At 37.4% G+C, this 229,726-nt stretch overlaps 24 protein-coding genes, 1 long non-coding RNA gene and 2 pseudogenes across 41 annotated transcripts; 10 read left to right on the top strand and 17 right to left on the bottom strand.

Moving 5' to 3' along the window:
* The first annotated feature begins 13,134 nt into the window (after positions 1–13,134).
* Positions 13,135–16,086, top strand: LOC149025958 (putative inositol transporter 2). The gene is made up of 6 exons (XM_089146175.1): positions 13,135–13,442; positions 13,690–13,760; positions 13,883–14,218; positions 14,348–14,455; positions 14,662–15,258; positions 15,373–16,086. The coding sequence occupies exons 1-6, from the start codon at positions 13,310–13,312 to the stop codon at positions 15,847–15,849; spliced, it is 1,722 nt and encodes a 573-aa protein (XP_089002301.1). The 5' UTR covers positions 13,135–13,309; the 3' UTR covers positions 15,850–16,086.
* A 132-nt stretch (positions 16,087–16,218) lies between these two features.
* Positions 16,219–23,294, bottom strand: LOC149025959 (Ribosomal protein L14p/L23e family protein). Of its 3 annotated transcripts, none has more exons than XM_089146177.1 (4): positions 23,151–23,294; positions 22,909–22,965; positions 18,564–18,664; positions 16,219–16,894 (listed from the first exon to the last, which is right to left on the bottom strand). In XM_089146177.1, the coding sequence occupies exons 2-4, from the start codon at positions 22,919–22,921 to the stop codon at positions 16,523–16,525; spliced, it is 486 nt and encodes a 161-aa protein (XP_089002303.1). In that variant the 5' UTR covers positions 22,922–22,965; positions 23,151–23,294; the 3' UTR covers positions 16,219–16,522. The 3 variants fall into 3 exon arrangements, with proteins under 3 accessions (XP_089002303.1, XP_089002304.1, XP_089002302.1); XM_089146178.1 differs by having other exon boundaries at positions 16,219–16,897; positions 18,564–18,630; positions 23,151–23,288; XM_089146176.1 differs by having other exon boundaries at positions 16,219–16,897; positions 23,151–23,287.
* A 13,321-nt stretch (positions 23,295–36,615) lies between these two features.
* On the top strand, positions 36,616–49,882 carry LOC149025960 (transcription factor TCP2-like). Of its 3 annotated transcripts, none has more exons than XM_089146179.1 (5): positions 36,616–36,860; positions 36,948–37,197; positions 37,314–37,591; positions 38,077–39,855; positions 48,418–49,882. In XM_089146179.1, the coding sequence occupies exon 4, from the start codon at positions 38,439–38,441 to the stop codon at positions 39,807–39,809; it is 1,371 nt and encodes a 456-aa protein (XP_089002305.1). In that variant the 5' UTR covers positions 36,616–36,860; positions 36,948–37,197; positions 37,314–37,591; positions 38,077–38,438; the 3' UTR covers positions 39,810–39,855; positions 48,418–49,882. The 3 variants fall into 3 exon arrangements, with proteins under 3 accessions (XP_089002305.1, XP_089002307.1, XP_089002306.1); XM_089146181.1 differs by having other exon boundaries at positions 37,359–37,591; XM_089146180.1 differs by having other exon boundaries at positions 36,954–37,197.
* A 984-nt stretch (positions 49,883–50,866) lies between these two features.
* On the bottom strand, positions 50,867–59,735 carry I-2 (phosphoprotein phosphatase inhibitor). Its single transcript, XM_089146182.1, has 5 exons — positions 59,624–59,735; positions 53,133–53,197; positions 51,839–51,951; positions 51,575–51,748; positions 50,867–51,148 (listed from the first exon to the last, which is right to left on the bottom strand). The coding sequence occupies exons 2-5, from the start codon at positions 53,135–53,137 to the stop codon at positions 50,889–50,891; spliced, it is 552 nt and encodes a 183-aa protein (XP_089002308.1). The 5' UTR covers positions 53,138–53,197; positions 59,624–59,735; the 3' UTR covers positions 50,867–50,888.
* A 1,380-nt stretch (positions 59,736–61,115) lies between these two features.
* LOC149025962 (KH domain-containing protein At4g18375-like) lies at positions 61,116–70,105 on the bottom strand. 2 transcript variants are annotated; one of them, XR_016171800.1, is made up of 9 exons: positions 69,928–70,105; positions 68,607–69,255; positions 67,054–67,551; positions 66,408–66,647; positions 66,058–66,318; positions 64,523–64,578; positions 64,337–64,430; positions 62,382–63,903; positions 61,118–62,216 (listed from the first exon to the last, which is right to left on the bottom strand). XR_016171800.1 is itself a non-coding variant. In XM_089146184.1 (8 exons), the coding sequence occupies exons 2-8, from the start codon at positions 69,198–69,200 to the stop codon at positions 63,772–63,774; spliced, it is 1,875 nt and encodes a 624-aa protein (XP_089002310.1). In that variant the 5' UTR covers positions 69,201–69,255; positions 69,928–70,105; the 3' UTR covers positions 61,116–63,771. The 2 variants fall into 2 exon arrangements, 1 of the variants encoding a protein (XP_089002310.1); XM_089146184.1 differs by having other exon boundaries at positions 61,116–63,903.
* Positions 70,106–71,008: 903 nt separating this feature from the next.
* LOC149025963 (Leucine-rich receptor-like protein kinase family protein) lies at positions 71,009–78,982 on the bottom strand. Of its 2 annotated transcripts, none has more exons than XM_089146186.1 (5): positions 78,839–78,982; positions 78,353–78,695; positions 74,369–78,242; positions 73,875–74,258; positions 71,009–71,619 (listed from the first exon to the last, which is right to left on the bottom strand). In XM_089146186.1, exons 3-5 carry the CDS (start codon positions 77,298–77,300, stop codon positions 71,603–71,605), a joined length of 3,333 nt encoding a protein of 1,110 aa, XP_089002312.1. In that variant the 5' UTR covers positions 77,301–78,242; positions 78,353–78,695; positions 78,839–78,982; the 3' UTR covers positions 71,009–71,602. The 2 variants fall into 2 exon arrangements, with proteins under 2 accessions (XP_089002312.1, XP_089002311.1); XM_089146185.1 differs by having other exon boundaries at positions 78,353–78,730.
* Positions 78,983–82,235: 3,253 nt separating this feature from the next.
* Positions 82,236–83,000, top strand: LOC149025964 (F-box/kelch-repeat protein At3g06240-like). Its single transcript, XM_089143608.1, has one exon. It carries the CDS (start codon positions 82,236–82,238, stop codon positions 82,998–83,000), a length of 765 nt encoding a protein of 254 aa, XP_088999734.1.
* Positions 83,001–88,127: 5,127 nt separating this feature from the next.
* Positions 88,128–89,340, top strand: LOC149025965 (putative glutathione S-transferase). Of its 2 annotated transcripts, XM_089146188.1 has the most exons (3): positions 88,128–88,570; positions 88,681–89,067; positions 89,121–89,340. In XM_089146188.1, exons 1-2 carry the CDS (start codon positions 88,256–88,258, stop codon positions 89,023–89,025), a joined length of 660 nt encoding a protein of 219 aa, XP_089002314.1. In that variant the 5' UTR covers positions 88,128–88,255; the 3' UTR covers positions 89,026–89,067; positions 89,121–89,340. The 2 variants fall into 2 exon arrangements, with proteins under 2 accessions (XP_089002314.1, XP_089002313.1); XM_089146187.1 differs by having other exon boundaries at positions 88,129–88,570; positions 88,681–89,340.
* Positions 89,341–89,421: 81 nt separating this feature from the next.
* LOC149025966 (glutathione S-transferase U24-like) lies at positions 89,422–91,114 on the bottom strand (annotated as a pseudogene).
* A 170-nt stretch (positions 91,115–91,284) lies between these two features.
* On the bottom strand, positions 91,285–92,673 carry LOC149025967 (putative glutathione S-transferase). Its single transcript, XM_089143226.1, has 2 exons — positions 92,266–92,673; positions 91,285–92,101 (listed from the first exon to the last, which is right to left on the bottom strand). The coding sequence occupies exons 1-2, from the start codon at positions 92,578–92,580 to the stop codon at positions 91,757–91,759; spliced, it is 660 nt and encodes a 219-aa protein (XP_088999352.1). The 5' UTR covers positions 92,581–92,673; the 3' UTR covers positions 91,285–91,756.
* A 1,369-nt stretch (positions 92,674–94,042) lies between these two features.
* LOC149025968 (putative glutathione S-transferase parA) lies at positions 94,043–95,324 on the bottom strand. Its single transcript, XM_089143228.1, has 2 exons — positions 95,010–95,324; positions 94,043–94,538 (listed from the first exon to the last, which is right to left on the bottom strand). The coding sequence occupies exons 1-2, from the start codon at positions 95,322–95,324 to the stop codon at positions 94,194–94,196; spliced, it is 660 nt and encodes a 219-aa protein (XP_088999354.1). The 3' UTR covers positions 94,043–94,193.
* Positions 95,325–96,312: 988 nt separating this feature from the next.
* On the bottom strand, positions 96,313–97,632 carry LOC149025969 (putative glutathione S-transferase parA). The gene is made up of 2 exons (XM_089143229.1): positions 97,269–97,632; positions 96,313–96,784 (listed from the first exon to the last, which is right to left on the bottom strand). The coding sequence occupies exons 1-2, from the start codon at positions 97,581–97,583 to the stop codon at positions 96,440–96,442; spliced, it is 660 nt and encodes a 219-aa protein (XP_088999355.1). The 5' UTR covers positions 97,584–97,632; the 3' UTR covers positions 96,313–96,439.
* Positions 97,633–98,377: 745 nt separating this feature from the next.
* Positions 98,378–99,759, bottom strand: LOC149025970 (putative glutathione S-transferase). Its single transcript, XM_089143230.1, has 2 exons — positions 99,405–99,759; positions 98,378–99,305 (listed from the first exon to the last, which is right to left on the bottom strand). Exons 1-2 carry the CDS (start codon positions 99,717–99,719, stop codon positions 98,961–98,963), a joined length of 660 nt encoding a protein of 219 aa, XP_088999356.1. The 5' UTR covers positions 99,720–99,759; the 3' UTR covers positions 98,378–98,960.
* Positions 99,760–100,090: 331 nt separating this feature from the next.
* On the bottom strand, positions 100,091–101,373 carry LOC149025971 (putative glutathione S-transferase). The gene is made up of 2 exons (XM_089143231.1): positions 100,935–101,373; positions 100,091–100,614 (listed from the first exon to the last, which is right to left on the bottom strand). Exons 1-2 carry the CDS (start codon positions 101,247–101,249, stop codon positions 100,270–100,272), a joined length of 660 nt encoding a protein of 219 aa, XP_088999357.1. The 5' UTR covers positions 101,250–101,373; the 3' UTR covers positions 100,091–100,269.
* Positions 101,374–104,294: 2,921 nt separating this feature from the next.
* LOC149025972 (glutamate receptor 2.2-like) lies at positions 104,295–110,331 on the top strand. Its single transcript, XM_089143232.1, has 5 exons — positions 104,295–104,597; positions 106,873–108,230; positions 108,338–108,650; positions 109,140–109,546; positions 109,679–110,331. The coding sequence occupies exons 1-5, from the start codon at positions 104,324–104,326 to the stop codon at positions 110,222–110,224; spliced, it is 2,898 nt and encodes a 965-aa protein (XP_088999358.1). The 5' UTR covers positions 104,295–104,323; the 3' UTR covers positions 110,225–110,331.
* Positions 110,332–111,329: 998 nt separating this feature from the next.
* Positions 111,330–112,511, bottom strand: LOC149025973 (F-box protein At5g49610-like). The gene has a single exon (XM_089143609.1). The coding sequence runs from the start codon at positions 112,509–112,511 to the stop codon at positions 111,330–111,332; it is 1,182 nt and encodes a 393-aa protein (XP_088999735.1).
* Positions 112,512–117,911: 5,400 nt separating this feature from the next.
* LOC149025974 (uncharacterized) lies at positions 117,912–118,966 on the bottom strand. The gene has a single exon (XM_089143233.1). It carries the CDS (start codon positions 118,879–118,881, stop codon positions 118,081–118,083), a length of 801 nt encoding a protein of 266 aa, XP_088999359.1. The 5' UTR covers positions 118,882–118,966; the 3' UTR covers positions 117,912–118,080.
* A 7,684-nt stretch (positions 118,967–126,650) lies between these two features.
* LOC149025975 (ubiquitin carboxyl-terminal hydrolase 25-like) lies at positions 126,651–138,236 on the bottom strand. Of its 3 annotated transcripts, none has more exons than XR_016171802.1 (10): positions 137,731–138,236; positions 137,153–137,627; positions 136,978–137,053; positions 136,793–136,885; positions 134,122–134,208; positions 133,218–133,987; positions 132,288–132,419; positions 127,132–127,264; positions 126,947–127,045; positions 126,651–126,842 (listed from the first exon to the last, which is right to left on the bottom strand). XR_016171802.1 is itself a non-coding variant. In XM_089146189.1 (9 exons), the coding sequence occupies exons 1-8, from the start codon at positions 137,900–137,902 to the stop codon at positions 127,159–127,161; spliced, it is 1,911 nt and encodes a 636-aa protein (XP_089002315.1). In that variant the 5' UTR covers positions 137,903–138,236; the 3' UTR covers positions 126,651–127,045; positions 127,132–127,158. The 3 variants fall into 3 exon arrangements, 1 of the variants encoding a protein (XP_089002315.1); XR_016171801.1 differs by having other exon boundaries at positions 126,651–126,870; XM_089146189.1 differs by having other exon boundaries at positions 126,651–127,045.
* Positions 138,237–142,636: 4,400 nt separating this feature from the next.
* On the bottom strand, positions 142,637–144,970 carry LOC149025976 (agamous-like MADS-box protein TM6; annotated as a pseudogene). Its single transcript, XR_016171804.1, has 5 exons — positions 144,864–144,970; positions 144,714–144,779; positions 144,551–144,612; positions 144,344–144,447; positions 142,637–143,376 (listed from the first exon to the last, which is right to left on the bottom strand). The product of XR_016171804.1 is annotated as an agamous-like MADS-box protein TM6 (transcript).
* A 5,488-nt stretch (positions 144,971–150,458) lies between these two features.
* On the bottom strand, positions 150,459–160,169 carry LOC149025977 (putative sugar phosphate/phosphate translocator At3g14410). 3 transcript variants are annotated; one of them, XR_016171803.1, is made up of 8 exons: positions 159,911–160,169; positions 155,131–155,238; positions 154,936–154,970; positions 152,841–152,953; positions 152,306–152,567; positions 151,251–151,519; positions 150,706–150,899; positions 150,459–150,623 (listed from the first exon to the last, which is right to left on the bottom strand). XR_016171803.1 is itself a non-coding variant. In XM_089146191.1 (8 exons), the coding sequence occupies exons 1-7, from the start codon at positions 160,085–160,087 to the stop codon at positions 150,766–150,768; spliced, it is 1,098 nt and encodes a 365-aa protein (XP_089002317.1). In that variant the 5' UTR covers positions 160,088–160,169; the 3' UTR covers positions 150,459–150,623; positions 150,734–150,765. The 3 variants fall into 3 exon arrangements, 2 of the variants coding, with proteins under 2 accessions (XP_089002317.1, XP_089002316.1); XM_089146191.1 differs by having other exon boundaries at positions 150,734–150,899; XM_089146190.1 differs by having other exon boundaries at positions 150,459–150,899.
* A 6,371-nt stretch (positions 160,170–166,540) lies between these two features.
* LOC149025978 (glycolate oxidase) lies at positions 166,541–171,238 on the top strand. 3 transcript variants are annotated; one of them, XM_089146193.1, is made up of 12 exons: positions 166,541–166,658; positions 167,476–167,666; positions 168,013–168,137; positions 168,816–168,862; positions 169,229–169,306; positions 169,438–169,562; positions 169,838–169,904; positions 170,003–170,065; positions 170,181–170,250; positions 170,364–170,464; positions 170,599–170,703; positions 170,797–171,238. In XM_089146193.1, the coding sequence occupies exons 2-12, from the start codon at positions 167,530–167,532 to the stop codon at positions 170,986–170,988; spliced, it is 1,110 nt and encodes a 369-aa protein (XP_089002319.1). In that variant the 5' UTR covers positions 166,541–166,658; positions 167,476–167,529; the 3' UTR covers positions 170,989–171,238. The 3 variants fall into 3 exon arrangements, with proteins under 3 accessions (XP_089002319.1, XP_089002318.1, XP_089002320.1); XM_089146192.1 differs by having other exon boundaries at positions 166,545–166,658; positions 167,496–167,666; XM_089146194.1 differs by lacking the exon at positions 166,541–166,658 and having other exon boundaries at positions 167,555–167,671; positions 168,014–168,137.
* Positions 171,239–172,632: 1,394 nt separating this feature from the next.
* EIF3G1 (eukaryotic translation initiation factor 3G1) lies at positions 172,633–175,998 on the top strand. The gene is made up of 2 exons (XM_089146195.1): positions 172,633–173,145; positions 175,188–175,998. Exons 1-2 carry the CDS (start codon positions 172,776–172,778, stop codon positions 175,721–175,723), a joined length of 906 nt encoding a protein of 301 aa, XP_089002321.1. The 5' UTR covers positions 172,633–172,775; the 3' UTR covers positions 175,724–175,998.
* Positions 175,999–176,956: 958 nt separating this feature from the next.
* Positions 176,957–179,652, top strand: CRR22 (Pentatricopeptide repeat (PPR) superfamily protein). Its single transcript, XM_089146196.1, has one exon. It carries the CDS (start codon positions 177,172–177,174, stop codon positions 179,650–179,652), a length of 2,481 nt encoding a protein of 826 aa, XP_089002322.1. The 5' UTR covers positions 176,957–177,171.
* A 38-nt stretch (positions 179,653–179,690) lies between these two features.
* Positions 179,691–182,789, top strand: LOC149025981 (protein STRICTOSIDINE SYNTHASE-LIKE 6-like). 2 transcript variants are annotated; one of them, XM_089146198.1, is made up of 5 exons: positions 179,691–179,744; positions 181,058–181,464; positions 181,562–181,872; positions 181,957–182,089; positions 182,370–182,789. In XM_089146198.1, the coding sequence occupies exons 2-5, from the start codon at positions 181,060–181,062 to the stop codon at positions 182,631–182,633; spliced, it is 1,113 nt and encodes a 370-aa protein (XP_089002324.1). In that variant the 5' UTR covers positions 179,691–179,744; positions 181,058–181,059; the 3' UTR covers positions 182,634–182,789. The 2 variants fall into 2 exon arrangements, with proteins under 2 accessions (XP_089002324.1, XP_089002323.1); XM_089146197.1 differs by lacking the exon at positions 179,691–179,744 and having other exon boundaries at positions 180,599–181,464.
* A 2,603-nt stretch (positions 182,790–185,392) lies between these two features.
* Positions 185,393–186,559, bottom strand: LOC149025982 (protein TIFY 5A-like). Its single transcript, XM_089143234.1, has 3 exons — positions 186,347–186,559; positions 186,123–186,222; positions 185,393–186,026 (listed from the first exon to the last, which is right to left on the bottom strand). Exons 1-3 carry the CDS (start codon positions 186,466–186,468, stop codon positions 185,787–185,789), a joined length of 462 nt encoding a protein of 153 aa, XP_088999360.1. The 5' UTR covers positions 186,469–186,559; the 3' UTR covers positions 185,393–185,786.
* A 3,718-nt stretch (positions 186,560–190,277) lies between these two features.
* Positions 190,278–203,503, top strand: LOC149025983 (uncharacterized). Of its 2 annotated transcripts, XR_016171806.1 has the most exons (4): positions 190,278–190,591; positions 190,690–193,430; positions 203,013–203,077; positions 203,168–203,503. It is a non-coding gene; the product is annotated as an uncharacterized LOC149025983 (long non-coding RNA). The 2 variants fall into 2 exon arrangements; XR_016171805.1 differs by having other exon boundaries at positions 203,013–203,503.
* A 6,744-nt stretch (positions 203,504–210,247) lies between these two features.
* On the bottom strand, positions 210,248–212,702 carry LOC149025984 (9-cis-epoxycarotenoid dioxygenase NCED2, chloroplastic-like). The gene has a single exon (XM_089146199.1). It carries the CDS (start codon positions 212,551–212,553, stop codon positions 210,667–210,669), a length of 1,887 nt encoding a protein of 628 aa, XP_089002325.1. The 5' UTR covers positions 212,554–212,702; the 3' UTR covers positions 210,248–210,666.
* Positions 212,703–229,726: the final 17,024 nt, after the last annotated feature.

Consider the following 229,726-nt stretch of genomic DNA (forward strand, 5'->3'; position numbering starts at 1 on the left):
CTGATGATCAAGGAAATTTGGCTGTAGTCCACACAAGATGAATTCTGTTAAACAAAGAGGTGAACAGATGATAGATGGGCCTCGCACAAGCTTCCAATGGATTCCTAACATAATTATCCCAGTAAGAACACAATGCAGTTTTGAAGGCTAATTTCCCCCAGAAGCTGGCGAGACAATTCTGGTTGCGATTTGTGAGTATTGCTGCAGATTGAAGATATGCTGATGCTGCTTGTTTCACCAGTTGGTTTCTTATCGCAATGTCGTATCCATTGATGTCGAAGTTGGGAGCAAATTTTGTTGGGGAATTCGGTAAGATGTCCTTCAAGCTTGTGTACTTGATATCAATAAGTTTATCAGATGATCCTGTGCTGTGGCTCTTCATTCTAATCCCATTCATTGTATTCATGTTTTGCATCTCTGTCTCTTTTACCATCTCTACTTTCCATGAAGGAAAGATGGGAATGGGGGAGACAAAATAAATTAAGAGAGTAATTTTGGTTGCAGGGTTCTTGGTTTCTAAAAGTTGCAGGAGGGGAGAATGCAGAAGACCACAGTAGGCATGGAAATTAAAGGTTTATATTCAGTTTAATTTAAGGCATTCTAAAACTACTTCTTGGGGCATGTACGATGGAGATTGATTTGCCACTTGTCTATCCCTCTATTTTGAGACATGGCATCCTCATGCCTGCCACTTGTCATAAACAAAAGGCTCTAAATAGAACTAGGAAAAGACTTAAATTAGAAATGTACATCCTTTTTTCCTGGTCAAGTCCTACATGTATGTTGGGCCGGAGAAAATTTAGATATTTATCCCATGGATGACTCTGGATCCTCTACCAGTTTACCTACGAGGATGAGGAAAATTCCAATTTACATTGTCAAATGCTTAACCCATGTCAAATCTAAAAACATAATTCTTTATTTAGAAAAACGAGAAAATTTGATGAGAGGTTATCAAAAGATCTCTCTATTTTTTTTTTGCTCACATGCACTTTGACTACATCTTCAAGAAAAGCTTTATATAAGTAATATAGACAAGAGTTTATTCTTGACCCTGGAAGGGGTCCAGGATGTTGGTCTTTAGCCAACAATGCAACTAAGGCAACATATTGAAATTAAGGACTCCTAGGTTGGGAAATAAGAATATTAGTTAGTCCACCAAGGGAGGAGAGTTGGCTTAATGGCTTCTCAGGCCCAAACCCACAAACTTGAGCTTCTTCTGCTTGAAAAATATCATGGTCTTAATTTAGGAGAGAACTAAAGTATGTAATGGGCCTAGCTGGCCACGAACTAAATGGAACCAAACATTGTGGTCCATTTAAAACTGAACCAATCCGGAAGATTGGTTGGTTTTGGTTTATTGGGACATCCATCTTTTGGTCTTACTCTTACAAGCACTTGGTTCAGCGTTTTCTCTACAATTCTCACCTCCTGTAATTTCCTACAATTTCTATCTAGGATTGTAACACATGAAAGTTAACTATCCAAGAATTAGAACCCAATTGGAAACTGAATCTTTCAAATTAAACCTCAAAAAATAGGATAGACAAAATTTGGGAGAAATTTTACCTAAACATTCTCTGAAAGCCAAAGCATCAGTTACTGGAACTATTCCTCCCATGGCTCTTACAGGGAACTAAGAGAAACTTCTAGAAGAGACTATTTATAAAATCCTTAACGGGCCAAATATTTTGGAGGCATAAAGGGAAAAACTTACAGAGAGGGAGGGAGGGGGGGGGGGGGGGAGACGGAAAGAGCAGATATTGTTACAAGAATAAGGAAGAGAGAATGTATGAGAGTAGAGTCTTGAAGGAGTCATATTAATAAGCAGAGAGTGTTAGAATCCTACGTGCATTTCATCACCCTTGCTTTCAGTTTTGTTGATGCATGAACAAATAATTAAGAGATAATTTATATAAATTTGAAATGATGCACTTGAATTCTGAGAAGCATTTTTTAGCTTTTGGACCCGTGGAGCAGCCTGTAGAAAAACAGTCCCACGAGTAGAAATGAAGGTGTTAAGTTGAAACGGTCGTGGATTGGGGAATCAATGAACAATTTGAGTGCTTAGGTGAGTTAGGTCCTTGGTTAGGACTGATGACCCCGACAGTTTTTTTAATGGAGTCGATGTGTGGCGAATAAGGGAAGGTTAAGAAGATTCAGAAGACACTAAAATGGGACAACAGTGCTTCTGTAGATGCCCAAGGGATTCAGGGGGACTCGTTCTTTTCTGGCAAAATTTTGTCAGTTACAGTGCTTCTGACTGATAAGAACATGTTGGACTAAGGAGTTACTTTGCATAATGGGAAGAGCTGGGGAGCTTGCCAAGGAGAAGCGACAGGAGGTCTAGGATAGATTAATCAGGTAGGAATCATGAATACTCATGTAAGTTGATTCGAAAAGTCAAGGGGGAATAAGGAGGAAAGAAGGGGTATGTTGGCTTTCAGGGAAATGATGGATGGTTGTAAACTCATGGATCTTGGAGCTAAGGGTTCGGTGAAGTAACCGTAGAAGGGAAGAAGCAATCATCAAGCTAGGTACGATTGGATAGGGCAATGGCAAATGCTATATGGAGAAGTACTAGCTATGAAAATGCAGTTGTTTCTGTAAGGGCCGGCGGCTCTTGTTGCATCGGACTACAATCCCATTGTTTTGAACTCTTGACGGTGGGGCTTCAAAGGGTCGTAAGCCTTTCAAAGTTGAAGTACGTAGCATGGCTTCGGCATCCACAATCCAAGGAGGTAGTGAAGAGTGCATGGAAAGTTAACACCAGGTTCGGCATATTCAAAATAAGATAGCTAGCTAGGCTGAAACAAGAATATATTGCTTGGTTTGCTGGCTCTCTACCTTTTGAACAAGTGCTACTACAGAGAGAAACAGAGAGAAAGAAAGGCGCGCGCAGCTGGCCCTTGGGGAAGAATTGGAGAGAGAAGAAGTTTTGTGGCGTCAAAAATCCAGCATTGATTGGCTGCTTCCAGAAAGGAATCAAAATTCAGCATTTTTCCACTCCACGACAATACAAAGGAGACCAACACAACAATAGAATTTTGAAGCTGAAACTAGCTAATGAAGAGTGGTCACAATCTTCTTCTGAGGATCGAGGTGTTATACTCCTCTAATTGAAGAGATGATTCACCATGCGAGATGGATGGTTAGAAGGTGACAAACCAAAACGGCAAAACCAATCCACAGTTTGTATCATAGCTAGAATCACTTTGGTTGGTTTAACAAATTAACCAAATGACAATATATATATATAGGTGACCACTACTATATATCATGCATATATATATCATTTTCTTGACAATGGGATCATGTGCCTTAACTTAGGCCCTACAACTGATATGATGTGATTACCTCATTCACAAGATTGCCTTACTCTTGAAAAGTTGCTCAATTCAAGCAGCCATTTTTGAGTCCAAAAAAGCAAGTGATCAGTTTTTCCAAGGCAAACACATTGATCATAACCATACATACACGATTATTAAATCAATAGGGACTGTTACCGACTTGGTGTTTTCTGCTCCCTTGAGTAAACCCCACCCACTATATATATATATCGATCACTCTTCAATATTCTATAATTGTTTCAGATACTAACTGGAGACCACACACACCCCACCCCCTATCTCTTTTGTCCATAGACTCCATACTCTACAACCCAGTTTCCATATTTCAATATCTTATTATATATATATTCGAGATATATAAATTCTCTCTTTTGTTAATTATTGTCATGTTCTAATTAATATAAATTATCTCTTAATTATTTGTTCATGCATCGACGAAATTGAGAATAAAGGTGAGGAGATTCACGGAGGACTCCACGTACACTCTCTGCTTATTAATTAATATGACTCCTCCTCCAAAACTCTAGTCCATACACTCTCTCTTCCTTATTCTTGTAACAATATATATCTGCTCTTTCTCTCTGTATCTCCCCCCTCTCCCTCTGTCAGTTTCTCTCTTACATGCCTCCAAAATATTAATTAGGCCCATTAAGGATTTCATAATCAATCTCTTCTAGAAGTTTGTCTTAGTTCTCTGTACGTATGACCATGCATGGAAGGAGAGGATTAATAGTTCCTGCAGTAACTGATGCTTCGGCTTTCAGAGAACGTTTATCTTTAGCATGGAAAGTACCCTTATATATGTTCTCCGGCTAGCTTTCTCTGCAGGAATTGGTGGTCTGGTATTTGGTTATGTCACTGGTATCACTTTCTCTCCCTCTTCCTTTACATTCACAGTTTAGTCATTTAAAAAGTCTTTGTCCAACAATCCTTCCAGTTAATTAAATTATTTGGACTTCAAAAGGTAAATCATAGAACTACCATTGAAACCCATAATCTTTTTCAGCTACACCTGGCAGGTCGGCTGGGAATGTCCACTTGAGTTATGAGAGTTTGCCTACATATATATTATTTTAATTCTATAGCTATGATGAAAACACCCATTTTTAACCTAATTTAATTTAAACCCATTTCGTGAAAAAGCTACTTCACCATTAAGCGTCTGCTCTGATTAAATTATATAGTTAATTAATTGGACTACTTTGCAGTCTCTTTGGAAGACTACTAGTATTAATGGCCGGTGAAGTTGCCTTCTATTCAACAATCCGTGATGAGAAGGAGGTAGCTAGCCACCGTAAAGAAATATAACGTTAGAATGAATAAAAGATGTGGTTGTCCAGGCACTAGAAAAGTCCACTCTTTCAACTAAAAATATTTTTTACCCTCAATCAAAATTCTAGCCACCATTCCATCTCAAATTTATTCGACTAAAGTTGTTTTCAAGAATTTCACAACTCTTAGGAGTCCTACAGCTGATCAAACACTAGCTACTACATCCAAGAAGAACCCTACAATTGGTGCTCACAAAGACTTTAGTCAACCTAAAGAATTTGATACAGATTGGTACAAAACCCTAGTCCAATATATATTTTATGTAATCTAAAACACCTATTTTCATGTAAATCTAAACACTATAACTCAGAGTTTTATAATCACAATTACAAGAGTTCTAGAACACTGATGAACAAGGACTCTATTACCATATAAAGCCAAGTACACAACTCTTTGTATTAAGTGAATACAATCTGTAAATTCAAGTTCTCTCTCTCACATGCACCCTCTCTCTCTCTTCAACCATCATTCTCTAGCTGACATATAAGAACAAACACGATCTTGTCTGTTTTGAAGAATGAAAGTTCTCAAATTTTTAATTGAACTTGAAAGAATAAGGTCCTAGGAGAGTGATCATCTAGCTCTTAAATATTTTTACTAACAAATAATGCTAAATAGGGTACTTATATAAGTGGTGATATATATATATATATTCAATCGGCTTAAGCAACAACAACTAAGGTTTTCATTGTTTGTTTCAGAAGTTGGAAACTCAATGCATGAAAAATGACAATTGTGGAAAATTATGTGGAAACACTTTCGAGCACCATGTGTAACATTTGTTTCGTGGTCTACTTGCTAAAACATGACCAAACATCAAACCACACATCACCTTACTTTGGTCTTTGGGTGGACGTCACCACCATATTTTTGTGCAAATTGTGGGAGCCACGCCTTCATTCTAAAACACCTAATCCCTCCTCCCCCTTCTTCTGCCAAGGTTCCATGCTTATTTTTGTTACCAATCAATCACATATTTACTACCCCAAAAGCTAGTTTCTTAAGGAATTTGTTTTGAATACTTAATCTCATTCTTCCTTATTAGGTTTTCCCATTAAATCCACGTTGAAATCAAACAAATGGCGCAAGGTATACGTAGTTGAAAAAGATTATGAATTTGGTGGTTCCGTGATTAACCTTCTCAAGTCCAGATGATTGCTTTGTTGTTTGCAAGAGAGAACCCAGATGGTTGAGCTGAATAGGTCCTAACGAACAAAATGGTAGCAAATACATTTGCATTTGTGCTTCATCCTTCATTAATTAATTGTAGTCTTCATGCTTGTAGAGTATGTTTTCTCCCTAGTTCTTTAAATATTATTGAGAGGTGAATCTCAGTGACGCCACATTTATTAAATGTAATTAATGTTTCAGGGTGAGAATGTTTGGTTTCTTGTATTATATTGTACATATTTTTTTTATTTTTTAATATAAATGACCTTTTAATGAACCTCACCAATCAAAACATTAGAGGCTTAGTAGTAGTTTAGAAAGTTCAATTTCGTTTTCTTTATGGGTAACATGAGGTACAACAGACTTGCCAAGACAAAATTAATAGCTATATATATAATTTATCTTCTTATTTAAGGTCTAACTTCTAAGCAATTTCATTTTATTAAAAGTCATACACAATAATGCAGATGGGAATTGAAAATTTGTTTCTTCTCATCTAAAAGAAAAGGTAACATTTGAGGGACATAAAAAATAATTGAAAAAAAACATAAGTAATTAAAACTATGCTTAATTTTTGTCATTTTGTTTTAGAACCATTAATTGGTTAGAAGAAATGATAAATATAATGTTAGTTGTTTTGTTCTATTTATTATAATATAAAATAATGAATAGAGGAAGAAAGAAGATGAAATTTAGGTTTTTGGTATTAAAGCAATATTGTAAAGTCACAAAAAAAAAATTTATAGGCAATACAGAATTATGAAATTATTTAACCATGACTTAACGGAATTTGCTAATATGTGTACAGTTTTACAAATTTAAGAAACATTTTGGAGTGTCATTACAAATTTGACGTAGTTTTTGGGTTTTCATACTTTTTTGCCAATTATCTTTGAGATGTCCCTGAAATTTTCGCTCCCCCTCGAATGATGCATTTGTGACACCTGATTATGACTTAATGGAAAAGAAAGCTTTCAAAAACAATTGATGTAGATTGAAAACTAACACAAAATGAAACATTTAAAATTAAAATTTATGGCTAAAACTACGTCTAGATTTTCAATGAAAAGAAAATGACATTTTAGAAGAAAATGATATTTTAGAAGAAAATGTGAAAAGCTTTCTCCTTCACTATCATAACAAGTCCAAAAGTCTTACTTCATTAATTTTCAATTTTTTTCTACTAGCTAATTAATTTCTTATTGAACAGTGAAATAAAAATTTTAAAATATAAGGTTGTTTAAATTTAAAGTCTTCTTGGCAACGAAAAGATAAATTAAAAAAAAAAAATCTCAATCTAACAATCGCGATTCTAAACACTTGGTTTGGGGCTTCACCTCACATGGCTTATTACTCCGTTTTCGTGGTGGTTTTTTTTTGTTTTTTTGGGTAAAATGACTTTTAATTTGGAGGTCTTTTGTTACCATAAAGAAACAAAAATAGAAATACAAAGATTTTATATGATTCCTTACCAAAAAAAAATTATATGTTCATGATTCATTTTTTTCCGTTCAAAGATAAAATGTAGAAGCTGATCTCTTTTCAAAGAAAGAGGCCAAACAGGACCAGTTGGGATAGCCAAGTTTGAGTCTGGTAGACGATATTCTCAAATTTAATATCCGATTAATTTCATTTGTTTGTGTAAATAGGTCTCCAAATTAACAAGCAGATTACCTAGCTAATCCACCATCTTTTATTATAAATAACTCTTTCTCAGTTCTCTAGCACTAGATCTGCTCTTGATCATCATGGGTCATGATTACGTATACTCAAAGTCCACCCAACTGAAAGAAAACCAGCAAGTTTGAACTTTGGAGGTGCATGCTTTGATTACTTCCGAGGCTAGAACCAAGTATGATCTAAAAGTTGCTCCACCAATATATATTTCTAGATTAATTTCTCATTCTGAAGATCTGCTTTCCACCATGAATTTCCATCTTCTATTGTATTCAAATTGGCCAGTGGAAGAGAGCATACAGGTGAGAAAAATAATGAGTGCATTTCATGATGAACCAAGCTAAAGATTTTCAAGTTCAATCAAATGATTAAAATTTGTCTGATAATGCCTTGTTTTATGTATAAACCAATTCATCTAGCTAGCCAGTCGACACAGGTTCCTCCAATGGTGGTGTTGATCTTGATCGATCGTCTATACAAGATATAACAAATGGGGTGATTGTGATTGTCACTAACACTAAAGCTAGTGCATGCAGCAGACAGCAGCAATATCTATATCTACTTCTATACTCTAATCAAACATGTATCAGCCAAATACTAATGTCTCCTTTGAAAATATCCAGGAGATCAGGTTCTCTTGCTCTAATTTAATGAATACAACGGCAGGCCTCATTATTCACTCGGAAGAATGAACATCCTGAATCATTGGTTTGCAGAAACTTTTGAAAAAGCAAGAAAGGAATAAATGAAACCACCAAGTCCTCAAGGCTCCAAGCCCTAGATAAACAAACCTAAATAAAAGCAAGGCTTGGAATCCAAACAGGTGTACTGCAACTTTAGCTATGGAGAGAATGCATGAACTTTTAGTCTCCTTTATCTTTCAAAAGAACATGATTTCAACTACTCGAAGGTGACCCTAAAACCTAAAATAGCTCCAAAGTTGTCCTGACAAACTGAGAGTCTATGGTTGAAATTTGCAACGTATGATACTTGAACAAGTATGTTTTGGTTACTGTATACATCAACCCATAGGCCCACTTCTTGGATTTCTCAAGAATCAAAGGAAACAAAAGAAAAGAAAATGATGGTTAAAGCACCGTCCTTGCCGTTTCCAGATGAATCTGGAGAAAATACCTAATTGTCACTCAGAAAAAGTTTCATCATTTATCTAATCTGAAGATTCCTCTAATCTTACACTTCTTTTAGTGATTTTAATGAAAAATATTCTTTCTTTCTTTTATCCAGTTTTCACTCGATTGAGGAACTCAATTTGAAAGAATGTTCATATTATATATACAAATTTTGTTGTGAGGAAAGGAATTAGGAAATTTTTTTAGTCTGGATTTCTATAAAAAAATTCTTGAGTAATGTAGTCAATCATTTTCAGCTTCATTCGTATATATAGCATATCAAATAATGTATGAATCATGTTAAATGTTGGTAACATATAAATCAAATTCCCAATTATATATATCTTTATTGATGATACTGATACTGATTCAGATTAGGATGACCTTGATGGTGCTTGGGAAATTCACAAACAAACTTCTACCAAAAGAAGACAACTACCATTGTGGAAAAAAAATAATTTTAGTGTTTATATAGCTATATCCGACTCAAGTGGATTAATCAATATTCAAACTTTCAAAAAACAAGTGAGAGATCTTTTAATAAAGGTGATAGGGTGATTCTGAGGTTCAGCCAGTTTTAGAGCTACCAGTTTGAATGGTTGAGAGTGAAAGAACTCTCCTCTCTCTCTCTCTCTCTCTCCCCCTCCCCCTCCCACCTCCTTATTTGGAAAGATTTGGGAGTGTTTGGAAACCAATTGACTTTTTACCACATTTTGCTAGTTCTAACTAGTTTCACATCTTTGGGAGGGCAATTGAAATTCACGTGTTTTGACGGGTGCCAAGGGTGAGGGGTCTAACATTTATGGTGGTGGTCCGTAAATGGACATGATATTTGTTTGGTTATTGTATTAGGCTCACAACAAGTTTCACATCTGATTTCGATTGAAAGCCTTTATCATGAATAAAGTTTGTCCTAGCATTTTTGTGACATGCAATTTTTATCTACTCGAGGTCCACAGCCTTATTTTCTAGATCTCCAAATAAACCTCTTCGGAATCTTTGGTAGTGGAAGGTGGTAGGGTAAGCAAATTTTTGTTTGATCTCGTATGGGTTTCTTTCGGGTGGTAATCAAAAAGTGACACGATAAATTCAATGACAATGATTACAAGAGTAGGAAGATCATAGCTGTTGGATCTACTTCTTGCCACGTGTTGCTTTCATAACGAGCAATAAGTAAGATACTTGTGCATTAACAAACAAAAGTTATAAAGTAGACACTATTTTGGATAGAAATGATCAATCTCCTTTGATTAAACCAAGAGTTGTATCAATTCAATCAGAGTTTATTAATATAAAAAATAAGAAAAAATTAAAATAAAAATAATGATTAAAAACTTTAACATGATTCACGACACCTATATAATATTTTATATTTACAAAAAAAAGTTGAAGACGATTTTATATATATAAAAAGGAAGAAAATATATTTAGCTAGTAAGAATCTCTAAACACCAAAAGTGGCAGAAGGAACTTATTCTGAAACACTGATGGGAAAACCTCCAAATCTTATTTTTCTCTCACTAACTTTCTAATAACAAGTAAGTAGTCCTCTCAATCAAGTAAATCCATTATCTCAAGTCTTCTGCAACCATCACACATGTCACATTATCAATCCCCTTCCAAATTAATTACCAGCAAAATATTGTAGAGGTGGGACAAACTTTGAAATGGATAGACAGACACAATAGATTAATTTAATAAACATCAAATAGTTTTTGATGATTAATTACAAACTCTAGAGGTCAGACTTACAAGGGAAATATTAATATAAAGATGCTTTGTTCATCCCTTACAACATCATTGACCAAATTCTCTTAGTTTTGAGAAATTTCTTCATTCAGGGCAACTCAATAACATTTAGGACAGCTAAACTAGTCAATGATTTGATTGAGAAGGTTGGTGTTTAATTGATCCAAATAAAAGAGAAGAAGACCCATTAATTAGGACATTTAAGTTAAAAATTACTGATTATACCATAAACTAACCCAGATGAAAATGGTCCCATGGAGATACTGGACTTGATAGAGACCAAACGACAATATGGGTGACCACTATTACATCATTTTCTTGACAATCGGATCATGTACCTTAGACCCTACTGATGTGATTACCTCATTCACAAAACTGACTTACTTGAAATTGCTTCTTTCAGCAAGCAGCCATTTTTGAGTCCAAGAAAGCAGGTGATCAGTTTTTTCAAGGCAAACACATCCATAGTCATACAAGATTATTAAATTTCTAGGATCGCGGTGTGTTCTTCTTCTCCAGGTAAACACTAACGATTTAGATATCACTTTTCTGTAATTGTTTTAGATATCAACTAAAGACCACACACACACACCTAGTCTCTTTTGTCCATACTCTACAATCCAGATTCCATAATTCAATATCGGAGATATAAATATATTTTGTTGAGACTAATTAATGTTAATTATTGTCTCTAATATCAAAATAATTAATGTTTGAATTAATATAAGTTATCTCTTAACTATTTGTTCACGCATCATCAACCATACCTAGGAGACCACGAGAACAATGTTACATGTGGTTTAACCTGCTAGATCAGTCTCTTGAAACCTTGTTCTTCCATGTTCAATTAAAATTTTCAGAACTTTGATTCTTCAAAACAGACAAGATAGTGAAGGGAAAATAAAAGCTACGTTTTGTTCTTATCTAATTGGTTTATTCATGATAAGAAATATTTCAATTCCAAAGACTGGAGTTTTCTAGTGTCCGGACAACCTTCTAACATTATCTTTCTTCACGGGTGGCTGCATCTCTCCCATCACGGATCATTTATAGAAAAACTACTTCACCATTAATAATTTAATCAGAGCAGGTGTTTAATTTGGCTTCTTACCCTTCAGACAGACAATCCTTTTAAGGAATCTGCAGGTTTAATCATATTAGTTCCTTTGGTCTGTGACTTCAACTCCAAACAATTTTCAACAAATCAGTCTCTGGTTATAATTCTTCAAATTTTTTTTTCCAAGTAAACATAAGATTCATGAAGTTGCAATTAATAGAACACCAGATCACATGTCATGCACCCTACTTTGGTCCTGGATGGCACGGGAGGGCAAGTTATGGGAGCCACCCTCATTCTAAAACACCTCTCCCCTTCTCACCACTTCTGCCAAATTACTTTCCGTGACTGTGTTACTAACCACATATTTGCTACCTCAAAAGCTAACCTTTTTAAAGTTCACTTTGAGTACTTACCCATATTCTGATTCTTCCCTGTTAGGTTTCCCGTTCCATCGATGTTGAAATCAAATGAATGATATCTCACATCCTACCTACCAGCTGCAGCTGAAAAAGATTATGGGTTTTAATGGTAGTTCCATGTTCAACCTCTTGAAGTCCAGTTGAGTTTTTTTTAGTAGTAACAGAGAACCCAGATGGTTTAGCTGAATAGAACTTAATGATCAGACGTTTTTGGCTCTACGGATTAACTTCTCGACATTTCTGGCAATGGTATCAAATACATTTTTGCTCTTCAATAATTTTAATGCTCATTAGTCAAAAGAGAGACTGGGTTAGGTGGTAGTTTAAAATGTTCAATTTCATTTAATTTATGGGTGCCAGGTTAAATAAGTAAAATTCTTTTTCTGGGTTTAGTTCAGCAAACTTACCAGAAGAAAAATTAATAGCTATGAAATTAGTCTTCTTCATTAATAACTAGTGTTTGGAGGTTTAACCTCCAATCAATTTCATTTATTAGAAGTCATACAAAATAAATTCATATGGGGTTTTAGAGAAACTCAATGTGCTTAGAAAAAGAAAAGCCTTGTCATCAAATAATTGCCCAGTTCAAAACGGCATCTTTGGCACTTGATTCTGAAGGGAGAAAAAGCATCCAAAACAATTTATCTAGACTAAAATTAATGGAAAGAGATACGTGTCAAATAAAAAATAAAGTTATTTGGCTAAACTAATATGATTAGATTCTAGATTTTCAATGAAAGTTAACTAAAAGGTCTCTCCTTCCCTACTAGATCAAGTCCAAAAGTATAAATTTATCTGATCCATTTCTTTGTAGATGTGTAACATGTGTTCCAACATCACATCAAATGGTGAAAATTCATTTATAAATCACATCAAAAAGTTTATTGATATAACTTATAAATAGATTTCCACCATTTGATGTGATTTTGAGATCTAATATTGGTCAGCTCAAAAGTCCTATTTCATTATTTCTCAATTTTGTATTTCTACTATTTAGTTTATACAGAAAAAGGTTTTATTATTTTATTATTTTATTATTTTATTATTTTATTATTTTTTTTATTTTTTGGGTTTTGGGTTTTGGGTTGGGTAACTTGGGTTTGGTTTAAGTAAAGGATTGAGGAATCTTTAATTCAATAAATACAATTAAGAAACACAAATGCGTTGACTATTGACTTGTTAGGATACAAGGTAGGATTCTACACTCTGCTTATTAATATAGACTCCTCTTCCAAGACTCGAGTCCATCCATACACTCTATTCATCATTCTTCTAACATTATCTGCTCTTTCTCTCTGTGTCTCTCCCTCTCCCTCTCCCTCTGTCAGTTTCTCTTTTCATGCCTCCAGAATATTTGGCCCTTTAAGGAGTTCATAATCAATCTCTTCTGAAAGTTTGTCTTGGTTCTGTGCATGAGCAGCCATGGAAGGAGTAGTTCCAGTAACTGATTCTTCGGCTTTCAGAGAATGCTTCTCCTTGGCATGGAAGAACCCTTACGTTCTCCGGCTAGCTTTCTCTGCAGGAATCGGTGGTTTACTATTTGGTTATGATACTGGTATCACTTAACCTCTCTTCCTTTCCATTCATACTAGTTTCTGTTTTCTGTTTTATCTGCGCCTCTCTGCTGATCATTTTTTGCCTCAAAGCTTCAAACGAACCCATGATTTGTTTTTCTGGAATATGGTAGATGTTGTAAGAAAAATAATAATTTTGGGTTTTTCATAGTTTTTCATAGCTTTCTTAATCCCCTGTTTTCTTCTTGGTTACTGATTAATTTTGTATGTTGATTTTGGGGACGTCAGGAGTTATTTCTGGTGCTCTTCTCTACATTAGAGATGATTTCAAGGCAGTTGATACGCAGACTGTTCTGCAGGTGAGAAATTTGGCTTTTCTTTCTTAATTATATTTTTAGCCTTGAAAAAATATTGTAAATTTCTTGATCTTTATTTGAAGAAAAACATCTGTTGACCATGGATGCTGACGCCATTTACATAGGAAAGCATTGTCAGTATGGCACTGGCCGGAGCGATCGTAGGTGCTGCAGTTGGTGGCTGGATGAACGATCGATTTGGCCGGAAAGTCTCACTGATGGTTGCAGACTTCCTCTTCTTTGTTGGAGCTGTTATCATGGCTGCTGCACCCAACCCAGCTACGCTTATCGTTGGTCGTGTTTTTGTTGGGCTGGGTGTTGGTATGTCATCCATGACAGCTCCACTATACATCTCAGAAGCTTCTCCTCACAGAGTCCGAGGTGCCCTGGTCAGCACCAATGCTTTCCTTATAACTGGAGGCCAGTTTCTGTCTTACCTGATCAATTTAGCATTCACCAAGGTAATAAAATGACAAATTTCTTGCTTTCTGTAAATGCCAATGGATTACAGAGCACAAAATTAAGCTTCAGTCTGACCCAGTATTAACAGACGAGCAAATTTCACTCACCCATCAGGTTTGGTATTTCAGGCTCCTGGGACATGGAGGTGGATGCTTGGAGTTGCTGGATTACCAGCTTTAATTCAGTTTATACTAATGTGGGCTCTCCCAGAGTCACCACGCTGGCTTTACAGAAAGGTAACTATTCTAAGTTTTCTTTTGTGTTCTCTTAAAGAGACTTTATCACCACTAATTTCCTCTGGGTTTCCCTAAATTAGACCTTTTCTGAACATTTTAAGTACTTTTTATCCTCTGGGTTCCTCTTACACCTGAATTAGATAAGCTGAAGGTTGAACTCCACCACAATAGATTAACACGGTTCTTGTGTTCTATGAATTACATAGGGAAGGGAAGAAGAAGCCATTGGCATCCTAAGAAAAATATTCCCTGCAGAAGATGTTGAGACAGAAATACAAGATCTGAAAGAATCGATTGACTCAGAGATCAAGGAAGAAGGATCCTCAGAGAAGATTAATTTCAGCAAGATACTGAAAACCAGAACAGTCAGAAGAGCACTGATAGCAGGTGTTGGATTACAGATTTTCCAACAATTTGTGGGCATCAACACAGTAATGTATTATAGCCCTTCAATTGTTCAGTTGGCTGGTTTTGCATCCAACCAAACAGCTCTCCTGCTATCCCTTATCACAGCAGGTCTCAATGCCTTTGGCTCCATTGTGAGCATATACTTTGTAGACAGGACGGGCAGGAAAAAACTTCTTCTTATCAGTCTAACTGGTGTCATTGTCTCTCTGGCACTCCTATGCGCTACGTTTCACGAGACCACAAAACAATCTCCACAGGTTAGCAGGCAGGCCACAGCACACTACGCTGGCCTTACCTGCCCAGATTTCCAGTCCACAACAGCTAACTGGGACTGCACCAAGTGCTTGAAGGCATCTTCTCCAACTTGTGGCTTCTGTGCATCCCCAACAAACAAGGTAAGCTTGGGCATCAGCTTCTAAACAAGAAATTGTGCAATTATTCAACAAGTTTGCCTTGTTCCTTCTTAGCTTCTTACTTAATTCTGTTTTTTCTGTTAATTGTTTTTGCAGTTAAATCCTGGGGCATGTTTAATCTCAAATACAACCGTGAAGGATGCGTGTGGAGGGGATAGTGGGCAATGGTACACTAGGGGTTGTCCAAGCAAAAACGGTTGGGTTGCTTTAATTGGATTGTCCCTTTACATCATATTCTTTTCCCCAGGGATGGGATCTGTTCCATGGATTGTAAACTCTGAGGTCTATCCTCTGAGATTCAGAGGTGTTTGTGGGGGTATAGCTGCGACTGCTAACTGGGTCTCAAACCTGATTGTGGCTCAGACCTTCCTCTCCTTGACACAGGCAATTGGGACTGATTGGACTTTCTTGATTTTTGGGGTAATCTCTGTATTTGCTGTGGTGTTTGTCTTGGTTTGTGTACCAGAGACCAAGGGGCTACCAATTGAGGAAGTTGAGAAGATGCTTGACCGAAGAGCCCTACACTTTAAGTTCTGGACAAAGGAATCATATGATGATACGCAGAAGCACTAAACGGAATTAAGAGGGCTTTAGTAAGATATTTTGTATTTATAATTAGAGATCATCTACACATACACTTTCTTTTTCTTTTCTTTTCTTATCTTATCTTTTTTTTCCCCTTTCAGTTAAAACATATTGGCTCTCCCATGGATCGTAGTATTACTGAATAACATTTGTATGGTTGGAAAAATAGATTTCTACAAATTTGAATCAGAATTTTCCATTGAGTATCTGAGATTTAAAAGTGAATCATGAGTAGAATGTTCAGGATCTCTGGATTTTGTTCCCTTCAATAATCATACACTGGGTTACTAAGCCAAGAACCCAATCAACTGTCTTATCGGGAAAAGAGAAACCCAAACTGAAAAATAAAGGGGTAACTAAACGACCTGTCAATGGGACAAGCTTATTGGAAACAGTTTGATAGATCATTTAAGGTAGTCTTCCCATCCGATCTGAAGAGAATTATCAGAAAAGGAAAATAAATACAGGGCAAGTAAAGACCTGTCTGAACAGAGGGAGGAAGAACTCCAACAAATATTGATCCTGTACTTGCCACAACAAAGGCAACTAAATAAGCCCAATCAATTGTTCTTTCACAAAGTACCATCAAGCCGCTCATAACTACTAATTCACATCGTTCCCTACCAAAAAAATAGAAAGCGGCAAAAAGGAAAATGATACCTCAAGCAATATGCTCTGCTAGAGTGAGAATCTTAACATGCTTTTTCTTCCTCAACTCATGTGGAACGGGTCCAAATACTCGAGTTCCAATTGGCTCTCCTTGCTTGTTGACAAGGACTACAGCGTTGTCATCAAACTTGATCTCACTCCCATCACAACGGCCCCTTTGCATAGCAGCACGGACAACAACACCATAGACAACATCCCCTTTCTTCACTTTGCCCCGAGGCTGTGCTTCCTTCACTGATGCTATTATGGTGTCTCCCAATCTTGCCCCTTTCTTACCCTTCAGAGCTTGTATGCACATCACCCGTTTTGCCCCCGAGTTATCCACAACTTTCAGATTGGTCCTCATTTGTATGAACGTTCTATGCTGCTGCAAAATGCAAGAAGACTTCAAGCCACTAACAATTGGACATACCTAGGAAATGAGAATCTTACATATACAAAATCCTTATTAAAACCTAAATTAAAACATATGAAAAACTCTAACAAGAATTCAAAGATGGATGATTGTTTAACTACTCCAGAGTTTTCTCAACTAAATGGGTCTGCCAATGAACACAGTTACTTTATCATAATGAATTTAGGCTGCTGAAGAGTTCCCTCCTACAATTAATATATATAATAAATAAATAAAACAACTTCATATTTAAAATATTATGAATTTATTTTATTTCAATCTATCAGGTACAAACTATTGCTAGTAACTTCACTCTCCTAACTGATTTCACACTACTTATATGTTAACTCATACAGAACAAAGTCGGTACATGTAATACCTGTATAACTTATTAACTTGATTTTAAAAAAACCAAGTCAAGCCACATGGTGTATCATCCTGATGACAAGCATCAAAACTTAATCAACGTGATGGATTATCTGACCAGAAATACTGCATCTTATATTCAAACCTCATCTTGCCAAGGTCCGGTCTTCCAGGTTTTAATTTTCAGATAGGTGCAGTAGAGTTCTTTAATATGAATCACCTCAGATAGGCGCAGTAAAGTTCTTTAATAAGAATCAGCAAACTAGTCATACTGTAACCTCGTGAGCAGGTCACTAAATCATCTTTTTGTTTCTCTTTGCGTAAAATTTGCATTATTTTCAATTACTCAAACTGTAATCAAGAACTTTGTACCAATGTTCCGAAAAATAACCAGGGCTTTTACAGTCAAATTATCCAAGCACCCAGCAGACACTAGAGAATATGAGAAAAGAAGGCTCAAACTCAAAAATTAACAGATATCATTCCAAATTTTGATGGGGGAGTACAGCAAGTTCGTAATGAAGAAAGATACACCAGTAAAAGTATACTTATTTTTCTCATCAGTCATTGCATGGAGTCTTCTCATCCCTAAAAACCCAATAACTGATAGCTGTAAATGCCCTGCTCTGTAGAGAACCTTTTCCAGGAATCAACAAGTTATTCCAAGAAAGATCACACTAGCGCAAGGGTAGAAAAAAATATGGAGCTACAATTACATGCTGAGTAATCAGCCAATGGTTGGCTTTATGAATATCAAAGGGTGCATGAGTTAGCTGTCGATGAAGAAAAGCCTAATCCATAAAAAAATTCACAGCATTCAGTGCCTGGGAAACATTCTAACCACACTATCGGTGCCAACTACTAATCCAAACATATTATCACTTTCAGTCAGTCATCTTTACAAACAGAAGATGGTGAAAACTCCACAGACAAATTTATTAAACATGGAGAATAGTGTCACATGTATTGCTGAGTGCAAAGGAAATTAATCTTCTTCCATTAACCTGCACATAGGTGTAGAGCCTCATAATTTTATGGCTTCTCAAAAAATGAAGCAGATTTTTGTTTCCTGATCTAATAGCTAAATTTTATTAGAAATATAACCATAAAGCCCCATTTCCACAGAGCACCAGGCAAATTTTAGCACTCCATGTGGCAAATGGAAATAAAAAATATTAATGACTATCTAAAATTAAATATGATGTGTCACTCCTTACATATGCAACTTGCAAATGCCAAAGAAAGTAAGCAGGATAAGAAGTAATGAACTTACCTGAGACAAGAATTCGTTGCATGTCATCCTCATTATCTCGTATGAAGTCCCAAGCAAATTCTGAGATCTGTTTCCAAGGCCACCCAACACCGAACGACTCACTATGTTTTTGTTCATTTAAAGTCAGTGAGATGTCATACCCCAATTAGAGTAGGAAAAGTTGGATTTCAGTTTTAGAATATGAGATTTCCCTTCTCATAATCATACTTCAATTTCAAAGTACTCTAAATTAGAAGGCTTATGGAAATTTCAGCATATACTTGAAAATACACAATGTGCAAATCCGTAGAAAATAGATATCGAGACAAATAGTTAAAAACAGAGAGTTTTTTCTGTTTAGCTTAGCAAAGATTCAACAACAGAAAGACATCTGGAGTTACTTTAAAGATGTGGGGAGTATTGGCACAGGCCCGAGATTGGCTAAAAGTTACAACCCCTTAGGTGCATGGAATATAGATTGCTGCAAGAAATATCTACAATCCAAAGCATAGCTGTCCTGGTGCCCAAGCAATTAAAAGCCTTGGAGAGGGTCAAAAGCCAAGATGACACCAATAAGGTAATCATGGTGCCCAGGCAATTCAAAGCCTTGGAGAGGGTCAAAAGCCAAGATGACAACAATAAGGTAAGTAAGGCATACAAGGTTCTACTGAGGTGACCAAGTTGCCCAGGTTGACCAAGGCACCTGGATCCATAAGGGTTGATACAAAGCCCAATCATTATGATATAAACAACAGCCACCTTCATCTACCTTTCTTCAAGGGTCACTATTTGAGTAACTTCCCAAGAAGGAAAAATATGCTTCACAAAGACTAAGACATTAATTGATTTTGACAAACTTTTAAAGCAAAAGGAAAATCATAAATCTAAGTGATTTTAAGAAATTAAAGGTGAAAAAGTGAGTTCAATATTTTTAAAATTTGGGCAATGAATGGATGAAAAATATCCTTCATATATATTGGATGACAGTCCTCAGGCATTATCAATAAGGTGCCTACTTCTATTGCTTCAATGTTTGTGGGAGATGGTAGTTCCTCCCATTCCTCCCTATAATTCTAATGGCAAGACAGTCAACTTTGTAATTGCATGATTGGCTGGTTGGTGCAACTTATGTCCTTTAGTTCCTCTTCTGGTAAACTCCCTCTATCTTGATTGGCTGCAGGTTTGTTCACTATTCTTCCGTGGAGCTTTCTCATTGTATTCTTTTTCCCATATCCCCCCCCCCCACCAAAAGAAAACCTTTTTTTTTCTTTTCTTTTAAAGGTGGCAGAAGGTTCTTTTTGATTTGTTGAATATAATTCTTGCTTTGTTGAATATAATTCTTTGATCACCCAAATAGGATAAGTTGTGCCTCCACCATAGTTGTCACCGTGCCAAGGCAATCGAATTCAAGGCAGTTGAAGCACTTAGGTGGTACCCCCCCCCCCTCCCAAAGGCGCTGTCAAGGCAAGTATGGCGATTTAAATGTGAGTCTCAACTCTCCCTTCTTTTTAATATAAATACACCACACCTAGGGGGTTAACCTTTAAATCTTTTTGGAATTTTACCTTTAACTATTTTTATTTAATTCAATAAGATGACTTCTTATCTATGAATAGTATCTTAAGTCAACGAAATATTAAAAATAAAATCAATTTCTTATATACTATTTGTCATAAGTGGCCAGGTTTTGCTTTGATACCTACTAAACTAGTGTAAAGCACCCTAAAATAAGGTGTAACTTGTTAAGGATACATCTGTAATAGTTTCTAGAATATTCTGTATTGTCCTAGCTGTACATTTCAGTTGTATCTACACATGTATTCAGCACCTAAATATAGTGTACCTATACTCCATTATTAAATCATAAGAGATTTCACAACTCTACACAACTGCCGAAGTCCCTATAAACCAGCCTGGATGCCTAAGCGGCTCCTTGTTGCCTTGACAATCATGACCTCCACTGCTTCAAGACTAGTACTATTGCATCATAAGTGGAATGCCTCCTTTTTGCATCATTCAGCTTTTCACTAGAGAAGGCAATAGAGTGACCGCTTGGCATCAGATTGTTACCAACACCAAAATGAGAACCATCCATGTCAAATTTTAAATATGCACTCAAAATCTGATTGTAATACCAGCACCCTGGTTATCGTTTTGATGAGTGTGGAAGCTTTTATAGTGGCTGGAGTCCATAGGAACTTGCTCTTGCTTTGCTTGATGAACTCAGCATTATGTAATGACTCGTTAACAGAAGGATGCTAAGCCATGAAAACTTTAGACTCCAGAAGAGTTTTAGGCATAAGCCAATCAACAATGTTTAGACCTTAATCCAGATCCACTTTTACGACCTTGACAACACAGTACAACCAAGGAAGATAGGACGACACAGTACAACCAAGGAAGATAGCCTTAGGTAACATAAATGAACACTTCTTCGGGATGATGTAGAGCTTCCACCTCAAGGACTCAAATCAAAGCCTCAAGTGATCTAAATGTTCTACTTTTTTCATAAAAATAAATTAAATGAAAACCTTTGCAATAAAAAGGATGAAGTACCTATGGCATACCTCCCACAAAGATGTTAGCAATATTGGTAGGACCACAGGGCATGATCTTCATCTCGATAGTCCATCCTTTATTTTAAAAGTCATCTTCTGTTTGTCTCCAAGAGAGACACAAAACTAGTGGTAACTACTATCAGGATCAATTCGATTCAAAGAAGAAGATGGGAACAGGTGTACAAGGAAAAATGAACTACCAAATCTTCAACAAGAAGACTGCTGTCATTGTTCAACCACAAACGATGCTGGATTGATAAACACAGAAGCAAGCAGCACAATGAAATTCGTACACACTGGAGGGGCTGTCTCCATCAGATTGCAGTGGGAGGATGTGCACAGATAAAGAATAGATTTCCTGAGGTCTTTCTTGATGATAAGGGTGATCTTTAAGAAGGAAGGGACGTTATGTGTTTGTTTTATTTCAATTAATTCAATGTATGCAGTGTCGAACAGATAATGTGGCTTAGAGTTGAATGAGTCCAATTAAGGCTAAGTAACCAAAGTTGGTTGGAGACTGATGGGTGTCCTAGACTATATAAATGTTATTTGTGTTTGCGAGTTCACATGTGTGCAGATTCTAGGTATACTGGAAGCAAAAGATGGATAACTCAATGAAACGAATTCACCCTTAGTATGGGAGAACCAGGGGAAAAAGGGAAAAGACAAATCAGATCAGCAGACATATTTTCTTTTTTTTAAGAGAAAGAAATCACTTGATTACAATAAGGAATTTACGTCAAGAATCTAGGAGTATAGGCAACCAACTAGAGGATGATTCAGGTAAATCAGGTCACTAGCACATAATTTTGGAAATGTTCAGATTCTAAGGAGAATTTGCACCCCTCGCCCATGCCTCAGCTCACTCCAGTGCTGCCAATACAATCTATCAAACACCTCTACTTTTCACAAGGGTTTTGCTTTTGTTCTACCTCCTTAGGTACTACGGTGTCATGGCTAACCAGTACTTTGTGCTAACAGCCTCCTACCCCCAACTAATTTCCACACTTTGTACATCCCAGCCCCCGCATTTACTCAGACCCTTTGCTCATGCAATAGACATTTTATGGGGAAAAAAAATCTTTTTTTTAGGATTCTTCTCAATATGTCACCTTCTAGGTATCCCCCCCCCCCCCCCCCCAAAACAAAAAATATATATATCTATTTCTGTCTTTCGAGAGTGAGCAGTACTTGGCCCTCTGGATCTTCTTTGATGGGATCAACCTGGTTGGAGAAATGGTGATGGCAAGTATAATTCTGACATTACCATATCCTCAGCTTCTTTCTAACAAAAAAGTCCATACTAAGTAATAGCAGGGGAAGGAATCAAGAGCTTTCCTAACTAGCTTGTGGTAACTGGTAACATCCAAGGTGAGTTGGACTCTACCATTCAGGTTATCGTTCAGGATACCAAGTACAAAATACATTGCACCGCAGCAAATAATAATATCCATAAGCTATGAAAAACAGATGAACATGAAAATATAAACATGCACATCCAATCACAATTTCACATAAAATTTCAAAAATCCTCAGGTGGGCAAAGAAAGAAATGGCTGTGAAAGATCCTACAATAAAGTAAAGGAAAAGAAAGATAGTAAAGTGCATCAGCTATACCGAGTTCTAAGTATTCAAGATATCAGATTTAGAAGACGATAATAAGTTGATTCTAATAATAAGGCAATCTACCCCAGGAATCTAAATCTCTGTCTCTGGTTAGTAACAGGTAATCAACCTACCCCTCCCGTGTACCCCATCATATAATAATTCTTTTCGAGAATAAATATGTACGCTGGATAAAACATTACCACTTGCGATCATCTTCTATCTAATTGATAATCCAAAAAAGGATTTTATAAAACCACCTGTCAATGAAATCAATGACGACCATTAGCCAAATTTAATTCAAAGAAATTCTACACACACAATAAAAAATAAAAAAAAAAGAAGCAAAATCAGAATCGTAGAAGAAATAAGAATTCTTCAAGTAGATGTAGATTCATATGAACATTTTAAACAATCAAAACGACTAATCACACAAAACCCATACTTTTACGCGTCAGTCTCGATTGAGGTCGTCTCCTCCGACGATGTTGAAGATCAGTCTGTGTGCAAAACCAAAAACCAAAAACCAAAAACCCAGAACCCTCCCGGTGCCGTTGCGACAATAGAGAGGGAAAACGGGCTGGTATACCAAATTACCAAAATATCCTCATTCACATATTTTTGTGGGGAAATTTTCAGCCCCACCACTCCCAGTTGCCCCTAAAATTGATGTCAACCCATTTAGTTTATCAAGACCCGTAAAAACAAGAATAAAGCTGAACGAAAAAACCCTCGCTTGACTTGTTGTTTCGTCTCCCCTGGAAAATATCTTCTACCGTGCAAATAGCTCTCTGTTGTGCAGCAATGTACATGATATCAAACAATATGCCGAAAAAACAATAAAATTACAAGCTTATTTTGGACTTTTTTTAATTTAAAATTATGCGTTATATTTCAGGCTATTATTTGGCATCTATGCGCACTGCTGTGCACATCTCTTTCCCTCTTACTACTTTCTCCTCCAATCATAAATTGTCAAAGTTTGAGAAATATACATCATGAATAATGTTTTTAGACTTGGGATTCAGAGGTAATATTAAAAATAGATGAGTAAAAACTAACTAAGAGTAACTCGTATCAGCAATGGGGAGTTTGTTTAATAAATTGAATAACTCAGCGGGTGATATTAATATTAGAAGCTAATTCAAGGAGTGAGAGGTAATTTCTTTTATTATGCATGCGGCTAACCCACCAATGAACTCAAATTATCTCTACTCAGGCAGGTTGATACAAACGATTAAGAGCATATAAGGACAGACTACCAGGTGGAGAGGATCTCAACTTCCAACCAGAACAAGCTTGAAGACATTTTCAGATAGGACAGTCGCAGTTTGAGAGTTTTGAGAGTTATACTTTTCTGTCTCACTCCTAAACACCGCATAGTTAGTTGTCAAGGTGGGCTAAGAAGCTTAAACTGGATTAGGGTTGGGCGTAGGTTTTTGGGCTGAATATGGGCCTAGCCCATACATGAAACCAACCTTAGTTAGAGGCTTAGAGCTGGCTGGGGCGAGTTGTTTTCAACCTAACCCAGCACAATTAAGACCAATGGCAGAAAAGTTTGACTTCGGATCATTTTCTCCGACAGCCATTTACCACAAATTACAGGGGGCCCACAGGATTAAGGTGATGATTTTTTTAAAATATTTTATTATTTGTTACTTGTGGGTCCCACATAGTTTGTGGTTGTAAAGGAGTCTAGGGAGCACAGAGTGATCCTGTCAGGGGAGATGATCCACACTAGAAAAGTTCACTGCAATTATAAAAGTACGAATTTATGAAAGATGCCAATATTTAAACTATTGTAGGTCCCTTTATACAAAAATTATGTTTAAGTCCCAAATCGACTAACTGTTAATCTCATTTTAATTTTAAATTTTAAATGACCGAAATACCCCTAATAGTTAATAAAAATAATTTTATGAAAATACTCCCATACTGTTTTTTTCAAAACCATATACGTGGGTTAAATGGTTTCCCCATCATCTTCTTCATTCACCCTGCTGTAAATCACCCACCCACTGCTGTTATCCCCTCCTCTCAAAGAGTAAAAAAAAACTACTCTAAACCACCTTAGTTTTTTTGTGCCTGTGAACGAGTAAGATTTCACAAAAAGTAAGATTTCACAAAGTCTCTCAGTTGTGCCATGTACCTCTCAATCATCTCTTCCAACAATGCAGATGGGTTTGCAAATAATGGAATTCTACTACCTATCAGCCTATTTCAAACGGCTACATTTTCAAAAAAGACACGATTATGGGTGCTTCAATCAAGACACGATTACTCTATTAGTGAAGAATCTGCATCTTCAAAAAGACTTAAGGATAAAAATATAATAATAATAATCATTCTACCCAGGATTTCAGAATTTTATTATTTTTTATTTTTTATTTTTGATAAATCATGATTTATTGATAATGGAACAAGCACAAAACATTATTTTCACAAGTTTCAAGGAATTAAAGGATTAGACAAACTGAATTTCAAAAGTTAACCAGAAATGAACGGACAACGCTTGACAAATTCACACATGCCTTCAAGTTCTTGAAGGGAATAAGACTTCATAAAACCATGTAATCTCTTCAGCTTCATTGCAATTATTATAGTAATTCATAACTAGGAGTGGAACTGTCATCAATCTCCATCATTTTTACATTTACACATGCTATATAATGGTTGGTTTTCTTTTTTTTTTTTTTTTTTTTTTAAACATGGTTGGTTTTCTCAAATGCCTTCAATTTTTCTTTAGCATTTTCGTTTCAAAATTTTTTCTCTCCTGGTATAGCATTATGTACAGATTCAATCCGAAAAGCAGATAAATTTCAAGAGGTTATTGATTGATAGTCAAGTAGCCCAACGCATAAAATGAGAACTTATGGCTAGAGAATTTTTAATAATAAATGTCATGCCGATGGTGTTCTAACAGTTTCTTTTATTCACTTGTCACAGAAAATTCGTGTGTTTAGATATTTCTTCCATGGTATGATAGTGGATAACATTGCCAATAAAGAAATGAAAGAACTTTTATTAATAAAGTGTTATATCAGATTTTCCTAGACCACCGAATCAGAATAAACCGTTCTACTTGGTCCATCTGGCCTCGACTCAGTTCAAAGAATTTGGAAGAATGAGTTGGCATACAACTACCGACAAGTGACTTATCCTTGAAGCCATCCTCATAATACTGCCACGTGAAAACGAGGACATGACTGCATGGACTTTCAGAAGATGTCGTCATGAATGTTAATTCCTAGCCAAAGTAGCGTGAAGATAGAAGACAACCTATGTCTTGCCACGAACACATCTCATATATCTTAAGTATTGAACGCTCACCATAAGGGTATTAATTCATCTTAATCCCCTTGGGATTGCTTCCTGATGATCTGTCTAGAGTTTAAGTGTGGACACGTCAAATCAAAGGATTAAGTGAGTCCAGATCTCTGATAATACTTGGGGTCAGGTGTATCACGCCATTGGCTTCTCCAAGAAGATTTAGACTTTGACTTCTCCAACAAGGTGGGCGTCACAATCCATCAAGACCTTCTATTATACATATACCAATCTAGCGATCAAGGTTAGTCTTCTCCAAAGGAATAACATGAAATTTGCCTATAAGGGCCAAAGATAAAAATAATAATAAGGATAAATAAATAAATAAGGATAAGTCGAGACGACTCTTGCATAACTCTCGTGCAACTACCCAAGAAATCCAAAGTTTTTTGAGCTTTAACTCCTCACCAAGAATAATTGTGTTATCCAGAATCTGACTTAGATCGTCTGAAGTGGCTCCTAGTCCACAGAAGTGGCCTACTTTACAATTTTTACTGTTTACAGATAGTTGAATCCTAATTGACTCAAATTATCTTTGAAGCTACCCACGAGATGACAAATTCAAGAGCAACATCAAGATAAGACTTGCATTGATATCGGTCAATCATGATATAAATTACTAAAACTTGATTTGAAAAGACAACCCAAACAACAATCTGATTGGCTAGTGAAAAGGGAGACCAAAAACCTTAGGTTTTCTAAGAAGAGAGAAATAAAAGTGGGATAACCAAAAAATTGTATCCAGGGTGCAAGTTTGTCCTCCAATGGCCCAAATAAACATGAATTTAAATAGGATTTAAACTTAAAATTCTTGTAGAATGAATTCTTAAAAATATTGATATTTTCTCGAGCTATTTATACTTTTATTTATTTTGTCACCTTACATTGGCGAAGGATTTCAGTGGTGGTCTTAGCCCACAGAGTTGGAGCCACCCAAAAAGGGAGGCAATGAGATAACGTTACACATCATTTATACGTACGGACTCATAAGATAATGGGTTTGATTGGAGAAAAACCAAATCCTTTACATAAAGTCAGCTTTGGATTAATAAATTGCTTTGGCCATTCATCAAATAATCCCATTTTGTGTTTTTGTGGGTGCGATCCACTTCCCAACTTGACATATGGGTGGTGGGGTATAAAATGCCTATGTTTATTAATTTGTTTTTATTGTTTATTTAAGATAATTTTACGAAAGCTAAGCTTCTAGTGTTCTCTCTCATTTCCATCCCTATGCTTTAATAAAATCTTCCATTTTCATTTGACCTTATAGAACTGTCCATAACAAATCTTCTTTTCTTATGCATACATCAAGGCAACCGTGGTTAATTTGAACTTTATCCGTTTGTTTAAATCAAAACAGTAATCCAAATCAAGGCGGAAAACTATGCCTCTCCAATATCTAGATGGTGATCCAACAAGCTCTTTTAATCATAACCAACTTGGGTAAAATTGAATAGGAAAAGTTTCTTGAATTTTGAGAGGAGGGTTTTTGATGATCTTATTTGTATAGTAAGTTACGTTTGTGGATTTCCATTTTTCTCCGTTGCTTCTGTTCTCTCGATTTTTTGAAGACCAGGAATGGTGTTGAATTTTACACGATTGGAATTGCAGGTATTGAAGTTTTCTTTGGTTCTGTTTGTTTTGGTCGCTCAAAATCACATCCAAACAAGTTAAAAACGTAGATCGTGAGCTCGGAAAGGCATTTACCTCGATCGTTGCACTGATAGCCGACCCTGTAGTTGCAAAAGAGTGCATTTTTTACACCGCAATCGTTGCACGGTTATCTTTCATTACCTTGAAGTTTCGAGAGTTTCAAGAAGCTCTGAACGGGAATCAAAATTAGAGAAGCATCAGGTTCGTGTTTAATGACTTATTAGACTCGACTTCTCTTATGGCTAAGTTGAAACTATGAATTGCTTAAAAGGCTTCAAATCTACTGATTAGTCTCGTTTTATGGGTAAATTAGCACACGACAGTAAGGCTCAGATCGGAATTTTCATACCTGAAAGAGAGTGACGCGTGTGCAATTAGGGCTCAGCCGTTTCTCTTTCTGCTTGAATTTAAAGCAGAAGAGCTAGCTCAGATCGATCGTCAGTTGGAAATGGCAACCTCATGAGTTTAAGGTGGCCAGCAATCAATACTTTCTGCCAAAAGAAATTTCGAGACCTCTTCTTTCTTATTTTGGTGGCTTAAACCGAGTCTTTCTTTAACGTTGGGATTAGACTTCTTTCATCTAAGAACTTGGAACTCTATGTCTCTTTATCTAAGAACAATATTGAACCGTCCATCTTGCCTCGACTTAGTTCAAAGAACTTGGAAGAAATGAGTTGGTGTACCACTACCGACAAGTGATTTTCTTGAGGCCATCCTCATCATGCTGCCACGTGGAAATGAAGACAAGATGGCATGGACATTCAAAAGATATCGTCACGAATGTTACTTCTTTGTCTAAATAGTGTGAAGATGGAAGACAACCTGTGTCTGGCCGTGAGCACATCTGAGCATTAAATGCACTGCTCTTATATCTTATGTACTTAACACTTGTCATAGGGGTACTGATTCATATTAACCCCCTTGGGGCTGTTTCTTGATGGTTTGTATGGAGTTTAAGTGTGGACACGTCAAGCCAAAGGATTACGTGAGTCCAAATTTCTGATAATATATGGGGCTAAGTGTGTCAAAGCCCTTGGTTTCTCCAAGAAGATTTAGGCATTTGCTTCTCCAACAAGCTGGGCGTTACAATCCATCAAGACCCTCTATTCCACACATACCAATTTAGTGATCAAGGTTATTCTTCTCTAGAGGGATAACATGAAATCTGCTTATAAGGGCCATAAAAAAAATAAAAATAAAAAACAAAAAGAAAGTAAACCAAGTTCCGTCTTGCATTTAACTCTCTTGTAACTACCCAAAGAATCTAGAATTCTTTGATCTTTAATTCCTCACAAAGAGGAATTGTATTATCTGAAATATAACTAGATCGTCTAAGGTGACTTCTCCATCCACAGAAGTGGCCCACACTCATAATTTTTACTATTTGTAAGTAGTTGGTTCATGATTGACTCAGGTAATCCTTGAACCAACGCAAGACAGATTCAAGAGTAACATAAAGATAGATTTATATTGATATCGCTCAATCATGATATAAGTTACCGAAACCCTAATTTGAAAAGACGACCCAAACAATGATCCGATTGGCTAGTGAAAAGGGTGACCAGAAACCTTTGAAAAGGTTTTCTAAGAAGGGAAAAAGAAAAGGGGGAAAACAAAAAAAAATTGTATCAAAGGGTGCAAGTTTGTCTCCAATGGACCAAATACACTTGATTTAAATAGAATTTAAACTTAAAAATATCAAAACAACTAAGCCAATGCGAACTCATACGAATGGGTTTTTTCTTTTAATTCTTCCTTTTTAAGTAAATAAGAAATGGATGAAAAAAATAAATATGTGAGACCCATATATAATAATGTGGGAGAATCAAAAAGGAAATTAAAAGATTTTGAGAAAAGATTTTACATATGAGTTTCACTTTGTTTTCCTCATGTTTTTTTCATAAACTCTCACATATTTTGAAGAAGCTTAAAAAGAGTGCATTAAATAGAATAATCATCATTCTCCAACATAAAACTATAATTTTGCCTTGGTGGATCAAGTCCATCATTGAGAATATTATACATCGTTTGAGTCAAATCCCTCAATCAAAATTTGCTCATACTTTGTGAAAAGCAAATTATGTTGCAGATCGACTGGCGTCTCAGGCTGCAGTCTCACAATCCTCTTTTTTCTCCACATTAGCTCGTCCTTGTATTGTTTGGCCTTTGTTTTTTTTAACTACATACAATGTACTTTCTATAGAGTTTTTTTTTTTTTGGTAGAATTCTATAGAGGTTTACTCTTTGCAATAAGCCTAGTTTGGCAAGAATTGGCTACAAGCCTACATAGATCAATAATTGGTGATGTCTTTCTTCAAGCCTAGTTTGGTAATTTTAGGTAGACATATTGACGTAGTACAACATATTAAGATGAAAAGACCAGCAATTTTGACAATGGCGATCGAGACATCTATTTTCAGAACCTCAATTGAATTGAATGAAGGTAGGATAGTCAAGCCAAACAATTCGGTTTGTCAGATTGAGATTTCAATCTTGACCGAAATTTTAGATTTGACAAACTGAAATCTCACTTGACCGTCATCGTACATTGACTTAAACAAATTTCGATGAAAAAATGGGTCCGGCTCTCTTTCTTCTTTCAATGAAAGATCCGATGATGATAATTATCGATATATGATGGACAGATGGTTTATCTCTAGAAGAAGAAAAAAAAAAAAAAAAAGGAAACAAACCGGATGTTTCCCATGATGACTAGAAGACACGTTTGAAGTGGTTATCAACTTTTCTTCTTCATGGCATTTCTGGTGCACTGACCGGGCCCAGCAAGTCTAACTTATAACCTCAGGTAGTAGGGAAATTTGACTTGGGTTCGTTCCTCCATAGATGAGGTGGATGTGTGTTTTTTTTTCCCAACCCAAAAGCACAAAGCAGAACTAGGGTTTCATGTAATAATGTCTAAAGGAAGGGTCCAATCAATTGCATCGGGTCGGATCAAGAACTCAAGCTACCAAACAAGAAAGTTTATTCTGAACATACATATTGTATATTATAGCATGTTTGGCACAGAGATAATGTGAAAAGCACCGGAGACTGGAGAGGACATCTCACGGTACAGTTTAACAATTAACACCACCAACTCAGCTGACACACGGCTCTTAAGTCTTAAGTTTTCACCGTCCACACAACCATGTCGCCATTATAATTTCCAGCTCAAATGGGGTCTGAGGGACGTATCTACCATCAGGCATCAGTAGAGCCTGTGCGCGATATGAGGTTTCTGGAATTTAATTAGGCAGCACCAGCCACCAGCCACCAGCAACGCGCCCAGCCTAGCAGGCCTGCCTTCCCATTTTCATTGGAAGGTTATGGAACACATTTTCTTTCAAGGTCAGAGAACACATGATACACATTGCACACCAATTAATAATGAAGAAAGTAACCCCCAACGATGCCCTGCCACCAAACTTACACGACGTCCAAACTGAGTGTTTCTATGGTTGTGAGTTCAGGGAAGTGATCACTCAGTTAGTCTTTGGCTCCTTGGGAACTTACTTTTATATATCTCAATGAAATCGTGCTTGTTCCAAAGTCATTCTCTTCACAAACCGTTCACACTCACAAGTGACAAATTAGCAATCAGACCTTTCAAAATAACAGGGAGTAGTAGGCCATGGTGATCTCTTTCGAGTTTGGCCAAGAAGGCATGCCAACTCGTTAACGTGGTCCATCTATTTCGGTCGGGTTCACTGGGTCTACATCAGTTTTGTTGTTATATATCAAATCTAACTATTGAGTCAACCATGCTTGATTGGGAAATTGGTTAAAGTTCTTAAGCTAAATTTGAGAAAATCCGACCTGGATATGTGCTAATCAGCAAGAGATAATTTCTAGAATTCGTTTCCATGCATGCAATGGTTTGATGTGAACAATTAGGCTTTCGGGTCCAGCCGGTGGTCTACCAGCCCGATATTGGACCGGGTCCGGTACGGATTTAATTAAAGCCCATCCGATCTCAATGTTTGTTCACGATTTGAAATGTCTAAATGCCTTACAAGACAGCGACACGTGGTGTGTCTGTTCATCGGGGAGCCCGGAGCTGCATTGATTCATTACACGCCTAAATCCTTCTGTTTATCTCACACCTCGACACGTGCTGGCCTGCTTATGTCTATAATTACGTTAATAAGTAATATTAATAATAATATTTATTAATAACAGGTGGCAATAGATCTTGATCTGATCTACCCTTAATAGATATTGCATCGAACAGTGCTTATCACTTATTTTAACTCTCACTAGTAGTTTCCCTTTTTGCTCTTTTCTCAATGCAATTCCTTCACGTTCACATCTACCACCCTCCTTCACTCACTTATCCTCTCTAATCCTTTTGTTTCTAACTTTTTATATCTTTTAATCCACTTTAACTTTCTCATTTCTGCCGGCAAAGTGTGGAGCATTGAACCAGGAACACGCCTTCAGTTACGTCGCTGTTAATTATGTAACTTTTAATCTACTCTACCCAGAAATTAATAGAAAATGAATTCTTATTTTCTCGAGCTAGCTATTTATATTTCTATTTATTTTGTCAGCTTACATTTGCAAAGGATTTCTGTGGTGGTCTTACAGCCCACCGAGTGGAAACCAACACGCAAGAACGGAAAGACAAGGGCAAACAAAGACCAACACCAAGAAGCCGAGCCCCCGAGGAAGCCCCAGCAGAGAAGAGCACGCACCCAGAACAAAGAAACACAACCAAAAAAGAAGAAAGGGGAGATACCCGACAATATCAAAAACGAGACGAAAGAGCAACGGACACACCCACCAAGACAACCCCCGCAGCGCACGAAGAGCCTCACGCCACCCCCAAGAGGGGAAAGGAGGGGAGAGACCGCCGAACCCGACCCAACCCGCGGGGGCGACGATGCTCATACCCGGGGAGGCCAAGATAGGTTTGAGTACCCGGTGCGTCGCCCCCACCACCGTGTTATGAGCCTGATTTTTAAGCTTGTGACTTCGGCGGAAGGTTTGTTCCTCAAAATTAGCCTATGGAGCCACCCAAAAAAAGGAGGCATTATTTTATAAGAAAAAGTGTGGGACGCAATGAGATAACGTTACACATCATTTATATGTACGGATTTCATAAGATATTGGATTTGATTGGAGAAGAATAATTATGAAACCAAATTCCTTCACATAAGTCAGCTTTGGATTAATAAATTGCATTGCCCATTTGTTAAATTAATCACATTTAGTGTCTTTGTGGGTGCCATCGACTTCCCAACTTGACAAATGGGTGGTGGGGTATGTAAATATGCAATGACTATGTTTATTAATCTATTTTCATTCTTTATTTAAGATTACTTAACGAAAGCTAAGCTTCTTCTAGCTAGTGCTCTCTCTCCTTTCTGTCCCTATGCTTTAATAAAATTAATCCTCCATTTTCATTTGATCTTACAAAACTATCCTTAACAAATCTTCTTTTCCGTTTTGGGAAGGATTGTATGGATAAATCAGAGCAACAATGGTTAATTTAATTTGGACTTTATCCGTTTTGTTTAAGTCAAAACAGTAATGCAACTCAAAGAAGACTATGCCCTCTTCAATATCTAGATGGTGACCCAACAAGCTTCTCTAATCCTAACCACCAACTTTAGTCAAATTGATTAAGGAAAAGTTTCTTCACTTTTTTCTTTGCAGGGTTTTAATTTGAAAGACACTTCAATCCAATTTAAGGCTATAAACAACCTTACTTAGATATAAATTCTTAAATAGGGTGTGACACGGGACAAATCAGATCGAACCCGGTTGTTCCAGATTTGGGTATGGGATCCTGATTGAACCGCGATCGGGACAGGTCTTGACCGAGTCTAAGTCATATGTGGAAGAGCCATTTGACGATTAGAGATATGAACGTTATCCTGAAGATTGTGGGATACGTGATCAAATCATGGAAGACAACTTCCATCGAGAGGGAGCGGAGATTGTGCTAAAATGGGTAGCTATCCACTACCCTGAATATTAAGGGTAAAACCCTACAATTAGACAGCCGCCAATGAAGATCACGAACGCATCCAACGATCGTGAATCAAATGTAAAATCTATATAAACAAGTAGTCTACTCACGCATGAGATATCTAAATCGTTTCCCTTATTGTCGTATTTAGTTTCTGCTCTGCAACTTGCTAGAGCTTTGTAATCAGTTCCTTAACTGACTTAGCCTTAGAGGTGGCCTCCCGACCTGACGGTTGGTCCATGACTAATAATGTTTTGCATGATCATCATCACAGATCTCAAGGCTAAACAGATTTTCGACGCATCAGGGTGTTTTGGAGAAGAGTTTACATGAACCATTAAAGCCACACACTGCACACAAAAAATCCCTACAATTCAATGTGTATTGATTTTTAAAATAAAATTTTTAGTTTTTTTCCATTGTGACGTTGTATGTAAATTCATAAAGAATATATTTACTAAGTTATTATCGTCCTTATTGTAATGCATCCTCCGAAGAAAACATTTTTGCTAAATTTTTCATCATCTAAAAATGCGTTAAGATGCAAAATGATTATAATCCACAGTTTATCAAAAAATTAGAAAAAATCCATTTCATGTATCATATATGTCTTTAAGAAAACTTTTGGCATTTACTAGAAGAATCCTTGATAAATATCTACGTGCATGTAAAATAATAAATTTTTTTTTCATGTAAAATAATAGCTGTAATCTATATTTAGCCGACCATATTATTATTTATTGGTCAAATTAATTATTATACTAATACTTTTCTTCATACAACATAATATCCCTTATGCCTTTCATCTGTTTCAAGCAATGTATCATGAGTGATGAGTAACTTATAAAATACTAAAAATTATGTTAAAACTAAGTAATTTAATTTTTACCCAAAAAAAAACAAATTATCCCAAGTTTTCTTTTCGGAAAAAATCTATGTCCCTTTCTTCTTTAATCTTATGTGTGTTGGAAGGGAGAGAAGGGGTTGGGTAGTTGTCCTCGACCCTATTTAATTGTAATAAGAATGTTTTGATTGAGTTAAATTTACAACCAACCAAGAGGTTGAATAAACAAATTAAAAAGCATTACTAAACCTTCATTCTATTTTGTGAGGAAAAGTTTGAGTCATGACCAAATTGATTAAATGATTAAGAAGACAAGGCCAAAAGGGTATTAAATCTAAATTAATCCTGTTATTTCAAATTTTTATTGGTTTTGACTAAGAATTGTGCTTTTTGTTTTGTTTTGTTTGTTTTTTTTTGTCCCTTAATGTTCTTGGCCCTCCTATTGGATATCAGTCGTTAGCCAACCTAACCTGGGTAGGTCAAAATTGGGCCAAGTTTGAGCCTAATTGCATGAATGCATACATAATTATTGACTAGTTGTCTTCATTCTTATAGATTCCTTCGTCTAATAGAAGCATCTTTCATTTTCAGTGTGAATTTTTAATAATGCATCTATTAATACATTGATGATAACTATATAAATAATAATTCATACTTTGTTGGTGAAAATTTTTTGATACATTGAAATGAAAATAACTCACTCGGAATTGGCTTGAAAAGAAGAGTTTTCCATTCAAAGTGTTTTATAAATCCTCAATAAAAAATAAATAAGTAAGTAAATAAATAACCCTTAGTTAGGGTAAGGTGATCATTTTGCAGAATTGCGTGTCTAGACCAAAGAATTACATTCTTGGAAGGGCCTCTTTTTCCTTCTTAATAGATGAGGCAGACCATTGGATTAACAAGGGAGGTCCTGCCACTTCTACTTTCCTAGTTCCAAGTTTGAGATTCCATCTCTTTACTTCAAAACCATTGATAAATAGAATATAGGTAAGTGTTAAAAGTTAAGAGTTCACATTCATTTTCATTATTTTACTTCTTGGTAAAAAAATTTAATAGAGGAAACTTTCCCAAACCTGGCATTCTCACCCAATGGATTCAATCTATGATCATGTGAATTTCTTGACATACTATTTCTCCTTGCCTTGATGGGAATGATTTCGCCCACAATAATATTTTGAGAAATCTCTTATCCATATTTTATTTTTCATACACGAAAATTTTTATGAGTCATTGAGGTAAGATACACTAGCACTCTTTGCCTTTGCCTCTATCTAGCTTGCATGAAATGATCATTTTGCTCTTCTCAATTTGAGATGTCATTTTATTAACAATTTATTGCTTATACTGTAGATTGATCTTCATGTTAAAAGAACTAAAGGGTGACTGGTCTACCAAGAAAGTTTCTCAATTGGTTCATTAAGCTCTTTTGTCTTTGACATTTTAAGAAGGGAGGCTAGGTAAACATGCCCACATAGTATAATCTAGTAACCTTTTGAAAGCCTTCCTGGTTAGTATTTCCTCTGGGCTTGTCGCTTAACGATTCTTGGTCATTACTAGTTAGCTCTATCCCCTTATTTTAAGATGATCCTGGTTCCTTTTGAATGATGCTTCGTTTTGTGTCCCGTGTGGTGTCATCCACTTAGATAATTTTCTATTTCATATTGTAAATTTTTTTTTTAAAATAAGAGAATTTTATATATAGGAGATGGGAATTTACTAAGAAATATAAATCTTTACATTTGACCATTTTTTTTTTGTTTTTTATTTTTATGACTCCATAATTTTGTTAATCTTCTTCGTTAATTGTAGAAAGGAAACCAAATAAGATGATTTATTTATTTTATTTTTTTTGGTAAAATGATTTATCTTTTTTGGGGTCAACATATATGACTAGCTTCTAGGGTTCCACTTGAAAAACAAAATAAAACTTCTTTATTTTTTGGTAATAAAAGAGAAAAAATTAAGAAAATGATATTAGCGTAGCGGGAGGAAGGGAGGGGACCAGGAAATTTTTTGTAAATTATAACGGAAAGAGGGGTATAATGGTAATAGAATCGTTATTTAAAGAGTAAACGGCGCTGTATACCCTGTCCATTCCCGATAAGCCCGGTGATTGCTGGAATGCTGAAAGCTTAGGCTTAGGGCATAGAATTGCGAGCTCCCTACTCTACTTATTAGTCTACTCTACTATGCCTTCATTTTCTTTATTCTTTTTGGATAAAAATGCTCTGATTTTTTATTTTCTATTTTCCTATTTCCCTTTTCTACTCGGACAAGAACCCTAAAAAGCCAAAGTTCCTCGTTTTCTCTCTCTCTCTATCTCTCTTCATTGCAGAGCGAGAGAGATTCAGGTGAGTTGAATTTGTACTAAATTTATGTGAAAGTTTCCGTCTCTTATATTTAAGGTGAAATCTGAGTTTCATTAATTGGGAGGTTAGTTGCAGGACTTGCAGTGAAGCAAAGGAGTAGGTAGAGAAATGCTTGGAGTTGGAGGGCTCTGAGCAGAGCAAGGATAGTCTGTACATTTTCGAGTCTGTGATTGAAGCTTGAAATTGTGGAGAACAGTTGTAGGAAAGAGCAACAATACAATCTGCACTTCCGATATTGAAATCGGAGACCAGCGTAAGAACTTCGCCAAGGGGTTCTTTTACGGTTCTCATCGTTCCAAGTCGTTCGACTGAATCGGAGGTAAAATTTGATGATTAAGTAATGTTTGTGGATTTCCTTTTTTCTCCGTTGTTTCTGTTCTCTGGATTTTTTGAAGACCAGGAATGGAGTTGAATTTTACACGGTTGGAATTGCAGGTATTGAAGTTTTCTTTGGTTTTGTTTGTTTGCTCGCTCGCTCAGGATCGCATCCAAACAAGTTAAGAACGTAGATCTTGAGCTCGGAAAGGCTGTTACCTCGATCATAGCAGTGACAGACCCTGTAGTTGCAAAAGAGTGCATTTCTTAAATCGCAGTCATTGCCATTTTCCATTAATTTGAAGTTTCAAGAAGCTCAGGACGGGTATCTTCATTGTCTTGAAGTTTAGAGAGTTTCAAGAAGCTCAGAACGGGAATCAAAATTAGAGAAGCATAAGGTTCGTGTTTAATGACTTATTAGACTTCTCTTATGGCTAAGTTGAAACTATGAATTGCTTAAGGCTTTAAAGCTACTGATTAGTCTGGTTTTATGGGTAAATTAGCACACGACAGTAAGGCTCAGATCGGGATTTTCATACCTAAAAGAGGGTGACGCGTGTGCAATTAGGCCTTGGCCGTATCTCTTTCTGCTTGAATTTAAAGCAGAAATAGCTCAAATCGATCGTCAGTTGGAAATGGCAACCTCATGAGTTTAAGGTGGCCCAGGCCGCCCAGCAATACTTTTCTGCCAAAAGAAATTTGGGACGAGGCCTCTTGTTTCTTATTTTGGTGGCTTAAACCTAGTCTTTCTTTAAAGTTGGGATTAGATATCCTTATCTAAGAATACTGAGTCAATCTGATCTAGAACTTTAAAGCCTCTCTTTTAAATCTTTAAATCTCTGGGTTTAGGCTGTACTTCTTAAGTATCTGATACTATTTGCAGGAGTCTGAGCGATTTCTGTCGAGGAGCGAAGGCTGTAGCCCACACAGCTCATCAGTTCAGACACATACTTTTGAAAATTCTGCTAAAAGCTTAGCGGAGCTGCTGACATTACCGTCGCTCGGACAGTCGATTTATCGAAGGCCTTAAAGGACCCTTTTATCACTTAATCATGCTTCAGAAACCTTACCCCAAAAACTAAATGCTAAAGGACATTGCCAGCTGCGTTCAGAAACCCTAATTCAGTTCTAGAGAAAGAGAGAGGGGACTCTACCCTCTTTTTTGGGTTACGGAAGAGGGTGATAGACGAAATAAAGAGCAGCAAACCAAAGATTTTCAGGACTCAAGAAAGGTATGAAAGCGGTATGGAGGTGGATGAAATTCACCCGCAGCCTTGCAAACTTCCGAGGTTCGAAAACGGTAGGAGAGATTTTAACAAGATAGCACGAAGGGCAGGAGAGCAGTACCAAGATAATGATGAAGATGATGGAGAAGTTAGAGGCGGCGGGGAGGTAGGAAGAGTTGGCATCCCTGGTGGCGTTGGAACTGAATGCGCGCATCTAAATTCATGGACTGGCTCTCGAATTTTCAGGGTTTCCCGGGCATCTGGCGGGAAAGATCGCCACAGTAAGGTTGTAACGGCGAAGGGCCTTAGAGACCGAAGGGTTCGTCTCTCCGTCTCAACGGCCATACAGTTCTATGATCTGCAGGATCGTCTGGGCTACGATCAGCCCAGCAAAGCAGTGGAATGGCTAATTAAAGCCGCCGCAGACGCGATTGCTGAGCTTCCTTCGCTGAGCAGTGCCTTTCCGGAGACCCCAAAACCACGCGATGAAAGAAGGCCTATTGCCTCGCAGACAAGGTTTAATCCGGCCGAACTCGAATTTGAAACTGAGCCATCATATCAGCAGCAACAGCAGCGGCAAATGTCCCTGACGAAATCTGGAGGGAGCAGCACATCTGAGACAAGCAAGGGGTCGGGCTTGTCCCTCTCCAGGTCTGAAAGCCGTGTAAAAGCTAGAGAGCGTGCCAGAGAAAGAACGGCGAAAGATAAGGAGGATGCTTTTGCTGTACATCACCACAATCTGAACCCTACTTCTCAGAACGCGTCTTTTACTGAGCTACTTACCAGCGGTGCCGGTGCCGGTACCGGTGCTGCGGCAAGTGACGATGGCAACAGTCCCTCTGAGCCACCCCGAGGTGGTTCAGATTTTGTTAACAAGACCATCCGGCATTTACCTTCAGCCCCAATGGATTACTTTGGTGCAGGGATATTCGGCTCGGTATCGTCAAGAAACGATCAGTCTTCTGGGTTTTCAGCTTCAACTCAATTTGGGAATCCTCCACAGCTGCAGTCTATGACAATGCAATTGCCTTTCTCTGTCAATGGCGATCATCACGAGTTGCAGCAGTATGCTTTCATGCCTGATCACCTTATTCCAGTTGCAACATCGGCAGGAAGCGACTACAACTTGAATTCCAGCATCTCTTCTGGCCTCGGTGGTTTCAACAGGGGGACCCTTCAGTCCAATTCACCGTCTCCGTTCTCTCACTTTCAGAGGTTGTCTTCTCCCGTCGATGGACCAAGCGTACCATTCTTCATCGGGACTGCAGCTTCATCTTCTGCTGCACAAGTGGCGAATCATCAATTCCCATCCGGGTTCGACGGACGTCTGCAACTCTACTATGGTGATGGGTGCAGGCAACCAGACTTGAAGGGAAAAGGAAAGAATTGAAATCCTCGCACAGCAGAGATGACTCACGAACCCGTCTCGGTTGGAGGTAAGAAATAACAAATTATGATTATTTTCCTTCTACATTTCCTTTAAATATACATTTTTGTTTACTGTTCCACTGCCTGTTTTTGTCTCAGCCCCTTTTTTATTTATTTATGTATTTCGAGCCTCCTGTCTCCTGTGAGTGCATGTTTTGCTTTAAGATTTCTCGGAAGATCTGATCTGAATCAGGTTTTCAGCTGTATTGTCTTGTCTGATTCCTGCATTGATGGCTGCAAAATGGGGATCGGATGGTTGTCTGTTCAGTTGTTATTTGCTAGAATGCTAGGTATTTCCTCTCTAGATTTTAAGCAAGCCAGGTGTCGAACGAATTGATTAGGGCGACACGAGGTCTTCGATCGCTTGATGTTCAATCACTATTCGTTCGTTATTGATTATGTCAGCGACCCTAGCTAGCTAACCGTGCTTGAGCTCGCTCTTGCACTTCTCATGCGCATGCGCGGCACTAGGCTATCGTCCGGCGCATTGTCGAACTGGGGTGATGTTTCCTCGTGACACGTCGTTCATTGCTCAGCTAAGAGAAGTCGTTAGGAAATCTCGAATAGAACAAAGGCACTTATTGCTGTGATATGAATGGTGATTGATTTGCCAGTAATCAGATCCACTGATTCTTAGGTCGGATTAAGCATGTTTTTTTGGTAATACGGTTTAAGCTTGTTGATGTTGATGTTGGAATAAGGAGATTCTTCTATGCTCAAATCTTGTTTCCATACACAAATCTTAATAATATCCCAGATTTCTTAGAAGTTGTACACTGTTTTTTTGTTTTTTTTTTGGCTTTAGCTAAATGGAAAAAAGAATGACAATGCAGAGCTGTTCTAGTAGTTGAAACTAACACCACTTAGTGAAGAGGTCGTGGGTTTGATTCTCGCTGAGGCATATTAATATCACATCCCCCGCTTAATAAAGCCCCTTTATACAACCCAAAAAATAAAAAAAAAAAAAAAAAAAAAAAAAAAAAGAGAAGAAAAAAATACAAGAAAAAAATTAGTAAAAAATTACATCTACAAACCATGATCCCTACGTTCTACCATACATTTCCGATACATTTCCTGATTTTTAAAAGAATGAATATCATCTTAAGATATTTTTAGATATGAAAACTTCCCTATCAAAAAAATCAATGATCTAAGTTTAATTGTTTATCTTATTATTTTCTCTCTCCACCAAGAATCTATCAATTCTTACAAATTCTTCAAAAGCATCTCTCTTTGTCTATTTCTATTAAGTTTGATTCATAACTTTTTTAATAGCCCCTGATTTTTTTTGAAAGTTGTACATGCTACATGATTGTATTTCTGTTGAAATTGGAGTAGGACTTGTGTTAGTCTTGGGTAATAAGTTTAACTATTCAAACTAATACAAATAAAAATCATTTCGCTAATTATATCATGTCTCAGATTTGTGTTCTAAGAGTCCATTCCATTTCCCATTGCATTTGGGAAAAAGATATTGCAAGGCAGATTAAATGCAATTAGATCTTTTGCTTGCCAAGGCACAAGTATGTTGGTTCTACCTATTTTTTCTCTCCTAAAATCTTTCCATTTATAGATTTCAAGCAAAGCTTTCCTTCCTTTTTAAACAAAGTTATTACCTAGTTGCACCCTTTGCTGGAGTGGTTGTGAGGACATTGACCACATTCTATTCTCCTGTCCTTTTTTCTGTCCTCTTTGGGATAGAGCCTTTGTTTCCATTTGGCCCTGCTCGAGGCGCTCACATGGGTTTGTTTGTGATTGGTATTGGATCTCGAGGAATTTTGATGATCACTCCATTTGCGATCGTCTTGGCAAGCTAGTCTTCTGTGCCTCTATCCATCACATTTGGTGGGAGCGCAACTTTATAAGATGGACTCCCAAATTGTGACCCTTAAACATGATTTGGAAAGTCATCTTTTTTTATGTTTCTTCTAGATTAATCTCCCTCCCCCCCCCCATCAACTTGTTGCTAATAGCCCCAAAATAGGTTGATTGTTAGTTTCTGGGACCCCCACTACTCCTTCCTCTCCCCCTCTTGAGCTCCTTGCCCCCACCCCCTTTCTTAATTTTCTGCCCCTATTTAATCTTCTCTTGTAGTTTTGCTTGTTGTTTTTAATATATTATTTATTCATAAAAATAAAAAAAGTTATTACATAAACTTTGGGAACCTCCTACCTCATAATTGACATTCTTCAAATTTGTAGATGATAATAGATGTCCTTCCTATCACTTACAAGCATTAACTTTTTGTTTAGATTATAATCAACTTTCACTAATCAAACTTTACTAGTGAGAACTATATGCCAGATGACATAGTGAGTGAATTAACTAGCAGTTGTGTTTGAAATTAAGTGGATATGGCATTGTTTTTTCCGACAGTGCTCCTTAAAAGTTTTTGATATAGTGATTTGAGCTAATAAGAGAAAGGTTTAAAGTATCGGTATCGTGTAGCGTATCGGTAAGGTGATTTTAAGAGACGTATCGTCCTGTATCGAGTATTGTATCGTTTTGACTAATGTATTTTAGTGTAATTTAATGGAGGGACGTATCGATATGTATCGTATCGGTTGGGTCAAATATGGATACGTATCAGCTAGTATCGTATGGTATCGTGGGATACTTTAAACCTTGAATAAGAGTCGATAGATATGTTTTCTTCTAGTTTAAAAAATAGGTTTTCTTTGCAAGTTTGAATACAAATAATTCTTGAGGTGATTTCTAACTTTAAGTATTTTTACTATTAAATGACAAGAAACTGTGAATAGAGATTTGTATTTTACATATTGAACTGCAATAATTAATACTAATCAATGAAAAAAAGGAGAAAGAATTGTCTTTCCCGAAATCCTCAAATCTACTGACATTAATGATTTCCTTGGTTGTTGAAGATTTATTTCCAAGCATCCATCTAAAACACTCCTTGCTGTTGGTCAAGGAATCTTCCTCACCCTAGGAAAACCGTCTCCAAGAGGAATGATTGCTTAGATATTTTGATTAAATTATACTGACTGGAAGAGAGTGTAGGAAAAGTTTAATCATACACTGGTACGATTCTACTGTTGGGATTGACCCATTATGGCTATGTGATTTTGTCAACTTTCGGTGGGTATAGCACTATAGCTGGAGTTGATACATTGGGGCTTAAGGATACTAGATACTTTGCTACTCGCATGTTCTGGTTTTTCCACTTTGTTGAAACTTGCACTTTCTGGCTTTTCTAACATGTATGATTTATGATCCATCATAAGATGTGGATGTGATGTCTTGTCTCATCTATTTTGTGCCTTAGTTTCTAGCTCTGTATGACTAAAAGCTTTCTCTTCCCCTTCCAAACCCCACCCCCGGAAAAGAAAATAAATAATAAAAGTTACGGATATCCCAGAGGTGGCTCTATAAACCTCCTCCACTAGAGTAACCCAGCTTAACTGCTGCAGAAGCCCTTCCATTGACAAGTATTTGAGTTTTTTTTAATTTTATTTGGGTAGGAATTGAGTCAATTCTTCCAAGATGCGTTGAACTGGATCCATGACCTATTTGTCAATCCAACCAAGACAATGGGCCCACCTGGGTAGATTGGGAGGCTGCTTTCAACGATTAAGTTAGTACTTACAGAATAGAAAGAAGGAGATTCTGAGCAGTTGCATATCCTCGAATTGAATGAAATGAATTGAGAAGTCACCATGAGTGAGAGAAGGTAGGGCTTATATAGTTTAACCTGGTCAATAAGGGATCATGGCGGCCTACTTTGTCTCTAGATTGTTCGATCACATAAAGTCCTAGTTGGACTCTAGAGCTGTGTCCTACTCGTATACAACAAATTCACAATCCTTGGCGAGATAGATAAGGTATCAGTGTTCCAGCCCGTAAAACGTTTCCTACTCGAAGACGATCACCTAGGGTTGAAACCCCCTTTTGATATTTTCCCATTGAACCCTACGTGATCAGCCGAATCCAAGGGGTTCTATCAGGGCACTGCACAAACCGAGCACAACAATACTAGACATTGTTAACAATGCCATACATTGTTTAAGTAAATGGATTGTCATTTCATGTAATAAGCATATTATGAAATAACATATTTATAATGACAAGTTTCCTACCATACTCAAGTTTGGATGGGGACAAGTGACATTTATGTGGGTGTTTGGGTAGAAACTATTGAGTTGGGTCTAAATATGAAAATTTTAAATTATAGTTGTATGTAATCAAAATTTTAAATTATAGTTGTATGTAAGGAAAATTTTCTAAAATTTTAAATTATGATGGTTTCAACAGGCTTTGACAGAATTCTCATTCCATGGTTAAGGGTATGAACAGGGCAATATTTTATAGATTAAAAAGAAACATGACTGATTCCAACTAAGTTTGATTCGTCAGAATTACACTTGATTTGTCATAGATGAGTTGAATAAAAATATGAAAAATAAAAATTTCCAACCATGGATCTAAGTGAAACTATTTCTTTTGGTGTCTAGGCTTATGGACGATATCTTTGGTTGTCCCTCTATATTTTCTTGTGCACAAGGTAACCATGGCTCTATCAATAATTATAACTGATAAGAATGTTGATGCCATTGGTCGTCGTAGCATATACATCAAGATGTAGCATAATGCTAACACATAGGGTTCTAATAGCTATGGAAGCTCAAAGTCAATAACTTACACTACAAGTCTTTGGGAAAATGTCATCCAAGACCAGTTGAGAAAGTTGCTTGTGTCTCAGAAAAACAATTTGGCTTTATATCAATAGATTTACAATAGAGGCTATCTACTTTTAAATAGGCTCATGAAAAGATAAGGGCGGAAATCTTGATATGGTCTTCATCTTGGAAAAAGCATACGATTGAGTAGTTAGAGATTTTATTTAGCATGATCTAGTGAAGAAAAGGGTGTTCAAGTAAACATGTAAGTGCAATGAAGATACAAAGATTGTCATAGCTAGAGTTAGATTGGTTGGAGGTTAGGGTATAGAATTCTTAATTAAGATTGGTTTACATTAAAGGATCAGCTTTAAGGCCTTACTATTTGAGTTTATTATAAATGACTTAATTGGAAGCATGCAAGATGGGGTTCTCTCATGTTAAGAGGATTCCTCACTTCTCTTTTCATTCAAGACTGTGCAGGAGAATTTCATCTTGCATGGTTTCTAAGTGATAAAAGAAAGAATAACTTGTCTTCTTTCTTTTTTGATTACCTTCCTCGCGTATGTAGAACAATCCATTTGATTGCTAAAAAGGATTACCAATCCTTTAACTTTTTGAGGAATCCTTCATCAGTGGTTGTGAATGACTGATTTTTCAATCTTTTCGACCCTAGTTCTGTAGGAGCAAGTGTACTTTCATCGATAATATCAATCTCGTGGAGAATACATTAGTAGGCACTGTCGTTAAGAGGGAGGTATGAAGATAAAGCTTCAAAACAGGGTGCCAAAAGATTAGCGGAATGAGATTTAAGTCTATGACGTGTAATTTTGATCATTCTCTAATATGAATACTGGGGATTGAGAGATTCTACAAAGTGACCATTGTTGGATATCTGGGTTAATTATAATTAAGGGGGCACAAAGAAGGCACCATAGTGGATTATATTTCCATAAGTAAGATAAATGAAGGGAGAGCTTCATCTGGAGTGATTAGGGATAGACTTATCCATTTAAAGCTAAGAGGAAAGTTTGACTAGACAATTGTGTGACTTGATACGATGTACAAATTAGAATGATGTGCGTTAAGAAGTGTCATATTGAGAAGCTTTTCATGGTGGCAATGAAAATAGTAAGATGGAAATGGGAAAAAACTAGGAAGCATAAATTAAACTATGAGTACATAAAGCTGCCTTGCAGTTGTCTCAATGAATGATCAAGCTGCCTTGGAGTTGTCTCAATGAATGATCAACTTCAAGAGAGTCATTTGAGGTAGTATTGTCAGTTCAATGGAGGCCTGAGGATGCCATAGTAAGGAAGAATCATGTGATTTAATTTGAAAACCTAAAAGACCTAGGGGCAAGCCCTAAATGACCACAAAACTTAAAGGTTTGATGAAGTTTATGTGTAGTCTTAGGTCTTGTAGCTACTATGATCAGGAATGGAGCTATTGAAGATCATGGATCCATGTGTGAGATCCCATTTTGCTAAGATTATCCCCACCTTTTTGGATCTTCTTTACTCCCAAATTAAATTTATGCATTTCAGCATTTGTTAGCTGCACCTACTTTTTCTTGATTACTTTGGATTATTCTAGGCTTGGAAACGACTTAGTTATTATTATTATTACTAGTAGTAGTACAGTATTATTATTATTATTATTACATTATGTGAGAGTGAGGTGTTAGACTGTTAGGAATGGTGTTGGTATAATCCCACATCATTATTTTGGTCTTCTCCATCTATATAAATGCTTCAAGGCGTTGAGTTTCAACTTCCAAATGGTAGTTCCTGGGGATACTCTTTATCTTTTCGGCCCGGCTAAGAGAATGATTCTCACTGCGATGGTAAGGTTGAATTATGGTGATCAAGTTATCATGGGTTCAAATCAAGAATTAACCTCTCCAGAAACTGCACACAATATGATGATCAGTCAACACCGAGTTGGAAAATGATTATCCATATGCCCTTTTTGGTATGAGCCAGATTAGTGTCTTGTCGTCTTTAAGATGTTATTTGTTGCCTTGGATATGTCTTGGTACCTCACCATCATCTTCACCTATCTTAGGTTATCCCATTTTATTTAATATTCACTACTACATTCGAATGTCATGCAAACCCCTCATAACAAAAATCTTCACACAAGGGTAAGAGTCTCCAAACATCGTGTCTTTGTTACAAGATGCTTTCTATAAGAGCCACCCTCGGGTTCCCGAAAGAACGTTTAAAGTTTCACCATTCACATGTTGGGGACGTCGCTTGTGTTTTTTCAGTTGCATTTATGTGCTGTTAAGAGGCTCAAAGCGTGTTATTTTTGTCACACTGAAGCTTCACGAACGGTAGGTTCATAAAAGTGTTTATAGGGCAGGACTCCAATGCCTACGTAGAGATATGGTTCCTTGTAATTTAGGAGTGGTGGGGATGAGCAGTAATCTTTTCTCGATTTAGAGTAAAGCTGCAGTTATCATACATGGTGGATGTAAGCAATCTTGCTGATCACCTGAAATTTGTGTGAATGGCATATCATTGATTTCTCTTTTGTGATTACCATTCCTTTCTGCAACTTTTTAGGTACTTATACTTTACAAACTTTAATTGTTGCCTTTATGCAAACATCTGATCTAGGTAGTTTTGTGGATTTAGATGATCCATATGATAGCAGTCACTTCCCCATTAAAAACCCACCATTATGTAGCTCTGTTATGTTTGTGTGTGTATGTGTATACACACTTATGTTGTGCTCAGTATTTTCTAAAGCACATTATCTCCGTCTTAGTCGTTCCTCAATTATATGTATATATAGTTCAAACTTTATGTTTGTAATATACGGGTTTTAATGTAAGAACTGGGTGTGGTTTCCAGTTGTTTCCCCTAGATGTTACCAACACAATCACTGACATGACTGCCTATTATTTACCTATATGATCACTGCATGGGTTTAATTACCAAAACGAAAAAAGCTGAATAATTTTAGGTGGCAGTTTATTCAAATCTTATGGGTGTCCAGTGAAGCTCACAACCGTATACCTAACCAAATGACTGTTTATCCAACATGGGTTTAATTGTTAAAACTCTGCTCAAATATATTTGGATGGCACTGCGTTCCAAACTAGGAATACATTTAAACTTGTTTTACCAAAAAATGAAAGAATGCATTTAAACTTTGTATGTAAATTGTTGGGGAGGGCCCCCCCGGGAACCACAAAAAAAAAAAAAAATGGTTACAAATGGACGGTGCCGGCATCCTGAGAGGTGTGATATTGCCATCATGGAAGTAAGATGTCCATAGGGAAAGTGAGACCTGATCAAATTATTATACTGTTTGAAGCTTAAACCATGTTGAATCACGTAATGAAATATGCTTCAGGAATGCTGAAGTTTTTCGTAGTTGCTTGCTAGGAGAGTCAATGGGGGAGTGTTATATTGACCAGTTCGGGGTGCTATCGCATCTTATACCTCTAGATTCGAGTTTTTTTTTTTTTTTTTTTTTTTTTTTTTATTTTATTATTTTTTTTAATGGTTGAAAGTAAAAATACATCAGGCCTTGAATGTTCTTCATATTGATTCTAACCATGGAAGTATGATTTGTAGGCAAAAATATCAGATTCTGGTCTATTATTTGCAGTGTTATCTCAGAGTTGGACTTCGATATGAGTGTGACCTTTGCATGTGTCTTATCAAATTGGCACACGATTGTGCATCTCCAGGCGCTGGAGTATTTGTAATTGTATCACCTGTGTTATGTTTAACTAAGTATCTATAGCTCTTGTCCTTTGATAATTGGCATTTTTTTAAAACTGATAGAAGCTTAACCCAGAAAAGAAAAGGGAGTTAAAACGGAGAGTCATTTTTTTTCTTCCCGTAGGTAGAAGACCAAAGTCATTTCTTACATATTATAAATTTGGACTAATTTGTGAGGTGGAATTTATTGCAGCAACCCTATGAAGTGTACCGTTGGTCATGGTGGTTGGACGGATGGATGGAGGAGGAGGTCTTTTCCTTTTCCTACCTAACCTCAGGCGGAAAAACTATGTGCTGCTGAATTATTAATTGATTCAGCTCGCATACCCGTAAGTACTAATGATTTAGTGCGTATGCAAAATTGTGTTTAGGCGACATGCATTTTACTGCAAATGATTTCAATTCGTTTTCCTTGAAAATTTTCATTTGTTTTGTAATATTTTATCCTGGATTCTTATTTTAATCTTACTTTCATTGAGCTTTCATATTCACCGTGTCCATCACAGCAGGAAACCCTCGTATGTGCCTGTCGATTGTGTTCCATGCATAGGATGCTATTTTTCTAGTCTTATTATTAATTTCCCAACCCCCTCAACCCGTATATTGTCCCATTATTTTCTTGGAATACAAGTCTACTACATTTGATGGGTTATTTTTATCACAAGAAATATGCTCGGGATCTGTTACATCAAGCTCATTTAGCAGATGTAAATCCATATGTGAAGTCATGCATAGTCCTTCTCAGGCAGATTTGTGTTGCTAAAGTGAATTCTTCAGTATGTTAAAGGTACTCTGGATAATGGGTTTCACATTCGTTAGAATAGCTCCCTTCAATTGTACGGCTTCTCGCATGCTGATTAGGTTGGATTTTCCCCTACTTACGCTCCACAACAGGGTTTTGTACATTCTTGGATAGTAATTGTATATATTGGAGCGCATAGAAGCGGTCCCTAGTGTATATTTAGCCATGGCCACCACGTACCACAGCTGAATTGACTTGGCTTAATTTCTTCTTTAGGACATTAGCATTTTCCACCCATAACCAGCCATTTTCTACTGTGATAATACGAGTGCCTTACATATGACTATCAATCATGTGTTTCATGCTCGTACCCAACACGTAGAGCTGGACTACCACATTATACAGCAGAAGGTGGCAATCGGTCACTTGGTAACTCGGTTTGTCCCATCTAGTTATCAGTTAGCTAATATTTTTTCCCAACCTCTCCCTCGTCAGTTTCAGGCTATGTATCGTGACCTAGTTTGAGAGGGATGTCGATGTATGATGACACGTGTGTTGTAAGCATGTCACAAAGCTAAAAATACATTGTATCACATGCAATTGAAAAAATTGATTAAAACCCCAAGAGAGGAGTCAATTAATAAATTACCAACACATCATAAGAAGTCAAATGTTAAGATGGGTTTGGTACTTGAGCTTCTCCCTTATCCCCTACGCATACAAAGTTACAAACTACACCATTGGTTCTGCCAAAAAAAAAAAACACTACATCATTGAGAAGGCACTAAAATTTCGCATACACTTTTTGGTTTGGTCTGGTCTGTCGACTAGAAAATAATGGTGACAAACGGATCCAAGCGGTCCTCTTATTTTCTGAGACCGATACCCAAACCCTTGTTCGTTATGTCAGGCACCAGAACCTCATAATTGCTTTCCAAGCTACTTGAAGCTGGCATGAATTGTAAATGATCCAAAGAGCCATTACAAACAAAAAAAATTCAAATCAAGTTCCACATCAAGTTGCATTGCCATCAGGGAGTTTCTTCCAAGAGGACATGATTATTTGTTACTACCATATATTATGAGTACAAAATCGAAGAGAATAAGATCCTCACATAATATTGTTTCTGAGTTGAGACTTAGTTATAACAAAGGTATAATCAGTTCTACATCCATGCCAATATTGGAAAATGATAATTTTTACATAATTTTTTTTCTGTTGTAATTCAGCACAATGGCACAGATTTCGGCACTGTTGATTTTAAAATTCTAGAGCAACTCAAGATCTTACAGAATTGAATGTGAGGACAAACGGTCCCAAAGAGAACTTTCACTTGATTGATACCCCAAAATATTTAAAATTCTCAACCTTTGGAAAACCATTATTGCATAAAGTTCTATGACGGTAGAACAGGAAAACAATTCATCCCACGATTCATCCAAATCAACTGAGATTGAAGGAACTTATTCGAAAACAACACTAGAAGAAATAATTATCATCCTTAAATCTCAAGCCTTCACCTGTTGAAGCTCAGCAGAAGGCACCAGAGGCAGGCCAGATTCCTGAAGATCCAATTCTTGTGCTCATCCAACTGATCAGTTCAGCTGACAACGTGTGTGAACAAGAGTACAGAGATTCACAAAGTATCACATCATATAGAAAACATCTATTGACAAGTTCATATGAATACAGAATAGTAAAAGGTTGACAAATCTTGAGAAAATTTTGAGGCACGGCCCCATCAGCAGGGACTCAGAAAACATGGGCCAGGGCGCTCTGTGCCAAAAATGTTGGTTTTCTTTTTCCCCTCAGATGAGCAGCTTTCTTTCTGTTTTGTTTTCCTTCTTTTCTTTTTTTTTCTTGTTTTTGGTTGGGGGTACAGGGGCTGGGAACTCTGTGAAGCTCAGGATAAATTTTTAAGTCAGCTTTTATGATAAGCATCTGAAGCCCCATTGACAGGTGACGGAGATTTTTGGGAAAAAGTCGCATCATCTCCATCAATTTTAATTTCACGTGCACCATTGACTCGTGGAGTCTGTTCCACCCGCTTAGCATCATCATCCTCATCTTCATCTTTTAGAAAAGATCCCTCACGGAGCAGTTCTTTCACCTTACGATATTCATCATAATGTGCTCTTCTGTGCTCCCGAAAACTCATAGTGTTTCTATCTGTTTCAGTGTCTGGAGACAGTCCAAATGCAATAAACAAAAGAAGGTGGTTTAAGAGTAGGCAAATAATGAATAACCAATATGATAATAAAATGCATCATGATCAGTATATTTCTCAAAAACCAATTAAGCAGATTTCCCGTGACAAAGTAGACTTCCAGATTTAGTTTGGACCAGGTGAGTCCTTTAACATACATAAAACTATGAAGTATATTGACGGTACACAATCGGAATTAGACCACAATCACATCTACAAGTACGGCTTGATTGATGAATGAGAAAACATGGCCCTAATCATGAGGAAATAAGACATGGTGGATAATACGAAACCTCTATATTGTTGACAAAGGTAAAAAAGGGACAAGCATAGAAATGGAGATGAAAATCCAAAATGAATAGTGAGATAAGTATAAAGTGTTTTAAGGAGAAGTTGAGAACCTTCATCATCATGTTCCATAGCGTCTAACTCATCCTCAGAAGACGTCCAACCCCCAGAGTGCATAGAGTTATTTTTACTTGATGAAGCTACATCATTCAAGGCAGTCCTTATGGCATCAGCATGCTCAGCATTGTCAAGGCACTCATCAAAATGTCGTACAGGAGACAGGGAACCTGCAGAAATAGAAACCAGTTAAACTTGATTACCATCATTGAATACAATCTTCACAAAATACTCAGACAAAATGAGGTCTATCAACTCACCATCATCTTCAATCATGGGATGGTATGGAGTCTTAGGCTCCGTGATTTTCTGCCTTACAGGCTTATTTTTCTCAATTTCTACCAAGTTAGCCTCATTCCATCTTACACGCCCCCTGATTCCAGAAAAGAATGAGCAAGTCCCTATGTCATTCCTTTGAAATTGAAGCAAAAAATGATGAAAAAAAAAAAAAAAAGGGGACACAATTAGCAAGCAAGATTCTGTATCTGGAATATGTTGAGCAAATATTCAATTTTAGGCAACAAATGTTTACATAAATTAAACTGAAGTAGAAACCCATATTCAGTAACATGGGGGTGGAGAAACAATTCACCCCCCATCCCGGCTCCTCATTCTACTTTCCTTCCACTCACAAATCAATGACTGAACCCATCCCCCCCCCCCCCCCCCAAAAAAAAAAAAAATAAATAAATAAATAAAAATAAAAGCACAACCAAACCTTTTCTTTTCTAAAATCAAAGTTTTCTGGTACTGTGGCTGCTTGAGATCCCAAAAGGGAACCACAATATTTGCCCATGTCACCCTATCTGTATGTGATCATTTTGTCACAGTTGCCTGCCACCTTAAAAGAAGAGCCAAATAAGTGTCATACATGAATGGTACCTACCCCTGATGTAACTACTTTCTTTATCAAGATTCTACCTCACCCAAATTATTTTGAACTAATCCATCTGTAATCATTGGCTGTAGGACCATAGGACTTGATGTTGTTCAGCAAAAATCATCCGCATCTGCCAGGTATGCCCCCTGATTCAAGGCTTTCCTAGTGTTTTTTTAAGAAAGTCAGTGAATGCTGCATTTGAAGGATTTGAGCACATGATGGCGCCACATTAAGGATTGATATGAAGGATCTAATGATACTAGTACAATAATTTCCGAAGAGGCAATTCAATATGGAACATGCATTATCATAGGAAATGCCTTCAGAGTTCAGACATAGCAAATATACTCTGATGATATTCAAACAGAAATTATATGAGTTTAAATAGCAGTAACCAAAGTACTTGTTTATAGCCTATCCATGATAATGAATCACAATGGTACAACAGATCCATAGGTACTCCTGATAGAAAGAGATGAAGCTCCACTGAAGATGATAACAGAGAATCATTTATCAGCTTATTTAGCTACCATCAGCAATCCTTGATGCATCTCAAGAACACAAGGTCCACATTAAGTTGAGCTCCAAATTCATCCAAGGAAAAAGAAGAACTCCAAAAGATAAGTGACAGAGATGCAAAAAGATACAAAATCCTGCTAAGATAGATGAACTACCTCATTTCTCTGGGTGACCGATCTCCTTAAATGAACCAAGCACGGCAGTAAATTAGAAGAGCAACCTGAATTCACAGTGAAACAGTTAAGAACAAGTCCTAAATTCTCTATATCTAATAGAAACACAATAATGCTAAAAACTCACCAGGTGAAAGAAGGGAAGAAAGCAAAAGGGGGGGGGGGGGGGGGGGGAGAGACTGTTGAATAGCATATAAAATCACCTTAATGAATTATGGTTCAGGGGCAATTTAAAAAGGACTGGAATATGCCGGGGGGGGGGGGGGGAGGAGGAGAGAGGGGTGTGATGAAGCCTACCAAGAAGTAATAGGCAAAGACAGGAGAGAGGGAGCTAAAACCCTAAAAACAGCATGCCTGTTCCTCAGCAAAAGGTCTATGGGTGAACAATGAATTTTGAAGCTAACATCTTTAGAGATGGCTTGCCATATCTGAGCCAGGGATCAAGATTTGGTGGTCCTATTGAAGAATGTGCTCCAGTCAAATGCATGAGATACTAGACCCAAAGACCAACTTTCCTATGATGTCACGAACTGAGGAACCTTGGAAGGTAGTACATAGCCAATGCCACTCCAGTTGAAGGATTATGGTTTGGTCAAATTTGCTAAGCTTTTGTCCCTAGAAAATGTCAATAAAATCTAAAGAAAATGATAGAAGTTGGACATCCACCCAATCGCACAAAAGTATAATTCACAGTGCATGCCACTAAATAGAATTATACAGCTCACTGCTTTTATGTTTTCGTTCCTAATAAAAATGTCAAGCGGTTTGGAATTGATATTTAATCTCGTTCCAGAGCCAACTTAAAAAAAACACTGCAATCCTATACTCTAACTGGAACTGCTTGATTTTGGTCCTTGTTCCGTTCCAGAATTCAGATATATTAGGTTCTTACATGATACAAGTTCGGGTTCCTCCACTCATAGTCCATATCTTTAATGTAATACTATGGTAGTGTCATAAGTTTATTTACTACTAGATTCATAAATATACAGTCCATTTGATGCAGCATCTGAGCCCTCCCAGTCCAGGAACAAGTCCAAGACCAAGTGGAGGGCCAATGGAGCTACCTAGTGTTGCTGGCCATTTACTTTGTTTTCAGCGTAATTGCTTTATTTCAGTTTATAATTGCTTTCCTAGTCTACTAGATAGGTCCTGGGCAGGATTTACAATTCTGCCCATGTAAGGAGTATAATTGATATGTACTCTCTTTAAAAACATGTGGTCAATTAGGAGTTTAGGTAATTAGGTCAGTTCTTGTACAAGTCAAATTATAAAAACTAGTAGTGGTTGAGTCCAAGTAGTATAGTAGTTGAGTTCAACTAGTAGATGTCTAGAATAAAAGTCCAATTAGGAAACCCAGCCCCTATGTTGTATAAATACACCACTCCACTTGACAGGGAGAGGCAGTCCTGATTATTGATTAATAAATTTGAGCACTTTATATGTGTTTGAGTATTGGTTCTGGCAACTAGTTAGAGGAATAAAGTAGTATAAGTCTGGTTCTCTCAATAAGTTTGAAGAACCAAAACCTAGGAAGGTTCTAAGTGAAGTCCAGCTCAGATCCTTGGCAATGGCTGTAGTTGACAGCCTTCGACCATCATCTACAACAAAATACCAGCTTCAGCCAGGCTCCATTCAAGGTCCTAAACAGATACTAGTGGAACCCCTCCTTAACCTCCATTCCTTACAGCCCTAAATTTCAGTATAAACCCTTGAAACCTAGTTGAAAACTCTCTTTCCAACCTAAACCTAATTTTGCCACAACTCTCTAACTTGCCCCCTGTTTAACGCCATATTTTAACCATCAATTCATCATCATCCTTCTGACGTTCAATCCCAATTCAGCCTAAACAGACCAGCCAGACCCTAGATCTGGCCATCCTTGCTTTTATCACCCTATTTTTCCTCCAAAATCAAGAAACCCAAAATCATTGACACTTGAAGAGATTATTCTAGGGAATCAAATCTAATTTCCTTTCAAGTTTGGTCCAATTCCTCTTAAGTTTTCATCCCATCTCAACCAAAGACCAAACACACAAAACTTAACCACCACTATCCCATTAGGCAAACCAAGTCCAACCCAGGGAATTAGAAGACATTTGTTAAGAACCACTCATTAGAAAAACCTATACACCCTAATTATAAACCTCGATTTGGGCCTGGGAATACAAGACTGGCCCTAGAGATCCTTAAAACAGCAGCCCTAACACTCAAACCTAACTGAACTTTATTCGATTTGGTTCGTTTTGGCTTATGTGACCAGGTTTGGGCTTTTGGTCTCGGTTCTAATTTGACATCCATATTCCCAAACACACAAAATGAGTGTTAAAATTCTGCCAATAGATTTTGGAAAGAATGTTCCCAAAGAAAAAGCTTGAAGAATTGTTGCAGTTGCATATAAATTTAAACATAATCTAGGGATAACATTATAGGAAGAGAAGAGGACCTAGAACCTGCTCGTGAGAAAGCCTTTGGCACCGGGTTCACCTTTTTTTAAAAGGAACTAGAATCAATCTAAAACCCAAAAGAGATCAGGAACAGCATATGGAATGCTTTCTACATAATATTGAACAAGTACAAAAATGCTACTATAACAGGGCATAGTAAGTAGGTATTTGCTAAAGCATCAACCATATTAATTAAATGTACAAACATTAACAAAGCCAACTTTTTAGAAGGATAACAGTGGAAATTGTCCAACACAAACTGATACAAACCAGTTCGGCCAAAAAGATAGTCAATAATGACTCCTTTAACCAAGCACGAGGATCGAACAGTGTTTTTTAACCCGAACTAATAAAACAATAATTGTTTGTGAAAATGTATTTCTTTCTTTCCATTTTTTAATGAAGTCAAATGTCTCTTCAAATCAGTTCCATCCAAGAACTACAACAAATTTGAAAAGAAGACAAAACTGTCAAGATAACAGTAGGTAATTTTTGGATCTGCAGATTGGCTGCTATTTCTTAATGGTTGTTGTTTAAAATAAAATGCCATTGTAGTTGTGCAGAGATGAGTCAAGGAAAAATATAATATTTCCCATCCCACCTCACCTTTGAAGTTGTCTTCCCTGAAGGCTTCCTTCCCAAACTGCAAAGGAACTCCAAGGCCCAAAGTGACATAGGACCTATTTTTTGCTCCGGGAGCGCAGCCCCCACACCCCTACCGGAGCAGCCTCCTAGGACCCCTGCTTGCTCACTAGGGAGCGGGACCCGTGCCCATCAGCAATAAAATGTAAAGATATCCAACATCAATAATCAATAAATCGGTAAATGCCTAGGCGGACGCTTTGACAACCATGGTTTGATGAAATGAACTTATGTTTATGTTCTTTTTTTGAATAATTTTTCATAATTATGATTCATGAATGCTTTTTTTTTGGATTAATGTGACTACTGAATATTTGTTTAGCTTATTATAAAAAGTAGTTGTATTAAAAATTAGTTTAAGAGTAGTTGTATTGAAAAGTAGTTTAAAAGTAATTTTATTGAAAATCTTTAACCCAACCGCTTTGGTCGCCTGACTGCCACCTAGGCGCCTATTTTGTCGCCTAATCACTTAGGCAGAACTCTATCCCTTTAGTCGCCTTGCCACCTTGACAACCATGTTCCCAAAATATAGAAATATGACAATCGCCCAGGTCGTTCATATATTATTGAAAAGCATCCTGCCGAAAGAGGAAGTAGCTATTTTATGACTCCCATCCAGTACAGAGGTTCACAAACAAACTAGACCCAACCCACTGTCGATCAAAGCAAAGAAAGAAATGCAATGGCTTTGCTCTATGTAGCATGTGAATACCACCCAGAAATTCTTTCCCTTTGGGGGGGGGTGATTTTGTAATGTTCAAGTGACTTTTGTAGAAATTCAAAAGCCAAAAGATTATCATTATCAAACTAATTAATAGTGTTGACACTATAAATATTGAGAAGCAACTGTACAGGACAAACTGATGTAGTCCTGAATTGAAAGCAAAGCAACTAGGAGCAAGTTAACCATACTTTAAAGAACATGCAGGTTTGCATGGGCCACTACGAGTTTTATGGTCAAAATTGGGATTTCAAGGATACTTAGAAAATTTTAGTACTGAGATGGTTGGATGCATCTATGAAGATTTTCAACATTTCCCACTTCTTAATTTGGGTTCTAGGAGGAAATGGCTTGGTATGGATTTTGAGATAATGTTGGGGGATGGGTGGGATGTTGCTAGCTGAATATTGGTTAGTTTTTCAAGAAATTTTGGAGACGCAAGAATTTATCAGGTTTTGATGATTTGGAAGATTAGGAGAAGAATTAATATCGGGGATGGAACAAACTTAATTTAGGGTAAGGTTTCCCTGCCGCAGTTCTGTTGGGCAGAGAATCATGAATAAGATGAATCCTGAACTAGAACGAACTAGAGGGGGGGGGAGAATCTTCAAACTAGTCGAAGGAATGCTTTGATTTGGACCTTCTAAGCTCCTTATAATCAAGGACTTGATTGGATACACACACCAATCCTACAAAACAAACCTCACAAGCTTCCCACCCTCAAGAAGTCGATTAGATACACACACTGATATCACCAAAGCTAGATCACTCTCTAGACTTCATCTCTGATGGAGAACAAAGGCGGAAAAAGCTTTATTGTTAATCAATCTTGTTCAATTCTTGCCCCCATTACAGCCTAATATGCAAAGACCAAAAAAAGGGCATCCTCAATAAGAGGAAAGGCCTAACCAAATACTTGACTTATAAGGTAACTGAAACTTACTACGAAAGTGAAAAATAGGACTGGATTCATGGAATCCTAATTCAATCCCACTAAAGCACTTACCAACAATTACTTGCAATACATTGAACCACACGGAACCGTTTCAATTGAACTACATACTTTAGACTAATAGATGTCGGTTATCACAGGGAAAACCCATGGGATAAAAAAGGCCCAATATCTATATGACCCACTCCTAAGAAAGAAGACAAATTTGGCGATGGCTCTGCATCACAAATTTCACTCAATAATGAAATAACCTGAGAAAGTATTAAAAAAACACTTTTTTTTTCCTGAAATTAGAAGAGAACAGAGATATATTCCAGTGCAATGAGGGCATATCTGCGCTCCAAAAATCCAAAATAAGAGTCAAGAAGCTATTTGTTTAGAAACTTTTGAGTGAAAACAACAACCTGGGATCAGTTCGACAGCAGAAGCAGGTCAATAATAAGACAGAAAACAACAATAACAACTAAATCTCATAGTTACAACTGGCTCTGCAAACCAAAGCAAAGAAGAGGGTTAAACTACAAGGCGATATCAATTAAGCAAGCAAGGTGTCCAAGGTGCTGAGGTCAACCCAAGGGTCTTGACACCAACGCACTGCCTAGGAACACCAATTACGTGCGCAAGGCAAGGCATCCAAAGTGCTGAGGTTGACCAAAGGGCCTGATGCCAAGGTGTTGCACAACTACGTTCATGGTCTATTCCTGAATAATTATCAGTCTGCAATATAAAATCCAAAATCAGCCCACAAATACTGATCCAATTTTTTCTTTTTTTCTAAGTGATTGTCCTAATCTTATCCTACCCCTGCAAAGGAAAAGGATAAATAATATTAGGAAATGAAGTACTGGAGGTAAAATAGACTCCATCAGAATATGGCTAGATTTGAACCACAAACCGATGTCCCCTTTTTCTAAAGCTAAGTAACTAACTGCAGTCAACCACCAAACATTTCATATTGGTAGCAAGAATTTCTTGCTTCAGTGGGCAGTAACATTTTCTACCTTAACAGCTCCTCTTCCAAAGAGAGGATAGAAGCATTTGACTGCAAATATAGATGCTAAAGTGCCACCTAGGCATCCAGGTTCTCCTAGGCGCCCAGGGTTGCCTTGGTCTCCTCGCCTTACCCAGTAGTAACCCCATAGGACGCCTTGACGCCTAGCTGCTGAGACAATTAATGCTTGCTCTTCATTATGTTGTAAAACTAATATCAGAAATGCTTTTGATTTTCATTTTATTGGGTTTTAGATGAAACGACTTCCAAATAAGCCAATCAGGAACCCTATAAAAAAAATAGCATAACAGAAGTAATTTATCAAGATATTTTTGATGCCCAGACCCAAAAGAATATCATTATAACAGCGGCGACTAATCAGGTAAGGGAGTCACTAATATAACACCTAATTATTATAATTTTGAGTATGGTCAACACCCGATCAGAAAGAATCAAAGCACAGAGCAATTGATAGACATTCTATTAATGTCCTTTCACAGCAATTCGGTGAATATGGGGAGATTAGAAATCGAAAATAAACAAAACATGGAAGAGCACATAGTAAAATCACATCTGATCTCCCATATTATATAACAGGTTTGAATCGAGTGGAAGCGAAAACTTCTTTTAACAGCCACAATGATGCCCTAAAACAGTTCCAGCAATGAACACGAAGAATAAAATAATCGAGCCGATAAAGAAAGGGCGAGAAAGAGATACCGCAGGTGGTAAGCCGCGAAAAATGAAAGCTTTGGAGGTATCGACGATTCTCCAGAGGTCGAGATGCCCGGCAGAAAAAGAGAAGCAGCGCGAGCGAGAGGAAGGAAAGGTTAACTCGTTCCCGATATTTAAAGGTGATAATTGGGATTTTTATTTGCGGCAGCAGCTGCCTGCTGCTGCCGATGGCTAGGATTAAGCCACGTAAGCAAAATGAGATCAGACGGTTGAAAACGGAAAGCACTCCATCAAAACTTTCGCCAAAAACGCTATTCTTCGCGCACTTCAATTTTTGAAACTCTTTCAAGCCGCTCCCGACGCCGGTATCGGAAAATGAGATTCTGACGAGCGGAGAATCCGAGTCGTCAAGAAGGGTCGAAGAGAAAGATGGGTTTGCCTTGGCGTGTCAATATCTGTCTTCACGAAGCGGCTTCTTCCACTTCTCCATTTGCGTTTCAACAGGAGAAATTTATAAGAAGACATCGAGAGCAAACAAAGAAGAAATGATGAAAACAAAGCAAGCCACGACAGACAGAAGGTATTGAGCTTGCTTCTCTCTCTTGTCTGCTGCGGTAGAGCCAAAAGCTGCAACAGAAATCAAAACCGAGAGAGAGAATAACGAAATTGAAAGCGAACAGAGAATGTTATTCTCTGAAATGTGAATGCGAAGGAGACAGAGTAATTGATGAGTCTTCGAAGACATATCTTCTTTTGCCGGTATAGAGAGAGAGAAGCGTAATTGAGAGCTTAAAGCCACGTTTGAAGTTGAAGAGACGAAATGAGGAAGAAAAGAAAAGCCACGCTTGAAGTTGAAGGGATGTGTTTTGTAAATTTGAAAACCTTTAAACTTTTAAATGTAAAAATCAAGTTTTGCTTTTACAGTTTTATCTCTTTTGTTTACGTAGCTTAATCCTAGCCACCGCAAATAAAAATCCAGATCCTTGACCAAAAAAAAAAAAAAAAAAATCCAGATAATTGCGACAGCAGTATCGCAGTTTGATGGGAGTGGGACCCTAAACACGTGGACTGCCAGCATGGCAGCAGAGAACTAAGGGCCTTGCTAATGCGTATTGTCAAACAAATCAATTTTGTTCGACGGATCAAATCTTGGCCGTCGATATTCAATGGTTGAGATCGAAATCTCGACGACAATTTCAAATCTGATGATCCAAAATTCAACTTAATAGCCCTGCACATTCGACTGAAACAAGATTCATAAACTAAGGAGCATTTTCGCAGGGGAGATTTCTTCACCATGAACTAGGGGAAGCACTTTATAAAGTTTATCGAAGAAGGTTTTTAAAATTTCTAAATCTTATCATAACCTTTGTAACTCATAAATAAGTGTCCTCAATTAAAAAACAAAAGGCAAAAGCGATTTTTAGGGATTGAGTTCTTTATTCCTACCCAGAAAAGAAGGAAAAAGAAAAAAGAGTTCCTCATTCAATTTTTTTTTATTATTATTATTATTTGCTTTCTAAGTAAACGATGATGTCTCTACCTAATGGGGTTGGCGTGCGGACTATTATTATTACTATGTTAAAATGGTAAATTTACAATAACATAATTATAGGCTGGATACCACTGTTATGTGATGCACCTCAAATGGCTTACAATAATTTCCCATCTTGAAAATCAAGAATCTGAGCAAGCGGAACATAACATGCCAACTTTCATTTCAGTCGCACTCGTTCCATGTCATGCAGTACACACATTAAGTAAATGGGCCAAGGCCCATAATACCTAGGGTTAGTCGAATACAATTTTAGGGATCATAATGCATACAGCGAGAAAGGTTCATATCACTGCAAGGTATAGAGGAAGCAAGGACAGGAAAATCATTTGTATGCCGCAAGATTCACTCCAGATTTCTACCCATTTCTCTATTGATTTATCACTGATGCATAAACAGAGTCCCAAGTTTGTTTGCCATTAGTACGCTAACCTTCATTTTTCATATTCTCTATAGAGAGTTCTTGTGAACAAGAGCTTCCTTCCGGAAGAGCATTTTCCTCCCCTAACAGATCCTCTTGAAAACACACATGAGAGATCTCCAATTCAATCACTGGTCTTACGGCAAGAAAACCAATCTCACAGCAACAACTTCACACCACAAACCAACTGCAAACACCCAAGAATAAGTTGATACCAAGAGACGCTCATCAACTCTTCGAATAATTCCCAAACCTCAAAACATTTTAGCCTGAACAGCCAGCGAATTGAAACAAAAGGAACCACAACCATCACCGAAAAGTGATCTATATCGATTTGATGCCATTTGCCCATGCAAATGTCGGCTGTAGAAATTTCTTGGCGTGCCTTACCTGCCACTCAAATAACTTCGTTCGACTACCAAGACAAATTCCTGAAGATCAACTTGTTCATAAATAGGATTGAAATGGAGATGTCCTTATACCAGGGCCATCTTTCTTAAACAATGTGACAAGGTAGTTGTTTGGTGACCCTGATCCTCACCAACCAGCATACAACCCAACTTCCTCCAGCCGTTGGATTCAGAAGAGATTTTTTTTCTTTCTTTTCCTTTGTTTCCTATTTTCCCCCCAAGCGGCTGGTCACCATATCACCTCCAGATAACCTTTCAGGCATCATAAAAGAATCGCATTGCAGTACAATAGCAAGGTTTTAGATAATCAGCATACAACAGGAACACAGCAGACCAGACAGAAAAAGAAACACCATATGAGTTCCCACTTGTTTAATGCCCATCAAATTTAGAATTGAACCAGACTACGTGTAATACCTGCTCTTAACTCTCAAAATGCAACAGTGATCAGCAAGTAATTGAAGCTCCGTCACTGTTTCCTTTACAAATGATCATGTAACAAAAGAAGGGTGTATTGCCCACTCCTCGGAACTCCCTCAACCCCTAAGCGCGGATGTATGCATTATACAATTTTAAGCTACACTCAAATTCCATAACCGCAAAAAAGAATGAATGAATGGAGAAGCTACCTATTAGGGCATGAAAAAGGAATCATAGCATACCAATCTGTTTTTAAATTAGGATTTATTTGTCAATCAATCTGGAAGCAACTGGTTCAGTAAAGAGAAAAAAGTGTATGGTAAGATGAGGTGGAAAACAGAAACAAGTGATCATCAATTCTAGTTCAGATATCAAAGAGAGAGAGGAAAAAAAGGTGCCATGGAAGACAGTGAATGTGATAGCAAATTAGGAGAAGCAGCTGACAAAAATTAGTTATAATAGTACATACAATGAGGAAGAGAATTGCAGAATTCAATCTACAAGTGAAGATGCATAGAAGGCTGCTACCCAACAACAACAAAAACAGCCCAAAAAAACAAAAAAGAAAAAAAAGGAGGAGAAGAACATGCATAGAAGGCAATGTACTAGTATGGGTGGGTAACATTGGTAAGAGTCTATTTAATAATCTGCAGAATAAATGACATTTGAATTCTAGGCCATGAAACTCCACTATCCAAAACCAATTGGGATTTCTTCCCAACCAAGGTCAGAGACAAGTCCATACGCAGAACCAAAGAAGGAAGGAATTCAATATTTCTCAGTTGGTATCAGTATCGGCAATAACATGGATCTCTGGGCTAAAACTGAGCTGTACATTCCTCAGTCATGAGGAGAAAATCAAGAAAAAACCAAGCATAGCAACCAAACCACAGCCAATTGCCCTGTACATCATTGATTAACAATGATCCTATACACAAAAAGCTGAAGGCAAGGATTGAATGATAAGTAAAGCATACAATTTATTATTGAGTCACAGTGAACCAAGTTATGGTCATAAAGAGAATAATACTGGAGTGAACATCGCTATAAAGAGCACAGTAGCACAATGGAACTAAGAAGGGTCTATGCTAGTCAAAGGCATGACAAATTACCAAAACAGGAAAGAAAGATCCTATTTTTAGTTCTAAGATAACAGGACACAGAAAAGATTGAGCAACTTGGACAAAAACCCAGCTCCCGAAAGCCAAATGTGAATCTGCCAATAAATCTTAAGTAGGCTCTTTTATGAAGGGAATAGGAGTTCCAGTTGAAGAAGCCTAGGAACACTGAATTCTTCCAGAGCAACACATAAAGGAAACACGGAGAGGAATCGCCTAGCCGTATCTATATTAGGATTCACCTTCGAATACCACAGTAATCCACAACCTCATGTGGACATTATGAATGCCTGAATTAAGTTTTCAGCAGAACGCTTCTGATCGGGTGAACCAGATATCTGGGCAACTTTGTCACCACGGGATGACTTTGAGTCAACAACCTCTATCAATGCTCCTGAGATCTGGCAAACAAACAGTAAAATATAATGAAGGGGGAGAAAGGAAATACTATTTAACCAAGCAGGCTTCATGGTAATAAACAAAAAAAGGTCTTAAAGATCAAGGCAATCAACTAAATCACTAAATAGTAAATAGATCAGTGCATAACTTATTGAAGCATCAGATAGTTGTAAAATCATATGAAATCATCAAAATGAGAATTATGTCAGTTCCTGATAGCATTCACAATGATAATTATGGAAATTTGAAACTTTTAACACAAACCACAGTGGGCAAAAGGGTCCATTGAAAGCAAACTCTACCCATCATAATGATCAAGTTTCAACCCGAATCAGGAATTATTATAGAACCATGTATTATGGTGAAGAGTTGTTGTGTGTTGTGTTGGAGGCGGGGGGAGGGTACCAATTCAAGATGCATAGAAAAAAGACACACCTTCCGAATGTTAGCAATGTTGGCCCCACCTTTACCGATCACTTTACCCACTGCATTGGCAGGTATCACCATCTCAACAGTTGAAGGTGGCAATCTACAACAAGGATTTGTAAAAGACAAAAGGTCAAACACACACGCAATGAAACCAACTCTGCAAATAGAAGATGTGTGTTTAAAAATACACACCCTCCATATGGCTTTGATGAGTATGAAGAAAAGGAACCATAGCCGTTCTCTCCCACCTTCAAAAAAAAGTTCACATTAGCTTAGATGCATAACACAAATAGTTCAGAACAATACACATAACATTAAATCTGTAAATCTGTATTAGTTATTTGAGAGTATTAGAAGGTACCACAAGCAGTATGCATTTCCCTTGAACATGGCCATGTATAAGTTTATTTGACATGTAAAAGAAACAACTAAAATAAAAGAGTACATAAACTGAATTCTGGCAGGTACTAAAATTAACAACCCATGTTTGGTGATCATTACAATCCAATAATTTTTTCAGCTCCAGTGGAAAACAGGGTAGGTCTTGCCATATGATAGATGGGAATTATCCGATACCCATGCATTGGAAGACCCAAATATAAGAACATAATCCTGGGTTCTAACTCAGCACCTCGACAGGCATAAATTTAGTAAATTCAAATATTTATTTATCAGAAGACAACAATCTAGGTCTTCATATTTAACATCAAATAAGCAAGCAATTTTTCCCTATGAGTCTGTTGATTTGATGCAAATGAAATGGGAGATGTAAAACACAAAAACATGAAACTATGTTCCAACCCTACACCTTCAAACATAGATGTAGTTAATCCACAAGTAGGAAAGTAGAGTCTATCAAAAAACAAGGATCATGTGATGCTATTGACATTCCAGGATTCAAAAGACACAACAGTGCTAGGGACCAAAATCAAAAAGAGTATGTACCAATCAGAGGAGAATAATTATGCCACAAACCAAAAAGATTACCTGAAATAAGGGCACTGGCACACAACTAACATGACACATAAAGTTGATTAACTCCCATTGTTATTACCAAGATCATTCTTTACATGATAGCAAACAAATTTCACAAAACCCCAAAACACAAATTTTGGGTATTCATAATGCTAAGGCAGAGTAAGATCGCCCCCCCCCCCCCCCCCCCCAAAAAAAAAAACAACAACAAAAAAGAAGAAGATATAAACCAAAAGAAAATGTCTAAAGCCACCCAATCACCCCAATCTGTTATTAGCTTAAGCAACAACTTGAGCAGATTATCAGATGCATCTTGGGATGGCTGGTCACCACATGCCCTAGGTGTTTTGATTAACCTAAGCTTACAAAGTTATTAAATTATGTGTAAATTAAGATAATATAGAAATTTTCATGACAGCTGCATTCACATTCACCACATGACACTTTTCATGTTGACAGCACTAGGATACATCTGATAAATCTATATACCCCTCGAAACTCCCATAGTCGCCTCATTTTTAAGCCCAAACTACCACATGGCAATAAATTGTGACCATGCAACTCACCAAAACAAATGTAACAGGCAGGTTCAGAAACCTGAGTTCAAGCAAAGCTAAGCATGAGCAATAGGTCCATAATAAATCCACCTCCCCAATGAAAAAGACTAGAAGTGTGAAATGTGTACATGATCGTGATACTTGTATTATGCCCAAAAAAATGATGAGAAACTGCATGTAAGTGATGCAACATACCGGGAATGATCCAAATCCGTAAAGGCTGTTTGAAGACAGAATACCCAAGCCACTTCCACCATCAGCCCTTTGATCATAGCCCAATGAAGCAACAGTGGGAACACTGGGCAAGGCTGAAGGCATTGAAAGACCACCACCGGAATAAAAGGAATCTACAACAGGAGGGTTCTGACTGCTGTCTTTATCTTTCAACGCATCATCCCGGAGCCTCAAAACGATCTGAATGAGCGCATCTCTCACACTACTAACCTGTCCAACCACCTAAAAGAGCAACAGCAAAACTAAGAACTGAACATCACTAAGCCACTACATTGTTGGTCTTAATACAAAAGAAAAGTATAGATACAGACCTCAACAAGCTCATCATTGTCATTAGCACATTTAGGCTTCTCACTTTTTGATATACGGACATCTGCTTTAGTTCTCTTGCGTATTTCATTTATAATTGAACCACTTTTTCCAATAATACACCCAATAATTTTAGACGGAACAAGGGAACGGATACGAACAGTGTCATCATCATCGTCATTTATCTTTTCTTGTAGCAGTAGAACAGCTTCAACAGCCACTGATTTCACATCATCTGCCGACTGCCACAAATTGATGATAGTTTTCGTCAATATCTAAATACTAAATAGAACATTAGGAAAAAGGGGGGAGGGGATTGCATGAAATTGGAATGAGTTCTTGGGAAGCATTCTGATAATGATCCCATTCATGTCAAGAAAGTTCATATTGGATCCATTAGAAATAATAAAAAGCTACTAGATTAGTACCCCCCCCCCCCCCCGGAAATCAAAAGACTATGACGAACAATAATATAATCATGAACATTCCGTTAAACTTATAAAATAATTAAAAGGGGCATCCCAGTGCATGAGGATCCCACAAAATGCAACTGCTCCGGGAGGGAAAATTGTACACAGCCTAAACCACATGCTTTGCACGAGAGGCTCCCAACAGGAAATAAAAAAGGAAAAGGTAAGAAAGATTTACCTCTTTTGATGTGATAGTGATGAGGCACTCATCACGATCAGCCTTTTTGTCATCAACTTCAATACGAGCACCACTCGCCTGCCTCACACTTTTAATAGAGCTTCCTCCCTTGCCAATAACACGGCCTATCTTGTCAAAAGGACACAACAATCTTACTGTTAACTCCTCAGATCGAGATGGAGCTCCAAAACCAGAAACCATGGGAAGGGAACTGGAATACATTGGCCATGCATTCCCTGGGTCTCCATATCCAGGGAGATCAGGCATATGAGGTGTAGACCCAAGGACCGGGGGAACTGATCTAGGAGTAACCATAGAATCAGCACTTGGAAAAAATCCTGCAGCAGGATAAATAGGGACATCTGAGGGGATAATGATACTAGGAGGTGCTTCGGAGACAGATGCCTCAAGAGAAATATCTTCTCTGGGAGTAAACTTGTATAGGATAGAAGATATGGCATACAGTGCCTTCTTTACTGCTTCAGCCTCACCCGTTATCTGCTCACAAAGTAACAACTCATTAGAAAAGAAGAGGCTGAAATTAAACAGTAACCAATATAAATTACAACGTTCAGTGTCAATTATGTAAAGAACCAAAGTCATTCTCTAGAGCATATTATCAGCCAACTCCAATGTCACTTGAAGCTAAGGAACTTAAGAAGCAAAATAGAGGACAGAGAAATCCAACCACATAAATCCACTTGCACTCTAACAAATGATACCATTTGCAAGGGGAAGCCATACAGGTCTAGGCAAAGTCCACATCTACCATAAGGACACATTAGAACATGTGATGCAATAGACATAAACTCAGGCAATTAGACCAAAAAATAAAACTTCTAGTAGAAATTACTGTGAAATTAAGGCCCTGCCTGTAATACATAATGAACCAAACTCATTCTCTAGAGCACAAACCAGCCAACTCTAACATCTCTTGCCGTTCAAGGAGTTAACAAGCGTTTAACCAAGAGATCAGCAAAGTCTGGCAATATAAATCCGCTTTCCCGTTAAGGTCAAGGGTAAGTTTTAGCACACCAGACTCAAAAAATTAAAAGAATTTAACTAACAACAAAGAAAACCACAAATATCTGATAAGAATTATACCAGTCAACAAAAAACACTTAAAACAAAGAATTATGATACAAGATAATAAGTACAAGGAGCATAAATAATAGATCAATAGTATGATAAGTTAACAACAAAAACTGTACAGTAGATAAAACCCCAAATAATTGGAAAAACTCAGAGCCAATTTAACTAGGTATTTTTGGGTTGGGGAGGGCAGGGACAAGGGAAGCTTATGTCTCTAGTTCATAAAACAGTCATATATAGGTTAAGCTTGATCTGGCAATTACACGTCTCTCTCTATCTATAGGCACATAATGGATTACAAACTATCTATAAGCTTGATCTGGCAATTACAAAGATCTTCATTGAAATAGCTAATGCTTAAAAAATGACTGAGGTTTAGCAGAATAGTTTCCTGCAACAAATTTACACAAAGAATCTTTCAATTTCAACAATCTGCTCAAAATTTTAATAGGGTTGCTTACCAGAACAAAGTTGTCGAAGTCCATAGCACATGAATGAGTGGGATCACTCGTGTCCTTTGGATTAACTTTTATGTTTGCCTTTGTCTTACTTCTTAACTTCTTGATAGTTGCTCCAGACTTACCGATGATATTCGCTGCTTGGCTGGTAGGGACAAGAAGGTGTGCTTCCTCCTTATCTTTTCGTTTCTTGTCAGAATCTCCAACTGCACCCATTGCATTAGCAATGGCTGCATGCACTTTGAAGAGAGCATCCTGGGCAGGACAGAGAGGCTCCATATCATCGTCTTCATCGTCAACCTCCACGTCGTTCTTGTCCTTAACATAGCAGTATATTGTGATAACCCTGTCCTTAGCTCCAGGAAAAGGGTCCACCACCTTAACCTTTGCCCTTGTCTCCTGTCTAATTGAATTTATAACTTTCCCGCTCTTACCAATCACGCTCCCAATAACGCTGTCAGGGCAGAGGACGCGATATACAATCAACTCACCATCCCCTGAATCGTCTTTGTTGGTAGACCGTTTCTTCTGGTTTTTATTTTCTCCATCATTATCCCTATCCCTCTGTGAACGGTATCGTTTTCCAGTCTCACCCATGCTTGGCAATGGGCAATGGATATGTGACCACAAAAGATGCTATCGGGTGCAAAACCTAAAGCAACAAAAAGTGTTTGAAAAAAGAAAAATTCAATGAGAACCCAGATAACACTTTTCACCAATACACCCAAAATAACACAGCTCGAGGGAGGAAACGCTGGCATCACCAGAGCGAGGGGCAAGGGCTGGATGGCCCAAAGGCCGGGGCAAACCAAAGCAACAAAAGTGTTGAAAAAGAAATCTGGCCCAGTCCCCCAACACCCAAATAACACAGCTCGAGGGCAGGAAAACGCAAATGGCATAAAAAGAGAGAGGGAGAGAAGGGGTAAAAGTATGAGAGTACACAAACCCAATTCAGTGTAACAGCATAGATCCCAAGTTCCTAACCAATAACGTGATTTTACCCAACAAAACATTCAGATATGCAACACAAGAAGATAAATTCGACTCAAGAACCACAAAAACATGCGGAATTGGGTAAGGGTAAAATGCCCAAAAAGGGACGGGTTAGGAAGAGAAGGATGAAGAGGAGGCCGCATCAGAAATATAAATAAATGGACACACCAAAAAGCTGGAAACAAATTCGGGGAAACGTGAAAATGTGAAATACTGGCAGGATAAATTCCTGCGTGAGCAAACCCTAACGCCAGATATGAGATTACAGAAACACAAGTAAACGAAGTACTCGAAAAGTTTAGACAAAACAAAACCCTATCAGGAACAGTACCTGAGATGATGGCAACGAGCAAAACCCCAAACCCTACGAAGGAATGCTCCGAGGAGAGTCGCTGAGGCCGCTGCTGAGCTTGTATGTTTTGACTTCAATAAAACACCAGTGAGAGGGACTTTGGAACGGAGGTGTGTATCTAGGGTTCAAATTTTGCCCCGGTTCGTACGATGTGATGTAGAAGGGAACCGACACTATGGGATCGTCGAAGCACAATACCTCCTTAATTAAGCAACCGATCACCGGCCATCACCGCATGGGCTACAAAAATGGGTAATGATCCTGATGGTTGGGCTCGGGCTTGCTTAAATAATGGGCTTTTTCGGCTTTTAAGGTAAAAGGGCTCACTGGACCGGAATGCAAAAGCTTCTCTATTCGCGGGCGGCGACGCGAACCGAGCGCGCGCGCGAAGGCGGTAAACCGAAAATAAACCAAGAATATGTGGTTTTCTCTTTTGGGTGAAAAAAGTGGGTTAACGCGGCCCCAATCGGGAAAACACTCGGTGCCTGCGGCCGGCGGCGCCGTCACGACCCGCCCGCCCAAGCTGCCAACGTTTGCGTTATCAAACACGCCCGAAGTTCATGTCCGGTAAAAGTGGGTCCTTGGCCCATTGGTCGATAATCAGTGGATCCACTTGAGCTACTCTCAAATGAGATCCTTCAAGGTGAGCGATTTCACTTTAACACAACAATAACAAGCCTTGGTCCCAACAACTGGGGGTCGATTATATGAATTCTTACCTTCCAATATGCTCTTTTGAGGTCATATTTGATACAAAGCATAAACTATGCATATCATTTCTCACCACTTCCCTTAAGTTTATATTAAGTTTGCTCCTAGTTCTTTTAATTTCTTCAATCTGAATTAAATCGCTTCTTTATCAATGGACATTTACAAAGCTTCGTTGAACAAGGTTGTGCCACCTCAAACAACTTTCTAATATGATTAGTTCTACTTTGTGCCACTCATCCAACTTAACATATTCATTTATGCTACTTTGAATTTATATATATGATGCTTCTTAATAATCCAACACTCGCACCATACAATATAGTTGGTCATATACTAAATTCTTTTCAAAGCTAATTTTTTAACGCGATCCCTCCAAAGAGATCCAATGGTTTGGCTGCCTTGACGTAGGCAAGACCCCACATTGGAACACGCAGCTGTGCCTTGCCCAATCAATCTAGCCTAAAATCCCGAAGAACTGTTCTAATGGTTCTTTCTTTCTTTCTTCTTCCTTTTTTTTTTTTTTTGGGTGGCGTTAGGATGCCCATAGGCCAGAGCAGTGTTAAATTTCCAATAAATCATTTGCTCTGTAAGATCAATAGTGAGTAAATGGACAGAGTTAAAAAGCTTTTATTGATATTTGAACATAGCTAAAACCATTCAGAAGTTTTACAAATGGTGGATGGAAGCTACATGCTCTTCAATTAACTCTACTTCCTTCTCTGTACCCAAGCAACCGTGGTCTTTCTCTTCCTTCTCCCCCAGGTTAAAGGGCTTCAAGGCTGGGGAGCTACGAGTACTTAAAGGAGAGGGAGATATAATTTACTAATACATTTTCTTCAAAGGAGTGTTTCAAGTGAGACACCACCACCTCGTATATAGAGGACGAGATACATCTGAATTGTCTCTAGTTCGGAAGCCACACTCATCTTGGTTATGGAAGAATCTATGGCTCCCCCTGACCTGCATGGATTTGAAAGAAACAAGGGCATGAGAAACAATATCTCTCTACTGAGCAAACTGCATCAATGAATAGTAGTTGAAGTAGCACACAGGCTCACAAGTAAACATGGCTGGGAGTTCAGTTATACAGGAATCAATAGCTAAGTTGTAAGAATTTCAACATGAAAAGAAAGAATAGCCATTCATCAGAAACGCAAAGAAGTATGAAAGTCCATCTGAAATTTTTCATCAGAGATGTCTCTGATGAAAAACAGCACCTTGAGTTACACAAAAGCCAATCCAGTTGAGTCTAACAGGGAAATGTTCATTGTGAAAGGCTTTTTCAATTGGTAAAATTGTATTTCAATCACAATACTTGCAGTTGAGGATGATGAGAGCAGAAGTTGATCACATATGAAAAAAGATTCAGTGTCAGGGAAGGAGGATGGCCATAATGGTTGCCTCAACCAAGGTTCCAAATTAAATAAAAAACCTAAGAATCAGTTTCTACAGTTTTTTAGTATTTCTAATTTTGTATTAAACATCTGGTTATCAATGGAACAATGGAACGATTTGAAGTCTTGCACCTTCATGGATTATGTAAAACTCATGTCAGTCCATGTCCACAGGCAGGACAATAGTGATTAAAGGATCAAATTAATACATCAAAGCAAATCCACAAGGTTAGCAAGTAGTCTTTCTAGTCAACAATGCAAGCAGGATCATTAATTATCCATGATCCAGTAGTGGGAAACACAAAACACCAAAAAAATTAAGTAACATACCTTGCAAACAATGATCTTACAAAAGCAAAATGATTAAACTGGAAGTTTTGCTTTGTTAAAACTGGAAGGGTTCAGGTAGGAACATGGCTACCTAAATGGCGGACTAGAGCAATCACAAGTTACATGTAAGGCTACTGCTACATTCATTATATATTATACAAAACGGTGTTTGAAAAGAAAAATAACTGCATACGAATATCATAAACAGATTATTTTTTAAATATCTATGCATTTGACAAATTAAACATTCAAATACAGTATTATGTAAAGAAGAATGTTAAGTTGACGCTCTTGTTTGTTCCTTCTTGGCTTCTAATTGGAAAGCTAAAGACAAATTTTGAGGTGAGATGGAACGTTGAAGAAAGAAGGGCAAATCCCTCCAGACCTTCGAACTCTTACAAATGAAGGTGCCCTTAATTTTGGTGATGGTTTGGGTTTTCCTGTCCCCATTTTTATCTTTTTGTCCCTTGACACAGCAAACATCATCAACTAGCAGCCATTTTATAAGACTCTGATCTAACAGCAGTGTCATGGTACTTCTTTTTCTCTTGGATATCTATTTGCTTAGTTCTTTATACAAGTTAAATGCAGCTTAATATTTTTAGATGCAATTTGTGTTACATTCCGTAGAAATGAATCTAACTAGATTGTGCTAGGCCATCAATTGGAAACGCATTATTTAATAAGCTGGAATTTGATGTCAAATGGGTGCTTTATACTGAATTTATCTCAAAGTCATGATTAATGACTGAGTTTATAAGCAAGACTTATATCCATCATGGAACTAAATGAAATCTTCTAACAAAATGGTTTCCTATTCTGTTGATGAATTAAGATGGGTCCATCACTATGAACACCAGATCTACTTTGATGCTATTGTATACAAAAGCAAATACTTTTTTCAGAAGGCAACCAAAAAACAGCTACGGTGCAGTATATATAATTTGAAGTCAAAGACATAAGGTGCACATGCAGAAGTCATTCAGGACTTTTGATCCTTGACAGACCAAGAGGGCTTGCAGAAGCAAGGCAGAAGACAAGGAGACAAAAGGGGGAAGAGAGAGGGGGGGGGGGGGAGGATAACAACACATAGTCCACAGGCTACACGGTATGCAAATACATGAAAGCATTGACTCTCCAGTTCACAACAAATTGTATTCTGCAGGGCATATACAAAATTTAATTTTGACACCAAAATAATGTTAGAACCCATCAAATCCCATTTTCTGAATGAATCTTAATCATATCTTCATAAAACAGAAATAAGATTCATCCAAGTTCATCTATAATCAAATGAGAATAAATGAGATACCGTATCTGCTGGGTAAATCAAGCACACAAAAAAAAACACAATTGATGGGTTCATATCAACCAAAATATTTTTAGAGCCCATCAAATCAAGGATCCTGAATGAGTATTACGTAAATCACATCTTCATAAAACAGAGTAGATGGGCTGCTGATATCAATGGAAGTAGAGAATTATTCTAACCTTTACAAGCCTCCTCTTCAACAAAAGGGGTTTCTGATGTTGGAGAAGACAGATAATTGCATGATGATTCCCTAGCATCAATCAACATTGCAATTACCTCCCTCATGGTAGGCCTATTTAGCGGTGTTGTATTTGTACAGAACAAAGCAATCTTGAGCACTAGAGACATCTCCTCAACTGTACTCCTCAAACTCAGATCTAGCTGTTGGTCAAAAATATTGGATGTTGGGACCATATTTTGTATTGACCTTCTGACCCAAGTTACCAGGTCTCCTCCTTGGTCAAGGGGCTGAACAGGAGACCTTCCAGTAATTAATTCAAGTAGGACAACTCCAAAGCTGTAGATATCACATTTTTCAGTGACTTTCATTGTGTAAGCATATTCTGAAATTAAAAAAAAAAAAATGTCAGATGGTGGATACAAGGGAAATAAAGAAATTAGGAAATGCATAAAGAAGAGAATAAAGGACAAAGGGAGCTGATAAAGTCCTTACCAGGGGCAATGTAGCCATATGAACCTGCAACAGCAGACATGGATTTTGAGTATGGAAAGTCCATTAACTTAGCCAAGCCAAAATCTCCAACATGAGCCTCCAGAGATTCATCCAGTAAAATGTTGTTTGATTTGATATCCCGATGAATAATTTTAGGTTTGCAGTCATAGTGGAGATAGCATAGACCCTCTGCAGCCCCAAGAGCAATTTTATACCGAGTATTCCAGTCTAGCAGGCAGTTATGCCCATTGCCATGAAGGAGCTCTCCTAGGCTACCATTTTCCATATACTCGTATAAGAGAAGGTTTGAATCTTGGTGGTAGCAGAAACCATAGAGCTTCACAATATTGCGGTGACTGATCTTTCCAAGGGTTGATATCTCAGCACTGAAGCTACGGTCAACATTAGACCCTTCTCCACGGGACTTGAGCTTCTTAACAGCGATTAGTTTTCCATCGGACATGACAGCCTTGTAAACTGTTCCACAAGCTCCTCTCCCAATTACTGCAGTCTCAGAGAAATAACCAGTGGCTTCTATAAGGTCTTGATACGTAAAAACTTCTCTGGCAAGACAATAATTGTCAGACATGTCGGGCTTAATTTGATCTTCAAGTGAAACAAAAACTGGTCCCTGGCGTTTCATAACCCAACAAATACCCACTGTAAGAAATAAGGAAACTATTCCTACAGTCACTGAAGTAATGGTCACTATTTTCTCCTTCAATGAACTCCCCTTTATCCAACTCGGGTGTGGAGTGAAAGATGGAACTAAAGACGCATGGCAAGAGTTTGAGATCAATCTGCATAGACCACTATTTCCGCCAAAATTGCTGGGATCCATCCTCTGGAAAACAGGGGTATTGGGCACAGTTCCTTCCAGGTTATTGTTAGAAAGGTTGCAAACCATTAAGCTCAACAACTCACCTATGGAAGGAGGTATTTCACCAGAAAGTTGGTTGTTGTTCAAGTATAGGGACTCCAACATCTGCAAATTTTTCAAATTGTCTGGAATTGTTCCAGAGAGTGCATTGTGGCTGATATTGAGAGCAATCTGCAGTGCAGTAAGTTGACCCAGCTCGGTGGGTATATTGCCAGACAAATAATTTCCTCCCATTTGCAACTCTGTGAGTCGGGAGAGACTGCCTAAAGTATGTGGTATAGCTCCACTCAGTCTGTTATCAGATAGTTTCAACAGTTCCAGATTCACCAGATTTCCAAGCTCTTCTGGAATGCTACCACTGAACTGATTCCTGCTGAGATCAAGCCTCTGGAGCTTGAAGCAGTTGCCAAGCTCATGAGGGACACTCCCTGAAAGTAGGTTAGATGAGACATTGAAGATAACAAGCTGTGCTAATTCTCCAATTTCTGAAGGTATTTGACCAAAGAAATAGTTGTCCGACAAGAGAAGCCGTTCTAGCCTTTTAAGCTTGCCAATTTCGGGGCATACTTGCCCTGAAAATCGGTTCTGATACAATTCTAAGGCTGTGAGGTTTTGCAGTCCAGATATTTCAGCAGGAAGACTTCCGGTAAGCTGGTTGCCACCAAGCATTAGCTGTACAAGAGACTTGCATGTTTTTAGCCCATAAGGAATGTTACCAGACAGGATATTTGACCCAAGGCTCAGAAACATTAACTTCTGCGATTTGCAAAGCTGTGGCGGTATGCCACCAACAAATTTGTTCTCAGAAATGTCAAGAACAGAGAGATTGCTGTTAGCCCCAGTGAGAGCAGGAATGGTACCCTCAAGTTTGTTGTCGAAGAGTTGCAGATTCTCTAAGAAGGTGAGGTTCTGAAACTCCAAAGGAATTTGACCAGTCAAATTATTGATGGACAGATCTAAGCTCTTTAGCTGTCCTAATTGCCCAACCTCCCTCGGAATACTTCCTTGCAGAAGGTTTTCAAAAAGATGAAGCAGGTGTAGATTTGGAATTTGACCCAGCTCTGTAGGAATCAACCCTGTTAACTCATTTTCAGAAAGGTCAATCTCAACTGCATTACTACAATTTCCAATTTCCCTTGGAATTGTTCCATTCAACTGGTTGGTGTAGAGATACAATTTTTTTAGATGGGATAATTTCCCAATCTCTATTGGAATGCTTCCACTGAAAGCATTGTCATTCAAGGCAAGCAACTCCAGGCTACTGCAATTCCCAATCTGAGGAGGAATTTCACCATACAAATGGTTTTGCCAAAGAATCAACGTTGTGAGATTCCTAAGCCTTGGAAGCTCCCCAGGAAGCGAACCTTCAAGTCTATTCTGTGCCAACCCTAGAATCTCCAGGCTATCACATTCATTGATTTCAGCTGGTATTGGACCTGAGAGAAGGTTCCGACCTGCTCTGATAATTCTAAGCCTTTTCAGCATCTTAATAGATGAAGGGATAGTGCCTGTCAAATTATTACTGTAAATGACAAGCTCTTCAAGAGATGTCAAGTTTCCAATCTCAGCTGGGATCTGACCATACAAATAGTTCTCACTCAGATAGAGCTTTCTTAGTTTGGACAATCCAAAGAGCTCAGGGGGTATTTCTCCATGGAATTTGTTTGTGCTTAGGTCGAGAACACCCAGGTTGAGGCAGTAAGCCATTTCCTTGGGTACAGGACCAGAGATGACATTGCTCGACATGTTTAACATAGTTAAGTAATAGAGCTCACAGACCACAGGAGACAGAGTCCCAGACAAATTGAAGTCGTGGAGATTAATGGAAGTTACCTTGTAAATGGTACACCCTATTCCGCTCCAACTGCAAGGAGTTGGATCCAATGGACTCCAGTTTTGAAGATGGTTACCATTGTCAATAAGGCTGTTCTTGAACTCAACAAGGGAATTTCCTTCATCATTTAGCGACCAAACAAAGATGAAGCAGTAAGAAATCACCAGCACCAATTGAAAATGATTGTTCATGGGAAATAAAGCCTTAAAAGTTGCCATCTCAGGATGTTTCCTCGAACAGAGGAAAGGAGAAACAGTAGAGGAACAAACTGTTAAGCAGTAGAGGAGGAAAGTGAGAAAATTCTCAACTTGTTGCCCTTATAACTTGAAAAAGAAGGAACCACTATAAAGATGAAGGCAATTTGGATTTCCCCTGGTATATGATGTTGATGTTAGCCTTTCCATTTTCAATGATAGAATCATTAGCAAGAAAGGATTGAGAGGCATCATGAAAGCCGGCCAAGAGGCTTCCACAGGAAAGTTTTCTTTAATAAACATATCCTGAATCAACAATTCACAGGAATGCAGAGGCTTGCATGAGCAAGAAAAATGATCAAAATCAGTTAGAAAGGTAAAGAAACAAACTCTAAAATAAGAGGGGAATCTGCTACCCAAAGCCCAATTAAGCATATGATGGCACTTCAGCTGAATTAGACGAATGTTTCACTAAAATTCAAGGCGGAGCAAACTGCCCAAAGAAAGAAGAGAGAAGACGATCTCTTGGTTCTAGACGAATTATGTAAAACTAACAACACCCCTGAGATTGGGAAAAGAAAGAGAGAAAGAGGCTCAAAGAGGATTAAACTAAAGTGAGCACAACCAGGAAGCCAAAAGGGACTGAATTACAAAACCAGAGGTAGGGATGGAGCATTTAAGGAAGAGATAAAGAAGTGAGAGATAGAGAAAGAGACCCCTCATTGAAGAGGCAACAAACTCGATAGATGTCTGATGAGTTGGTGGTGGGCTAAGGTGGCTGTCAGAGAAGTCACGATCCAAAACCCAAAACCAAAAAATCAATTGAGAGTCAACGAACGCTTTCCTAGATTAACTTCTCTTCTTCTGCTCCTCTTCTTCTTCTTCCTCTTCCTACGAACAATTCTGATGCTTCTCCATATAGAACTCAAACTCTTGATCATCATAGCCACCGTTTTCTTCATTTAACTGAAGAAAAGAAAAAAAAAAAAAACCCAAATTTAATCTGGTTCTACTGCTGCTATTAGTGCTACAATCTAATACGGCGTAAGAAAGAGAGGTTGGTATATACGACTTACGAGTACGAGTGGGTAACCTCCGCCATTGTTGGTCGCTGGGCCATGAATTAAGGGGTTGAGTGCTTTGTTCTTTTGGGATCTTTCTAGTCTAGAGCGTCATGATTTCCACAAGGAACGTTCAGAATCGAAAGCAAACTTGGAGTGGAGAACTTGGGCCACTTTGATTAATGGGACTGGAGACTCTCCTCTCTCACCTACACAGTAAATTCTCATCCTCTACAGTCCTGCTTAGCTCTTTGGTTCAATGGTTCTTGCTTTTTATTTCTGTCAACTAGTTGTCAAATCAACTTCCGCTACAAATTGTGGGCATTGATCATTCATTCATCCGTATCTAAAGCGTTTTCTGTCTCGGATTATCATCGACATAAATACACTAATCTAAGAGAAGTAGAACAAAAACAAATTGTTCAAGAATCTACAACAATTTGATGCATTTGATAGAAAAATGGAGCTTTGACCAAAAAGAAAGAAAATGGAGAGGGTTACCTTTAAATGGTCGCCGTTGCACCAATTTCCATGTGGAGAAGTCTATATGAACATTGCATCCTCTGATTACAAAAAACAAAAAGAACAGTGCAAGTAGATGTCAATGTGTGTATGAGTTCTTCTCTGCAAGTGAATTTTCATTTTACCAAAAAAAAAAAATTAGCTCTAATTGAGTTTTAATTGTGCTTAATTGAGCAGTCAACCAATAGTCAATTCTCAACGAACACCACTTGCCCTTATCTATTTCTAGCTATTGGATTATAATATTTTTAAACTATATTAACCCTTTAGTTCATCAATCAAACCAAATTATGAATAATTTAAGAGTAAAAATAGAAAATAAACACGTGGAACTCATTAAGAACTAGCTACTAGTGGACTGCTCACTTGGGCAATGCAGAAGATTTAAATCCTCTTAACTGATCACACGAATTGCAAATGTAAAGAAGTCTATATAAACAGTGCAACCCTCTCTTAAGAAAGTAGAAAAATATGTCAATTTAGGCCCGGGTGAGGACTTTTTGGAGCATTAATGATTAAATGATATATATATTCTTTTCAAAAAGTGTTCTCCATATTCTAATGATATTGATGCTGAACAGAAAGGAAATCAAAAGTGATTTCGCCAAAAGGAATTGAAACAGAAGAATTTTATGATTGAGGCTAATAATGTGTCAAATAATTGATGTTCTTGTCTGAAGTGCCTCATTTTAGAAAACTAATTCATTCATGAAAACTATTTTTGTTTTTGTTTTTAGCACTTACTTTGAATTATCACTGGGTTCCAGTAGTAGTTGTAACTATTCGATTTATACTGATGTTCCCACTCTAAAACTTACATGATAAATCATATTCAAACCCTGCAATTTCTGTTTTATTGTCTGCATTACTCTCCCCTAAAACTCTGGTTCTCTCTCTTCCTCTGCAAACACATCAACCAGTAATTCATTCAATGTGAACTCTTCTTTGATGAAAAATGATATCTTTGAAAGAGATAAGGCAAGGTGTTAAGAGTCAGGAAGTGAAGAGCTCATGGGTCCATTAGGGCAGAGTCAGAGACTAGTCTTTCAATCTTTCCTGGCGTGAGTGGGTGGACCCCTCAGTCTCACCTCTTAGTCAACCAAATTACTGTTTAGTATAGTATCTTTTTTCTTATTTCCAAAGATGGCCAAAGTCATCTTTAAGGATGTGATCATGCTCCTACTTATCTTGACTCTTTATAAATGGAATTCTTGATCTATGATGTATCAATTTTCCTAATCCCTTTCAGTTTTCAAGAGGATTTTCCATATCCCTTCGTTCTTACTTTTCATTTTTCAATGGTGTTATGTCACTTACATAGCCAATCACGTAAGGGTGCTTTCCTTGGTAATTATTCTAGTTTTGGTTTGGTAAATGTTAGATTCATCATGTAGCCAATTAAGCCTACAGATGTGGATTAAAGAATCATTATTTGATTTGTTGATCTAGCCCGAGGGGTGGCTCAGTTGACAAAGGACCAACGCTTCCACATAGGAGGACAGAGTTCGAATCCCATCGGGACTAGGGACGAAGCCCTACCTATATTATTTATATAAAAGTTCCATTGTCAAACTTATCAATTAGACCCTCTATTAGGTAAAAATGTTATCAATAAAATCCTTCACTATTAAGAGATAACAATTAAGGGGTTCATGGGTAATGCTTTTTAACTTAGATGTAAGGGTAATATTGGAAATGAATAAATAAAACTAACCGAGACTACTATTATTAATAATAAGAGTCTAATTGATAAATTAGATAACTGAAGGGATGGCATTAACATTAGGGGGTAAACTCAAGGGGTGGCATTGAAAAATTTCCTTTCATATATCAATGAATGAATAGGCCCATCTAAGGCTGGCCCAGTGCTTTTTTGAATTCTGTTTTCGGGCCCAAGGCCTTATAATGATGGGTCAAGAGAATGGGTAAGTATTTGTTAACTTGAGTCAGATGGGCCCAAACCCTTCGGTAACTAATTTTGCACAGGTGGGTTATATGTTTATTAAATGAATACTAAAAATTTTTTGATTGGGAGAGAGAGGAATAATTTGAGAAAGAGAGAGTAAATAATGATAATTGTGGAGAAGATTTCGGAAAATTTCAATGTTTGCTAACTACTCCAATATTTTGTGAGACGTGTGAAAAAAAAAAGAGAGAAGAAATAGGAATAAAAGAGGAGATTCATAAGAGAATAAATAGAAATGAAAATATAAGAGAGAATATAGGGAGAAATTCATGAATCGTGAGTTAGTTTTTAATTAGAATTTAACCATTTATTCTTTAAAACTATGGATTTAATGATAACGGATTTGATTATAGATTAGATGGGGGGATGAACGGATTCTCCAACATGTGACCGCGGATTTTTGGAATCTATATCTTATTTTTTTTATTTTTACCATAATTTTGGACGGAGGGGGCTAAATTTAGTGGTATTTCACATGTCGGTTGATCTCGGGCCCACACGGTGTACCGAGTTGTGCGCCCACACTAACTTTTTTTTTATTTTTAATTTTGGAGGGGGGGATCCACCGTAAAGTGAGAAAAATTAAGAAAATATGTAGGCATTTTTAAATTTTAAAAATCCGGGGTCATGGCCCCCCTCGGTCCCTACGTGGCTCCACCATTGCCGATAGCTGTTGACCATGAATTAAAGTAGGGCCCATAGGTTTAGGATGATAGGATTTAATTGTTTTTTAATGTTTTATTTGCTGCGCTCTTCAGATGGGTATCAGGAGGGCCTACAGGGTTAGGGTGATGGTTTTTTTATTTTATTTTATTTTTACTTGTAGGTCCCACATAAATTGTGGTTGTAACGGACAGGGAGATGATCCACACTCTTGAATTAGAATTGGAATTGAAATAGGTTTATTGCAATATAGTTCGAATTGAATTATGCTTTATGGAACCCAAACCCACAGACGAATGGAACGGCCTGATCCAACGACAACAACAAATTTTAAAGAAAAGTGGGGGCTTTAAACCCGTTTGATTCCCAGGTAATGAAACCGAGTTAGTAAGTTTGCAGATTTTTAAATTAAAACATGTAGTTGGAGACTTGGAGACTACTACTACTTTGTCCGATGTCCAATAGAAGTATGAATCCTATCCGTATTTGAAATACGACTTAAGAAAATCTTCTTCTGTCTAGTTACTCTATAAATAAACTGATTTTGCTTTGTTCACTCTCTGCAATTCCGCTCTTCTTCATCAGACTTTCTGAAATTCTGGTTTTCCTTTCTTTCTCCGTGTATCTCCAGTTATTTTTCAGCTCTGTTTATACTTTCCGCCTTAGTTCTAATTGGTTTTCTTTGATTTTACATACATTGTAAAATTGTTCTTCCCTCCATTGATTATCTGTCACAGTGGAAGCATAATGGATTCAGAAGAGATTCTTTATGAAGTTATGTCAAGGTTGCCAGCCAAATCTCTCATTCGATCTTCGGCTGTTTCTAAGACTTGTTCGAGTTTCCTCTCTCAAGATTTATTCATATGGAAACACAGTGAACGAGCGTTATTCAATGATGATCCTGGATTTTTTATACAAGAGGATATGCGTTGGGGTAAAGTTGAATTACACAAGCTCTCTAAGAATGAAGAAAATATCAAAAACATTGAGGATTGCGGTGTACCTAACACTGTTTGTGAATTCTTATCCAGCACTGCAAAGATATTGGGGTCTTACAATGGACTTCTTATTATGTTGAGAAATAGAGATGAGAATCATAAGGAATTGATTCTATTCAATCCCGTCACTCAAAAAACTTTCACACTTCCAAATCCCACAAGTGATCCTATCCTAGGAGTTTATATAGAGTCTGATATTAGCCCCACGACTCAATTTCCAGATAATTATAAGGTGGTCATGTTAACGTCTGTAGATTGGTCAGGGGTTGGTTTGCATATGTATACCAAAGCTCATGGATGGGAAGAGATTGACAACTTCAATGCAGGTGCTCGAGATCTTCTATATGATAGACCAGTATATTGCAATGGCGCGCTACATTTTATTTCAGACACATGGAATTCTATTTCCAAGGGAAGTCCGTATTATAAACCTTATATTGTAGCTTGTGACATCTATAAGCAGACTTCGCGAGAGACTCAAATTACCGAAAGCGGCATCGAGAAAATTTATTGATCCAACTTGTGAGATGAGGATATTCAAGTGGGGCAAGTCTACTTCATCTTTTTCTCCATCACAATCATCGATTTGTTTGGTAAGATTGAGGAAATCGGCTTTCATGGTATGGGTATTGTGCGACTATGATACAGTATTATGGAAATTAATTTTGAAAACAAGAGTTCGAGCGATGACATCAAAAGAACCAAATCGACCAGTTATATGTGGCTTCAGCATTATAAATGGAGACTACCTTTTATTTGCTACACAACAGAAGATTTATCGTTGTAGGTTAAGTTTAAGTAATGAGGGAGTAAGATCCCCAGTTGCAGCCGAAGAGATATGTAGCCATGATCTCAATATGAGGTATTTATGCATCACTACTTATGCAAATACTCTTCGACCTTGTGGGAGTGAAGAACATCCATTGAATTGAATTAGGTGTTCTTATTGATCTTTTCATTTTTGTACTTAAGGGTTATACGATTGAATGTAATTATGATATACTCAATTGGAAGTTTTAGTTGGTTTCATATGGAAATTATTATTTTCCAGCAAGGTTGTTTGAAAGTCTGTTGCATGAGACCGTTGATCGTTGTCTTTACATTTTTTGGTTAAGGGTCGTTATCGTTTACAGTTCTATATCAGAACCACTAGAACAACCCATCCTTCTTTAGCCTCAACATTATCATATCAAAATTATTATTTGCAACACAGCACCTCTGCAAAACATATTTCTCTCGCTTCTGTAGTTCAAAGCTAGTCTGCTACGCCTGAGAATCAGTGACAATGGGGGAGAAAATTGCCTTAGCTGAGAAGGGCGTCAGGTATGATCAGAGAGAAGAGAATCTTGAAAACAAAAAGCCCTTTTTCTGTTGAAGATGGAACCCAATCCAGAAAAAGATCCCTGTGTTGGTTAATAATGGGAGACCCATCTGTGAATCTCGTAAGGTAGATGACTCTTTTCAGTGAGGTTTTCTTCCTTATAAACATATTCGCTACCCTTCTCACTCAAGGCAATCTTTGCCCTCATCCCAAAAGGGCTGGGACGGGAAATCCATCAGAATCAACTCATCCTCCATTTCTCATAAATCCACACACTAGTTTAACCCAGAAATGAAAAGGAACCGCAACGAAGAACAAAAAACAAGAAACTAAAATATTTTTGCAATAAAATAGAGAGCAATTTTGTTTGGATCTTCGTCTGCTGCTTCTGCTAGTTATTTTACATTTCAAAACCGGAGAAAGAAGCTAAGAGAAAAAATTGCTTTTAATGCCAAGTTCGTAGATGTTTGGGCATGGTTGCTACATCTTTTTGTTAAGAGATTGGGGGAATCTTCAGCAAAATGGTTCTGTAAGAGGTTATGAACACATATTGTTGCTAGTGTGGTCAAAACTAGGAAAATCTGTCTATCATTCCTTCACTATTGATCGACCTTGTCTCTCCTCCTACCAAGAATCCGGCTTTCTTTCCAGGCCTTCCAAACCTGATCTTCTTCGTGGACTATTAAGAGAGACATTTTTAAGGAACTTTAATTTGATCCATCCATTCAGCATTATCTTAATATGGGAATTTAGTAAGGTCTCTGTAATCATTGAACATAAAATTACATGCTACAAAAACAATGAAACGCTAATTTATTCTAATCCAATTCTCTTTCTGCGTTGTAAAGCAAATTCATAGATCATTTGTGGATGAGGAATAGGTTTTGAGTCTTTTGACAGACTCTCCTTCTTCATTTACCTCTTGGCCCAAACATCAACTTTGGGCATTCGGCCTCAATGCTGAACCTTCCATAGGTTTCAAAGGTGTAAAACCAGGCACAGAAGGGGGATGAGGCTCAGATCTACAAAACCAATGGTTTCATCTCTGAAGTAGGGCTTGTTCCCAAGCTCTTCTTCTAACACTTTTAAGCCCTCTATCAACTCTGTTGCTGCTTGTTCCCCCTCTCCATCTCTACTCATTCATCACCTCCGCCCACAAGCGTGTATCTGACTTTCACCAAGTTGTAATCATATAAATGATAGTAACAAAATTAATAAGTCCACAGAGGAAAACAGAGGAAAACAGAGGTAAGTACGTAGATAACGGACCTTCTGGACAATGAAGTCGGCCCAGAACATTGCTTGTGATCGCCGGTAAGGATCAGAAGGTAGTAATCAAGATGATTCTTTCCAAACTCATGAATGTATTCAATTATGACAAGTGATTCGCAGATGGTTTATGAATCAGAATATGGATTTCATTCTGAATTGGGTTCATCTGCAGAAGCAGAGAGCTTTTGTTGAGAAGATCTAGGTTCATGTATTCATATTTTATACCATTTTCAACTAAGGCTATTCTCACCTTCATCCTATTTGGACTAGGCCACAAATCCAGTAGAAGTGAAGAACGATCTCATCATCTTTTTTTTTTTGGGTAGAAAATGGTCTATATATTAATGCGTGACCCATGCAAGGTATCCAGATTAGAAAGATCAAGAAACCTAGGATCTAACATAGGCCAAAGAGTCCGGCACGCTACGGACACAACCTTACCAGAAAGGAAGTCTGCTACAACATTTCACTCCCTTTTAACATGAAAAAAAGAAATATTTGGAATTCTAGAGGAAAGATTCACCATATCCCATACTAAGTTTTGAATGTCCACTAGATGAATTAGTTCCCTGTTGGTCACAAATTCGATTGCCTCCACCGAATTTGATTCCACCAGGACATTAACAAAGCCTTCCTCTAGAGCCAACAAAATACCTTCTCTAATAGCCAGCATCTCGCCCATCAAGGACAGAGTCAAAAAAGGCAGGGATCGCAACCCCTATGATGGGTTTTCCATCTGAATCCCTGTAAACGAGGCCCAGCCCACTTCCGCCCTCACTTAGAGCTGCATCAACATTAATTTTGACGAAGCCCAAAGGAGGAAAAGCCCATCTTACCATCATTCTGGACGATTCTTCTGCTTGAAGACGATCTGCAACCCGAAGAGAAGAGGTGAAGCTTCTGGAATACTCCGCTACCTCCATTGCTGCTTTCTCCACCACCTGCTCAGGAGACCATTGTAATCCCTTAAACACCAAGTCATTTCGGGCTTTCCAAATTCTCCAGCATATGTATGGGATGAGAGATGATGCTTCTCTGAAATCTGATTTCTCCTCAGGTAGGCATCTCTTCCAATTTGAAATCGCATCATGCATCAAAGGATTCCCCGGAAGAGAGAAATAAAAGGGAGATGCAAACCATACTCTTCGGGCGAAATCACAGTCCAGTAGAAGGTGATCGATTGATTCCAAAGCTCCACATCTGCTACAGCTCGGATCAAAACTTTCGATTCTTTTGGAAAGCTCCTCCGCCGCCGGTAAAGCCCTAGCACACACTCTCCATAACATGTTTTTAATTTTTGGAGCCGCATGACATGTCCATATATTTTTCCATACTCTAGAATCAATATTTGTTCTACTGGATTCTTCCGATGTTGAGGCTTGTTGTACTTTTTCTTTCTCCTTGATATTGAGTAAGTGATGGTATGCTAATTTCACAGAAAAGCTTCCATTCCTCGCCGGACCCCATACAATTCTGTCCTCCCTAGGAGTTAAGGAAATCTTCATCTTCAAGATAGCCTCGGCATCCCCTTGATCAAACACCTCCTTGATTAAGTCCTCCTTCCAGGTTCTAGACCTTGCATCAATTAGATCAAAAACCCAGCAAATATCTCTATGATCTCTATTGTAGCTTCTCAGTTTGAAATCTGAACTCGAGATGATCCACTGGTCCTCCCATTCTCTTCTAGAATTTCCATTCCCCACAACCCATACTAAGCTAGATTTAACTATATTCCTTCCTTCTAAAACACTTTTCCATGCCCAAGAGGGGTTTGTGCCTGCAGGGGTAGTTAGAAATTCTGAATTTGGAAAGTATATCTGTTTAAGAAATTTGACCCAGACTGCCTCAGGATTGCTCCACACTCTCCAAGCTAGCTTACATAGAAGAGTCAGATTTTGCAAATATGGATCCCGAAGACCCAAACCTCTTCTGTCCTTAGACTGACATAGTCTCTCCCATGACACCCAGCAAATCTTCTTCTTATTTTTCTTTTCTCCCCATAAGAAATTTATGGCATCCTTCCTAATCTTGTAATGATGAGATTTAGAAAAGATAAAATGGGATGCTGCATAGTTGTTTATGGTGAGCCCCACAGACTTCAACAAAACTTCTTTTCCAGCCATGAATAGAATGTTAGATTTTCAACTTTGCATTTTCTTACTTGTCCTTTCTTGTATTTCTGGGAAGCTGTTTTGCTTTTGCAGCCATAAATAGAATGTTAGATTTTCAACTTTGCATTTTCTTACTTGTCCTTTATTGTATTTCTGGGAAGCTCTCCTTTTTTTTAAGCTTGAAATTCCGAAGCGAGGCCCAAATACTTTTTTGGTGGACCCCTTAAGGAATCTTCCCAATTTTCATCATCAATTTTATAGAAATCTGTAGAAGAAACAAGAAAGAGGGGAGGGGGAATGGGGACAGGTGAGGGTGATTCTGAGAAACATAATCCCAGTTCTTGCCACTCTTTGTCAGTTGTCACTCGGTCGAAGATGTAAGGCCACGGATTTTCTGGAAACCCGTGAAGCTGTCTCTCATTTTTTGTGACCAAAATCTCAACGGTCAGACAACACACGTTGCTCATTAAATGCACGGGCATTCAAATTAAACGCCTCATTTTTGTCTTTACATCTAACTCATCCAGCTAATCTCGGTGCTGAGACATGATACATCATCTTTAATTATCAACTTCACTGTATGGTCATGGGGATTCTTATCTGAGTACAAGTGTCTTCCATTTTATGTGATTCAAACATATCCTCGCCCTCGACTTTTGGGCAAATTCTAGGTTAAACATTTAAACTTCGAACCTAGTCAAAGCAAGGACTAGTTAATTAGTTATCACTTATCACTGAGTTATATTCTTTTCGTGATTGATAATTCCAAATTCTATCGCCAAACAATTTCAGCCACAAAGCCCCATAAAAAAGAATGATTCTTAGAATCTCGTGGATATCTCCATGACGCAAGAGATGATGGGAAGCGTAGAGAAGGCCCTAGAAAGCACAACGAGAGGCCACCACCTACTTGATGGTGTCATCTCATACTGACCGTCTGAAACCGCAACGAGGGGCTATAAAGCAAGCCACAACTTTCGGTAACGAAAACCGACTGAACGGCAAGAATTCTTTCTCTTGCTTCTGCTGTTGAAGCTAGTTTGCTAGGTCTAAGAGTTAGCGGCAATGGCTGACGAGGTGACTCTCTTGGATTTCTGGCCCAGCCCTTTTGGGATGAGGGTGAGAATCGCCTTGGCTGAGAAGGGTGTTAGCTATGAGTACAGAGACGAGAATCTGCAAACAAAGAGCCCACTTTTGCTGAAAATGAACCCAGTTCATAAGAAAATCCCCGTTTTGGTTCATAACGGGAAACCCATCTGTGAATCTCTGATCATTGTTCAATACATTGACGAGTTTTGGAAGGAAAAATCTCCTCTGTTGCCCTCTGATCCATACCAGCGAGCACATGCCAGGTTCTGGGCTGACTACACCGACAAGATGGTATTTATTTGCTCGCTCTAAACTTTTCTTTATATTCTTGTCTCGCCTTTCCTTACTTTTCTAATCGATCTCTCATGTGTTCTTTATTACTTTGTAAAATTGAACTGCAGACGTATCCTTGTATAAGGGGAATATACACTGGAAAGGGGGAGGAACAAGAGAAATCTAAGAAGGACTTCATAGAGGTGTTGAAGGTTATGGAAGGAGAGCTTGGAGAAAAGCCCTATTTTGGGGGCGACACTTTTGGGTTTGTGGATTTGAGCTTTATACCTTTCTACAGCTGGTTTTACGCCATGGAAGAACTGGGGAAATTCAGCATTGAAGCCGAATGCCCAAAACTGATTGCATGGGCCCAGAGGTGTATGGAGAAGGAGAGTGTCTCCAAGACTCTTCCTGACAAACACAAGGTCTGCGACTTCATTCTGCAACTCAGGAAGAATTTTGTTACTGAATAGGGACGGAGAAACACATTTGGAGAGAAGGGCTATCGATTTCAGGTCGTAATGGGGATTTCAGAAACAGATTTGGAGAGAAGGGCTATTAATTTCAGGTCGTAATGGGGATTTCTGAGTATATACTACTACCATATACTAGTTGCTTGTTTCTCGTTTCTTTTCTGGGGTAACAACTGCTCGTTGTCATATTTTTCTTTTTTTGGTTTTCAGTGACAGCTGATATTAGTGTAGTTTTTTATGGAGTTTCTACTGGTGTTCATATAATGTGTCTTTGCTTTGAAATAAAGAGAATATGAATATTTTGTTAAAATGTCATTTTAGTAATGTTCCTGATTTTGGTTTTGATGTTTTCCTGTGTTGGAAGAACTGAAAACTGGAAAAACAAAATCTTCCCTTCCGATATAATGATATAAATTTTTTTCTAACTTTTTACTCAACTCTCACGATTTGATTGGTCACTTACATAATACAAATAGGCCCAGAAGTGAGACCTGGTGAAAGCAGTGAAAGCAGAATTCACTATGCAGTTGTGAAGTCGGGAAGCATCACCAATCTCATGCCTGTATTCATAATCTTCTTTACTCTTAATCCCATTTGTTTCCTACGTTTCATAGCGTATACATACATCATCTGTGGCTCAGGAAGGGACTTCGATACACTTTCCTTTTGCATGGACTTCTTCCCCTTGGTAACCAGTTTTGGGAATTCAGCTTCCATGCTGAATTTGCCAAATTTCTCATAGACATAAAACCAAGCATTAAAGGGGATAAAGCAAAGGTCTACAAAACCAAAGGTGTTGCAATTGATGTAAGGCTTGTCGCCGAGCTCTCCTTCCTTCACTTTCAATCCTACTTTCCTGCTTCTTGGTCTTCCCCTGCACCTAGCCACATCCTTCGCCCATTTGGGTGAATCTGCATTTGCTTTGTTCAGTGTAAACTATTTTGCTGGAATTAACTTAAATACAACAACCCAATGTGAAATAATGCAAGAAATTAATTAAAGCAAAATACGATACAAATTTAAAAGCAATTTAGATTCATTTACAAAGGACTTCACCAACAAAAGATAATGATAAAGATCCATTTTTAATTCCTATGGACAACTTCAGTCTGCGAAGGTAAAAAAAGATAAATCTTGAGAAAGAGAGATGGAGAACACTGACCTTGTTGTTGACGAACTCAGCCCAGAACCTGGCGTGTGCACGCTGGTGAGGATCAGATGGCAACAAAAGAGGCTTGTCCTTGGAAATCTCATCAAGGTATTGAAATATGATTAGAGATTCACATATGGTCCTTGTGGTCACATGTGATCCCCATTTCGATCAAGGCAATTTTCTCTCTCATTCCAAAAGGGCTCGCGGCGAGGTTCAAGAGAACAAACTTGTCTGCAATTGTTTGGGAATCCGCAGAAACCCTAATAAAATAAGAACCACCCAAAAGACTAAGTACGATGGATATCTGAAAAACACCATACCTGAGGATATATAGCAACCGCTCAGAGCAGCTGCTATATATGTTGACTGTTGGTGACATGAAGATTGAAGAGTAACGCTTCATTTCTAAATACTTAGCAGACGTCATTGCTTAGGTTGATCCTGGACCTCATGATTATTAGTATGGGTTTTGTTCTTCTCTATCGTCATTGCTTCTTCTTTGACCCACTTGCTGACTCCCATCATTACAGCTTTAACAGTGACAGTTGAGTTCTCGGATTTACGCCCATGGTGAAATTTGGTAACTTCAGTATAGAACCTGAATATCCAAAACTGTTTGCCTAGGCCAACAGGTGCATGGAGAGGAAGAGTGTGGCCAAGTGGCCCAAGTCCCCACTTGACCCAGATAACTTGCTTTTGAAACTCAAGAAACTGAATGGTATTTTGGGCAGAGGAGATGCATAGGATTTTGGACTTCAAGCCATAGTAATGGCTGCAATATGGAGGGCTTTGGTAGTTTTTAATTCATGGGGTGTATTCGGTTGTGCTTCTTGCTTACTGTAATCTGTAAAAGTTGCTACGGAATAAAGAAGATTTTATGAAATTTGTATGGTAACGTAGTTAAGTTTTTAATTTCTTGAGTTGTATTCGGTTGAGATTTTTAATTCATGGGTGTAATCGGTTGTGCTTCTTGCTTACTGTAATCTGTAATCAAGTGCCGGATAAAGAAGATTAGAATTGTATGGTAACGAGTAAGTTTTATTTCTGGTGTATCGGGTGGTTTTTAATCATGGGGTGTATTCGGTTGTGCTTCTTGCTTACTGTAATCTGTAAGTTGCTACGGAATAAAGAAGATTTTATGAAATTTGTATGGTAATGTAATTAATTTCATCTCTCACAAATTTGATCGCTCACTTGACATAATAGGACTAGGTCCAGTAGAGGGTGAAAAGCCAGGTGAAACACAGAAACAGGGTAACAAGCTCAAAATTCTCAAATGAAGATACTTTTATATAAAAATTTCCAGATTACAGTGAGTAGTTCATGCTGAGGATGCCAAATGGTAAGACCCACTCCTAAATCCACCTCCTTCTGAAACCTTATGAAAGCATTATCCATACTAAAGATAGAATCCTTAATATCATTGGTAGAAAATAAGCTTTAATCTTCCAAAAACAGTAGCTGAACTTGAAAGAGAATAGAGAAGAAATCAGAGAAGAAGGTGAAGAAGAAAGAGATGAAGAAGCAGCAACAATCCCCTGCAATTCAACCATTTCATGCCTATATTCATAATCTTCTTTACTCAAAACCCAATTGTTTCTTACGTTTCACAGAGTATTCAACCATTGTTTGTGGATCAGGAAGGGATTTGAACACACTCTCCTTTTGCATGCACCTTTTCCCCCAGGCAACCAGCTTTGGGAATTCGACTTCCATGCTGAACTTGCCAAATTTCTCATAGACATAAAACCAAACAATAAAAGGGACAAAGCTCAGGTCCACAAAACCGAAACTCTCACCATTAAAGTAAGGCTTGTCTCCGAGCTCTCCTTCCATCACCTTCAATCCTTCTAGCAATTCCTTTTTTCCTGCCTCATGCTCTGCCCCTGTGCCGAGCCACATCCTTCTCCCCGGTGGGTGAATCTGCATTTGCATTCACAGTTTGGACAAATTAAAAGGAAACTCTCTTCTCAAAGCTCTATTTCTTCAAGTATAAGCCAATTTTGCAGGAATTAACCAATACAACCCCAAACTGTAAAGGTAAAACTTAAAACAGAAACTGAGAAAGAGGTTTGTAGAAAAATGACCTTGTTGTTAACGAACTCAGCCCAAAATCTGGCGTGTGCACGCTCGTAAGGATCAGAGGGTAGCAAAGGAGCCTTGTTCTTGAAAATTTCATCAAGGTATTCAAGTATAATTAGAGATTCACAAATGGGTTTCCCGTTATGGATCAAAACAGGGATCTTCTTGTGAATTGGGTTCATCTGCAGAAGCAGAGAACTCTTCTCTATCAGGTTCTCATCTCTGTGTTCACATGTGATTCCCTTCTCGATCAATGCGATTTTCACCCTCATTCCATAAGGGCTTCCGCTAACGTTCAAGAGAACGAACTCGTTTGCCATGGTTTAGAAATCCACAGAGGCCAAAGGAAATAAAAGCCTTACAATACACAGTAGAGCAGAGGATATACAGAAAGAGCTCTGAGCTGCAAGTATATAAATTCCAAGTAGACGTCACCGCTTACGATTTGATACATCGGTCCTAGGACTGCATGATTGGTACATTTTATTAGTTAAAGGTCCATATATTGATAAATGTTAGTAAAAAAAATTGTTAGGAGAACAAGATAAATCAGAGAAAGCAACAAAGAAATAGGGAATTTGTTGAAGGAGGTCAGTTAATTGACCTACGTCACCATGGTTCAAAATTGAACCCAATGCACTACAAATAAGTTCAAATTTTACACCACTTTGCTATACAATGACTTGATAACATGAATTTCTTACCTAAGAGTCTAAGACTCGTAAACCTCACAAAAAAATGCAAGAGAAGCCATGAATCATCACTAAACAAGTGCTGAAACATAGAGGAGAAGAAGAGGAGAAGAAGAGGAGAAAACCTGGAACAACACCGCAAAACCCTAGTTCGAATGAATGAATGATCCAATAAAATTGGGTTATATACCTTGGACATCCCGGATCAATCAAAGTAACTAGCGCCGGATGAAGGTAGACTGAACCAAAGTAACCCAATAAACATGGGCTGATGAACTTGATACAGATAAACAAAAGGATGCATTTACGGATTAACTTTCACATTAGTGTTAGAATTATCAGATTTTTAAACTTAATGTTCAATAAAATATGTATAGAATATGCTTTTTTGGAGGATTTGCCATAGGGACTTGGCAAGGAGACAAGCTGCCACATTAGACTCTTCATAAAAGGTGTTGAATATGACTCTCGTTTCTTATTTTCTCTGCATTTTTATTGAATGAATGGATGTTAGGTTTGGCCTTTTCACTGTCTAGTCTAGCTTCTTCTACTTTTCCTTCTTTTGCACTTCTTAAATTAATCATCAGTTGTTTCCCTCTTCAAAGTTTATCTCATTTTTATTCAGTGATTTTGTTTTAACTTTAACCGGAGAGTTTTAAAAAGATTTGTATGTAGTTGCCTTAGTCTTCTACATATATTATCCCATTGATAAAGAAAGAAAAGGAAAATGATTGTTCATTGGACTTCATTCTGTGGATTGAAAAAGCAACTCACAATAATCCTTTTGATAAAGAAAGAAAAGGAAAATGATTGTTCATTGGACTTCATTCTGTGGATTGAAAAAGCTACTCACAATAGAAAACAAGGGAAGTTAAATTGGTAATAAACTCTGAATAAGATCTTCAGAGCCTTGATGATGTCACATCTTACACAATGAACCTCCACAAATGGTTTCTGAATATAGAGAATATATTCATCCAATAGATGCCCAAGTTCTACGGATATCCACCTCTCTGAAACTTTATGAAAACAGCTCTTATTATGCTTGGGATACAATAATTTTATTTTATTTTTCAGTTGATGCATCAAGTTGACTTGTGGATCAAACTCTTCTCTAACTCTGGGTTTCTTTTTTCTCACTCAAATTGGGAAGACAACAGCAAACCAAGGGAAGCTTTATCAGTTTGGAACTCCTTAAAGCTGTTCTGTGAGACCTCCTCATTTTTGTGTCCATGATCTCCTTAATTTAATCCCATTAGCTTCCTACGTCCCATAGTGAGTTCATAAACCTTGTTTGGATCAGCGAGAGACTTGGACACACTTTCCTTTTCCATGCATCTTTTTCCCCAAGCAACCAGTTTTGGGAATTCAGCTTCCATGCTGAAATTCCCAACTTTCTCATAGGTGTAAAACCAAGCATTAAAGGGTACAAAGCTCAGGTCCACAAAACCAAAGGTCTCACCATTGAAGTAAGGTTTATCTCCAAGCTCTTCTTCCATCAGTTTCAATCCTTCAAGCAGTTCCTTCTTTCTTGCCTCTTGGTCTTCCCCTTTCCCTGCCAACAACCTCTTTCCAGTTGGGTGAACCTGCATTCGCATTCACAGTTTACAGGAATTGTTTTCAGACTAGAATTGAAGATTGAAAAAAAATTGGAGGAAAAGAAAAGGAAAAAACCTAGTAATTCGACTTATTGCGCTTTACTGTTACCCAAAAATCGATGCTAGCTTCAATATCAATCATAGTGAAAAGATACAAATTTAAAAATTTGGGGGAAAAGAAAAGGAAACAACCCAGTAATTCCTATTTCTCTATACTATTACCCAGAGATCGATGCTAGCTTCAATATCAATTTAGTGAAAAGATCAATTTTTTTTTTTTTTTGGGATTTTCTGAAACATGGCCTACAAAGTTAAATTTTAAACAAGGGGGGAAATGGTGCGAGTGTTGTAAAGAAGCATATCCATTTCTTTTAAGGAATTTTCAAAACATAGCCTGCAAAGTAAATATTAGGAACTAAAAGAATTGGAGAAATGGAAAATTAGATGTAAAGAACTAACCTTCTTGTCAACAAAATCACCCCAGAACCTGGCGTGTGCACGCTGGTAGGGATCAGAGGGTAACAGAAGAGATTTGTCCTTGGAGATAGCATCAATGTATTGCACTATGATCACAGATTCACAAATGGGTTTCCCATTATGGATCAAAACAGGAATTTTCTTGTGGATTGGGTTCATCTCCGAAGCCAGAGCACTTTTATCCAACAGGTTCTCGCTCTTCTCTTCATATTCGATTCCCTTTTCAGCCAAGGCCACTTTCACTCTCATCCCAAAAGGGCTAGCGAAAAAGTTCAAGAGAACAAACTCCTTTGCCATGGTTTAGAAATCCACGAAGAACCAAAGAAATCAAATCACCAAAGTACAAGGGGTGATGGTATGCGAGAAAAGCAAGAGCAGAGCACACATATATATTGACTTGGAAACTCTATATATCTTTCCTTTGAGCTCATTTTGATGTTAAGATTTACACGGGAAAGCAATTCTTGATAGGTGGCGCAGCCGGTACAGTAAAGAAGGAAATTCTTAAAGTTTTTACTAGTCAGACCCCAACAGCTGGTACTATGAGGATGCATTTACAGAGTAGCCTCCACAATAGTGTTAGAATTATCAGATTTTTAAACTTAATGTTCAATAAAATATGTATAGAATATGCTTTTTTGGAGGATTTGCCCATAGGGACTTGGCAAGCAGCCAAGCTGCCATAGTAGACTCTTCCTAAAAGGTGTTGAATATAACTCTAGTTTCTTCTTTTCTCTTCATTTTTATAGAATGAATGGATGTTAGGTTTGGCCTTTTCATTGTCTAGTCTAGCTTCTTCTACTTTTCCTTCTTTTGCACTTCCTAAATTAATCATCAGTTGTTTCCCTCTTCAATGTTTATCTCATTTTTATTCAGTGATTTTGTTTTAACTTTAAATGGAGAGTTTTAAAAAGATTTTAAGTAGTTGCCTTACTCTTTTACATATATTATCCTTTTGATAAAGAAAGAAAAGGAAAATGATTGTTCATTGGACTTCATTCTGTGGATTGAAAAGGCTACTCACAATAGAAAACAAGGGAAGTTAAATTGGTAATAAACTATGAATAAGATCATCAGAGCCCTGATGATGTCACATCTTATACAATGAACCTCCACAAATGGTTTCTGAATATAGAGAATATATTCATCCAATAGATGCCCAAGTTCTACTGATATCCACCTCTCTGAAACTTTATGAAAACAGCTCTTATTATGCTTGGGATACAATAATTTTATTTCATTTTTCAGTTGATGCATCAAGTTGACTTGTGGATCAAACTCTTCTCTAACTCTGGGTTTCTTTTTTCTCACTCAAATTGGGAAGACAACAGCAAACCAAGGGAAGCTTTATCAGTTTGGAACTCCTTAAAGCTGTTCTGTGAGACCTCCTCATTTTTGTGTCCATGATCTCCTTAATTTAATCCCATTAGCTTCCTACGTCCCATAGTGAGTTCATAAACCTTGTTTGGATCAGCGAGAGACTTGGACACACTTTCCTTTTCCATGCATCTTTCTCCCCAAGCAACCAGTTTTGGGAATTCAGCTTCCATGCTGAAATTCCCAACTTTCTCATAGGTGTAAAACCAAGCATTAAAGGGTACAAAGCTCAGGTCCACAAAACCAAAGGTCTCACCATTGAAGTAAGGTTTATCTCCAAGCTCTTCTTCCATCAGAGTCAATCCTTCAAGTAGTTCCTTCTTTCCTGCCTCTTGGTCTTCCCCTTTCCCTGCCCACAACCTCCTTCCAGTTGGGTGAATCTGCATTCGCATTCACAGTTTACAGGAATTGTTTTCAGAATAGAATTGAAGATTGAAAAAAAATTGGGGGAAAAGAAAAGAAAGCAACTTCGTAATTCGATTTATTTCTCTATACTATTACCCAGAAATCGATGCTGGCTTCAATATCAATCATAGTGAAAAGATCAAATTTAAAAAGTTGGGGGAAAAGAAAAGGAAACAACCTAGTAATTCGTATTTCTCTATACTATTACCCAGAAATCGATGCTAGCTTCAATATCAATTTAGTGAAAAAGAATCTTCTTTCTTTTTTTTTAATTTTTTTTTTTGGGATTTTCTGAAACATGGCCTACAAAGTTAAATTTTAAACAAGAGAGGAAATGGTGTGAGTGTTGTAGAGAAGCAGATCCATTTCTTTTAAGGAATTTTCAAAACATAGCCTGCAAAGTAAATATTAGGAACTAAAAGAATTGGAGAAATGGAAAATTAGATGTAAAGAACTGACCTTCTTGTCAACAAAATCACCCCAGAACCTGGCGTGTGCACGCTGGTAGGGATCAGAGGGTAACAGAAGAGATTTGTCCTTGGAGATAGCATCAATGTATTGCACTATGATTAGAGATTCACAAATGGGTTTCCCATTATGGATCAAAACAGGAATTTTCTTGTGGATTGGGTTCATCTCCAGAAGCAGAGCACTTTTATCCAACAGGTTCTCGCTCTTCTCTTCATATTCGATTCCCTTCTCAGCCAAGGCCACTTTCACTCTCATCCCAAAAGGGCTAGCGAAGAAGTTCAAGAGAACAAACTCCTCTGCCATGGTTTAGAAATCCACAGAGAACCAAAGAAATCAAAACACCAAAATACAAGGGGTGATGGTATGCGAGAAAAGCAGTAGTAGAGCACTCATATATATTGACTCGGAAACTATAAATATATATATTTTTTCCTCTGAGCTCATTTTGATGTTCAGATCTACTCTGGAAATAAATTATTGATAGGCAGCGTAGTTAGTACAATAAACAAGGAAATTCTTAGAGGTTTTACTAGTCAAATTACAACAACGGCATGGGTTTTCACTCCTTAGTGGCATGGTGGATGCAAATTCACAAGTTCCAGGAGGACCTTATTTGTCATGACTCATGAGGTCTTCCTATCAATATCAATCACTTTTCCATAGACATGGGTGGCACCTAATTGCAGAGGTTGAACCTAGTATGACAATGATTGAAAGTTGACAAGAACTTTTCTTTTAAAATACAGATTTGGTTATGTGAACTAGTATGACAATAATTGAAAGTTGACAAGATATTTTAATAGAGATTTGGTTACCTAAATCATAGTGGTGGGTCAGATTGGCATCTCTCTGATTATTTCATTTTCCTTCCAAGAAATGATTTTGTTACTCCATATTATAAGATCTTTTTTGGTGAAAAAGAAATTCTATTAAACCATACAGCTATGAGAAACATTGAAATCTGTATTCAAAATATCCAGCTAATGACCAATTAGTCGGAAGCTCTACCAACATGGCCAGACTAAATAAGGAATCAACCACACTATTGGCTTGGAACAAATTCAATTATATAAGATACGAGAGATTCCTGTAAACAAAATTTAACAAGCATTAGAGTTAAAATCTTGGATTTAATAGGAGAAAGCCTCTTAATCTGCTGAATCAAATCATGGTTATCTGATTCCACCAATATATTTCCGAAGTTTCATTTAATAGGTTTAAAATTCATTTGGATACCCAAAGCTTCAGCAACTACACCGATTTCCACTAGAAATCACAAGCTTCAGCTTTCCATGACAATCTCTAAGAATAGCACCCGTACCACCTCAATTCTCCTCTTTTACCCAAGCCACACAAATCAATATATAGTATTCAATAGCTGGAGGCTTCCATTTAACATCACTGTGCTCTAAATCAGAACCTGAAAAATCAGCAACAGGAAATTTTTGCAGCTGAAAACTCCTCAAATTCTTTAGAACTATCAGTATGACATTTTCAGGTCTCCAAATTTATTATAGGATTCTACTTTACTGCATCTTAGAGAAACCTCTCCAAATTTTGAAAAAGAAAATTACACCACTAAATATGTATGCTCATGCCACTAAGGGCAGAGGGTTATGCAGCAACACATCTTCCTCACTAAGAAGGTGAATTGTAATTCCAGATATCAATCTTTCTCACTCACTCAATCCCATAAAATTTCCTCAGGAAGACAGCGTATTCATAAATCTTGTGAGGCTCAGGAAGGGATTTGGACACACTCTCCCTTTCCATGCACCTCTTGGCCCAGGAAATAAGCTTTGGACAAGTAGCTTCAATACTGAAGTTAGCACAGCTTTCACATGCGTAGAACCAGCAGTAGAAGGGGATAAAGCTCACATCTACAAACCCAAAGGTCTCCCCATTGAAGTAAGGCTTTTCACCAAGCTCCCCTTCCAACAGGATCAAGCATTCTATGAAATCCTTCTTTGCTCTCTCTTGCTCTTCTCCATTGGTCTTCCATACTGTTGCTCCCACTTCAAAAGCCTGCATTTTTTAAAACCCAGTTGCAAAAGTGAGCTAATCAGTATGACAATTTGATTACAGATTCAGCTAAACTGATCTCAGGTTCAGAAGAGAACTCACCTTCTTGTCCACAAAGTCTGCCCAGAACCTGGCTTGAGCACGCTGGTAAGGGTCAGAAGGCAACAATGGAGAGTTATCTTTCCAGGTTTCATCTATGAATTGAACGATGTTAAGTGACTCACAGACTGGTTTCCCACCATGAATCAAGACAGGGATCTTCTTATGTACAGGGTTCATCTGGAGAAGCAAAGGGCTCTTCTGCCGGAGATTTTCTTCCTTGTACTCATAGTTCACGCCTTTCTCCTCCAAGGCGATTCTGCATCTCATCCCATAATGGCTAGCCCAGAAGCCCAGAAGGGTCACCTCCTCAGCCATTGTTCAACAAATCTTGTTGAGCTTGAAGGTGTGACTTAACAACAAAAGAAAAGATATTTAAAAGGTTCATAGTGTGACTTGTTTTCTTGAAATGCAAGAAAGGAGCTCTGATTTGTTGATTTTTTGATAGATTATTAAGTGAATCCCCTGATCGTGTACGCAACCTGAAACAACTGAATTGGTAGGCTGACTACAAAGTTTGAATATCTAGAAGCAACTTCTCTGAATTTGACTCGTAATTGGGCTGGGCCACTCATGGGCCTGATCCTGAATTACTACGTTGGCATCAAGTATTCAGTTTAAGAAAGGGATATATCAACAAAGTGCAATTAAGAATTTGAAATCATCAAACTTTTAATTGTGGTGTTCAATACCATTTTTCTCTCTGATACCTGCAATTTCATTTTGTTACAGTTTTAGTGTAGCTATCAGGCTTACCCGGAGGCCAAACCTTTATTTTGAAGTCACAAATTGGGAAAAACAGACATGGACAAAACCCAAGAAATTGACATAACAAAACTCAAAAAACTTTTATCAATTTCTTTCTTATCTACTCTAAACCCATATTCTTCCTGAGTTGCTGAACGAAGCTGTAGACCTTTTCTGGGGCAGGAAGGGATTTGGCCACACTCTCCTTCTCCATGCACTTCTTGGCCCAAGCAATCAGTTTTGGGCACTCAGCTTCTATGCTAAAGTTACCACATTTCTCCAAGGTGTAAAACCAGCTGTAGAAAGGCACAAGGCTCACATCCACGAAACCAAAAGTATCACCACCAAAGTAAAGCTTGTCTCCAAGCTCTCCTTCCAAAACCTTCAGAACCCCTATGAATTCCTTCTTAGCTGCTTCTTGCTCTTCACCCTTTGTACTCCATGTTGCCCTGAGAGAGTTGAAAACCTGTCATTTCATAAACACGAAAGGACATGTATATAGTTAGAAAGAAAGAATCTCCAGAAGGGATTACACAGAAAATGTTTAATAAAATAAATATAAAAGAATAAAATTAAGAGTATGGATGCAAACCACAAAGATGAATACAAGCAAAACCTCACCACTCTAGTACCTTATAAAATATTACCCTTTGATTGTCTTTTCATACGGAGTAGGAAAACCCAAAATCCTAATACTCATATAATTATAGTTCTAAATCTGTAGAAGTAATTGACTCTGAAAAATACAAAACATAGCCAAAACCCAACAGAAAAGAGGAGAGATACCATCTTGTCAACGTAATCAGCCCAGAACCTGGCTTGGGCTTCTTGGTGAGGATCAGAAGGTAACAGAGGAGATTTGTCTTTCCAAGTCTCGTCGATGTATTGAACAATAATAAGGGATTCGCAGATGGGTTTCCCATTGTGGATCAATGTAGGGATCGTCTTTTTAATTGGGTTCATCTGCAGCAAGAGAGGGCTCTTGGCCGTTAGGTTCTCGTCCCTGTATTCGTACTCTATACCTTTCTCAGCCAAAGCGATTCTTGCCCTCATTCCGAAAAAGCTGGGCCAGAAATCCAGGAGAATTAATTCATCCGCCATTGTTACGTAGAAGATACTCAGAACAACAGAACCAGATTAAAGAAGCTTTGTTGAGAGCGTTCTTGTCACTGTTGTGTGTTCAAATGTTCCATTGCTGAGTATTTTTATAATTGCAACCTTCGACGGATCATTTCATGCCTCCTGTTTAGAAAGAAAAAAAAAATCTTGTATTTTCTAAGAATTGAATTCCTCATTGATTACATTGTTAAGATGTCTTTGTCAAATCTAAAAAACAATCCTTTTGTCTTGTTGGATGCCTCATACATGCTCTGGAGTACATCAACCTAGCAATCAAGAAGGGTATCAATGCGTTTCAACCCATATGTCATGACTCAAATATGACTGTTAATTCATGTCTCATTCTCAAATTGTGTGTTTCGTCCAATTTTGAATGATTTATCACAAGACATTAGTTCAATCTCATTACTTCAATTTTTTTTGGGAATTGAATACAATGTTATTTCATTGTGCATTGGTTGATGATCACAATCAGACATAACAACTTTGATTGTACTAAAAAGACATGTTTTAATGAAAACAAAGGAATGCTTACCAACCCTATAAATTAGTAAGTTCAAGAACATCTATAGAACAGGCATGGATATGCATATGCACAACAATCAAATAGATGAAAAGGCAATAATAATTCCCATAAATGCAGCATAATGAATTTTAGCACAACTGCTGGATAAACAATAATATGACATATATCTTCTATATGCCTTTCTTCCTTGTCAAAAATGATTGATTCTCTAATCTAAACATATGAAGTCTTCTCTATAACCATTCAAATCTCTGAAGACTCCGAAGTTGTTTTGACGTTGATGATATCGTTAATCCTTGATTTCAAATGCCAACGGCAGCAACATTTTTTTCTTCCTTTTTTCTCTTTTTGTATTGAACAAAAGCAACAAGCCAACATCTAAGGATTAGAATTGAGTGACCCAAACTTGACTAAAATCGGTACAATCTTGGAGCTAGATTGCAACTTGACCTATAATTAATCTCATTTTGAGACTTAATTCACACGAAGTCAGATGTTTCAAAGAAAAGGCAATGACCTTAGACCCTTTCCAAATCACAAATAGAAAACAATCAAATCAAAAATCTAGAACAAACATATAATAAGGAATTGCTACGTGTTATTTAGCTTTAATTTACAAGAAGTCAAATGTTTCAAAGAAATATAAACTTTAGATTTTTTTTCTAAATGAAGAATAAAAATTAATAAAACCTAAAATGACTATGTATAATAAAAAATTAATAAAGCTGGTTCCGATATCTCAATAAATAAATAAATAATAAATAAAATTTAGAACAAAACACACTTTCTTTGCTCTTTCCATCAATTAATAAACAACTAGAAATAATTTGACTTAGAATTTAATTAGATATCAGAAATGAAGATCTTACAAGTTTATATTACATATAATAAGGGAGAGTACCATTTCTACCCAAAAAAGAAAAGAAAAAAAAAAAAAAAAAGAGAGTATATACCTCTTCATCTTTTGCCCTTGCCCTTTATTTGAAGTTAATAAAAATACTATTTTAAGTAAAATAAGTTTATCTTGACAGGTTTTTGATCGTCAAAGTTGTAACTCAAACATTTTAAATTGAAATATTAATTATTATTATTTACTATAAAATATTAATTAGTATTGAAAACATAAGTCTTACACATAATTAAAATCCCCATCATATGGAAGGACTATTCTGTTGACCAAATAGATGGGATGGAATGGTCAAGACGTTTGACCTTTTCTCGAACCTTGCTTGTATCCTACATGTTTAATACGCATGACATTTTTAGCGAAAAACTCGATCAAATCCAAATCTCAATCCAGTGGGCCACTGAACAATCTTGCACATCATTGAAGCAAAATTCTTTTTCTTTCTTGCCAATGATGGGTTAGTCAAGCACTTAAAGACCCGCTCTCCCATGGGAAGGTCCTGGATTTGCACCTACTAGGTGACCTATATTAGTAATTTAATTCCCACCCCATAGTAACAAGCTATATTTCCCAAAAAAAAAAAAACATTTTTCTTGATAAAAAAAAAATGTCATTTTTAATTGTTGATTATTACTGTTGACACAGTCAAAGTACAGTTTTATTTGCTAACAACAAGAGAGTGAAAATTTTACCAAAAAACAAACAAGAGAGTGAAAATAAATGTAAAATGACCTTTTCCAATTCGACACTGAGGGACACTTTCGGCACCAATCGTCTCATCAGTTAAATGAAATCAAACTATGGAGTCTTGACAATGGACATTAAATGTTCGAAGAAATGCCTACACCAAACGTTGGCTCTTGGACTTTGCTTATGGCTGGATACGTCAACACAAAGAAGACTTAGACGACTTTTTGGCTCGTTGAAGAAATCCCTAGACGTTTTCCCAAGTCCAGTGCCTTCACTTTTGCCACCAAGGTTAATGCTTCCTCTGTTTTGATATTTCTTTTGATCTGATGCAATGAAAACCAAAATATAATGATAGTGTTAGAAACATATGCCAACCAAATAGGGAATGGGTGTACTTCAATGTCACATTTGAACAACGAATACTTTGAAGAAATGTGGGCCTAGTCACTAGAAGCTGCTCATTTTATTAGAGGCTTCCCCCCCCCCCCCCCCTTCTTTCTCTCTCTCTCTGTGGATTAAGCTTCTATGCTTGTTGTATTGGATACTGTTTGTGAAGTCATCTGTTTTCCCTATAATTGTGAATGGTGGACCCAAATAAATAAGTAGAAATCACAATGATACATGGTGCCCAGAAAAAAGTCTAAGTAGAATTTTCCTAAGTACACTTGCCATTAGAAAAGTTGGATTAAATCCTGTATGGGAAGATTCCTAGTAATTTCCAAACTTTGAAGATTCCTAGTAATTTCCAAACTACATCCTTAATTTTTATTTGGGAATTCCAAAACTATGGCAAGATGAATTGCAGATACTGGTGGACCAACTCTAAAGTGTATATAATTGAAAGTCCAAGTTGTGGAATTTGAAGAGCGAGCAGTTTCCTGCTTTATTGTGCATGTAAATTGAAGAAGAGTATACATCTTTAGGCAATTATTCATGAAGACTCGAACTCAATTCTTTCTGGTTCTCATCTGTGTCTGTTTAAGCTCTGTTACCCATGAGTTGTCTACTGCTCACGGCTTAGAAAATAGCACCGTGCCATTTCATGTTGGTCTTGTTCTTGACTTGGATTCACTCATTGGCATGGTTAGCCAGAGTTCTCTCTCAATAGGCTTATCTGATTTTTATGCCATTCATAGTGACTACAGCACTAGGTTGGTTCTGCATACAAGGGACTCAAAGGAGGATACTGTCGGTGCAGCATCTGCTGGTATTTGTGTCTTCCCTCTTGCTTGCTTACTTTGATAGCTATGGTCTTAATTGTTATTGTTTTTCTCCTACTTCTTGTAGTAATTGAGCAATTAATACCATAGCATAGGATCTAGGGACATCTTATGGTTTATTTTCATATGTTATCATACATTGGATAAAATGAGAATTCGAAATCCAAAACCAAGAGAGAATTAAGCAAGTTCCAACTTCCTTCCCTCCATCCACTCTCCTCCCCAGTGATCCCTTTCTACTATTTTTCAAAGAAGTAGGAATATTGATCTAGAGTGGTTACCATATCCATATAGAATACTCACGCTAATGACAAAAGGAAAATGTAAATTCGAATGATTGTGTAAACCAGAAAACGAGCTTTCACATAAATTATTTGCATAATTAAGGTGGATCTACTTGAAAAAATCTTTTCATGGAGTATTATTCTGCCCCAAGAGGCTCTGTGATGAATATTTTTCCCTCCCATCTTTTTTTTTCATGTGCGAATTCTTCTTGATCTTTATATATATCTGCTTGTATATATGTGCTATTTTGCCATAGGATGCCTTTGTTGAATCTGTTTTTTAAGTATCTGTTAGATTACTGTAGCTTTGCTCCCTTCTAATACATGCATTCTTACCCATGAAGTAATCTATTAATTGGACCTTCTTACATGTTTGTGCCTCATTAATTATTCCAGCAATTAACAGATATAAATATTTCCCGCCACAAAACATATAATGATGACAAAGGACAGTTGCACTCACTATTGTGTGCGACTCAGAACTGTATACATTTATAGAGTTGTGCAAGACATACAAAAACTATTAGTGTAGAACATAAAACAAGCACATTCAAAAGAAAATATATTTATGTGGTCCACAGATTGGGACCCCCCCCCGGCACCCCGTGGGCGCTTTCTTTGTATTTCTTTTTAATAGATATGCCCCATGAGAGCTTTAACTCGCGACCTCTTAATTACGAGGTGTTGGTCTTTGCTAACTGAGCCATTCCCTTGGGGTTTTTTTTCTTCTAAAAAAGATTTAGATTTCTGTATCTAAGAACAAGAAATCATAACTGATAGGAACTCCATTCAAGCCCCATTCCCAACTTCCAGAGCCTAACCTGCCATCATTACACTTTCATATCCTGATCAAGTCTTTCACTGCCCCTTAGAAACTTGATCCTAACCTGAATCAATTCTGCCCAGTCACTGACCCTAAATCTGACTTCTTCTAGTTTCCAAAACCCAGAAGCCACCTAGTCTAAACTAGTCACAGGAACTGTTCCAAACCTTGATTGAGTATACATGACACCCAGTTGGAGACTCAATCCAAACCTCATGGTCTTCTGACAAACCAAAGCCTTCAATCATTATCCCCCCATTCAATAACCTACCTCTCATCATCCTCAATATGACAAACCTTGCTGCTGGTTCTGCCCAGCAGTCTTGAGTTTGTAATCTGTTAACATAACCTTCAATGGAAGACTTCCATACATCATCTAACCCTAACAGTACCATCAACCCTGAAAGCTCTAGCTCATAAGAAGGGCCTGTGAAAAATATATCTTCTTTGGTGTCATTTTTTTTTTGACGATTCAACCTTGGTAATAATGCTTTTCTTTATTCTAGAAGTAATGAAAACGAATCAACAGGGATTTGTTTTTGGGGCCTTAACTTGCTTATAACTTTTAATTTTGTCACTAGTACAAAAGATAACTTCAGATAGTTCTGGCACCACCACGGGAACACCTCATGATACAATTAGCTTTGTATATGATCATATCATGGTGTGATTGATTCTTCTAATTCATCAGTTTTTTCTATGTATATTTATCCAATTTATCAAATGGAATGAACACTTAGAACATCCTTGTCACAACAGAAATCTTAACACAATAGTTGAATTTGTTGAGGTTTGTAATTTCCAACAAGTTAAGTGAAAAACTGGCTTCTTAATTCTTATTCGTCATTAATTTATAATTAGGCTTAAGTCTTCCTAAGTGCATTGTTTGACTAAGCTTATGGAGCTTTAGCATCCTAAGCTAGGTTCTTCAAGTAAAAGGCAGATCTGATCAGAACTCTAAGTATGAATCTTTACTGCCTCCCTACCTTTAAGCCCCACAAACCCCACCCCCAGGGCACCCCCAGAAAAAAGAAAAAGTGTTTTTTAGCTTCTAAGAAGCCTGCAGATAGGATTATTGCCCGAATATTTCCCAATTAGTTCTAATCGTCCGGTGAGGTGACATCACTTATTTATTTTCTCTGCTCTTGAATACAGTTCTTGATCTACTCAAAAATGTAGAGGTGCAAACTATTATTGGACCTCAACGATCTGCAGAAGCAGAGTTTGTGATAGATCTTGGTGACAGAGCTCAGGTGCCTATAGTATCATTTTCCGTAACTAGTCCATCTCTTGCACATAGAAGTCCTTATTTTGTTCGAACAGCTCAAAGTGACTCTTGTCAAATTAAAGCTATTACTGCAATAATTCAAGCCTTTCAGTGGAGGGAAGTAGTTCCAGTCATTGAAGATACCGAATATGGAAATGGATTTGTACCATACTTGATTGATGCCTTGCAGCAGGTAGATGTCAAAGTTAAGTATCGGATAAGTATTTCAATTACAGCAACAGATGATCAGATTCTGGAAGAGCTGTACAAATTGATGACCATGGAAAACAGGGTTTTTGTGGTGCACATGACAACAAGAAACTCTCTTGTTTCTCGCTTTTTCTTAAAGGCAAAAGAAGCAGGAGTGATGAGTGAAGGGTATGTGTGGATTGTTACTGCTGCAACCATGAATCTCTTGGATTCTTTTGATAGAGATGTCATTGACGCAATGCAAGGTGTCTTGGGAGTAAAGCCTTTTATTCCAAGATCAGAGAGGCTTGATAATTTCATGTCTAGATGGAAGAAGGCATTTCTTCGACAGAATCCTCACTTAGAAGGAGCTGATCAGATGAACATATATGGACTATGGGCATATGATACTGCATGGGCCTTAGCTATGGCAGCAGAGACAGTTGGGGTTCCAAATTCCAACTTCCATGATTCAAATGTTAAAGGAAATTTAATCAGTGTTGACGCGCTTGGCATCTCTGAAACAGGTCCAAAGCTTTTAAAAGCTGTTTTAGAGAGAAGATTCAGTGGACTAGGTGGGGAGTTTCACCTTGCTGATGGAGAATTGCTTTCATCCGCATTTCAGGTGCTTAATGTGATTGGTAAAGGGGAAAGAGTGATTGGGTTTTGGACTCCAGAATTTGGGATTTCACGAGAACTAAATATGAGCACTAGTGAGAGAATGTACTCAGTTTCAAGATCTGCTTTTCGGCCTATTATTTGGCCAGGAGAATCAACAGTTATACCAACAGTTATACCTAAGGGATGGGTGATTCCTGTGAGTGGTAAAAAGTTGAGGATTGGAGTTCCAGTTAATATTGCATATGCCAAGTTTGTAAAGGTAGAGTGGGATAGTCAGAGTAACACAACTACTGCTAAGGGGTTTTGCATTGACGTGTTTAATGCTGTCATGGAAAGAATGCCATATGCTGTCCCATATGAATTCATTCCATTTGCAAAACCTGATGGCTCAAGTGCTGGGAGTCGCAATGATTTGGTGTATCAGGTTTATCTTCAGGTTAGCCTAAATCTCATGATCTTTTTCAGGGGATAAATACTTCATTCTTATTCATCTTCCTTGCTAATATTTTCTTCTTTCTTCACCTTTCATTCGAGAGGAATCAGAACTATGATGCTGTAGTTGGTGATACCACAATCTTAGCCAACCGATCGTTATATGTGGATTTTACCTTGTCATATACTCAAGGAGGAGTGATGATGATTGTACCAATCAAATATGAGGACGAGAAGAACACATCAATCTTTGTGAAGCCACTGGCAATGGATCTGTGGCTGGCTATTGTTGCTTTCTTCATACTTACAGGACTTCTGGTTTGGTTTCTTGAAGACCAGAGAAAAGATGACTTTAGAGGTTCTCCATCTCAAAAAGTTGGCAGGATTTTTCACTTCTCTTTTTCGACACTCGTATTTGGAGACAGTTAAGAAATAATCCATCTTATGCATCTCCATACATCATGATAGAAACTAATATTTATACACTATCCATATGTATAGCCTCCCTTATGCCCAATGTGAGCTACATTGAGTGGAAAGATGGGAGGAAGGCCTCCCTGACCATGCTGGGCTGTAACCTTGAATATAAGGTTGCTTCTTTACCTTGGGAGAATAGCCCATATGTTCCATAAGATGCTTGTTAGTAGAAAGGTCATATTTTTGTCCAATTTGAATGAAAAATTTCCTTTATTAAAGGAATATTTCCATGGTTCTTTTATTAGCCAGTCCTTTACTGATTTTAGACAAACTTTTAAAAGGATTATACAAAATCATGATAGCTAGCTTCAATTTATCATTGGTGTCCAGTAGCATCAGATGCTGAGGTTGTGATTTAGTTTGTCAATTACTTCTTGTACAAATCAAGTGACTTGAATGAAGAAACTTAATATGGTGGCAGTTTTATCTTCTGCAGGAGAGAAGATGTCAAGCAACTTAAGTCGAGCGGTTGTCATTGTGTGGATGGTGGTCATGCTAATCCTGACTTCAAGTTACACAGCAAGCTTATCATCAATTTTGACTGTTGAACGACTTGAACCGTCTGCCACTAGCATTGAAACCCTTCAGAAGAATAGAGACTATGTAGGATACCAACAGGGCTCTTTTATTTTTGAGCTCCTCAAGCAGTTAAAATTTGATGAATCCAGGTTGATGGTTTGCAAGAGTGCTGCTGATTGTGATGAAGCCTTGTCAAAAGGAAGTTCAAATGGAGGAATCTCTGCCTACTTTGAAATTCCATGTGTCATGAAAGTCTTCTTAGCAGCATACTGTAATAAATACACCTTTATTGGTCCCATTCACAAGACGGAAGGATTTGGCTTTGTTAGTCTCTCTCTCTCTATAACCTTGTCTGCGCTTAAATTAAAACTTGCATATATAACATCATACTTCGCAATGATTGGCTTATTGGATTAGTGCTACTAACTTGGTTTCTTTTCTTTCTAATGCATTCAGGTTTTCCCACGAGGTTCTCCTCTAGTTTCTGATGTTTCAAGGGCAATCTTAAATGTGACAGAAGGGGAAACATTTAAGGAGACCGAGCAAAAATGGTTGGGCAACCCAGTCACTTGTACAGGCCCAAGCACGAATGTCGTTTCAAGCAGACTTACATTCAGGAAAGTGCACGGTCTGTTCATCATTGCAGGTTCTATTTTTGGCTTGACGCTCCTAGCTCATGCAACAATCTACCTCTACAATGATGACAAACATGTTTTTATGGTGTTGTCAAGACTCAGTGTCATGTTCAGACGGTTGAGAAAACGGTTCAATTCCTACTTTATTTTCAAGAAGAAACAAGGTAGAAGGGAACAAATAATGGACAGAAGTGTTGAAGTTTCAACTGATAATATATGTAAATGTAGTCTTTCGGGGGTTTCAACCAGAAGCAGTGAAATCTTTGGCTGCCCAAGTATGGAAAGAATGTTTACAATTGAGAATGGTGATGGAAGCTTCGAATCAATCTCCTCAAAGGACATGGTTGAGGTGAGTTTATCAGAATAATGAATGGTTCACTTCTCTTCTTGCTTCATGGAGATTTTAATGTCATCAGTATTTAGAAGCAGCCTCTCCACAAAGTGGAGCTAAATCCTGTAATTTTACATCATTAATGACAGTTTTTTTTTTTTTTTAAAGAAAAATAGAATGATATTATTTTAAAATAACAATAAATTAGTTTTGTATTTGTGATCTTTTGAAAATAAAACAATGGGCTGTCAAAGAAAATGTTTAAATTTGTTACTGCCGTCATCAACGCTAGAGACAGGAAGGATTAAAATCATCTACTGGCATTGCGATGCAGCAGTAGAAGGTGAAATGTAGAGGATGCAAAATGTGGGGGTGAAATTAAAATCCCCCAAGTTACAAGAGTTAAGGCCCTTCAGTCAAATGTGGGTTCAGCCCAGAACCTTGCCTGTGCAAGTTGGTATGGATTACAGGACCACAGGAGAGACTTGTCTCTCCAAACCTCATCGATGTATTGAACAATGATGAGAGATTCAGAGATGGGTTTCCCATTATAAATCAACACAGGGATCTTGTTCTGGATTGGTTTCCATCTTCAGTAGAAAAAGGGCTTTTTGTTTTCGAGATTCTCTTCTCTCTGGTCATACCTGACGCCTTTCTCAGCTAATGCAATTTTCTACCTCATCCCAAAAGGGCTCGTTGGCATATCCAAAAGAATTATTTCACCTCCCCAATGTCACTGAATCTCAGGTGTAGCAGACTAGCTTTGACCTACAGAAGCGAGAGAAATAAGTTTTGCAGAGGTGCTGTGTTTCACAGGGATTAATTCATTGGGTTTATTTAATATTTAAAATTTAAATAGCCTTGCTTGCAAATAATAACTTTGATATGATAATGTTGAGGCTAAAGAAGGATGGGTTGTTCTAGTGATTCTGATAAAGAACTTTAAACGATAACGATCCTTAACCAAAAATGGTAACGACCCAACGGTCTCATGCAACAGACTTTCAAACAACCTGCTTGCTGGAAAATAATAATTTCGATATGAAACCAACTAAAACTTCCTATTGATTATACCATAATTACATTCACTCACATACGCCTTTTAAGTACAAAAATGAAAAGATCAACAAAAACACCTAATTCAATTCAATGGATGTTCTTCACTCCCACAAGGTCGAAGAGTATTTGCATAAGCAGTGATGCGTAAATACCTCATATTGAGGTCATGGCTACATATCTCTTCGGCTGCAACTGGGGATCTTACTCCCTCATTACTTAGACTTAACCTACAACGATAAATCTTCTGTTGTGTAGCAAATATAAGGTACTCTCCATTTATAATGCTGAAGCCACATATAACTGGTCGATTTGGTTCTTTTGATGCCATCGCTTGAATTCTTGTTTTCAAAATTAATTTCCATGATACTGTATCATAGTCGCATAATACCCATACCATGAACGCCGATTTCCTCAATCTTACTAAGCAAATAGATGATTGTGATGGAGATGAAGATGAAGTAGACTTGCCCCACTTGAATATCCTCATCTCACAAGTTGGATCAATAAAATTTCTCGATGCTGCTTTCGGTAATTTGAGTCTCCAAGAAGTCTGCTTATAGATGTCACAAGCTACAATATAAGGTTTATAATACGGACTTCCCTTGGAAATAGAATTCCATGTGTCTGAAATAAAATGTAGTGCGTCGTTGCAATATACTGATCTATCATATAGAAGATCTCGAGCACCTGCATTGAAGTTGTCAACCTCTTCCCATCCATGAGCTTTGGTATACATATGCAAACCAACCCCTGACCAATCTACAGACGTTAACATGACCACCTTATAATTATCTGGAAATTGAGTCGTGGGGCTAATATCAGACTCTATATAAACTCCTAAGATAGGATCACTTGTGGGATTTGGAATGGTGAAAGTTTTTTGAGTGACGGGATTGAATAGAATCAATTCCTTATGATTCTCATCTCTATTTCTCAACATAATAAGAAGTCCATTGTAAGACCCCAATATCTTTGCAGTGCTGGATAAGAATTCACAAACAGTGTTATGTACACCGTAATCCTTGAAGTTTTTGATATTTTCTTCATTCTTAGAGAGCTTGTGTAATTCAACTTTACCCCAAAGCATATCCTCTTGTAGAAAAAATCCAGGATCATCATTGAATAACGCTCGTTCACTGTGTTTCCGTATGAAGAAATCTTCTGAGAGGAAACTTGAACAAGTCTTAGAAACAGCCGAAGATCGAATGAGAGATTTGGCTGGCAACCTTGACATAACTTCGGAAAGAATCTCTTCTGAATCCATTATGCTTCCACTGTGACAGATAATCAATGGAGGGAATAACAATTTTACAATGTATGTAAAATCAGAGAAAAATAATCAGAACTAAGGCGGAAAGTTTAAACAGAACTGAAAATAATTGGAGATATGTGGAGAAAGAAAGAAAAACTAGAATTTCAGAAGCAAGTCTGATGGAGAAGAGCGGAGTTGCAGAGAGCAAACAAAGCAAAATCAGTTTATTTATAGAGTAACTAGAGAGAAGAAAGTTTTCTTAAGTCGTATTTCAAATACGGATAGGATTCATACTTCGATTGGACATCGGACAAAGTAGTAGTAGTCTCCAAGTCTCCAACTACATGTTTTAATTTAAAAATCTGCAAACTTATTAACTCGGGTTTCATTAACTCGGAATCAAACGGGTTTAAAGCCCCCACTCTTCTTTAAAATTTATTGTTGTCGTTGGATCAGGCCGTTCCATTGGTCAGAGGGTTTGGGTTCCATAAAGCATAATTCAATTCGAACTATATTGCAATAAACCTATTTCAATTCCAATTCCAATTCCAATTCGAGTCTGTCCGTCTATTACAATCACAAATTATGTGGGACCTACAAGTAAAAATAAAATAAAATAAAAAAACTATCACTCTAACCCTGTGGGCCCTCCTGATACCCATCTGTGGAGCGCAGTAAATAAAACATTAAAAAAAATTAAATCCTATCATCCTAAACCTATGGGCCCTACTTTAATTCATGGTCAACAGCTATTGACAGCTGCAGCCACGTAGGGACCTAGGGGGTCATGGCCACCCGGATTTTTGAAAATTTAAAAATGCTTACATATTTTCCTAATTTTTTTCACTTTACGTGTGAAATACCACTATTTAGCCCCCTCCAAAAATTTAAAAAAGAAAATTTAAGATATAGATGATGGGTACAAATGTCATTCTTAATCATAATCAAATGGTTATCATTAAACCCCTAGTCTTAAGGAATAAGGGTTAAATTTTAATTAAAAACTAACTCAAGATCCATGAATTTCTCCTCTATATTCTCTCTTATATTTTCATTCCTATTTATTTTTTTATGAATCTCCTCTTTTATTTCTATTTACTTCTTTAGTTTTTTTTCTCACACGATCTCACAAAATATTGGAGGTGTTAGCAGACATTGGAATTTTCCGAAATCTTCTCCACATTTATCATTATTCATTCTCTCTTTCTCAAATTATTCCCCTCTCTCTCTCCCACTCACGAATTTTCTAGTATTCATTTCATAAAGTATAATTTTTATTTTTTTATTTAGTTGTTCTTTCTTTCTCCTAAAATTTGATTCTACTAATAGCAATTTGAATTTTGTAAGAATTCAGCCATTGATTTTATCAGATCTAATCGTAATTATTGATTTTTTTTAATCCTTAAACTTTTTCCTAAAATTTCATTCCTATTAATGAAAATTCAAATCTTGCTTTGAATTTCAACTTAATTTACCTAAATTTTTAATGTAGATTCCACATGTCAAAATATAATAAAATTTTATGAGATTTGACCCATGATGGGTCCCGTATTGGCCCAAGTATATTCGTCCCCCAATGTTTAATCCTGTCTCCCCCAAAACGTTGGTCTAATGGGCTTAAAGATGGGCTGGTTAATGGGCTGGTGAGCGAGTGACCCATTGGATGACATCACGGGAAAAAAAAAGCACGTGGCTTCCGTACGCAAGTGGGTTAGTTAATAAGAAGATTTAATCAAAATGAAAGGGACGGTGGTGCGTAAGCCAAACAGCACCTAACACGACAAGTAGAGGGTCTCCTTGGTCGGTGGCAGCCATGTAAATAAACTTCCACGTGTCATAAGGACAAAAGCAATAGCTATTTTAGAGACAATCTAAAGCTACTACTTGGTTTGTGAATTGTGGTGGGAAATTGCATGGTAGACCCCACCCTGAGGGACTGTGTCTCTAATATCAAGAGCAGTTGAAATGGTCGACGTGTCCTATATGGCTATATCCCTTTCCCTGGATTCTCAGCCATGAAAATTTGTATCCAGAGAAAATGACCTTCCAACATGAAGATTAATCATTTGAATTGATTTTAGGCAAACTAAGGCCTTGAACAGAATATCTTTGGCTCTATTTATTTTTGGAATAAAATTATTCTTAATAGTTTTCAAAATTAAATGGCAACCAGTTTTGTTCTTGAAAACAAAAACTAAGGATACCTTTGATAATTCATCACACAATAATTTTGATATTTTTGTTGGATTGTGGACTTAAGTTTAAGTGAAAGAGTTTAGTGAGGGGTATTCGTGGAATTTGTTGTTGTCTCTATTTTTCGAACAAAAAATCTTAATTTGTTCTTGGATTATCAAACGAATTCTTAATTGAATATTTTCAAAAACAAAACATTTGTATAACTTAATTAGTTATGAAAAAAAAAATGTCACTTAGTCATATGACTTCTAGTTTTGATTTTTTTGGGGCCAAATATGACTTCCAGTTGGTTTGAGAACCATGAGAGCACAAAAAACATCTTAAATGAGATGAGATGATTATTTCATCACCCCAAAGATTTGGGCATAGGGGACATTCATGGAATATTAACACCCCCAACATTCATGGAATATTGTTGCATGATTGTAATCCAAAAGCACTTGCATCTTGTTCCATGGTTACCAAAACTCTAAGGCAAAAAGAATAAATATCAACTACTTAGCTACAAAGGATCTACTTGACATTATGTTCTTATATTACTTTTGGCACTATATTAATCTGAAGAATAAACATATGAAACATTATAAAGGTTTCTAGAATATTTTAGAAAAAAGAATCTTTAGTTTTGGGTTCTAAATCTATTTTAAACTGTATATATAATATAATATGTATACATCAAGTATATTAAAGTCAAAAAAGAATAAATTCATGATGCTTTATTAAGAATCATTTTAAAAGATCGAAGTAGGAGAATCCACATTACTAAAGATCTTTCTAGTACCTGGGTGTTATAAAACCATGTACACATATCTGTTTTATTTTTAATTTATAATACTAAACACTTACTTTGCAGGAAAAAAGAAATAAAACATAAATAATCTTTTTTTTTTGGGTAAGTAAAAAGGGGATGCAGTAGCGGCGACCTAGTGCCCTAGGGCTATGCAATGTTCGGACTTTTTATCGAGTGCAACCTATGCAAGCATTAACTCTGTGCACTATCAGCGAACACTGGCCCCGTCAGCGGAGCCCCACCGGAAGCCTAATATAGTATACAGAAGCTAATAGTACTCATACCCAGGCCAAATAGTACACAACTGTCCAATGCAAGAAATAGAGGAGCATAATGGATTCAAACCTGGGACATGAGTTTTACCAAACCACTTGGGAGTGAGCTTGGGACCACTAGACCACCACCCCCAATGAAAAAGAATTCATGCACAATATGAGATTATGATTGTTCTTCCTACTCCACAACCCTCAAGTAAAAGAAGAATGAAATTACTAGTTATGCCCTTACGTCGGATAATGGTGACGTCTATTTTATAACTTCCAACATAGATTCATGATGAAAGGAATTCTCTTATACCGTTGATTGTTGATTTGATTTTCTTTATTAACTTTCTAGGTGTCAAAGATTACAAAAAACTTTTTATTGGGATAAAAAAGAGCTAGAAAACATGAGAGCAAAAAGAAACTAAAATAACTACAACTTTATAAATTCTTCACCTTTTAAGTTGAAAAATGGAATCCAAGAGAAGTGGTCCTTTGGAGAGCAGCATTTTGTATGATACAAGTGCATGTTTTAAATCCACTTGTTGCATATACAATATATACATACATATCTGAGGACCACAACATTTAAAGAAAGGCTTCTTTTCTTTTTTCGCATGGTAAACTTAAAAAGAAAGACTTCTAAAGTAAGAAAACTAGAAAGATAGGAGAAATGATCTTCACACTTTAACGAGTGTTGTTTTATCCCAATTCTCTTTTCTCTCTGTCACTTAAGATATTAGTGTTTTCGGAGATTCTATTAGTATGGGAAACTTCTGCAAATTTGTCAAGAACTCTGGGTTTTGCTTGGGTGTTGCATAACCAATGCGCAGCACCGCATAATGTATGATCAAGATTTTGATCTCGACCTTTTGTTTTGCATGAAAATAACTTATGCCAAACGAACGGTTAAGATCGAAATCTTGACATTCGTTTTAATCTCGACCGTACACTACACAGTACTGCACAGCACCCAAGCAATTTCTCAAGAACCCCTACCATTCATGCCAAACACCAATTAAATGGGGAATAACAACATTTTTCACCTTTCAATTATTATAGATTTACTGTTGATCATATTGTCTGATGGGTTTGCTCATTTTTTTCATGTGGAAAGGACATTAAACAGAGAGTTTTTCAATATAAAGAACAACCATTTAAAACCATAGAAGTCAAATCTTTTCATACATTATGATTGAACTGATGAGACTCAAATCAATTATTTGGTTCTAATTGTCAACGTGATGACAAATACATGGTCTTCCTAATGTACCTTATTTTAATTAAAATTTCATTATTTTCACCGACCAAAAACAATTCATTGAGAAAATGTGAAGGCCTGATTAGCTTTGGTTAACCCTACATTGTTTTCTTGCTTTGAATTGAAAACTTGAAATGACTATTGCATGACTTGATAGGGTATCCTTCCACTTCTGTTTATATTCTTTGTATTTTTTTCTTAAAGATATTCCTTCATTTGTGTAGAAATTTTTTTTAAGTAATTAATTAATTGATCATTTTTATAATGTCTTTCATGTGCTATTGAAGGTTCGAGAAAATCAAGGAGTTCTCAACTAAAGTTGGTGACCTACCTTCACATCATATAAAAAAGGACATTCGTATTGTACCAATAAAATAAAAAAAAAAACATTTGATAGCCCATCATTAATTAATTTTTATGATTTACTTATTTAATTTTTTTAGTAATAAATAATAAATTCTTGAATTGATTGAATTAAAAAAACAATCCCACATAATTTACAACGAGGATTGAGATAAAAACAAACCAAACTATTATGTCAAGATTAAATACCTAAGAGTTAAAATCTTTGGCATTTTGAAGGACTTGGATATTTATATATGGAAAAACAAAAAGTTAAAAAAGGAAGGCTAACTGATCATATGGATTATTAGCATGTGAAGTTATCTTATTTGGAATTACTCATCAGGATTAGACCCAAAAATAGAAATCAGTATTTTGTTGTACTAATCAAATGTTTGATTTCTCCTTAGTATATTTGGGTTTATTTTCCTTAGAAAAATGTTTGGTTTCTCCTTAATTAGATTTTCACTGAGGTCATGAAATTATGAATATCAAAACTGATAAAAAAATATAAAAACCCATCCAAGAAGAAAGGAAACTAAAGATAATTTGAACAAGGAAACTAAAGATTATTTGAACAAGGGCTAAAGCTATGTACACTCTTCAACAGTTGCAAAACGTTGACAGGCAAGACATGAAGGGGGGACAGAAGGAGAACAGCAACACAACAAAAGGAAATTAAATTTAGCAAATGGGTTTCCCTTATTATCCACTAAACGCTTCTTCATTTGACTAATTCTCCAACCAGGCCAGGCTCCTGGTCTCCTGAAGCCTCATCTGTCTATTAAAATTCCTGATGAAATTCTCAACTCTTGTGTTAAGCTCTTCGTCAGACATGGACAAGAACTCATTCTCTTCGTACCTCGGCTCATGCCCTTCTGTTACTGACCTGTTTAGGCTCTTCTTTTTCTCCTTACCAGAAACAGAAATGGCTTCCTCTGACTTGCTTCGTCGAATTTCCTTTGTTTCACAAGGATCTTCAACATGGGTCTCTTCTTCTATGCTTGCTACTGCTGTTTTTTCTTCCAAATTTTCTGAATTCTCACTCTTGTGAACAGCTTCGGATGGCATCCTTTCTGGTGGTGGTTCAGTCTCATGGAGTTTTACTGATGGGTTCTCTAGATCTCCTTTGATAACATCTTCTTGCTCTCTGTTTTCAATGGGTTCCTCATAAACTACATGCTTTGTTTGGATGGAAGAAGAGAAGGGTCGAGTCTTAACAGGGACAAACGATGAAGCATTCCTTGCTCTACTGTTCTTCAAGTAATCCTCATAGATATCATATTTTTGTGTGGAAGAAGAGAAGAGTCCGGAATCGGCAGCGATGATAAGGATGAGGGCGTTGGAGAGGAAGAACCAGAATTTGGTATTGTGTAAGAGTTCAGAAGGAGAGAGATCAAAATGGACAACTGAGAAACAGATGAAGATGAAGAAGAGAAAGGCTGAGATGGAGACTTTACTTGAGTTGAGAGGTTTCTCTGTAGGATTGGCTTTCATGGGTTTCTTCTCTTGATTTAGCAGTGGATTCTCCATTTTTAACAGAGAAATTGGAGAAGATTGAGTTAAGAGTGGTGATGGTGGTCTGGTGGTGGGGGAGAGCTTTTGAGAGCTTCTGGGTTCGAAATGGAAGTTGGTGAGGGGTTCGATAAGAGGGGCTGGGGGTTTTATAGTGGGTTTATCAGAAAAAGACAGGTTGGCCAAATAATTGAAGGGGTTGGTATGTAAATATTGATAATAATCCATTAGCTATTCTAAAATAACCAGAAGGGTCCTCTCTTGGATTTAGTTGACCAATTAGACAGAGGCACACGCCTTGTAAAGTGATGATCAGGCATCACTTCCTCAATTTAAAACCATTTAGATCTCAGAGGTTTATAAAGACATCTGTCCCAAATGTGAGGGGGGTTAGGTCCCACTATTCCCAGAAATCCCTTGATCTACTCTTCAGTCTTGACTGTTTGATCAAGAAAACCAGATGCATATACTTATGGTTGCATGGTTCATTTGGTTTAAATTCTAAGTTTGGTTTTCAATTGAACCAGGTCATGGCACCTAAGGCTCCAATTTTGTGTTCAGTTTAGTCCCCTCATTATTATGATTTTACCTGGTTCCTTATTTGGTTTGAAAAATAAATGTTTTGATTCAGTTCAATGGTTTTAGTCCTACAAGTCCAAATCAGATCAGACAGAAAAAGACAGCTTCAAAAACCAACATCTGATCCCTTAATTGGTTTGATTTGGTTTAATCACAAATGAAAACTCTACCCTTAACAAAGAAACAAATCTGGTCGAATCGTTTGAGATCATTTGAATCGATCTGGGTTTTGGTTTATCCAGTGAGTTAATTTGCTTTTGTAACAGTCCATATTATCAATGGAGAAGACTTCAAGTGGAAGTCTTGAATTATTCCTGAACTTAAGCAAGTAAATCTTGCATCATAACAGGTTTAAATTCAATGCCTCTCCATGTATTCTTCATCTTTGCCTTAGAATCAACAGTGCCAACACCCACAACCCTTGCTTTATCTGATTCTGATACAGTTTGGGACCCACAACTCCATGATCATAACCCAAGTGAGATCATCAAAATTTTCTGGGTTTCCATGTAATCTGCAACACCTGTAAGACAGGTCAGTAAAAGTGACGTGAGGTGAGATATATGGATCATTACAAAAAGAAGAGAGATGAAACAAGTAGTAAATTTGAGGTATGGAGAAATGATAGATGAAAGAGAAGAAAGATTTCCCTTTCTTTTGGGCTTAAATAAAAGGAAATGATTGATTTCGTGTTTAACTTCATTTTGTCATTGGATGACCTTCCTTCACTTTGAAGGACTTGTGCACTCACAGTTTTTTTCTTAACCACTAGAGATTATTTTATGGAGACTCTTTTTAAGGAATGAACGTGTGTCGGTGAACCTCTATTGTGGCCATTCTTGATTGGTTCAAAATCGTTTTCTTCCGTGATGGGTGGGTTCAAAAAGAGCCATGAAGTCACATTGAGTTAGTAATTTGTGGAGAACAAGAGCTTCCTGCGGCAACGAGTCAGGATTGCTTCTTTAATTTACTATGGTTATTGATAGCTGTTGTTATCTCTCAAGAACACAAAGTCCTGATTGATGGTTTGAGCTCTTTGGCTGCACTCTTTGTATCGTCACCGTCCTCCTTATTTAAACCATTGGCAGAATGGAACAGGGGTTGACAACATTGGCCATATAAAATCCTTCTGATTAAGATTGCCAATCAAGATGTGAAGCCTCAATTTTATTATCTCATCAATCACCAGCTTCAGCAGATGAAAAACGAGTTTGAGCTGACTCAAATGGTTTTAGAAGAGACCCAACTGGAGAATGATTAATTACTAGCACTTTAGCTCGTTTTACTAATAGTACTCAATAGTACAGAGAGTATTTGGTGATGGGTATCTAATCTAGCTCTGGAGATTGCAACCCCAAAACCAAAGACAAAAAAAGGGGAAAATATCAATGTTCAGACAAATGGATTGGACCAATCAAATGAAACCGACCTAAAAGGGTTAATAGGAGTATAGGACTATGGTTGCATAACCAGCTAAGACATCAAACGTTAAGACAACATGCTTACATCAACTGTGATTGATTGGGACTAATTCATGATGACTTCCTTCTTTTTGAGAAAATTTAACATCAGAACAACAGGATTCCACCAACGAATTTCTTCCTCAAAGAGTTAAAAAAATCAATTCTTTTTACAGAACAAAATATTTTGCATTAGCAAAGGTTGATTGCATAAGATTCAAAAGATCCCATATCCATTTTCTAGTCTCCTGAAAATAATTAATGAGAAAGAATTGAGATGATTAAACAATGAGTCTGTTTATTTTGAAGTTTAATTAAGCCTTAGCTGGCCTGGAACTGCCGATTTCAACAAACATAAGAAGCACCTTTGTATTAGATCTTGTATCAGATTTTATTAGATGTATAAAATTAGAAAGATCTCAATGTTTACTAGAAATAAGACTGGTCCCATTGTGATATTACTTCCGACAATATATTTGGAGTCAACCTCAGCAAATAGTGCATGTCCCTAGGTATGTTAAGAGTGGGATTAATTTAATTAACAGTTTTAATAAGACGAATGGGAAACCATTAACCACCACACAAAAAAATAACATGAAAAAGAAGGGAAAAAAGGCTAATGGGTTTTGAGAATTAATTGTTTAAAACCAAGCTAATCTTTTTTTTTTTTATTGGAAAAACCTAGTTAATCTAGCAGGCTAGTTTTCAAAACATATCTAAGATAACGAAATCTGAAATTCATTGCCTCAATCTTTGTGGATTCTAAAGAAAACACAAACACTGGCACCAGTCTATTTTGTGTTCTGTAAATTCAAGTTCGAGTCAGTCATGCCAACATGTAGAAGAATGGCATACATGAGACAGGTCATTAAGAACCAAACACATATTAACTTAATCATTTCTGATATGCAACCTCGTGTATCAGTGTTTATCTGTACATATATCGTATATGCATAATGTATTCTGACCACAAGTTCATGTTCCCATGGATTCGAATTTTGAACTTTGCTTTACAACTGCGCCATAAATGGTACGAACTGTCTTTGCCGACCAAATTAGCCGTCAGATCGAGGTCGACTTTTAAAAATGAATGGTTGAAATTAAGAATTGGACCAAATTCGAATCCAACAGTCGAGAGGACCACACGACTGAAGCAAAATCACTGAATCTCCAAGCTGTTTTGCTACAGCCAAACTCTGATATGACCATCCACAAAATTCAGACCTCCAGCTTTTCTTCTTTTCGCCAAAGTAGGCGTTTGGATCAAGATACGTGTCAGTTACCGTGTTTGGATGAAGAGCTTTGGGTGAAGTGACAACGAATCAGGATAGTGATCTTTTCACTAGCCCCCATGGTCGCTAAATAAAAAATTAAAAAACAGATCATTGTCATCATCCATACAACTTTGGTAAATGTGTCATATCTTTTTTAAGCCTTTTTAATGGTTAGAACTTAGAAGCTCATCCGGAAACCGGAAACCGAAAACTAGTTTTGAGTTTTACATTCTCATTGGGAAAGATGTACACGTTACTATGCCAAGTAATTTGTATAATGCTTATGTTTTCCGTGATCGAAATAAAAGCCAATTAACAATCCGAATCTAACTTTTCTCCGGGCCTGCGTTTTTTTGTCAGAATAAAGATGAACTGAGAAAAGAAGAAGAAAAAAAAAGCTAAAAGTAACCCTTTTCCACCAAATTCCTTCTTTTCATTTTTTTCTCCCTCACCCCCATTACACATAACATGTTTTTTTTTTTTTAACCATTTTTTTTCACTCCCCATTTGTAAACAAACGCAGCCCTTAAGAAATTGAGTTGACGTGGTTATTGGATTAACGATTGATTTCATGATGGGAGACCATAGGTTATCCAGCTACTTCCTTGCTCAACAATGCCCAGCTGTTCCTTCCTAACCTGGGAAGATGAGCCAAACTAATTGTTCTAATTGTCTTGTGGCATCATAAATTTCCTGTTTTATCAGGAACTTAGCATTGAGAATAAAAAATAAAATAAAAATTTGAGCATTAAACGAGGAGCTTTTAAGGTATTGCTCCTTTGGTGACTGTAAAAAATCCTGGTAGTTTCTTGAGTTACGTCAAGTTTAGTTTGCATCTTATTTCCCTGAGAAGGTAAATAAGACGAAGCTAAACTAGAAAGGCCTTTCAAACAAAAGCTCTGGACTGGAATCATCATCGCAAGAACTGCAGTTCTGCGACCGTTCCAAACCCCCCCCCCCCCCTATTTTTTTCTCTCTTTTCTTCTGAAGGAAATAAAAACCCTACATTCAGGAGAGGACCTTCAGTTAATCCACGCTCAATCCCAAGAGAATAAAATTTATTCCTTTAGAGCCGCCGAAATCAAATCCAACCAAACCAAGGATCATATAAGAACAACCACAAACAAGCTTGGCAACACCCAATTCAAATCAGTCAGAAAATGATCATATTTCAGTGTAATCAGTAATTAACCTGAACCACTGGAGCCCTCACTTGCACCAAACCAACATATTAGTTGCCAGGATATACAAGAAACTGGGAAATACTATTAGTTTGGGACTTCAATATAGAAACTTGTAACGGCCAAAATACACTATTACAAAGGAAAAACTCCAGTAAATCATTAATTATCATACTTTAAAAACCCAAAAAGAAAAGCCTAACGTTCAGGTGAGACTCAAGTAATTGAATGTCACGTTCACATAAATGCCTTCGCAATATCAAGAAGAAACCACTCAGCACTTTAGGCAGCCCTCTGGACAACTTCTACACTACTTGGTCAACCCACAGATTTATCTTGTTCAATTCGTATGAGAAGATGGACCAAATGCAACAAAGAATTTATGTTGCAACCATCCCATACAGCCAAGTGAAAACGCTGCAACCTTTATATAATATAGAAGAGTTAAAAATGTTCATTTGTGTGCAGTTGCCGGATGAAGTGACAGAACCCCCTTATTCTTAAGGAAGATATGTAAGAAAATTTCAAACATAATTTAGCTGGAAAATCAAGTGGACCTCAAAATTCCTACAGCATCGGAAAATATCCTTTCCCACTAATACTGCTACACAGATTTATTTCACCATTCCACTTTGTTTGGAACCCATGTTTCAACCAATCCAACTGACTACTCAACTCAACTTAGCATTTTCCCAAGTAAATCAATGGGCTACATGAACCTTCCTTCAATCAGCTCCATTCAAGGTCACCTCGACTTCACCCTAACCTGTGCATGTCTTTTCCTCAACATGTTATTTTAGATCTACACTATATCTTTCGATCCTTTGATCTGAATCATATCAATATTCCTTCAAACATTCATAAGTCCTTCATTGCCCATGTTAAAGCTACTTCTAAACTAGCTTTGTTTTCTCCTTTTCAGGATTACCACCCATCCATCTCAGTATATCCCCATTTCAGCTACTGCCAAGTTCGTTTATGTGGTTTCTTCATTGACTAACATCCGCTTTACACATCATTCTTGATCATATGACCCTCTTAGAAATTCTTTCTTCGAATTTTTAAGGAATATATCAATCACATTGAATACAAGAACAAAATATAGTTAAATCTAAAATGGGAGAATTAAAAGGCAGATAACAGAGAGAGACAATCTTATATACTTTCCTCTACATTTTAACATACAGAAAACATTTCTATGAAACTATGACCAATGAATTAGAAGATCTATAGTAACAGGATGCAGTAGCAAACCAAGTTGACTCATGGGATACACTTTTAATGGAATTCCAAATTGTCTCAGAACATACAATGAAAGACAATGGAAGTTTACATAACATTTAACATGACAAACATGAATAACATTTAACATTATATTCAAGTGGCCATAATGAGGAAAACTGAGACTTAGATGAACTAAAGCAAGAAAGCATCAGTGAGATTGACTAACTCTACTTCCATAGCTAATATAAGGGAAGAAAATGTTGATTATCCAATACAACAAATAAAATAAAAGGTTAAATGATACAGAAACACGTGCTTCAAATATAGATACACAATACAAGAAGATTTAATCAGGATATTGATTAAATGTACAGCACAGATTTCTATAGTACCGCCACTCCTGCGGATTTCAAACCTGTCTTGCTTTCTTCTATTGATCATCAAACCTGGTCTAGGGTGTATTCAGTGGGATTCATAGTCAGGAAGTTACTCTGTAATCTGAAATTGATTGGATTTTGTATGTGGGAGTTCTCTCTTGGCATAGATCAGTTTTGGGCTATTGATAGATTTCCACCAAGGTCGACCAAAATTATTTTAAAAGTAAATGATGAAGCTCACAACAGGAAATATCATGTTCTAGCAATCTCTCCTACCTCCTCTCTACAAGTTCTGGTTTATTAAGCCAGGTTTTGTGACATAGATAATATAAATGACATGTATCCCACACAAATTTCTACTTCCAAGAAACCCTTTCAGGTCCTATTTTACTAATAAATTGCCCCCTTTGTAAAGTTCAATGCAATTAAAAGACGGCCATTACTCCGTACTCTAAGTTATCAAATACTGGGCTGGGTCCAAAGCAAACGTAAACAAGGTTTAAGACCCTAGCATCACGTCAGTATTAGTTTCTTTTATCAGGTGGATTTCTATTACTCTCACCCTTTTCTCAATAGTATGGCTCGTGCTTATTCCTCTTATGTTATCAAAGTTAAAAGCTTTCAAATATCATCTTAATTTAATAATTGGAACCACATTGCTTCTCTGTTCATCAGGCATTTTACCTGTACTCCTAGTCTTAATAAACACTTCGTCAGCCAGGTTATTCTACTTACCCAAGCTGTTCTACATCTCTAATGGAATAATACCATATAGATCTACTGGTTCCCTATTTTCATCCTCTATAAAGCTTCTTTTACTTTACACACCTTAATTTTTGCATGCCTCTAAGATTTATTGTTTCTTTCTGATAATCAAAACCTTGATAGTGGGTGAAACAGTAAAGGCTACTCAATTAACACCAACTGGTCATAGGTTTGAGCCTTGTAAAGAAAGACCCTATAGGTGTAAGACTTCCCAAACCCACAGCACCAGAAGCCTTGTTCAGTGGGTATGCCCTTTTTGTCACGATTTCTAAAGCACTATTACTTATATTATTCTGATTCAACAAGTTGTAGACATAATAGCCGGTCTATACACAAATGCCTCAGTCCACACCCGAACCAGGAGAATTACAGGGTCAGGAGCTTACTATTCTTCATCAAGGTTTGAAAATTCTAGATTTAGACCTTGAACATACCTTCCATGCGAAGATATTAGGAAGAGAAAAACTGCAGTGCTATTCTAATCGCAGACTCCCACAGTTAACCCCCCACAAACACAAAAAACAAGGTCAGGACATTCGAATGGTAAAGGAGATTATAAGTGTAAAACTGCAGTGCTATACTAATCACACAGACTCCCACAGTTAAGCCTCCCACAAACACAAAAAATAAGGTCAGGAAATTTGAATGGTAAAGGAGATTATAAGTATAAAACTCCAATCAAATGAGAAGCAAATTGTTCCACTTGAAATAAAGACTGTCCAGAGGCCAAAAGTAATAAAATATGCGAGTCAGACAGCAACCAAACTCATGTCAATATGCCTACAATTTAACGATAAAATTGGAACCTCCAAACAAAAACCAACTTCTAGGAAAAATGTCATCAACTACAAAGAAGCATGCCATACCTAATTTATGGGTGTGCTCACTCACTCAACATATATTTCCAGGTTGCTATATCCAACCATATTTTCATCGAAAATTGTAGATTCATAAAAGGAAAATGTGTCAACAATATGGTCAAAAAGGATATCATACATAATGAATATAAATCTGTACTCATTCTCTGCCAGATCAAAATCCACAGCCTCAAAGTAGAAGAAAATTTTTGATGAGGATCTAATTCAAATTCGCCACCTGGACCCAAGTTTCACAGCTGACCTATAGATGTAGTAAAATTACCAAAGACCTGATCAAATGATGGTATAAAATTTCCACCCATCTGCAACAATTAGTGTTCAATACGTGCTGTAAGGCATACTTACAGGTACCGTGTCTTTGAAGATGGCTAGATCACTAAAACTTTTAGCATTCATCAGTGATACAAAATATACACCAGCCTCAATAGCAAAAGATTCAAGAGACTGCATCAATAAAAATAAACAAGTAAATTACTCAAACCAAAACTAGTGTACACTATTTGAAAACACAAAGCCAGTAAGTAGCATACCAGTTTCAGTGGTTTTGGCATCTGAAACTACTTTTGCTTGCTAAATGATTTAAGGCATTCAATCAAGTGCTCCTTCAATGGTTCAGGAATTTGTGAGATAAATTTAGCTTTGGAATCTCTGATCAACATCTTCCTGCATCACATGAACGCAATATACTTCGTAACTTGCAGATTAAAAAGTCCATGTGACCAAAAGATGTTATTGATCTTCAAAAAGATAAACAAAATAAGAAGACGTGAAACATGGTTAGTCCTACCAAGTCCCCTTATTTTTCTATGGTTTACACCCCTTGACTGTTGCATTACCATTACTACAGAGAAAATTCACACATGTGGAATCAAGATCTAGAACAGTCTCAGACTGGATTTGTGAGAAATCTCTAGATCAACCAGAATCAGGATCAGCCACGGCTGATCAACTTCCAATTCATGAAACCGTGCCACTTAAGTCGCATTTATTTCATTAGGATTTACAAAACCATGTGCCAGATCAATAACTTCTTTCTTATCTTTGTTTTTTGTTTATGCTTTTTGTTTGACATACATTCATATTTAAAGGTTTGTATGTCAAACAACTTTTAGATTTTGCAATACAAATAATGCAAATAAAGTCTTAGATATATTTTGTGATCCAGCCACAGGTATCATATGAAACTTCTAACTATTGTACAATCATGCTTGTTAATTATATTATATATACTCAAATACACTATGGGGACATGGAATTGTAACCTAATAAGGAAGTCTTTCCTCCATCGAGATTTTTGAGTCATGCCAGACTTAGGTTATTGTTTAATCCTAGTTTGATTCCTATTACAAATAAAAGTCTTCTCTTGGATCTAGTTCTAAGATAAATGAAGGCTTTAGGGGGACTGCTACTATTAAATTATGAACTCTTCCGTCTCTATTCTTCTTCTTGAGGTTCTGGTTTGGATTACCTTTCATCACATGGTAATGAAGTCATCAAAAAGAAGAAAAAAACTATGAACTCCCATATTGGAATTTGGAATGAGATATTGATTGAAAGATTAAATGGCATATCCCTTTTGCGGTGTGTAGTTGTGGTCTTGCAACAATGTAGGTTTGAGTATTTAGCATTCCTATTTTGGAATTACATATCTTCCCCATATCTATGTATGATCCAGATTCCCTTTTCTGTTTAGATTCAGATCTGGTTGAACTGTATCTCTGGAGTAGTTTTGGTGTAGTCATAGACTGCAGAGGATCAACTAGGGGCCAGTTAACCAAGATCTTATATGAACCAGTGAATTCAAGAAGGCCCCAGGTTTAGGGTTGGTGTAAGCATTAGGGTTAATGATGGGTGTTACTTCAAGTTAACATGGAAGAGAATGTATGCTGAAAGTTACAACTTAATCAGGTGTTAAAACTGGAGCTAGAGATTCCTAGTAGGAATAAGACAGAAGGGCAAAGGGTCATTTCAGGAAATCGGCTCATCATAGCTACCAAATTCAAATGCTTTTGTTAGGTGGGGAATGATATGGTTCATAGGGGATGAAGATCCAATGGTTGGACTGTGTTGAGAAGAATCTTCTCAAAAACACCCAGCTTGTCTTCCTTTGGAGAATTAGAAGGGGGCACAAAGAGAGAGAGAGAGAGCAAGTGGAAAATTCAAATTCAACTCAATGTAGTCTCATTCCTTCAATGGCAGCAGCTTCAAGTGAGCAATAACTTTAAACATATGGTGACTTCATACCCAAAGCAGGAGCTTGGACTTGAAACACCAAACATCAAGGACCAGCAGCAACTTGGACTTGAAACACCAAGAAACTAATACTTGGGGCTTCAAACACCAAGCATGAACAGAATAGAAACACCAAGGAGCAAAACAGTCTAGACTTTAAATGTTAGAAAAGAGTCCCTCACAGAGACTGAAGGCAGCAACCAAGCTTGCAATCAGAACTCATGTTCAATAGTAGGCCTTGCTGCAACCTTATATAGAAGGCCCAAAAGTCAACTACTCTAAAAAGGAAGGCCCAAACCAATCCATAACCTATTAGGTATAACTTAAACTAGCTAGGAAACTAAAAAATAACTCAAAGCAAAGTCTTAGTTACACCCTACTAATTTGTTATCTGCTAGTCACATGCTAACTTTAAGTAAATCACATAGAACAGGTTCAATTGACCTCTGCTGAAACAACTTAAAATAGCTAAGCAAATAAGCTATTCATATGCAACCAGGCCCATAGAAGTGACCAATTGTTATGAAAGTAGCCCCATTTGGGTCATGAATCTGAATCAAGTTTTCAACAATCTTGGTTTTCCCGTAAGGCTGCAACTTACTGGTCATCAGTTTAACTTCAAGTTCTGTAGCTAGCCTTCTGTCCATGTTAACTCTTGAAACCTATTAATAGTTGCTTGTTAATACCTCTCTATCATGAAACCTACATTTCATGCTATGTTTTCTGATTTCACTGCACTTGTTCTATTGCAGCCTTCTAGCGTCTACACTGGACTCCTAGAGGCAGTGTAACACTTGAATGCCTATGCTAGGTTTCACCTTGACAACCACCGGTCAAATGGCAATCCGACGAGCCTTGATCAAACACAAGACAAAATCTTCACTGGAAAAGAAAAGAAGCAGCAAAAAATTGTCTCAAGCGTTTTGTCCCCTTACAATCTTCTTATATAAAATACCCAAGAGTTTATACTAAAATGAAAGTCCTAACCCAATTCTCAATCTTTTAGGTAACTTAAACTGTCGACAAAATTGAAATAGAATTTATATTTATCCAGCACCACTAAAATAACAATTACTTGCAAGAATACTTGAATAACATATACTTGAATAACATAGAACCAGTTCAATTAAACTAACTGAAAACAAATTAAAATAACTGAAGTAAAAAAACAAATTGACTTAACCCATATGTAACCTTATTACACACAGGCCATAGTTTAGGCCAATAGAAGTGGCAAGTTACACAGAAGAACCAACCCTAGAATTACTCCAAATAAAAGACGACGTAAACCCAGGTTTAGGGTTTGCTAACCAGGACCCTCTTAATAAGAACCAGCACTGATTAAGGTTTATGGAGGCTTTGGCTAAGGGTTTTAGGGTTTATAAGGCTGTTGGATTTGTTATTTCAGATCTGAAATTGTATAAGATTTTGACATTCAGATTTGAAACTCAAATCCTAGGTTGACGACTATAATTTGGCTAGGGTTAGGGTTGGGAGTGGGGAAGGTATCCTGCAGTTCAGAGTTGGTTATATCTCCGTTCTGTAGTTTAGGGACTGTTAAGAGGAGGTAGGAACTGACGATTTGAGAATTTTCTGGAGTAAAAATTCTTCAACTTCTCAAGGAAGAAGATGAAGTGCAGAAAGTTTCAAAACTCATGAAAGAAGGCTGGTTTGGGCAAACTAAGATTAGGACTGTGTTCCAGGCTTAAGGACAACCAAAAGGGAAGAAAAAAATGTTCAATTGGGGCTGGGAATATGGGTTTCCTATTAGGGTTAGGACTGTAAACGCGGGGAAGAAGAAGAGGATGAGAGATGACTTCTAGGGCTTGGGAAAGGGCTGGAATTTTCAGAAAAGTGAAGGGGAAGGGTGAGAGGGTATTTGTGATGGGTTTAGGGCTGTTCCTAAGGTCTGAAACTAAAGGGGAGGAGTTGGGATGGCTGCGGGCAGCAAGGGAAGAATGCTGTGGTTGGGAATGGGGTCACACTTGTGAATTGAAAGAACTGCAGAATGCTTGAATCACAGTACGCCGGAAGCCTGAATGAGAAGGAGAAGAATTAAAGTTGCAGAAATAGAAGCAATTTCCAGCCACAGGTCACCCTCCCAGGGATCCCCATGACTATACCAGTCTATTCTTCAAAACAATTCATTCAATTAATCCAATCTGCAGAAAACTTACACTAGAAAGGTTATTTATAGCCTGAAACAAAGGACTTGGATTCAAATAAGGAAACTTGGTTTCTAAGCAACCCAAACTTACTAGACTAGCACCTAGAATTAAGACTCCTCAATAGGAAATAACTCTTTCCTAATTTACAACTCAAAGACTCTTAATAGAAGGAAACAACACTTAATCACTAAGACTTCAATTTAGAAAATAAAATCAACATTAAAAATCAGAAATAATTCTGAACTAACCCTACTAAATAGACTCAATTCTAGGGGAGAAAATGACCACTTTGCCCCTAAGTCAGATTCGGCCCCCCTTTGTTTGGGCCCTATTTCGGATGGGCTTGGGCCCCTTCTAGGCTCTTTTAGGGCTGCCTAGGGGCTAGATACATCAAAAGAAGCCCAATTTGGTGTTGAATATGCATCATGTGGATCCCAAGAATCAATACACGAGGGTCTATTCACCCATTCCTCATACTATATACTGCTCTGGGCTTTCTTCAATAATGTAGTAAAAATTATTTGCAAATAGGTTAGTAACTTATCAATTCTCATTCAATACTCTATCCTGTCTGTACATACCAAACGGTTCTCATTTCTTTGGTCAAAGAAAAAGTTATTTTATTAATAATTATGTTTAAAGGCTGTAAACAGAAACAAAATGACAGCAAAATGAGACTATTAGACAAGTAGATAACAGATTAATAAACAAATTTAAAACTCTGTCACAGCACGAAGTTAACAACAGTCAACTTTCAAGTGTTTCAAGAGTACTCCAACTCCTTTTGGCACTTTTTTGTGTACCCATCCAGATGTTCTTGAGACTAATTGGCATTAAATATCAGTCTCTGTAAACATCTTGCTGTTCCTAATGAATGTAGACTTGCAAATCTGTGGGCATTGTAAGAAACTGAACACTAAAGAGCACAAAAAGAAAGAGAAGGGGCTTGATTACCACAAAGTAAGTCAGGGTTTCATCATCAACAAGAGAATCATTCCCTTAACGATAAGCAAATATTAAACCCTTCCACAAAATATGCTGATAATAGACGACTTCAAGTATAGAAATATAAGGGTTTGTATGAAATCCATCAAAAGTATGCAGGAAGACATTATTTCAGTACATAGAGTGCCACTCTTGATTGTAGACACCTGTCAAGATGTCCAAGTTCTAAGAAGAGATTTCCAGATCCAAATAGTGACATAGTGGTCTTCCACATAACAGAGCTTGAGCAGACAAAGAATGTCCTAAAATAAGTAGTTGAATCCAAGTTAAAGAAAACTCACTTGATCTCAGAACTATTGGTAGAAGAATTGCCTGCTTCACGTGCACACTGTCTCTTTCTCTCGACCATAAAATGGTAAACATTATCATGCCAGTCACATGAACGCAGACTTGAAGAAGCATCCTTAGCAAGCCTGAAATAACAACGAAAAGAACAAAAGAATAATTGAGACTCAGAAGATCAAGATAGTTTTAACAGCGAAGCTTTGAGCTGCAGTTCAAACAAAACAAGCAAAAGCCTAAGACAAAAGGAAATAAATGGGATGATACTCAAAAGAAAACCAATTCCTAAACAAAGCTCAGGACATAGTTTACCATACATCTTCAAAAATATCAAGTAACAGTTTTAAGCGGATATTAGCAACATATTAATACATCATCGGTGGAAGAGACATACGGCCACAGCTGAAGCCGAGAAATAACAGTAGCTAGATTATCAGTATCCAGAGGTTAATCAGGTTATTCATTGTTTGCAAAAAATAATTGAGAACTGCTCATCAATTGCTTAACAAGTGAGAAGTTGGAACATCCTCCATTAATCAAGTCCTTAACAATATCAGGACCAAAACCTTGTTGATACTAGAACAAAATTTACATGATGGTCAAACTTGGACACGCACATTATTAGATGAAGCAATAATCACTCTAGACCCAATTTTATGAGCAAAGAACTATTCAAATAAACAAAAGAATTAATCTGTAACTGTGATGACAAGTTCAAGTTGAGCCAGATTATTCTAATCAAGTATGACAACATAAAACATTACAGAAGAAATTTCATAGCGTGGAAAACCCACTAAACACTCCATACGAAGAAAACTTAAAACTTAAAAGTACAAAGGATTCACTTCTGTAGCAAGCTCAAAAAATTTATTATGTTTACCAAGCAGAGCAGGAAACAACTGGGGGAAGGTGGGGAAGGAAGAACTTACACTTCTTTAAATTTCTCCAAATTAGCTAGACAAGAAGCATCACGAGCAAGCAAAAGGGAAGCCTCATCCAAATATTTTCTCTTGGACCCTGAGAGTTCAGGGATGTGACAGTCCTTGTTAGTTAACACATGCTCAACATTATGCAAACCTCCCATTGCTACTGAGTTCCCTGCACCATTATTCTTACATACATCCACTTTCAGAGAACCATTACCATTACTCTGGGTTTTACCATTTTGATGCGGTAAAGATGACTCTTGTTTGCCTTCATTACCAGGACATATATTCTCATCAGTGCCATTCAAGTCAACCGTTGATGGTACAGTGTTCTTAGTTCTATCCACAACTAAATATTCTTTTGGTTTCACAGGTTTTTCTACAGAACTGCTCTCTTTAACAACTGGGTTTCCATTTCCATTTCCATTTGCATCTGTGCTTTTCATATGGGGATTTCTCAAGTCAATTCGTAGGCTTGAAGGCACCTTACCAGTCTTAGACATAGTTGATACACCATTCTCAGAGGAATCCACCCTTTTCGGTTTTCCAAGCACCGTTTTCAGAGGTTGAACTGCCTTTGGCCTTCCGGTTGCATCACTACCATTGCGCTTAGGAGTCTTCACTTCATTGAATGGGAAAGCAGATTTGATTGGCTTTGGCCTTTGGTTAGTACGAGAGAAAAAAAGAATATAAACCTTCTCTGACAAAACGTCCTGCAGAGTTGAAAGTGAAACTAGAGAATCATTGCAGCAATACCACCTGCCAATTGCATCCTGTACGCCAAAAAGCAAAGTTTAGAATTGGGTCACTGTGAAGTTGCCACTTTTAATGTGGAACTTAAGAGATTCAAAAGGTAAAACCACTAAAAGAACAGGTACAGGACTAACACACAATGCAAACCAGTGACCTTAATGTATGCATAATAGTGACCAGACTCTGGTGAGTAACCCGAATGCACAATGGTCCCAAACAACTTATACTCTGGACAAGGATCCTGCATTGCAATAAAACAGTAAAGATAACAGATTGAATAAACATTCAGAAATTTAAAGACGAGTAAAAAAAGGGGAAAGAATCCACCAAACATAGAAGAAGAAGAAGCCAGAACACAATATATTTTTAAAGAAAATTGAATTTACCTTATCAAGAAAATCATAACTGAAAAGTAAGGGTTTTTTTTTTTTTGGGGGGGGGGGGGAACTGATAAGAAGAATTTATTAAAAAATAAAAAGATAAAGGATACAGAAGCCTCTGCAAGATGCACTTGACACAGTATGAGGTCATAACCTCCAATGTGACTGGTCATGCTCCAACCCTACACCATCTCTTTATTTATTACACTCATAGAACTAGACACCTACTCTAACTCTGACACAGAAAACAATAACTTGCAATTCAAAACACTCAACTCCATCAAACTCCATCAAAGAACAAAATTTACATGATGGTCAAAGTTGGACATGCACATTATTAGATGGAGCAATAATCATTCTAGACCCAATTTCATGAACAAAGAACTATTCTAATAAACAAAACAATTAATCTGTTACTGTGATGACAAGTTCAAATTGAGCCAGATTATTCTACTCTTAACTGAGACTGAAAACAATAACTTGCAATTCAAAACACTCAACTCCATCGAACTCCAAGAAACTCAACCTAAAACAAATAAAATTAAATTAAATTAAAATAGATATGTAGATTCATACCCTTGTGAAACCAAAAACCATATCTTCTTCTCCGCGCCCCCACCCAAAAAAAAAAAAAAAAAAAAAAACAATAGCCTTCTTTCTTAAGTTTTATTGGGTGATTTTCATCTTATTCATCATCCCTCCTTTACCCATCACTTCTCTGTTTAGAACTCAGTTTTCCCAGTCCATGTAGCTAAACTCATTACATTGGGATAAGGCTACGTACCAAAAACCATTGAACTGGTGTATCATGCCAACAAAATCAGTTAGGTGATGCTACATCAATTCTCCAAGTGTTGAGAAAAACTTGCCCTCAGTTTTTGAAAATTGGATAGTAAACACTACTCAAACAGTATCCACAAACATCAGCTTTGATGAAGCAATTATCCAACACATCTCATGAACAATCATCAAGATCTTTTGATAGTCATTCGCAAATGACATCTATTTAAAGGGAATTTGATTGCTAAGTTTCACAAATGAAATTGGACCATCAATCAATTCTCAAAGAAGAAAACAACTAGACTCCTAGTCTAGCTCTTAAATTGAAGACAACAACTTGCACTTCAAACTCTTAACCCTATATAGATCCTACCACTAAATAAATAAACTAATCCACCTCTGTCGGACAATAAACTATTGCAACAGTTCCGTCTGAGTTTGGTTCTCCAAAGCCTATCATGTAGGTCCAATCAGCCAACAAAAACTGCATCAAAGACATTCCGTATTCACTTGGGATTGGCTACACACAGGGCATCCTTATGATCCCTACTTTGTCAAGATGTGGTTAATGTTTCCCAACACTATGAAAGCTTCAACATATCTTCTTGCAGTGCCAATTTTCTTGCTTTGTTTGGGTATCTCCTTTAGAATGGTCTTCCATAATATGGCTGAACAGCACATCGGTATCAATCTTTTCCAAGGTGGAAGTAGAAGTCTCTCTCAGGAATGGAAGGATCGCTTTACTTGTTCATGTTTCTTATCACTAAAGCAATGAAGTAGAAGTCTCTCTCAGGAATGTAAGGATCGCTTTACTTATTCACATTTCTTATAACTTAAGCTGAAGCAAAATAAAATGGAAGTTCAATAGGTCTGTATTGTTGTTGTTTATGATGTCAATAAGGCAGCTGTCACTAAGGATGTTAGGAAGGCTGTTAAGCTTACATCTCCATGCTGTGAGGACTTTGGAAGTGTTCTCGACAAATCTTGAGATTGGAAGGACCAAATTTACTATTGATGGTACAGCTATAGGAATCCAGGATTTGCAGACGCTGGTGGCATCTTCAGTGACTTCAAAGGTATCACAAGGGGCTGCTTCTTTCATTCTTGGGCTGCATACCTAATTCCTATGCCGGATTTCCTCCTCTTCAATGACTTTAATGGGCAGAGCAAAAAAAATATAGATAACCTCTGAATCGAATGTGACTCTGAATTAGTTTCTCAGTGAGTGAGACAGCAATCTAACCCTATCTTCTTTTTGTAGCAATGGAGAGCTTTGAAGGATTATTTATCTTCAACCACATGCCCAATACTAACATGTTACCGAAGAGGACAAATTTCTTCAAGAGTTGTCTACACTTTGAATGAATTCTAGGGTTTCATTCATGCTGAAGTTCTGTGTGATTCAAATTTGCTTTATCATTAGTTGGTTGTTACCCTTGCTAACACTACCAAAGTCAGTGGTAAAAATCAATTGCAGAGTTAAGGCATCAGCTGATGACCATGCTATAGGGAGAGTTTTAATTCATGTTCTTTCCTGCACTATATTGTCTGGGTATGACTAGATTTCAATTCTTAATTCTCTTTTTACTCTTGATATAATCTTTGCTGATCATTACCGGAAAAAGGGAGAGCGTGTACAAGCAGCTACACCAATGAAGTTGATACCTGACTTGCTTTACACATGTAGCTAGAGAGCACCAAAACATCCTCAAAGGCAATGGGACGGTCTATCTTTCCACCATGTATGCCCTCAAATCTCTGACCAATCCAAATGCAAAAACTCAATTAATGCCAAAACAAAGAGCAGCGGAACAAACTATTGCAGATAACAATATCTGACGTGCCTATACCTTGAGCTGTATTACGAGGATGTTAGGCGCCTTAAGAATGGACATCTGTTTTCTGGCTGCCACCAACTTCTTGCATCTGACAAGGCATGAGTTAGCCGAGAGCTAGATAGAGCAGGATATTACATAAAACAAGCAAGAGTAACAGCGAAATCAACATAATTCCTCAACCACTTACTTCTCACATTTATATTTATTGTTTCCATCCAAGATCTCTGGTTGGAAGAATCTTTGCATGGCATCCTTGAGGGAATTACTCTGGAACAAGTCTAAACTGATATCCATGATATCATCGGTCTTATTGGACTCCGCGCCACAAGACAGACACTTCACCTGGCTCTGCAAAGCACCACCAAAAATCTCTTTAACAATGGTGTCACCACCATTGTAGGAATCATTTCCCTTCCGACACTGCTGCTGAAGCTTCTTAAGACGAAGACAGGTGTTGTGGCAAGCATCGATAACATAACGGAGGAACTCGTGAGCGTCCTCTTGCCTACCGTACCGGAAATGCTCGGAAAAAATCCTGAGACAATTTTGGATCTTGCTTGGTGCGTCCTGAGCAACGTCGATGCTAAGAGACCGTACTATCCTCTTCTCTAATATGCAGAAGGGACAATCTCGCTTCCGGTCCGCCTCCGACATCGAATCACCTGCAAAATTCATTTCATAACCAAAATAAGTTAGATTAAAATTCACCCAAGGAATTGATTGAAATTGAAACACACACAGAGAGAGAGAGAGGGAGAGAAATACAGGAAGAAGAGTGTTGGCTCTTGAGGCAGAAATTGGCGAGGGGGGGAGTGTAGGTCAAGCACTGAAGGACGCTATTCAGATAACAAGAGTTGCCGAGATTCTTTAACCCTAAAGGAGGACCATTCTTTCGCTTGCAATGGAGATTGGATTGCCAAGTCATTTGCAAGGCCATCAACGACCTTCTGCTGCCCTATTCCAGGCTTTCCACCACCAAATCGATCGCATCGTTGAACCTCTGCAACTCTTTTAGAATGAATGAACAAAGAAAGTTTCTGCTTCCTCTCGTTTGGACGATCTCGAAACTTCGAATCGAGAGAGAGAGAGAGAGACAGGAAAGAGTTGGCGGTAACAAGGTGAGGATTGAAAGCCCTTCCGAGGTGGATCGGGTTGGTCACTTCGTGTTGTTTCCCCGAAAATGGATTTTGTTTCTCCCAAACCCGGGTGAGGGGTAATGGGGATTAGAGAAGGAGACGAGTAGCCACAGTTCCCCTATTTGATACTCTGCAAATCTGTATTCTTTTTCTTTTTCCTGTAAAATGGTGGTAGTTGGGGAGTTGTGGGTCCCGCCCTGACTCCCACTCCATAGAGTTCATTCCAACGCCTTGGTTCTCTTCACTGGTTGGGCCTCAACTCCAAGGCTCCTCCTTGCTTTGGGCCGGTTTCTTGCTTTGACCCATTTTACTTGGACTACGGAAAAAACAGACAACAAAAGAAAATTTTAGTTGTATGAATGTGAATGGCCCACAAAGTTGAAAACTTTCACTTCCAGAGGGCTAAGTGATCAATGGCATCATTGATTCACCTAGAGACACGTAAAATTACACTCTTAGTGAAGAGGTTATAGGTTCGACCCTTGCAGATGACATGCTGTAATATCTCCATCCATTATGTATAAAAATCGTCTCTTTTAAAGAAAGGAAGAAAAAAAAATATAGAATCTAATTTTCGATTTGGATTACTCTCCCACCTTTCTTGTTAATTAAAAATGTTTGCACTGTTTAAGTTTATTCTTCTTCATTGTAAAGCCTTCTCCCATTTTTAGCACAATAGAAAGGGGAAAAAAGGGGGAAAGAAAAGCTTACTCCTATAACGAGCATATTCTTCCTCTTCCTACAATCCCTTTCAACCTGTGCATAAAATCCTTACCAAGCTCACCTTGCAATTCCTCCAATTAGCTATAAATAATAGAGCAAATTGCACTAGCACCCCAAAATGGAGGCCTTAAAGCATTGACATCTCACTTTATGTTTAAAAAGCACAAAGACCTAAATATTGGATTTACATTGGATATATTTATCAAATTTATCACTAAAAACAATTAAATTATTGTTTATTATATTTAACTGTTTATTTTTAAAAATATTCCTATAATAAATAGTATATGAAATGTTTTCAATGATAAATTAGACAAACTTATATCTAATAAAAATTCAATTTTAAGGTATCTTTGCTTTTTAAACATAAAGTGGGGTGTTCGTGCTTTAAGGCCTCCATTTTAGGAGCGCGAGTGCAATTTATTCTAAATAATTATGTTACCCTCCCTTTTTAATTCAAATTTTTATCTCTCTAAAACTCTTTTCCCTGGCCTTGGCTCCAATGAGAGAAGTCTTTTGGTTATTTTGTGGATCAACAGTGTCGGTTGCAAGGAGGAAGACCCTCCTATATATCCATGACATAAAAAAAGAATCCGCGTTGCTCCAATTTCCCCAAACTAGATTTCGTTAGTTTCTTCTCTCTCTGGTAACCTTGTAAATTAAAAATTCTATAATAGATCCGATTCACCAAAAAGAGTGAATATTTCCAAAAAAATATTTCATCATCTTTTATCCCCTCTCTTTTTTCAAAGCTTAACAGTTTAGCTCACAGTTGCTACACTATTTTATCTTCTTTTCTCTAGTTTTCAACGAAAGTTTCTTATATTTCTCTCAATCTCGTTCACTCATTTATGAGTTTTAAATACTGGGAGGTAATGAGGCAAACGGAGACCTGAAATGAGGAAGAATTCACCCTTTCCATGGAAATCTCACCTCTTGTTGTCATTGCAATGAGGAACACGATGCCTTGCAAGTGCTATTAGAAAGAAGGAAAGATTGGAATCTATAGTCGGGTTTTCACTGGTCTTGTGGATTTGAAATAGGTTTAAAATGAGAATTTTATTTTAGCCTTTTAGATCAGAATATTATAGGTGGCAACTTTCTCAGACCTCAATGAACACTCATTGGGTTTATAGCTAAACCCAAACACATGAACTGAACCAGACTGAGATTTAAACGATCTTTCACTTAGGTCTTTATGGGAAGACCTTCCTTACTTTCGAAGCTATCAACTACCACTACTTACTAAGAATTTGAGGCTCTTTGTTTTTAAAGTTGGTTTTTGTTCCTCTCCCCACCCATAAACTCGAGCAATTCTCCATCTCCATTATATGTTTTCTCTGTTGGTTGTAGAAAATTTAAATGTTTTAATCCTTGTCATCTTCAGCATGGCAGATGAAACCCATACGAGATCATTGGAATTTAATAAAATAGAGGAAGCCGTTGTGACAACCACCATCGGTGGCACTGGTTAAGGAGCCTACCAAGCCCACCGTTTGCTTCTGAAGAGGTTGAGAAGTCGAAGGTTTTTGAGGAGGAGACTGTTGATCAAAATGGAGATGAAATCAATTTGGAAGTTCCTCTCCCAATTTAAGTTTCTTGAAACCTTGGTGGCAAATAAAGTAAAAATTGAATTTTCAGTAAATAATAATAATATTCTTCCTTGTACTGGCATTTTATTCATTCAAATTCAAAACTCCTGTGTTAAACGATTATCAAAAGCACAGGTTAGATGAATAATGCATGTGGGTTATTTGACAGTCAAGATTCAACGATTCAAGATATGTTATAATCTAGCTGCCCGATGCTCGGAGCAGTGCCAAGCAAGGCCCTAGCTACTCCCAAGCAAATTCCAGACCATGAACCCAACTGTTTTTACACGAGAAAAGAAAAAGAAAACAGATGGATGTAACAATTTCCAGCAACTCAGCTCAATCCACTGTTATGCATTGTACACACAGTGACTCATGCTATGCTGGAGAACCAAAAACAAGAGAAAATAACAGAGGTTTCCATTACACATTGAACATTTGTATTGTGCTGGAGAATCCAAAACGTTAAGATGCAGGGTTACCAAGAACTATTATCATGCCAGTAGATTATCTCAAAAACAAACTCCTGCAATTTAAATAACTGAATTTTCGCCCCTTATAAATGCAAACAAAAGCATACCTATACAATCAAGTCTAAGTTTTTGCAACATCTAACTAATCTAATTTTACAGAACTATTAACAAAAACATATGAATGAAAGAATTCCATTTATGGTTTTACAACATATCACCAGTTCATGATTTTAACCTCCACAGCCAACATCCAACTCCTCCTGGAGCTTTTCCCACACAAAAAAATTAAAATATAAAAAGAAGCAGAGAAATCAGAACTCCTTCCTGGAGGTCTCAAAAAATATCCTTTCTGGATGATCAAATGTTACAGGGCCACCTTCTTCACCCCTCATTTGCTTCTGCTTGCAGCTAACAAGAACGAATCTCCAATATATTAGCCTCTGTATCACCGTGTGAAACAATAATGATAATACACTAAAAAACTATATCACAATGACAGCAACTGGCTAGCTAATCAGCCTTGACTTCAAGCTGTGCCCAATTAATGAGAGGGAAAGAGAACCAAGAAGTCAGCAATGAAATCCACTGCTGCCTCATCAGGTATATCATCCTCAATCAACATGGCAAAGGTTAAGAACCTCTATTGTATAAGAAACTTCACCGATGGAATTCGTATTTATATGAATCTGCTCTCTCAGACGTGGAGGAGTTAACCAGTGACATTGCTTCGACATTTTGTGAGTTGTTTGTGTTAACTCTTGAAACTTCCTTCTTTAACTTGTGATTATTGTATGCAGCTACACCAGCAATGGCTGCAGAAGCAAAGACAGCTTTTCATGTTAGAAAGCAAAAGACATAAAATATGCCTACATATATCGTAGTTATTCCTTCTGTAACAATAGAAATTTAAATATTCTTTCTATCATTAAGGGAAACCTCAAGCATCCAGAAGAATTCAGACACCCCAGGAAGCAGGAAATGTGCACAAGTCCAAGGATAAAGACCCTACCATGGATTGACCCATGATTTGAACAACCTACATAAGATTGAAGTCCAGTGTGCACACATCTCCAGATGCATATGACCCATCTCCATGGGGGAATACCAGATTTCTTTATAGTAAAAATGGAAATTTGAAAAGATAGTTCGTGTTGTTACCTACCGATGCCATAACCATCAGATTTATAACTGTCAGCTTTGTATCTGCAAACAAAATGGCTGACAGTAAGACAACCACCCAGTCTTTCACTGCTCCAGCAACTCGAATGGTTTGGGCACTTGCATGTGAGATCACGAGAAAAACTGACAGATTGCATGCAAAGGTACAGAGGCAGTGGAGAATTAGCACAACTGGATGAAATGAAGAGGGTAAATCTGCAGCTATAGTAATCACTGTCACGCTCAATGATGCGAGGCTGCCATAGCGGTTAGATGGGGCTATAGTCCCAGCGATGGCACATAAAATCCTAGTGAAGTACACGATAATGCAGTGCTAGTGAGCTTGGAGAGGTGATCCTCAAGTCTAGGATTGCAACTGGTGAGATCAACATGTACTTTGGCAGCATATCCTAGCACAATCAGGTGATTGTATTCATGTTGAACCATCTACTTGGTATGAACGGCTTCCAGTGAACGAATGCTTGCACCAAGTCATAACTCATGCAGACAAAGTGTCATTACTATAGTTACGATATAGAGGTCAACCCATATGTTGCTCCATCACAAAATCCCTTCGGAGAAGGAGCAGTTGCAGTTGCATTTTGTATGAATACTTCCATCTTCTACTTCTTCTAATTCTCGTACTAAACTCAGTGGTTGGGGCAACAACTTCAGTACTCAAACTTATCAGAAACAAAAATCGTTGAAAAGCTAATAGAACCTCATTTTATGAATTAAACATACCAGCCTCTTAGTTAGCTTTTCAATGATTTGGGTTTCTGATAAGTTTGAGTACTAAAGTTGTTGTCCCACCCATTGAGTTTGGAATGAGAATCAGAGGAAACAGAAGAAGATGAAATTATTAATACAAAATACAACTGCATCTACACCTGCTTTGGGGATCTTGTAATGGATCAACGTATGGTGCACTCATTTCCTGGGTTGGCCTCCATATTGTAGCTGCAGTAATGACACTGTTTGTCTGCATGAATTATGAGTTATGACTTGGTGTAGGCATTCATTCACATGAAGTCGTCCGTACCATGTAGATGGTTCAACTTGAATACAATCACCTTGATTGTGCTAGGATATGCTGCAAAAGTAGATGTTGATCTTACCACTTGCAATCCTAGACTTGAGGATCACCTCTCCAAGCTCACTAGCACTGCATTACTGTGTACTTCACTAGGATTTTATGTGCCTCGCTGGGACTATAGCCCCATCTAACTGCTATGGCAGCCTCGCATCAGTGATTACTATGTCCAGGTTCCAGCTGCATCCATCTTCGGTTTCTCCAAGAATATCCATGGAATGAAGAGGCACAGAGCACTGCAGGAAAAGAAAAAAAAAATTCTGGTTATATCGGTCAGGTTTGTGTGTTTGGAATGTTTCTGAACTACAAGTGTTATTAGACCACAAAAATCAAAAAGAGAACTTCAAGTGTTAAGAAGTGTAAAGCGAAATTGCAATAACGTAAACATGTGTAAAAGATTTGTCAGGTATAGAGAAGTTATTCCTGAAATTGCCCTTCTAAAAGATAACTCTCAATAGATCAGCTCCATGAATACCCAAACCCATTTGCTGTCACTGTCCAACACGGGCCCCGTGGGCCTGGGTACAGATCAGACTAAATGGATCCAAACCCAGTAATCAGAATTTCAGGTATTCAATCTAGGTTAAGTAATTCATCCGCACTGAAAAAAAAGACTAATTTAGATAAGAACATATTTCTCTAAAATAATAGCAGAAATACCAAAATCGATGGGCCGATACTCTTAGCCATGTCTTGTATCAGTGATACCGATATTTGCTTTCCATCAACTTGAGAGTCCAGCCCACCTGTTTATTGAGGATCTTTTTGACAGTTGTTCACCACAAAATTAAGTGGGCCCATGTGAAACCCACGGGCCATAGTCTGGATCTTTCATCTCTCTCGTCCTTGATCAAAGGCAAATACATTATGCATAAATCAAAAATGTTTTTGGAAATGAAAAAGTTTGTGATTTGTATGGTTTCAAATTGGCGCAGGAGAGCCTTGTGCGTTTCCATCTGAGTCGAGATCTCGTGATACTATGAAAAATGATGAACCGAAGATCGATACAGTTAGTTTTTGTACAGAAAATCATAATCTGGTTTAGAGCACTGTAGAGATTGTACGGAAGGATCCTCGATTTCACCAAAAGAAACACAAAAGATGCAAAAATCATAATCTTGTTTAGAGCACTGTAGAGATTGTACGGAAGGATCTTCGATTTCACCAAAAGATGCTCGGCTACTTACAAATCCTCGATCGTACCTTTTCTTTTATCACGAACAATCTTCAAGGATTTGTCCATGTTTTGCTCAAGACCACGCAGTTCTTCGATATTCAGATCGTTGAGATCCTCACCCATTCTGTGCCTGTCAAAGGTGTCGTAACAAGGTTCATTGATGCAGAGATTTACGTTTAAAATCAAGAGTATCTTCTGAAGGAATGAAATAAAGAGGTCTTGTCTTTTCATACCTGATTTCTGTACGAAGATTATCATTGGTCTCTTTCAACTTGTTCAAGCTTTCTTGCATTTTCTGAACTCAATAGGGCCAAAAAAAACTAAAATTTGAAGAAACATTAGTATAATTGTTCCAGAATTTGAAGAGAACAAGATCCAAGTGATGATAATTCTAACCTCGTAGTGAGGCTGTCAGAGATTAACCACGAAACTTGCTGATACCGATCAAATATCTTCTTCGTTCTAAGAAGAGAGAAGAGAAAAATGATAAGATCAAATCGCAGAAAGCGAAAGGTGAAGGGGAAGAGAGGTCAAATATAAGCTTACGTTGTGCTGGGAGTAACGTTTTCATGGAATTTGCCTGTACTGGAGAACATGACGAGAGAAACTTCAGCATCTCAGAGAACAATGAGCTCTCGAGCTTTCTCCATGATTCAGCTTCGTTGCTTCGAGTAGGTAACTTGTTTGTGGTATTCTCTATTCGCTCGATCTTTATCTTCTTCTTCTCCTTCCTCTTCCACTAATACCTAGCTTGGTGTTGAAAGGAAGCTAGAGCGATTGTGTTGGAGGGGTTAATGGCAGGAAATAAATAGAGGCAATGAATGAAGAGGAGAAACAAAGAACATTAAAAGAAAAACACAAGGAAGGAAAAAGAAGGTCTAGAAACAGAAACATACGCAGTTCGACTTTAGTAAATGCGCAGTACTGTGTTGCAACCGATATTTTGATATTGGCCATTCATTTTTTCAAAAGTGTAAATGCATATTTTTTGGAAATGGACAGTCAAGATTTCGACCGTTTGCTGCAGGTGCTGAGCATTAATTGCACAACAACCAAGCAATTTCCAAACAAATGGCATTCTGTACTTGGGAGGTTTAGGGTACCAAAGCTTTAATTTCCATGTATTTTCACACCTTTAATAAACGGACGGTTGAAATCGAAATCTAGGTCGAGATCTTGATCTCGATTGTTCACAAGCACAGTGCTACACAATTATTGCACAGCATTGTAGTCGAGCAAGTGAATGTGTTGCAGGCTTTAACAACATAGGGTGTTTACTCTAGTTTAAGAATGAGTCCACGTCATTCTTAAAACAAGGGAAGGTGGGGATGAGAGTGTAGGAGTAGGATGTGAAAAAGAGTCCACACCCTCTACCCCCTAAGAGGACCGTGCCCCCATGCCCCTGCAGGTCCACACTCATACAGAGTGGTCCCCACACTCATGTGAGTGTGGGGGCACGAGGGCATGGTCAACTTGGGGGCAGGGGAATCTAGACTCTTCCACATATTAATACTCTACTCTTATCTCCACTTTCTTTTTCTTTTTGATAACCATCCCCAGATGTTTATTTTTTTCTTCTTTATTTCTTTTTGGGTGGGTAATAACTAATAACTAATAACTATTTCATTCGAGGCAAGCAAAAACTCAGAACACATGACAAAGCAGCCCCTACATCCTAAGGAGTGAAAATAGGCCAAGAGCCCAGGCTTGCAAAGGACAATGCCTTCCATGTCAGAGAATTTGCGATAGACCTAAATTCCTTTGGAACATATAAAATAGCAAAGGAAATAAAATGGTTCTGCAGAACCGAAATGTCATTTAGGATACAATCCAAATTGGTGGGGCCTCAAACTCTGATTAACAACCCCCAAGATGACCTACTCAAAGCCTCAATCCAAATAATAGAGCTTCAATGTTGTGCATTAAGGAAATAAAATAGTTATACAAAACCAAAATGCCATTTATGATACAATCCAAATTAGTGGGGCCTCAAACTCTGATTAACAACCCCCTAGATGACCTACTCAAAGCCTCAATCCAAAGGATAGTCGCAACTGCATACGGTGAGGGTGGAATGAATGGTCAACGTAAAAATCTTGACCACCCATCTCGTGTTTTTTTTTTTTTTGTAGGTAGGTAGGTATGGTTGGAAATATTAAAAAAAATAATGATAAAAAATAAACATATGAAACAACTTATCAAGATTTTAGACCTCGACCACTCATTCCCTCCTAATCAAGCACAACATAGTGCTGCACAATTAATGTTCGTAGGTCTTGGGATTACAAGACGAAACCCTGGCAAGGAGGGAATTCAAGGTTCACCCCCTATCTTCATTGAACGGCCATTCCCCACACTAACAATAATCAGCCTCCAAAACTTAGAAAGTGTTCAAGACTGTCAAGCCAAAATTTGGATCGTCAAATCTGAAATTTTGATCAAGATTTCAATCTTGACCATTGAATACAAAATTTGATCCAACGATTGAAATTGTTTTACTTGACAGTTAATGCACAAGACTGAAGAAAGGTCCCAAAACTTCCTTCCCTGCCAAAATACCATGCCACGCCCAACTCTGTTGATTCCCCAACTTTGCATGTAAAAAGTTCACGGTGGACATAATAAATAGATTTTAATAATCTGGTTGGTAAACAATCTCTGTCGGACCCACAACCGATTCGCCAGTCTAGAAAGTAAAGCCTAATTTTGCAAAGCTGGGAGAGTCATGTAGACCCAATCCTCCTGAAGCCTTGCCTTGGGAGTTGGGACAACACAGACGATTCGATTCGAGGGTGCCCTACTGCAATTTTGGCTTTCCATTTTAGATAATATCTCTAATAGAAATCAGCCATTAACTTGGGACATTTTGGAGAGATGAGAAGCAGGGAGGGAGTTTAAAATGTTTGGCATGCAAAACTAGGGATTGCAGCAATAACAGAATTAAGCAGAGTCTCCTTATAAGCCATACCAGCATGGCTTATAAGGCGTGATTTCCAACCACAGACCTTTCGGATCCACCCTACTGCTAATCTCCTCAATCACTCAAACAGAGTAGCTTCAACCCAAACCTACTTAAGTACCTAGATTTTACGAATTCCATATGGGGGAGGCCCTAAAAAGTACCTACGAAAACAATTCTGTTGGCTTACTTTTTAGGCCTGCCCCATATGAAATTCGTATAATTGGTACCATCTTTAATCTTGATCGTTCACAACACAGTGCTCTACAAATAGTATTTGACAAAGGTAAGACAACTATTTTGGAAGTGGACCATTTGTCCTGTGGCTTCAAAACAAAGCATCAAGTACTCCCCACTTTCTCTTTGATGGTTGATGATCTTCAACCTTGATTGATCGATCTAGGATTTTGCTAGGCTAGTGCCATTGATGTGAAGGTGTCAGTGTGGTATCGTTGGGTGGTCGTCACAAGAATTTCATTATATTTCAGCCGCTTAAAATGAGTGCACATGTGGAAAAAAAAATTAAAAATTCGTCAATGCAGGGTTCGTAGAGTGGTAAGTTCCATTCTTCTCAGTGAAGAGGTCAAAGGTTCGATCCTTGCAGACAATAAAGCTCCCCAATGTAATCGAGGTGTGCACATGCTGGCCCGGATGAACCTCAGATACTACAACATTCAGCATAAGCGGCAGTTCTCACCCGGTGTTCACGGTGCCAAAAGACAATTATGACATTTACTGAAGCTGGAAAAACTGGTCCAGGGTAATAGAGACAATGCAATGGAAACAGGATTCTGGAGTTTCAAAGGATGAAAAAGATGAATTAATGCTACCGGTACGGTGATTGAAACTTTAATAAATGGGATCAGTTCATTGATGGAGTCGTTCAAGGAGTAAAGAAAATAAACAGTAAATAAATAACGGAATAGATGTGAAGCAAAAATAATAGGGTAATTTTCATCTGGACCCTGAGGTTTGGTCAAAGTTACTTTTAGTACAGTTTTAGTTTTCTTTTGCATATGGCTCCCTGTAGTTTCAATAAATGATTAACTAAGGACAAACTTAACAAAAACTGTTAGTTTAATAATTTTTGTGACGAAAATACCCTTTCTCTTTTTTTCCTTTTTTTTTAGTCGATTTCTTTTATTATAGTTAAACCGTCCCACAAGGGGTCTTGATCTCATCTCATGGTTGGAGAGAAGAGCAACGGGGAGAGAAGGAGATACGAAGGAACGAAAGAACAAAAAACCAACGCAGGGACCGGCGCAAACCAAGCAAACCCCCAGACGACGAACCAGGCACCCGCCAAAACAACCTCACACGGAAACGCTACAAAACCGAAGAAAATCCCCACCGCCTAACCGAAACAAAACAAAACTGTCGAAACGCACTACGTGCACGCCCACAAGCACAGGCAGGGAGGGTTAGGCGACGTGATTACCCCAAGTGCGGAAACAACCACACTGACGATGATCCGCACTAGGGGCTGAAACCAGCCAGGGCAGGCAGAGTCGAGCCAGGCACCCGAGAGCACACCGGAAACAAGGCAGCGGAGGCAGGCGGGGCCAACGACAGCGCAAAAAGAACAGGGAGGCCCCCAAGCAACAAGCAACAGAAAAAGGCAGCCCAAAGGGAGACCCAAGGAGGCAAGGAGCGGAAGAAGTGCGAGTCGCGGAACCACAAACGGAGGAGCAGCGCACCAGCCAAACAGGACCAAGTGTGACGGAGAGGAGACACAAAAGGGAGCCCACACGAGGCGACGGCGCCAGAAGGCACAAAGGTGAAGGAACGAAGAAAAGGGGAAAGGACCAAGAAGCCCGCCGTCAGCGACGGACAACCGAAAGAAGACCAAAGAGCACTCCCAACAAAAAAAAAGAAGGAGGATTAAACCGGTCTAATGATGTGCAAAGAAGGAGAGATTCAGGTAGAACAAGAGCGCAACAAAACAAAACAAAAAATGAAAAGAAGAGAGGGTAGCATAAAAATATAAACTAACAGTCGGTAAACTGTTTTAACCAAACACAGGGGAGCTATATGCAAAAGAAAACTTAAACTGGACTAAAAGTGATCTGGACCAAACCTCAGGGGGTCCAGATGAAAATTAACCAAAATAATAAGTTTTTATACTTCAGCACCTGTCGATCTTCAGAATGACAATGGAATCTACACTGAGATTGGCATAATTTTCAATGTTTCAGTTTTTTGTTGTTTCTATGTTATATTTCTGCAAGTTTTGTGGTAAGGGTTTGGGATGATTGAGTCCGTTACATTCGAGATATGGACTATTTCTAGCAAGGTATAGGAAGAAGATGGGTGAAGAAAAAATCTATTTTTAGCAAGGTATAGGAAGAAGATGGGTGAAGAAAAAATCCCATCACCCATTTAGGTGTTAGAAGAAAAAATCCCATCACCCATTTAGGTGTTAGGTATAGAAAATAATTTAGTATATTACTATTTGAAAGGTATTTTAATTATTTTATTTTGAAACTTAACATAATCTAAGCAACTCTGTCAAGTGTGAATAATCAATATTAAAATAATAAACAACTAGTAATATTGGCACTTAAGGAGGTCTCCTTAGTTTCACCCCCACATGGAGCAATCAATAAAAAATTATTTTTAATTTTATTTTTCACAATTGGGCTTGTTGGGCTTGCTTTGAATACTGATCCAGTTTTCGGCCTAGCCCTCAATCTACTGGGCCTTCCACAAGTTCATAACCAGCCCAACCCAATTAGAGTGACTACAGGCTGGGCTTTTCAACACGCAATCCTTTTTGGAACCCATGATTCTGTGTTTAATTCTAGTATTAACTATTGAAATCATTAAATCAAGCCCTTAATCTAACTTTACAGAACTTTTAACAAAATGATATCCTATGGAAGAATTCAATTTATGGTTTTACAACATATCACCAATTCACATTTGACAGTCCACAGCCAACATCCAACTCTCCCGGAGCTTTTGAGCTGAAAAGACCAAACCAAACCCAGAGAGGAAAAAAAAATAAATAAATAGGGGGAAAAAAAAGAAGAAAAGCAGCAGCAGCAAAGAAATCAAAACTCCTTCCAGGAGGTCTCAAAAAAATATCCTTTCAGGAGGCTCAAATGTTACAGGGCCACTTTCTTCACTCCTCATTTGCTTCATCTTGCAGCTAACAGGAACGAATATCCAATCCAATATATTAGCCTCTATATCACCATGTGAAACAATAATGATAATACAATAAAAACTATCACAACAACAGCAACTAGCTAATCAGCCTTGACTTCAAGCCATGCCCAGTGAGAGGGAAAGAGAAAGAAGAAGCCAACGATGAAACCCACTGCTGCCTCACCAGGTAGATAATCCTAAGCATCAACATGGTGAAGGTTAAGAACTTGTGTTGTATAAGGGAATAACAGCAATTAGGATGAGCAAACATAAATGTACCAATTTGTTGCACCAGAGTCTACATTACCCACAAAAAATTCACTGATGGAATTCATATTTCTATGAATCTGCTCTTTCAGAAGTGGAGGAGTTGACCAGTGACATTGCTTCAACATTTTGTGAGTCGTTAGTGTTAACTCTTGAAACTTCCTTCTTTAACTTGTGATTATTGTATGCAGCTACACCAGCAATGGCTGTAGAAGCAAACACAACTTTCGTGTTAAAAAGAAAACAACATAAAATATGTTTGAATATCTCTTAGTTATTCCTCCTTTTAACACTAAAAATTTGATTCTTTCTATCGTTGAGGAAAGCCTCAAGCATCCTGAAGAATTCAGACATCCCAGGAAGCAAGAAATGCGAACACATCCAAGGATAAAGACCGTATCATGGATTGACCTACGATTTGGATAACCTACATCAGATCAACTGAAGGATAATCTGCACACATCACCAGATGCATATTGACCCACCTCTATGGGGGCATAACAGATTCTTTATAGTAAAAATGGAAATTGGAAAAGACAGTTGCCACTGTTACCTACCAATGGCATAACCAAACAGGTTGATAACTGTCAGCTTTGTATCTGCAAACAGAATGGCTGACAGTAAAACAACCACCCAGTCTTTCACTACTCCAGCAACACGAATGGTTAGGGCACTTGTATGTGAGATCACAAGGAAAACTGACAGGTTGAGTGCAAAAGTACAGAGGCAGTTGAGAATTAGCACAACTGGTTGAAACGTCCAGGTACCAGCTGCATCCATCTTTGGCTTCTCCAAGAATATCCAAGGAATGAAGAGGCATAAAGCACTGCAAGGAAAAATAATTCAGCTTATGCTGGTTGGATTTTTGTGTTGGAGTGCTTCTGAATTAGTAGTGTTAACAAGTGTAAAGCAAAAATAAATTTACATAAATATGGGTAAAACTTAAAAGATGTGTCAAGTACCGGAAATTTATTCCTGAAATTACCCTTCTAAAAGATAACTGTCAATGGATCAGGTCCATGAATACCCAAACACAAATTAGTTATACCTGGTCAATAAGGGCCCCATGGGCCTGGGGACAGATCAGACTAAATGGATCCAAACCCAGCCATCAGAACTCTCAAGTCTTGTTAAAGTAATTCATCCCAACAGAAAAAGACTAGCTTAGATAAGAATATAAATTTTTTTTTTAAATAATAGTAGAAATATATTATAGGGAAAAGTTTCTCTAAGTTGTATAGTCACTCCTAATTGGTGCACTTCCCTATGCTGCATGCCTTAAGAGAACCCTCTGCAATTTATACTAGGAAAATAAAAGCTTGAAAGAACAACAAATATACTTTCTTACACTTGAATATACTGTCCTTAAGGCTATATATTTGCTAATAAGGAACTCAAGCTGGGTGTATCATAACAGATGTGAACTAATGGACCTTTAATCTTCCCCATCAACAACTGAATTTTCTATGAATTGAAAACAGCAGATGGTACCCTAGGGTATGGAAACGCCAGTAGTCAGATGATTTCGTACTTTGGACACCCTTGCACTAGAATGATTTCAGAAATTGACTATGGATTACAATTTTGCGAGGGAAGAGAATAAAAGAGATACCTGCAGGGACTAACATAGTACATGACAGCTATAGGATTCATCTTGAGACCCTTCCTTTTCACCAAAATCTCCATGAAGATAAGCCTCAAAGCTTCACCAACAACACCACCCATTTGGTAGACCACGCCAATCCAGTTGATATCAATTTCTCCATATGAAGCCACAAGAACACCAAAACTGATCAAAGACATTATGAAAAGCATTCTGCAGCTCATCATTTCAAGTCCAGCAGCTACCCCAAGAATAAAGACTGCAACAGGCACTGTAAAAGACCCAAAAAAAAGAATAAATTCATACTTAGGTAAGGGTATATGGTGCAACCAAAACTCTTTCCACAGAAAAACAAAAGCCAAATTGTGAAGCAGGGAACAATGTCTGTACACACATTCAAGATGGCATCACAATATCTAAAAGCCTAATCCAGCTATTCTATTCAGGGTCAAACTGTACAGCCATGCAAACCAAATGCCCCCCTGAGGACCATAGCTGCATATCCATACCTATAAAGAGGAAGTTCGTTGAAATTTCAACTTACTGATAGCTTTCAACATTTGTGCAAATGCAACGGAAATATAAAGGTATGCAGTGTTTCCTAACCAAAGGGTCATTGCAAATGTTGCACCAATTGGGACCACCGATGTAGCATACCTGCACAATGATATTTTAATTAATTTGTGATTAAACTGAATGGCAACCATTCTAGCCCACGCTCAAAATATGAAGGAGCGGGAGAAATTGGGGGAGGAAAAGTGAATAGGAAGCAATGGCCAAATAGTATTTGAAGGCAAATAATAGTAAAACACAAAAATTATACTCTTTAATCATAATAAGAATCATGATGAGTAGCAGATATTTCCACAAGTTTTTTACATGTGGGTCCCCTTAGTGGACCATAAACTAATGTTGGGTCCCCTTAGTGCAATATATTACGTGTGAGTCCCAACTAGACTAACACCATTACCGGCGTTCAATATATTTAAATTTCAAACCTGGAAGGACCAAAATACCCTTAGGTTATTTAATATATTATGTTATGACTAAAATGCCCTTTATCTATTCACAATATAGTTTTCAAACCATATAATAATTAACTTTAATGACAAAAATACCCCCATTTGCATATCTTATTTTCTTTCTAATGCCAACGTTTTATTACCTTACCAAACTTAAGGTTTTTTATTCTCAAGCAACCAATAACTCTATCATTCTCCCTCTCCCTTTGCAAGTCTCACAGCACTCCACTCCATCACTCTAGCACCAATCCTGCAAATCAGGTTGATTTCCTGATTGTATCTATCTTTTCTTCTCTACCATTCTAATTATAAATTCAGAGAGTTTCTGCAACCTTTCCATACCCTACAGCTATTTTTAAGTTTATGAGTTGTTTTCCTAACATTAGTATGCCATGACATAATGTATAAAGAAAATAAATTTTTCATAATGGAGTCACTATCATCTGTGCGAGGAAAATAAACCCGCAGCTCCGGCAGGGTTTGGCGGGTACTGGTGGTGGTGGAATCACTATCATCATGGCTACCGCTTTGGACACTATTGGCTTTGACTCTGACACAACCATAAGAAGCGACCATTATGGTGGAGAAGAGAACAAGATTCCAGTGGCAATGGTGATTCCATAGCCGAGGTTGGCACCATTGGCTGTCTCAGGTGGATTTGCAGAAGAGGACATGAAAAATCTCTGTGGAAAATTCGTAAAGGGGTGTGAAATTAAGAAGTAGCAGAAGCAGCAGAGCAGGAAATGTGCATCTAAAGGAGTGATTTTGTATGATTTAGCCAAGTCCACTCTCACCGGAGAAATTTAATGGCTTTGGGATTTGTGTTTTAATGTTGATGGTTGGATTTAAAGTCATGGGACCCATGTGGAATTTTATTTTCTTAACATTTTTAGTCATAAGACTCATAACATAATGTATTAAATAACCTGAGGGGTATTTTAGTCCCTTCAAGTTTGAAATTTGAATATACTTAACAGTGGTTAACAGTGTTAGTTTGGTTGGGATCCCCACACATAATATAATACACTAAGGGGACCCAACATTAGTTTATGGTCCACTACGGGGACCCACACGTTAAAAACTCTATTTTCAAATATGGATTTTAAATAGAATAACAGAGAGATTACACCTAAAAAGACATAAGATGCCACATCCCTGGCTAACAGGGAACAACTTGGATACCTTACAATACCTTGAAATATGAAGTCAGGACTCTAGACAAATGGAACAAAGGAAACAAAAGCAAGATTCAAGAACTATAAAACCAAATGCACAAAATCTAGATCCCTTTATGCCCTGCAATAGGCATTTTTGAATCAACTTAATAAACAAAAGCATAAAGACCCACAAAAAACTTGATCTATTCAACGCCTTATATTACCTCAATATGCAAAGATCTACCTTCTTCTGACCAAATGGGGTCTGGAAGTAAAGAACCAGGCAGCACAGCTACTAATAAAATGAGGTTAATATTAAGTAACTAACATTTTGAAGGGAATCTTTTGCCACAATACTTTATGGCGACACATCACCACCATAAACTTCTATTCAGATTCAAAAAGAATTCCTACTGACTAATATATGTTTATCTTTTGCTATGGGGCATTTGGTACTCACATTTCTGCTGTCATCCCATCCTCAACCTTCAAAATCTGTGTGGAGAAAAGCATTGTAGTACAAAATTATCTTATCTTCTCAAATAAAATATATTTTATTAGAGTTACTAAGCCCTTATCCTGAGAGGAAAAATATAGAGATCACAAAGTACCACAAAAAATATTTTCTTCAAAATAAAGTCAAATAGGTCTGTACCTTGAAAACTTTGGTCAGGATAAAACATAATGCAGAGGAAAAAACCATGTGGAGTAGTGTCAACCCAAGAGGATAAGGAAAATTTATTTGCTTCGATGACAAGACCCACTGCATTTGCAAGACATAAGACACAAGTCAGAATGCTAACTATGTGAAGAAAATAGACATAAATTCACCCATAGACCCATGGAAGAATCAGCAGTACAAAAGACTAACTAGAAAGAAATGGGTCAATCATTCTCTAAAATTTCAGAAAATTGCAAGTAATTGTAGAGTTTAGAGGGTACTCATAGAAACCTAGATAAGGAAGAAGGCAGAGGTAACTCCAGATACTGGATGGTCGACAATCATGGCATAACATATCTTGTATGATAACTGGTTAAGATTAGAAATCAAGAATTTCCAACATAGCCATCTCACTTATTTAGGGCCTTCTAATTCCATTTTATATCATTGTCTTAAACTCTCCCATTTACAACTAGCCAATTTTGTCACCTTTGTGGATTTTGACACAACAAAAATGGAGCGAAGGCGCAGAACAAAAGAGAGAAAAGCCCAAAGCCAAGCCCATAAAGCCAAGGACAGACCCCAAACAGCCCAGGCGCAGGGCTAGGACATGGAGTGGGTTAAAATGAGCCCATGGTTTCATGGGCTTGGATCACTTTAGTGGAAGAAGAATATCAGCCCACTATTTTGAACTAAGCCCAAGTCCAGCTTTGAAAAGTCAACAAAAGGAGCTAGTAGGTGGTGTGGTTAGTGGTGGGGATAGTAGGTGGATATTTCTATTATTGTTTTGACTAGTGGTGTTGGGTGGTAGTTGGACGCCATTATTGTTTTTGACTAGTGGCTTGGGTAGTAGTTGGATGTTTCCATTAATGTTTGTAGTAGGTTGTGTTAGCAGTGGTTGGATGTTACCCTATTGTTTATGCTCTTTAGAGTGCATATAAGAGACATGAAGAGATGGGGAAAAAACAACAACATGAATTGAAACAAATGCTGCTAGCATCTCCCTTGGAGAACCCTGTGTGACAAGGAGGTGGGTTTGATCCAACGACCACCGCGGGTGAAGCCCGGGGTTACTTGTTGTCCTTATGCTCTTAATCTCAATGCCATCCTTTCTCTTTATAGTCCGCTGTTGAAGACCTATTTAGTCCTTGTTCTTAAACCAATATCCTTGTTCTACCACTCCGGTTTCAGCCTATCTTTATATCTGAATTTTATTTATCTTAAGTCTTATCAAATCTAAAGTTGATTCCCTGTGAAAGGTCCTATTTGGCTACTGTTTTGATCATTCAAATACAGTACCACATTAATATGTCCTTTTACCATCCACATTAAGGTATTTAACCAATCAACCTTCCAGCATTTAATTTAATAACTGAGCCCCCCACAAAGAGGGCCTGAATCTCAGGTAGGTTGTTACTAGTTTCATATTGGCCTGCATAAACCAGAATGTCATAAACAACTTAGAATTGTTTGAATTGTCTGAAAGATAAAAGAACATCAAATATCCAGTTCGAAAACAAGTATCAAGCAGTTTCCACACAAAACTTGCCAGGCCACCCAAGTATGATGCTTCTTCAGGACAAACTAAAATCCCAGGCTAACCAAATCCATGGAGGTTGCAAGTTTAGGGGCAATCCCTAAAAGCAGACGTTTTGGATTCTAAAATAATCAATGAAATGTAGCATAGAGTTTGAGGACCGCTTGACATCATTTGGATAATACCACAGGGATTCTGAACCCTAGAGCCAGGTTTTGGGACGCTCCTATTTCCACGGGGAATTGTAATATCATCATAGTCATACAAAACCACATCCACTATTTGGTAACTATTGAGACATTGCATATGCATATATGTTTTTTGTGAGTTCTACTAGTCTTTTTAGGTGAGAGAGCCGACTAAAAAGAGCATACCCAGTGCATGAGGCTCCCACCACTGCAGGGTCTGGGGAATTCATTGCATAAAAAGCTGTTTGGTCAAGAGCTTAAAGTGATCATTCCCAAAAGAAAAACATCAAAAAATATGTCCTCAAGACTTATGAATTAGTGTTAACTTGTAATGCTTTTATACCTAAGTTGTAACATGACTGAATGGTTTAGTAGCCTTTGTTGGGTGACCATACCTATACCATCAGGGAGCATTTTGTGAGTTCTACCAGTCTTTTTAGGTGAGAGAGCCAACTAAAAAGAGCATACCCAATGTAAGAGGCTCCCACCACTGCAGGGTCTGGGGAATTCTTATCATAAAAAGCTGTTAGGTCAACAGCTTAAAGTGATCATTCTTATTAGAAAAACATACAAAAAAAAAAAAATGTCCTACAAGACTTGTGAATTTGTGTTAACTTGTAATGCTTTTATACCTAAGTTGTAACATGGCTGAATGGTTTAGCCTTAGTTGGGTGACCATACCTATGCCATCAGGGAGCATTTTGGACCTATGATGGTATATTTTACTGTATATTAACCTAACATCAATGGACAACGGGAGGTAATACACAAAAGAGTTTAACCATTTCTGGCTAAGAAAGCCCTGCTGGTCAATCTACCCATTAGCTCTTTTAAGTCAAGATCCATATGAAAAAGAATCAGGTCCATCCAAGATCTAGAGAGCAAGTTGTGACCAAATCACCAAGCAGAGGTCAGGTACTAACTGGCCTGTGCAGCCAATCTGTATTCACAGTACATATCTGTCACCTGTTGATGTACAGGTTGACTGATGATTGACCAGTTATTCTAGCATTCTTATAACGGCTATACAACAGAGACATTTTAACAGTCTAAACGCGTTGAGGTCAACTGGTTGGGCCAAAAGTAGCCAATTGAGGCTCGTTTTGGCATAGTCTTTGGTCCCTCCTATAAGTAGGGAAGTTTAGGGGAATATTCTTCAGAGATTGACAACATCTGTGCAACGTTTTAATCTTTGTTTTAAAGATATCATTGAGAATAATTATAGAGATTTCATCTTGCATATTTTACCTTTTAAGGTTTATGCTTTCATCTGTATATCAAGTTTGACGTTTGAGAGACTTCAAGCAGCATAATGATGGATGGAAGCAATATTCAATCAGCAACATCTTATGGGTCATTTGTATAACAATGGTGATGAAGAAGGTAAATGTAAAGCATTTGTCAAGCACTTTAAACTGTAATTCCATATTTTTTTAATCTGTGATGGATCACATGAATGCTTATTTGTCGAAGTCTCTAATAGATTCTAGAAAATGATCTAAAGTTTCTCATAAATGCATCACATCAACTACTAAATTAAGTGCCATGGACGCATGAGTGTAACTTAAAAGTATTTCACTATTGAATACACCAGTTTGTCTCCAAGTCTATCCCTAATGCATACCAAATAGATAGTATTCCGGCTCAGTTTTTTAGAAATTGCGAAGTTCAATTTTATTGGCAGAACATCTTTTAGGAAGTAATCCACTATCTTCATCAAAAATAACACTGAAGAGTAATAACAAAATCAGATAAAGCCCATACGCATTGCACAAGCAACTTCCCTGTGTTTGTCATATGGTTGAGCAGATGCTAGAAAATAAATTGTGTTTTCTCTACATGAAGCTAAGCTGAGTCCATAATTGATGATCCCCAATGCTAGAAAAGAATGAAGGTCAAGCAGAATAGACTCCTGCCATATAATATAAAAATACATGTTCACTTTGCAGCTGGGGTGTTATTTCGATTGGCTTGTGAATCTGTATAGTTGTTCCATCATGAACTAATAACACTGCAAAGCCATTGATGGATACATTGCCTCTAATTTGATAGGCCAAAGTCAGTCTCCATAAAGGTAAACAGAATAATAACCTCATTGCCTAGTACAACCATGGTTTGCATGTAAGAGATGGGAAAAAAAAATTCATTGTTCTTTTAATTCTCAATATGCTTTATCATTCTCATCATTAACTTCTTGAAGAATCACCATTAAGCAGTTAATGCCATTGGACTGAAGACAAATTATTTAGAAAACAGCCTTCACCAATAAATAAGAACCAACTTCTTGTAACTTTCTCTTATTATCTACAGTTACAGCTTTTCACTAGCAGGGCACCTGGCTGGATTGTGGGTTTAAATTTCAAAAGGATTGTCATATGGGTGATATTTTCAGTATATTGTCAAGATTTTCCTTGCACAATAGCTAGCCAATCCGACTATCAGCATCACCAAATGCCAGTCAAACATCTAGAAATTGCATCAAATCTTCCTAAATCCATTGAAGAAGGAATAAGTGAGTAGACAATTGATCGTCCCCGTTGTTCAATGTCTCAGATTTCATAATATTGTCAAACAACGGACGTGTTGGCATAATTTAGTAAATGGAATAGGCATAGGTTACAGTCTCATGCACAAACTTGGCATCATTTCCCAAACCATATTCCGAATTTTTGTCAGTACAGCTCACAGGAGGCAAACACTCAAGTGGAAAGCTCAGAGACGTCGTAGATGTTCTTACATGAGTTAACCTGATTTCGCAACATTGACTGTCCCCACCACAGCCAACCACTGGATATTGAATATCAAAACTGAATTTTTCTTTTTATAAATACGAAGATCATCTACTTCCGGTACTAGTCGAATTTAACTCATTTAAACTTCAATTAAAAATCCTAACTATAATCTGCCGAAAGAAAAAACACGAGATACTGAAATCAACGAAATACCATACGTAGTTAACTTGGGAGTTCATCGACAGATCTGCTAAATGAAATTAAAATCGAATTACAAACTAATGGCGGTTAGGTATGAATGTAAAGATCTGGCTGACCTTGTTGAAGAAGATCTGACCGCTGGAGAGGGCGATGTAGAGAGAAAGATAAGCATATGTGAGGCCGTCCTCTCTACAAAATCTTCCAAATTTACCTGCCATTGACGGAAGCGATGTACTGAACTTTGTAATGGCAATTGCTACTGGAATTTGAGTGAAGAGGACATGAAGAAGCATACACAGGAGAGAATAGTGAAGAGACGCGCAAATTTCAGGTTTTTTGAAGCTCTTTGTTTTTAGGGAGGGAGTAGTTTTTCTCTCTCTCTCTTTTTCCCTTTTTTTTTTTTTTTTTTTTTTCCTTTCTTTCTTTTGCGTGTGTGTTTGTGTAGAGAAGAGACGTTTCTCTCGCCTTAAAAGAAATATAAATAAAGAAGGGGAAATTAAAATTTAAAAAAATAATGATAATAATAATAATAATAAAAGAAAATTACCCTAATATAATACAAGAAATGTTCATTCCTGGAGCCTAATTCCATGATATAAATACACGGAAACCAATGAGAAGATGCATGAGGGCATCAAACAGAAATCCGGATTAGCACCCCGTCAGGATGGTTTTACCACCACAAAACATGTGGGGCCCACACGAGATAATGATTTTTTTTTATATTTATTATTCTTAACTAGTGGGCCCTAATTTGTGGGCCCTAATGGTTTGTGGTGGTAACTAGAGTGCTCCCCTTATGGGGTACTGATTTGAACACATCAAACGGTACATATTTGTGTGGGTAGAAGAGTCATTCTAGTTCCATATGTCTTGGGGCACACAACGTGTTTCGTTTAATCAATACCGAAGTTCACATGTGACAAATGTGTGATCTACGCTAGTGAATCTTTTGTTACACAAGAATTAAGGACTAAGGCTTTGATTATTAATGTGGGGTTAAAAAATAAAATGAAAATTGCCCTTTTAACCCATACAAAACAGGGTCACATGATCACCCATCTCTCACATGAAAGAAAAAAAATAGTGTTTGTTGTTGTGTGCATATCTCCATAACGAGTTTTTAATCATACTACGTGACATTTTCCAAATGTAACAGCTGTAGTCTTTTTCACATTTATAATCACATTGACTCGTGAGCTATTCCAATCAATGATAAATTTCGGGAGACTCATTTAAAACGGTATTGCTATGTTTATGAGAAACTTAGAAACACCTTAGTAAAAAGAAATGATCATGATTGAATGAACTCAAGTTAGGATCAAACCCAATTTATCATATGAGAAGTTATAGAGAAAGATATGCATATCTTTGGCTCTTACAGTAAATGTGACAAGAAGGATCAAAATTTATTTTTTTTGGTAAAGAGTAATTCTTCATTCAAAACAAGGGCATGGATTACACAAGACATCCTGGTTACAAAGTTCCAGGAGCCAAGAGTCGGAACAAAGCCAAATTGTCCTACATGCCATGGACAAGGCAATATGTGATAGAGAATCTGCAACACTATTTGCAGCTCTACAAACATCCCCAAATGAAATGTGAACAAAGTTTTTCCTTAAAGACCAAATATCCTCAATAATGATACGGATTTCTAGAGGGGGTTGAAGCTATCGGAAATTGCTTGTTTGAAGGATTGTTTAGACCTCTATTGTGGCGCTTCGGGGCAAGAAATTAACTTTGCTAAATCAAGCCTTACCTTCAGCCCAAATTATCCTAGCCATATTAATGAGGTGGTTTTCGAGAGTATTGAAGGTGAAGTATGGTGCAAGCCCATCGAAATATCTCGGACTCCCCACATATTTTGGAACTTCTAAGAAATACATCTTTATAGAATTAGCGGAGAAGTCAACTAAAAAAATTAAAGGATGGAAGTTTCATTTCTTATCTCCAGCAAGCAAGAAAATTCTTATAAAATATGTAGTGAGTTCGGTCTCTTCCTATACTGTAGCACATTTTTCAATTCCATCATCAGTTCATGATAAAATGAGGAAATCAATGTATGATTTCTTATTGGGGGGAGGTGGAAGGCAAAAAGAAAATTCATTGGATATCATGGTCACGACTATGTCGATCGAAGGAAAGAGGAGCATTGGAGTTTAGGGAACCGGCTCTTCATAATAAGACCTTACTTGCTAAAGTAGCCTGGCGTTTATGAACTGAACCCACTTCTTTATGGGCCCAATTCATTAAGGCTATTTATTTTCCTAATTCAAACTTTCTGACAGTCCAAAACAGCAATAATCCTTCATGGGCCTAGAAGAGTTTAATAATAGGAAAAAAAGTTGTACTTGATGGGCTTATTTGAAAAATTGGTAATGGGCTGAATATAAACATTTGGAACAACAAATGGGTAAGCACTCTACCTTCTTTCAGCATCAATACCCCACGACCGAACAGCTGTTCAATATCTAAAGTAGCTGATCTATTTGATCCGGTGTCTAGATCGTGGAAGGTGGACTTATTAAGAAGTTTATTCACTGCCGTTGAAGTGTCAGATATTGAGGTCTCACTTAGTGGAATTTCTCCTAACTTGTTGCAACTTGCAATATGTCTCTCTTCATTTCTATATTTTTTGTTTATTTTTAGGTAACATTTTTCCTTTTGCAGTCTCATCATATTCCCCTTTCTTTGATTATTCCCCAAAAAAAGAGAGTTCCAAGAATCATGCCATCTATTGATGAGATGGACTATCAAATTTTCATAAAATATTATGTAATTCATTAATTTTGAGATTTTCTTTTCAGAGGTTATAGAGGAGTGCGGATTATCTCCCCCGATAGAAGCAGTACGTGCTCGAAAGGTTATGTTTTCTTTGGTACCAGTCACATGTGATGTTTGGTCAGGTGACATTTGATTAATATAATTATAGTTTTTTTTTTTTTAATTATCGTTTAAATTTATAGTTATTTGATATTTAAGCATGCAATAATTTTATCGAATTTAAAATTGACAAATAAGTTGAAAAGTTTTCATACATCTATTTGCAAAATCTGCAATAAACCTAACTCGCCGTGCGGCAACAAAAGATTTGTATTATAAAAAGGGTGCAGGTACTTGTTAATATTCACAGATTACCTAACCAGGAATACGCATTAATTGAAATAGAGAAAGTCGTGGAATGTGCTTCGCAGAGCGTTTTGATTTCTATTTTATTTATTGGTGTTTGGTAGACACCTCATAAGATGAATTAGGTGACTCAGAAGGCTTGACTTTAATTGCTTGTTGGTAGGGAGTGTAAATGGAAAACCAAAATATGATTTTGAATTCGCATCCATATCCAGTTATAAGTATTCGAATCCATCTAATTACTACTAACTCTACAAAAAAAAAAGAGATTTTTGGCTATACTTTTTCCTTAATTGTTGCCATATATTCATCTTCGTCGACGTATTACCTAAAACCATCGCCAAATATGATATATTCATTGAATGTGTTGCTGAAAACATGTATATTTATAAAAAATGAGTATGTGACAACACCTAAGCTACGTTTGTTTGCAAAGGAGGGTGGAAAAAACGGAGTGAAAAAAAAAACACGTGGGTCCCATATGTAGTTGAGGTAAAGGAGAAGGAAAGGAAAGGAAAATATTTTGTTAAAAATTGATAGTGGTGGTTCCTATTTTTAACTTGTCCAAACTTTATCACAAAATCTCACCAAATTTGTGAGATTTAAAAAAATCTTGGGGTGAGAAAGTTGGGCTGTCACTTCAACAGACAAGTTTGTCTCTTACTTTCTCATCCCAATCAATCAAACAATATATACTTTTAGGAAAAGTAAAAAAATTTTATTTTTTTAAAGAATTTTCTCACCCTACCTTTATTCCAGCAAACAAACGCAGCCCTATAGAGAGTGTGGGGAAAATATATTTTTGGCAACACTTGATAGACAGTGTCGTGAAAAATACTTAAATTGATAACTAAAATCCAATTCATTTACATCCCTACTCGTTGGCTTGTTAACTTTGTCGAGTTGGAATCCTCTACCCATAAAGTAGGGAAGTTTTTTAATACGAATTATTGAATTCTTGAGATGCGTTCATCTCAAAGTAATATTTTTATTTTAATTTATTGGCAAACTAGATAAAATAAAACTCAACACCATTATGTTTTAGTTAATTTATTAGAAGACAAAAAATATATATATATTGTTTTTCGTGTAAACACACGTCATCAATCCATCAATGTGAATTATAAATTTCATCTCAAAGATTTGAGTATAATTCACCATTTATATAATGGTTTTATCAATAATCAAAGAATTAATAACTTCAACTTGAAAGATGATGTGAATGTCACCCCCGATTTTGCTGATTTTTTTATTTTTTATTTTTAAAGTCTTTTTTTCTTTCCTTGGTGCCCACTTAAGTGGGGCTTAATTATTGAATGCCCACTTAAATGGCAAAATTCTAAACGGTCCACTATTTACTTTTTGAAAAGTTTTAATTTATCAACATTTATAATTCAAAGGTTTCGACCATTATTTTCATCTATCAATTGACTAAAATACCCTCTCTCACTTAAGTGACCCAACCCCGGGACTGAGACAAAATCAAAGATTTCAAACATAGACCAAACCGAGTCAGGCTAAAATTAGAGTTGAATTTTGAATGAAATTTGTAGATTTATCTTTAAAAAATATTTATTGAATTATAGTTCAAATGTTTAACGTTTGAAGTGGGGTGAAACCCGGTTTCACCTCTCCCTAACCGTTCACATTTTTGTGTAAAAGGTGAATCTCTAGATTTAATGAATCTAGAGATTCACATAACCAAACAGGTAAAAATCTCCCATTTGTGAATCTAGAGATTTCAAATCTCTGGATTCACGTAACCAAACAGGCCCTAAATTGGTGAAAAGATTCTTCCTACACTTGCTAGAACCCCATCACTGCAGACATACACCACCCTTCTCCAACCGGCGACCACTGTCTCTTCCCTGCCGTTGCCATTCATGTCTTCAATAGTGTTGAGATTTTTGCCATTGCATATTTTAAAGCACAATACTCCTTTTTTGCCATTTGAAGCACGGTACTCCTTTTTATTTTTCCGCCCTTGCTCCATGAAATAACTTCTTTTTTTTTCCCAAATTTTTTCAATTTCCTACATAGTCCTCTATAAATGTGTGAAATATATGCAATTGACCCCAATTTTTTGAAAATTTTCACATTCTTTTTTCGAAATCTATAAATTTTGCCTATGATCCTTTTCCTATGAGTGAAATATCAATACTTGGGCTCGGGATCAAATAAATTTTTATAATGTTAAAAATGGATAGAAAATTTAGTGTGTTTTACGTGAAATATCGATACTTGGCCTCTCCCAATGTTAAATTTTGACTCCACCAATAGAAGCGAGAGATGGGAGTGAACAAAGTTTTATCAACCACTTAGTGGAAATCGGCCATTATTTGAGCCCGAAAACGAAAGAGCCTTACTAGCTAAGAGATCTTCTATTACATTATAACTCCTAGCAATATAAGCAAGGAAATAGTGCACAAAGTTATCAATTAGATAGTGGATATACTTAATCAAGGGCCCAAATGTCATTAGTGGTTGTATCTCACCCTCAAGATACCTGATTATTTGTTTACAGTCCGATTCAATTATAATTGATTTATATCAACATGCAAGTGCCTCCAATAGTCCTACTCTAAAGGCAATAGTTTCTCATTCTTTAGTATAATTATAATGCCCAGGTAATGATGAAGCACCCAATGATTTACTCTCTGCATCTCTAATAATAATGCCTACACCACCCTTATTTGTTTTCTCAACCCATAATGGATCAATATTTACTTTCACAAAATCATTTGAATGAGGTTCCCAAAGCAGCCGATTACTTTTTTCATACACAACCCCGTTGGTTGAAGTTAGTTTGACCCATTTTTGGTCATTCCAAAACTCTTTCATGGCATAGGACCGCCTTTTCTATTATCTCTTGTGGTTTTCGAGTCTTATTTCCTACAATACAATAATTTATAGCTTTCCATAACCACCACGCTACAAAGGAATTAAGGCCTATTCATAATTTATGAACCTTTCTTACCCATTTTACTAAGTTCCGTCCACATGTGATCTCTTATTATAGAGATTTACATTTATCATCCGAAACTCTCCAAGAAGTCATAAATGTACTTACATTTTTACAAAGACAGTAGAACCCCTTCCTGTAGCCCCAGTACTTGTAATTGGCTTGACAATTACACACACAGAGAGACACATATCGGACTGATACCAACGGGATGCGTATCGGTGCCAATGTAAGATCCTACGCGAGATTGTTCCATGGGATCATTTCTCTCCAACGCGAATCACCCGAGGAAAGTCTGTTCTAGTCTTCAAGATAAGGAAGCCATGTCAGCTTGACTGCTCTTCTCGTTAAACAGAACTGTTCGAACCGACTCCCCCTGGCGGCCTGGCCCTTGCTACTCCTCACATCATTGAGAGATATAGAGCTATACTTTTTTTTTTCCCTTCAAATTTTTTTCGTTTTTGCAATTTTATGAGTTTGATAATGAACTAACGTTATGCAACATATGAAGACGTTTGTGGATGAGAGGCGACATTCTACACATGATCAAGATGCGGTTTTGAATTCTCACCTCGAAAAACTGATCCACAATACACTAAATTTCAACCCCACTCAATAATCCCTAACCCATTTGTCTTTATCTGATCATTTCTCTCTTCCTCTCAGTTTCTTATGTACTTATTCCTTTTATCCTCTTCATCCTGATTTCAGTCATTCACTCTTGGTCTCTACTGGTTATCACCAACTGCTCTGCTTGGGCAAAGGAAGCCAAGGTATACTCCTTCCTACTGCTCTGCCTCGCTTTCAGTTCCACTGTTGCAGGTTGTTAATTTAGGACTTTTGATTGCAGTCTCTATATATTCGTGTTATTTCCCATGAGAATGTTACCTAAACTTGGACAGGGATTTGCTTGAGCTTGTCTTTCATCCAATGACATGGGTTTTGAGTAGATTCCAAATGTTGATTCTATCTTTATAGTTCAAGGTTGTAGCTGGAAAGCATTGCTGAACTTGCTTTGCTATTTCATCAAGTGGATTCTGTATGAAGTTTGATTCTTGCACTTGGGTTTATCAAAACTTGTTCTCAATATCTCTGATTCATATGTATATTGATCTTGGGTTTTAGAAAAACTTGTTCTCAATATCCCTGATTCGTATCTTTTGGTTTGTGAGTGAAAACAGATGTTTGAATCATATGGTTGTTATTTTCTTTTGAGTTTCATCTCAAGTGGATTTTATCTGACTGTAATCCGAGACTCACTGCTCCTGATTTTCTGGTGGAAATTTGCAATTTTTTTTTCTTTTAATGTAATTTAGTGTTTGTATTTTTCTGTCTTCTAAAGTGAGCATTAGGAAATCATCAATCTTCAATTGCTTTATCTTAAAGTTTGTTTAGAACCATCTGAAACCAAACATAGAATCATCTATTGTTTTAAACAGAAGCTAATATGAGTTTTTACCATGAAGTAAACCAGTGTTTAGATTATTCAAAACCCTGTTGGTTTTCACAGGGATTTGACATCTGATGATATCCTGTTCATGTTTTTATTTATTTTGCTTTGTTTATGGGTACACTATGATCTAAATGCAGGCTTTTGCTGTTGAATTTAGATTGTGAGAAGAGCATACACTTTCAACTGTAGAGATGGAGATAACTAATGTTTCTGAGTATGAGGCCATTGCAAAGGAGAAACTGCCAAAGATGGTTTATGATTACTATGCATCAGGTGCTGAGGACCAGTGGACTCTTCGGGAGAACAGATTTGCATTCTCAAGGATTCTGTAATTCTCTTTTTTTATGCTTTCCAAGTGCCAAGTTGATGATTATTCAATTTCTTTCTCTACCAACTTATTATTGGTCATTTTCGTGTGCTTGTGTGTCTTTTTTTTTTTTGGGGGGGGGGGGGGGGGGGGGGTGTAGATTTGGTGTTTGTGTATTCAGAAGTTTATTTTGTTTCATGGTTCCCTCCTGTTCAGAATAAAGACCAGGACATTTTATCTTTTTTTCCCCTTTGATGATTCATGTGCTTTTTTCCCCCTGTACTATCTGCCTTTTCAAACTGTGACTCCTTAGCTGATTCACTTATTTCTTTAACATGTCAATAATATGTCTATTTATTGAAAACAGGTTTCGACCTCGTATTCTTATTGACGTGACCAAGATAGACATGGCCACTACTGTCTTAGGCTTCAAGATATCGATGCCCATCATGATTGCTCCAACTGCCATGCAAAAAATGGCACATCCTGAGGGTACTTTCCTTTTTCGTTAAGCTTGTGCTCATGTCAACCTTGGATTGTGACATGAGTGCATGTATTTTGTTTCAGCTCAGGGCTAGTGCTACTACATGGATTATATATTTGCAGGATTTTTTTGTGCATGTTCTGGAAGATTCCACTAGTCAGTCAACTGACTCATGGCCTGACTGGGACACATTTTTAAGAGCTTATCTCGATATTAGATATGAGTTCTTAAATAAATTTTCAGATTAAGTTCTATTACAACTCATTTAATCCTAAGAATTTAGAGAATGTAAAAAACTGTTATTTTTCCTTCCAAGTTGAAGTAATTGAGTCAGTCAAATCCAATATAATCTGTATTCACTGTTGATTGTTGTTGAAATTTTGCAACATAAATTTTGATTGAGGAAAATGATTCATCAATATATTCAGTGAATCTGATTCATTGAGACAAAATGCATCATTTGAATTAAAATTGGTTTATGGCAAATGTTTGAACACATGATATATTTTCTGAGAGCTTCACTGAAATCTTAAATCTTGAGAATGCACTATAAATTTCCTCTAGGGTCTTAAATTTGGTCCTTTAGATCCTTGACAAGCCTTAATTCAATTGATATGATATGATCAGAAGGTGGTATTCAAGTAGTTGATTCTGTGAGTGAACCAAAGGTTTTTATTCTTGTGCAGGAGAGTATGCAACAGCAAGAGCAGCATCTGCAGCTGGCACAATCATGGTTTGACTTCTGATCTATTTATTCTAGTATTTTTCTTGTGGTCTATTAACTTATTTAAGCTACTTCACATTTTCGAATTCCATCGGTCTGATTACCAACATTGCTTCCATGTATTGATGTATAGGCAATTAATATTATTATGCATGCACCATGACTATTGTTATTTGAATCATGAGAATTTCATTTGATCTTATGATATTTCCATGCTAATTTCCTTAAATACTGTCCTACCTGATTTCAATTTTCTGATTTTCATTTTTTGAGTTTTGAATACTAATGCATGAACATTTCTCAAGATGATTCTGTTGTGCTGTATAACTTGTGTGGTAGTCTCTCACATATTATTTATTTATATACATCATCCAGACATTATCCTCATGGGCTACTTCAAGTGTTGAAGAGGTTGCTTCCACAGGGCCTGGAATTCGCTTTTTTCAGCTTTATGTAAGCTTCATTGGTTCCCGTCTCCCCCACCCTTTTCTTCTCTATCCTTTGATGCATTATTGTTTGGTTGGATAATTAGAATATTAGGTGCTTATCATTTGTGATGAAGTACTGTTCTGCTTATGTCTCAGGTATACAAGGACAGGAATGTAGTTGCACAACTTGTGAGAAGGGCTGAAAGAGCCGGCTTCAAGGCAATTGCCCTCACTGTGGATACTCCAAGACTTGGTCGCAGAGAGGCTGATATAAAAAACAGGTATCACTGAAAATTGCTAGGCACAAATTACCTTAAGGATTAGACTGATCTGTGCAGAGATGCCTCTTCTTTGTATTGTTTTTGTTGCTTTAATTTAATCATTCATTCATAAAAAAAATAAAAAAAATAATGTTCTATGAGATCTCTAAACAATACTAAGTTGGTCTATGAGATTCTTAGTTATTATATCTCAAACTAATGAGCATGTAAAAATTTACTCCAGTTACTTTACAGATTCTTAGGAATTAGGTGCCATCTCATGTGTTGTCCTGCAGGTTCACTTTGCCACCATTTTTGACATTGAAGAACTTTGAGGGGCTAGATCTTGGCAAGATGGATCAGGTGGGTTTTTTGAGTTGTTCAAGATTGTTTCATCTGGATTGATAGCTTTCCTTCCATGTAATTGTTGACATATATGATTTGTTTGTGGGATCCTGCAGGCAAATGATTCTGGACTTGCCTCATATGTTGCTGGTCAAATTGATCGATCTCTAAGCTGGAAGGTAAGTCTGGTGAAAGCGGATGGTTGAAGTATTTAAATGAGGTGGTGAGATCTAGCATATATTAAAACTTCTGATTACAAGTCACCTTCTGAAACCTCTCTTGGATTTTCACCAGGACGTGAAGTGGCTTCAGACAATCACTTCATTACCAATTCTTGTGAAGGGAGTAATTACCGCAGAGGACAGTAAGTAATCGGAGCATTTATCTCATTCTCTCCATAAGCTGGTAGAACTCATGGAGTTTTTAACAAATTCCCCCCTCCCTTTAAGCACCCTAATAATCTGTTGACTGGTGCAGCAAGGTTAGCCGTTCAAAATGGAGTAGCAGGTATCATTGTGTCCAACCATGGTGCTCGCCAACTTGATTATGTTCCTGCCACCATCATGGCTCTGGAGGAGGTGCATTTTCTTTCTTACATTGTTATGGTTTATATACTGTGAAACATTGTGCATTCCCTCCTCTCAAATCTGTTGTCATTTGAGATTGGTTCTTATAATTTTCTGAAACAATTGATCTGTGGATATGACTTTAGGTTGTCAAAGCTGCGCAAGGCCGAATTCCTGTTTTCCTGGATGGTGGGGTCCGACGTGGGACAGATGTCTTCAAAGCATTGGCACTTGGAGCCTCTGGCATTTTTGTAAGTAACTGAGTCCCAATAGTTGCATGGACCTTGGTATTTATTTTCCCCCTTAGCAATGCAAGCCACCTTATGACTTGTTCTCAATCTCAGATTGGAAGGCCTGTTGTATTTTCTTTGGCTGCTGAGGGTGAGGCTGGTGTACGGAAGGTACTCCAAATGCTCCGCGAGGAGTTTGAGCTAACCATGGCGTTAAGTGGATGCCGTTCACTGAAGGAGATCACTCGTCAGCACATTTTTACAGACTGGGATCAGCCTCGTCCTTTCCCTACACCAAGGTTGTGAAATGCTGAGCCAACACATTATCCAGTAAGTAATGTTAGGTTCCATGTTACATTTTAAACGGCTTGCCTTTCCTTGGAAGAGCTCGTTTCGGGATGCAACGAGTCTGGAAATACTTCTGGAGAATTTAAGCTTTTGTAATGATGATGGATGGAACTTCCTTAAGTGGCTATGCTAGCCTTTCTTGTATATTCTTTCTGTCAATCCTGAATGTTCCTAAATAATTTAGCTCTGCTAAACATTACTTCCTTAATTCTCAAATCCATTATATCTAATTCTTATTCTAGAAATCAATCCTGAGAGCTAAACATATTGGCTTTATTAAAGTTGGCTTTGAATCGTCTTATATGTAAGACGAAGGTAACCTATCCCTGGTCCTAGCTGACCAAACATGTGGGGGGTTTACAGTCGAAGTTACATAAAGCTTATGGTACAAGAAGGATTTAGTTCTTCTTCACCACACCTATGCATGGTGCCTTAATGCTATAATTGGATTCCAGAAAGGTGAAAATCATTGTTGATTCCCAAACGTTATTATTTAAGAGCCAGAATCCTATTACAAGAGTTGGATCCAATGGATTAAGATATTCCCTCTTCACATGTGTAAGGACAAATGAGTCCAGAGGTGGCCCTTCTAAAAGAGTCCATGGTTGGCCCTTCTTTCACTTTTGACCAATGCCTCTTAGTGAATAGGTCAAGGTCGATAATGTATATATAATAGCTTCACCATATTAACTGGCCAGTTTCAAAAGAACAAAGGAATTAAATCCACGAACAGACCTTAAATGACTTGAGACAAAAAAGTTGTTCAATCTCGTGGTCCATTTCAACCTAGGCTGAGGGCTACAATGGTTGAATGCAATTATCAATATACATAAAACAATTGTATCGTCTTTTATCATCAAAAAATAGTTCAGCTAGCAATGACCAACATCTCTTAATAAATAAATCATTAATTTAATTCTTCCAAATGATATATGTAATAGTTCCCACAACATTTGCACGAAACTGAAGATCCCAGTCTGAAGTAGTGGTGGAAGCTCAGCGCATCATTTTTGGGATCAATTTGAACTTGCAACACGAGGTTAAATTTTATGACATTAGTATTTAGGATTGAACTTTAGTGCTGCGCATTAACTGTGTTGCCGACAGAGATCTCCGTTTCAATTTTCAATACCTTTGAAATAGACAATCAAGATCAAAATTTTGGTCGGGATCTCAACCGTCAGTAGCACATGCGGTGCATTCAAGTTCACTCCCAATATTTATACGACAAAATGCACATTTTCCACGCAACGCCGCCACAACTGCACCCCCACACTACTCTAAAATGCGATATGCGAAAGAAACTGCACGGTTCTTACATGGTTTGATTGTAGTTTCTAAAAACGGTTCAGACACTAGACTCAGGGTTCAATCAGTTGGCTTGGTTGGGCCTAACCTTAAGGCCAGGCGGGCTGGATCGGTTGCCTCAGGCTTGGGCTTGGAATTGACACCCTCAAAGGCCCACGTTCTTCTGCTCGGTAAAGACGGTTCAGTGCATCAAAAAAACCGACCTCGCATTTGTTTTTCTTCCAAATGACAGTTTTGTCCTTTCTATAAAACGAACTTAAAACCCTTAAATCTGCCCTAGCTTGACTCGTCCGATCCCCGAACTCTCGTCTGACCTCTGTTATCTTCTCGCGGGCTTGATTCTGCGTGCAATCCTATTATCTTCTCTTTTGCTTGATTCTGTGTAGATCGATCCCTCTCTCTCTGTTTGTGCTTCTGTGTGTATCGGAAAGGCGAGAATGGCGATGGCATTGGACAGGCCGGCTTCTGCTTCTTTTAACCCGCCGCAATCGAATAAGCTTCGATGGGGTGAACTCGATGAGGAAGATGGAGAGGATCTGGATTTCCTTCTCCCACCTCGCATGGTAATAGGACCAGACGAGAGCGGTGTGAAGAAGGTAATTGAGTACAAGTTTAACGATGATGGCAACAAGGTGAAGATCACCACTATAACTCGGACCCGAAAACTTGCTAAGGCACGTCTCAGTAAGCGAGCCCTCGAGCGTCGCTCTTGGGCGAAGTTTGGTGATGCCGTGCATGAGGAGGTTGGTGCCAGACTCACCATGGTTTCCACCGAGGAGATTCTGCTTGAGAGACCTAGGGCTCCCGGTTCGTTTGCTCTCCTTTTATTCCTTTATGCCCTAATCTCTTTCTATTTTGCTTGTACTCTGAAAAATGGAATTTGGATAGTTTCTGTTGCTGCGCTTGTTAGCCATGGAATCCGTAAATTCATGGATTATGATTATTTTTCTCTTTTTTAGATCGGAGAAATCCCTGTTATATAATGGTTCAGGGCACCCTCCTGAGATTCAGGAAGCGGTTCTCATGGGACTATTTGGTGCAAAATTATCTTCCTAGTTTGTATTTTGCATGCAATACAAACTATTACTTCGATATACCCGTGGCGGCAGGGCTCCCTAAGAGTTCGTTTTCATAATGAAATTGACTCTTCTAGGGACGTTCCTCTTGACATTTATTATTGCTTATAGTGGTAAGCTTGTGGTAGAATCACTGTTTGTTGTTGAAAGTTTCTTGCTGAGTTCTTATCCTACTGTTCAACCATGTATAAGGATTGAGATATCTAAGAGGATGGTTTGCTTAGACAATAGAGTTGAATGCAGGATTTACGGAAACCACAATGCTTAAAGTTGCCTCAGGCTGCTCTGTTTTCCAGTACTAGCAGTTGTATTAGGTAATATCATGCTCAAGATTGCAATTTGAATAAGATCAGTCATCCGAATGCATAGGGGTGTCTACCCTTGCCCATTTTTAAGGGGTCCTTTGTATTTTTGTGGTGAAGGGTTCAAGTTGGGGAGTCTGTGAAGCAGGGGGTAGTGCTGTGTACATCGTGCAGTGGTGGGAGTCTTGCTCACTTGGTACTGGCCTGTTTTAACGACTCAGGCTATTGGGTGTGATCTGAAACGGTAGCTGATTATGTCATCTCAATTGGTTTGGATGAGGTTTACTTGGTTAGTTGTTTGGGATTAGTTGCAGGATGTGGATGTGAGATGTTTTGGCCATTACATCACAGGAGTCTATGATTCTTGATCAGTGAAAAGGAGTTGCTTCTAATTGTATTTAGGCTTTCTAGTCTTGTTGTTGAATGGCTTCTGATGGAAAGCAAACTTTGATTGGTGCCTAGTTGCTCTTTTTCTAACTGGCTATGTATGATGTTAGTGTAGCCAGAGGGTTTGTTTGTGATGCAGGGAATAACGGTGGATTCCTTTCAGTGCATAATTTTTAGCTGCCCTAAACTTGACGTAACTTGCTGACTGGGTGGGCAAGAGAGGATCACTACTAGCAGAGCCGGAGGTAACCTGGTAAAGTGGAGATTTTGAATGAGATAAGTACAAAAAAGAGAAGGAAGCCATAGATACAGACTCAAAATAAACAATCCCCTTACTGGAAGATAATGATTTGGAACCTAAGCATGAGGCAGGTGTTCTAAAATGAAACTGATATTGAAACAGGTAGTAACTAATCCAGAGATCAGGTAGTTAAATATTGTCAGTTGGTCCTAACATGACATCAAGACCCAAATTATTCATGTTTCACCTTGAGCTGATAGCCTGGTATGTTACTTTCTTTCTTTTTGTATGATATGAAGATTTTGTACGGGTCACCTAATTGTTATGCTCTTGGAGTGCACATTTTCTGCTCCCGGTTAAGTGCGTGGGACATGGTTTGTGCTATAATTTTTAGTATTTAAATAGGTTGAGGATAAAATAAGGATACTGCAAATATCATTGTTGTAGAATCACTTTCCCTATTTTTTACTCAACCAACAATATTTTGAGTCCTGATTTGTTCTTGATGTTGAATGATGTGAATCCTGCTTTGTTTTGGGTAATTTCTGAGTGAAACTTGTGACTGAAATCCTGTTCTATTTATCCTGTATTCTTAACTTGTTCAAGACGTTTCATTTGCCAGTTCATGTTTGATGTAGCGTTTTTAAAATACCTGTGAATGAAGACCTCATGTCATGCTATAACAACTCCCCCTCTGTTCCTTACTGAAATTTTTTTTATTCACCCAAAAAAGGAAAATACACAATTTCTGTTGGTTACTGCTGCCTTCTCCATTATTGTCTGTTATCTTCCTTGCAATTTGGAAAGAAATCTCCATTCGCTAACCAGAGTATGTCACAACAGGGAGCAAGGCAGAAGAAACCAAAGTTGCTGGAGACCCCTTGGCACAGCTTGGAAAAGGTGGTGCTGTTCTCATGGTATGCCGGACATGTGGAAAGAAGGGTGACCACTGGACATCAAGGTGTCCCTACAAGGATCTTGCTCCTCCGTCTGAAGGTTTTGTTGACAAACCTGCGTCCGAAGCTGCAGCTCCTGCTGCTGGTGCAACCAAGGGAGCCTATGTTCCTCCAGGCATGAGAGGTGGTGCTGCAGAGAGAGGCAGTGCTCCTGATAGGCGCAGGAATGAAGAAAATTCTGTTAGGGTTACAAATCTTTCGGAGGATACGCGCGAGCCTGACTTGCTCGAGCTATTCCGCACCTTTGGTCCTGTCAGCCGTGTGTATGTTGCTGTTGATCAGAAGACAGGCGTGAGCCGAGGATTTGGTTTTGTCAACTTTGTAAGCAAGGAGGATGCTGAAAGAGCCATTAACAAGCTGAATGGCTACGGATACGACAATCTTATTCTCAGAGTCGAGTGGGCTACACCAAGGGCAAATTAAGGGGTTTCTAATCGAGAATCTTGTCACAAAGACGGTTGAGGTTATGTTTGATATCAAAATTGAAGTAGTTGGCAGTGATTGCATTTATCCCCAAGAATTTTGTTACTTTGGTCAGGTTTTCTAGTAGCAGGAAGCCAAGAACAGATGCTTATGTCATTGATTCTGAAAGGAAATGAGCTGTTTTGATACTTATTTTAAGGATAAGTAGTTTATATTCTATTTGCTACTTGTTTGTATCATGCATCCATTCATTAAGTAAGTTGGTTGTTCTGTAACCCTCATTGATAAATAACTTGGACGTCCAAGTTTACTGCTATAGTGGGTTGGCTGCCAGCATGTTTAACAACCTTTCACCATGTTGTTCCTCCCTTTTCATTTATCAGTATTTGTGCTCTCGTTGTGATCTTCATTTTCATCTGCATTGGTTTGTAGTTGTGGTTCCTCTGGTACTTGAGGTGTCTTGATCTGATCAACAATCCTAGTGTGAATTGTTCTTCAGAGGGGGGGTTTCTTTGCAACATGTTTTTTTTCATTCTTCCTGTTAATTGTTTATACCAGCTATCATTTTGAGTTCAGAATTGTCAGATTATTAGCCCTTGAAAACCAACTAGCTGTTTGTTAGTCCTGATACACTGGATGAATTTGGTTCTGGTACTTGCCTCGTGGGTCTGATGTGATCTCGTCATCTCAAAGCCTGAACTTCGCCTGGGGATTTAACGAATCAATTTGAGCCCAGACCAAGAGTCGCCTGAAAATGCACTCTCCCAGATAAAGCCTGTTGAAGGGTCACGCCCCTAGAATCATGATGCAAGCACAGCAAAAACAAAGCAAGAGCACAGCGAGTTTTTGGTAATCATGACTAAATTTACACATTCAATTAGATGGCAACTAAGCCAAACCAAATTCTCGATTAAAATTCCGTGAAACCATATCTAGGTGGAACCTAAGTCACTGATTATTTTCGAACACCCCGAAAAAGAATGTGTGCAAGATATCAACAACACAATTTTCTAATTAGAACTTCTACATGCTACTAAATCTTGGGCAATAGTCAAAATCAAGGTTAAAATCTAAGACTAAAATTACAAACATGATTAAGGTCACGGTCAAAATCAGGGACAAGTTGCCAGGAGTTGGGTTGGACAAACACTAATCCCATGCCCACCTTAGCTCTAATTTAGAGATAAAATATTTTAATTTTAACCAGCCCTCAGAGCTTAAAATCTTAAGCTCAGCCTTATAAATTATTCGAGTTCAACGCTAGAGTGACTTAGTAGCACAAGGACCAAACTTGGTTTGTCCATCCTAATTTATTTCTGCTAGAAAATAAATAAATAAAAAAATCCGATCATTTGCCATTTATCCATGGGAAATTCCAGACAATTGAATGGCATCAAATACTCATCACCTTCATCTGTGGAGAGCGAAAGAGAATTACAGGGACAGAGATGGGTTCAACGCTATTGCCCTTCTCGCCTTTCTCTGCTACTTTAAGCCCCTCCAATGCACGAGTCACCTCTTCTCTTCATATAAATAACTCTTCATCCACGAAGCCTGAGCGCCTGCTACAGCTACAACCTTACAGGACTTACATTCCTCCTCATGTCTACTGTCACCCAACTGCTATCCTTCTTGAAATGTGCTCAAACATGAGAGAACTAAACCAAATCCTTCCTCTCGTAATAAAGAACGGTCTCTACAATGAACACTTGTTCCAAACTAAATTAGTCAGTCTGTTCTCCAAGTACGGCAATATAGCGGCTGCCACCGCTGTTTTTGATCCAATTGAAGACAAAGTTGACGCTTTATATCACACTCTTCTCAAGGGTCACGCTATACATTCATCTGTTGATGAGACTATAGCGTTCCTTAGCAGAATGAAGCACGATGAAGTGCAACCTGTTGTTTATAATTTTACTTATTTGTTGAAGACTTGTGGGGATAATTCAGACCTTAAGAGGGGGAAGGAGATTCATGCTCAGTTGTTCTGTAATGGGTTTGGATCTAATGTATTTGCAATGACGGGAATTGTCAATATGTATGGAAAGTGTCGTCAAGTTGACGATGCAAGGAAGATGTTTGATAGAATGACTCAGAGAGATTTGGTTGCTTGGAATGCCATTATTGCTGGGTATTCTCAAAATGGATTAGCGAGGACAGCATTGGAGTTGGTTGTAACGATGCAAGAGGAAGGCCAAAGACCTGATTCGATTACAATTGTCACCGTTTTGCCTTCATGCGGAGATGTTGGGTCTTCTAGGATTGGCAAGTCAATTCATGGTTTTGCTATCAGGGCCGGGTTTGCATCTTTGGTTAATGTTTCCACTGCACTTGTGGATATGTACTCGAAATGTGGATTGGTGCAGACAGCTCGATTGGTTTTTGATAGGATGCGTGATAGGACTTTTGTTTCATGGAATTCAATGATTGATGGCTATGCCCAAAGTGGACACTCTGAGGAAGCTATCGTTGTTTTGCAGAAAATGCTGGATGAAGGACTGGAACCCACGGATGTTACTATCATGGCAGCCCTGCATGCCTGTGCTGATTTGGGTGATCTTGAAAAGGGAAGTTACATCCATGAATTATTGAACAAAATTGGACTTGGACATAATGTTTCAGTTATGAACTCTCTGATTTCCATGTATTCCAAGTGTAAGAGAGTAGATATTGCTGCCAAAATATTTGAAGATCTGCAGGAAAAGACTCTTGTTTCATGGAATGCCATGATAGCTGGTTATTCACAAAATGGATGTGTAAATGACGCTCTCAACTTCTTCTGTAAGATGCAACAGAAGATGAAACCCGACTCTTTCACTATGGTGAGCATCATTCCTGCTCTTGCAGATATATCAGTCTTACGCCAGGCAAAGTGGATCCATGGACTTGCCATTAGATTTTGCTTAGATAGGAATGTATTCGTGATGACTGCCCTGGTGGATATGTATGCAAAATGTGGCAGCATTCCTACTGCACGCAAACTTTTTGACATGATGGATGAACGACATGTGACAACTTGGAATGCCATGATAGATGGATATGGAACACATGGACTTGGGAAATCTGCTGTTGAACTATTTGAGGCAATGTGCAGGGGGGTTACCAAGCCTAATGATGTTACCTTTCTATGTGTGCTTTCAGCTTGCAGCCATGCTGGTTTGGTGGAAGATGGATGGCGATTCTTCACCATGATGAAGAGTGATTATGGCATAGAGCCTGGGATGGATCATTATGGAGCCATGGTGGACCTTCTTGGACGTGTTGGCAAGCTTGATGAAGCTTGGGACTTCATCCAAAAGATGCCTATTGAACCAGGAATTAATGTGTTTGGGGCCATGTTGGGTGCTTGCAGGATTCACAAAAATGTTGAGTTGGGAGAGAAGGCAGCAGAAAGACTGTTTGAACTAGGACCAGAAGAAGGTGGTTATCATGTGCTTTTGTCTAACATATATGCTAATGCTTCAATGTGGGATAATGTAGCCAAAGTTAGGACACTGATGGAGAAGAAGGGGCTTCAAAAAACTCCTGGTTGCAGTTTGGTTGACTTAAGAAATGAAGTCCATACGTTCCACTCTGGCAGCACAGACCATCCACAGTCCAAAAGGATATATGCAAAGCTCGAAGTGCTGATAAATGATATCAAAGCTGCTGGTTATGTACCTGTAGTAAATTCCATACATGATGTCGAAGATGATGTAAAGGAACAGTTGCTCACTACCCATAGTGAAAAGTTGGCCATTGCATTTGCACTCATAAATACAAACTCAGGTACCCCCATCCACATCCGTAAGAACCTTCGTGTTTGTAGTGATTGCCATGAGGCAACTAAATACATCTCACTTGTAACTTCGAGAGAGATCATAGTAAGGGACATGCACCGGTTCCACCATTTCAAAAATGGAATCTGCACCTGTGCTGATTATTGGTGAAGTTTGTTGGTAGATGACTCAGAGAGGAGTGGTCCACTGTTTCCTGAGGTCAGAAACTCTCTCCCCTGTTTCCATTACATGGTCTATATAAGGTGAGTTACTTATTTTTCTTCCTTCCCCCTCCCCCGCTTTCGTGGTTGGGGTGTCTCAGTGGCATGAGACACACTTGGATTATCATACTGGAGCTTTTCAGAGTTAAAAGGCCAGAGTACTAAGAGTGTACAGGCGGCTCACACTTTAGAAGTCCATATAGCAAAGGGCATAGAAAGAAATGCATTTCCAAATTATTGTTAGAATTATTAAAATAAAAAAGTTATTACTTAGAGTTTCTCTCATCTTCATGTATAGATATATTTGCTGATTAACCAGTTGCAGATTATCATCCTTAACATCTCCTGCTTATTTGTTTATTGTTGAAGACATTCTGCATCATAATTTTTTTTCTTCTTTTATCATTTACTGATTTGATCGATTTCTTTTTTGTTGGTCAGTAATTCAATGTTGCTCTTTTATGGCTAATAAGGTTACTCTTCACTACTTGTGCAAGATGAATCTTTTTCATAGAGAATGAAAAAAAAATCACTTGAAAAGAAACATAAATCAAACAGACTTTCCTGTAATACATTACTAATTACTAAAAACAGAGGATCTCAAGGCTTTGAATGGTTTTCACATGAGACTTCCAACAATACTATTCAATATTAACAAGGTTAAGATCTTAAGAAAAGCTTAGAGGGGGAGTTCCAACTTCCAAGCATTGTGTAGAGTTATGGTTGAATGATCTCATCTCCTAAAGGGATTCTTCCCTTTATCATGACTGAAATATTTCACAAATCAAAGGATCTCTTCTTTACTCAATTTTTGATTTTGTTTTTAATTATAATGTAGAAATTATAGTAAGTGAAGTCTGCTCTGAAGAATATTTGGAGATAAGAGTTCAAAGTTCACAGATGAACACTTAGAGATGATGAATTCTTCTAAGATTTGTTTGTTTGGGGAAGTATTTTATTTAAAATTTGATTTACAACAGACTTTTTAAAATTCAAATATACAGAATCTATTCTCCAACATTGCTGTATTGGAATTCAGATATAATACAAGTTGAAGCTGACCTTTGGACTGCCATGTTTAGTGACTAATATCATAGAAAAAGCACCTCTCTCCGTCGAATGTATTAACAATCATTTCCTCAACCGATCTAAATGGTGTGATGGAACTGCCAAAATCTTTAATTGGTTGATAAAGCCGAAATACTGATCCACCCTCAAACCCTTACCTAATAATAGTGTCGTCTCAGGAGGGGTTACAGGGCAGCTCAGCTGGGTTCTTCAGTGAATAAGTTGATTCTTTATAAACTAACATTTTTGCAAACTCCCAATCCGTGACCCATTCATCTTCTCTGCAGTCATGGCCAGCTTCAAAACGATGACACTTATCTTGGCAGTGGTGGCGCCAGTGGTGGTTGCAGTTCTTCTATGTAGACTCATAGAGCTAGAACCAGCTTCGTTTCCGGAACATCTATTGTATCGATCAACACCCATTGTGCCGCAGAAGCGATATAATCGAGTTCTCGAATCAGCTGAGCGAATCGGAGAGGGTCTCTTACCAGGGCCTGAAGACCTTGCATACGACGCCGAGACCGGATTCCTATACACTGGTTGCAGCGATGGTTGGATTAAGCGTCTTCACGTAGCAGACTCAGCTGAGATGAAGGAGACGACCAAGGTTGAAAACTGGGCTTTTACAGGAGGTCGACCACTCGGTCTGGCTTTAGGACCCAACAAGCAACTCATCGTTGCCGATGCCTACAAGGTTCGTATTAATTCTTTAGTTACCATATGGGCATGTTTCTGGGATTATTTGGTTTTTGGGTTCCAAAAACAGAATTTTAAAGCTTTGGATGTAGCAGGGACTATTGAGGGTGAGTGAAGAAGGTACAGGAACGGAGCTGTTGACAGACGAGGCAGAAGGGTTGAAATTCAAGTTAACAGATGGTGTTGATGTCGGTAGAGATGGAGTTATATACTTTACGGATGCATCGTATAAATACAGTATGGAAGAATACAATTTGGAAGCCCTGGAGGGTAGACCCTATGGCAGGCTGATAAGCTACGATCCAGCCATGAATAAGACTCGAGTGCTAGCAAGCAACCTCTACTTTGCCAATGGAGTTGCCCTCTCACCAGATCAAGACTTTCTCATCTTCTGCGAAACAGTGGTGTAAGTTTTCAATGATCCTAGATTACCAAACAAGAACTAACTAGGAAATTAATTAATACAGATCCATTAATTAATGTTGACCAGGCGAAGATGTAGCAAATATTACATCCAAGGTGAGAAGCATGGCACCACAGAGACCTTCATCGATAATTTGCCAGGTTTCCCAGACAACATACGCTATGATGGAAAAGGGTCCTTCTGGATCGCATTTTTCACTGTACGTAATCCATTGAATTGTGGGTTTTTTTTTTTTTTTTGGTTTGCCAACCCGGGTTTTATAAACCGGTGGTTCGATCTGCGTCGCACACCTGGCTGTGGTGGGTGAGTCTACCAGCAGGGATTTTTTGCATCCACAAGCATTCAATACCGAAACCTTGCTTAAGCGAACCAAGCTGCTTACCACTTGGACCAACCCCAGTTGAATTGTGGGTTTTATTCCAGTTTCAGATTCAGTTCATTGAGTAATTAATAGATTTTTTTTTTCTGGGTGGAGACAGAAAAACTCGATATTCAATGATGCACTGATGAGATATCCTATACTTCGCAAGCTGATGTGGATGGTGGAGAAGTTGGTGAGAATACCTCGCAAGATGAGCAATGGGGGAGTGATGGCCGTCAATTTGGAAGGTGAACCAATTGCACTCTACTCTGAACCAAAGCTGTACATGGTCACTTCTGGCGTCAAGATTCAGAATCAACTCTACATGGGTTATCTTACCAACAATTACATCACCAGGATCCAAATAAACAAACTTGTCTGAATGATGTTAACATTTGCATTATGTATTAAAATTCTCATTCACTGTAAGGAACTAAGGATTGAATCGTCCGTTCCCTTTCAACTTTGTCTGGTTAACTTCTTTTAGCAACCAAAACAGACTGAATCTTGGACTTTCAAGATACGAATCTCTTTTTATCTGGGCAACATTTGTTTTTTTGGTTTCAACCAGTATGCTTTCAGATCAAATTGCGTGTTTCACGCCCTCAACTCTAATTAGAAAAAGATTAGACTATTTTTGAATTTAGGTTCACACATGAGATCATGCCTAGATACCACGAATATGACATAACCATGCATCCAGATTCAATGGTTGATACTTGACCACCACGAATCATAGATGAGGAATCAATAAAAAGTATTTTAATCAGGAACAAGACTAATTCTGAAACAAAGTTATTTATTGAGGAACAAGACGAATTCTGAAGCAAAGTTATTCCTGCATGTGGGTAGATTAATTCTATCTATTGATGTAATTCAATTTGACCATATTTAATCAGGAACAAGACGAATTCTAGCTGAAACAAAGTTATTCTTGCATGTGGGTAGATTAATTCTATCTATTGATGTAGTTCAATTTGACCAGATTAATTAGTTAGACTAATGGAGAAATACCTCACTGGTGATGTATATTATTGGGTTGGATATTCGTATGTTACAAGTTAATTCCAGCCAAAACCTCAAATCAGTTCAAGTTATCATGGGGTGTGTTGTGCCCAAATCTCATCCTTGAGTGAACCAAGATCGAACCACCTTGATTGGCTTAGAACAACAAGCGCAGGCAGCCACTTTCAAAGAGCAAGTCAAGTTTAGGGATAACACCACCCAAAAAAGGGGCTTTAAATGTTAGATTTGAGAAGCTTTAAGAGAGAGTGGGAGCAAATGAACATTATTATTAATTGCGATAGGTGAGACGTATTTATAGCAAAACTTGATTCTTCATGATAGTTAGACTATCCAACTGGCATGGATCTTCTCCTTGATTTACATGTCATGTGGAAAAGTTGATCATTTTGACCCGTCGGCAGCTGACATGGATATGCTAGTGGCAGCCTAACGCAACAGAGCCAATTGCCACATGCAATCGATAATTTGAGAGGTACTCCTCCTGAGAAGGATGTGGAGGCTGGCTAGTCAACATATCTTCCTAGCAATTACAGCCCTGGGATTACTCTAGGGTATGGATACCATCTAGGCATCCTCTATCTCCTAAGCACGATGGTCGGGAAAGTTTGTGTCATAGGATGAGGGTTTGTGCTTTCCTTCTTCCTAAGGCTTAGGGTCGAGCCCCCTGAACATCTTGTCAGGTTTGCCTTGGACTCGGGCATTCTTCTAGGGTTGATCCTAGCTGACTCGTCCACTAGTTTTGGATTGAGTTGTCTCACTTGGCATAATTTGTTTTTTTTTGAAGAGGGGGGGGGGGAATTGATAGCTTTGTATTTGGAGGTAGGGGCTATTAGACACGGAAAAAATCGTCTGATGTGTACAATAGTGCACTACTGCAGCTCGCCACATGAAATATGCTAAACAAAAGGCTGAGATTAAAGACTGATTTAAAGTCCCAGTTCTGAAGGCCATTTATTAATACTTGGCCATTTTGAAACTCGTAGAGTTATACCGACCCATTTCTTTTTTTTTAAAACCTGCTTGCAACCACGGTTTCCAAGGCTTTGCCTCGACTATCCGGGTCGATTCTCTCCCTCCAGCTTGGTGGGTGAGTCCCGCTGTTGGGATTTTTGCATCCACAAGGTTTCGTTCATTCCTTCCTAAATGACACCAAGCCCCTTGGACCAACCCTTGTTGGTATACCGACCCATTTCTAAAAACCCACTTTAAACACTTAACTTTGTTCTTCACTTTCCTCCATTCTCTTCTTCCTCCATCGTTCTTCTTCGTTGTTGTGACTCTTTCATAACCCTTTCCTTCATTTCTTCCTAAATGACACCAAGTTCTTGAAAACATCCTCATTGGTAAGAGCACCCAACTTCTGAGAGAGAAAAAAAAAACAGCATAAGCTCAAAATGCTCCAACGTCTGGAACATGCATTTTGCATGTTCTTTTGTTTTTGTTTCGTATTTTTTCCTTTTTTCTATATGCTTCCTTAGAATGCAATGAATAGAAGTTCAGATCCTAGCTTTCCCACCTACGTTGTAGAATTGTTTCAGCATATTGATTACGACTCGGAAAGCGCATGAGATCAGATCTTAAAAAACATATTGTTTCAGCACATTGAGTGCAAAAAAACAATTTTGTGCGACTCCTTCAAAACATCATTGCAACTTAATGGAAATACCCTTGCAGGCAAAGAATTATATTATCATGCAAAATCTAAGAGTAAATTCTTACATTGGCTCCTCTGAATCAGAAACTATTACATTCCTTGCCCTTAACTTTGTTTTCATTACCTGGGTTCTCAACAAGTAGAGGAACCTTGGAGGATCGAGTCCCAAAGGAAGATTTATGTAAGGAGTATTTGAACTAGATTTCTAGGTAGTGGGTGGGTATTTAGTAAATGGATCTCAAAACTAAGTTTCTTGACTTTTGAAGTCTGTCTTTTAATCTCATCCATTTGTTAGCATATTTCACGTGGCAAGCTAGGGTGGTGCATTGCTATGCACAGCAGAGAGATGTGTAAACAGTCGATTTTTCCCATTACATACACCATCAGAGAGATTCGAACCCATAAGTTCTTTTTATTATATAATAAGTGTTGATAATTGTCAATTGAGCAACCATTGATGGTGTCACTTGGCATAAATTGGTTGAATTGGATGGTTTTGAGGTACAGAAGCAAGCAATTAACCTGTTTTACGTCTTGTGAATTTCTGAAACTCTCGTCAAAGTCAAGAGAGAAGAAGTGATCATACATTCAAGTGATTGACATTGTAAGTCAATACGTGTTCTCTATGAAAATTGAAGCACCAAAAGATATATTGATGTTTAATTAATTGTCTACAATAACTAATATAACAATAACATGAATCACAACATGAATCTCAGATCAATCAATTGTAGACTGGGCTCGGGAATAATCTTCCCATTTCAAAATCTGGCTGATACTTAGAATTACTATACACATGTTTCAACATAACATCGCCAGTGCTGCCATCGAAGTTTCTAAGGATTCTTCCATGCGTCAATTTTCACCTCTTGCTCTCGAATTGAAGGGGAAGGGTAAGACACCTTCCCTGTTCTTCCTTTGCTTGTTATAAGGTGAAACTGCTTCGATCCTATTCTTTCGCTTTTGCAGAAACTGTTGCAGTGATCTCTTCATCGAGAGCCCTGCGGGGTTCTGCAATGGCGAAATTAGCTTCGATCCTTGCGTGTCCATCCTATCTCCCATTTCCCGTCTTGCTAACCATATGATAGATCTGGCCTGTATGATCACATTCAACAGCAGACACAAATCAAACAACTGTAATGGGTTGATATCTATTTTGCAGAAGAGGATGGCATTGGACTTGGAAAATACCTGAAACTCGGTAACATCAGAAACACAAACTTTCCCGTTGTAGAAGATGGTGAATTCTTGATGCTGCGGGTTCTCAGTTGATCTGTTACTGTTAGTCATCCTTCAATCAAACAAAAAGAAAGGAAAGCAAGTTGTCAGATTAATGAGATCCAAACCACTTGGAAGTACTTACAGAAGTAAACAACGCCTGAATGAAGGAAATTTAGGGTTTCTATCAAACTTACATGGAGTCATTGTTGCCGAAATCCATTGTCGTCTTTGTCGGCGGAAGATCAGAATCCATGCCGCTTGGAGGAAACCTGAGATCAAGGTTACAGTTCGATCTCATGGTGAAGGGTAGAGTCATCTCTATCTCGATAGACGAAGAATTCTTCACAGAGAAAAAATTGTATTTGAGCTTTGAGAGAATTCGATTTGTGCTTTCAAGAATAAATGAAGAATGCAGAGGCTGGTTGAATGAGCCTGACGTGAGTAAGATATAAATAGGTTGGTGATTTTCTTCCACGTGGAGACTTGAACGGCAAGAATAAAGGGAAGCGCAGTGAGCCGGCACTGACTTGAGAAACTTTTGTGGAACACGTGCTTAAATAAAATGTCTCTTTTTATTTTTTTCACGTGTTTTAAAGTAAATTATAAGTTATACCGTCGTCGTCTAATCTAATGACGGTGAGGTTTTAGAAGCCACCATTTGGAAGTTGGAACTTGGAACCAAAAAGCGGGCTTGCATTTTTTCGCTTTTGACGGAAAAGCCAAGGCTGCAAAGGCTGCACTAAGTCAATAACACGTGGATTAGAGTTTTGGTTAAATTATGGATTGTGAATCTGGCGCTTCTTTGGGCCGACTTGCCGACTTGTTTTGGCATTTCTCCGTTCATGGATTAAACGGTTAAACCGGTGCCGGCTTATTTTGGTTGGTCCATAGTCTAATTGATGAAATGGTTTTCTTAATAGCATTGATTTCCTCCCAAAAAAAAAAAAACCTTTGTCCAAAATTTTTTTCTTCCGATATTGGATTAAAATAAAATGTAAATATTTTTTGAGGTGATTCCATTTAAAAAAATTTAGTGAAACAAGATATTTTAAAAAAAATTCATTCAAATGGATTCTATTTTTGAAAATAATTAGTAAATCTTTAATTTTGTAATCATTTTTTCGTGCTCAACTAATATTCTCTTATGAACTATCCAAATTACCCTCAAAATTTTGTATATAAATAGTGCTAGTATTTTTTTTAAATAAATTTTTTTATTTAATTCAATTCCTAATAGGTAGACAATTGTTTGAGGAGGATTTGCTATCAAAATTCTTCTATGTCATGTAGTAGAGGCGGAAATGAACGCTTCTTGAGGCCATGTCAGATTCAGTCATGTAAGACGTCAAAATAACATGACTGTTTATTGATTGTCTAAGTAGGGACTAAATGGAAGAGAGGGTCTAACAAAATATCCTCAGAGAGAGATTTTCTAAGGGCTCTGTTTGGTTATATTAATTCATGAATACTAGATTTATACATGTTTGATTGTGAAAATCTCTAGATTTATGAAATCTAGAGATTAATCTTTTTACACTCAAAACGTGAATCTATAGATTTATGGGTATATGGTGAAATCTAGATATTTCATCTCTATTATAAAAACGCTAAACATTTGTGCATTCACAAGAATCACAAATGAATCCACATATTTGGTTAACCAAACAATTAATTTTATAAATTATGACTCAATAGATTTGAAATCTTTAGATATTTGAAATTTTCAAACTCACAAATTTTCAAACTCATGTAACCATAGAAGCCCTAAAGAGTTTTGTTTTAGTTTGATTCGTTTCGTTATGTTTTCTAGGTCTTATGACCCTATTTAATTATTTGAAATTTTTGAAAAAGAGTAAGCTATTGGCATTATTATTTTATTTTAATAATAAGTCTTGAAAATTTAAAGTTATTTAAAAAAGTTTTAAAAAAAATACTAATTAAACATATTTGTGTAATAGAATTGATGGTAATTTTGATAGTTTATAAGAGAATATTAGTCAACTAAGAAAAATTATCATAAAATTTGAGATTTGGTAATTAATTTTAAAAATAAAATACATTCAAGCAAAACTTTAAAAAAATATCTTATTGAGTATAATATTTTTTAAATCTAACAATGTCAAAATTTTTCTCTTAAAATATTGGCTTTTTTTTTATTATTTTTTGTTTCGTATTCCTCAATATTGTCTAACAATATGGAATAAAATATTGGTGAAAAATCATTTTTTTTCGTTTTGTTTTTTGTTTTGGATTCTTTAATATTGTCTCACAATAATTAATTTTAATATTTATATAAATAAAAATAATATTGGGTTGATTAGGTGACTTTCCACAATTGCACCTTGACCAAAAGTTTGTTTTTTTATATAACTTTTCACTTTGAATAGTATCATTATATCGACTGACTCATATGTTTTTGGTATGACACCAATTTTTGCAACCATGCTTATAACACACTCTGTATTCCGATGACTTTGACTCCAGTCGATTTCTGAATTAGTTTTTTTAATATTATAAACCTTTCACATTTATTATGATGGTTTAAAAATGACATGTAAAAACCAGCAAATTTATTTATGAAAGAGTTGGACCAAGGCATTAGAGGGTCGACCCAGAAGAACTTCCAATTAAGCGGCGGTGCTGGTCGACCCAATCCGAACCAGTAATCGTCTTAATTCTAATGCACGTGATGTGTGTTGCCAGTTGCCGTTGAAATTCACAATCACGTGATTTTTTTATTTCAATTCAGATGTTATTAATCACGTGCGCATTTATATCCGGTTGGCAACCATATACACTCGCCAGTTGCCAGTGAAGTCGACAAACTCATCCTGCGGCTCTTCGGCACAAAAGTAGGTGTGATAGGATGGAAAGGTCGAAAGGGACGGATTTTTATGGTTATGATAACGCCACGTCGCCACATATACTAACTTGCATTCCAATGGTTTAAATCAAAAGTTCAAGGGTGTGTTGGTAAATATAATTTTAATATTTACAACAAAACTCCTTAGCAAACACATTATGAACCTCATTCCCATACCAGAAAACTTAACAGCTGAGTAACTGTTGTAGATTTGAAACATATGACATTGCTTCTCTATTCATGATTTCAAATAGGAGGAAGACTCGTTGCAGTTCGAACAGAAACAAAGATTTTTTTCACAAGAATTAAAAATATTCAAAAACCCTTGAATTTAAGAGGTAATGTTGATTCTCAAGTAATTGTTACTGTCCATTAAACCTCGCCAGAGCTCCAGATTGGGGTCTCCACATAATTTTATTCTGCATTATATAAAGTTAGATTGATGTTCATCCCTTGAAGATCAATCTAGTCATCTCGTGCACCGTTTAGACGGAATCATCTTGTAAATTGCAAACTAAAATCACATCAACTCATCCATCAACAGTAGTAGTAAGACATGTCTAAAATAAAATAGATCTGTGACGAATAAAGGTGGAGTGTCATTACTTACTAATTGAGCGGAACAAATGTGAAGAAGAAGTAGGAGAAGGTTTAAAAATCGGATCTGAGATTGGGAAGGTTAAAAAATGCGGTATGAGCGAGAGGCTTATTTTTGTAAATTTGAAATTTTAAAATATTTAAACATAAAAAATTAAAATCATACTCACCAACACTCTACTGTGCTTTCAATTTAAACGTTGGATGTATATAGGTACACGTGGGCGTAATCATAACTGTTGACTCCAATCATAGAATCAAATCAATCAATTATGAGACTTATAAGTTATAAGATAAGGGTCTATTTGGTTACATAAATCTAGAGATTTCAAATCTTTGGATTCATGAATCTAAGATTTATACTCGTTTGATTGTGAAAATTTTTGGATTCATGAAATCTATAGATTCATCTTTTTACACTTAAAATGTGAATCTATAGATTTATAGGTATACGGTAAAATTCAAAGATTTCATTGTTACTATAAAAACACTACACATTTATGCATTCATAAAAATCACGTTGATCAAATATTTATTTTAGGACAAACCCACAAATTTTATTCCACCAACCAAACCGTTAATTTTATGAATTATCAATCTATAGATTTAAAATTTCTGGATATTTGGAACCTCCAGACTCACCTAACCAAACAGCCCTGGAATGATCCGTCTATTGGGATTTGATGGAGTTAACCGTTAATGTTAGATGTTAGGGCAGGCTAATCCGCCTTCTTTAGGGAGAGGGCGTGCTTTTGGTTTTCTTACATTTGTAAGGGATTCTTTCTCCATTCAAACTCACTGCAAAATCATTAATTGTTAGCAGGGAAGCCAGATTCCTGCGGGATTAGATTCATCATGGCCTGCGTACGGAATTTCACTCTGCAAAAAAACAACAAAGCATTAAGAGGAAGAAAGATGAGACCCACAGATGAAAGAAGTGGAGGACCTCGGTGAAACCCACCTCAGAGATTTTCCAATGGTAGGTTTTTCCTACATCCAAATATCTTAATTGAAATCAAAGAGCCTGAGAATTGCAATTCTAGTCGTTTCACAGAGTCTATAATATGTCTTAATTAGGTTTCACCTCTGTCCTCATCCTTCAATTCAAGGAAGAGACTTTGCAAAGCTCAAGCCTCTGTTTTCAACCGGCCTTGGGGTGCAGGTGGTTCACCTCCATGTATCGTTTTGTGGGAAACGACTTCTGTGCTGGTACCCACTTCCCGCCAATATATGCAGTGCCGGGCACATTGCTTCTCCAGGCATGTACCTATGTAGAATAATCAATCATCTATTTTTGATTAATACTTGAATTGATCTTGATAAGTTCTGCAATTTAGGTATGGATTTATGGATGTTAAATTGAATGCTGCTATTTTGAGATGACTGAGTCTTCTAGAACTTGCATGTTAATTGAGCATTACTAAAATGGGATCCTCTCTCTCATTACTTTTGATGAGTTCTGCAATTTAGGTAGGGGTTTATAGTTATTAAATTGAATGCTGTTATTTTGATTTGGTTGAGTCTGCTAGAACTTGTAGTGATAATTGAACATTATGGTCAAGCTCTGTTTTAAATTTAAGCAAGATATATATAAATTAAATATTCAAATGGACGAATTATGGGATGAAGCACTATTTGGATAAAAGGGGCCAATCCTCAGTGGTGTCCTACATTTATGCTAACAGGCCTAGTGAGTTAAAGAGAGAAAAAGCTCGAGTGGTTGTCAACTATAAAAGGCTAATCATAATTTAGAGTTCGATGGTTATTAGGGTAAACTGTGTACGTTATGACCCCCAAAAGGTTGTTTCAGTCAGAGACTAACGATGCTAAAATATCTTTTTTGGTAAGTTTGACTTCAAGTCAGGTTTCTGGTGAATTAAACAACAGAAGAGTGGATTTCTAGCTTATAGCATGGATACTACCAATGGACAGTTTTGCCTCACAAATCTTTCATAGATGGATGATAGCATATTCTTCACATTTAAAGATTTTTGTGTGGTATATACAAATAACATTTGTGTTTTCAAAGACCCTAGAAGAATATTAGTGTAACAAGATGATGCAATCTCATCCAAATGTGCTACTTTTCTTTGATTGCTTTTGCAGAGTGCAAACTGCTGTTTTTCTGCTTCTTAAGTTAGAATCCCTAGTTAAGTGAGTAGTGTCTAACAGTGGTGGGATTGCTGTGCGGTATCCAGTCAAATCCTTGATGATGAGGGTCCCAGAAGATTCAAGTAACTTACTTGCTTGATTCTTAAGATACTTTAAAGGTGCTCCTGGAAAGGTTTATTTGCAAGTGAAGTCAAAGAGTTATTCTGGTAGGGTTCTCAGATACTAACTGGGCTGGTACTGCTAGTTATAGGAGATCTACTACTAGAAATAATACTTGTTTGTCAGAGGAAAAAACCTTATCACATGGCATAACCAAGAAATAAATTATTGTGGGCCAATCTAGTGCTGAAATTTTATACAGAGCTATGGCTCATAATATTGCTGAACTTATACTGTAGTCTTTAATTAAAAAGTGGGGTTTTGCAATCATCTGTCATGTAAAGATGTTTTGTGGTAACTTAGCTACTCTCTATATTGTGAGCAATCCAGTGTTCCACGAACACAACAAATTTCATTTTGTCCAGACGCCATTGTGAAGAAAATATTACTCATTTTGGTCATCTCCTCCAATGGTCAGCATGGTGATATGCTTTGCTAAGCCTTTGTTTGGTTCAGCATTCCAGAAGGATTGTTCCAAGCTGGGCATGGATGGTTTGTATGGTCCAGCTTGAGGAGTGTTAAATTTGTTCTTTGTTTACCTTTTTCTTATCCCATGTAGTATTTTAGCTTTCTTAGTAATGTTATGTTAGGATTCTAGGTACTAGGGGTCTTCTCTTTCTATTGTTCTTTGCTTTGTACTTCCCTAGTCTCAAAGACATTGACCACCTTTTCTTCTCTTGCCCATTCTCCTGTCCCCGTGGGATAGAGCCCTTGCATCCATTTGGCCCCGCTCAAGACGGTCACACGAGTTTGTTCGTGATTGGACTTGGATCTTGAGGTCTTTTGCTAGTCACTCTATTTGTGATAGCCTTGGCAAGCTTGTCTTTGGTGCCTCCATCCATCATGTTTGGCTTAAAAGATGGACTTCCAAATTTCGATCCCTAGACCAGATTTAGAAAGCCATCTTCTTTGATGTATCTTCTAGATTAGCTTCCCTCCCCCATCCCCCTGTTGTTGACAACCCCAGAAATAGGCTAATTGTTAGTTTCTGGGGTCTTAGTTGCCCTTTTATCCCCCGCTCTTGAGCTTTGTGCTCCCCCCCCCCATCTTTTCAGCTCTTGATGTATTTTCCCTTGTTGTGTTGCTTGTGCTTTTAATATATTACTTATTCATCCAAAAAAAATATGAAAGCTGTTTGCAATGTGTTGGCTATCAGTAAACATAAACGGAAAGGGGGAGGCTGCTATCGGTTGTTGAACTTTGTAGCAGCCTTCTTTTCCTCTTCCTTGAACTCTCTTCTTAGTTTACTTGTTCTCTTATCCCTATCACACTCCTTGACTTTGCTTCTTCAGACAACCATTTTGTGTAGGAACAAGCTAGCGAGTTCTCTATCATTATCTGAGTAGGACCTTTATACTGACTCTCAGCAACCATTGCTTCAGGAGTCTGCTGGACACACACGCTGGACACAAACTTCTAGATGATTCTTGTCTGATGCATCTACGGATATTTTATTCCATCTTGGTTCTTGGGATAAGATTACATTGTGCAGAAGCTTGGGAATTTGGGGGCCTCTAGGGATCAGATTGCAGCTACCCTCCACTTCGGTATTTTTGCTTGGCTGGTCCCATAGTTGTGGCAACAGTTTATAGAATTTCCACTGGGCATGCATGTATATCATATTAGTTTGTGATTCTAATTTTTTTTGAAAATTGGTACTTGGATGTAGTAATGTTTATTATTGCTATTAATAGGGGATATTATGGAATATTCATCAATGCATAGGATGCATTACTTCTTCATGCCTAATGCTACATGCAAGGGGGTGATTTGAGAACTTCATATGCTAAAGTTATCTGTTGAACTACTTCTTTGTTTGTGTCATCTCCTGTCCTTGGCAACAAATTTGTTTTTGAAGGAAGTTATTTGGGTTAATTCACCAATAATGCAATCGTTAGTGGTTCACAGCAACCTTATATTGAATTATTTGGTCTCCAGAACCTAATGCTAGTACTTGGTTCACCATGACCTATATTGCAGTTACACTACTTGAATTTGATAAGTTGATTTCATGCATATTATTTTAGACGATTAATTTACTATATTTCCATGTGTTTATAATTGTTTTATATCAATTTACCCTAATATAATATAAAAATGAATATGTTGCACCTTTCCTTTAATTTCTATAATTTTGGTGATTTTATATATTTCCTAACAAATTCTAATTAAGATTTATTACTTTTACATGTAGGAAATTATCAACCAAATCTACAAAGGTATTATTGAAAAATTCTGTAAAGAGAGTCCTATTGGAACCAAATTGGTTTTTATTCCACTCCAGAAAGGAAAGTCTTGTTCATCAAGTTATAGTGCACTTTAGAATCTTCCTCAAGTCAAAAACATAGAGAGAATGAGTCCTTGCATGGTTCTATATTTTATTTCCTATTTGAGACTTGTTCAAAGAAGGAAAAAGAGGAAAAATAATCCTATTCAAAGAAGGAAGACAGAAAAATCCCGTTTTTAAGTGTTTCTGTTGAGTTTTGATCAAGCGCTTCATCGGATGGTTATCTGGTGTCCGATCGAGCCAATTTTTGGAGGAGGGCTTCAAGACTTCTTGGTCTTCAAATCCAACGGTGGGATTATGCATTAGTGATCTCTAAGTTAGTCCGATTCATATGTCAAAACACTTCTTGGTTAAGTCAGATAGGAACTCTGAGTTTGATTCAAACTTTGAGTTTAATTAATCTATAAAAGGAGAGCAAACTCTAAGAAGAGAAAAGAACGTTTTTGGGGGCTTTGGAAGAGCATAGAGAACCTTCTTGGAGCTTTGGAGGAGCAGAGAGGTCAAACCAAGAGACGTTGGATGGCTTTAGAGATCTAAAGCTTGGGAATAAAGTTTTCTTCATCTTCTTTCAATGTTCTTGAACTCTTTTGGGATGTTTTTAATTTTTAGTATGAACTAATTTAATTTTTCTAGGGATCAGATGTAGCCTATCTTTGAATTTCCACTCTTGAATTCATAAATATAATTTTGAATATTGTTTCCTTTGATTGAGTTTTTACTTCTATTCTTCATGCTTTTGATTAATCGACCACTAATCAACTGATTTGTCAATCATAATGAACTGAGAGAGGATTTATGTGTTTAGTTCATTGGAGTAAAAGCCATGAATTACATGTAGGATAGATATGTACTTACATGGTTTGTGTAGTTGTTACATGGGAATCCATAGAATTTAATGATTTCTTAGTTGTTTTAACCCACATAGAATTATAGTGGGTTAGCAATTGAGGGAATCTTGTATTGATACTCGAGAGAGACTAGTAGATAGCGAAGGGAATCTCGACTATCAATCAGAAAAATATTTGTCAAATTATAAAGAGGGATAAAAGGTTGGGAATGCTTAGTTATGGTGAAATCCGACCCCTAGGTTTTTAGCTATTAATAAATCTTAATTTAAATTCCAATTTGCATTATAATCTAGAATGATTCTCTTCTTTATTATTTGTTCAAATAAAATTGGTATAATTAATTTGGTACTTAATCTATAGTCCTCGAGAGAACGATCTTTTATCATTATATTATTTGTTACTATAGCGTACACTTGTACGCAAGTGTACGCTGTCATAACAAGTAATATAATGATAAAAGATCATTCCTTTTAAATTGAGATTTATTAATAGCTAAAAATCTAGGGGTCAGATTTCACCATAACTAAGCATTCCCACCCTTTTATCCCTTTTTATAATTTGACAAATATTTTTTTGATTGATAGTTGAGATTCCCTTCGCTATCTACTAGTCTCTCTCGAGTACCAATACAAATTTTCTCAATTGCTAACCCACTATATTTCTATGTGGGTTAAAACAACTAAGAAATCATTAAATTATATGGATTCCCATATAACAACTACACAAACCATGTAAGTATATCTCTATCCTACATGTAATTCATGGCTTTTACTCCAATGAACTAAACACATAAATCCCCTCTCAGTTCATTATGATTAACAAATCAATTGATTAGTGGCCAATTAATCAAAAGCATGAAGAATAGAAGTAAAAACTCAATCAAAGAAAACAATATTCAAAATTATATTGATGAATTCAAAGATAGGCTACATATGATCCCTAGAAAAATTAAATTAGTTCATACTAGAAATAAAAAACATTACAGAAGAGTTCGTGAACATTGAAAGAAGATGAAGAAAAACTTTTTCCCAAACTTCAGATCTTCAAAGCCAACCAACGTCTCTTGGTTCGACCTCTCCGCTCCTCCAAAGCTCCCGAAAACGTTCTTCCCTCTTCCTGGAGTTTGCTATCCTTTTATAGATTAATTAAACTCAGAGTTTGAATCAAACTCAGAGTTCCTATCTGACTTAACCGAGGAGTGTTTTGATGTATGAATCGGACTAACTTAGAGATCTCCATGCATAATCCCACCGTTGGATTTGAAGACCAAGAAGTCGTGAAGCCCTCCTCCAAAAATCGGCTCCAAAAATCGGCTCGATCAAACACTAGATGACCATCCGATGAAGGGCTTGATCAAAACTGGACAGAGACACTCAAAAACAGGATTTTTCTATCTTCATTCTTTGAATATGATTCTTTTTTTCTTTTTCCTTCTTTGATCAAGTCCTAAATTGGAAATAAAATATAGAATCATGTAAGGACTCATTCTCTCTATGTTTTTGACTTGAGTAAGATTCTAGAGTGCACTGTAACTTGATGAACAAGACTTTCCTTTTTAGAATGGAATAAAATCAAAATTTTTTTCATTAGGACTTTCTTTACAGAATTTTTCAATAATACCCTTGCAGATTTGGTTGATAATTTCCTACATGTAAAAGTAATAAATCTTAATTAGAATTTGTTAGGAAATATATAAAATCACCAAAATTATAGAAATTAAAGGAAAGGTGCAACATATTCATTTTTATATCATATTAGGGTAAATTGATATAAAACAATTATAAACACATGGAAATATAGTAAATTAATCGTCTAAAATAATATGTATGAAATCAACTTATCAGTTTGCAGTGACCCATACCGCACCTTTTACTTGGTTCTTATTAGCCTATACTGTACTTTTTTTACGTGGTTCATATAGTAACTTATACTATACTTAGTTCATATAACCTATTTGATACTTGTATCCAGTTTGTTGCAACCTAGCTGGATTTGTATCGCCCCATTAGGGCCCAGTGCTCAGATTTTGTGCTTTTAGATGTTTTTATGTCTTCTTTGTTTAGTTGACTTCCTCCCTTCATTGATGAGAGCTTATGATGTAGCTGTTGCGTTTACTTGAATTTTTCTTCCAAAACACTACGTCCCTTGAAAGGTGCTTTTTATGCTGATGTTGCTGCTATGTATAGTGGATTACCGTTGGTGTTCACTACAACTGGTATTATGCTCAAAACTGGCATTGCTTTTAGTATTTATACTCTTGTTGTTGCAAGCTAGAGCCCCTTATATGAATAGTCCAGCTTGAGGGGGCGTGCCAAGACATGTGTCAGGTTAAGGGGGTTTTGTCCTGTCATGGTTAGTTTTTTATCTTTATTTGGCTTTATCCTTCCTAGTAGACTAATGTTTAATTTCCTAAATTAAAGCTAGACTAGGATTAGACTTCATAATTGGTTTTGGTTATTGTAAATATATGATTAGGGGGACTGCGTAGCGATCTGCTATTATTCTTCACAGTCCCTCCCCTTCTTCTCCTTCAATCTCTTTGTCTTATTTTGCAGTTACTGGTCATGGATCATGGTTTTGTCACTGTTTTTAACCCCTCTTTCACATATTCATTCTTATCCCTGCCTTCAGGTTAGTTCTTGACAAAGCAGTCTTCAACAACATTTCCTTGTCCAAAAAGGCAGTTGCAACTTTAGGAGTGTCAGTATGCTTGATTTTTGTGAAACAACTTAGTGAAGGTCCTCTGTCTTCATGGTATAATTTGGAGTTATACTTTGCTTTCCACTCTCAAAAAGGCCATGTCACAGATAATTATATGTTTTTCTGTCACAAATTCCAAGATCTTCTGAATCAGAAGGAATTTTGAAGTTTAGACACGCCAACAGCTGAATATTGCCACCAATCTTCTCTCAGCTTAGAAGTCAATTGAGGTGGTAGAAGAAGCAATACCTTTTGTATATCTGATGTCTTATTTACCCGTTGATTTGTTCCTCCAAAACCATCAACGTGATCTTAATGAGTAGTAAAGTGGTCTTGAATGCATGGTCAAAGTCAAGAACCTTCCTGGGTAATTTGAGGCAGGGCCGTATTTTAACTGGCCAGTCAAGAGGCTGCTTTAATCTTAGAAACAAGGAGGAAAGGGTGCTTTGTACCAACAGTTTAAATATTGAGAACCCTGGGAAACACAAGGACCAAGGACAAATGGATGGCTCAAGTTTTCGACCATCTGTAGAAAACTCATCCCATGATTTTGATTTACTGTTTACTATGGCATTCCTGATTCATTATAATGCAGTTTTTAGAACCCCTTGCAAGAGTGCCAAGTGTCATTAAAAACTTACCCTGTACATCTGTTTAACATGGTTGGGGCATTCTATATTTTTCCAATTTCTGTCCTCCTGAGGAGGTGAGTAATTCCAAAGTCCACATAACAATGGACTGCAGTAGGAATTGAATCCCAAAAATCTAAGAACAGTTATGTCCTCTGTCTTTCACCTCCAAACAATGAGAAACTTGGTTATTTGATCCCTCTAGTTTGAAGCCTCCAGTTAAGGTGTCAGAGCTATAACAACAAAAGATAATCTTGGAGGGTCATATTATGCATGTTCTCTGGTTTGGTCATTGTGTTACTTTCTTTACTTCGCAATTCATTGTTTTCACTGACACCTAGGAATGTACAAGTTAATTGAGCAACAAAATATCTAACTCTGTGACATTTAGCTAACTGTTTCGATGAATTCACTTCTTTCTTACTGACATTTGTAATGTTCAAAGGCTGACCTGAAGCTGCACAACTTTAAGTACCTTTCTCAACAGATATCTGATAAATTGGCTTGAGTATCATATGCTGCATAGTGAAATAACATTGCAGTCTCCATGTACTCAATCATTTGCTTTGTTTATATACTCTTGCCTCTGTCAACTTTTCCATCGATCATATTAAGTGAATAACCATAGTAGTCAATTTTCTTGGGACAATGTCCAATTTATTTTATTCTGAGTTTTTTTCAAGTTGCACACTTTAGTGGAGGTGAAACTTTGGGTACCTCACTATAGTGGCCTCAATTACATGGCGCTCACTTTCTAAATTAGAAGTTGCACATTGTTAGACTTTCATCCGAGATTCTGTTAAGTGACATGGCAAATGACCATATTGCCCATAGTGGAGAAAAATGACATAAATACCCTCCATTTAATACCTTCTTGTACCCAACCATTAGGTGTGTAAAGGGAGAATCCCTTCACCCATCTTCTACCTACACCTTTCGCTAGAAACCGCCAACCACTGCCGCCGGAGGTACCCGGAGCTTCAACCCCATTATAGTGTGCAAGCTGTAAAAAACTCTTTTATTTTTTATTTTTGTGTGTTAAATCTGTTTTCAACCTCCCTACTGTAGCTTCATATTGTCACTCACAAGTTTAGTCCTATGATTTGGTACCACTTTGAAAACTCTGTTTACTTGATTGGCAACCAAGATCCTTTTTCCTCCTTTTAACTATTATTTTGTTTAGCAGTAATTATCTTGTGTAACAGTTTAGCCTATCAGGAGAACCCATGTTACTCCATTTATTTTCAAATTGGATACCACCTGGTCTTGTAGTTGTCTTCTCTCCATTTTTCTCAAGGCTATCACTAATTTCTTATTAGCATAATTCTATGAAAGTGGTCTAGCATGTAGTTTCTTTAGTATCATTTACTCCTTCTACAAGGAAAAAAGTTTTTTTTTTTGGGGATGAAAGAGATAAAATATATGGATTTTATTTTTACTCCTTTTGGAATCAAAGCACTGGGAGACTGGCTTAGTAATATGGCAGTAACTGCTCTGCACCTAATGAATGTAGTACTATATGAACAAAGCTGGACTTAAACAGCCTTTTTACTTGCAACTCCTAACTAATATATATTTTATACTGTGGTTGTATTACTTGGTTCATAGAGTAACTTAAACTGTACTTAGTTCATAGAACCTATACGATACTTGTATCTAGTTTGTTGCAATCTATGCTGGCAATTTTGTATCTGCTCCCTCTTTGGGGCTCATAAGTACTTCAGTTTTTGCACTTTTACATGTTTTTATGTCTTCTTTCTTAAGTTGACTTCCTCCCTTCCTTGATGAGAGCTTATGATATAGCTTTTGGATGCTTTACTTGTATCTTTCTTTCTAAAAATTACTCCCTACTATCGGTCTCTTGAAAGGTGCTTTTTATGCTGATGTTGCTGCTATGATATTGTGGATTACTGTTGGTGTTCACTACAACTGGTGTTATGCTCAAAACTGGAATTTCTTTTAATATTTATACTCTTGTTGTTCCAAGTTAGAGCCCCTTATTCATCCAAAAACAAGTTAAGAGCCCCTTGTATGTTTAGTCCAGCTTGAGGGGGCATGCTAAGATGTGTCAGGATAAGGGGATTCTTTCCTGCCTTGGTTAGTTTTTAGAGCAAATTGCATTGGCATCCCAAAATGGAGGCCTTAAAGCACTAACACTCCACTTTATGTTTGAAAAACACAGACACCCAAAAATTGGATTTTTATTGGATACTTTTGTCCAATTTGTCACTGAAAACCTTTAAATCACTGTTTTTTTTTTTCAATTCCAAAAATATGAAGGAAAAACAAAATAAACTGTGATTTAACAAATTTTAGTGACAAATTGGACTAAAGTGTCTAGTGAAAATCCAATTTTGGGGTGTCTGTGTTTTTCAAACATAAAGTGGGGTGCCAGTGCTTTAGGGCCAACATTTTGGGGTGCCTGTGCAATTTGCTCTAGTTTGCATCTTTATTTGACTTTATCTCTTCCTAGTAGACTAATGTCTAATTTCCTAAATTAAATCTAGAATAGGATTAGACTTTGTAATTGGTTTTGGTATTGTAAATATATGATTAGGGGGATGGCATAACCATCTGCTATTGTTCTTCACGGTCCCTTCCCTTCTTCTCCTTCTCTCTTTGTCTTACTTTGCAGTCTCTGGTCATAGATCATGGTTTCTCACTGTTGTTAACCCCTCTTTCACATCTTCATTCTTATCCCTGCCTTCAGGTTTGCTTTTGATAAAGCAGTCTTCAGCAACATTTCCTCGTCCAGAAAGGCAGTCACAAATCTTGGAATGTCATTATGCTTGATTTTTGAGAAACAACTTAGTGAAGGTCCTCTGTCTTAGTATAATTTGGAGTTATACTTTGAAAAGGCCATGTCATGGATAATTGTATGTTTTTCTGTCATAAATTCCAAGATCTTCTGAATCAGAAGGAATTTTGAAGTTTAGCCATGCAAACAGCTGAATATCGCCACCAATCCTCTCTCAGCTTAGAAGTCAATCAAGGTGGTGGAAGAAGCAATATTTTTTTGTATATCAATGTCTTATTCACCCTTCGATTTGTTCCTCCAAAATCATGAATGTGATCTTAATTAAGTGATGAGCAGTAAAGTGGTTTTGAAAGCATGGCCAAAGTTGAGGACCTTCCTGGGTAGTTTGAGGCAGGGCCATATTTTAACTGGCCAGCCAAGAGGCAGCTTTAATCTTTAGAAACGAGGAGGAAAGGGTGCAAATGCATAGCTCAAGTATTTGACCATTTGTAGAAAACTCATCCCACAATTTTGATTTACAGTTTACTATGACATTCCTGATCATTGTAATGCAGTTTTAGAACCCCATTCAGAAAATAAAGTGCCAAGTGTCATTAGAAACTTACCCTGTCATCTGTTTCACATGGTTGGGGGGGGCCTTGGGGCATTCTATATTTCCACTTTCCTTCCTCCTGAGGAGTTAATTCTAAGTCCAGATAACAATGGACTGCAGTAGGAATTGAATCCCAAAAATCTTAGTTGAGAACAGATATGTTCTGTGTCTTTCACCTCCAAACAATTAGAAACTTGGGTATTTGATCCTCCTAGTTTGAAGCCTCCAGTTAAGGTGTCAGAACTATAACAAAAAAAGAGAATCTTGGAGGGTCATATAATGCATGTTCTCTGGTTTGGTCATTGTGTTATTTTCCTTACTTCATAATTCATTGTATACAGTGACACCTAGGAGCATACAGGTTAATTAATCAACAAAATACCGAACTACATGACATTCGGCTAACTGTTTTGATGAATTCATTTCTTTCTTACTAACATTTGCAACGTTCGAAGGCTGACATGAAGCTGCACAACTTAAGTACCTTTCTCAACAGATATCCAATAAATTGGCTTGAATATCTAGATGTACGATTGTTGTAATCAGTAGATTTCCTTTGCATATGCTGCATAGTGAAATAAGATTGTGCTCTCTATGTACTCAATCATCTGTGTTGGTTATATGCTTACATGTTGATCAAAACTATTTGTCATTTTTTTCTTTCCTTGCGTTTCTCAACTTTTCCATGAATTATGTATGTAAGTGAACAACCATAGTAGTCAATTTTCCTGGGACAAAGTCCAATTTATTTTATTTTTTATTCTTGTGCGTTGACCTCCCTACTATAGCTTCATATTATGGCTCAAAAGTTTGTTCCTAAGATTGGCACCACTTTGAAAACTCTGTTTACATAAATGGCAACCAAGATGCTTTTTCTTCCATTCAACCATCAATTTCTTAGCAGTAATTATCTTATGTAATAGTTTTAGCCAATCCAGAACCCATGCTACTGCATCTGTTTTCAAATTTCACTTGGATACTACCTGGTCTTGTAGTTTGTCCTCTTGTCTTCATTTTTCTCAAGGCTACCAGTAATTTTCTATCAGCATAATTATATGAAAGTGGTCTCTCTTTTTTTTTTGGGGGGGGGGGGGGGTAATGATACCAAAGTGTTCTAGCATGTAGTTTCTTTAGTATCATTTATTCCTTCTTTAAGGAGAAAATTTGGTTATATGCTTTTGCTTTAGTATTTGATGCATTAAGACAATTCTAATACAGCACATCATGTACCAAAAGCCTTGGAAATTCCATACTGTGGAAGATAAATGAAGCTGGACTGCAATTGCTGATTATTTATATTTCATTCTGGGAGCAGGGTTCAATTGTGAAAGCAGCCCCACAGCACCTACTGCTGAGATATGAGCTTATTTTCTGTTTTGGGTCTGTATTTATTACTTCTGGCACTCAAGTAAACATGCTATGTTACAACTACTAATACTGTCTCTTTGTGCATGTGAATGCTTCCTACAGGAACGTGGTTATGCTGGTTCATGTTTAAGCAGACACTCAAATTGTTATTTGGTGCTTCTTGTTCCTCTACCAGCAACTGGAGAATTGGATTAACCCATTGATTCCATGCACAACTGGACATGCTTCTCCGGGCAGCAGGCATTTTTATTTCATTTTCTGTTAATCCGTCTGCCTGAGTAGAAGAAGAGACAATTATCTGTAGATAAGATCACAGTATGATTTGGATGGTTGGTTCACCTAAACCTGGCCGGAATTAACTATGTACAACTGGCATGCTTGCTGTGTGGCAGGCATTTATGTTTCATATCTGTTGATTCTTTGTCCCTGAATGAAAAAGAAGAATATTAGATTTATATGATTCGGATGGTTGGTACACCTTTTTCAGCCACATCTGCCTTCAAATCTGCCCATGTGTAAGACTTAGAGTCTAAATTGGATTGTCCAAGCTTGGCACTAGATGCTTCAAGATTTGTTATGTCATTTTCTCTATTCTTTGGTGTCTCGATCTGTTTCTTTATCTGTGTTTCTTTTTTAACTAGTGAATCAGTATACTTCTTATTATCCTTTTCCTTCAAATACCCTAAGCCTTGATTAATGTTTATTGTATAATCTCTACTGTTACATGTTCTGATATCATGTGGGTCCATAATGCACCACTCATTTATACTCTCCTTATAAAATTTGAGAGGAAGGGAGAGATAGAGATGTGTATGTATGTAAGTTTTACATAAATGATCATATAATGTGAATGTTGGGGTCAACTTGGGGAGGCATTCTGTGAGGTCAGCCCTCAAAGAGGCTCATCACAGATGCTGATGTGGGTTTGTGATAGACCATGAGCATTTAACACAAGACCTGTCTTGATAAGGACTGAAAAGACAGCTCATCCGTTATTTTTTGCGTTTTGATTTGTAGCAATTGAACTGTAAACCATTTTACACAGAACTAGGCATATGGATACACCACAGGGAGTGGTTACTTTCAATCTCTCAGGCTGGAAACAGGTTTGTGGCATAGTTGCCATGAATCCAGAAGCCTTATTTCCAATGGGAATTCATGCATTTGATGATCAACCCAGTTCAACGGAAAGCTCCCAACCCAAGTTTTACTGGAGTAGCATCAGGTTGCATCAGTACTGTTCGCCTCATCTTGGGAAACCAGCCCTACTATCTGTGTATTTTTGGGTACCATAGAGCCCGCGAAATTGCTTAGTTATGTGAAATTTCAGTCAAGGTTTTGATTTCGACCTTTGAATTTCAATAATCGAGATCAAAATTTTGACCAAGATCTCGATTTGATGGATTGAGATGTACCGCTTGACCATAAACACGCAGGACTGGAGCGAGATCCAAATCAAAGGGGCGCTGTGTCGGAGAGGTGCAAGCCGGGCATGATCTTCTATCGGCAAAATCATTTTTCATATTGCTTATGGTCCCAAAAAAACCATCAAACGTTCTCTATTTGCTTGTTGTCCATTCAAGTATCCAGCACAGGCTGGGTTTGTCAGTGTGTTATATTCAAGCATTAGTCAAAAGGAAAACACACAAAAGCCAAAATTAATTTATGGTTTAAGTTTTTTCTGACATTTCTACATGTTAGGTCCTCAAATTTCGGACATACTGAGCAAACCAAACAAATTTCAAAATTGAGATCCAGAAAAAAACACACCTGCTGGGACCATTAATTGCATGGGTTCAGGACATTTTCAAGAAGAAAGCATTTCTGACCAATCACAATTTGGGGTGCGTGAAAGGAGTGTAGCTAAGAATTTGTTTGTTGACATTAATCTTAAAATGGAAACGTTTGGCTGATCTGAGACACCCAATTGTAAAAGCAAATTTGTTCCTTTGTGAATGGCAGCCAGTGTAGATAATGAAAATGGATTCTTTTATGTTTTCAAAAGAGTGATAGAGTGGTTATTAAAATCATATGGTAGGCCAATGACAGCCACAATTTCCCTGATCGAGAAGCTTTAATTGTTTACTTCACCTGTTTTGCATGCAAATTGTATTTGTGTTTTTTCTCTATTCCAACATAGATCAGCCGGGATTTCTCCATGTTCCAATGCCTGCAAGAACGGCGGGTGGGCGGGCAGCCTATCCCGGAATACATGGATGAGGGCATCATCTACAACACCACAACCAGTAGTCATCATCAAGTGCTGTTTTTCATATATGTGGTCGTGAAATTGCCAGCAGCAAGCTTTTGAAATGGGTGGTTCAATGATTTTTATACAAATCTACTATAGCCGACTTCACCTTCACTTTAGCCAACAATACCATAGAAATCAAATTAAAATATATATATATATATATAAAAAAAGTTAAATAAACCTCGTCATCTTCACTGTCATTAGGGTTTTGAGCATTTAATGCAGTGCATGATTTAGTTGTTAACTGAATATGGGTGTGTGTGTGTGAACATCTATATTTGTATAAAAGTAGCTATTTTAATTTTAATAATAATAATAAGAGTAGTAATAAATCAAAAATATTTAATGGTGAGAGTTTAACTGCATTTGGCTATTTTCTTAAAGTTTATCCTATTCTTTGAAGTAGAATATTTCATGTAATTATGTAATTCATTTGACACACATTATAGAAAAACCCTTTCAAAAAGATCTAGGATCCAAAAGTAATGTTCAATTCCAATCAAAACCACAAATTTAGATGGAAAAAAGATAAAAACACAACAAAATGCTAACTTTTGACTCTTTGGCATCATTAACATGAACCCCAAAAGTCAAAAGAAGGTATACCAGATGTTTTCCACTTTCTGAAGGATTTGCAAAGATAGGCTTCGTGGATGTCTTGCAAGAGAGAGACGTGTTTTTGCATGAAATTTCAATTACAGGCTTACCTTTCATTTGTAAATTGCTTAAATGGGGTGGTGGGGCTTTGAAACTGAGGTTTGTGAGGAATTTAACACTATTGGATAAAAAAACCCAGGTTGAGGTGTGAATGCAACGAGGAGTTCTGAAGTAGAACTCTATAATTGGTCAAATTAGATCATTTCGGTACTTGGTATTCATACAATGGAAGTGGAGAGACTGAGCGGCCACTTCCCTTTCCTCTTCTTTGTAAAACAAGTTTCTGGGCTGCTACGACAAGTGTTCAACTTCAACAACAATAACATAAATAAAGTTTCCAATAATGAAGAAGATAGAAAGAATATAATTAATATAGGAAACCTTTGAAGTGTGTGAAGTTTTGGAGGTATAATGAGTATATAGGAGTAGGGCATCTGTGATTAATTATGACAAAAAGGGTGACTTTTCATTTGCTTATCTCACGGTTAGGTAGCATTTAAGAATAAGAATGAGAGGAAATTATGTGTTGGTTAAGCATTGTTATTTTGGGAATGGATTCTTGAACTAGCTTAATGTTATTTTTGTATATTCTCTGGTTGAAGAGTGCATCATGTAGTTCGTCACCGTCCATATATAGATTTTAAAGACCAGACAAAGTGATGTATGTTTGACTTCAACTATCTCATTCTCATTTGCTTGTGGGCTCCAAAGCTATCTACATTCCATTGATCTTAATCCTCTTTGTTTCCACCTACAATTAACCTTCGGCTGCTACTACTGTTCTTCCCTTCTTTCTCAGTTAGTTTTTTTTTTTTTTTTTATCTTATTTTTGTTGAAGCACGCACAGAATCTTCACTCAAATTCAGCTCTAGAAACAGTCAACAGGGTCAAGGCCAACGTTCAACTTCATATATATACTTAGGACTGGCGTGCCAGCTTCGTTTTCTATCGCCGTCTCTACTTTCTTGGGTAAGAGAATTAGTAATGTGATGTGAGAGAATCCATAATATATAAAAACACAAGTAATATCGTCAGCTGTGACAACATGAACCCAGTTTACAAGATCACAGTCGAGTTTCATTGGCTCTCTAACTTTTGACTCCACGAAATGATCGCTTACATGTTCCTCTTGATTTGAATAACCTTTTGTTCCTCGGCGGTTTCTTGAACGCATCTCTCTTCTTCTCTAGTCTTTCACAAAGTTGGCCAATGGAGACCAATTTGAGCCATCAACCCCCCCCCTCTCTCATATGCAGGTATTGGAACTTGGAAGAGCTGTTTTTAAGTCACAAATGGCAATAAGCCCTCTTTGTATTCCATTATTTATTTATTTATTTATTTACAATTTTGCAACTTTACAGATTTTTCTTTCTATATCAATTTCATTTAACCATATATCATGATGTTGACCCATAACAAACGGGCCATGGCCCCATGGCTAAAACCAAGACAAAGACAACTCAAATGGAATGACTGTTGTGGGTCTTATATACTTTGCATGCATGAGCCATCAACTTTAATTGAAGAGACTGCAAAGCAAAGGGAACAGTCGTTGAAAGTAAGAATCAGTGATGGGTAATGGAAGGATTAATGAAAACATTGGTTGAATCTAAAATGTTAATGAGATGGATATGTATGTAGTTATGTTAGTTAATTGAGGTAGAAGCAGTTAATGCTGAAGAAACATTGATCTATCATATCACTTTACGGTTGAGGAAATTAATTATGCAATTGATGGTCGGTTGTCTTATTCCAGACATTTTTATTATTTGATTGATTGATAAAATCAATTTTGTTTTGCTTTACTTCTGCTCTTTTCCTCTTAACCTTTTCTCATGGGAAAGCATAATTTCACATCCCAAAAGACAAAGCCTCTGGATCTTCTGCCCTGATCATGTCTCCAAGGGATGCCCACCTTACTGAGTCATCACTTATCACAAACTCACAAAGGAAGGAAGGAAGGAAGGAAGGGAGAGACAGAGAGCATGCGCAACTCATGTGTAGTACTTGTTTTGGTCGGTGATCTGTACGTGTTTGGTAATTTGGGATACTGATTTTCTAAGTTAATGATAAGATTGAGAGTTGAAACCAGGGACAAAGCTTTTTTACATACATGCATTTCCAGTAAAAGAAGAAGATTCAGGGTTTCTAGAATACTTGGGAAATCAGGTCTATTTTTCTATTAGATGAGTCAAATTTTTGGAAGGAGTCTTGTTACTTTAAGTCAAATATATAAGACTTAGAAATTTTTTACCTTAGTCATTATAATGAGTTGATTCGTTTTCTCAAGTGATACCAAACCAAATTTTTAGTAATGGAATTGCAAAAATAAATATATTCAAATTTTAAAATAATAAGAAACCCTCTTCGAATATTTTTTTTATATTTAAACAAGAAGAATATTAAATATACCATCAAGGAACGGAAAACCGAACCTATGATATTTTCACAAAGAGGTATTGTTCGTTATCAACTAAGTAACCCTTTTGATGGTTCTTGGGTCTGTTTTCTTGAATTCAAATTGTATTGATTATGATTTTTCTTTTTTTCTTTTCCAAAATTCTTGTCCAGTCTCTTTACATTTTCTATTGATTTTTAAATTATACATATTTATGGATTAAGAAATAAAATTTGACCCAGTTGGACAAGATCTCCGTGCAAATATTTTCATAAAATTTGACGAAGTTCGACAAGATCTGAGTACGAATATTTTCTGAAAATCAACTAATGAACATGATTAAATTTCCCAACATGTTTTTTACACGAAACGATGGAGGTTGGATGCTTTGTCCATTTGTTCGTGTCTCATATGTCAGTGCATTTCCCTTTTATGTCCATTTTGACACTCAAATAACAAGAAAAGAGACAAATCTTTGCGACCAAGACGTACATGAATAACGTGTACGTAGCTTACATTCGAAGGTCAACACATTGCTGTATATATTTAATACTTATTATACAAAGTAGATCGAGAAAACTCCATCGAATGGTAAACCTTCCCCAGCAACAAAAATCTCAGGTAGTGATGAAAAGTTTAGAGATTTGAGTAAAACCTAGAATGGGCATGGAATAAGGGTTGAATAAAGCCAGCCCAGGAGCTTTGAATTTGATACCAGCCATGAAACTTCCACAAGCAAATTACCATGAAGCTTCCTGGTATGGTTGCTTTGTAAAAAGAAAGACACGATTTTTTTGTTGGTCGGTTCATGGTGGAACCCATTGGAATTTAAGGCTGTCTTTGAACTTCTAAGCAGAAAAACACAAATGGTCGTATGAGAAAGTAGTGTTTTGTTTCTCTCTCTCTCTCTCTCTCTCTCTCTCTCTCCGTGGAAGAAACACCGACACACACATATGTATACACAGAGAAGACTAGGGACAGTCTTCTCCTTCCCCAGAACCTACGACTAACAGTAAAGTTAGACTCTCTCTCTCTCTCTCTCTTGAAGACTTGAAGATATCTTTTTTTTTACTACTCTCTGAATTCCAAACGAGGACCCATGAGCATGCAACCGTGAACTGTGTTTGTTTGCCACCTTTTTTTTCTTCTTCTCTTGTTCATCCCACTTGGTCGAAAGCTATGGACGGCAGCTTCTCAATGGTGAAAGCTCCTTTTAGACTTTCTCTGAATTCAAAAGTTAGTTCCTAAACAACCGACATTTAACAGCAACCTTTCCGTTTTTACGTTTTACATCCCATCGAAATCAAGTGTGCTAACTTTTTCTATTCCCTTTCTTCTTCTGATCAGTATATAAATCAGTGTGCACGTATACCTGGGACATTTGGAACTAAAATAACTAAAAACAAGGTTTAAGGGGTTACTGCATTTATCGCAAACCAGAATCAATATTAATAAATGGTATTTCATGATATTTTTATGCTTATCCACTTGGCTAATCCTTAAGGTGGAAACTTTATTTTCATTTTTATGGGGAGTTCTTGATCCTCTAAGTTATGCCCCGTGGAATATTAACCTATTCCATAAATAGATGGAAGAAATATTGGGGAGAGAGAGAGAGGGATTTTGCTTGGGCATTTATTCGGCCAGATTTTAAGTCGTTTGGATCCGCATCTGGGTCTAAAATTTGATTTTAACTGCTTTGTTTCTCAACTGTTGAGATAGAAATCTTGATCAAGATCTCATTCCAACTACCCATAATATCTCACTGAATGATTAAAAGGCATTTACCTAAGCAAAATCAGACAAAGAGAGAAATTCCAAGAACTAAACAGTTAGTTTCGTGAAGAATACGGTGATGGAGATGCAGTGCATATATCAGAAAAGGGTGATCATTTTATTTATTTGTTTTCAATATTTACAAAAGCAGAAGCACAGGTAAAAAAGAAGGTGAAATAGTACAGGAAAATATGTTTCTATAAACAAAAGAGAGAATGTTGAAAAGAATAAACAGACACCAGAAACCAACTGAGCTCGAATATGAACTATACAGTCCCTAAGCTACAAGCTGGTTCTTCAAAACCTCTCCCACCACCCAAGAGAAAAAAAATATATTATAATAATAACAAACCTAACTAACTAAATAACTAACTTAACTAACAGTGAACGGTTATGTAAAAGTGGGGAAAATTTAAAAAAAAAAAGCTGCGAGACTCCGGGGAGTATCTCTAAATTAAGCATCCATCCCTCTGGTAATCTCTGTGATCGGATGATGATGATGATGACGATGATGGGCTAAGCTTGCTTCTGCAAATCTCTTGAATTGATGAAGGTACCATGGAAACCATAGGGTACCCTTGAAGGTAACTTGATAGAAGCTTCAAGCTCCAGAGTCATGGCGTTTACAATCACAAGCTCGGACTTTGACGTCTTCTCATCATGCATGAATGCTACTACGTAGCCATCATCATCTGTCTCCGAATTCGGCAAGAGAAACGGTTCTCCGCCGTATTTACCATCTCCATATATGAACTTCTTGACTTCTCCGGTAGAAAGATCGATTTTTGCAAAGCCGGAGACCTTCGGCCATGGTTCTGCAATGGCCAGATAGACGAAGCGTGTCTTCCTACCCAGCTGATTCCGATTCACCATTCCAGCTTCGAGATTCAATTGCTTGGAGGCTTCGATGATGGGTCTCCGAGTTGATAACCCGGTCTTCAGATTGAGTCGGATCTCAGAGAGAATGCTCTTGAGCCCTTCATCGCATTCATTGAAAATAGAATCGGGTGGAGTCATACATGAGCCAATCACCACAACTTCATCAGTTTCTGGTTCTTCCCAAGCGTTCCAGAGATGGAAGCAGAAGGAATCGGGTACTTCGACCCACCTCAACCCAGACGAGTCAACCGCGTTCTTATCCAAGATTCCGAAACGGGCCGTTTTCTTCTTATCGTAGACCACCGGCGAACCACCATGAATCATCTCCTGCAGCTTGAAAACCACTTGTTGGTCGGGAATCACCACGAAATTCTCTGTAATGGCGAAATCGTGAATCATGGTTGGCTCTGCAACTGGAATTTCTACGTCGGGTGATTTGATTCCGTTTGGGGAGAATCGGAAGTACTTGAGATATGGCTTTTGAATGACATCGTAGCTTAAGGCGAAGAGTTCGCCGGAAACTGGGTCGAGCTTCGGGTGGGCAATCATGGCGGATTTGAGTTGACCACTGAAATCAAATCGGCCGACGGTTTTAAGGTCGCCGGAGGAAGTGATGCGAACGTGGTAAGGAAAGTCGTCTTCGGACATGGCGAGGAGTCGACCGTTGAAATAGACAAGGCCGGCGTTGGCAACGCCGGTGCCGTGGTGAGGATCGAGGAGACCGAAGAGGCCACGACTGTAGAAGAGAAGAAGACGAGCGATGCCGGAGTGGCCGTGAAGTTCACCAATTGCTTTAGGGAAGACAGGGCGACCCAGTGCACGTTCTTGAACTAGGCGTTGTGTTTCGGTGAATCGGCAAGAATAACTGGCGGCGCCGCCACTTAATGTAACTGCGTGAATCATACCGTCACCGTCAAAGAAGTGGTGACCGGCAACGGGCTGGAAGTGGGGATTCGCGCCGTTGCGGACGTAAACTCCATCAATGCAATCAGGAATTTTGCCGGAGACTTGTAAGCGGTGCTGGACTGGTTGTTCTGCTACAGGAGCGAAGTTCCCGGCGATTTGGACTGCTGGGTCTGCTGTTTTCGGAAGTGGGTTTTGGCGTTCACTGTAAACCAGAGCTCCTTCCACTGCATCTAAGGCCATAGCTGCTATCCTCTGAAAGATATTCCATTGCTGCTGCTGATTGTTCTTCTTAGCCTCTTTTTTTCTCCTAACATCTCTGTCACTGCTTCTATCTGCTTCTTTCGTCTTGGGCTTTTTGGGTTTGGGAACAGTAGGGGTTGTAGTGGTGGTTTTTGGTTGGTAGATTGAAGGTGTTTGTTTTGGGAAACGAAGCACTGAAGGAGTGTGCAAGGAGCAGCTGATATGGGTTTTCTTTGTAGGACACTTGAAGAAAAATAAGGACCTGGAAGTGTAACCCAGGTCAGTAACTGAGGAAGAACAAGGTTTAACTTTAGCCCATGAAGAAGAAGAAGAAGAAGAAGAAGAAGCAGCAGGAGCTACTGCTACAGAAGCTGCCATGATGTTGGTTCTCTTCAGATGGATGATGTGTTGCTGCTATATGCTCTTGCTTGGATGTTGTTGCTCTGGTGAGGAAAGAAATAGCAGAGATTGCGATTGGAAAGAGTGGAAAGTGAAGAAGAGAATAAGGTGAAAGTTGGGGAACTGGGGAAGGAGGGAACGAGGTATATATAGAGGATGAGCAAAGAGGAAATGATGGACCTCGACATCTTAGAGAAGACCACGTGGTTCTGGAACCACTTCCCTTATTGACATCAGAGAATTAAAAAGGTCGGAAAGAGAGACAAAGCTGCTTAGATTTTTGACACGATCACTGCCTCCCCCAATACCCACTCACACTCCAATTCACTTTCTCATATCATTTCAGAGAGAGAGAGAGAGAGAGAGAGAGAAAGAAAGTGTTTTTACTAGCTACTGATGGTTATTGCTCAATTTCTACCCAAAAAAATGGTTATTGCTCAATTTAAGATCTGGGTTTATCATAAAAGGGTGATTTGGGGTCTATGATTTATCCAATTTGACAAAACTCGATCATGTCCTGTTCGAACTTCCAAGCTCTTTTATGAATATAATTTTAATAAAAAAAACATAAAAATTTTAAAGACAAAAAAAGATTATTCGTAGAATAACAATCTATATGGCCCCTTTGTGTTGTCTTATTCCGTGTTCTTTCCTCATTTGAAGGTTACTTACCACGTGGCCTTCTTCCTCTCTTCGCTACCTTAAATCTAGGTCACTATCATTTCTACCCCACACGCTTGATCACTCGCATACTCTCTCTTTCACACGCACACATGCAGAAAGTCTAAGAAATGCCATTAATTAATATCTTCTTTTCATTATCTGATGAGTATTTTAAATGCCTTTCACACCATCAAAATTCTTGCTTGCTTAGAGATGCAAATCATGTAAGCATCCGCGTAAGCAGCCATCTAGCATTGGTTTAAAGTTAGTGAATTATCTGAATATTTACTTTACTGGGTTCAATTAAAAAGAACCCATTTGGCTTTTGCCCCTACACCTAATTGAAAAATCACAGATTTTTTTCACTATTTCTGAAAAGATCCCATTTGGCTTGCAATAACAAGTGGTTTAATCTCTCTTTAATAACACATGAGAATAAACTGGATAGTGTTATTTGAGGCTAAGATGTAAACATAGGTGAGCAAATCAGATCAATGGAATTAAATCCATGTTGCAAAATCTAAGTTGATAACGATTCATTGATGCAAGCTTAATGGTTGTCACTTTCTCTTTTGCAGAGCCTTTTGATATACATTAGATCTCAAAATTAACTGATCCATCATGGGATTGGCTAGCAATATTGCATGTAATATAGAAATGTGTGTCATGGGTTAGCCATTATTGGTTGATGAACTTCATGACAAAAAATCATCAGCAAACCATCCGAGTTGGTGATGACAATATATAATTACTTGATTTAAAAATTGAAAAAGTTTCCTTCACAATTCGATGAAAATTCAATACATCATTCTAGGGCTCATAAATATTTTTATTGTGTATTCTGAAATCAAATCCCACATAGATTCTTATTCATCATATGGCTTCTGGACAATTTAATTTAACTTGTTAGTAAGATCTGATACCTTATAAAATCTACTAAAGAAGCTTTTTTTTTTCTAAAACCTAAAACCCTTAATGTAAACAAGTGAATGCAGTTACTTTTAATGGAGACAAGTCTTGGGTAGGTACCCTAATAAACGGCATTGCCCATCTGTTCACATTGTCATTTCTCTTAGCATATCTTTGCTAGAGAGATTTCATCTTTAAGAGAAACAGTTCTTTTTTCTATTTTATTTATTTTTAGGTAGAGATTCTTCCCCTCAGCCTTTTTTTTATCATTTGTTGAGAATAGTTTAGTATAAGAGGTTTCTAAATCTCAATGATAAGCTAGCTAACAAACGTATCCTTCTTTATCAAATTTACTATTACCGTATAATATATATGTTGGTGGAGCTAAGACTCTACAGGGTCATGGATTTCTCTAAACCACAGAAGGGTAGAATATTAAATTATTTTTCATTGGAAAAAACTAAGGAAAATCCAAGAAAGATGCCATTCTCAACCTCAGTCATCTTTGATTGCATCTGAAAACTAAAACCAAGCTGACATTCTTAAATCTATCCACATGTCTGCACGAGGCATTTGATACACTTGCTATCAGATCAGATCCATCAAATATTTGTTTATAAACAAAACAAGATTTTAATTATAATCTAAGTTGTGACGCCGTCTTTATTCCTCTTTCTTTACTTTGTTGCTGGTGTAAGTATCCATGTATTTTTCCTAAACGATAGTACTACAATTTGGAAGAGACTTGGAGATCCAATTACAAATGGAATTAGGTAAAAATTAGTATGGAAAATAAAATTAAAAAAAAAATTCTAATTGAATAGCTTTATTTTTAGTGAATATTCCACCAGATCGAATTTTTACTATTATTGCACAAATTTACATTGTTCCAAATTAATCTACCTTAGCCTTCTTTTAGCTAGGTATCTATGTGACTGAAGGCCTAAATTATTTGTGAAGAAATGCATCTATTGCTAATCTATGAGCATGCAATAATATCCTATGACATAAAGAGGCTTCTATAGATGGTCAGACCAATTTTTCTTGCATCAAATGACTGAAAATCTTTCCAGAAAAGTGATGGGAAGGTTTCTAGATCTGTAACCTTATAGTGTGCTCATGGGCACTGGACTGTCCTTTGCTGAGACAATGTGAGGCATGGAATGGCCAAGCTGAGACAACTTGCAAGCCTTTTTGTTTCAGAAGGGAAATTAACAACTGTTCAATCCCACTTGCTTGCTGTTGGATCCCTTAGTACAATTAATGGCCCTTTTCATTGACAGTTACGAGTCAGTAGAGCATATAAACCACACAATGGAACATCAGATCACCAAGTGGATCAGTCCCATGGTGACAGACGACGTTCCATCTCACAAAAGGATGATTTGTGCTTAATTGTACATACATGTATATGTTTTTCCTTTCCTAGCTAGACTATATGGTCTAGTTCACGGTCTCTGTGGTACTCATAAAATGCGAGAAGTGTCAATCATAAAATGATGGAGAACACTCAGTGATCGATGCTTTGTACCTAATTGTACATATAAGTATATGTTCCAGTTTACGGTCTATGTGGTACACATAAAATGCTGGAGAAAACCCAGTAATTCTTTGTACCAAATTGTACATATAAGAAGAAGTATATGTTGTTGTTTCTTACCCGGCCAGTTTACAGTCCATGATGGTCGATCTATATGGTACACATAAAATCATGGAAGAAATCTTCTTTTTGTTTATAATATAATTCCATTTCCATGGACGGAATGCAGACACATATATGCCCAACTGGATTAATGGCGGCATGGACCAATCTATAATGTTATGAAAAGGGTAGGATGGTCCTTTCCAAAAGGACGAGATACATCATACATCATACATCATACAGACGAGACAAAAGCTAGGCAACTTGGGGGAACATGTCTAAACTTCTTCCATTTTCACACTACATTGAACCCCCAAAATATCATTATAGCTTACTTATTTGTCATGTCATGTAACATCATCAATTCACCAACTAGTATATTACCCCCCCCAAAAAACAAATCACCAACTAGTGTATGGCTAGCTACATCGATAATTTCTTCATAATAAGATGACTCAGAAAAGGTTCAACACCTTATTCGATCTAGGGCTCACAAATCCTTAATAGGGTTTTAGTATGTTTTCCAAAGTACCCTTTCACTCCTTGCATCTAATGAAGATGGCTTCAGTCATTATAGAACATGAATTGTACAAAAGTCATTAATTTGGTTTCCCAGTTTTCATGTCAAAGTAGGTGAGGATATTTCAAGTTTCAACTACAGTGAGTACTCCACTTGCTAATGGGTTTGACAGTACATTGGCACTTCAAGGGTCCTTGCAGTAGCTCAGCTGATCATAGTGTAACAGACATCAGTTCACCAGAAAAGCTTGATAGCATGCGACAAAGCTGAACGCCACTTTAGAGGCACTTGCAGGCAAAGCTAACCCTAATTGGTGCAACATGAAATAATGCATCTTCAAGATGAGCAGAAATTTGGATTCAAAGAAAGATAATTTCTTTCCTTTGTACTATTAATTACTTTATATCATGATACTCCAAAACCAGCATTGGATTCTTGTTCTTCTCCATAACAGTACAAGTGGTTTATTAAAAATCTGTTGGATGGATCTCGTAGTTAACTAATCTCACAGTTCACAAGGTTCGAAGAAAACCTTTTTTTTTTTTTTTTTTTTCTTTCAGCAAAAATTTGATTTGTTTAATCCCTTGCTAACATGGGATTAGCTAATCATGGTTTAAGGAATTAATAATGTTTTGCAGGGTGATCAAGAAGTTGGTTATCGTCGCCGGCCGTTAGCAGTTAGCACATGATAAGCACAAAGATCAAAAACAAGATTTCCGGCATTGGCGTGTAGTCATGATCAAAGCAGAAACAAACATGATAGATGATGAAGATTAAATGATTAATGTAATCATCAATTATCTAGAATTAATGAGGGTTAGTAGATGGATTAAGAAATCTGGTTATATATTATTGTTGCACATGAGAAGCACAAAGATCAAAGGGAAACTTCTAATCATGAAAAAAGAAGTACTTAATATATACATATATGTCATCATGATTGATCAAAGGCAAGATTAGATTAATTCTAAAAATTTCAATGAACATAGAAATTCAAGTAGTTCTTCTTGATGAAAAAATAGTGGAATTGCATATGGGTTAATTTATAGGATAAATCATGGATGAATACTATTAAGTGCAGAAAATATGGAGCCTTCAGTTATTAATTAATTGGCTCTTATCCATGCTTTATGCACATGTTGGCACATGCATGAAACATTGCATTCCACACTTCACATTTCCTTAAGCAGTAGTGAATTATTATTATCTCCCAAGGTTGATCATGCATGGATCAATATATCATTTAATGGTAGGGCTTTTAATTTATTTTAAGTACTCTCTCAGTGCATGCCATTGTTAATTTAATATCTGCACTTGGCCAAATTAACCCTCTAGTTTAATCCAGAGCTAGCAGAAAGGGTCTTCGATGCTTTCAGGTTTTTGAGGAATGCCTCCAACCCATGTTTTATGGTTGATGTCGATCCAACACTACTCATGTGGAGAATAATGTATGAGAAAAGGGATGCAAATCATATGCTTCTTCTCAGTTCTCACATTTCCATTTCTTTATTTTATGCACAGTACGTAATTAATACATGGAGAAGCTAGGCAGACACCCATCATGTGTATATACATGTATATCAGCTTATAATAATAATAATGGAAGGAACCCCAACAGGCCAACCTAACCAGAAAAAACTACCAACTGCCATGACCCACTGAATTGAACCTAAATATATCTGTGGCTTTGGAAGGAGTGAAGGAGTGAAGGAGTAGTGATCTAGTACTGAGTCCTGACATGGGAATTCACAATAAGCAAAATGGGTCCTCCTTCCTTCTCGGGTTGTTTTCTCCTCCCAATGTTCATGCATGCATCTCTGAATTAGTACTAAAGAAGTTCCACAGTTTACCTTCAAAGAGATCACAAGGCCACGCCAGTAAAGCCATGAATCGGGTCTAAAGGTTTTACATCAGTCAATAGTTCAAAACACAATGATAATTAAGTACTGATGTGGTAGTCCCTTTGTCAAAAGATGAGAATATACTTTGAACTTGAAGACAAATTAAGAGGTAGGCATGCACCTCTTGCACCTCTTACAAATAAATGAAAGCCATGAAAGCTAGGGCCACCCTCAATGGCTGGCCCCATTTCATTGAAAGCTTCAATTTTTGTATTGGGTGGCACATGGAAGGCAAGGATTATGGGAAGATGAATGTGAGGTGGTTGGGCATATGATACCTAAAGTATGACTTGAATTGAACCCATCTGATACAATTAAGCATTTCTTTTTTATGGGTTGAATCAGAAATATCATTAATTTGTCAAAAGGAAACTATATAGAACCATTAATGGAGTAAATGAGTCTATAATCAGTGAATGATATCTCTATTTAGTCTTTGAGTTTAGAATAATAAAGCCCATAAATCCACTAATCTTAGTGCTGTACGTGGGTGCGTCTATATCTAAGAAATCACGCATTCTAAGCAAGAGTTTTGCACGTTTTATATTCTTAAAAACTACTTTTCAACCAGGTACTGATGAAGGAAAGCTCTATTTGCTAACAGTACTATTGGTTACTTTAATTTCATCTCTTCCTGATCACTTCCTTTGGTAAGAGTTCCAACCCATCGGGATTCTTAGTTCCATATATGTGATCCATGATTATTCTTCCTTAACAATCTAAGCTTTCTCCAATCCCAAACCTAACTATCGGATCAGACTATTAATACACTTAATCGGCTCCGTATTGGAACTTCCTTTTAGGCTGTTGATCTGTTTAATTAGTACCAAGGATTACTCAACAAGCTAGACCAACTTAATTCACAGTAATCTTATTGAACCATATATGAGCTCATATCTAGTTGATCCTATTTAGTGGATGCTACGTGGCAATAATTTTGGATTAATTCGATAGAGTGAGTTCCTAAACTTTACATGTTAGGTTTCCTTCTAGCTAGTGGGATAGTAATGCTCTTGTTTCGTTTTGGATAACTGGGTTACTCAGATTGAAGACTAGTTAATGGTGGAAAATGATCACTTATATACTAGAATATTAATTGGGTTTTGTTACAAACATCTTAATTAAATTTACATCTTGCATTTGATGAATTCTTCGATCACTGATCTTATCATTTTCCTAGCTGTCCTTTGTTCTTATCTACCTAGCCGTCAGAATCTTAAACACTGCCATTATTTCTTGGAGTCTGGTTCCAGCTTTCCATAGTCCAGATCAAACCAGAAACTTTAGTTTGGTGAGCTCCACAAGAGAGCCCTGTGGCTCTAGGCCAAACCCTTAATGGCAGGGAAAATGATCATGGAGTTCCAAAATTATTGCTTCATACACAAACAGTTGTTGCCCACTTGTCACACTTAACTTACTGTTCCACGTACAATGGCTTAGGTGGCAATGCAATTTGGGTCTGATCATTCATGAAATGCCACTAGGTCCTACACCAATATTAGCCATTGAAACCAAGTGCTCTTGTCTCCACTTGAAGATATTATTTTTCTTTTCACCTCTCATTTCCTCGTAAGTGAGGCTTGGATAGTGAATGTTAACTAAACTAACTTTCTTTTTACTACATACAGAAAATGACCTTTGATCAGTACGTATGGCTCTTTCTTCTCAACTCTCAATCCCTATAACAGTTCTTCTCCTTCACGAACTGACATGAGAAAAAGAAAGAGTGGAGAGAGAAGAGAGAGGGTGGAATGGATGGATAAGTCAAAATGGGTTTGAATTATTGATGATGAAGTGCGATGAAAACCCAATTGGAGGAAGTTATTATAGAGATAAGATCTATAACAGAAATTAAACAAATCAATTGGAAGGGAAAGCTGTGCAACTGCACATCAAATCACAAAAGTAAATTAAATGAGAGAGAAAGAGAGAGAGGTGAAATAATTATTTGAAACAAGAAATAAAAGAAACTTCCTAACAAAGAAAAAGAAAAAGAAATAAAAGAAACCTTATGAGAATTACTTACCATTAATTCCGCAAATTTGACTTAAAACATAGAGTCCCTTGTCGGATTTTTGTCCGGGGACCCACTCAGGTCGGTTAAGTTGTGAGACTTAAGTGACACTGAAATGTGAGTGGGACTGACTTACTGACTTTTTTTAAGTTTTCAAGAAGAAATATGATCACTCACCCCCAACTTGACAAGTACCCCCCCCTCCCTTTCATGTTTTTCCAAGACCACTTGAATTATGCTTTGAAGTTGCTCAATCTTCTTCATTAATAAAAGAAAAAAGAGAAAAAAGAGAAAGACCCATCTCTTGTTCAATGAATTCTCTCAATTCTAATGACAGACTAACCATCTTTGGACACGATAAAGGATATGTTTTTGGCTTATTAATCATTCTTTCCAACCTCCATTAGGTACCTAATTATCTTTTTTTACTTCTTTAATCAGCTCCTCTCATCACTTTTTTGCCTACCCTTCTCTTTTATGGGTATGATCTCTTGTTTTACTGGGTCAAAATATGACAACGGATCATGGTAAACGTATTCTCCCAGGTGCTTTTTGTTCTTTCATATCTATGACTTCCCCTCATCAAGCTTTTCTTAATCTCTTCTCTTTTCTTTTTTTTTTCCTTTGGGGTGTTAGGTTTCTTATTCCATCCAATTCATCAATGGGTTTGGCCAATTGTATTAGAAAATTTAGCCATAGATTTGACGAATTCTTACCCAATTTGGTTACGTGTGAAGTCAACTAAATGAAACAAAATATCTATTGTGTTGGGAATTTAATTTAGTCATAAATTTCCATGCATGGCTTTGCATTCTAGCAATCTACATTAACAACATATTTAGGCTCTCTCATGTTGATCATATTGTTAACAATATGGCCTTGGCCTTTGCAAGAGCTAGATATTGATTGTATCAAGTTGAAATTAACTCATTCATGGACAATGGAATTAATTGAATAATTAAGATCTTTTTAGCTTTATCAAGAAGAAAAAGAAAAGGATCTTTTTAGGGAAATCTAATTTCTAATTAGAAACATGTGATTTAATCACCTTTTCTGATATGGTCTTGATGCAATCTTTTATGAAGAAAAGATTAGGAGACGTGGCACTTGCTACTTCAACTTACATGTACATGGAATTCATGACAAATATTTTTATCATTAGAATTACAGATTAATTGAATCTTACGTTCTCATGCACCTTTATATCATAAACTACAATTAGAGATTTGTAGATTATGGTGGATAATTATTGTTGATATTACACATGGCATGAAGACAGGAATCAAACATTAGATAATCATGTCTTCCTATTAATTACTTAATACAGAAAGATAAGACGCATAAGAAGATGTTGGCAAGAAAAAACAAGTTTCTATAGTTGCAAAACCGTGTGCTAGTTGACATGTAAAAAGAATTTGACTAGAGGAGGGCATATTAACATTTGGTAGAAAATTTGATTAAGTGGGTCATGGAAGAGCTCTGTTCATATTGATTAATTACCAGTAATGGGTGTTAACTAATCTAATTTGCTAGTGATATATCAAATCTTCAAAGAAATATCTCAGCTTTTCTAATAAACCTAGTGTTTTAGGTTTGTAACTTTGATTATGTGCTTGCAAAGAATCCTAAATAAGAAATTAAGAAGGGTTGTCAAAGAAAATGACATACAGTAAGATGAGATAAGCAAATCAAAGTTTCTTCAAACCAATCCATCTGAAAACAAAAGAAAAAAACTAAAGAATAACTAGCTAGCTAGGTATAATCTTGAATGGCCCATTTTGATATTAACAATTAAAGAATGTATCATGCTTATTACTAAATTAAACAAAACTCAGTCCGTACAATTCTTTAGCTTAGTTTTTGACACATTACCAAACCTGAAAATTAATCACATTAATCCGGTGGTTTAAATTATTAATTTCTTGTTTAGTTGGTCAAGATTTTGATCATCTAATCCTAATGAATCCATACAACTATGCTGACCTAGTATTTTTTTTATTTTTATTCTATATGATTCTACGGTCAAATATTTCTTATTAAAAAGTAGAAACACATCCTTATCCCCACATCATAAAAAGGAAAAACTCTTAGGGCTTCCAATCTATATTCAAACCTAAGTAGGTGAGATAGGATTATTGGCTTTGCTTGGGTTTCTAGCTAGCTCTGTTATGATTCAATCAATATGATAAAATACTAATTCAGTGCAAAACACGCGCATTCAAATTTTGAAAAACAGTTTCTTTTTAAATCCCACAACCCTTTCTTGATAAGAATATTATAAAAAACTGAACAATAGCCCTATCTAGAAGAGTTTGTATGGATAAATGGACCCCAATGCTGGGGGGGAAATCGAAGTGCTAGTCAGAAGCTTATTCCAAACATGAAAGAGAAGCAAATTTAAGCTATTATACAAATCTTAACAACTTTTATTGTTGTTAGTTTGTAAATGGCTGTCACAATCAAAATCTAATTTGTGTTGTGTCGGAAGAGAGAGAAAAGACAAAGAAAGGATTTTTAAAATTAAAAGGGGGAGGCCCCAACGGCTATAAACTGTTATTTGAATGATAAACCGGTAACAAAACGCCACGTGCACGTTAAGACTCTGTTATCGTATAGAAAATGAGAAAATCCCCTACTTTACCTACCTGAGAACGCGTTCTAAGGGTCACCAAACACCGAACCACCAACAACCTGCCACGTATATACACGCGGCGTACGGGACCCACCACCTTTGCCGGAAAATCGGAACGTGCTCTTCAGCAAGATCCCCTCTTGTTCTTCTATCTCTTTCGTTAGGTTTCTCGGGTTTCATCGAAGAGGGATGGATCTATTTTTCTTCAGGGTGATAAAATCATGATGGAATTGGAAGAACGAACCAACCACAAAAATAAATAAATAAATAAAACAAAAAAAAACAGAGGAACCTAACGAAAAATTTACAAACGCAAGATGGACTACAAAACTAAATCAAATTGGAACAACAATGTAACAAGACAAATTTGATTAGGGGATGTACCATTTATCTACAAGTGACTCGATCTTGAACCACGGGCTAACTGAGCCCGCGGATCCAAACCAGACTGGGTTAGGGTTGACGAGGGGGGTTCGACCCTGAGTCCTTGAGTTGATCAGGAGAATGGGTCTTAAAAATGTCATCTTGAATATTAGAGATTACAATACAGGATCTATAGTGACGGTTAAGAGTAAGGATTATTAGGTCATTAAGTGTGCCCAAAATCTACAGCCCCATTTGAAAAAAGGGGAATGTGCCTATATTAGCTCAAGATATGGTTGCATAGCAAACTCACCTAGCTATTTTGGGATTGGATTGTGAACCCTGATATGGAAATTCCAAACTGACTCAAACCTAAAAACTAGAAAAGGAAGAAAATCTCAATTACTGAGTGATTTGAGAATCCAAAATGAGCAAGACAAGCTATTAAATCCCTCACTCAACCCACCAAAGGTAACAAACACTCACTTCCCAATTGCTCTAAGATTCTCAATCAAGAACCTTTCTTAGCCCTAGCTTGAGAAAAGTTCTTGCGATCTTTTACTGACTTGATTGTCAAAGGCAGCCCATCAACCAACTAAGGTCGACCGCTCTCATAATTTCTCTTGGCAACAGGTACTACCGTGGACCAGATTGACTGAACAAACAACCGGTAATGGGCGCAACAAGGGTCGATGAGATATTTTCAAGTTCATTATTTTTTTAAGATTTTGCTTTTGTAGTCCATTAATATTTTATTATATACAATTTAGATTGTACCTGGCACCTCCAAATCTGTTTAACTGTGTTTACACATCTTAATATGCCAAAACTCTAAACTAAACGTATAAAACTAGTATTTTAAATTGAGTTGACACATTAGGTGGACTTATCATGGCTTACTCTGCAAATTATTAAGTTGAATATCAATAATTTGGATTTGAAAAAGTAACTATCATCCAACTGAAGTCTTAATATTTAGGGCTAGTGGGAACTTTTGAACATTTAAAATATCATCCATATAAATATCTAGCATGTTTGTTTTCATCTTTGGTGTAATGGTTATAAAAATAACTAATTAGGGCTGCCACAGAGGATCATTCGACTGTGCACCCTCTTACACAGTGAGATGTGGAATCCACTTGCACTTTCTTGCACTTTCTTTCATGTTCTAATCATATTTTTTAGTAGGATGATTCCATTTTCTATGTGAGGCATTCAAATCCTCACCACACTAGCAATATAGAGAACACCATTTTTAAGTGTACCAAACAAAACTCTCTCCGAGAAAGTGCCCAAATTGTTATGTCTTTTGTGTGGGTTAAAACTTACCCGACAAAAAATTTCACTACTTTCGGACCATTGTAGTTATGACCGCTCACCGGGACTCAATTACCAGTCCCATTCATGGTCTTACGACTTTGCCGTCATGTATTTTTACCAAGTTTTAAGTGTAGCAAACTTTACGGAAAAAAAATGTAGCAAACAGAACTTTTGGCACCTACAATCAGGGTTCAGGGTTCAGGTCAGGGTTCAGGGTTCAGGGAATCAAAATTAGATTTTCCATTCTGACAAAAGCAGATAAAAATTAGCTGGACCCACTTCCAGTTCCACCCACTCCTATGGTGGTTTTTTGGCTCCATATTTCCAACTCTGCCTCCAACAAGGTGGTGTACTTGAATAGTTGAATGTAACACGTTCAGCTTGTCAAATATATTTGGAAATATTGACAACTGACACCGCCACCACTTTACATAGGGGCTCTTGACATCTTGCTTTTCCTTGATACCTCACGACAGCATCACCAAATTCAAAATGTTAGGTTTAAGAAGGCATCGGAGATTCGGAATCAGAATTCAATCCCAACCTGTTGACAACCTTTCAGAGTCCTTACCAGTTGAATTTTTAGGTTTATTTCCTCTAATACTTCAAAACTCTTCGCTAATTGGTACAAAATAAGCACCTTTTATGTTAACCATAAGCAAAAGCAATATATGCTGGCTTGCAATAAAAAAATTTTGAAAACTACCCACCACTATTTAATTTGTCCAAATGCTCCCATCACTTGGGGAAAATATGGTAAGCTTGATACACTTTTCAGCAGTAAAAATTTTCCATATTGACTTTCTAAAGCCTGTAGAATGTATAAAGAGAATATAAGCATTGATACCCAGCAACGATTTAGGCATCTGTATGAGATACCAATTCAGAGAGGCGGCATTGTTATCACTAGATTGTAAAATGACGAAGATTCTGGATTGAATTTCAGATATACTGAACTTTCGTTCAGTCATATTCTTCGATTATTGACTTCGTTTTCAGGTTGAATGGGGACTACAGATGCCTTTTTCGAAGAATTTAGTTCCAAGATTTGGCTGTAAATAGAGCAGCCCCAGTTGGCATCAACCAGCTTGATGCCAATGGATTGATTAACTAATTTACGCTATCAATACTTTTTCCATCTGGTAGAATCCTATATATGGATTTTCATCCACGAAAGATTCCCTCTCCCTCTCTGAAAGGTTAGGTAATCTCCACTCGCTTTGAAAGGTTAGGCAACCTTTCCCCTCTCAAGGTTAGGTAGGTTTTAGTTTGAGATTGACTAGAGAACACCACAAAAATCAGGTTGGCAACCTATTTTCTTCTTCAGGTGTGGTTCCAGTATACACTGTCATCTTGGGAGGGTTTCCATTCCATACGCTGCCATCTGTGTTCAGTGTTTGACTAACCTTCATCCCTCTGTATTTCAAGTCGCTCTGCAGACTCCTAATCAGGACATCAAAATAAACATTTAAAACCAATTTGCAGCACACCATTCACACGTTCCAAACACAAGTCAACTATAACTCTGCACTTTTGCTACTCAAGAGCTGCTGAGAAATACTGACTTGAGTAGCAAAAGTCAAATTGTAAATCTAAGTTTTACAATTTGGCACATACAAAATGGGAAGTCTGGCTTAGTTGATTTGTTCTTCTACCCTGTACCCTACAACATAACTATACCACTAGGAAGCAATACAATTGGCTGTACTCCCTTGGAGAAAGGCCGACAATGGTGATGGAGACGGCAAAATCGTATTAACCCACACTAAGTGTCGATGTTTTCTCTCACAAACAAAAGTCAGCTCTCTAGTGGGAATTTGTACCAAATCTCAATTAAGAGAATGATTTCTGTCATAATTAACAAGGATTAAGTCAGGTTTAATCCAATCCAATAAAAGGAAAGGACTTCATCCACGAAGAAATAAAGGAAGAAAACGAATGGGGAGGGTAAAACTCAAAGTCAGCTCCTAAGTGGAAGCAGATTGGCATCACTGTCACTGTCAACATATTGCCAAAATTATGGGTGAGAAATAAAGGTGGTGCCACCACCTTTCTTTCACATGCAAATTTCATTTTCAGAAGTTGATCCAGACTGACAACCATGTTCTCAAACAGAGATCAGTAAGAGGGTTTGAGTTCCAATAGGCCAGGCATCACTTCAATAAAAAAGGCCACTAAAGATGACCCATCTCTTGCAATTCACAACCAAGATTTCAGACAGGATCATAATGGCATCTTCCCTGGTGGCTGGACACTGGACGAGCAAAAGAGGGGCCTAGCCCTCCTTAAACAGGAAGACCATGAAAAAGTGTGCGTCAAAATTGTCATCAAATGGCAACAAGAAAGTCCCTGTCGCCGTAGACTGCATAAGGTGAGGGCCTCATCCTTCCATAAAGGGACAATAATTTGAGAGATATGGTCAATTGGCCATCGACAACACAAAAAGAGGCATATCTACCTCCCTACAAGTGCTCCAATGGGTTATCATTGACGCTGCCCACTGACGATAACAATAGACGAACAGCAGCTTTGCATCTGTGCACTTCATATGCTGTGCTGCCAGTATCAGTCATTTGATACGACTTGGAAACAGATTTTCTTAAGAGAATCAAAGCCAAATTTATCCAACACTACCGACCATTACCTATGCTGTATTAGTTTCTGGGTTAATGGTCCCTGTACTAATATGATGCACTAAAAACATAAACCATGCCCCTACCCCTACCCCAAAAAAATAAAAATAGATAAATGAGATGGCGAACCACCAACTTAGAGACTAAACCTCCTACTCGCCAACTGGAGTGAACCCCCACATTTCTATCTAAATGGAAAAATGACTCGACCCCTGCATGTGCCATTCGTATCTGCTTCTCTAAACATTATTATTTCATTTCAGAAAACTGTGCAACGGCTGCGTCAGATGAGTCTCTATGATTTCTCCTCTTCTTTTTTTTTTTCCTTTTTCCTCGGGTTGCAAAGTCTCTATGATTGATATAGCATACACAAAAAGTAAACAATTAATGACGCTTTGTTTCAAATAATGGAATTTAAGATTGAAACAACTGAGAATGACTAATAAGACACGGTAGATACCACAGAAAGATATTTAGCTCAGGCAAATCCTCCCTCCTCAAGAGACAACAAGAGATAACATGACCAATCTAAAGTTGCCACCTATCTTTTCTTTCCCCTTTTTCTCCTTTTGGGAAGGTGCCACCTGTTTAACAATGAGATTTCTCTTGACACATGATTTTAGAGGGCATTTGTTAACATACCCAAGGCAACAGCCAGAAAACACGGCTTTTTGCCACCAAAAGAGAGAACGAATAGGAATATGAGAGGGTGACGGTTGAAAACAAATCAAATAGGAGAACGCACCTGCTGCCACGTGTAAAGTAGGTCCATAATAAGCTAATGGTACGGGATCATCCATAGTGGATCCGCAAAAGAGCCAACTATTATCAGTTTCTGCCTGTCCAGCATCTGGGGGTTAGTTTTGAGAGCTCCTTTGAAATTTTTGATAATCATTGCACCCAACGAGGAGGCACTCAACACCCCGCACATCGTTGGATGAGAAGAAGAACCACCTGGCAACAGGATGGTGTCCCATATGTCCCCTGTTCTGCAACTCGGTGGGACGGAGCTTTTTCAATGCCTCCTTAGGGTACACGCAGGCATGGCTCACAGAGTCACAGGCAACTAAAATGGTTACCTTTGATGGCCAAAAAATAAGAAGAAAAAAAACCACAATGTTTAGCATTTCAAACATGGCAGGCGGATAGCCAACCTGTGATCTGACAGAGGAAAAAACACAATGTTAGAGTGATCGAATATAAATAATATGGGGAGAAATGGATCACGTTGTGTGGGCCTGGCTGATTCCACCATGCTCGTCAAAAAGAAAATAACCCATCCTCTGTTTGAAACAAGGGGAGCTACGGTTATGTACCTGCTTCAAACTATTTTATTTAGAGGTAATGGATCAGCCTCTGTTCACAAGGCATGACTTAGAATGACAACCAGGTTGGCTGAAATCTTTTGAATCACATAACATAAAAGCGAATGAGATTGACTGCATAGAAATGTCTGATGCAAATGCTGGAACCACTTGGAGCACAAAAAGATGTGTGAAAATCAATGTAGACTCGGGGGATCGTAATAAGAGTAAACTAAGTAAATGATCAACAGCATACTAGAATTGACAGTGTGTACATTCAGAGGATGAAATACTCCAGAGATTCTAATGGAACTAACTTTATCCTAGAAACCTTCCAACATACAGTTTTTGGAAAGCTATCCTTGAACCATATCACAGCTATGAGGCACATAAGAACTTACTACACCCACTCACTGGAAGAATCCTGACACACAGCAATTCTGCTAAACCAGCAGTTTAAACTCAAAATACTATTCGTGCCACAGGGCAGTTCTTCAAAGATCAGGGTTAGATTTGGCCAATGAACATGTCTTACAAATGTTCTTCCCAGAACCTTAAGATCAAGAATATCTTGATAGACTAAGAAAGAAAAAGTAGTGTGTTTAGAGGATTGACTGAACCTTGGCGCAATGGTGGCCCCCAGGTCAACCTGTCTCCTCCCAAAAGAAGGGTTGTGACATTCCATGGTAGAGGGAGAGGGAGAGGGAGAGAGACTCCTGGACAAAAAATTATCCCATATAAAGTCCTTGATACAAAATTATATCTTCCGAGACTAGGATTTAAGTCCTTCCCAGGATCAGTTGCAGATGTGGTTAGAGCATAGGCATGTTGTAAATTATTTGTCTTCTATTTGTTAAAAATGAAAAATCAACTCAATTATTCATTCAAATTCAAGAGCTCGATGGGCCAACATATTCAATGTACATGATTTGCATGTTGAATGCATAAAGGACACATGCAAAGAATAAAAGCTAAGAGCAGAGTGTATCAACAACAGAAATTAAAAAAAAAACACACACACACACACAACTCAGCCTTTCTACTACTTGATGGGACCACTCATTCTCCACTCCACCCACCCCCCCCCAAAAAAAAAAAAAAAGAAAAAAAAAGAGGCTACTTGATGGGATCAGTTACATGGATCCAGTCTAAACAAAGCAGAAAGTGTGAAGCAAAACCTAAAAACGAAAAGAAAATGAGAGATGGGAAAAAAGAAAAATGGGAAGGCGGGTACAAAAGGAACAACACATA

Source organism: Hakea prostrata, chromosome 2 (assembly GCF_041222555.1).
Source record: "Hakea prostrata isolate BN-2017 chromosome 2, UWA_Hpros_2, whole genome shotgun sequence".
NCBI classification, from domain to species: domain Eukaryota; kingdom Viridiplantae; phylum Streptophyta; class Magnoliopsida; order Proteales; family Proteaceae; genus Hakea; species Hakea prostrata.

What these genes read in the sequence shown, in the direction of transcription:
- LOC149025960 (XM_089146179.1), top strand. Translation starts at nt 38,439, where the DNA reads ATGGAGGTGGATGAAATTCACCCGCAGCCTTGCAAACTTCCGAGGTTC.
- LOC149025978 (XM_089146193.1), top strand. Translation starts at nt 167,530, where the DNA reads ATGGAGATAACTAATGTTTCTGAGTATGAGGCCATTGCAAAGGAGAAA. An exon ending in TTCGCTTTTTTCAGCTTTAT is followed by an intron (nt 169,307 to 169,437) that starts GTAAGCTTCATT and finishes CTTATGTCTCAG; the next exon opens with GTATACAAGGACAGGAATGT. An exon ending in ATCGATCTCTAAGCTGGAAG is followed by an intron (nt 170,066 to 170,180) that starts GTAAGTCTGGTG and finishes GATTTTCACCAG; the next exon opens with GACGTGAAGTGGCTTCAGAC.
- LOC149025967 (XM_089143226.1), bottom strand. Translation starts at nt 92,580, where the DNA reads ATGGCAAACGAGTTCGTTCTCTTGAACGTTAGCGGAAGCCCTTATGGA. An exon ending in CTGAGTTCGTTAACAACAAG is followed by an intron (nt 92,102 to 92,265) that starts GTCATTTTTCTA and finishes ATGCAAATGCAG; the next exon opens with ATTCACCCACCGGGGAGAAG.
- LOC149025958 (XM_089146175.1), top strand. Translation starts at nt 13,310, where the DNA reads ATGGAAGGAGTAGTTCCAGTAACTGATTCTTCGGCTTTCAGAGAATGC. An exon ending in ACTATTTGGTTATGATACTG is followed by an intron (nt 13,443 to 13,689) that starts GTATCACTTAAC and finishes TGGGGACGTCAG; the next exon opens with GAGTTATTTCTGGTGCTCTT. An exon ending in GTGCATCCCCAACAAACAAG is followed by an intron (nt 15,259 to 15,372) that starts GTAAGCTTGGGC and finishes TTGTTTTTGCAG; the next exon opens with TTAAATCCTGGGGCATGTTT.
- LOC149025962 (XM_089146184.1), bottom strand. Translation starts at nt 69,200, where the DNA reads ATGGGTGAGACTGGAAAACGATACCGTTCACAGAGGGATAGGGATAAT. An exon ending in ACGGATTTGGATCATTCCCG is followed by an intron (nt 64,579 to 66,057) that starts GTATGTTGCATC and finishes TTTTTTTTGAAG; the next exon opens with GTGGGAGAGAACGGCTATGG. An exon ending in ACATTGCTAACATTCGGAAG is followed by an intron (nt 63,904 to 64,336) that starts GTGTGTCTTTTT and finishes TTTGTTTGCCAG; the next exon opens with ATCTCAGGAGCATTGATAGA.
- LOC149025972 (XM_089143232.1), top strand. Translation starts at nt 104,324, where the DNA reads ATGAAGACTCGAACTCAATTCTTTCTGGTTCTCATCTGTGTCTGTTTA. An exon ending in TGTCGGTGCAGCATCTGCTG is followed by an intron (nt 104,598 to 106,872) that starts GTATTTGTGTCT and finishes TCTTGAATACAG; the next exon opens with TTCTTGATCTACTCAAAAAT. An exon ending in TGTATCAGGTTTATCTTCAG is followed by an intron (nt 108,231 to 108,337) that starts GTTAGCCTAAAT and finishes GAGAGGAATCAG; the next exon opens with AACTATGATGCTGTAGTTGG.
- LOC149025982 (XM_089143234.1), bottom strand. Translation starts at nt 186,468, where the DNA reads ATGACTCTACCCTTCACCATGAGATCGAACTGTAACCTTGATCTCAGG. An exon ending in TTCGGCAACAATGACTCCAT is followed by an intron (nt 186,223 to 186,346) that starts GTAAGTTTGATA and finishes GTTTGATTGAAG; the next exon opens with GATGACTAACAGTAACAGAT. An exon ending in CTGATGTTACCGAGTTTCAG is followed by an intron (nt 186,027 to 186,122) that starts GTATTTTCCAAG and finishes GTGATCATACAG; the next exon opens with GCCAGATCTATCATATGGTT.
- I-2 (XM_089146182.1), bottom strand. An exon ending in TCCCATGATTGAAGATGATG is followed by an intron (nt 51,749 to 51,838) that starts GTGAGTTGATAG and finishes CTATTTCTGCAG; the next exon opens with GTTCCCTGTCTCCTGTACGA. An exon ending in TATGGAACATGATGATGAAG is followed by an intron (nt 51,149 to 51,574) that starts GTTCTCAACTTC and finishes GACTGTCTCCAG; the next exon opens with ACACTGAAACAGATAGAAAC.
- LOC149025963 (XM_089146186.1), bottom strand. Translation starts at nt 77,300, where the DNA reads ATGGCAACTTTTAAGGCTTTATTTCCCATGAACAATCATTTTCAATTG. An exon ending in ATATGGCTACATTGCCCCTG is followed by an intron (nt 74,259 to 74,368) that starts GTAAGGACTTTA and finishes TTTTAATTTCAG; the next exon opens with AATATGCTTACACAATGAAA.
- LOC149025968 (XM_089143228.1), bottom strand. Translation starts at nt 95,324, where the DNA reads ATGGCAAAGGAGTTTGTTCTCTTGAACTTTTTCGCTAGCCCTTTTGGG. An exon ending in GTGATTTTGTTGACAAGAAG is followed by an intron (nt 94,539 to 95,009) that starts GTTAGTTCTTTA and finishes ATGCGAATGCAG; the next exon opens with GTTCACCCAACTGGAAAGAG.
- LOC149025974 (XM_089143233.1), bottom strand. Translation starts at nt 118,881, where the DNA reads ATGGAGAATCCACTGCTAAATCAAGAGAAGAAACCCATGAAAGCCAAT.
- LOC149025975 (XM_089146189.1), bottom strand. Translation starts at nt 137,902, where the DNA reads ATGGCCTTGCAAATGACTTGGCAATCCAATCTCCATTGCAAGCGAAAG. An exon ending in GAGCCAACACTCTTCTTCCT is followed by an intron (nt 137,628 to 137,730) that starts GTATTTCTCTCC and finishes TGAATTTTGCAG; the next exon opens with GTGATTCGATGTCGGAGGCG. An exon ending in TCCTCGTAATACAGCTCAAG is followed by an intron (nt 136,886 to 136,977) that starts GTATAGGCACGT and finishes TGGATTGGTCAG; the next exon opens with AGATTTGAGGGCATACATGG.
- LOC149025973 (XM_089143609.1), bottom strand. Translation starts at nt 112,511, where the DNA reads ATGGATTCAGAAGAGATTCTTTCCGAAGTTATGTCAAGGTTGCCAGCC.
- LOC149025981 (XM_089146198.1), top strand. Translation starts at nt 181,060, where the DNA reads ATGGCCAGCTTCAAAACGATGACACTTATCTTGGCAGTGGTGGCGCCA. An exon ending in ATCTTCTGCGAAACAGTGGT is followed by an intron (nt 181,873 to 181,956) that starts GTAAGTTTTCAA and finishes AATGTTGACCAG; the next exon opens with GCGAAGATGTAGCAAATATT. An exon ending in TCTGGATCGCATTTTTCACT is followed by an intron (nt 182,090 to 182,369) that starts GTACGTAATCCA and finishes GGGTGGAGACAG; the next exon opens with AAAAACTCGATATTCAATGA.
- EIF3G1 (XM_089146195.1), top strand. Translation starts at nt 172,776, where the DNA reads ATGGCGATGGCATTGGACAGGCCGGCTTCTGCTTCTTTTAACCCGCCG. An exon ending in TGAGAGACCTAGGGCTCCCG is followed by an intron (nt 173,146 to 175,187) that starts GTTCGTTTGCTC and finishes ATGTCACAACAG; the next exon opens with GGAGCAAGGCAGAAGAAACC.
- LOC149025959 (XM_089146176.1), bottom strand. An exon ending in GCAACGAATTCTTGTCTCAG is followed by an intron (nt 16,898 to 18,563) that starts GTAAGTTCATTA and finishes TGCATTTTGCAG; the next exon opens with CAGCATAGAACGTTCATACA.
- LOC149025964 (XM_089143608.1), top strand. Translation starts at nt 82,236, where the DNA reads ATGGATTCAGAAGAGATTCTTTATGAAGTTATGTCAAGGTTGCCAGCC.
- LOC149025984 (XM_089146199.1), bottom strand. Translation starts at nt 212,553, where the DNA reads ATGGCAGCTTCTGTAGCAGTAGCTCCTGCTGCTTCTTCTTCTTCTTCT.
- CRR22 (XM_089146196.1), top strand. Translation starts at nt 177,172, where the DNA reads ATGGGTTCAACGCTATTGCCCTTCTCGCCTTTCTCTGCTACTTTAAGC.
- LOC149025971 (XM_089143231.1), bottom strand. Translation starts at nt 101,249, where the DNA reads ATGGCGGATGAATTAATTCTCCTGGATTTCTGGCCCAGCTTTTTCGGA. An exon ending in CTGATTACGTTGACAAGATG is followed by an intron (nt 100,615 to 100,934) that starts GTATCTCTCCTC and finishes ATGAAATGACAG; the next exon opens with GTTTTCAACTCTCTCAGGGC.
- LOC149025965 (XM_089146188.1), top strand. Translation starts at nt 88,256, where the DNA reads ATGGCTGACGAGGTGACTCTCTTGGATTTCTGGCCCAGCCCTTTTGGG. An exon ending in CTGACTACACCGACAAGATG is followed by an intron (nt 88,571 to 88,680) that starts GTATTTATTTGC and finishes ATTGAACTGCAG; the next exon opens with ACGTATCCTTGTATAAGGGG.
- LOC149025977 (XM_089146191.1), bottom strand. Translation starts at nt 160,087, where the DNA reads ATGCTTCTTCATGTCCTCTTCACTCAAATTCCAGTAGCAATTGCCATT. An exon ending in GTCAGATCTTCTTCAACAAG is followed by an intron (nt 155,239 to 159,910) that starts GTCAGCCAGATC and finishes TTGCAAATGCAG; the next exon opens with TGGGTCTTGTCATCGAAGCA. An exon ending in TCCTGACCAAAGTTTTCAAG is followed by an intron (nt 154,971 to 155,130) that starts GTACAGACCTAT and finishes TTCTCCACACAG; the next exon opens with ATTTTGAAGGTTGAGGATGG.
- LOC149025970 (XM_089143230.1), bottom strand. Translation starts at nt 99,719, where the DNA reads ATGGCTGAGGAGGTGACCCTTCTGGGCTTCTGGGCTAGCCATTATGGG. An exon ending in CAGACTTTGTGGACAAGAAG is followed by an intron (nt 99,306 to 99,404) that starts GTGAGTTCTCTT and finishes TAAAAAATGCAG; the next exon opens with GCTTTTGAAGTGGGAGCAAC.
- LOC149025969 (XM_089143229.1), bottom strand. Translation starts at nt 97,583, where the DNA reads ATGGCAGAGGAGTTTGTTCTCTTGAACTTCTTCGCTAGCCCTTTTGGG. An exon ending in GTGATTTTGTTGACAAGAAG is followed by an intron (nt 96,785 to 97,268) that starts GTCAGTTCTTTA and finishes ATGCGAATGCAG; the next exon opens with ATTCACCCAACTGGAAGGAG.